This window comes from Prionailurus viverrinus, chromosome B1 (assembly GCF_022837055.1).
Source record: "Prionailurus viverrinus isolate Anna chromosome B1, UM_Priviv_1.0, whole genome shotgun sequence".
NCBI classification, from domain to species: domain Eukaryota; kingdom Metazoa; phylum Chordata; class Mammalia; order Carnivora; family Felidae; genus Prionailurus; species Prionailurus viverrinus.
The window spans coordinates 74,350,532-74,638,889 of record NC_062564.1 but is presented as its reverse complement, the minus strand read 5'-3'; the positions used below and the strand labels follow the sequence as shown (position 1 = coordinate 74,638,889).

At 41.6% G+C, this 288,358-nt stretch overlaps 2 protein-coding genes and 1 pseudogene across 8 annotated transcripts; 2 read left to right on the top strand and 1 right to left on the bottom strand.

Moving 5' to 3' along the window:
• Positions 1–82,839: 82,839 nt before the first annotated feature.
• On the top strand, positions 82,840–209,934 carry TRIM2 (tripartite motif containing 2). Of its 5 annotated transcripts, none has more exons than XM_047855979.1 (12): positions 82,847–82,922; positions 152,210–152,394; positions 157,220–157,457; positions 168,927–169,078; positions 170,252–170,432; positions 171,296–172,019; positions 187,943–188,046; positions 188,283–188,450; positions 194,740–194,908; positions 195,964–196,034; positions 200,342–200,482; positions 205,443–209,934. In XM_047855979.1, the coding sequence occupies exons 1-12, from the start codon at positions 82,893–82,895 to the stop codon at positions 205,593–205,595; spliced, it is 2,316 nt and encodes a 771-aa protein (XP_047711935.1). In that variant the 5' UTR covers positions 82,847–82,892; the 3' UTR covers positions 205,596–209,934. The 5 variants fall into 5 exon arrangements, with proteins under 5 accessions (XP_047711939.1, XP_047711935.1, XP_047711936.1 ...); XM_047855980.1 differs by having other exon boundaries at positions 82,882–82,922; positions 152,213–152,394; XM_047855982.1 differs by lacking the exon at positions 82,847–82,922 and adding an exon at positions 104,251–104,611.
• LOC125165045 (uncharacterized) lies at positions 149,211–149,309 on the bottom strand (annotated as a pseudogene).
• Positions 209,935–218,231: 8,297 nt separating the features above from the next.
• On the top strand, positions 218,232–282,866 carry MND1 (meiotic nuclear divisions 1). Of its 3 annotated transcripts, XR_007151877.1 has the most exons (9): positions 218,232–218,305; positions 224,840–224,905; positions 226,799–226,856; positions 230,079–230,227; positions 260,449–260,523; positions 263,569–263,683; positions 274,170–274,214; positions 279,841–279,966; positions 282,615–282,866. XR_007151877.1 is itself a non-coding variant. In XM_047857663.1 (8 exons), exons 1-8 carry the CDS (start codon positions 218,303–218,305, stop codon positions 282,719–282,721), a joined length of 618 nt encoding a protein of 205 aa, XP_047713619.1. In that variant the 5' UTR covers positions 218,232–218,302; the 3' UTR covers positions 282,722–282,866. The 3 variants fall into 3 exon arrangements, 2 of the variants coding, with proteins under 2 accessions (XP_047713619.1, XP_047713620.1); XM_047857663.1 differs by lacking the exon at positions 279,841–279,966; XM_047857664.1 differs by lacking the exons at positions 218,232–218,305; positions 279,841–279,966 and adding an exon at positions 218,605–218,704.
• Positions 282,867–288,358: the final 5,492 nt, after the last annotated feature.

The following is a 288,358-nucleotide window of genomic DNA, read 5'->3' as shown; positions in this document are numbered from 1 at the left end:
AGGGCCTGTCAGTTTGGGCTAAAACCCAAAATAGCAGTGGTCTCATGTAAAGGAAGACCATGGTAGGCAGTCTGTGCCTAAAAAGGTGTCTCAAGTACCTAGACTTCTTTTCTTTTGCTCCTCCATGATGCTCAGCATGAGGCTTCTACCCCATTGCCTCAAGATGGCCGGGCGAGGCCAACCATTGCACCTGGATTTTAGGCAGTCAGAAAGAGGCAAGGGGGAAGAAGGCCATGTTCTACCCTTTAAGGTTGCACCTTGAAGTCTCACACAACATTTCTACCTGTATCCCATCAGCCAGAACTTGGTCAGACACAACTAGTTGCAAGAGAGGTGAGAAATGTGATCTTTCTTTCTTCTGGGCAGCCATGTGTCCAGTCACAACCAGGACCTCTAGCGGGAGGCGTGAAGGGGGAAAAAGATATCGGGAGTTTCTGCCATAAGGAATTAGCCAAGGGGACAAATGCATGAAGGATTCTTCCAGACATCATTTTTTGAGTGGCACAATTTTCCCTGCTTATCTAGGGAAGAAGGTTGAGCCTGTGTTAGCAGAAGGCAAAGGCCTATGACTCTCACCAGCTCCTACCAGTACAGGAAACTAGCCCCCACCCCACGCATTTGCTTCCTACCTGACCTTGATAGCTTTGTATTCATGTTTTTATTGAAGGAGAGACCATCGGTTTCCGGGTGGCTCAGTCGGTTAAGCCTCTGACCCTGTTTCAGCTCAGGTCACAATCTCTCAGTTTGTGAGATCGAGCCCTGCATCAGGCTCTGCGCTGACAGCGTGGAGCCTGCTTGGGATTCCCTGTCTCCCTCTCTCTGCCCCTCCCCCACTTGCTCTCTATCTCTCTCTCTCAAAATAAACAAACATTAAAAAAAAAAAAAAGGAAGAAAGAGCCGAATTCTGACATCTGTTTTTGCTTTTTCTTTACAGGATCATGTATAAATCTGACTGTCTGTGGCATTTCAGCCCAGATCAGAACCCACCAGAAAGTTCCAGGTGCTTCAGCTAGGGAGCCGTAGCCCTCCTGAGGGCACCGTGCTGCAGCACTGGTCTGTTGGGGAAGGGAACCATCCAGGGAGTGACCAGCAAGCAGTCAACAGGGGGACGTTCTGCAGCTCACCTGTCCTGTACCAACTGCAGAGACACCGATGCGGGGGGATGGTGAGGAACTGCAGTGAACACAGAGCCAAGGTGGGCACTGAATGACTCTTCTGTCTCTGGGGCAAAGCTGCTCACATTGTGTGCAACAGTGGGGTCTTGGCCTCCACTGGGTTACTGTGTCCTCTCAGCAGCAGACAGATGTATTCAGAGCCCAGAGACACCCCCATCTGGCTTCAAATGTGACTCTGTTATTTATCAGCTGGGAGACCCCAGCAGGTTACATAATCTCTTTATGCCTCAGTTTCCTCATCTGTAGAATGGAGGTATACTTACGGTTTCCTGTGGCTGCTGTAACAAATGTGCAACGTGTGTAACAAATTACCATACACTTGGTGGCTTAAAACAACAATTCCACTATCCTGGACACCAAAGTCTGACATCAGTATCCCTCCAGAGGCTTTAGAGGAGAATCTGTCCTTGCCTCTTCCAGCTTTGAACGCCTGCCAGTATTCCTTGGCTTATGGCTACATCGCCCCAATCCTGGCTCTGCGGCCACCATGCATTCGCCTCTCTGTGTGTCTGTAGTCTCTCTCTGCCTTTCTCTTCTAAGGACATGTGATGGCATTTAGGACTCCCCCAGATAGTTCAGGAAAATCTCCCTACCTTGAAATCCTTAACCACATCTCCAAAGACTCTCTTTTCCATATGAAGTAACACGTACAGATTTCCAGAATAGGATGTGATATCTTTGGAGAGTGTGATTCAGATACCCTTGGGTATCTTTGGGGACTGTAATTCAGTCTCCTACAAGGAGTATTGTAGTGTGACTTCAGAGCGTTGTTGTGAGCATCAAATGGTTCAGTGACATAAAGTGCTTAGAACAGGGTGGGGCACACTGAAATCACTATGAAAGTGTTGGATTTCGCTGTGCTTTTTATATAGGTAAAGTAACAGGTAAGATGGTAAAGGATGGACAGAGCCAGGGAACCCAGGTTTGAACTCGGTCCCAAGACCTTTCCACTAAATCCCACAATCCCCCTACAAAACCCATTTCTTCTTCCTCTTCTTTTTCTTCTCCCTCTTCTTCTTCTCCTTCTCCTTCTTCCTCCTCCTCTTCTCCTTCTCCTTCTTAAGTAAGCTCTATGCCCAATGTGGGGCTTGAACTCCTGACTCCCGAGATCAAGAGTCACATGCTCGGGGCGCCTGGGTGGCGCAGTCGGTTAAGCGTCCGACTTCAGCCAGGTCACGATCTCGCGGTCCGTGAGTTCGAGCCCCGCGTCAGGCTCTGGGCTGATGGCTTAGAGCCTGGAGCCTGTTTCCGATTCTGTGTCTCCCTCTCTCTCTGCCCCTCCCCTGTTCATGCTCTGTCTCTCTCTGTCCCAAAAATAAATAAACGTTGAAAAAAAAAAAAATTTAAAAAAAAAAAGAGTCACATGCTCTACACAACAAGCCAGCAAGCGCCCCCAAAACTCATTTCTGAGCTGCAGGTTTCAGTGAACAGACCGCGGAATGGGAAGGGTGTAAACACTTGCAAATCAGTGCTCCCCAAATGCTCAAGCATCCTTTCAGAAGGTTGCTCTTTTGGGGCACCTGGGTGGCTCAGTCGGTTAAGCGTCCAACTTCAGCTCAGGTCATGATCTCACGGTTTGTGAGTTCAAGCCCTGCAATGGGCTCTGTGCTGACAGCTCGGAGCCTGGAGCCTGCTTCGGATTCTGTGTCTCCCCCTCTCTCTGCCCCTCCCCCACTCACACTCTGTCTCTCTCTCTCTCTCAAAAATAAACATTAAAAAAAAAAAAAGAAGGGTGCTCTTTGGCTCCAGGCTGCTCTCCCCTCATTTTTGCTTCTGTCTGTGCTGGCATTTCCTTTCTCCCTACAAAGAAAGCTAGTCCTGCCCATAGCAAATAGAGGTCATATTGTGAGAATGTGGTGGCTGCACCCAAAAGATGTACAACTTGTTTTAACCTGGGACGTATCATCTGTGTGTGTTCCCTACAAGCTTGTGTGTTTATCGACCAACACAAACTTGTGTATCAGAAAAGGTTAGGTATGCCTGTTTCTCCTTGTGTCCTTAGGTGGCAGAGAACAGAGACAGGAGGACTCTAAAGGCACTGATGGCATTTGTGAGGGTTCACCCTCATGACCTCAGTCAATCCTAATCACCTCCCAAACGCCCCACCTCCTACCCATATGGGGAGTAGGGTTTCAACATATGGATTTGGGGGGAATACAAGCATGCAGTCCATAGCACATGAAGAATTAGAGTGTGCTCCTTTTTCTGTGCTAGAATGGCTTCACATGGGAGCCAGCGTCCAGGCCATCGGAAACAGGAACTCAGAACTGCAAAACTTGGCTGAACTGCTTTTGGTAATACTCCTGCCCATTCACCAAGTATAATGGACACCTCAGACCTGCATTGCCTTTTGTGTTTCTCCTTTAAGTATTTTTCTTCCACCTGTATTCTGACACATTAAAAATAAATCAAGAAAACACTTTTTCTCCTTAATTTTTTTTTCCTTGAAACGATTTCCTAGAATAGGCAGTGACTCATGCTGCAGGCTTTATCCTTATCTGGGCAAACGACAGGTGGGAAGTTAAAAGGCGTCCCCTCTTTGCGGCTCTCTGAGAAGGGGCGGGTGGTGAGAAACAGCCACCGCTTCCTCACTGTGCGGCTAACCCCGTCTCCCTGCTCGCCTCAGCCCTGCTGTTCCTCCGCCTCCCCATCCCTGGCAGCCCATCAGTGAGCATTCAGTCCTGGGCAGAAATCTGATAACTGGGCTTGCAGTTCTGTCTTTGAAAGGAAGGTACAGAACCCTAAACCTGAAACTGGACAGTAAAAGAGACTTGAGTATGCCTGCCACCTCAAGCTGCTTGCAAATCATGTCCCAATATCCCCTTTTCCCTCCAATTCACAGAGTCCCAGTTAAAGCAATTCTCATCTGAACGTGAAGGCCTTGGTAAAAAGGACTCCCAGAGGTGGTGGAGAGAGCTCTGGTCTGCATCTAATTTGGGCCAAAGGAGAAGAGCGTTGGCGACCCTGGCAGGTTTGGGGTGGGACCCTTGATTTCACGTGTGCCCCAAGAATAAATAACAGTACAGCCCTCGTGGGGGGAATCTATAAGATGTTTGGTATGTTGGTTAGAAACTGCCGACTTGAGAATAGCAGATTTCAGTATCTGAGCTTCTAAAAAAAGAAACCAGTCAAGGAAAAAGGGAGCTTCTCAGAAATAAAATTCCAAGCAGAGAAATATGAAGGTGCTACTGCTGGAGAAAGAGGCAGTGTCTTCAGAAGCCAGCCGACCTCCTGCTGGGTCTGCCCCGAGGTCCTCCTCGGAGACCCTGCTTCTTCCTGCTGTCCCGGAGGCCTGGAGTTTGGCCCGGTTTCCCTTCCTTGTCAGAATTGTTCCCACCAGCCCTTGGGCTTTCCCGACTCCCTAAAGTCATCTGCCGAGGCGGGCAGCCTTTGAAGTTCATTTATTTTCTGTTGCTTCCACAAGTCTGCATTGAACTCCTTTGGCTTTTAAGGCTTTTTATTGGCAAATCACTGAGAAAAACAGATGAGGGTCAGACATATGCAATTGGGAAGACATTCCAGAGGCTGCAAACATCTCAGGGGCCTTCAGTGTGGCCACCCTCAGAAGGTACAAGGAGGCACTGCCTCCAGCCCCGCCCCGCCCCCTGCTGCTCGGCCCCTCTGCACTACCCCCTGCCCTCTCATCCAGGCACCTGCCCTGGGAATGAATGGTAGTGGCTGTGCAGGTGCGGGAGGCGGGACTGGTGGCACAGGTGCCATAGAAGTGCCAACCTGTGCTCATCACGAATACTTTCTCCACAAAGGAATCGTCTTCAGGTGCTTCCTCACAGGACCTTAAAGCATATATAGACTTTGCAGAGGCTCAGATTGCAAAGATGGGCAGAGAAACAGGACAGAATGGCGTTGTAAAGTAGGGACCTCCCACCTAAATGGCAACTGCTGATTCAAACGCCCTGAGCAAATTAGGTGACAGAACAGGACCACCTCAAGCCTATACAGCATCTCTGTGTCATTTAAGAAATGGGGACCCTTCTCCTGGGAGGTGCATGCCTGCATCAGGGCCACGGCTTGATGAGCAGAGCCTGGCTGTATTTCAGTGTTCCCTTGTGCCACTGCATGGGCACACCCGTCCTCTGTGGATGGCACCTCGTGTAAGGCAGTAGGGAGGGCCATGGGGCTCACTGGGGCTGTCACTCAGCCGAAATCAAATGTTCCCACGTGGGGCCCAATGTTGCCAGATACTCTAATTTTTCAAAAAAAAAAAAGCTAAGCATCCAGACTTTAATGTGAGTGCTCCTGGTAAATGTATAAATGCAGGCAACTGTTCCAAATATTTTCAAATGCCATAGGGACCTAATAAAACAACTAATGGCCTCTGAGGCAGAAGATCAGGAAGCCAGGCCCAGAATGGCCTGACGCTGGAGAAGGGCAGTAGAGGTAATAGCCATGGTTTTTGTTTTGTTTTGTTTTTAACTTTTTAAAAAATGTTTTATTTTGTTTTGGGGAGAGAGAGAGAGCGCGCATGCATGCACACGTGTGCAGGCGTGAGTGGGAGAGGGGCAGAGAGAGGGAGACAGAGGATCCAAGGCAGGCCAGATACAGGGTTAGAGCCCATGAACCTGTGAGATCATGACCTGAGCCAAAGTCAGACGCTTTACCTTTACCAACTGAGCCACCCAGGCCCCCTGCCTTGGGGTAGAGTGAAGGGCAGACAAAGAAGGCAAAAGAAGGGGGCAGGCTTTGCCCTGGGATTGACCTTGAAGAAACCAGAATATGGGAATACTCCACCTTTCTTCTGCTCTGTGCCTTCTGCTATGGAGAGGCCTGGAAAGCGTGAGCGGTGATGCTGAGGGCAGAATGAAGGGGCACTCGGCTTCTCCCCAGTCCACGCTTCTGGCTCAGCGAGTTCATCATAAGGACCCACACATACACTGCACGCCCTGTGTCAGGCACAGCTCTGGGCATGCTTGCTCTGTCAGTTCTGTCAGCAACCCTGTTAGGTGGGTGTTGTTATCATCTCCATTTTCAGACGAGTAAACAGAGGCTCAGAGAGACTACATCACTTGCCAAAGGTCACACAGCTAGCAAATGGCAAGGTGGGATTAGAGCCCAGGCAGTCTGGGTCCGGAGTTTTAACCACCACCTCCCCTCGGTGTGAGAAGAGCATATAGACAGGAAGGACTCTCAGTTTCTGAGGTGCATGTGGTCCTCCTAAACTCATTCCTTGGCCTCTGCACACCCTGGGTGTTTGAATACTTTTGCCACGTCTGTGTGTATCCACAAACAATATATCCAATTGTTTGGCAAATTTGTAGACTTTATATAAATGGCACTATACTTCATGTAGCCTTCAGCGACATCTTTTTTCTTAACCCTGGGTCTTTTAAAATTTTATTTATTTATTTATTTATTTATTTTAATTTTTAATCTCTATTTGAAGAGAGAGAGAGAAAGAGAAAGAGAATGTGTGAGTGGGAGAGGGACAGAGGGAGATGGAGACAGAATCCGAAGCAGGCTCCAGGCTCTGAGCTGTCAGCACAGAGCCTAACGCGGGGCTCCAACTCACGAACGGTGAGATCATGACCTGAGCCGAAGTTGGATGCTCAACCGACTGAGTCACCCAGAGGCCCCAACCCTGGGTCTTTTAAATTGATCTATGATGATATAGAGATTCACATTCATTCATTTTTTTGTATACTTTTTTATTGGTGTGTAATATCCATTCGATAAGATTCACAAATCTTAAAGGTACAGCTCAAGGAATTTTTTACAAAGTGATCTTATCTGTGTAATCATGACTTTGCTTAAAAAAGATACATAGACCATTGGTAGGATGGTCTAGAAGCCCTCCTTATATGCCCTGTCATGATCATTCATTTCAATTATGGAATAGAATTCCATTGCATAAATAGACTATGATTTTAAAATCCATTTTTTCCTTCTTATTTTTTTAAAGTTTATTTATTTTTCAGAGAGAGAGAAGGAGAGAGTGCACAAGTGTGGAGGGACAGAGAGGGAGAGAGACAGAGAATCCCAAGCAGGCACTGCACTGTCAGTGCAGAGCCCGATACGGGGCTCGAACCTACGAAACTAGGAGATCATGACCTGAGCCAAAGTCAAGAATTGGACTCTTAACCAACCACCCAGGCATCCCTAAAATCCATTTTCTTAATTGATGGAACATTTTAGTTGTTTACACTTTTTGTCCTAATAAACAATGCTGCTGTGAACATCTGGGTCCATGTGTCCTTGGGCATATGGCGAGAATTGGTCTCTGGTCTACACCTAGGCACCATCTTGCTGAGGGTGGGGCTGCATCCCTCTAGCTTACCTAGATGTTGCTCAGTTACTCTCCAGAGCTGCCCAATACCCACTCCACCACAGTGTGTGAAGTTCCCTTCCTTCATGTCCCCCAGCACTTGGAATTGTATTTCCTAATCTAAAGGGTGAAGTGGTTTCTCGTGATTTTGATATGCATTTCCCTGATTGCAAAAGAGGTGGAGCATCTTTTGGTATTTGTATGGGCCATTCAGGTTTCCTCTTCTGTAAATTGCTTCTTCATATCCTTTGCCAGTTTTTTGTTGAGCTGTTTATCTTTTTCTTATTGATTTATACTAGTCCTATACATAATCTGGATCCTACTCCCATGTCAGTGACACATCAGGGTATGGTGGTTTGTTTCGATCTCCCAAAAAAGGGAGAGGATTGGTTTCATAAGCTCTAGACCACTGAGTGATATGAATTCCTAGCAACATTCTAAAATGTTATTTAATGGACGGTTTGTAAATATTTAAAATGGGAAGTCTTGATCGTTGGGAGGGGCACAGTTATCTGAAAACCAGTCACACCCGACTGTCAATCTTGTCTTGGTAGAATTTCAATTGTCAACCACTACCGTTTGGGTGACAATCATAAATTATGAGCTGCAAAGTGTTTTCACATACATCATCTCATGACAACCCAAGACCAATATTGCCACTGTCCTCATTTTACAGACCGGAAGAGGGAGGTTCTAAGTCCCTTAGCAGTAGTGATTCAGGAATGACCCTGGCCTGGCAGACCAGGGGAGTGCTGAGATTCTTGTGCTGGGATTTCAGCAAGGTCTTTGGCCTTGGCCTTGTCAACATGTGAAGAACTTGGGGCTGAATCATCCACATTAGATGGGTCATTGCCATGCCGCGTGAGTGTCTGGTCCCTGGCGTGTGAGTGTCAGAGAATTTTCTGAAGGCCTACACCTGGTCTCTGTTCTGAGCCTATTCAACAAGCTCATCGGTGTCTTTAAAAGGGCAAAGACAGCATATGAATTATATTTGTAAATGGCTTGAAGCTGAATTAGGATGAACAATTCTTAACAGATGGGCCGATTTGAACCAAATGCAGATGAGTAGAGGCATCTAGAAAGAGGATTGCCTTCCTCCACCCCTCTCTGATTTCAAAGACCTCACTAGGGAGGAAGTGAGAGGGATAGTCCCAAGGGCTCCAAGAGGAGCATGGGCATCCTCTTGGGGTGGGATGGAGAAGTAGAGGTCAGAGGCTAGGTCTAAACCCAAGAAGAGTTCATGCAGGCTGAGTCTCAAGGGCAAGAGCAGTGCCAGAAAGGGCTTCTGGGGCCTACAGCTAGGAGGGGATGGGGGCAGTTGGAGAAGGGTGGGAGCAGAGCTGGGAGGGAGGGAGGAGACTGGGTGGGTCACTGCCCCAACCTGGTAGCAACCAGTGTGAGTGGCAGAGGAGGAAAGGCCGAGGGCCCTAGGCTCTTACAGGTATAAGGCAAGGGTGGGCAGGTCTTAGAATAAAAAACAAACACATTGGCTGGGTGTCATATCCAAACAGGAATGAGCTCTATCCAGGAGGCCACTTGTCCTGGACACTGTGAGAAAGACCCACAGATCCAGAACACTCTAGTTGTTTCCCCTCTGGATACTCTGGTTCCGTGTTGGAGGGGTAGGTAAGGACACAGGGCAGAAAGGGAGGTGACATGAGGGGTGTAGCTGCAAGGGGAAGGCAAGCCAAAGGAAGCCACAGGAAGGTTCTACACTTTGTATTTTTTCTGACAATTTATTTTCTTACTTGCAACCATCAGTCCCTGAACATTTCAAAGTAATTTCAAAAGTTTCTTTAAATGTTCCTCTCGGAGAGAGGGAGAAGTTTTTTTTTCTTGAGAAGTGTAACAGTCAGGACTAATTTTCTTTCACTTTTGTTCCTCACATCACCAAAGTGATACGCATTCCTTGTCATTTTTTGGAAAATACAGTGAATATTTGGAAAATGCAGAAAACAAAATTTCCCATACTGCTATTTACAAAAGACTGCTATTCACAATATTGTAGTATAATATAGTCTATTTCTAGGCTTACATACGCCTGTAGAGAAATCTTTGTTTGTGTTGCCGAATTGGGATTGTATTGTATGTTTTGTAATCTGATTTTTGCACTTAACTATGTATCGTGTGTATCGTCTTCTTCAACCACATAATTTGTAGTGGTCGTGTACATTCCATTGAATGAATGTCTCATAATTTATTGAACAGACCCCTTGTTAAGTCAGACATGCCTTACTATAAATCTTGAGAGGTAATCTGGACATTAATCTAGACAAACAAGCTGAAACGCTTCAGCTCTGCCCTTAGGAAATGACTGTGAGAAGCTTAAAGCCACCTGCAGGTTGGAGCGGTCCCCTGAGGCAGTCCCACGCAGGTGTGCTTGGGACAATGTCCCAGTGACGGCCTTCAAGCTGTCAGAGGGAGCTGTCCCCCTGGGCCCCAAACAAGCAAGCTGAGTGTTGGGAAGCACAGGCCCTGCTCCATAGCTGGCCTTCCAACTCCAGCTCTGGCTCACTGATGTCCCCTTAAACTCTGCTCCTGCCCTGATTTGCAGTGGCTTTCATATCCACATGGAGGAGCCCACAAAGCCATGGCTGTTGGGTTCCTGTATTATTGCCTAGGGCTGCTGTAAAACGTACCCCACCCTGGCTGGCTGAAAAGGACAGAAAATTATTCTCTCACGGTTCTGGAGAACTCCCGGTGACACTCAGCTCCTGGTGGTGCCAGACATTCCTGGGTTTGTAGTTATCAACTCCAATCTCTTCACATGGCCTTTTCCTAGGTGTCTCTGTCTTCTCTTCTTCTTTGTTATAAGGACACTTAAATTGGATTCAGGACCACTCAGATAATCCAGGATCCTTAACTTAATTACATGTGCAAAGACCTTTTCCAAGCAAGGTCACATTCACAGTTTCTAGGGCCTGAAGATGTCTTTTGGGGGCTACCACTCAACCTTATCATGTTCCCACTTGAACTATTCTAGTATTACGGTCACACAATAGACTTTGTCATATAGAAGCATCTCTGCCACCTCTAAAATATCCATCTCAAACGTCCTTCTCTCCGACCACTATCTTCCAGCTCCCAGCTCTCCTACATGGCCTAGGACCCCACCCCAAGAGCTTGGATTCATTGATGACTTCCTTACCTTTGCCTCACCCATAACCCCTTCCCTCATCCCTGCCCTGCTTAGATCGTAAGATCCATCATTATAACCTCTCCCTGGCAGACTTCCTCGACTTCCATGCTCCTCTCCTCTCTAAGTCAAAACCTTTGTGACAAAACACCAACCTTAACTGATTCAAATATTGACCCTCTACATGCCTGCCCTTGAGCAGCTGATGGGAAAAGTAACTACATAATCAGGCTGGCTAGTTTTAGCTTAGTTTTTTGGGTTTTTTTTTTAATGTTTCTATATTTATATTGAGAGAGAGAGACACACAGAGACAGAGACAGACACAGGGAGAGGAATAGAGAGAATCCCAAGCAGGCTCCATGCTCAGCGTGGAGCCCAATGCGGGGCTTGGTCCCACAAACAATGAGATCATGACCTGAGCTGAAATCAAGAGTCAGACGCTTAACCCACTGAGCCACCCAGGCGCCCCCATGAGTTTAAACTCATGGCCCTACACTTCCATGGGCACTACTTAGCTACCCTATTGGTTTCCATCAAGAGTTTACTTTCTCCAGGGGGCAATGTCATCCTTTTCCTCTCTCCTCATGCTTCCCATATGATCTCCTTCTCCTCTAATATTAGCTGATGCCCTGTTTCACACTTAGAGTTGCAGAGAAAGCGGACACCATCAGAGGGGAGCCCAATTCTCTTCCTATCCCAAACCTACAAATGTACCCACATCTACACCTGTATTGCTCTTATCAAAACCACCCTTTCACCTGAACTCACCCCAGAATGAAGGCTCGTGAGAGTGGCAACCTTTTTTGGATCATGCAGTGCTTTATGGCGGGTGCCCAATACAGTGCCTGACACGTGGTAAGCACTAAATGTTTGTTGAATGGCAAAGAACTTCCTTTCTCCACTTATCTCTCCTTCTCTTACACCATTAATCTCTTCTCTATTGGTGACTCACATTAACATACAGATATGGGCTGGAACACCCATCATTTAAAAACATAGTCTTTCCTTGACCCCGCAGTCCCTCAGCTTCTTCCCCCTTTCTCTCTTCTGCTGTGTAACAAAACTTCTCCACAGAGAACAGCACATTATTATCTCTACTTCGTCACCTACTGTTAATTCTTCAATTCCCTCCAGTCTGGCTTCTGGCCCCGTCACTCCTCTGAAACTCCTCTCATCAAGGTCATCAATGACTGCCATGTTGTCAAATCCAACTTCATCTATTGTAATGGTCCTTCAAGGTGCAACACAGCTCTCCACTCTTTTTCCTTGGGTCACTCTCCTCTCTCATTTTCCCTGATCCAATACCCTCTAAATTTTCTTCCTATCCCACAAAACACTTCTAACTAGTCTCCTGCTTCACTGACTCACTTTACTCACTCTCTCCCTGATCTCTACATAGGTCCTCTTATTCTTCTCTGTCAATCATTTCCCTATGAATTTTCATCCATGGCTTTAAACACCATCCATTTGCTGATGACTTCCAAATTTATTCTTTCATTGGAATATACCTGACCTCCAAACTCCCACACCCATCCGAGTACCAGCTTGGTACCTCCTTCAGATATTTCAGGAGCATCTCAAATAGAACATTTCCCAGATGTTACCCTTGATTCCTACTGCTTCTGCCCAACCTGTTTCCTCCATCAGGCCCTAGAAAATGGTACCACCATCTTGCTTGTAATTCAAGCCCAACAACTAATATCATCCTTGTGGGAGTGTTTCTGGAGGTAAAGTTTTAGAACAGGAAATGCTGAGTCAAATGACTTGTGCCATTTCTTAAACATGTAGAGATCTTTGACATGTATTCATCATAAATAATAAATGAGGCTCTGAAGCTCCTGACTTTACCATCTCTGGAATGAATTACAGGGCTTTTTTTTTTTTTTTTAGTAGGTAGTTTCCTTTACCCAGAAACCTTCCTCCCCTGAGGCATTAGTTGAATCAGCTAGGTTCTTAGGTGCCAGTTATGGTCACCAACTCTGCCTGATTCAGGTAGAAACAATGTATTGAAAGAGTACTTGGTAGTTCACAGAGCCACTGGGAAGAATGAAAAACTGAGAATAAAGGGAGCCCCAAGGCCAGAACTCAACTAAAATCATGCCCTAGAAACTGGCTGTGAGGATTCTGCCCACACCAGACTCTGGACATGGTCACTGCTCTGTTGCCATCCTTGTCACTGTCTGAAAGCTGGTCTCCTTATCCCTGATTCTTTGCTTCACAAACTCAAGTTTCAAAGTGCTGAGTAGATGGATCTGCTTGGCTGAGTCCCGGCTCCTATGTCCTGACTTCTCAGGAGCTGGAGAAGGGCATGTGGGCCATTGCAACAGCCTCCACCAAGACTCATCATGTGTCACCTTCTGGGAAGCCTCCAAGATGACCAATGCCCATGGCATTGGTGCTGAGGGCTTTCCCAGATCTCGTCACTTTCCAACAGAGATGCCACCAGCCACAGCAGCTATATTACAGACTCTGGGACTTTGCAAAGGGAATGTGGCTTGGCAGGTGGCAAGGCAACATATAGAATAAGGTTTAGTTTTTGTCATTCTAAAGTTCTGGCCAATAGTCCATCTCCATCCCTCTGTCTGTCAGTCCTGCTAGCCAGCTCTGCATTTGGGGTGTCAGTGGCTCTTAATATTCATGCTGGGCCTCTCCTTCAAGGTAGTAATAGTGAACATGTTGTTAATATTTTGTCTTTCTTTTTTATCAGAAGGCTGAGAGCTCTTTGCAAACATGAATATGTGACAAGACATCAGTGCACGGTTGTAAGTAAATCAGCAGGAACTTTCTCAGCTGGATTCTTCCTTGTTTTCTCCCTCTGCCCATCGAGAACGGGGGGGAAGGGACTGGACTCCCCTTTCTTTCAAGCATTACCTTACCACCTGACTGCCACCCCTGGCACTTACAGTGGAAACTTGCCTCTTCCATTCCTCACTAGATAAATAATCTACTTTCATTTTGGCGACTCGTCCAGTATTTTTTTTCCATGAGGCGGGGTGATGAGCCTTGCCCTGGTTTCTGAGGTCTCATGTTCACCAGCAGCAAGCCAGGCCTCCTGTTTGCCCCTGTTGTTTTGCCAAGGAGAGGAAACCAAGGCAACGAGTTAGCTAAGGTGGCCAAAATGCTGAAGTTGTTGCTCCCAAAGTGTCATCTACGAGCCACCCAGCATCAGCAACGTCTTGAAGTATGTGTTCAGAATAACTCCATCCTCAACTCCTGACCAGTCCCCCCACCGAACCTCCCCACCCATTCGGTGTCTTTGGCAGAAGAGCCCAGGAAGTTGCATTTTTACCAGGTTCCCAGAGGACAGTTGTACATTCTAACCTGAAAACCACTGGCCCAGACTGTCCGTAGGAATCAGGCAACCAACAGGACTTGAAGTCACAGACCTCCATCCCTACCCCTCGTGGAAAGTAAGGATGATGAATCCGATGGGCAGCAGATGAACACTCTGGAACATTTCCTATCTATTTCAAAGTGTTTGCTATTTCAATCATCTATTACAAGCAAAATCCACGCTGGAAAATATTCAGAAACCTCTCAGCTTAAAAATTATATTAGCCCTATGATTTTTCCTGTCTTCTAAAATGAAGGAGCACATTGATGGAGTTAGAGGGTCTTCTGGTTCCAATTTCCTGCAATATATCAAGTGAGTGAATTTGACCATGATCATTTCCCGGGCATAGCTCAAAAAAAATTTTTTTTAATTGTTTTTAATGTTTATTCACTTTTAAGAGACAGAGAGAGACGGAGCATGAGCAGGGGAGGGGTAGAGAGAGAGGGGACACAGAATCTGAAGCAGGCTCCAGGCTCTGAGCTGTCAGCACAGAGCCCAGCAAGGGGCTCGAACCCACAAACCATGAGATCATGACCCGAGCCAAAATTGGATGCTCACCGAACTGAGTCACCCAGCTGCCCCCCAAATTTTTAAACATACAAAAAATAAACTAACAGACACCCACATACCAAACACTAATACTGAATACATTTTAACATTTTGTAAAATTTCCTTCATCCATTTTTGTTAAAGAAAGTAATCTTTATAAATACAGCTGGAGTCCTCACTGCCATTTCATTTATCTCCTTCCCTTCCTTCCTTCCCTCCCAGAAGTAAGGATCCTGGAAGTGGTATGTGTCCTTCACCCATGGTTTTATAACTTAAAAATATCCATTTCTGTATAATGTGTATACATATACACAACATGACTATATATATATATATATATATATATATATATATACTAGTTATAAAACTACAGCTGTCTATATATAGACAGAGAAAGAGAATAATAGAAATGCTATATATATATATATATATATATATATGCCATATATACATGCTATATATATATGGCATATATATATGCTATATATATAGCATATATACACACATACACACCGTATGGTTTGCTCTCCTTTTTTAGGTATGGAAAACCTTTTGTACCTTTTTTGTTTCACATTAACATTTCCAAATACATCTCTATTAATACATGTATATCTACTTTGTCCATTCTCAGGTGATACATGGTATTCCAATGTGTGACTGTTGCCACAAATGATGTAGCCATCTATCCACTACTTGCTGACGCTTCTCCAATTTCCATTTCCACAATTGAGATGAGAGCAGATTGCTTCCCCACGTCGTGGCGCCACCTACAGGCCCACCAGTGCTCACAGAGGCTTCTCATCCCCCTTAGGCTTGCCAAGATTTTTTAGTCTTTAACATTTTTGCCAATCTGTAGGTACAAAAGGCTGTCTCACTGTTCATTTGTATTTTTTTGTCTATTTATTTTTGAGAGACAGAAACAGTGTGAACAGGGGAGGGCAGAGAGAGAGAGAGGGAGACACAGAACCCGAAGCAGGCTCCAGGCTCTGAGCGGTCAGCACAGAGCCCCACGTGGGGCTCCAACTCACCAACCGTGAAATCATGATCTGAGCCGAAGTAGGCCTCTTAACCAACTGAGCCACCCAGGCGCCCCTACTGTTAATTTGTAATGACTTGCGTTTTTTTCCTTTTTTTTTTTTTAAGTTTATTTATTTATTTTGAAAGAAAGAAAAGCATGTTTGCAAGTGGGGAGGGGCAGAGAGAAAGGGAGACAGAGAATCCCAAACAAGCTCCATGCTGTCAGCTCAAAGCCTGACTTGGGGCTTGAACTCACAAACCCTGAGATCTTGACCTGAGCCGAAATCAAGAGTCATATGCTTAACTAACTGAGCCACCCAGGCGTCCCTTATTTATGTATTTATTTATTTTTATGGCCATACCTATTTCTCTTGTGCAGATTGCTAATTTCATACTCTGATCATTTTTCTATTGGATTGTCTTTGTCTTTTTTTTGTTAAGATTTTATTTTAAATAATCTCTACACCCAATATGGGGTTTGAGCTCAAAACCCCGAGATCAAGAATCTCATGCTCCATCCACTGAGCCAACCAGGTTACCCTGTCTTTTCCTTATTGAATTGTAGAATTCTTTATTTTACTGGATTCAAATGCTTCATTGGTTATATGCATTGCAAATATCTTCCCCCAGTCTGTGACATGGAACACAGAAACTGTCAGAAAAAGAAAATGCTATCTTCTGCCCTGGGCTCTAGAATTTTGCTGATTCAGGAATAGTTTTTATATTAATTTCTTGACTTGTGATTCGCTCATTTTGCAGATAGTGTGAATTTCGACCTCACACCCACACTGGACACAAGTTTAGGATTGTTATTTCTCTGGAGACTTTTTTTTTTTAATCTGCCCAGGCCAGAGACAGTTTCCTCGCCTTACCTGGGCTGCTGGTTACCTAGAGGGGCTGCCCTCCAGGGCCCCTGCTTAATGCCAGGTCTGTTGTCCTGTGCATGCCCAGACACCTGTCCTGTCCCAGTTTGGTATCCCAGCTTGGGAATTAGACCCTGCTATATCCATAGTTGATATTTTGGCTCCAATATCCCTCCGCCCTTAGCCCCACCTCCTGTTACTGCCTCGTTCACTACTGTGTTCCCTTTTTGTTCCTAGCATCTGGGGATTTCCTTCGTACTCCATCTGAGCTCAGATATGAATGTAATAAATTCATCTCATAGTTTAACCAGCATTTCCATGGAGTTTCAGTTTAGAGGGTTGGCAGTGCTGTATGGGGCTGACCTGTATCGGTTCACAAGAGCCGACTATTAAATTTTCAGGAGTTTTGAGCCAGTTGCTACACATTGCCATCGTTAATAATTAAGTTATAAAAACTTAATTTATTATAAACTTAATTTATTATAAATACATTATAATAAAAACAAGGCAATAAAAACTCAAAACTGAACACCTGCAAAATACCAATCTCTGTCTTGAACCTAGTTTCATCCCTTACGGTGCGTTCTGCATGAACTACACAGGATGTGCTTTTCTGAGCCACACATAGGAAAGAAAACAGAATGGAGATGGAAACTTCCTAGTAAATGTCCTCAGGGCAGGTCACCATATGGAATAGAACCAAATGCCAAGAAACACTCCCCTCCGATTCTCCTTCAGCACATGGCCAGCAAGAGAGGGAGGCCTTGGGGGTGACTTTGCACAGACAGGCTTGTGAATACAAGATACAACTGAAGGTTATTTTGTACTTCGAGACGTAGTGAGTCTTATCAAGTATCACTCTGGACAAATTTCTTTTCCTAGTTGGTGATCTAAAATTCCACGTATTCCAATTTCATGATAATTACAAAGGACGCCTTTCTTTATTTCCCCCTGGTTCTCCAAGTATTGGTCAAAGAGAAGAGGAAAGGCAGGATTTTTCTTCCCTTGCCTTTAGTGTTTCTGAGTTTACAGTGGTGAAAGGGTCAGCACTGACAGCCTGATATGGGGGGGAGGGCATTTTACATATCACATTCCGCTGCAGAAGAAGTGGCACAGCATTTGAAGTGGTCCACGGCTTACAATGTCCAAAGCTCTGCCTTTGTGTCAGATTAAAGATGAGGTCATGAAGAAGCATGACGATTTGACCTGAGAGTCACTACATTTCCTTATGGCAAAATACCAAGCAAATCTGGCATTTCTTTGCTAAAGATAAAAGCAAAATCTTAAGCCCTAGGCCATGAACTTTTTGAGGGGCTGGGACCCTGCTCCTGACACATACTCAGCACCCAAGAAATGTTTTTAGGGTGAAGGAAGGAAAGAACAACAGACAAGCTCAGAGGACTGAGTCTGGAACCCCATCCACATCAAGATGCTCAATTTGAACGCCCACTCCCAAGGAAGTGACTCATAGCTGCTGTCTGATGGTAAGTAAGAAAAATATGTGTTTCTATCAGCACATTACATAGAAGAGTAGTATTCATCACTGGGGCATGATGTGTGTTTTGATAAGTTTAATGTTGAACATAAATATACGGGCCATCTGTCATCTCGGACAGTCGGATGCTGGGCTCTCCTTGGCATCAAGGTTTGTCAGAGAACTTAGATTCCTTTCTTCATTGGTGTGCAGGCTCAGAAACGATTCCAAAAGCAGAAACTTCATCATTGAACCAACATTTACTGAGTGCCTACTGTGTGCAGTATGTACAATGAAAATACGCCCTAGGGGTACAAGGATGAAAGAAGAATAAACACAGGGTTACAACACAAAACTACCAGAGTCATAGGGGCCGGTGGTGGCACTGGGTCACAGAGGAGGGGCACATGCCTCATGGCACAAGGTAGGGAGCACCTTCACAGAGGAGCTGACAGGTGAACTGATAGTTGAAAGAAAAGGTTCAGATTTCCTAGGGTTTCAAACTTAAAAGGCTCTCCTTCCCTCCTGACTTCATGTGGCCCCAGTCTTTGGCGAATGTTAGAGTCAGAGGGTGTGATGGTTAATTTTATGTGTCAATCTGGCTGGGCCTTGGCACCAATGGTACCCAGTTGTTTGGTCAAACACCAGTCTAGGAGGTTGCAGTGAAGGTTTTGTTTTGTTTTGTTTTGTTTTAAGATGTGATTAACATTTAAATCAGCAGCCTTTAAATAAAGTGGGTTAATTTCCATAATCTGGGTGGGCCTCAGCTGATCAGTTGAAGGCCTTAAGAGAAAAGACTGAGGTCCCCCAAAGAGGATGGAATGCTTCCTCCAAATGGCAGTATAGAAATTCCACTTGAGTTTCCAGCCTTCAGACTCAAGGCTGCAGTAGCAACTCCTGTCTGAGTTTCCAGCCTGCCGGTCTGTCCTGCAACCTTCAGACTTGCAAACTCCCACAGTGGCATGTGCTAATTCCTTAAAATAAATCTCTTTAACTATATATACATCCTGGGGCATCTGGGTGGCTCAGTTGGTTAAGCATCCGACTTTGGCTCAGGTCATGATCTGGCAGTTCATGAGTTTGGGCCTCATGTTGGGCTCTGTGCTGATGGCTCGGAGCCTGGAGCCTGCTTTGGATTCTGTGTCTCCCTCTCTCTCTGCCCCTCCCCCGCTTACGCTCTGTCTCTCTGTCTCTCTCTCTCTCAAATAAAATAAACATTAAAAAAATAAACAATGTATATACATCCTATTCATTCTGTTTTTCTGGATAACCTCGACTAATACAGAGGACTATATATTTAAACCACAGGGTTAGTAGGCTGGGGCCCCAGCTGTATGCCTTCAGAAAGGGAACACAGAACACAGCCACCCTGGAAGAAATAAAACCCAGATTGCACACACCCTAATACCAGCTCTGCTTCTCTGTGTCTTTGCTCTTGTTAATTTATCAACTCTGGGGCATAACCAGATCCCAGCATATCCTGGCAGCTTTTGCTATATTTGGTCCTCAAGTGGCCCTTCCCCACCCATTGCCCTCACCACCCCCACCCCTCTTTTGGCTCAATCCCAACCCACGTTGTGGCAGCTCCCAGCAGCCCTGCCCGCAGTGTAGCCAGAGCAGCTGTTTGCATTTGCGTATTGTATACTCTCAGTCTCTCCAGGATTTCTTGGCAGGTAGACCTAGAGAGCACCCTGTTGTTTTACTTGCGTAAGTTTGCATTTTTAGTCTCAGGGAAACCTTAAGACACTAGGTGAGTGCCCTCCCAGTGACCAAGGGCACCGGGCCAGCCACTATTGAGGGTCCTGTCACAAAATGTTTTCATTAACTGTGATTCCCCACATCCTACTCCTGACTGGAGGGAATAAATTGAGTCTTTTGTCTTTGTATCTTCAGTGGCTGGCACAATGCTTCGAATATAATAGGTGCTCAATGAATGCTTGTTAACATGTCAACAATAGGTGAGCATGAGTACTTAATATGCATCAGAGACTAAGCATTATATATTATACATAATACATATATTTGCTCATTTAATCCTCAGAGCAGTATCTTAAATGATATGTGCTGCTATTATTGCCACTTTACAGATAAGGAAACTGAGGCACATAGAGTGAGATCATTTTACTAAAGGTGGAAGAGGCAGAATCCAGATTCAAACTCATCATGCTCCAGAGGCCACACTCGTAACCATACGCTACGCATATGAACCCTATAAAGTCTAGAACAACTCTGATGATATTCGAGGTCATCTCTCTCCTGCCACATCTTCCCACAGTTTCCGAGATAAGAACGAGAAGAACTGGAACATCTGAGCACTGTTCTGGAAAGAGCTCTGACTGAGAGTGAGGAGACCCAGGCGCTAGCCCGACGCCTGACCTGTGACTCTGAGACTGGGCCTCCTTGTTTATAAAATAAAGGACTTGGACCAGCTGCCCTCTAGGTCCCTTATCGTCTGTACACTGTGGGAGGCTCTGCCAGCTCCTTTTGCCTCTTCTGTCTACCAAGTCTTGATAGCCCAGCTTATCACTCAGTCCATGCTTGTTTCTCTGTCTTGAGTTCATTCACAATCCCTTTGGGGCAGTTTGCATGGCCCTTTGGGAGCGGTAAATCCCTCTGAGAATCCAAGGAGAGCAAAGGCTCATCCTTTCAGGAAAAAAAAAAAAAAATGTACCTTTTCATAACCACACACCTCACACATGACCTTCAGGACGTTACAGACCCTGAAGCTGTCCATCCTTTAGGCCCCAGGATAAAATCTCCTGCACCAGACAATGAGCAGGAAGTAGCCCAAGTTGAAAACAGCACTGACAGAGGATGTGATCAGGGGGAAGGGTGAGCTCTGGCTGAGTGGGTGCTGGGTCTGGGGTGGGGGTGGTGGCAGGGGTGCCTGGCCCCATCCTGGTTTCCTACTCCATCCGGACAGGAAACCAAGCAGAAACCCTCTGCAGGGCTCTCCCGCGGGGCTGCGCCTCACTCTTCTCCCTGGGCCCCTCCTGGGGGCGGGTGGCAGGGACACCTGAGCTCTTCTTCAAGCCTTCACAGGCCCTTCCTGACCAATCTGCCTCATGGGGAAAATGACTGTGAAAACAAACAGCTCTCGCGTCCTCCGCAGCGCTCCTACCTGACGCACCTGGCCTTTTCCAAATGCTGCACAGCTTGCACCCTGCAAGTGTGGCTGCCTTCTCCATCTGTGGGCGCTCTCGCCTTTTCAGAGTCTCACTCAATTCGATACCTTAAGGTCCCTTAGGCCAAGAGATATCCGTAGAGATAAAACTCCAAGGAGCTCAAAGCTTTTAACCTAATTGCTTCTAAAAATACTTTTTGGAAAGCCATGCTGAAGTTCAATGCAATACTTTCAAAACAGACCCTAAGAAAAAGCTGTAGCCGAATCCTGCGAACACTGTAATCGGGCGATTGTTTGTCTCTTATGCTGGTTCTTTATCCGGGATTCTGTAACGCGTGGCTATAGCTCATGCTGCAGGGTTTATATGCTAACCAAGACTTCTTGCCCATTGCTCCCAATAACGCAGCCTGTCAGCTCTTCAGCATTGTCCACTCTTTTGTCCTTGGGGGGACAGTTAACCCATCCTTCTGGAGCTGCAAACCCTGCCTCTTTCATAGATTAAAGTACTGTTGTTTGCTATAGAAAAGAAAATGCACAGGAGGCCTAAGAAACTAATGTCAATATTAGGAGCTTAAAGACCTGTAAGTAAACAAGGGGGCTGGGTTCCATTTGTGTGTTTGCTTTGAGTTGCTTGCTCTGAGATGTTTCTACCTGTGTGTTTGCTGAGGAATATTTACTATTTTCTTCAAAACAGACCATGAAAGTGTCTCTAAGTTTTTAAAAGCATAAGTATCTGGGCAAAGCTGTTTGTGTGGATGAGATGTGTTTTCAGTGATATTCTAGCACCAACAAAGTGAGGGATAAGGACATGGGGCATGATTTGGGGGAGCACTGAGTGGCCACTCACTGTCTTACAAAACAGAGCATTTATACTTTTGTCCCACCAAACACAAGATTCAGGTGCAAATATATTGGTTTCGGATTCAGCAATGCCTGCATGCATCTCATTCTGGGAAAACACAATTCGGGCAAAATCGATTGTTGAATAAATAGGCTTTGCTAGGATGATGTTATTACACTAAACAATGTCTTTGAAAAAAACAGCTCCTTTCCCGTTTATTTTTAATGCCGCAGTCAGCCTGTCTGCGACAAGTTGTGGCCGAGTTACAGGCTGTTTGTGGACATAAGTGTGGAGTTTCTTTTGCTTTTTAAAAATGTACCCTTCTTTTCTTGGTCCTCTGGGTAGAACGGGTGCCTCTTTTGTTCTTTGCTACTCAGCTTCAGCAAGTGGCTCCTTTGAGTAGCCTAGGGAATGAGTGCCCTCTTCTGGAAAATCCACTAATTACAAATTCAGGAAGCATTGGCCTGGTTACCCCACAGGCCCAGTAGAGAACACAAAAGAAATTACAATATGTTCCATGCATTAAAGGGCCTACGTTTATCTTCATAGATACAGCAGCTTGCTTTGGAATTTTCAAAAGTGATTCGGAGAGCCAAGGAGATCAATTATTTTCATGGTTTCTGTTGTAAAGGTATGACCTCACTTTATAGCCAAAATTTCAGTTTTAAAGCCCAATGATTTATTTCTTGCTCTATCTAAATTACTTTAAAATGTGTGATTTAAAATTCCGTCCTTTTTAAAGATTAAAAACAAGATGAATAACGAACACATGCAGGATGTTTGTTTTCGGTAAAGATAGCTGGGTCTTTAAAATCACTATAAGAAGGTAATTTTTTTTTTAATCCCAAATCAAATTACTATCTTGTGTGTCAATAATTTATCACCAAGTATTTAGGACAATATCCTCTACTCCCCGAAAGTGCTGTTTACCAAAGATGAAGAGTGTCTTTCACCATCTCTCCATAATGAACATTGAAGAGTGAATTCTCCAGATTTGTTTTTTTCACTCAGCAGAGGAGGGAGAATAGAATCCCATGGCCTTGCTATTTCTTGCTTTCACCTTATTCATGGGAGTTTTCAGCTGTGGATGGTCAGAAATTTCAGGTTTACCGATTGCTAACTGAAGGCCTTGACAGGTTATTTAGCTTTTGCAAACTTCAGGGTCCCCGTATGAGACACGGGGACACCAGTGGTGGTAATGGTGGGGATTAAATGAGATAATCCAGGCAAGGTGCTAAGCACCAAGCCTTGCCTTGAATAAGCGTTCAATAAGCATTAGCTACCACCACCACCATCAAAATCACTCTCTGCTCCTTTCTTTTTTACCCTTTTGTGGTAAAATAAAACATACAGAAGACCCCCCAAAACAAACGTAGGGCTTAATGAGTCATTATAAGATGGGGGCGCCTGGGTGGCGCAGTCGGTTAAGCGTCCGACTTCAGCCAGGTCACGATCTCGCGGTCCGTGAGTTCGAGCCCCATGTCGGGCTCTGGGCTGATGGCTCGGAGCCTGGAGCCTGTTTCCGATTCTGTGTCTCCCTCTCTCTCTGCCCCTCCCCCGTTCATGCTCTGTCTCTCTCTGTCCCAAAAATAAATAAACGTTGAAAAAAAAAAATTAAAAAAAAAAAATAAGGTGAACTCTCACATAGCCAGAAGTGAGGGTCACCCCAGCGCCCCTCGAAGCCCCCAACCCCGTTCCCCTGTTCCAACTTCATTTCTCTCCCTTCTGCAAGAAGTAACCATTCTGCTGACTTTTATCAATAGTAACTTCCTTGTTTCTTAATGGTTTTGTCACCTAAATGTGCATACCTCAACACCATAGTTTAGTCTGTGCACCTCCCTCCTCTTATTTTTACATTTTATATCGTTTAGGTTTATTTAAAAAAATTTAAAAATTTTTTCAATGTGTATTTATTATATTGAGAGAGAGAGAAACAGACTGCAAGCAGGGAAGGAGCAGATAGAGAGGGAGACACAGAATCCGAAGCAGGCTCCAGGCTCCCAGCTGTCAGCACAGAGCCCGATGGGGGGCTCAAACCCACAAACCGTGAGATCATAACCTGAACCGAAGTCGGACACTTAACCAATTGAGCCACCCAGTCACCCCTAGGTTTATTTTAATCCATAGACTCCCTTCCCTCCCTTTCTTTCCTTTTCAATTTATCTGTTGAAGAACCTGGGGGTACTTGACTTATATTTTGCCTGTATTTTGCCAACTGCATAACCATGGTGCGATCCAATATGTTTCCCTGTCTGCTGTAGTTCCTGCAAATAGGTGGCTGGAGCCAGAGCTGGATTAGACTCAGGTTAAGTCCCTTCAGCAAGATTGAAGCCGGTGGAGTATTCTTTCATCAGGAGCAGATTATCACTGGTGGTCTTTTTGTGACGTTTTGCCAGCTGTTGATGTTAAGATCCACTAATCCACTGAGGTCTGCAAATGCTGATATTCTAATTTCGCCATTTATTTTCATTTATTACCTGGAATACTTTTATAAAGGGTTGCATCCCTTCATATTGTATTTGACGTCTCAGTGGCACAGTTCACTTGGAAAAAAACTTAATTTTCTTTGCTTTAATTACCACGTTTCAAAAAAATGAATTAGTTCCTGTGGTGGTTTTAAAATAAGGTTCCAAATTCTTTGGCACTTCTGCATTTAAGGGATGGGATCTCTGTTTCCTCCTGTTGAATCTGGGAGGGCATAGGACCGCTTCAAGCAACACAGTGCACAAAAATGATAATTTGTGACTTCCCTGCCTGTGTCATAAAAGGTCATGCAGCTTCTGCCTTGCTTTCTGGAACGTGTGTTCTTGGAATCCTGAGCTGCCTTATAAGAAATCCTTCCACCCTGAGACCACCATGTCAGAAAGAGCAGAAAGGTCACATATCAGCACTCAGGTTGACAGCCTTGGCCAGCTGAGCACAGGGTTGGAGTTATTTCAACCACCGGGGCTTAGATATGCAAGTGAAGTATTCATATAACTCCTGGTAATTCCAGCCCCAGGCATCTGGTCCTCCCAGATGAGGTCTCAAACATTATGGAGCCATTCAGACTAGGTCCTGCTAAGGTCCTTGAATATAGAATCCACTAACATAATAAAATTGGTTATTTTCCACTACCTAGTCTTGGGGGCAGTCTGTTAGACACAACAGTTAATCAGAAGAGTTCCTTACCACCCTCTGAAGGTGACCAATGAGGTTTTTAAATATCATTATGAACTCATGGATTTAAAAATATTTTCTTGTTTTTTAATTTTATATTTTATTTTTTATTTTTTAAAATTTACATGCAAATTAGTTAGCATCTAGTGCAACAATGATTTCAGGAGTGGATTCCTTAATGCCCCTTACCCATTTAGTCCATCCCCCCCCTCCCACACCCCCTCCAGTGACCCTCAGTTTGTTCTCCATATTTATGAGTCTCTTCTGTTTTGTCCCCCTCCCTGTTTTTATATTATTTTTGCTTCCCTTCCCTTATGCTCATCTGTTTTGTCTCTTAAAGTCCTCATGTGAGTGAAGTCATATGATTTTCAGACAAGGACTTTTTAAAACACCAAAAGCATAACCATCATAAAATCATCATACCTAACAACATTTTCAGTAATTTTTAAAAAAAATTTTTAATGTTTATTTTTGACAGAGAGAGAGAGAGAGAGAGAGAGAGCATGAGCGGGGGAGGGGCAGAGAGAGAATGAGACACAGAATCTGAAGCAGGCTCCAGGCTCTGAGCTGTCAGCACAGAGCCTCACGCGGGGCTCGAACTCACAAACCATGAAATCATGACCTGAGCTGAAGTCTGACGCTTGACCAACTGCACCACACAAGTTGCCCTTACAAGAGCTTTTTGAGATACAATTCTCATATCATTTATTTAAATTATACAATTTAATGATTTTTTAGTATGTTCACATAATTGTGCAACAATCATCACAATGTTAGAACGATCTGCCATCCCGAAAAGAAACTGTATATCCAGTAGCAATTACTCTTCATTTCCCCTCAACTCCTAAGGCAACAAGAATGCTCTCTGTCTTCATAGATCTCTCTATTCTGGACATTTCATATAAATGAAATCATACAATACATTGTCTTTTGTGTATGGCTTTTTCACTCAGCACAGTGTTTCCAAGGTTCATCCATGTTATAGCACATATCAAAGCTTCATTCCTCCTTCCGGCCAAATAAAAGTCCATGATATGGAGATACCATAATTTGTTTATCCTTTCATCAACTGATGGACATTTACATTGCTTCCACTTTTTGGCTCTTACCAATAACACTTTAGGAATATTCACGTACAAGTTTTGTGTGGACTGATGGTTTCCGTTCTCTTGAGTTAATACCTAAAGTAGAAATGCTGAGTCATAGAGTAACTGTATGTTTTACTTTTTGAGGAAATGCCAAGCTGTTTTCCAAAGTGGCTGCACCATTTTACAATCCCACCAGCTGTGTGCGATGGTTGCAGTTTCTCCAATGGCTCCAGTCTTTGCCAGCACTGGTTATTACTTGTCTTTGTGACTATAGCCCTCCCAGGGGGTGTGGCTTTGATTTGCATTCCCTCAGTGGTCAATGATGTGGAGCCCTTTATCTCGTGCCTGTCCATTTCTACATTTCCTCCCTTGAAGGAATAGCTAGTCGGTTGTGTCATTTTCTTAATATCTTTACTCCTTTTGAAAGAGAATGTTGTAGCTATGATCTTTTCGTGTGGACTTTTTTTTCCTGGTATGCTTACAATGTCCATAGTTTAGCAGTTCTGCATTTATTCTCCTTTTTTTCCTTAAGACCTTTATATGGAATTAGACTTTTTCTGTTGTTCATTTTCAAGCAAAATTAGTTTTCCTTAATTTTAAAGGAGGCAGGATAACTTTTCTATCTTCATAGAGCTCCCTCTTGGTTTTTGATTGTGCGTGCGCGTGCACGCGCGCGTGTGTATGTGTGTGTGTGTGTGTGTGTGTGTGTGTGTGTAACTTGCTTTCTGAGATTGTCTGGCTCTGTTCCCCTCTAACACTTTTATCTAGATCTTTCTTTTTACTTCTCTGTGTCGTCCATGTCTTACTCTATGTGATTGCACAGTTTCTCTTCTTTGTAGCACTCCACACCTTGAAGGAGCCTCTAGCTGGGCTCTGGGGAGTTGCTGGGAGTTGCTGGGAGTTAGACTGAGCTTAGGATGGACCTCTGTATTCACCGTTGGAATGAACAAGCCCCTTCCAATCTCAGCTGCTCCTCTCAGACTGTTCCAGTGAACACCTAATGGCTACTTTGGGGTTCTCCTGTCCAAAGTTCTGTCAGATGCCTCGCCGCCTCCCCCTGCTTTCTTCTCCACAGATAGTGATTGGCATGCATGTCTTGTGTCTACTGGTGGTTTGCTCTCACTTAGTTGTAGTTTGGGATTTGTGGGGTTAAATTCCAGTCTCACGGTAAAGGTTGTCCATGGGTGTTTGGTTTTGATACTTAGCTGCTCAGTCTGTTTTTATGAGGGAATTTGGTGTGATTTAAAAACTATACTGTCAGGGTGCCTGGCTGGCTCAGTTGGTAGAGTGTGCGACTTTTGATCATGAGTTGAAACCCCATGTTGAGTGCAGAGCTTACTTAAAAATAAATATTACAGGGGCACCTGGGTGGCTCAGTCGGTTGAGCGGCCGACTTCGGCTCAGGTCATGATCTCACGGTCAGTGAGTTCAAGCCCCGCGTCAGGCTCTGTGCTGACAGCTCGGAGCCTGGAGCCTGTTTCAGATTCCGTGTCTCCCTCTCTCTGACCCTCCCCCGTTCATGCTCTGTCTCTTTCTGTCTCAAAAATAAATAAACGTTCGGGGCGACTGGGTGGCGCAGTCGGTTAAGCGTCCGACTTCAGCCAGGTCACGATCTCGCGGTCCGTGAGTTCGAGCCCCGCGTCAGGCTCTGGGCTGATGGCTCGGAGCCTGGAGCCTGTTTCAGATTCCGTGTCTCCCTCTCTCTCTGCCCCTCCCCCGTTCATGCTCTGTCTCTCTCTGTCCCAAAAATAAATAAACGTTGAAAAAAAAATTTTAAAAAATAAATAAATAAACGTTAAAAAAAATTTTTTTAATAAAAATTACAAAATTAAAAAAAATAAAACTATGCCATTACTACTTCCATCCTTCCAGAATCCCTCTCGGACCATTTCACTGACAACAAAATTTAATTTGCCTTTCATTTTTGCTATTTGCATTGAACTTGATTTATCTGTATAGTGCAGACTCAGGTTAAGGTTATTAGTCATTTCAAATAGTGTATGTTTTTCATTACTAGAGCTGAATGCTATTGGCACTCTGGGCTCATTTAAATCACATGCAGCAGTCAGCATTCTTCAAGGCCAGTGATTCAACAGATCCACCTAAGGCCTCTGACCAAGAGCTGAGGCACACCAGATCAGGCTGTGGCTCATTTTTTCTGGCCCTTTTGCATATCAACTATGCATCTTTCTGGTAGATTACATCTTACTAAGAACTTACTAGGGACATGCTTTTTGAAAATTTCAGGATTTCCCCTCCATTTCCATGTGCTAAATGTCTGGGATCCAAGGGACTCTGGACTCAATACAAACTTAGAGACCCCAGAACAAGGATAACCTCAGTCTAGACCAATCTCCTCTGATTGCAATGTGCTTGCATTGTGTAATCACTCGCTCAACGGGCATTTATCAAGTGCCAACTGTATACCAGACACATAGGGCTGGATGCTAAAAACATAAAGGTAAATACGATGTGCTCTTGCCCTTCCGGGGATAGAGGAGAGTGATACACAAATATTAATGGTGATGCATGGAAATAATTGTTAGAATTGAAATACAGGTTATGCAATATGCTATAGGGGAGGTGCAAAGAAAGAAGCAACTAACTGTTAAGAGGAATTCCTATGGCAACAAATAAAACTGCATTCTATGTCCTATGTCTGTATCCTATGTCCTAACCTGAAAGTCTGTGTATTGGTGGAAGGCAGTAAATATGGCAGAGCAGCATGGAGACCCTGAGCTTGTCTTGTCTCTGAAATGCAGCTAGATCAGCACCAAACCATTTTGAACACCTAGAAAATTTATCTGAGGATTAACAAAACAACCTGCATAAATTGAGCCACAGAACGCGGCAGGTACACGGGGTGGCGAGGTGAGCGGGCGGGGGGGGGGGAGAGAAAAACCGCGGAGGGTAGGGAGCTGTTTTTGCAGAGAGAGGGCAAAAAGAGAAAGGGGGAGAGTGTGGCACCTCAACATCGTGCAAGAAAAGCACTCCTCCCAAAGTAGCTGGAGAGAAAGAGAGAGAAAGAGTGAAGACACTCGCAGGGGACTGAACAAGAAATCTGTTCCCCAAAACCTTTGATGGGAAGAAAGGAGAGGGCTTCAATACCACCAGGATTCTATAAACAGTGGAACACAGAGTCTGAAGGTCTGGAGCTCAGTGCCTGTCGGTGCTCTGGTGAGGAAGCAGGGCAAATACCCAGGAGCAGGCAGCGGGGTCTGAGGGGTCCATGTGACACATGGGGAGAAGCAGTTCCTCTGCTTGGAGAGCATTTGGTAGAGGCCATATGGCCTCCCCACAAGCAAAGATCCCAGCAGACCCCCGAGAGCAGCCACGTTTGCTGGTATTGGGACAAAGATGCCAGAGTGAGGTGAAACCTGGCACTGACTGTGCTGTGTGGTTTGCCATAATCTCTGAACCTCTGCCACTGCGCAATCGCAGGAATGTTTTCTGGGGCAAGCGTCACCTGGCCATTGCTCAGCAAGACCCTCCCCTAGAGAGTGGGCACAGGTCCAAATCGTAGGGGTCTCTGAAGCATGGGGCTTTGAAACACAACCCTATCTGAGATAAAACTCTGGAAGGAGGTGCTGCCTGCCAGGCGGACAGATTGGACACAGACAGGGTAGAGGCAGGAAGTAAGATGGAGGCCTGAGACAAAGGAGGGGTGCTTGAGGTGCTTGATTGTGGGTCAGTGAGAGCATGAAGTTCTGTGTCAGAGACTAGGAACCTCTCTAGGCAATGGCAACCTCTATCAAAATACCGCCAGCATTCTTCACAAATTAGAACAAACAATCCTAAAATTTGTATGGAACCAGAAAAGACCCCAAATAGCCAAAGCAATCCTGGAAAAGAAAACCAAAGCTGGAGGCATCACAATCCCGGACTTCAAGCTGTATTACAAAGCTGCAACCATCCAGACAGTATGGTACTGGCGCAAGAACAGACACATAGATCATTGGAACAGAATAGAGAACCCAGAAACGAACCCACCAATGTAGGGCCAATGAATCTTTAAGCAGGAAAGGACATCCAGTGGAAAAAAAGACAGTCTCTTTAGCAAGTGGTGCTGGGAAAACCAGACAGCGACATGCAGAAGAATGAACCTGGACTGCTTTCTTACACCATCCACAAAAATAAACTCAAAGTGGACGAAAGACCTGAATGTAAGACAGGAAGGCATCAAAATCCTGGAGGAGAAGACAGGCTCTTTGACCTCGGCCACAGCAACCTCTTACTTGACATGTCTCCAGAGGCAAGGGAAACAAAAGCAAAAACAACTATTGGGATCTCATCAAAATAAAAAGCTTCTGCACAGCAAAGGAAACAATCAGCAAAACTAAAAGGCAACCCACAGAATGGGAGAAGATGTTTGCAAGTGACATATCAGCTAAAGGGTTAGTATCCAAAATCTATAAAGAACTTATCAAACTCAACACCCAAAAAACAAAGAATCCAGTGAAGAAATGGGCAAAAGACATGAATAGACACTTCACCAAAGAAGACATCCAGATGGCCTACCGACACATGAAAAAATGCTCAACGTCACTCATTATTGGGGAAATACAAATCAAAACCACAACGAGATATCACCTCACACCTGTCAGAATGGCTAACATTAACAACTCAGGCAACAACAGATGTTAGCAAGGATGCAGAGAAAGAGGATCTCTTTTGCACTGTTGGTGGGAATGCAAACTGGTGCAGCCACTCTGCAAAACAGTATGGAGGTTCCTCAAAAAATTAAAAATAGAACTACCCTATGACCCAGCAATTGCACTACTAGGTATTTATCCAAAGGATACAGCAGTGTTGTTTTGAAGGGGCACATGCACCCCAGTGTTTATTAGCAGCACTATCGACAATAGCCAAAGTATTTGGACAATACCCAAATGTCCAGCGACTGGTGAATGGATAAAGATGTGGTGTATATATACAATGGAATATTACTTGGTGATCAAAAAGAATGAAATCTTGCAATTTGCAACAACGTGGATGGAACTAGAGTTTATTATGCTAAGGGAACTAAGGCAGAGAAAGACAAATGTCATATGACTTCACTCATATGTGGAATTTAAGATACAAAACAGAGGACCATAAGGGAAGGGAAGCAAAAATAAGATAAAAACAGAAAGGGAGACAAACCATAAGAGAATCTCAAATACAGAGAACAAACTCACGGTTGCTGGAGGGGTGTCGGGTGTGGAATAGGGCTAAAGGGGCAAAGGGTAATAAGGAGGACACTTGCTTGGGACGAGCACTGGGTGTTATATGTAAGGATTGTTTGTTCTAATTCTGTGAAGAATGCCGGTGGTATTTTGATAGGGATTGCAATACTGTGGGATTTTAAATGTGTCACCATCACTCTGGTTTTCAAACGAGAAAAGAAGTAGAAAAAACTGCCTAGGGAAAAGGACGGTGGCATAAATCCAGACAGAATAGTTTGAAGCAGATACTAGAGAAGGCAAATGCCAAGCAGGGGTTTTCAGAGTCATAATGAGACTTTGAGCGAGCATGGCAGGCAGCCTCTTTGTGACTGAGAGACTCCAGAGACACCCGGGGATGGTCACGTGTGGAGCAGCAGGAACAGGGACTTCGCAGGCCCTTCACAGCAGGGGGAAAACAAATGGAGCTACCTCAGAAGTCCACCAAGGCCCCCTGTCTCCTCCAGGTTGGGGAGAGCAGGGAGATTTTAACACGGGTTTTGAGAAAATGACCCACTTGCACTCTTGATGCAGACAGAATAAGAGAGTCTGAGCTATGTTAGAAAGGGACAGACATTCAATTCATCTTGGACTTAATCCAGGAGGCTTGTCAGCCAGGGCTCCAGAAGCTATATTCTGGTCAGTAGCACCACCAGAAGAGGTCTCCTAGAGCCTGGCTCCTACCTTCTAGCACCTGCTTCCATTTCCAGCTGTCAGGACATAGAAGCTGCCATCTCAGCAGTGGCAGGAATTGCAAAGTAATGAAGCAGGTACCTGCCTTCCCTACCCAGGTGGACTGTATCTCAGAACCATGAATGAAAAGTCTGGATGCCTCCTGAGGCTGACACTCTCTAAACACGGCTTCTCCTGGCTCATATCCCCCACCCTCCCCAAATACTTCCAACACTGAGGCCACAGAATTGCACATGACTACCAGGATGTTCAGCCGACTGCTAGACAGAGTGTGGTGTCGGCCCAGCATCAGACTTACTGAACTACTGATAAAGAATTGCCATGGGCCTGAAAAACTGAATTTTTCTAAATTAAATTCTATTTAATATGTGTCAGAGGAGATCTATACTATTTTAAAAACTGTCTCTGTAGGAGAAAGAAGGAAGGGAAGGTTTCCTCCCATCATTGAACTTTTTAAGATGTTTGTTGTTGGTGGTTTTGTTTTTGGTTTTTGTTTTTGTTTTCTTTTCCCCCATGGATTCAGGGGCAGAGTGTGGACAGACGCAAGGCAGGCATTTAATGTCAGGGATTCTTCAGTCTGATGTACTGGGTGTGAGCATTTCAGGAATGAGAACCGGTGTGGGTGGCTAGGGGTGAGAACAAGCCCCGAGTGGACATCCAGCCAAAGCAGCCTAGAGGCTCCCGAGGGCAGAAACGGCTCCCCAGGTTATGGGAGTCTGGCCCCAGATTCCACAGCATCTGCCCTGGAACAACTTCCTATCCAGTTTTAGCCAAGAATCACTGACCACAAAGTGGGATCAAGTGTTCCTGGAAAACAACAAAGGCTGGTGTTGGTTGAAAGGGAGAAAGCACCACACAATCTCATTAGCATCAGCATCCCTATCGTCAACCTCTGAACTCCCCTGCTGTGGTCATGTGTAGCCCTTATCTGAACAGAGAGACCCCCCCCCCCCCCCCCCCCCCCCCCCGCCGCCCCAGCCTGTGGGATCTGGTTGTGGCTGGTGGCTTATCTGCAATGACAGAAGCTTCTATGACTCAGAGGGCTAAGCGCCTCTTTTCTTCTTTTAAACAAAAGCCTTTGGTAGCAGAAACACTCATTTCTCTTATTTTCTACAAAGCATAAAATATACACACCTCTTCCAAATTCTAAGAATTACCATATTGTGATCGTTTGCTGTGACAATGAAATGTTACACGTGCCAGAAAATGTCTTGGGTGGGACTCTATGAAAGTGTGTTACACTTAGAATCTGATAAATAACTATTTGAACACACAAAATGGTACGATTATCTCCAGGACTGACTGAATCTTTCTCTTCTCCTGAAAAGGATTTATCAAAAACCTTTTACAGAACAGGGTCCATTGTTCTTTTATGATAAGAAAGAGCATGTAGAGGCTGAGATATTAGGCCACCTGAGCTCAAGTCTGGCTTCGCCATTTGTATGCACTGGGATCTGGGGTGAGCTGACTAATCACTTTGTGCCAAACTTCCTCATTTGTGCCAGGAGCCTGCCGCATTGAGCTGCCATGATGATTCCCCGAGATAAAGCCTGGAAAAAAAGATTAGCCCGGTGCCTGGTACAGAGAAACACCCAGTAAATGTTAGCTGTTATTATTGTATTCAACAACTGATTTTCTCCCCTACCCTTTGGGAATATATCTATTACACAGAATAATATCCATACCACTTTAGTACTCTTCTTATCTCAAGTCAATTTCTGAATTTTACAAACCAGTAAATGCAAATATAGGCTATAAACAGGGAGGGATCATTTTTTTTTTAAGTTTATTTATTTTCAGAAAGAGCAAGCAGGGGAGGGGCAGACTGGGGGTGGGAGGGAGAGAGCAGCAGAGAGAGAGAGGGAGAGAGAGAATCCCAAGCAGGCTCTGCCCTGCAGCACAGAGCCTGACTGGAACCAGGGGCTTGATTTCACAACAAACTGTGAGATCATGACCTGAGCTGAAACCAAGAGTCAGGTGCTTAACTAACTGAGCCGCTCGCATGCTCCAGGGAGGGATCATTCTTACACCCAATGAATTAAAGAAAAAAACCCAGATGCCATAAAACATACAGTCTGAAAGGAGGCCTGTGCCTCTACTCCCAGGGTTGTCTCCTATCACGCACCAAGAAAATGCAGAAAAGTCTTTGCTTTCAGTATCTGCAGGGGGAGTGATTTTATGTCCAGTATCTGCCCTAGAAATACCCAGGCCCCCAGCAGCTCAGCATACCCACTGTGCATTTGCAGACCAGTGAATGCTAAGCCTTGATTCACACTATGTCTAAAATTGCAGACATGGACAACAGGCTTCCCCAGGCACACAGGGAGCAGCAGCCACAGGACTGGCCCCAGCTTGTAGGAGTACAGAGAGTACAAAGCGGGCTCAGAGAGGGGAGGGGTGGGCAGAAAACATTGGAGATAGTGCACAATTAAAAGACTAGGCCCTCCATGTTTAGGTGTGGCCATAAAGTCACAGGGCCTCAATACAAGTCAGAGTTGTTTTTGTGTTTTGTTTAAGTAATTTCTACACCCCATGTGGGACTTGAACTCATGACCCTGAGATCAAGAGTTACATGCTCTCCTGACTAAGCCAGCCAGGCGCCCCAATTCAGTGACGAGTTTTGATAAGCACATTTTAAATCATATAATTAAAATAGACATAACATGAAATTTGTCACTTTAGCCATTTTTAAGTGTACAGTCCTGTGGCACTAAGTACATTCACATTGTGCAACCATCACCACCATCCATCTCTAGAAAGGCACAGTTTTGTTGTGGTTGTTGGAGACGGGAGATCAAAGATGAAATTTTGGTCAAGAAAATGTCATAAACCCATGTAACATGTGTTCATATAGTCAGGAGAAACTGAGGTTTAACAGGGATTCAGGGGAAGGGACCCCGTGGTGGGAACCCAGCAGAGTTCTGTGAGCAGTGAGACTGGGATCCCTCTGGGATCCCTCTGGATCCCTCAGTCCTCACCAGATTCCTGCTGACTTAGTTCCCAGTGAGGACTATGGTCGTTTGGGGCAGAATGGAGGAAAAATGAGTTAGATTTTGATTCTGGACCTTTCTCACACCCTTTGTCCCCTACCTCCTTCCCTCTTGTTCCCGACTCGAAGGACAGGTTTCCCTTAGCCTTTTATCAAGTGTCCCTCGGAGCTTTGATTCCTGCTTCCATGTGCAACCCAGGAGCCTTTGGTACCTGCAGTCCTTCTCATTCTCAAATCATGCTCTCAGCCTCCTCCAGCCCACAGTTCTTGCTCTTGCCTCAGGTGACACAGTGCAAGTTCCTGAGCTTGGGAGGCAGACAGGCCAGTTCAAAGCCTCCCCCCATCACTGCTGTATGCCCTTGGCCAAGTCCCGTCTGTTCCTTCAACTATAAAATGGGAATTAGATCCCTGCCTCCCAGAGCGTGGGCTGGCTAAAATAAAAGACTTACGTAGAGTGCCTGGAGGAGGCGATCCAGACATGCCAGTTCCCCTCGCTGGGGCGGAACACATTGCAGGTTCTATTTTGTTTTTCTTTTCCTTTCTTTTTTCTATTTCAAAAAGAATAAATATTACTGACACTCAATATATTGGGCCCATGTTATGCACTTTTGGGGCTGTAGCAATGAGAAAAGGCTACACTGCAATGGAAAGTATGTGGCAAGGACACAAAGAAAGACAGCAGAGTGCTGTGCACACAGTAGGTGCACAGTCGCGGTGGTCAGAGACGGCGCAGACCAGGAGGTGACAGGGCTCTGAGCTTCTCCAGAAGGAGCTATTCCCTTTGGTCTGAGATGGGAGGTTTCAGGCAGAGGGTGCACAGGACTTGGACTGATGGGGTGGGAGAGCAAATGGAGAATCTCCCACGTGGACAACTTCCCCACCTCTGCAAGGTTTCTCCGCACCTCCTTTGTGCCCCGCCCACCCTAAGAGACAACTGGCGGAGGACGGTTCACTTATAGACAAGAAAGAGTTTTGTGGGGTGCCTGGGTGGCAAAGTTGGTTAAGTATCCGACTCTTGATCTCAGTGTTGTGAGTTCCAGCATGGAATCTACTTAAAAACAAAAAAAAGGTTTTGTGTTTGCAGGTTGTATCAGGCAAAAGTGATAATGAATGGCTGTGGTCTAGATGAAACTCTGATGTGATTTCAACTGCGGGGGACAGGCTTGACTTGAGAAGACTACGGAGAACTGGTTAAGTACACAGACTTTGGCTTCAGACCCAGATTTGGGTTCCAGCTCTGCCTCACACGTGCTGTGTGATCCCTTATTTAACCTCTCTGGACCTCAGTGTCCTCTATAAAATGGAATTGCAGCATCAGGAGGTTTATTCAAGGACTAAATGAGCTAATGCACATCACAGTGCCTGACATATAGTAGGCACTCAATAAATGTCAACGATTATCATTGGAGAAGCATAAAATGGAAAAAATAAGCTACATTTGTTCAAGAAATGATTTTAATTTTCTTTATATTCAAATTGCAATGAAAGTTTTAAGGTAAAGGTGGCAAATCGGATTCTGAGGATCTGTCTTTGGTCACAAGTGTGATGTATTTATTTTTTGTGCTACTGATGTTCTCCAGAATTGCTATATCCATTTTGAGGATTCTGTCTTCTCAAGTGGGTCAGATAATCAGCAACAGTTACCTCTTTTCTTTTGTTTCTACAGTTTTTTCCCCCTTGGCCTTTTCTAGGGCATTTGCTTCAAGAATTTGCACATATATCCTATGCTGAATAGCAGGAGAAAAGCTTTATGAAGAGCAGGTCAGTGGGAATTACTGTCAGGATGTTGGGCAGAGGTCAACTTGGTACCTGGATGTCAGAAGTCTAAAATCTTGAAAAGTGGTTGTGAAACTTATGTGAAGGGTCTGTGAAAGAGTAGGCAAAACGGAACTTTTAGGTGATGTCTAAATGGCACCCTAGTTTCAATCTGAAAATCTTTAAGCTGAACATCACATGTATTTTTTATTGCAAATGACAGGAAGCTGAAACAAGGCTGCCTTCTAAGACAAAGGGATTTTACCAAGTCAGTGGTAACTGACAATCTAGAGGCACTGATTTCAGATGAGGTTGAATCTAGCTGCTCAAAAGATGCCACCTCGGCCAGGGTTCTCTCCTCCCCATGTTGTCTTATATGGTGTTGGCTTTATTTTCAGGCTTCACAGGGTGGCCCCAAAGGCAGCTCTGGGGTCTCCCTTACTGAAAAAATGGCTGTGGCAGGTCCAAAATTCACATCCTTTATACCACATCATCCAGAATGGCCTCTTCTCCCAAAACTGTTCTAAGGGTAAGAAAGCGTATTTTTCTCAAGAGCCCCAGCAAACATCTTGTTGGCTATGACTGTGTTAGTGCCAATCTCCAAGCCAATCCAGGTGACTTGTGGGCACAGGTAGGTGTGCTAGTTGGTTTAAGCCTACTAGGCTTAAACCCAAATCAAATTTCCTTTGGAAATTTGAGGTCCTGTTTCCAACAGAGGGAATAGATGTTCAGTAGCTAGTAGTAAATGTGTGCTCTAGCATATTTTTAAGAGGGACCGTCAAATTCACACAATTTGTGCTTAAGATTTGTATACTAAGAGCAAAGGCAAAACAAATGCCTATTTCTCATGTGATTTTTTTTTTTCCTGTTGGTAGGTCACAACTATCAGGAAGATTTTAGCACTTGGAAGTTTTGCGCCTTAGTACTGACCTGGAAGGAGGGAGGGTGTGACATTTACAGATAAGTAACTGAAAGCCAAGGTCAAATGAATGGAGGACCTAATTAGTTCCCTGAACAAAGAAACGTCTGGTGCCTTCAGGGCCCACTCCCTTCTGAGGGTGCTGCTGGCTCCAGTCCAAAGGGCTCTGCAGTATTTGGCTTCTGTTATTGTCTCACTTAATCCCAAAGGACATTGCTCTTTGATGAATACTAATATATGTTTTTAATGTTTAGACGAATCAAGTGTGCCTTAAAAGGAAAACCATGAATTTAGTGAAACAGGGTGCTCAGTTTGCAGTGACAAAGGAGACTGGAAACGGCGGCGGGAAGCCAGTAGAGCCAGCCAGACTAGCCCTCAGTGGCTGTGTTCCTCCTCTCTCGGCCCAGATGGTGACACTGAGTGCACCCCGGCTTCTAGCCCAGGCAGCGGCTATCAGGACACGTGGTTTCTATAACAATGGGGCTAAATAAAAGGTCTTAACTCCAACTTTTAATGACAGCTTAGAAAAGGTTTTAGTAATAGAATTGAAGCAGAGGAAAGATATATAATCAGATTTTCCGTGCCTGGAATTGCTCGGGGCGGTGTGTGGGGTGGGGGTGGGGGGGGACTATTCATTTATTTGACAAATATTTGTCAAAGACTCACTATGGGCCCAGGTACTGGGGTACAGTGGTGAACACATACACAACCCCCTGTCCACATGGAGTTTACAGGCAAGCACAGAGGAGACAGACAATGACCAAATGACTATGCAAGTCCACTGTGTATGGGCTATGGATGAAAACATATAGGCATATTTAGATACTATTAAGAAAGTCTTAAAGTCTGTGGATTAAATGTGTAGAGAAACTCCCAACGTGGAATACCTTAAGATGCTGGATAAAATATAAAAACCATAATCTTCAGGGGCACCTGGGTGGCTTAGTTGGTTAAGTGTCCAATTTTTCATTTTGGCTCAGGCCGTGATCTCATGGTTCCTCGGTTCAGACCCAGGCTTGGGCTCTGCACTGATAGTGTGGAGCCTGCTTGGGATTCTCTCTCTCCCTCTCTTTCTGCCCCTCCCCCACCTCTCTCTCTCAAAATAAATAAAAAACCCACTATCTTCCTTTTTGTCAGTTAAGGTACAATTTACATATAATGAAATGCACTGATTTTTCAAAAAAAATTTTTTTAAACATCTATCTTTAAAAAATTTTTTTAATGTTTGTTTATTTTTGAGAGACAGAGACAGACCGTGAGCGGGGGAGGGGCAGAGAGAGAGGGAGACACAGAATCTGAAGCAGGCTCCAGGCACTGAGCCGTCAGCACAGAGCCTGACACGGGGTTCAAACTCACAAGCGGTGAGATCATGACCTGAGCCCAAGTCAGACACTCAACCGACTGAGCCACACAGGAGCCCCCCCCCCATTTTTTTTAATGTTTATTTATTTTGGAGGGAAAGATAGACAGAACCAAGTGGGGGAGTGCAAAGAGAGGAAGATTGAAGCTGGCTCCAGGCTCTGAGCTGTGAGTACAGAGCCTGATGTGGGGCTCAAACTCACAAACCATGAGGTCGTGATCTGAGCCAAGGTCAGTCGCCTAACCAACTGAGTCACCCAGGCACCCCCACCTATAAGTCTTTGGGCAGACATACATTTTCATATCTTTTGGGTAAATACCTAGGAAAGAAATGGCTGTATCATATGGCATGGTAAGCAGGATTCTAGAAATGACTTCCAAGGACCCTCTCCCCTCTGAGTGTGAGTGGATCAGGAGAGTATAATGAGATACCACTCTCATGATTATGTTACCTTACATGGCAAACAGAGATTATTCTGGGTGGGCCTAAGGTAATCACATGTACCCTTCAAAAGTGGTAAACGGGGCGCCTGGGTGGCTCAGTCGGTTAAGCGTCCGACTTCAGCTCAGGTCATGATCTCATGGTCTGTGAGTTCGAGCCCCGCGTCGGGCTCTGTGCTGACAGCTCAGAGCCTGGAGCCCATTTCAGATTCTGTGTCTCCCTCTCTCTCTGCCCCTCCCCTGTTCATGCTCTCTCTCTGTCTCAAAAAATAAATAAACATTAAAAAATTAAAAAAAAAAACAAAAGTGGTAAACAAAAAAGGAAGTCAGAAAGATGTGAAGCACACAGTGTGTCAATGTGTCCTTACTGGCTTGATTATGGATGGGGCTCCTAGAAAGGAGTGTAGACACCCTTAAGGAGCTGAGAGGAGTCTCCAGCTGACAGCTAGTAAGGAAATGGAGACCTCAGCTGTGCAACCACAAGGAACTGAATTCTGCCAACAGCCTAGATGAGCCTGGAAGCAGATTTCATCTTAGAGCTTCCAGAAGAGGACACAGCCCAACTAACACCTTGACTTCAGTCTTGTGATGCCACGAGCAGACAACCCAGCCACATTGTTTCAGATTTCTGACCTTCAGATATATGAGCTAAGAAAGGAATGTAGTTTTAAGCCACTAACTTTGCGGTAATTTATTACAGCAATAAAAGATAAATATAGGTGATATATGCATGTTTAGCTTCATAATAAACTGCTCAATTGTTTCCAAAATTGGTTATACCATTTTATACTCCCACCTGCAATGTATGAGAATTCCAGTTGTTCCACATTATTGCCAATACTTGATATTGCCAGTCTTTTTCATTTTTTAGCCTTTCTTGTGAGTGATATTTCATTGTGGTTTTAATTTGCATTTCCCTAGTGACTGACAATATTAACCATCTCTTCACGTTTTATTTGCTATCCATATTTCTTCTTTAATGAAGTGTCTGTCCATATTTTTTGCCCATTTTAACTTAAGATTTTTTTAACGTTTATTTATTTTTGAGAGAGAGAGAGAGAGGGAGAGAGAGAGAGAGAGAGAGAAAACGAGTGGGGCAGGGGCAGAAAGAGAGGGAGACACAGAATCCAAAGCAGGCTCCAGGCTCTGAGCTGTCAGCACAGAGCCCGATGAGGGGCTCGAACCCACAAACTGTGACATCATAACCTGAGCCAAAGTGGGATGCTTAACTGACTGAGCCACCCAGGTGCCCCTCTTTTGCCCATTTTTTAAACGGTATTGTTTATCATATATTTTCAAAGCACTGCCAGGCTGGTGGCAAAGTAAAGGGAATAGAAGGCAAAACTGTGAGAAAGCTTGGTTGTAGGGGGAAGCAAGGGTGGAGCAGGCCTTGGCTGAGAGGCAATGGAGGAAAGGAGGTGCCTGCCAACCCCAGAGTCTGAGTTTAAATGGGTCACGCTCAGAGGGCAGGAGATAAAAAACATGTGGCTTGAGCAGCATGGAAGGCCAGAACCCCTGAAAGGCCAAAACAATGGTCATACAAGAAAACAACTTGCCTGCACGAAGAGATGTTACCTGTCTCAGCCTTGGTGCTGGGCGAAGTACAGAAAAATCTCCCTGAAGTAGTCCCAGCTTTGGGCTTCCACTCACATGTGTTTGAGCCTGAAATCTGTACCTCCTAGAGAATGTAATGTACAGGGACCTGACACTTTAAACCTAAAATTTATTTTAAAGCAGCTCCATGTTACAAGTGCTCCCATCTCCCCAGTTCACCTATCTGATCACTGCACTGTAATGCAGGACTCAGAGAGGTCCCACTGGTAGAGTTCCAAGGACATGAATTCACCATAAATAAAAATCACTAAATAAATAAGGTGGCTATTCTATAGCTGGGTATACACATTTTTGTTTTAGAGATCTTCATTTGCAAATAACCATCTGTGTCACACGATTACAAAATTATGTGCTTCAGAGCAGATTCAGGATACCAAATGTGGATTTTCAAAACATGCAAATTAGATGGTTCTTCTTGACAAAAGTCTTTGCTTTATGACAAAATTTCCTGTATCTGTTCTTTTACATAAACTGTTTCCTTAAAATATGGAAATATCACTTCCTTTATGGAAATTGGATACATATGGAACTTCACATAAATGCATTTGTGACTATAAAAGAGATGCATTTGTATATATGTGTATATAGATGTCTATACATATATACAAATCTGTATCTTTCAGTCTCAAGCCAGAGATTAATTAATATATTATTATAATGTGTATAGTAAAATCTCATTAATTCAAATATGCCACTAATTTTAAGCTTTTAATAACTCAGATATGAAATATAAGATTTATGGTAAGGTGAAAGCAATATGGGGTATGTGTTTGTACGCAATCCTGTTACGGCTTGTATAAAGCTCATTAACTCCTTTCATTTTATTTTTTTAGTACCGACTTGTGGTTTGATGAGTGTAAAATGTCCATATCCAAAAGTAACACGATGGCATATGAACATTTACATTTTTAACAAATTTGGATACAGATAGTCTCATGCACCCTTCCCCGTTTTCCCCACCTGAAACTTCACTGAAATAATGAGTTTAATTTTGCAACCATGTGTTCATCATAACCTGATGGTGCAAGGTTATAATCAGAACAAGTCCTGGGTTTCTGTGTAGGAGATCATCCACAGCCAAGTATAATTCCCACGAAGTCTTCCCCTGTTCCACACATTTTTTATGGGCCTCTCCTCCCTTCTACCAGGAGCTAGCTAGTGCAAAATAACTTTTACATAGTATCTTAAGCAGAATAGAGAAAAGTAAATATGCAGAAGGGAATGATAGAATTCGTTCTAAAGCCAAGTATAAATTTGTTTGCTGGGGGGGTGGGAGGGGTGAATGATGCGGTGCCCCGGGGTCTGCATTGTCCATTAACCCCATCCGCGTTCAGTCTTGCGCAGCTCGGTCTCCATTCCCAAGTATCACTGCCCTTCTATTTTTGCCCTATTACCGCTGTGAATCTGAATCTGTGATTTAAAACAGGCATCCTTTGATATCCTTCCTGGACCGCCTAGTGCTAGGTCGCAGTTGTCAGGGTAACAGCGAGTCTGAAGGGAGAACCGGCTTCCACGGAAGTTTCCACGGAAACCGCTCCCTAAAGAGACAGGTGCGGCCGGCTGGGCTGCGCAGAGAAGTACCCTCGGGGCAGGGCGGGACCCGGGGCGGGGGGTGGGGAGGCCGCGGGGCGTGGCTGGCAGGCTCCAGGGCGCTCAGTATGGGTTAGGTGTACATATATTTAGAAAGCACTGCTTACGGGAAGATATTTCATTTGCAAAGCAGAACAACTACTTCCTTCCAGCTTGATAAAATCCAATCGCTCTCGAGGAGCTGTCAGCGCGTTGGAGATGGTCCAGGTCAAGGAGGATCTGCAAAGGAGCCCCCCCAGACAGTAAGGTTCTGTTGGCCAGAATTCTCCGGAGAGGCGGGAACGTTAGCGTGAGCCACTAAAACGTGAGGGAAAGAGTTTGGATGAGCTTCCTGCGTGCGTTTTGCAGGGTGCCAGGATATCCTATCAATGCCCAGAAATCTGGTTTAATTAAGGCTGAGGTTTGCTGCGTTCTTTTACGTAAGTCCCCCTTACACTCGAGACGCAGGTTAGGTTAACTAGAAAGGCACCCGCCTCTTGTTTTGTTTCACAAATACTGTGGTGGAGAGTATCAGATTTACGCCCCGAGCGATTAAGAAAGAGCTGAGGTTTCTGGAGAATTCCTGGGTCAAGGCTGGCACTCCTGGTCGGTCCCTGCACTGTCATGCCAGCTGCGGCATCGCTGGGACTGAGGCAGGGTGACTGCGGTTGAACAGGCGGACCTCAGTCCCCAGCCTGTCATCTTTGTGTCTCTTTATGGGGGGAGGGGCCGTCTGACATAGTTATTAAACCTGGCAGCTGCGTTGGCGGCACCGCGGAGCATTTTGAGTGAGCTTGCAGAAAATGAGGGGCTTTGAGCTGGTCGCCTGCTAGTCACTTCTGGCTGCCTGAAAGGCGGCTCTCGGCGCTTGCTCGTCTTAGCGGTGGCGCGGGGAGTGCGCGCACTATCCGAAGACAATTGGAAACGTGAGTATCTGTGGCTCCGCGCGGCTCGGGGGCGGTTCGGCTCAGAAGGAGGGCTTCCACCCGAGCGGCCGCGACGCAGGAGAGGCGGATGCGCTGGGGCTGGGGCCGCCGGAGGGCCTCGCCACGCGCGTCGCCACGCCTTGTCTGGAGGTGGTGCGCGCTGGCGCCGCGAGGAGGCGACAGCCGGGGCGACTGCAGGAGGGGGCTGGAGCGCGCGGTTTCTAGCGCGTGGCTTGGGAACGGGTGCACAAAGAAGAGATCCTCGGGCTGGGCAGGCCGCGTGACCCTGTTAGCTCAGGTCCTTTTTGAGGAAGAGGAGACGACGCATTTTACGGTTGGGTCGAAACAATGAGATGAGACCAGGGTTCTCCCTCCCGGGGAGACCTTTGTGCGCTGCGCAGTGACCGCCCGGGCGAGTCCCGCAGGGGCCTGGGCGTGGCGGCAGCGCCAAGAGGGCGGCGCGTAGGTGTTCCTTTGGGATCTCAGCGCCTTTGGGGTTTCAGAGCGTCAGGGGCCTCCGGCTCTCTCCGAGCCCAATCCTTTCTCTCCCCTGCTCACACATTGGGTTCTAACTGGGCAGACATTTTATGGAGACCAGACATAAAACATTAATTCCCTTCTTTCTCTCCAAACTGTGAGTGTGTAGGGGTGTGGTGGTTTTTTCCTTACTATCGATTGCTGGAGGGAATCTTGTAGTTCAACTTGTTTTTCTGTTTTTTCTCTGGATAAGATTTCCAACCATACAGAGCTGGCATCTTGCAAGGGGCGCTTTGTGGTTTATATATTAATTAGAAAATGTTGGCTTTTCCCTAGGCGTTGCAGGGAGCGTTTGCCAGAGTCCGTTGGCTCCAGAATGGCAAGTTCAATGTTTGGTGTGCATTTTGATGTTGTGTGTGTGTGTGTGTGTGTGTGTGTGTGTGTGTGTGTGTGTGTGTGGTATCATGGAGACTGTCTCTGCTCTTGCTGGATGTAAAGCCTAAGTGCTGGTGTCTCTGAGGCTCCATTTTTTGATGTGGTATCTGGTACCCAGAATCAGGGGCCGATGGCCATGGAAGGATTTACCTTCCCAGAGGAGCCAGCCAAAACCAGGATTCCTCATATGTTGGGTGTGTGGGCAGTCAACTGTGGGCAACCTGCTTAAGCTTTCCAGGCCTCGGTTTCCTAATCTGTAAAATGGGTGCAACAAAATACTATCTTATTGAGATAGGCTAACATTTGTGTTGTTCTTCCAATTCCATCTTACACTAAGCAGTATTTCTGTTATAATTTGACAGTGAAGGATTCGCTAAGAAATTAGCTTAGAGGGGCACCTGGCTTGCTCATTTGGTACATCATACAACGCTTGATCTTCAGGTTGTGAGTTCAAGCCCCACGATGGGTATAGAAATTACTTGAAAAATAAGATCTTAAAAAAAAAGAAAAGGAAGGAAATCAACTTAGAATTTGCCTAAAAACAGACTAAGCTATTGATTGTAAATTACTTTACAGGCAAAGAACTAAAACTACTATGGGCATGCTTATGTCCCCTTGAGTTTTACATATCAGGTTATGGCCCTGGGGAAAGGTTGATGTCTCTCTCACCCGAAAACGAGACTTGCTATTTGGTGCTTTAACTTGTTCTAAATCTCGTTTTTTCCATCCTGGAGTGTGATTTCTCAGGTTTTTGCAGTTGAGTTCCTTGTTAACAAAAATCAGATGATGATGAGGTGAAAATTTTAAAAAGTGTTGTGAAAAGAAATTAATGTGATTCTGAGATAGTAAGTATGACATTCAACCAGAAATAAATACCACTACTGAGCTACTCCAGTAAAATAATGGGTAGGGTATTATTTCTAATTTTGTCCATTGTACTTTAAAAAGAATGTGAAGAGGGGCACCTGGCTGGCTCAGTTGGAGGAGCACATGACTCTTGATCTCGGGGTTGTGAGTTCAAGCCCAGGTTGGGTGTAGACATTACTTAAAAATAAAAAAAAATTAAAAAACGTGGAGAAGCTGGAGGAGAGGTTGAGAATGGATGAACCAAAATAATGAAGCAAAAAGAGAAACTAACAAAACAAAACAAAAACCTAGGGCCATGTGAGGTGCTAGAAGAATAAGAGAAAACCAGATTTTGGTAGGATATCATGAAAAACTTTAAAAATGGTAAAAGAGTGAAATAAGCCACTGAGGTGTTTCAAGAAGAGAATTATTTATGACCTGCCTTTCAGGATCTAGCCTTAGCCATTTGTAAACCTGGCTGCACATAAAAATCACCTGGGGACTTTAAAACCCTTCTTTGGCTTGGGTCCGTTTCCAGGCCCAGATCCTGACTTAACTGGTCTGAGTGCAAGTGTGGATATTTTGTCAGAGCTCCCTAGGTGAAACACTAGATAGAGAAACATTTGTCTTGCCTGGGATGGCAAAGTCCATTGCTGCAGGGGGCCAAGCAGGGATCATAAATGCCTGAGGAGGTTCAGGGGCCTGGGGGGGGGGGGGGATGTTTAACTCCAGAGGACAGCTGTGATCCAGGGGTGGATGTCAGCCAGCTCTGCCCTATCTTCTGTTTTATCAAGGGAATCTGGAAATCTAGTTTATTTATTAATATGAATTCTTCAGATCTTTAAAGGTTAGTAACTAATTAAGAGTAAAGCACTTAAAAGTATGTTGTACTTGCCAAACAAAACACACCTGCTGAAGCTGGCCCACAGGCTAGATTAGGCAACCCCAGCCATAGACCTCTCCTTCTTTCTGAGGGAGGAGCAGGGACTGGCTAGCCGCTCTCCCAGGACCTCTTCTAGCTGCAGTTCTGGTTTTACTTAATGCTTTCTTTTTAACTTAAAGAAACATTTCTTGGCCTCATTCTCTCTGAAGGCATGTGTCTTCTTGGTTAAGTGTCTACTCCTCAATAGATCTCTCTGGATTTTTTGAAAGAAGAAAAGCAAAATTCTCTAGTTCCCTAACCTTCTCCTAACTTCAAGTTAAGAGTCTGGTCCCTGGAGATTAGGGTAGTGACTGTGGACCCTAAGGTAGGAGGTAACCACTCCTATCCCTCCTGGATATTTACCACTCAGAGCTCTCTGGCTCCTTCTGCTGGTCATGGAGATGGGGTGAGTGGAGAGTGGGAGCTTGATCCATGGCATGGGAGGCCTGGGAACTGCCTGGAAGCTACCTTCTGGGGTCTGTTTGGGGAAAAACAAACCTGCATATAAGCAGAACCAGTGTTGATGCATGAGCCACATAAATGGACTTTAAAGGTTCCCCGTTCACACAGCTCTTAAATTTTCCTCTACTTTTCCCTGAGCCGCACAAGCAATGGAAAAGAACATGTCTCCATGAGCAGGGAGGAGGCATTCACCACCACTTTCCATATATAAGAACTTGTTTACCAAAGGTATAAAAAATTCAGACCTAAAAATGTGATTCTACTGGATTCTTCCTGCCTCTTCCCATTGGGCTAGGGCTGCTGTTACTTTGTTTGGATGTGGAGGCGGGTGGTGAAGTAACAGGAAGGCAGGATATCCATCTCTCTGGCTAGTCCTTCCCTGTAGTGCTAAGAGCAGGGTGCTGCCTCCCTCCCTTCCCAACGATGAGGCACTGAGAGCCTTCTAGGCCGACCACAGACCTGTGTGTGCAAGGTGGCAGGGACTCAGCATGGAGGAGACGGGCATTTACCCCAGAGCTGATGAGCAGAAGCCAGCTTTGTTCAAAATAGCTTTGTTAAGCAAGGTGGCACTGTACCTAAATGAAACCAGCATTCTTTAGCAGCTGCCTGTTTCCCAGAGAAAAGGAAAGGAAATAGGTGTTTCTGGGTGCCAGAACCAAGAAATGTGTTTCTTTGAGGGACAGAAGCCACATCAGCCCCGGCATTGAGCTGCCAAGCCTTTAGCTGGGACCCAGATGCTCCACTCTGGTATAATCTGCCTCTCTTCTAGTGAGTGCATGAAAAAAGGGGTTGATTCTTGTACTGGATTCCTAGATGAATGCATTTCACCTCATCAGCCCCTGCCTCCAGCTGGGAACCAGCTTCCGGGGACCAGGATGTGTGATGGGGTGTCACGAGGCTGTTTTGAGGATCTGACAGGGCTTCACTTCAAGCCACAGGACAATGCAGCCTCAGGACTATGGCCCAGGAAAGGGCTGTACATAAGATTCCTCCTACTCCGTGCTCCTTTTAGTCAAGGGATCAAGCTGTGGAGTGTACTTTGGGATCAGCCTTACCTGATGTCTGTGTTTCTTCCTGCTGTGGCTAAGGCTGCTTGTTAAATACATCAATTGCCTTGCCCTAGAATCTGGAACAAGTTCTGCCCTTTTCTGGCCTGATAATGATAGGTTGCCTATGGAAAGTCCTGGGCAATGGATTTGTCTACCAGGCTTTACACAAGCAGCTGGTATTTTTCCTTGAGGTATTTTATCTGGTTGCCTCTCCACTCTAGAACTTTCCTGTTGTCTCTCCCTTTTTGGCAAGTTCATTGTTGTTTTTTTTTTTTTTTAATTTTTTAAATGTTTACTTACTTTTGAGAGAGAGAGACAGAGTGCGAGCAGGGTTGGTGAAAGAGAGAGGGAGATACAGAATCTGAAGCAGGCTCCAGGCTCTAAGCTATCAGCACAGAGCCTGATGCAAGCCTCGAACCCACAAACAGGGGGTCATGACCTGAGCCGAAGTCAGATGCTTAACCAATTGAGCCACCCAGGTGCCCCAGCAAGTTCACTCTTTTTTTTTTTTTAACGAGTTTTAAAATTTTATTGAAATTCAATTTAGAATTTAACAATTTAATACAGCATTATTTTGAATATTTTCTAACCAGTATCTTCACCTGCTTTATGTGATTTCTGGGAACAACTTTAAAGAACTGATACTTTCTGCTTAATTTTCCATAATATGTCAATTATACATTCATTAAAATCTCAGATAGTTCCCACAAGTTCACTCTTAATGTAAGATCTACTTAAGTCTGTCCAGGAACAAAAAGAAAAGTGAAAACACCAATCCATGTTTTTGAACTTCCTGTTGGTTGTACAAAAAATTAGTGAAGGGGAAATTTGATACTGTTGGCTAAAATGCAACTGTATATTCACATGACTATCCATCTCCGTCTTGCATGATCAAAGATTCTTATAGGAGATTGCTAGAAGGTAGACAAGTGTCAGTAAAGTATCCTGCAGGCTGAGAAGTCACTTTAAGACCAAAAAACAAAGCAAGCCACTGCACACCCTTTATGCAAAGTTTTATTCAGGGTAATTTACTGACCAGGGGATTGGGCAGATGGGCAGATAATCCAGGCAGTAGGCAGCCATCCTTCATCTCTAGTCTCCACCAAGTCTGGACCTCAGTCCCCAGCTTTTATAGAGCAAGGGGCATGGTGGTGAGGTCACAGGTTAGTGGCCCCATTTGTGCACCAGAGGATCTCTACTAGTTACCTAAAGTGATGCCTTGACTGAGCCACGTTAGGGAAGATCAGAACGAGCCTTCCCGCATTCCAGTCAGGTCATACGTTAACCTCCTCCACAGGGCCTGGAACATGTATCCCCAAGGGAAGTCATGGTGTGGGCATAAACAAAATGGAGGGTCAAAGATGGCGTCAGTGTTATCAGCACTCCTACAGAGATTAATAAGAATATGACTGAAGCTCAATTATGTAATACTATGAACTGTAATTGGTTAAAAAAAAGAATTCCATTGAAAGTTTTATTTTAAGGTAGATTATTATCATCATCATATAATAGCAAACTGAAAAGTAAATTATCCTTTTAATGTATAATTATATATTATGGGTAACAAGATTCCCCCAAATTACAATGAAAATGTTATATCTATTAAATAATTGCTTTTTTCCGCCCACTGAGTATAAAAATGAAGCATGTGGCAGTTTCTAAAATTAGCTCTTGCTATCATGTTTCGAAGAAGAGATTTATGCACAAAAAAAACCAGGTAAAGAATATAACAACACATCAGATAAAGTGGTGACCTGACTCATCAGATGATAGAACTAGTGACACAGATGGGCTGATCTACACCAAGACCCAAAAGGGGGACACTGGTGTTTGCAGGTGTAGTCAGGCTACTCTGTGCTGGCTCCTGAGCTTTGAGAGAGGGTCCGGAACTGGAAAGGTGAGCAGAGATAGAGGCACATGTCACCTAAAGACAAACAGCTTACACAGTAGCTTGAAGGGCTGCATGAGCATGGGTTTATTTGGCTCTCACTTTGGATAGTTAATGGGGAGAAAGAAGAGAGGCCTTCTTTCCGGAGTCAGATGATTGAGATTTGTATTCCAAAAGTGTGTGACCTTCAGCTATTTAGTATAACGTGCAGAATCTCAGTTTCCTCATATGTAAATGGGGGCAGCCATTGCATTATTTTAAAGAAAAAGAAGAATGAGGGCACCTGGGTGGCTCGTTCAGTTGAGGGCTGGACTCTTGATTTCCGCTCACGTCATGATCTCTTGGTTCATGTGTTTGAGCCCCCGAGCCAGGCTCTGCACTGACAGCATGGAGCCTGCTTGGGACTCTCTTTCTCCCTCTCTCTCTCTCTGCCCCTCCCCTGCTCGCTCTTTATGTCTCTCTCCCAAAATAAATAAAAATGTAAAAAAATAAGATAAAGATAAAGAAGAATGGATGTCAAGTGTCCAGCATGGCTCATGGTAAGTATTGTTATCAAGACAAAGACAAAAGATGGGACTTTACCTGACCTCAGTGTCAGAATGAGGACTTTAAACTTGCTCCCAGCACAATATAGAGCCACTGTAGAATCTTTAGGAACTGAAGGCTTTCTTCTACCACTTCTACAAAAACGCATTGCATATTTATACATTCCTACATAACCATGTATACCTCTGCTTGGATTTTATCTTCTGTCTTGCATCTGTAATTCAAACTTCAATACTGTAATTTGTTCAAATTAATCAGGATATAAGTATAGTCCCTAAAATCTGTAAGAAGACCATCTCCCAAGATGGTTTGCCAGGAAACCATGTGACCCATGGTCAGTGTTGCATTGATTTCCAGCCTTTCTGGAGAACTATTAGTAGCTCAGAGTTTAATACTGTAGTAAGCTGTGACAGCCAGGTAATACTGTTCCAGATGGACCTTGTGGAAGGAACTTCAGTGCTCAAAATTTTTTATTGTATAGCATTACCTCACTTCCACTAGTGTATTATTCTTCTCAGACATTTCCCCACAACTCATTATTTTGAGCTATTCTAAGTAAAAGTTACAACTTTACTATGCTTTTGGTTTGACAATGAGTAATATGTACCCACTGTTCTATCTCTATTTTACCACCTTCCAGAACTGTTCAGTGCAGTTTTTAGAATATGAGTCAGTTGCAGTCTTCACACTGTGGTTTTGAAACATCTTTTTATGACCCTTCTGACTGAGATAATTCTCTGAAATTGTTCTGCCCCCTTCTTCCCCTCCCTCCTTTCCTTAATTTCTTTGAGGTTGCCTTTGTTGAGCGTAATCATCAAGCAGAATAAGCTGTGTTACCTGACACTCACCCCTCATCAAGGTTCTAGGAATAAGGATTTCTGAGATAGTCCAGGAAAACAATAGATCTCGTTAGTTTCCCCAGAAGAAAACAAAGTAGTCTTGTGAGTTGGTATTAGGAGTTTTAGAAGATGATTGTTTTTCAGGCTTCATTTTAGGGGTTGCAAGGGTTGGGACCTAGCTTTCTGCCTTACAAACAATGCCTTCAGTTTCTGTTCTTTCCTTTACATTGATGTTTCCCCAGGAAGGAGAGGGAGACTAGGTATGACCATTTTGCCTATGTGAATTAACTCTTCATTGGCCACATTTTTTGGACTTCCGTTTACCATCCATTCTCTAGTATTCTGAGTAACAAAGATTTTGTTGTACTTTGAACTAAAATAGGTCCTTTGTTCTAAAAGTGTGATACGAATTTTTGAAATGGGGACCATGATCCTGGTTTTATACAAAAGCACTTTGCAAGCAAATGTTTACAACCAACTCCTACTGTTCTTACGAGCACAGAGATGGATCAAAGACACAGCCATGCTCTGTGTTAAAAAGTAACCTCTGCTGATTAAATGTGTGTACCATATGACAGGCACCTTCCTTGGCATTGTGCATGCACGATCCCATTCAGAATCCTGTGACCAGGTGTTGTCCTCATTTTAGAGGTGAGAAAACCGAAGCTCAGACAGGTTGGATAAATTGTCCAAGGTCACTCACTACTAAGAAGCATGTGCAGGAGTTCGACTCAGACCTGTCTGACTTGAAAGCCATGGCTGTTTCCAGTATACCCTGTATACCATATATGCACAGCAGAATCCCTTGGACTATCCTGTTCCCCCCCCCTTTTTTTTTTAAGTTTATTTATTTATTTTGAGAGACAGAGGGCAAGCAGAGGAGAGGAAGAGAGAGAGAGCGAGAGAATCCCAAGTAGGCTCTGCATGGTCAGTGCAGAGCCTGATGCAGGGCTTGAACTCATGAAACTGTGAGATTGTGACCTGAGCCAAAATCAAGAGTCGGACACTTAACCGACTAAGTCACCCAGGTACCCCTCCCCCCATTTTGGGTTTTATTTGAGTTTCCTACCTACTGAATGTTTCATGCTCAAAGGACTCTCACAGACAAGATTAGTACACTTGTTAGTCTTATTGGTATCATCAAGTTCTCACAAAGCCAACCACTTACAAGGAGGTCCAACAAATTTCCCAGATGACTGAATATTGGGCAGTATTCCAAGGTCTGAACTATGTCTAAGACCCACACAAAAGTATAAGTAAGGGTTAATTAATTATTTTGGTGACTTAGCTCTTCTTAATATGGAAACTCATGCCTTTCATTTCTGGGAAAGTGCACTCTTTTCATTTGGCTAATTTCTTTCCCTTTATTTCCTTCTCTTTTCTGGAATTCTTGTTAGCTAAACGTTATGCCACTTAAATTGATCTTCTAATTTTCTTATCTTTTATGCTATTGAGATCTTCTTTTTAATTTTATAATTTCTAAGTTGTCATTTATGTCCTTTTATTTTTCTTAAATATTCTGTGGTTTCATGGATGTAATATCTTTGGGGGAGGGGCTTTGAGGATATTAAATATAGTGGATTTTTAAAACATTTCTTCTACTCCCTGTATTGTTTGTGCGGCTTCTGAGTTCCTTTTTTCTGTTTGTTTGTTTGTTTGTTTGTTTGTTTGTTTGTTTCAGACTGTGTCTTTTCTCAAATGTCTAATGACCTTTGCCCACTTACTTAAGAGTAAGGCTCCAAAATGTTGGGTTGCAGTCTTTGTGTGATTGGTGGACCTCCTTGGAAGAACCATCTGGTAATAAGCCAGGTTTTCTTTGGGAGACCCCAAAAGGCAGCGTTGGGAGAATTTTTCTTTTCATGAGAACATTCCGTTTCTTTTAAAACTGGGAAGTCTCCTAAGTATACTTTTGCTTTGGGTAGATAAAATTGATTTCCACCATTCTGTGAGCATGAAAGGGAGCAGAGTCTGGAATGCCTACCATTCAGTATCCAGACTTCTCCTTAATCTCCGGCTTTCAGTTTGCTGTGCCTCTGCTTCCCAGGAGTCTGTCTGGTGACCTTAGGTTAAAATTCTCCTCTTGAGTAGAGGCTGTTAATTTTTAAAATCTTTTTACCTAACCACAGAGCTCTCTGTGTGTGTTGTGGAATCAGCCATAGTATAATATCAAGGATTTGGACTCTGCAGCCAGAATGTTTGGGTTTGAATCTTGGCTCCACTAATTACTAGCTGTGTGACCTCTGTCAAGTTTCCTAAACCTTGTAGTTGGTGGCTCCGTGCTAAAGGTGAGTGGTACAATGCCCAAGGAGGAAAAGAGCCCATAATTTAGATTTTATTTCTCTTTAGTCTGAGCTATTTTGTATTAAAATTTTAATTAATTAATTAATTAAATTAATGTTTACTTAGAGAGAGAGAGAGAGAGAGAGAGAGAGAGAGAGACAAAGCATGAGAAGCAGAAGGGCAGGGAGAGAGGGAGACACAGAATATGAAGCATGCTCCAGGCTCTGAGCTGTCAGCACAGAGCCCGAAGCAGGGCTCGAACCCACGAACCGCGAGATCATGACCCGAGTTGAAGTAGGATGCTTAACCGACTGAGTCACCCAGGCGCCCTGAGCTATTTTGTATTTTTAAAAAAAAATTTTCTTTAAATTTTAAGTGTTTATTTATTTATTTTTGGGAGAGAGTGGGAGAGGGGTAGAGAGAGAGGGGAAGTGAGAGAATCCCAACCAGGCTCCACACTGTCATTGCAGAACCTGACACGAGACTCCATCTCGTGAACCATGAGATCATGATCAGAGCCAAAATCAAGAGTCAGAGGCTAAACCGACTGAGCCACCCAGGCGCCCCTAAAGATTTTTTTTTTAAATAATCTCTACAACCAACACGGGGCTCACACTTACAGCTCTGAGATCAAGAGTCGCATGTTCCACCGGCTCAGCCAGCCAGTCATCCCTGGGCTATTTTGTATTTTTAAAACGCTTTCTTTTATCACACACAAACCAATGAAAGCACAAAGGAATACAGTTGCACACATGATCTTTCTGCAAAGATGGCATGGGGTTTTCCACTGAAGTAATTCATTGTTCACAGAGTTTGGCAATACGGAAAGGAAAAAGTCTCTAAACAAATAGCCCATTGAAAAACATACCATGACATGAAGATGATGCAATGGCAAATGGCAACGTGGAAAGAAATCCTGAATGAAAATGTTGTGTTACAAAAGGATCAAAAGCTGTCCAATAAAATGGCAAAGAAACAATGTTTATTTTGAAGCCTTACTCAGTTTTCATGTTTGACTTTACCCTTGGAGTTTTTAACAAGTTATTTGTTTTTCGTTCATCACCATACTTAGAATCAGCATGCTTTATTTCTCAGCTCTTGAATTCCCTTTGCCTCTGGGATAAGTATAAGACTATGGAGTACAGAGAACCCTACACCTCCCATAGCAAGGGTGGGAGAAGAGAAGCAGCTGCTGGGAGGGGAGAAGTGCAGGGGAGAAAAGATGGAGACAAACTTTGGTCAAACTTTCGTAAATAATACTATTTAGGGAGAAAGACGGGTCTACGGTTCTGTCCCCCAGTGAGCCTAGGCTTGCAGGGGTTGTTGAAAGTGGTTCTAAATCCCTACACCCAGAATTTCTCTTCTGCAGATTTTTTTGGCATGGAAGTATAGAAAATGACAAAGTACATAAGTGTTTGAATCACATGAAATATAAAAAATATGTACTTTCCAAGGCTCATGTGCCAATTTCCGTGTTGTTTACTTAATTCTTGAATTATCTATGGTGATTAGGAAAAACAAAACAGGGAAAATATAGCCAGCTACCTATGTATATAAAGAAAACATTTTATTTATTTATTTATTTATTTATTTATTTATTTATTTATTTATTTATATGTTTATTTATTTTTGAGAGACAGAGCATGAGTAGGGGAGGGGCAGAGAGAGAGGGAGACACAGAATCTGAAGCAGGCTCCAGGCTCCTAGCCATGAGCACAGGGCCCGACACAGGGCTCGAACCCACAAACCGCGAGATCATGACCTGAGCCGAAATCGGATGCTTAACCGACTGAACTACCCAGGCAACCCTAAAGAAAACAGTTTAAACAGGAAAAATGTGCACAGGTGTATGTGCAAGGATTTTTTTTTTTGCATTTGTAATATTAATTTATGCACAGCAGGGGACTGGTTAAATAAATTGTGCTCTATTCATAAAATAGCATACTATGCAGCTACACACCAAGAAATGGGATTATAGAAGTAAACATTTCCATCAGGGGAGTTATTCATGATATGTTATTGGTAGAAAGGTAAAAGAAGTTATCAATTACTATCAATTATTTTGTTTTAATAATATGTTTAGAAAATCATCTGGCACGATGCTAAAGTGTTAAGGAATCATTTCTGTGTGATAAGATAATAAATGTAATTGGATTAATGCAAAGATCATTAATTGCTTTCAGATTAGAAAAAAAAAATGTGTATAGCTGTAAAAGTGACCAAAGGCAGGCAGTGGGAAGCACAAAGTCAGAAAAAAAGGACCTTAATACACATGTTGGAAAATCATGATTGTATTGAGTTTAAAACTATAGAGACTTTCTTTAGCATAACTCAAGATGTTAATTTTTCATTTTCTCAAATGAAACCGGTTTAATAGGCTTAAAGGTATAAAATAATGTCTTCAATTAGGAAGCATAGTGGTACGTATACAGTAGTTGATTTAATTACACTGTTAAAAGGTCTTTGAAATAGTGTTGACTTTCCAGCTATAATCGAGCACTTATTTAAAATTCTTTTTTAAATAATTTTTATTTTTTTAAGTTATTTTTTTACTTTGAGAGAGAGAGAGCACATGAACAGGAGAGGGGCAGAAAGATGTGGGACAGAGAGAATCCCAAGCAGACTGCACCCTACCAGTGCAGAGCCCAAGGCCGGGCTCGAACTCACCAACCATGAGATCATGACCTGAGCCAAAATCAAGATTTGGATGCTTAACCGATTGAGCCACCCAGGTGCCCTAAAATTCTTTAAAAGATTTTCATTTTATATAAATTCCATAGTAGTGGAAGCAACATGTTCTCTTCAAGAAATCAATCTATATTGAAGAGCAGAGAAGTTGCTATTCAGGATGCCTTTGGGACCAAAATTTCAGGCAGATTCTTGAAATAAATTGTTGTGACCAGCATGCTTTAGAAAATTCAGACTCACACACCATGCTTTAATGTATAGATTGAACATATCTTGTTTGCTTTACTTAATTATCCTTATACTTGTTATCTGGGAGGCAAATCTTAGTTATTGGATTATATTAAAAAAACAAACCTGTGTAATATGCCCTATGTTTGCATATATCTACTTTGATATATGAATTTTGATTTAATTTTACTTGACTGTTTGAAGTAGCATTTTTTTTGCCTGTCATTTTTCTGGTGTGATTCAAGTTTTATGAATGTATACAAATATATATGCCTATGTATAGAATATATAGGAGCATATATGTATTTATAGGATATTTTACTAAAAAAGATATCCCTAAACCACAGCATTGGTAAAGATTTTTATATTGATGATGGTTCCTTGTCATCCTTCATCATAACATTGACAAAAGCACCAACTTTGTGAAATGTTTTTCCAACCTTCCAGATAGTCTGTAATTGGAATATATTTGAATTTTTGATTTCTGAATGTCTATGTCTGGCATCTATCCATGCCTAAATATGGTACATGTAAGCATGTACATTTCCTTCCATAGCACCGTACTTAGCACGAGTGAGGGATGTGTCAGTCTATAATGGCATGCACATAGTCAGGCATATTCTAGCTTCATCTGCATCTACAAAACAGATGTGTCCTTGTGTGACTGCCCATGGAAGGATTAATGGCACCTGCAGCTGGGATATGTGGATGGTACATTTCAATCCACTGCATGGCAAAGAATATGCTGAAGTGAATGGCCTCATTGTTGGGGCTAACAGTGTTAGCCTTTTAATTAAAGGAGAAGAGGAAAGAGAAGGGGGAGCGGGAGGGGGGAGGGAGAGGGGTGGGTGAAGGGAGGGGGAGGGGCAAGAGGAGGAGGGGGAAGAGAAAGGGGAGGAGGAGGAATTTAGTAAATAAGGAAAGGGAGGCTTAGGAAAGGTAAGTGGCTTGCCCATGATCCTCTGGTTAGTACGGGGTGTGGCCATCTTTAGAACAGACGCTGTCAGATTACAGATCAGCATATCCACTATCTGAGAAGGGACAAGAATTTCCCCCATGCTCAAGTGGCCAAATATAAGTAAGCCACCATAAATATTTACCCTGTACATATTTGATTTTGGATCGTGTCTTATATAGTCTTTACCTCTCACAGTTCCTGCCACATTGCTTTTAACATAACGAAGTTTCCATAAATATGCATTTAATTGACTAACAGAAAAAAGATGGTAATTCCTAGTTCAAGGTTTAAAGTCTGTGGATTCAGTGACTTTTAAAATATTTTTTTCTTTTGGGAGATTTCAAAATTGCACAAGAGTAGAAAGAAGGATATAAAATGTTTATAGCAGCACTCTCAACGATAGCCAAATTATGGAAAGAGCCTAAATGTCCATCAACTGATGAATGGATAAAGAAATTGTGGTTTACATACACAATGGAGTACTACATGGCAATGAGAAAGAACGAAATATGGCCCTTTGTAGCAACGTGGATGGAACTGGAGAGTGTTATGATAAGTGAAGTAAGCCATACAGAGAAAGACAGATACCATATGTTTTCACTCTTATGTGGATCCTGAGAAACTTAACAGAAACCCATGGAGGAGGGGAAGGAAAAAAAAAAAGAGGTTAGAGTGGGAGAGAGCCAAAGCATAAGAGACTCTTAAAAACTGAGAACAAACTGAGGGTTGATGGGGGGTGGGAGGGAGGGGAGAGTGGGTGATGGGTATTGAGGAGGGCACCTTTTGGGATGAGCATTGGGTGTTGTATGGAAACCAATTTGACAATAAATTTCATATATTGAAAAAAAAAAAAAGGGTATAATAAATCTCCATGAATGCAAACCCAGTTATCAACCTTTTGCCAACTTTGTCCCTCCTCCTCACAAATTATTGCTGTTTTGATTTTTGCTAATATATTTTCAAGCAAATCCCAGATATGTCATTTCACCTGTAAATACTTCAGGATGGACTAACAGACAAGGACTTTTTTTTTTAATTTTAATTTTTTATTTTTTAAAATTTACATCCAAATTAGTTAGCATATAGTGCAACAATGATTTCAGGAGTGGATTCCTTAGTGCCCCTTACCCATTTAGCCCATCTCCCTTCCCACAACCCCTCCAGCAACCCTCAGTTTGTTCTCCATATTTATGAGTCTCTTCTGTTTTGTCCCCCTCCCTGTTTTTATATTATTTTTGTTTCCCTTCCCTTATGTTCATCTGTTTTGTCTCTTAAAGTCCTCATGTGAGTGAAGTCATATGATTTTCAGACAAGGACTTTTTAAAACACCAAAAGCATAACCATCATAAAATCATCATACCTAACAACATTTTCAGTAATTTTTAAACATCATCTAATATCTCATCCATATTCAAATTGACTGTCTCAAAGCCATCTTTTGATAGTTTGTGGAATCAGAATGGAAATTATGGGCACATTGCATTTGGTTTTTATGTTTCTTGTATTTTTTTCTCTATAGTCCCACCAGCCCCTGTTTTTTGAGTGAATATGGACTTCTCCTCCCCCTTCCCCTCCTCCTCTTTCTCACCCTCCTTCTCCTTCCCCTCCTCCTCCTCCTCCTCCTCCTTTTTCTTCAAGAAACCAGGGCATTTATCCATTACAGTGGTTTTTAACTGGTTCTGGGAACACTTCCAGGAGGGGGTTGATGATGCCCAATTTTCAGATTTCCATTCCTGATATGCTCTGGAATGGTGTCCGTGCTGATAAGAAGATTCTGTGTTAGATCCTAACTGTTCCTTCAGTGTACAAATGTGTATTGACAGCCCGTGCTATGCCCACACTGCATCCAACCTGGGGATACGGCGGTATCCCAGTGCCCGTAATGGCATGAGTGATGAGTGATGAGTGGCCGTGAAACAGAGTGAGAACCACCAGGCTCCGAAGAGGGAGACAGTGCCCTTGAGTTGGGATGGTTTGAGAAGCAATGCGGATGTGACGTTTCAAGGCCTCAAGGGCAAAGGTCTGGAGTGGAGTGTTCCAGGAAGACAGGACTGCGGAAAGCCTAGAGGAGGAAGGAGCTCCGAGGCTCAGAGCAGGATTAACCAGTGCAGGGAGCTAGTAATGGGAGGGAGGAGGGCAACTCCCCAGGGGCTTGGGAGGAGAATGGGTTCTAACCTGAGCACGAATGACTCTTGAGATGTGGTGGCCTCTGATGAAAGCAAGTTTAAAAAATACCCTGACCAGATGAAGGCATGGGGATGTGCTAGAGTGGAGTGATGGCCTTCAGGTCTGGGTCTAGGGGCTGTAATCTCCCCCACATGGACCGAAACCCTCACTGTAGCCAGATTTGGGGGTTGAGGAGGGAGAGGTGGAAGGTCATGGAAAACAGAGCACTGATGTCTCTATTTGCAGATTCAAAGCCCTAAGAAATGCAGGTGACACGTTCTCATGGTGGCCAGAACCAGAGGAGGGACAAACCAGGAGTCCTACCAGAAGCCCATCCTGTTTGGGCTGGTGCTCCCACCTCCTGCTTGCACTCTACCACACCTCTTCTCTCTACTTTCTGGCCCAAAGAAGCTTGCCTGGGAATCTCTTCCCACTTGGAACCAGTCTGCCATTAATAATCGCAGTGCACGCATTCCTAAGGTGCTGGGCTGCAGAGGGTGTGAAGTTCAAGGAGTTTGTCTTAACAATGGCTCCATTCTCTTTCTTTCTCTTTCTCCTTGTACTTCTGGTGATTCTAAACCCATGCAACTGTAGTTTGGAGATGTGGCAACAATTACATGAAGACAGTGGCTTTCCCTGAAAGTGCAATCAACACATTTAACTTGACAGAAAACCTACCTTCCCACCCTGTCCCTTAGTCATTCCAGCTGGCTGTGAGACTCTGGGACCAGTCCTGAGACTCTAGGTGAATGGAGAGTTGAGGGATATAGGTATCTCCCAGGACAGATGGGATTATACTTAGGTCACCAGGCCCACCAAGGGTATCTGAAGGAACTGGTTCTTGCTAGCCCATGTTATCAGGCACACTCCCCTCCAGCAGGGTGATCGCCAGCCCCCCAACACTGGGATTCCTTAGTAACTATTTCCCGGGAACAAGATGATTATTTTAGTTATACGGTCACCTAGTCATCTTAATTTCATTAATAAAACAAACTGTTTCTGTTCATTATAAAATGCTTGTAATTGACTAATGCATATTGAATAAGCTCAGTGAAGTAGAGAGCTCTGCTGGACATCATAAATAGACTATCAGCAAACCTTGTTCTTGCCATAAAGGCAGATAAGATGCAAAGAAATTCTCAAGGACAAACAAATTGCATGTTCTAAGTCACCTTTATCAAATGCATTGCAAGATACTGGTGCCTACTGTATCTGAACAAAACGCAACTGTTTTAATGGCTGTTAACATTCAGGGGGGCCTGAATGATCCATGTTCCCACCTCTTTGTCAAGAGCCTGTGCAATTTTTTCTAGTGTATTGATTCTATCAGACCAGTTATTGGAAATGATGTGCACAATGGGCTATTCTCCACTCTTGACTACTGCATATAGGCAAGGATTCCTAAGCCGGCAGTAACGATGGTCTCACTGTGGCTGGAAAGGGCAGGAGTCATGGAAGCAGGGTTGAGGAGTAACGGGGAAAGGATGCTGTCCTAGGAAAACACACTGGGGGAAGCTGCTGCATTCCGGGGCCCAGCATTGAGCTTGACAGTAGGAGAATGGCGGATTCATGAATTTTAAAGAGAAAGGAGGAATAAGTGGCAATAATCTAGAAATGCCAACACTGTGATTTATCTCTAATTTGGACTTTTCCTTTTTTTTTTTTTTTTTAAGAGAAATTCTCCCTTAAAATTGATACCTGAGTCACGATAAATAAATGTATGATTCTGATTAGATCCTGGGCTGGAGAAGACATTATTGTGACAGTTGGCGAATTTGGAATATGAGCTATAGATGAGGGAGTAGTATTGTATCAATAAGATTTCTGAATTTGGTAGCTATGGTTGTGTGTCAGCTTTTGTCCTTTCCTAGTTCACTTTGAAGTCTTTAAGAGTTAAGGGGCATGATGTATGCAGTTCTCTCTGAAATTGTTAAAAATGGTTTAATAGGGGCTCCTGGGTGGCTCAGTCAGTTAGGCGTCCGACTTCGGCTCAGGTCATGATCTCGCGGTTGGTGAGTTCCAGCCCTGCGTCGGGCTCTGTGCTGACAGCTCAGAACCTGGAGCCCACTTGGGATTCTGTGTCTCCCTCTGTCTCTGCCCCTCTCATGCTCATGCTCAGTCTCTGTCTCTCCATAATAAACAAACATTAAAATGTTTTTTAATTATTAAAAATGGTGTGATAAAATTAAGAGCAATAAAACAAACATGACAAAATACTGGCAGTTGCTAAACCTGGAAAAAGGGCATGCCAGAGTTCTCTGTACTATTCATGCAACGTCTCTGTAAGTTTGAAATTATTTCCCAATAAGAAAAGTGTCCAGTACTACTGGTTGTATTGGTTAAGACTTAATTCAGCTGTGACAGAAAACCCACGATAGCTTATCAACAAGGAAATTTCTTACTCTCTTAGGTAGAAGGAATCCAGAGGTGAACAGTCCAGTTCATAAAGTTGTCAGGGTCTAGGGCTCCATTGCTTTTGTTATTTTGTGTATTCTTATAACTGGCTTCCACCTCATGGTCTGAGAGGGCTGCTTGAGTCCCAGCCATTTCCCACATTCTAGCCCAGCAGGAAGGGGAAACGTTTGAAGAAAAGGGCGAGGGGGAGCCAAAGGGCCAGGCCAGCTGTGATAACACAAGGTCTCTCGGAAGTCCTTGCTCAGTTTTTCCACGTGCATCTCATTGGTCAGAGTGTAGTCTTACGGCCACAGTTAACTGTGATAGAACCTAAGTAACAAAGCCTTTATTCTAGTGTTCCTGGGCCCACATACAAATCAGGGGATCCGGAGTATGGAAGAAAGGGAGGAGGATGGTAAGCAAATAATTAACAGTCTCTACCAAATGAAGTCACCTTAAAGAAGACAGCTTCTGCCCAGCCAGCCTCCATAAACTTGTGACCCAAGGGCCCTGCTGGACTTTGGGCTGGTCCTATCCTGTGAATGCAGTTCAGTTAATGCAGCAGGTGATGTTTGTAGGCTGTAGTTTTTATAGTCTGCTACCATTTTGAGCAGCCAAACTCTGGACTTGTGGAAGACCCACTTGGTAACCACCAACTACTGGGCTTGTTGAGGATTAATCCCTCAAATGGCTTTGGTCTAAGAGAACAAACTTAAAGAAAAAAAAAACAAAACAAGGATATTTTGAGTCAGAATAAAGGCTCTACTGCCTTCTGGCTGCCTGCAGGCAGGGAGAAATAGGAAATAGGAGTAATATTTATTTTGCAGTTGATAGAGGGTGAAGAGGCCTATTTTGTGGGAAAGTTTGTTATGCTAACAAGCAGTTTTTCTAGTTCCTTGACATGTTGACTTTGAGGCAAGGGATAATACAAAATGATTCCTGGTCAAACAAACTTGAGAATCATGCATTCTTAGATATTCACAATGCATGTTAATACATTAAAGGCTCTAAGGAGTTCTGCAGTAAGGAGGTCTGTTTCATTCAGAATTGTCCAGTTTGTGTGTGTGTTTGTTTTGAGAGAGAGAGAGTGCAAGTGGGAGAGGGGCAGAGGAAGAGAGAGAGAGAGGGAGAGAATCTTCAGCAGGTTCCACGTCCAGTGAAGAATCAGGCACAGAGCTTGATCTAACTACCCTGAGAACATGATCTGAGCTGAAATCAAGAGTCGATCACTTAGCCAACTGAGCCAGCCAGGTGCCCCAGAATCCTCCAGTCTCAACTACAACTTTGCTTTTTCCTGGTGTCACTTATTTGCTTCTCTCTGTGTCAAGGTGTGCCTTTGAGTCATGAGGCTCACACTCATCTGCCTCTAGCTTCATTCTGAAATAGTGATTCTGGACTCTTCTCATTTATATTTCCCAGAAGGGGGACTTAAATCACCATTTAAGTGTAAGGACAAGGTTTTCTTTGGATAGCTGAATTTGGAAGCAAATGGAAGCCACTGTTCCATGGGGATAGGTGGATTGACCTAAGAGGTTTTTAAGGGATCTTTAGAAAGTCAACACCTTATTTGTGCGGTATCACAGCAAGTCTGGACCGAGTCACTGTACGTGTGTGCCTGGGTGCATGAGCGCCCCACAGCGCTCCAAGCAGGGACCTGGACCTGGGTGCAGACAGCCAGCTGCTCTGTGTTTAGGATACCAGTTAGGAGGAAGACAACCGTTAACTATAATAGACTTCTGTTGCCAGATCTATATCGTTAACTGGGCAGACATCACAGCCCAAGACTTCTCTCCCAGACCACATCAAATTCTCCGAATACTAAAGTGAGTTTTATTTAAGCTGGTGAGATGAGGTCAGATATTGTCACTTTCCATTTGAAACCTGCTGTGAATAAAATGGATTTGCTTTGTCTTCAGAGGGCTGACTGATAAACATTATAATTTCGTCTCTGTGAAGCTAACTAAACGAGAAGAATACTTTGTCCTCAATAAATTAACAGCCCCATTAACTCAGTGCATTTTTGGTACATTTAAAAAGAATTTTGCTATATCGTAACATAAGGTTTTCTTTTGTGAAGCTCATGGCACATTTCACATGCCATCTCATTAATTTTTGCCATACCCCTAGGAGGTGGATATTATTATTCTTACCAGGAAAATGGAGGCTCTAGACAGCCTGGGGTCATGCGGCTAATTGAAAGATGGCCAGAAACAGAGGCAAGAGCTCTCTGGGTCCCAAGTCTTAGCTGTCAGAGCACATGGCCTTTGAAAGGCAAGTTTTGAGTGTTGCAATCTTGCCTAGGGGAAAAAAAAATCATCCTTTGGGAAAAATACTAACCACTCCTGCTAGCTCCATTAGGCATTCATTCATTCTGCAAATATCCATTCCTTCTGCAAATATATATCAAATGCCCGCTCGTATGAGGCATCGTCCTGAGTACTGGAAATGCCCTTGCCCTCAAAAAGATATGCCTATATACTTGTCCCAAGTGTCACATAGAGCCCTCTGGTAAGGGCTAAGGAAGAGGACCTCAGGACGTTAAGCATGTACAATTGTAATAATAATGATAGTAAGAGCTAACTGTTACATGATGAGCCTTGCGCTGTTCTAAGTACTAGCTAACAGGGCACTTGGCTGACTCAGTCAGAAATGCACGCGACTGTTGATCTTGGGGTGTGAGTTCAAGCCCCATGTTGGGTGTATAGATTACTAAAAAAAAGAAAATAAATAAACTTTAAAAAATTTACTAATTTATGTATTCTCATAACAACTCTTTGAGGTGGCTACCATTATTAATCCATTTTACAGATGAGGAAATTGAGGCCCAGAGTGGTTCAATGACATGTGCAGGTCAAACAGAATAGGTGGGATCCCCGCCAGGCAGTTAGCACTAACCATTAAGAATAATGACTCTCTAGAAAACCTCTAAAAGGGAGGAGAAGGAAAAGAGATGGTTCTGGGGGCCCTACGGACTCTGACCACAAGTGTCTATCTCAGGGAGTGACTCTAGCACACAAGGTACTGACTGTGTGATGGCCGGATTCTGAGCCAGGCTAAGACAGCCATTTGAACAGGACGAGGGCTCGCTGACCTCCTCACCCCTAGTGGACACATTAGGCAGACTTATCCCAAACAAAGACTTTCCAGACTGTAAGAGGCTTGTGGCCCCACACCCTGCCCTGCCACTTCCCATTCTGAAGATAGCTCTGGCCTTCAACCTTCCCTCATCTGCCAGGGATAAAGATGTATGGAGTATAGGTCCAGGATGCAGAAGGTAGGGAGCAGCCGTGATGAGTCCTCATTTGGACTCAATCCCAATATTGCCATATACAAGGGCTGGAGGTGGCAGATGGGGTGTCCTGCTTACCTGAGGCCGTCTGATGCCCCTGCTGGCTCCCTGCCCTCCTCTTAGCACAGCTCATGTCTCCCTTCCTCTCCCCAGGTGACACTGGGCTCCCTGTGCCACGGAGAGTGCTGCACAGGAGTCAGAAGATGTGGGTTTCCGCTCTCCAGAAATGTGTCTGGCATCTCCTTCCTACCCTGAGGTCCTGGCAATGGAGAGCCTTTTTTTTTTTTTTTTTTAATGTTTTTATTTATTTTTGAGAGAGAGAGACAGAGCGACAGAGCGTGAGCTGGGGAGGCACAGAGAGAGAGGGAGACACAGAATCCAAAGCAGTCTCCAGGCTCTAAGCTGTCACTTCAGAGCCCGATGTGGGGCTCGAACCCATGAACCACGAGATTATGACCTGAACTGAAGTCGGACGCTCAACCGACTGAGCCACCCGGGAACCCCCCACTTTTTTTTTTTTTTTTTTTTTTTTAACGTGGAGCGCTTTTCTTTTAGAAATGGATGTACTCTAGAAAATGGTGTGACCGAATCCTAATTAGCAGACCGGATCCTAATTAGCAGACTGAATCCTAATTAACAGCTTTGCTTCATCCTCACCGCTGACGTTTTCTGCATCCTTGAAGGGAGAGCAAGGAAAGGGCTGAGTGAGGCTCCCTTACCCACCTCAGTCTATTGGGGGCTCAGAGCAGCCCATTTTACAGGTGGGGAGACTGGGGCTCTCACAGAGAAATAAGTCACAGAAGAAGAGGAAGCTCTTTGGTTCAGGATCTGAAGTGAAGCCAGAGGGGTGAAGCACTAAGAAGGTGTCATAGGCAGATGCCATTGGAGCTGCAGACACCAGGTGTTTCTTGAGATCATAAAACTGAGAAAGAGCAAGTGAAGAGATTGGAGTCCCTGAGTACTCAGGTTCAGGCCCCAGTCTGGCACTTCTCAGCTGTGTGACCAAGGGTAGTATGTGTCTGAGACCCGGTTTTCTTATCCGTACATTGTATGCACCCCAGAGGACTGTTATGAGGATTAAACATGAAAATAAAAGCAGTGAGCCCAGCACCTGCCATGCAGCAGGCACCCACTCAGGGTTAGTGTTATGGAACAGGGGTTCGTTTTCACTATTTGAGGTTCAATAAAGAATGGTTCATTTTACGATTTTGTGGATTTCTCCCCAAATGCATTGGGTGTTTCATAGTAATTTAACTCCTGAGTTAAATTACAAACATTGTTATTGTCCTCCAGCCCTGTTGGCCTCTTTTTGCTCCTCATTCTCAAAAAGTGCTTCCCTACCTCAGGGCTGGTTCTTCCCTCTGCGTAGGGTGCTTCCCTCCCACCTCCTCCAGATGCCTTTAGTGTCCCTGGTACCTTCTGTGGCATCACCCTGGTTCTTCCTTCGGAGCTGTTGTCCCAGCCCATGATCTTATTGTCTTATTTGCCCAGGGAGCTTGTTCACTGCTATATCTCTAGCACTTAGCATAGTACCTGGAACATAATAAAGATTTGATGAATGATGAATGAATGAATGAATGAATGAATGAATGATTGAACAAACGAACAAATGACCAGGTAGATGACAAGGTTGGCTCTTGATGTCTGGCCCCAAAGCCTGAGCCTCACCACATGGTGCTATCACAGATTACACTTGCTCCAGGGCCTTTTCTGCCCTTGCTGGTACCGAGCCACCTTGCTGTCCCCTGAACACACAGCCTTTGTGGTCTGTACCATCACTGGTACACAGCATAGGCTGCTTCTCACCCCTCAGACCTGCCTTTATGATTGAACGATTGCATTATTTCACATTCCATGACAGGACCCTGTTGCCCCCGCCAGATGATAAATGTTCATCGAGGGTGTGTGTTGGGTGAAGTGGAAGAAAGAGACATCTGCTGAGGGTGTGTATGAGGGGTGGCAGAGGGCTGAAGCAGAGGCTGGAACAGTGTCTGAAGCCACAGCTTTGCACATAGGGTTCTTTGGAACTGAGCTATACCCAAGCGGTGGGGCAGAACTGTCCAGAGGACTATGGAGGAAGGCAGAAGGAGGCTGTGGGATCAGGGCCAGATCTGAGTTTATGACAGTGTGGCAGACTCAGGAGAGAAGCCCTGGAGTGCAGGGGCTTTGCCTTTGGATAAGAAAGGGCCAAGGGCACCCGAAAAATAAAAGAAGGTCAGAGATTAGTGATAAGCAAAAACATACCAAGCAAAGATTAGGCTCCCTGGCAGGTGCTTATCAGATGATCGTAAGGAACTTTCTCGGATCTGTGCTGTAGTTCCAGCTCCACCTCTTAGATTGGTCTTCCCCTGGGCAAGCTTCTTAAGTCTTCTGAGTTTCACGTTCCTCATGCATAAAATGCGGATAACAGTTGCCAAGCTTACAAAGATTAAATGGGAGAGTCAGGGTAAAGCATGGAGTGCTACCCGACAATGTAATGTCTGTGACAAGGGCAAGCCAAGTTGAATGGTGATGAGCTTCTCGAACAGAATGGAGGAAGCAAGGGCCTTTTACCTTAGCCAGGGATTCTCGCTCATGGAGGAGAGAGTGTGTGATTTAATCTGCTTAGGTTGCCTTAACAAAATACTACAGCCTAGGTGACTTAAACAACAGAAATTTATTTTCCCACAGCTCTAGAGGCTGGAAGTTTGAGATCAGGGTGCCAGTGTGGTCCTGTTGGATCAGGGCCCCACCTTTATGACCTCATTTAGCCTTAATTACTTCCTGTAGAGGCCCCATTTCCAAGTATAGTCACACTGGGCTTAGGATTTCAACATACGAATGGGGGGAGGCCCAAATATTCAGTCCATAGGAGAAGACAAGGAGTCACTTGAGTGACAAGAAGTCCTCTGCACACTTTGAGGAGAGCCTGTTCTCTCCAACTCTGGCTGGAGTGGGCTTTGGATCGCAGGTGTAAGGATGGATGAGTTCAGCCTTGCTCACCTGTGATTGGCCTTGTGGTGATATTCCACTGTGTGCACAGCAAAGATCGGCCCTTTGGAAATCAGGACATGCTGCTTTTATCCTGTCCTCAGGAAGTGGAGGCTCTCAGGATAAACCTCATCAGAAGCACGGACTCGGCTGCCATCCTTCATGCCTGGTGAGGCATTTCCATCCAGAGCATCCGTCTGCACCTGTCATTTTCTCTGTGGTGGGGAATGCCATTCCTTCTTTTTGGAGTGCAGTAGTGTCCTCTTCCATCCAAATACCATTCCCCAACCAGGCATTCTTTTAATTGTTTTAATTAATTTTTTCCCAGTTTTATTGGGAAATAATTGACATACATCACTGTATAAGTTGAAGGTATACAGCACGATCGTTTGATTTACATACACTGTGGAATGATACCACAGTAGGTTCAGCCAACATCCACCTTCTCAGATAGATACAATAAAAAGAAAAAAGTAAAGGGAAAAAATGTTTTCCCTTGGGATAAGAAGGATCTACTCTCTTCACTTTCCTCCGTATCATACAGCAGTGTAAGCTAACTCATCATGTTGTACATCCATCCCTAGTAGTTATTTATCTTATAAATGGAAGTTTGTACCTTTTGACCCCTTTCCTCCAATTCCTCCTCCCCCTGTCCCCACCTCTGGTAACCACAAATACGGTTCTTTTTTCTATGAGTTTGGTTGTTTTTTAGATTGTGTGAGGTCATATAGGATTAAGTGAGATCATATAGGATTTGCCTTTCTCTTTTCTACTTATTTCACTTAGCACCACGTCCTCAAGGTCCATCCATATTAGCACAACTGTCAGGACTTCCTCGGTCTTTATGGGTGAATAATATTTCATTGTCTATATGTACCATGACTTTTTTAGCTACTCATCCATTGATGGACACTTAGGTTGTTTCCATGTCTTAGCTATTGTAAAGAGTGTTGCTGTGAATATGGGGGTGCAGGTACCTTTTCAACTTCGTGTTTTCCTTACCTTTGGATATATTCCCAAAGTCGAATTGCTGGACCATATGGCAGTTCTATCTTTGAGGATCCTTCATACTTTTTCCATAGTGGCTATACCCTAGCCAGGCATTCTTTTTATCTTAATTAATTAACTAATTAATTAATTTTTAGCCAGGCATTCTCGATGTTCCCTTGGCAGCATTGTTCCACAGTGATTTGCCCTCTGTGTCCATTTTTGATACCTACATTCTTCCTATGCATTTATCGAATGCATTTATGAATCATAAAACAAATGGGTGAATCCATGGGTCTTTTTTATTGAAGTACAGTTGGCATATAACATCATATTATTTTCAGTGTGCAACATAACAATCTGGTATTTGTAGACACTGTGAAGTGATCACCACAGCAAGCTGACTTACTATCTTTTGACTGTAATTACCTGAGAGCAGAATTTATTCTTTCTTCCCACAAAAACTTTCTGGCCAAAAGCGTATCCAGTATGGTTAGTTCCTTCCATGACAGGCTCCTCATCAAAACAGCCATTCACTTAGTATATAAATTTGGAAATCTCAGGAATATTTTTGTTTTCACCACATTGGCTTTTTACTCCAAGTTTCCTCAGTTCCAACCTCACTTACAGAAAGCAGAAAAGAACATCAGTCTTAGAGGTTTTCACCTCCCCGGGTTGATAGTACTCTGCATCTTCAGTGTAACTCTGTGGATCTTGAGCCATCGAGGGTCCTGCCCGGCAGTCATTTTCTGGGGTCTGTCCCTTTCATGTTCGCTCCGACGTTCACACGTGTAAACATCTGAGAAGCTGTGCCTTTGTGTTTGAAAAGAGCCAGCCTCGCTGAAGAGTTGGTTAGCCAATTACATTTACTGTGCTTCTGCTTTGTCCCCAGCACCATATGCAGTGGGGACGATCCTGGGATGAGTTATGACAGTCGCGGGGAATACGCTTCCACTCTCAGGGAGCTCAGAAAGGGATTGGGACATAGGACATAGACACAGGAAATTACGTAAGGATAACCACAGAAGCAGAAGAGGATTTCATGGTTCCCGTGGGCCTGTTAACCTTGACCCGGGCTTATCCCTCACTGAGGAGGCACTTGGTAAGAAAGATTGGGTTCAATTAGTAGCTAAGTGGGAGTAGTGAACGAAGCAGGCTGCACTTGTACAGACAGCTACTGTTATTAAAATGGACCATCCCCTAGCTCGCAGCGGTGGGGGGCTGAGGAAATTGATAGACAAGTGGTGCTCAAGCAGGGGTGACTTTGTCCCCCATGGGACACTTGGCAATGTCTGAAGACACTTTTGGCAGTCACAATGATGGACGGGGAAGAGGTGCTTCTGGCTTCTGGTGGGTGGAGGCCAGGGATGCTGATAAGCATTCGACAATGCACAGCATAACCCCTCACAAGAATTATCCGGCCCAAAATGTTAATGGTGCTGAGACCGAAAAAGCCAGTGAGAGCCTGAGGGTGAGTCCGAAGTCTGGTCTGGGTGGTGGGAACTGGGTCACTTCACTTCCTTGGGTCATGGTTTACTTATCTATGACGTAATAAGCTCTTAGGTTACATTTGGCTCCAACAATTCTGTGATTCAGTGAAGCTAACAAACTGGAGATTAAAGATGAGATGTGACTATCTTCAGAATTTTGTGCTTTTTTAAAAAACAGAAGAAATATGGAGAGTTTTAAGAGACTTTCTAGGAAATACTGCTTAAACCTCAGGTGAATCTTTAAAAATTGGAGCCATTTCATCTTCATAAAACCTGTAAAAGAAACTGGAAGGGCTTTGTTCTCATGCTTTGTTGCTAAGGAAGGAATTCTTTTGGGGGCTCAAGGGACAGCCCAGAGCAGAATCTTCTAGAATTACACAGAACCTAAGATGCCAGCCGGGCGCACCTGAGGGCTGCTTTTCAAGTATTGTCTCAGCTGCCAAGTTCCTGAAAGGGGAGGAACAGCTTTCCCTGGCCTGGGCCATTCTTCCATGTCCTCTGACTGGATTAAAGCCGCACTGTGTCTACTACTTGTCTTCTTCATATCAAAAGAGCCTGTTCGTCCAGACCTTGAGAATTGACCAGAAGGGAAAGAATGAGAAAACAACTTTTGCCTATTCAGGGAAGCTGGACTAAAGATAGCACAAATTGTCAAAGTTGCCTGTAGATTAGTAACATTACATTTATTGGTACTTTCCAGAAAAAGCAATAGATTCAAATAAGATCCCTTTGTCACAAAATAGTATAAAGGCTTTTTTTTGTACTTAAAATTTTTTTCCCATATCAAAAATTCAAATGGTGCTCGTAAAACATGCTGTTTGTGAAGAGAAAATTCTATATGAAGATAACTCTAATTGAGGATCTATTACCATGTCATAGATTTGATGAATTTGAATTTCAGAATGTTTGAGCAATATTTTCATGAAAGTATCAGAATTTATTTGTAGGTATTTACCCTCAAAAATCATAAAAATGTAATTGGAATTCTAAAACTGAATGCTTCTGTGTCAATGTAAACAGGGGCCCCAAAAGTCAAGAAAAATTAGTAGATGTCGTCTACACTCAGGAGTCAAAGTGAGTTAAGTCCACTGTGAAGGACTTACTAAGGGAGCAGCCAGTGACTTTCGTGACCCTAGGCCCATCACCTAATTAAGGCTTTCTCTGGATTTTTGGAGGGGTTGTCAGTGTGTGAGCTTCCGGTCCCACCCCACCCCATGGTGGAGGGAGGGGGTGCTTCGTCCCCACCTGAAACCAAGTGACGAAGGATGAGCTTGACACTCATCCGAAAGGTCGTGAGAGCATAAGGACTGGTTTGAGAACAGAGAGAGGAAGGCTGCATTGCTGGTCACTGCTGCCACCAGTGGTGGGGGCAAGAATGCAGTTTTCCTGTGCTCCAAGCCCACCTTTCCTGAGGGTCCACTGAGGAGTCATTTCTAGAGGGCCTTGCCAGGAGGGCTGTGTGGAAGAGTGACTGAGCCTTGATGAAGGTAGAGTCTGTGTGAGGTACACCCTGCATGATAAAGCCCTGAGGCTCAATGTCAGCTGGAGAAATGTCAGCCACATCTTGGGAATTTCATCTGGGGTTCACCACAGAGCAATCTCCAAGACCCCACAAAAGCTCTCCAGGAGACTGAACACCAGCTTCAGGCATCGGCCAAGTCCCAGGTGTACGAATGTCCTATTATGTCTGTACCCAAAGACTATGGCCATCTTTTACTAGTTCTCCCTCTTTAGGCCAAACCTGGAAAGTCAGAAACATAAACTATGGGAGGAAGAAGTACAGCTCAGAAGAAAGAACAAAATCCAACCTTCCCTCATAGCTCCACTTTGGGTTTCCAGGGTGAAAGCATAAAAGAACTTGGGGAAGGAGAAGCTCTAAATAAAAGTAGGAGGTTAGAGTTATTATTATATTGCAAGGGTTTTTTGTTTTTTTTTTTTTTTAATTTTAGAGAGAGAATGAGAGAGAGAGATGGCTTTATTCACTCAGTGTAAAGTTTCTGAGACCTGTCCATGTTGTGTGTGTCAGCAGTTTGCTCCTTTCTATTCCTGAATAGTGCTGTATTAAATGGATATATTGTAGTTTATTGTCCATTCACCTATTGATGGACATTTGGGTTTTCTTTTTTTTTTCCAGTTGTGGACTATTTTTTTAAATTTTTATTAAAAAAAATTTTTTTAATGTTTATTTATTTTTGAGAGAGAGAGAGACCCGGAGTGTGAGTGAGGGAGAGTCAGAGAGAGAGGGAGACACAGAATCCAAAGCAGGCTCCAGACTCTGAGCTGTCAGCATAGAGCCCAATGTGGGGCTCGAACCCACGAACTGTGAGTTCATGACCTGAGACGAAGTCAGACACCTAACTGACTGAGCCACCCACGCACCCCATTTTTTAATGAGACATTCACATTAATGAAATGAGATTGTTTCTAGTATTGAAAGTGCTCAGAAGACTTGATTACCTAAGAGTAACTGAAAAGTTACTGGGGAAGTGCCTGAGATTCCATCCAAAGGCAGAGAAAGGCCAGGCCCCCTTGGGCCATTCCAGAAAAGGAGAAAACCCTGTGAATTGGAAAGCCATTAGGCAGAATTCTAGGAAGATGTTAGCTAAGCTTCTTATTTTTTGGATTTTTTTTATTAGAGAGAGAGTGAGTGGGTGAGAAGGGGAGACGGGCAGAGTAGGGGAGAGAGAGAGAGAAAGAGAATCTTAAACAGGCTCCACGCTCATCATGGAGCCCAATGCAAGGTTCTATCCCATGACCTTGGAATCATAACCTTATCCGAAATCATGAGTGGGACACTCAAATGACTGAGCCACCCAGGTGCCCCAGTTTTTATTTTTTTTAACAACTGGTTTGCTTGATGATGACATAGTTTTAGAAACAAGTCAAAGGGACAACAAGGTTAAAAATTACAGGTGGGGAATTTTTCTTTCATATTCCTCTTCCTTTCAATAATTTCAGGGTCTAGGAGTCAAACAATCTCCACTCTTTAACAGGGCTTCCTATAAGGAAGCTCTGGTTTTGTTTTTTTTTAAGTTTATTTATTTATTTTGAGAGAGTGTGAACAGGGGAGGGGCAGAAAGAGAGGGAGAGAGAGGATCCCAAGAGGCTCTACTCTGTCAGTGCAGAGCCCAATGTTGGGCTCAAACTCATGAACCATGAGATCATGACCTGAGCTGAAATCAAGAGTTGGATGCTTAACCAACTGAGCCACCCAGGTGCCCCTGGTTTTGTTTTTTACAAACATCTGTAAAGTCGTCATGCTACAAGTTAAGCCTATTTTCTTCCAGTTTGTTCTCAGAGGAAAGGAACCTATAAGCATCTCTTCTTCAAAGTAAATAATTGCTTGCTCAGTTCCTAAAATATCTCCTCTGGGTGTATTTTCCCATTCTTTTACTATCTTGATTGCTCTCTGCTAAGCCTCTCAGCATTCTGCAAATCCCCTCTTGAAAGCTAAGCTTGGATCTAAGTGGCCAGTCTCTCAGTGAAGCCCTGAGGGCAACGAAGGTGATGCTTAGTGCCTGCTTCTCCCCAAGCATCCCAGCATCATGATGACTGTCTAAACAAAGTAGGACGAGGCCAACTCATTTCATTTGGATTCCACTATAACCAGCATTGTATATGTATTTTAAAAAGTGTTAAGGCTATAAATTCGCAGCCAGAGTATCCATCTCTAGACATTTTGAGTGGAAAAAAAAAAAAACAACAACAAAACATACATCAAGGTCAAGGGATTCTAACCGAAAATAGCATTAGCGAAATTAAATGAAAGTTCAACATAGTATGGCCATCCACAGTCAGCCAATCTACAATAGCCACTGAGCAGCAGGCGGCAGGGGCCTCTGGGCCTTTGCACTCATTGTTTCTACCCCCAAGGAAGAAACTTGTTCCTTCCCCAGATGGGCCTATGGCACATTCCCTGAGAGTATTCAGGTCTGTTCTCAGAGGGTGCCTTCAGCAAGGCCTTTCCTGATTACCCTGACTGCAACTCTTTAACTCAGCTCAGCCCACTTAGACCCATTCATGGAAATTCCCAATCCTGCTTTTATTTATTTTTTTTTTAAGTTTATTTATTTTTCAGACAGAGAGAGACAGAGCATGAACGGGGGAGGGTCAGAGAGAGAGGGAGACACAGAATCGGAAGCAGGCTCCAGGCTCCGAGCTGTCAGCACAGAGCCCAACGCGGGGCTCGAACTCACGGACCGCGAGATCGTGACCTCAGCTGCAGTCGGCCGCTTAACCTACTGAGCCACCCAGGCGCCCCCCAATCCTGCTTTTAAACTACTCTATATTTCCCCATGGCACTTAACAGACATGGTCTGTACTTGGAATTGTTAATTTCTGTATTACCTGTCTGCCCTAGTAGAATATAATTTGTGTATGTTACGTTCACTGCTTTATTCCCCCATTTTGAGAAGAGTTCCTGGCACAGAGAAATCCTCAATAAATAATGTTCAAATGAATAAATCTATGAGTACGAGTAGAATTCTTTGTGGTGAGAAAGAGTACTTGAACGTTTATGTGTATGTATTTTATGGAACATGTATATAATGCTTATTATGATATTTAATTTAATCCTCATGACAGTCCTATGAAGCAGGACTGTTGCCCTCAACTGTGGATGAAGAAATAGAGGGACAGTGCTAAATCACAGCTGGTATGTGCCAGCCTGTTCCAAAGTCTGTGCTCTCAAACACTACCATGCTGCCTCCCTTAATTAAATAACTGGAATATATTTGGCAGAAGCCCAGGATTGAACAGATTTGGGCTGGGGCCAACCATACAGTGATTTCTGGGCAAGGTGAATGGAGCACGGACAGTGGAGAAGACACAATGGGTCACCTCCAAGTATAGGAGAGTGGAAGGCAGAGACTCCAAAGAGACAAAGGAAAATGAGGGACATGGAAGTGAGATCAGAGATGTGGGGGACCCAGGAGAAGCGCAGGCGCTGGGAGAGGCTGACAAGAAGCCTGAAGGAACTGACTTAGGCTTCAACTAGTGCCCCAAAGGGATTCTTCATTCCAGCTTGGGATTCAGGAGCAGAGGGCCAACATTGGGCCAATGGGTTCCAGCAAATGAGGGCTGGGAAAAGAAGGATGGGTATGGGCCTAAGCCTAGGAGAGGACTTTGGAGGTGAGGTGGGGAGGCCATAAAGGAGGAAAGAAAGAGGAAAATCTAGATTCTGAGAAGTTATCATTCATGTTCTCTCACCTCTCCCCTAATCTTGGAATATCAAAACAATTTATTGATTAAAACTCCTTTAAGAAGTAAGTGGATGAACAAATTGTGGTATGTCCATGTAATGAAACATGGCTCAGCAATAAAAAAGAATGAACTAGTGATATGCCCCAAAACATGGATGAATCTTTTAAAAATATGGAATAGGGGCGCCTGGGTGGCTCAGTAGGTTAAGCGGCCGACTTCGGCTCAGGTCATGATCTCGCGGTCCGTGAGTTCGAGCCCCGCGTCGGGCTCTGTGCTGACAGCTCAGAGCCTGGAGCCTGTTTCGGATTCTGTGTCTCCCTCTCTCTGACCCTCCCCCGTTCATGCTCTGTCTCTCTCTGTATCAAAAATAAATAAACGTTAAAAATATGGAATAAAAGAAGCTGCTATGGTCTGAATGTTTGTGTACCACACCCCTCCCCCCATATATATGCTCAAATCCTGATGCCCAAAGTGATGGTATTAGGAGGTGGGGCCTTTGTAGGTGATTAGGTCATGAGGGTAGAGCCCTTATGAGTGAGATTGTGCTCTTATAAAAGAGACCCAAGAGAGCTCCCTTGGCCCTTCCATGTAAGGACCCATTGAGAAGTCTACAACCTGGAAGAGTGCCCTCACTTATGCTAGCCCACTGATCTTGGACTTCCAGCCTCCAGAACTGTAAGAAAGAAATTTCTGTTGTTTATATGTTACTCAGTATGATATTTTGTTATAACATCATGAACAGACTAAGACAGAAGCCAAATAAAAAGTATATTCTGTATGATTCCACTTACATAAAATTCTAGACAAGCAAATTAAGAGAAAGGGTCCTAATCCAGGATGATCTCATTTTAAGACCCTTACCTTAATTACATCTGCAAAGACCTTTATTCCAAATAAGGTCATGTTTTGAGGTTCTAGGTGGACATCTGTTCTGGGGGCCACAATTCAATCTACCGCAAGCCCCAAGAAACCTCCAGGGCCAGAGACTCTGGTTTCCTCATGCAGGAAGGGGAAACAGGAGTCCTGGGATCAATTCTGAACTAGGTTTTCAGCAAATCCCTTCACGGTCTTCACCAACTAATTGAAAACTTGTGGTGTTGAAGCCTGTCATGGTTTAGCTCCACAAGCTGGGTGATGGGCAAATGAGCCCAACACCATTGCTTGGGCCACTATATAAGTCAGTTTATTGCTCTTACAGCCTAACTTTGGGCATCATTTTGCAAATGTGGGCCATCCGTCATATAGGGGCAGAGCAAAAGACTATAGGAGGCTTGTAAAAATCCATAGGCATAGTCAGAAAAAGGGAAGAACATTTATGCTGATGTTTGGTTAGCAGAGTCTACTTCACGGCTCAAATTCTTATGACAGTTGACTTTAAGCCTTACCATCACTGCTTTTCTCAGGGAGGTGCAAAGAAATCATATAGAATAACAAACATGGAGCATCCATATAATTATTTATAAATTTCCTCATCTACAAAGAATGAATGCATTTGAAGATAATGGAAGTTTAATGGGATGTGTTTAGAACTTTTCATTTCTTTAACAGGTTGTGGGCAGACCTAAGAGTAAGTGATTTTTATCCATAATTTTTAATGCATTGAGGAACAGCTAAGCAGAGCAAAATCAAAAACCTTGTCAAAGTCAAGAAAGATTGTACTTTTCATTCTTTCTATCTACAAAGTCCTTCAGTGTCATTGATGGCTAAATTTTCGGTTTCCTGTCTTTATGAAGCTATATTGCCCAGGCATCCCTTTCATTTCCTTAAAAAAGAAAGTAAAGGATGTTTAAAATATGTAATTTAGGTCTTGAAGTTAGTTATTTCTAGAATCATCTGAGAAGCCTTCAGGGGTCTGACCATTCATCTATCTACTATCCAAGCAGCTTCTGTTGTGATTTCACCCAATTCCATTAACCATATTATTACATGACCTCTTAGCATGAGAATCTAGTATTATGTGGATATCGCTTCTTAAAAAGTATCAGCAGACAATTAAATATTTTTCCTTCAGTATAGTGTTTTCTATGTTGGCAAATCAGGGGCTTGATAATGAGTGCACTGTGGGATGTTGAAGTAGGTCAGTTAATTGGGGCTGCAGCTCTTTTGAAGGGTGGGTGAGCTCTGCTTATGGGAAATTGAAGCTTCAGGTTGCCAAGAGGTGGGTGACTAAGAGGTAGCTGTGGCAGATCAAGGGCAACATTTTAATTGGATGATGGGCATTCTCAAAGGGCATGTAGCAATTTTCTGAATTGCATAATCTAATGGTTTGAAATTTAGAAAGTAGTGATGTCATCTCCCCAACTTTTAAAAGAATGTCCATCTCCCTCTGTAATTATTTTGGGTATTATTTTTAATAATAGCAATAGACCAATGCCAGAGAATGTGATGGTCAGAGATGTGTGGAACAGCTTAGTCAGAGTTTCAGTCCTATGTCTTGATGCATTTTCTTGATGATTCCTGGAAAAGTCTTTTATGTTTTCAAAGCCTCCTCATCCTCCTGTTCTCAGTTCATTTCCTGTTCCAATTTTCCAAGAGATTTACCTGTGTGTAAATGAACTGAGTTTAAATATAGTCCTTCCCCAATTACAACTTGTGAATCTCTCTCCTCCTTATTGGATTTTAACAAAATTTATGATGAAAGAAATAGTAAACTCACTAAGAATGTCAAACATATTCTGCAGGTCATCACACTCAGAGTTTATAGAGAATAGGAATTTTGTCTACTGATACTGAGGAGAGGTAGAGAATTTGAGATCTACTCAGAAGATTAATCTGGGATCGGTTTCTTTTTTTTAATTAAAAAATTTTTTTTAATTTTATTTCTTATTTTTAAAATTTACATCCAAATTAGTTAGCATATAGTGAAACAATGATTTCAAGAGTAGATTCCTTAATGTCCCTTACCCATTTAGCTCATCCCCCCTCCCACAACCCCTCCAGCAACCCTCAGTTTGTTCTCCATATTTATGATGGGATCGGTTTCTTAAGTTTTGTGTATGGCATAGTAGAAAGAACCCTGGATTAGGAGTTCAGACACCTGAATCCTGGCCCTGGTTTTGCTACTATTTTGCCACATAACTCTGGGAATGTCATTTAATTTTGCAGGGCATCAGATTTCTCTTCTGAAAAATGAGGGTGTCTGGTCAGGTTACTTAGAAAAATCTCTAAAGTTCCATGGTTGTTTTCTGAAAATGAAACTTTCTGAGTTAAGTCTGACAACTGGTTTTGTTTTTTTCCTCTGGTTTGTGTCTTTATCTCACTAGAAAAAGAGCCTAACCGCTCTTTTTGACATCAAAAATGCTTCTTAATAGGGGCGCCTGGGTGGCTCAGTCAGTTAACCGTCTGACTCTTGATTTCGGCACTGGGAGGTCATGATCTCCCCGTTTGTGAGTTCAAGCCCCGTGCTGGGCTCTGTGCTGACAGTGTGGAGCCTGTTTGGGATTCTCTCTCTCCCTCTCTCTCTCTGCCCCTCCTCTACTCATACTTTCTATCTCTCAAAATAAATAAAAATAAACTATAAAAGTGCTTCTTAATAAGTTTTAGTCATTCATTCATTCATTCATTTGCATTGGAAAACATCTTTTTCCCAACAGATTCAGTCCTCCACACATCTCTGCTCATGGTGGAAGAGAAAGGACCTGGCTTCATTGCTTACAGGCTGGGTGACTTTGGAAAGTTAATTAAACTCTCTGCTTCTGTTTCTGTAACAATAAAATAGGAATAATAATTCCTACCACGACCCCTCCAGGTGGTTTTGAATAGTAAATGGGATCAAGCGAGAGATGAGCTGGCATGCAGCGGCCATTCACCAAACATGAATTTGCTCACTCTGCTTACCACTGTCCTTCCCCATCAGATGTCCTGCTCTTTCACACCTTTGATAGAGAAGGTGCAAGTGGGTCTCCTGGCACCCAGCTGCCCCACAGTATCTGGGGCTTCACAGATCCTGAACAATGCATAAATATTAAATGAATGGATGAATGGATTGAATAAATCTTAAAAAAAAAAAAACCTTTAGTAAACTTATGGGATGCCTTTATAAGGAAGGATCCTGTTGAACCCAGAAGCTTAAAAAATGAAAAACGACAAAATTAACCATTTTAAAGTGAACAATTCAGTTGTACATAGTACATTCACAATGTTATACAAACACTACCTCCATTTAGTTCCAGAATAAAGCCTGCATCCATTAAGCAGTTTCTCCCTATTCCCACTGCTGCCCCCGCCCCTCCATCAATCCCCAGCAACCACCGATCTGCCTTTTGGCTCTAAGGATTTATCTATTCTGGATTTTTCATATAAATGGAATCATATAATATGCGACCTTATACATCTGGTTTGTTTCACTCAGCAAAAATTTCTTGCAGTTCATCTGTGTTGTAGTAGATATCGGTGCTGTGCTCCTTTCTCTGGCTGAGTATTATTCCACTGCAAGTGTGTACCAAGGTTTGTTTATCTGTTAACCTGTTGATAAACATTTAGGTTGTTTCCGCCTTTTGGCTATTGTAAATAATGCCGCTATAAACATGAGCGGACGTGTCATTGTTTGAGTAATGTTAATCCTTTTCAATCTTTTTTTTTCAACCCTGTTTTGGGTCCTTTTGGGTATATTCCCAGGAGTGGAATTGCTGGGTTGTATGGTAATCCTACAGTTGACCTTTTGAACACCTGTGGTGCTCTCCATATCAGCTGAACCATTTTACATCCCCACTAGCAATATATGGGAGTTCTACTTTTGCCTCATCCTTTTTAACACTTTTTCTTTTTCCTTTTTTTTTTTTAAATTTTATTTTTTTCAACGTTTTATTTTATTTTTGGGACAGAGAGAGACAGAGCATGAATGGGGGAGGGGCAGAGAAAGAGGGAGACACAGAATTGGAAACAGGCTCCAGGCTCTGAGCCATCAGCCCAGAGCCCGACGCGGGGCTCGAACTCCCGGACCGCGAGATCGTGACCTGGCTGAAGTCGGACGCTTAACCGACTGCGCCACCCAGGTGCCCCTCTTTTTCCTTTTTTTTAATACCTATCCCAGTGGTTGTGTTTTGACTTGCATTTCCCTAATGACTAATGATACTGAATATCTATCTTTTCACATGCTTGTTGGCCATTTGTATATCATTTTTAGAGAAATGTCTATTCAAGACCTTTGTCTATTTAAAAAGTTTTTTTTATCTTTTTGTTGTTGAGTCATAAGAGTTCTTTATATATTCTTGATACTAGACCCTTCTCAGATGTATGATTTGCAGATATGTCTTCCTACTCGATAGGTTGCCTTTTCACTTTCTTGATAATGTCTTTTGATATAAAAAAAGTTTTTAATTTCAATGAAGTCCAGCTTATCTATTTTTTCTTTTGCTGTTCATGCTTTTAGTGAACAGAGCCTAGAGGGTTTTTTTTTGTTTGTTTTTTTTTGTTTGTTTGTTTTTTATGACAGGATCTTAATGCTTTAGAGGAAAACAAGACCTTTTCCAGAAGGTAACCTGTACTTTAAAGTCAAGAGCCATGTGAGTACAGATCCAACAGCTCCTTTGGAATCATTAGAAGAGAAGAATCGGGCGCCTGGGTGGCTCAGTCGGTTAAGCGGCCGACTTCAGCTCAGGTCACGATCTCGCAGTCTGTGAGTTCGAGCCCCGCGTCGGGCTCTGGGCTGATGGCTCAGAGCCTGGAGGCTGTTTCTGATTCTGTGTCTCCCTCTCTCTCTGCGCCTCCCCTGTTCATGCTCTGTCTCTCTCTGTCTCAAAAATAAATAAAACGTTAAAAAAAAAAAAAAAAGAGAAGAATCAGAAGCAGCTTCGTACACTATTTGGAAGAACCACGAGAGGACTCTTACTTTAATACTAATTCAGTATCAGTGGCAGAATCATAAATATTTTTAAACTAACATAGACTAGAAAGGACAGTGCCTTTTGATTATTATTTTTATGGTTGAAATCAGAAGGGCTTAATACAGAGTTTGTGGAAAATAAGTATATTTCAACATTTTTCTGTTTCTTTGCTACTTCATTTTGATAGCTACTATGCTTCCCTATATAAATAATGAGACCGTTCCAAATGGTAATGACTGTACTTTTCTCAAAGTTTGTATGGCTATAATTTATGTAATGCCACAAATCAAGCAAATACCTCTTAACTTTATTTTTACCTCAGTGTATTATTTAGAAATCATATGAAGAAAAAAAGCCACAGTTTATTTTCTTGTTCTTGGTTATTATCGTAGGGTATTGAAAGGTTCAGCAGGCATAGTATTGCTTTAAGAGCAGAATTTAGAGGGGCGCCTAGATGGCTCAGTCAGTTAAGCATCTGACTTCAGCTCAGGTCAAGATCTCACAGTTTATGGGTTCGAACCCTGAGTCGGGCTCTGTGCTGAGAGCTCAGAGCCTGGAGCCTGCTTCAGATTATATGTGTCCCTCTCTCTCTCTCTCTGCCCCTTCCCCATTCATGCTGTCTTTCTCTCTCTCAAAAATAAACATTAAAAAAAAAAAAAAAGCAGAATTTAGTTAAGATCCAGAGAGAGAAAAAAGCCGTAGCTATCCTGCCTTCTTCTTCCAAATACACTGAACTAACTTCTGCTTTGTTTGCATATGATTAAGTGAGCACTTAAGAAATGACTGTGAGCCGTTTATATTTGGGGATTAAAATGAGCCTATTTCTCTGGATTCTTGAAGACCTACCACTCAAATCCAACATTTTCTCTGTAGAGGTAACGAATGCTTCTTATCCGACACTTGATTCAACAAAATAAGTATATCGTAAATTCACCTTCCTGGGACTTTGTTCTTTGGTTCGAAAACTCCTATCCACCTCAATAAACAGTACATTTATTAACACCAGAAGAAGGAAGACGGCTAATACAACACAATGTTTGTGACTTTTAAAATGTATATTATTACGTGTGAGGCATACAGACTCTTCCTTGAAATTGGTCTGCAGGCAGTAATTAAACTTTTCAACTCGGACTCCTTTCCTGCTGCTGGGCTATAAAGATGAGGACTTGGCCCTTTCTATTTGACTCTCTCTCAGATTCTCAGTTTCCCCGACTTCAGAATGAAACATAATATCTTAAGCTAACAGAGCCCAGAGAGGCTGACCATTGGCTCCCATTGTCCCCTGATACTGCAGCCCCGCCCCTTTGGCTTGTGCTGACAAGCTGTTTATATTTTTGTAAGGGCCACCCTTTAACTCAGCAGCCTGATGACTATAATGGGCCCAATTGTCTGTGGGCTGCAGAGAGCTGAGTCCCCACATCCGAGGAGGCTGGGGCCAGTCTCTGATGCACAGGAGTAGCCGTTATGGAACACGGGTAAGGATGATTCTGAGTGTATGATGCTGCTTTTTCTGGGCTTGCTGCTTATTAATCCTGGGCACTGTTTGAGAGAAACAAGTTGTGACTGAGTTGCTAGCTTTCTCTTGGTGTTCATTTTTGGCCTGCTAACAACGGAAGGAGAAGATCATTTCTCCGAGATTTGCTGACAAAGCTCATAGTGATCCTGGTCAACCCAGGCAAGAAGTGCGCAGAGAAGCCAAAAGGTGGGGAAGAGACGCAAATGGGTTTGACAGCAAAGCAACATGAAGAGGCAAAGCCCACGGCCGCTTCAGCGATGTTGTGAGACTCAGAGGCTGTTTTATTTCCTAACTGAAGAGTTCAGTTAGGAGCCTGGCCCTGCCACTGTGGGGTTTCTGTAAGCCAGCTGTTAGCCCATGTAACTCCGTCGACCCTGTTTGAAGGGGTCTAATATCTGCTGGTATTCTCGAAAGGGCAAACCATAGTAGTCTTGTATGTCATAAATAGTTCTATTCAGAAATGTGGGAACAGTTGAGAGCTGGCAGGCTGTAAAGTTTTACTGCCCATAAAAGTATTCAAAGGGTACTATGGCCGTCTGCAGCGGGGCTCAGGAATGAAGGAATAGCCCCAGGCAATTAGAGCATTTGTCCTTGACAACCCAAGAGAGAAGTCAGTGGAGCCAGAAGACGCCATGTGAGAGGGGGGGGAGCCTGAAATGGGCTTAGCCAGCCCATCTGGGGGTTCTTTCTGGTTTCTGGCTTGGAAGCAAATGGGTGAGCGTGGAAAACTGCTTGGACTCCAGTCTTTGTGCCGGGTTTCATCAGCCCAGATGCCCCTTTTAGTGCTAAGACCCCCTTCATGGCTCAGGGGGGCTCAGGAGGCCAGGGAGGGGGTGTGCTGTGTTTCGGCCCATGACGGGGAGGGGCTGGAACAGCTGGAGCCTTGGGAATTGCTTTGGGAACAACTGCCTGCTGCTGAATGGAAAATCACCTATGGAAGCTCTGATCGGGGAATTTTGTCCTGTCCTTTCTGTTGAACCTCACGCTGTGAAATCAGTGATCTCACCATCAGTGTTTGAATACAGACAAGAGCCTGAAAAACTGAAGAAGTGGGGTTTAACTTTTAAAGAAAATAAAGGTGAATCATGGGACTTTCAGACATCTAGTGCTTTATAAATCTTCCCGCCTCTCTGCATCCCCAGAATTTGTATTTATTATTTAGATACACTGCATTAAAGACATGTTTTGGGGCTCCTGGAGGAATGAAGTCAGATGCAGAGGCTGTTTTTTAAGTGAATTTGACTCAAAGCAACCTGAATGTTTCAGCTCAGTATATGAAAATACCAGGTGATATCTTTTTCTTTCTTTTTTCTTTCTTCTTCTTTTTTTTAATATTTCTTTATTTTGAGAGAGAGAGCAAGTGGGGAAGGGGCAGAGAGAGGGAAACAAAGGATGCGAAGTAGGCTCTGCACTGACAGCAGAGAGCCTGATGAGAGGCTGGAACTCACAAACAGTGAGATCATGACCTGAGCTGAAGTCTGACCCTTCACTGGACCGGCTGAGCCCCCCCAGGTGCCCCTACCAAGTGGTTTCTAAGTGAAACCATGGTCTCCTTCAGTGAACTGAGAGCCCAGGAAAGGGGGATGAGTTGTCCTGTGGGTGGTTTGTGAAGGGACAGAACTTCTGACTGCCAGCCCAGGGGAGTGGAGGCTCAGCAGGGAGAGGACAGGGCTGCCTCAAGCCACATAAACCCTGGCCTCCTTCACAGTGGAGTGTTCTCCATTCCCACTGGACAAGCACCCCCACATGGCAAGACGGCAAAATGAGGAAGAACAAAGAAGAGGCCTGGTGAGAGGGAAGATGGGGTGAATTCCAGCAGACCCCGCAAGGCACAAAGACAGCTCCTCTCTAGCTTCTATCAGCATGTGGGCAGGCCAGGCTCCTGGAATTTCAGGTGCAGAATTTACATAAACTAATGTTAACATAGGAGATTTACAATAACAAATAATGTTCTTCTAGAGCTTTTACATACTGAGAATGCTTCTCATGGGCCCAAGAAATAAAAACAAAACAAAACAAGCATATATGGATGAAATGCTATGACAATGGCAATATTAATGGTTATGACAGCTACCATTTATTGAACACTTACTATGTGCTAGGCCTTTATCTCACTCAGTCCTCACTAAATCCTTAAAGTCCTCACCAAGGACCTTAATGGTCCTCATTTTACAGAGAAGGGAACTGAGGCAGAGAGGGTAAGTAACTTGCATAAAGTCACACAGCCAGTAAGTGACCTGAATTGTGAGTTACTAGGAGGGTATACAGTATATAAGCTTGTGTTAGGAAGTGAGGATTTCCTGTGGAATATAGCTGGCACTTATATTCATAGCTTTTCAGGAATTCATCTAGTCGCGGCCACCAAAATGTGGCCTCCCGTGAAGCTAATTGGCAATTGGGAGGGAAAGCCAAGAACAACTTCCTTTAAATGGGTAAGAGTGCCGAAGCATAACGGTCTAGCCCCACTGACTTAACAGCCAGGAAGGGCCAGCTTAGGGGAGGCATTTGGGGCCTGGCCCTGCCGCACGGGTGGGTCCGTGCTGCATGGTGTGGTGCCCCAAGAAGGACAACACACAGAAGCAGGCTCTCAAGAAGACAGGGGTTGAAAGAAAAACCTTTGATTCAGATACACCTGGCTGAAGCCTCACCTTATTACTTGTATAATCTTGGGAAAGGTGCCTCTTTCGCTCTAAGCGTCTGCTTCCCCAGCTAGGTGGTGGGGGCGACGATGTCTGTGTCACTGGACCATCATGACCATGTGACTTGAAAAATATGCTTCTTATTTTCTCAGGAGGTAACACATTCAAGTCTGTTATTTTATACAACAGGCAGGTACACATTTCTTAGGTGATCCTTTGGATGTTTGAAGATAATTAGAAAATGAGTTAAACAGACACTGTTTTCTAGAGGCAAACATTGGAGACAGCTAGAAAAGAATAGCTCTGGGGCACCTGGGTGGCTCAGTCGGTGAATTTGGCTCAGATCATGATCTCAACGATTCATGAGTTCAAGCCCTGCATTGGGCTCTGCACTGGTGGTGCAGAGCCCGCTTGGGATTCTCTTGCTCTGCCTCTCTCTCTGCCCCTTCCTCACTTGCACTTTCTCTCTCTCTCTCAAAATAAATAAATAAACTTTTTAAAATTCTTTTAAAAAAAGAGAGAGAGAGAAAGGAAAAAAAAAACAGCTCTCAGTAGCCTGGGATCCACTGCTCCGGGTGCGTGGTCACAAGTGCTAGTCTCACATTTTCTTATTCTCTGCCCACCCTCTGGCTGTTGTAAGACCCACACAGCATCTGTACCCTGGTGGCAGCTCTTGTTAGGCCAGATGCTCACAGAAGTGGTGCTGGGGGCTCCTCATATTCAGAGACCTGCAGGGCTAGGAACACAGATGGCATCATGTTCATTCCTCTCTCTCCGTCTGCTTTCTTCCTCTTCCTCCCTTCCTCACTCAAACATTTACTGATCACTAGTTACCATATGCTAGTCTCTGGGGATACAGAGCTCAAAACCATGGTGTTGGCCCTAGAAGAAGTCACAGTCTGTTGAAGAACTCCACTGGGGCAGAGTTACAACAGATATATATACAAGGTGCTGGGGGAGGGAGCACCCTTAGCCAGACTTGGGACATCAGTGAGAGCTCTGTGGAGGAAAGGATGATACTAGAAGTGAGGGAACCTGGAAGACTGCGGAAGACTGGCCCAAATGGAGTTGGAGGCAAGGGCGACTGGTGTCAGCAGTTTCTGATTCAGCTGGTCAGTGGCAGTTCTTGTGGATAGCAGTGTGCCAGGGTTGGAAGCCATTGAGTCAAGGGGATCAGCATGTGCAAAGGTCCAGGTGCAGGGGACAGGATTCAGGGAACAACCAGTTGTTTGGTCTGGTTGAAACCCAGCATGTGAGTGAATGAGTGATCCTGGGTGAGATGGAACTGACAGGAAATGAAGCCAAAGAGAATTGTCTTACAAGGATGAAGCAGGTGTGGCAAGGTCTCGACAGTTGTTTAATCTTAAGCACGGAATATTCAGGGATCCATTGTGCTATCATGTCTATGTCTGTTTGTTAAAAATTTTCATGGTAAGTTTTATGAAACGTAGAATATCCCAGGGGATGTTCTGGGTGGCTCAGTCGGTTGGGCGTCCAACTTCAGCTCAGGTCATGATCTCACGGTCCGTGAGCTCGAGCCCCGCGTCGGGCTCTGTGCTGACAGCCCAGAGCCTGGAGCCTGCTTTGGATTCTGTGTCTCCCTCTCTCTCTGACCCTCCTCTGTTCATGCTCTCTCTCTCTGTCTCAAAAATAAATAAACATTAAAAAAAATTAAAAAAAAAAGAATATCCCATACATGCATCAAGACCAGAACGTAGCTTGAGGTGCCTGGGTGCTTTGGATTCTCTCTCTCTCTCTCTCTCTCTGCCCCTTCCCTGCTCACACACACTCTCAGAATAAACAAACAAATTAATTAATTAAAAAAAAAGACCAGAACATAGCTTAAACAGAGCTGAACTTCAATCACAGGTCTACTGGTTTCCGGTGACTAATGAAGACTTTGGGAAGTTCCTTAACCTCTCCAGGTCTCCTTTTCCTCACCTGAACATGGGAATAATAATCACATCTACCTTATTGGGCTTTTATGAGGATTGAAAGGATAGGGGCACCTGGGTGGCTCAGTCAGTTAAGCAACTGTCTTTGGCTCAGGTCATGATCTCATGGTTCGTGAGTATGAGCACAGAGCCCGCTTTGGATCCTCTGTTCACCTCTTTCTCTGCCTCTCCCCTGCTCACACTCTCTCTCAAAAATAAATAAACATTAAAAAAAAAAAAGAAGAAGAAGGGGGTGCCTGCGTGGCTCAGTCAGTTAGCGTCCAACTTCAGCTCAGTTCATAATCTCACAGTCCGTGAGTTCGAGCCCCACATCAGATAGTTTGGCACCTGGAGCCTGTTTCAGATTCTGTGTCTCCCTCTCTCTCTGCCCCTCCCCTGCTCATGCTCTGTCTCTCTCTGTCTCAAAAATAAATAAAAACATTAGAAAAAAATTTTAAATAAAAAAAAGAAGAAGAGGGGCGCTTGGGTGGCTCAGTCAATTGAGAGTCTGACTCTTGATTTCAGCTCAGGTCATGATCTTGCAGTTTGTGAGATCTTGCCCCACATCAGGCTCTGTGCTGACAGCACCAAGCCTGCTTGGGATTCTCTCCTTCCCCCTCCTTCTTTTCTCTTCCCGCACTTGAGTTTGCACTCTCTCTCTCTCTCTCTTTCTCTCTCTCTCAATATAAATAAATAAACATTAAAAAGAAGAAGAAGAAGAAGAAGAAGAAGAAGAAGAAGAAAGGCTAGAACATGGAGAATGCCCTCTATAGTATTTGTCATGGAGGCATCCCTTTTCCCTCACAGATAGATCATCTCATTCATTCTGATGGCAGTTTCTAGATGATGCTCTACAGGGTGCCAAGCAGAGAGCATTTAAATGTTCTGTAAGTTACAGAAGCGTGAACCTGCAAGGCAAAGTTTGGAGCTGGGAGCAAATCTGGGGCACTGGTGGAGAGTGAAGAATATATCCACACTGTAGGCTGGCGTGTGTAAGTTTAGAAGGCTTAGCCCCTGCAGATGGCTAAGGAATAGAGAGCATGGTGACTTCTGTAAGTGGAGTGGTGGAACACCAATTTCATTCATAATCCCTTATATTCCATGTATCTTTCTGTCTCCTTAAATTTTCAAATGCAGCACATTCACACCATCATGTATACACTTAATAGGTGTGCTATTTTGTCATCTAGGATGTTAAAGGGACCCCTCAAAAAAGATGGAGGGTGAATCTGGGATTGCATGCTCTGGGGAACCCCGGGAGCCATTTAGACACACATATCTCACCTCAAGTGGCACCTGCTGGGAACCTTGTCCCTTGTCACACCTGCAGTCCTGTTCAGCTTTTCAAGGAGAACGGTTCCTGGTTTGTAGGTCTTTAACTACCAGGTGTGTTTATTCTTCTCAGTCTGCACTTTCTAGCCCCGTACCTGACAAGTTGACACTGAGGGAAAAGGCACACTTCACATTTTGCAGCTGTTGTGCAAATAGAACTTCAGTGACATTACTCAAACAGTTGACTCTAGAAACCACAAGGGGCCAAAGGGCCAGCCCCTGACTTTACAAATATCAGCTATGCTCCTTGACACCAGTCTGGATCTAACTCGGAAAGTGCTGCATATTCCTTAAGGGGTATGTAGGAGGAAAACATTTAAATCTGCAGCACCCTTAAAGCCTCAGTGTAAACTCAGGGCTGGCAGTTTCCAATGTGTGTTCGTTGAAGTGTTAAAGAGCTAAATAAATATATCCTAACTGGGATCCCACGGGGGACCCTCCAAGGATGGAGTTCTCACTGCCTGGGAACTTCCTTCCCCCAACCTGTCTGCTCTTCCCAGAGGGTTAAAATACAGTTTAAACTGAAGTTTAAAGCTGTAGCCTGACCACAGAACTATATGCCACAAAGAGCACCGTGTGTTTTCCAAGATAGCTTCAAATCATAGTTTCTCAAGGTCTTCCCGGTTGCAACATTGGATGACTTAATTTTATTTTTTTACTTTTTATTCTTAAAGATACTGTTTTTAAGTAGTCTCTACACCTAACATGGGACTCGAACTTACAACCCTGAGATCAAGAATCACATGTTCTACCAACTGAGCTAGCCAGACACCCCTGGATGACTTAATTTAATTTAATTTAATTTTTTAAAGTTTTATTTTATTTATGGGGGGGGGAGGGGCAGAGAGAGAGGGACAGAGAGAGAATCCCAAACAGGTTCTGCACTGTCAGCACAGAGTCTAACTCAGGGCTTGAAGTCATGAACTGTGAGATCATGACCTGAACCGAAATCAAGAGCCAGATACTTAACCGACTGAGCCATCCACGTGCCCCGGGATGAATTAATTTTAAATACAGGAGCTTTAAGCAAAAGGCACAAGTCCCATGAAATCTGCCACACTGGCTCCTTCTAGAGCCCTCAGGTGCCTCACCAGCAACTGGCAATAATTGCATTTCCAGGGACACCCAGAAGAGCTAAATCTATTTAATATGTCACTGACATACAGGTTCTTCCACTGGGGACCAAGCAACAAGAACTAAGGTTCTCAAGACATTTGATCCCTGACCTGCACTCTTAACTGGATGATTCTATTTTAAGAGCATTTTTAACAACAAAAACACAGCGGTGATCAGTGTTTTTTTGTTTTGTTTTGTTTTGTTTTGTTTTGTTTTTACAAATGTGGCCCCTTTATCCCCTCAGCGAGGAGAACTATTGTGTCTTCTGGAGACTCTCTGTGGTCTGGGCATGCTAGGGGCACAGCATAAATATCAATGAATGCTGGTCCATTACAAAATGAAAATGGAAAGACTCTATAAGGTAGCAGTGACTCTACAAGCCCCAGAAGCCTAGTTGGAACTGTGGCAAGGAAAGATAGTGACAAGGCCTGAACAAAGCAGCTCTCTTCCCACACTCAACGCATGTAAGCAACCAAGGGGTGTCATTGTTGGAGCTGTTACTGGAGGGCTGGATGGGGCAATGGCAGCCGCCCAGCCTTCCCCATTGCTGTCCAGGGGTATTCAGGGAACACTGGCCTCCAGCGGGAAGCTTCCTTCCCGCTGATAGCAAGGGGACATGAAGTGGGGGTGGAATAAGGCTTGGTGACTGCTGGCCTTTGTCCTATCCAGGAATCCAGGAATCCAGGAATCCAGGGTTACCGGGTCAGAGGAATGTCTCAATAACATGTGAACTTCCAAAGCTGGGTGTAAAACTGCTCCTTTAGGACGAAAGCATGTCCGGCTTGTGTCCACACTCACACTGAGAGCTTTAAAAGTGGGGTGAGGGTCACTTTTGAGCAGCCCCCAGTTATTTCTGTGGAATCTGTGCAGGCCTCCTCCCTGAGTGGCTGTAAATCTCTATTCCCTCTCCGTCAGTCCCTGGAAAGCCCAAAGCAAGTAGAGAAGAGGGGCAGGGAGAAGAAAAGAAGTGGTGGGAAGGCTGGAGATTAGGAAAACCATTTTGGTTTTTTTTGGTTTTTTTTTTTTTTTTTCAACATTTTTATTTATTTTTGGGACAGAGAGAGACAGAGCATGAACAGGGGAGGGGCAGAGAGAGAGGGGGACACAGAATCGGAAACAGGCTCCAGGCTCCGAGCCATCTGCCCAGAGCCCGACGCGGGGCTCGAACTCACGGACCGCGAGATCGTGACCTGGCTGAAGTCGGACGCTTAACCGACTGCGCCACCCAGGCGCCCCAGGAAAACCATTTTGACTCCCCGCCCCCCCGCAACTCATTTGTTGCTGTGGTGGTGGGAGTTTTTGTTTGGGGAACTTTTTTTTTCTTTTAGTCAAAGCAGTGCGTTCTGGTGCTGCCCGTGGAACGGCTCTTTCCAGTTCCTTCACGTGGTAATTGTGCACGTAGCCTCCAGGCCTAGGCTTGTGTCTGTAAGTCCCTCTATCAATTCCAGGAGGGATTTAGGTTTTGTTCCACTCACCTTCTCCTCCGAGAGCACGTACTTTCTCAGCGGGTGACTGGAAAGCTTTGTGCCTATGATGTGTCACCAGGCAATCAGGCTACAACACTTCAACTTAACATGGAGAGGACTAACACTGCTTAAGGCACTGACTGTATACCAGGGACTGTTCTAAGTGCTTTATGTTTATGAGCCAGTTAATGCTCCCAAGACAGGTACTCTTACTCTCTATTTTCACGTGAGGAAACTGAGGCTCAGAGAGTTAAGAAAGTTCTCCAAGGTCCCACAGCTGGTTAGGGGCAGGCTGGCATTCGGGCTCCAGAGCCTGTGGTTTTAACCCCCTACACCGTACCCCCAGGGGCGCATTATATTTTTTTGGATGGATGCACAAGAGTGTATGCATTCATTCCCCTATTCCCGGTCATTTAACTTCTTTCAAAGTTCTTTCTATTATAGATAATGCTATGATGAATGGTTTTGTAATCATAACTAATAGTTCTTAACAAATGTTAACTTGCTGTGTGACAGGCACTGTTTCAAGCTCTTTATGCAACTCTTCGTAACAACCTACTATTACTACCATGTAACAGATGAGGAAAGCAAGGCACAGAGCAGTTGGTTCAATATTGTGTCCCAGATTGCATAGTTAGGAAGTAATAGAGCTATTCCAGAGCTACTGCCCTGGACAATGATGCTGTCTGGACAATTACTCTGATCACACCTCTGATACTGCTTCGAGGAAAACATTGTAAGCTGGGATGACTAGGGCCTTAACACATGAATATTTTTAAGGATCTGGAAACATACCCTTAAACTCATTTCCAGTAACACTGGGTGGCTATGCTAATTTGTGTTCCCATGAACACTGTGCAATTGATTAAGCAATCGAAGTTAGATAAGGCCCTGGTGAATGGAGATGGCCCTCTAGCCCCTGGACAATGTTTTCATAAACCTTTTAAGCTTTTGTGGGCTGATCTAGGCACTTACTATAGTTAATAATAGTTTTGTGAAAAAATGTATCTAGCTCAAAACTGCATCTGGAAAGGGGCATCTGATAATATTCTATTTCTTGATCTGGATGGTGCTCACCCTGTTGTGGTTCCTTTGTGATAATTCATTCAGCTGTTGCCTTAGGACTTGTGCACTTTCCCGTTTGTAATTTATACTTATTAAAAGTTTAATTTTAAAACAAGAATCTATGTATCAAATGTGTATATTTTGGATGTTAGGCACAGAATGCTTTGAAATCTATCGTAAAGAATAAGAAAATGAATTGTCACCATATTTTCTCCTCATGTTGGATAAAACGACATTTTTAAGGAAACATTTTCATGGTTTCTTTTTTCCTAGTCACTAATGCAAATATTGAAAAGACACTGAATTACAATAGTCCTAAGAAGTATGGTTCTAAAAAAGCCCTTTGCTTCTTTTTGTTGTTTTTGTTTTGTCCAAGTAAGATTTTGTTTGAAGCTTCAAAACCATGACAGGTATTTAAAATATGCAGAATTTAGGATGAGTGAGTTTTTGGCAAGGACCTGAGAACAATGATTAGGACCCCAGAGAGAATTATTCTCTTTCCGTCTCAGCTTTCTAATATGGTTTTCCTTAATACTTGGTTTTGAAGTCATGCATGGTTCTGTGATGTGGCCTGATGCCCCTGCTGAGTAATGTCCCTGGAGACTCAGGAACATCTTTCCATGGCTAATGCATCAGCTCAAGAAGGTCAATATATCATCATGAAAACTTGGTAAGAGAGTATGCTATTACTCTCATGGAAGCCAGTAGCAATTTCCTTGTCAGATTCCCAACTGTTTTGAAATATTATTTTAGTGCTTATTTCCCTCTGCTGATTTTATATTTGATCTAAAGTGAATTGTTTAGCCCCATTCAGTTTCTTAGTCCCTGGACACCAGTTGTAATTTTTATCAGTTTTCATTCGCCTGCCACAGGGGATTTAAGCAGATGCAGAATGAGAGGGTATCTTGTGCCTTTTATGACAAGACAAAAAGAGACATGCTTCCCAATTCTTCCTTTATTTACTACACCCCAAATGACCTCACCGTGAGATTCTGTGAGTTCTTTGATGAGGTTACGAATATTCCTTTGTTTAGGCTGTTTTTTAATGTTTATTTTTTTTTTTAATTTTTTTTTCCAACGTTTATTTATTTTTGGGACAGAGAGAGACAGAGCATGACCAGGGGAGGGTCAGAGAGAGAGGGAGGCACAGAATCGGAAACAGGCTCCAGGCTCTGAGCCATCAGCCCAGAGCCTGACGCGGGGCTCGAACTCACGGACCGCGAGATCGTGACCTGGCTGAAGTCGGAAGCTCAACCGACTGTGCCACCCAGGCGCCCCTTTAATGTTTATTTTTAAGAGAGGAGGGAGAGGAGACAGAGTGTGAGTGGGGAAGGAGCAGAGAGAGGGGGGGACACAGAATCTGAAGCAGGCTCCAGGCTCTGAGCTGTCAGCACACAGCCTGATGCGGGTCTCAAACTCACGAACCTGCGAGATCATGATCTGAGCTGAAGTTGGACAGTTAACCGACTGAGCCACCCAGGAGCGCCTCTTCCGTTTCTACCTAACATCTTACCTAACATCTTAACATACCTCTGTATTAGTCAGTTCAGCCTGCCGTAACAAAATGCCACAGACTGGGTGGTTTAAACAACAGAAATTTATTTTCTCAGAGTTCTGAAAGCTGAAAGTCTAAGATCTAGCTACCTGCATGGTCAGGTTCTGGTGAGGAATCTAGTCTAGGTTTGAAGACAGCAGTTGTGTCCTCACATGGCCTTTTTACTGTGCACACGAGTGGAGAGAGCTCTGTGTCCCTTCCTCTTCCTGTAAAGACACTAATCCTATTGGATTAGAGTCCCATCCTTGTGACTTCATTTAACCTTAATTATTTCCCCAAGGGCCCTATCCCCAAATATCCTAATATGGAGGTTAGGGCTTCGATGTATGAATTTGGAGTAGGGAGGACACGATTGAGTCTGTAATATTACCACAGTCTATACAATTAAAATTAAGGTTTGTTTTCCCTTTCGAAGCAGCCCTCTTTCCCTTAGTGTTTCTGTTAAGTGACATTCAATTTTTAAGTTTGTAAAACATTTTTGGGTCTCTGCTAACTGTATGTGAGAATCCAGACATAAACAAGACATAGACCCCACTCAAGTAGACTCTTCAAGGAGTTTATAAAGTAAGGAAGTAGATGAATTGCATGCACCCATAACCAGAACATTTGGGATGTTAGAAATCCTATAAGTGAAATTCAGTGTGCTATGGGATTCAGAGGAAGAGATGACTTTCCTCCAAGGGCCAAGGGCTATTTGAGCTTCATAATCAGTGACAGGCAGGATTTGGTCTAGGGAAAGTGTAAGAAAAGCCATGCCAGGCCCAGCAGGAACAGGCAGCAGGAAGGCAGGAATGTACGGTTCACTTGAAACTTAGGAAATCAATAGAGGAACGCTGTGGGGGTTAATCTTACATCAGAGAGGGAGGTTAGGTTCTAAAGTCAGTACTTAACAAGAGAGGCTCAGTGACTAAATGGCCCTTGACAATCTGGACGTGTGGTCTCCATACCACCAGTTTGTCCTCTAGTGTTGCAACAGACCACGTTTTCTTTGAGCACCAGATGAAATAGTTGGCTATGTTTAGGGGCTGTCTTGGAGGGGTGGTATCAGGGAGGAGAGATGGGGCAGAGGGAGGGAAAGAGAGAGAGAGAGAGAGGAAAGTGAATGAATGAGATCACACTTACCATGGCAGATGCTTACACAGTGATAAGCATGGGAAAGCCGAGATTGTTGAGAGAATTGCAGATTCTCTCCAAGTTCCCCCCTAAAATAGGCAAAGAACATGAAGTGGAAACTTAAAGGAAATATTAATGAAATGATCATATTTAAAATGTTTCACATCACTAGTGATCAAATAAATATAAATTAAAATTTTTTATTTTTAATTGAAGTATAATTGACATATAATACTATATTAACAAATAAATACAAAATTAAAAACAATGACTTACTATTTTCTCTTTATTGAATTAGTAAATATTTTAAAGTAACACTGTTGGTGAAGGTGTGTATTTCGATTTCATACATTGCTAATGGGAATGTAAATTGGTATAACTTTTCAAGAAAGTAATTGTGCAGTGTTTTACTCTATTGTGAGCACTAGAAATGTTAATATACCTTGACTTGATAATTCCACTTACAGGACTCTATCCTGAAAATATAGAGATGTGGACAAAGGTTTGCATTTAGCAATTTCATTGAAGTTTTATTTATAATAGTTGTAAGTTTAGAAACAGTCTAAATGTGAACACTGTGGAAACTGATGGCATGAATGATATATCAATGGCATACTCTCAGTTGTTTAAAAATGTGTTTTCTAATCATTTTACTGATATAAAATGAATTTTATAGGATATGTTCTTTTTAAATTTTTATTTTTTAATTTTCTTTTTATTTTCTAAGATTTTATTTTATTTTTTTTTTTTAATTTTTTTTTTCAATGTTTATTTATTTTTGGGACAGAGAGAGACAGAGCATGAACAGGGGAGGGGCAGAGAGAGAGGGAGACACAGAATCGGAAACAGGCTCCAGGCTCTGAGCCATCAGCCCAGAGCCTGACGCGGGGCTCGAACTCACGGACCGCGAGATCGTGACCTGGCTGAAGTCGGCCGCTTAACCGACTGCGCCACCCAGGCGCCCCTATTTTGTTATTTTTAATGTTTATTTATTTTGAGAGAGAGAGAGAGAATGAGCAGAGGAGGGGCAGAGAGAGAGAGAGAGAGAGAGAGAGAGAGAGAGAGAGAGAATCCCAAGCAGGCTCCACACCTGTCAGCTCAGAGCCCTACATGGGGCTCTGTCTCACAAACTGTGAGATCATGACCTGAGCCAAAATTAAGAGTCTGTCACTTAATGGACTGAGCCACCCAAGTGCCCCTAAATATTTTATTTTTAAGTAATATCTATACCCAATGTGGGGCTAAAACCCACAACCCCAAGATCGAGAGTCACATGCTCCACTGACTGAGCCAGTCAGGCGCCCCTATAAGATGTGTTTTTTAAAAACAATTTCTCAGGGCACCTGGGTGGCTCAGTCGGTTAAGTGTCCAGCTTCAGCTCAGGTCATGATCTTGCAGTTAGTGAGTTCAAGCCCGCATCAGGCTGTGTGCTGACAGCTCAGAGCCTGGCACCTGCTTCAGATTCTGTGTCTCCCTCTCTCTCTGCCCCTCCCCCGTTCATGCTCTGTCTCTCTCTGTCCCAAAAAAAAAAAAAAACGTTGAAAAAAAAATAAATACATAAGTAAATAAATAAATAAAAACAGTTTCTAAAATTTATATATATAGTAAAAAAAGCAAAAGGGAATAAAAGGGGGGCAATAAATGGTAATGTCATTTACTAATTCTATTCATATTCAAATATATATTAAGCATATTGTATGTCTTACAATGTATTTATCTGTATTTATCTACAGATAGATTTCTATTTTATTCTGAATGCTTTTCTGAGTTTTCCAAATTTTCTAGAGCATCGAATTGCTTTTTATCTGAAATATGCATTTTAATAAATCCATTTCATCTCTTAGGGCCCAAGCCTACCATTCCATAAGGTATGGTTACTCTAGTAGGAAATGATCTCTCACTTTTCTGTGACTTCCAAATCCGTTTTATCACATATGGTCTTGAATTACAGCTGCTTGTACATGTGATTTTCTTCCCCACTAGTGTGGGAGCTACTGGGGAACAGAGATCAGGCTTAGAGGTCCTAAGTTTATAAGCAAAGCCTAGCTCTCCCTACCTTTTCCATAAAGCCACTCCTACTCCTTGAAAAAGTGGGTGAGTTCTTCTTCCCATGAATCCTCAAGACAGTATTTTATGCTTTTTTTTTTTTAATACTTACTGATTTATTTTGAGAGAGAGAGAGACAGAGAGCATGCACATGTGTGCTTGCACACATGCGAGTTGGGGAAGGGGCAGAGAGCGAGGGAGAGAGAGAATCCCAAGCTGACAGCACAGAACCCAAGCGGGGCTTGATCCCACAAGCTGTGAGATCATGACCTGAGTGGAAAGCAAGAGTTGGTTGCTTAACCGACTGAGCCACCCAGGCGCCCCAGTGCCTCTTTAATTCTGCTTTGGATTATAGTTAATTGTGTTTGTCTTGACCCCCTATTCACCATCCAACTTCTTATTACAGGAAAAGAATCTCGTTTCTTTTTGTGTCCGAGAGGTGCCTTGCATAAAGTGTGTGTGCTCAGTAAACATCAGTTGGATTTATGACTGAATGAACACAGGCCCTTTCCAGCTATTTCAGACAGGTGCCTTTTGGTTAGCCCCTACTCTGAACAGTTTCAGGTTGATGTACAGGTGCAGGAGCAAGGAGGTGGGATAAGAAAGCCTACAAAACGAAGAAGACTCAAAGAATTGAGCAGTGGCAGTCATGAAGCCTAATCTACCACAAAAATCTGCCAGGAAATGCGTTCACCTTAGACTTGTGATACCCCCAATAATAGTCTTTTGCTCCTCTCTGGGTCCTGAGAACTTTCTCTGTTAGCTTCACCTTTCATAAACTCCTGAAGATTAATTCCCAAAAGAATTCCATTCTTCCAGTCATAAATTGAACACCACCATAAATTTGTTCTGCACCCAATTTTAGGCCCTAATCCTCCAAGTGTGGCCGTTAAGAGAAGAGTTTAAAATCAAGGATTGCATAAATATTTTAGAATAAAAAATAAGGAAATAAGTCACAAGATTCAATTCAATTTAACACATTGTGCTCCAAGTTTTTGCAAAGCCTTGTGCCAGACACTGAGGATGCTGTAAAGATTAAATAGGACACTGATCTCATTCATAAGATCCCACGTGGTGATGGCAGTGTAACAGAGAGGCAGGGGTAGAGTGGGAGAGGTCTGGAGACAAGGAGGACGTTGCCCAAGACTCCCAAGGTTCTGAGTCAGTACTGGAGAGAGGTGGGAATCGTTGGGAGGGCTGCTAGTAGCTATGCCTATGTTAGTGGTGGCCATTGATGCTTTGGGTCTGTGCCTTGGAAATGTAAAATGTGGATGGGTGGGATTCACATAGAATAAGAAAGGCTCTAGGAAAAAACAAAAACACCCAAAATTTGAAGGCAATATTGGATACAAGATGTGAAATGAGGGAGATGGTTATAGAAAAAAAATAGTAGGGGCGCCTGGGTGGCGCAGTCGGTTAAGCGGCCGACTTCAGCCAGGTCACGATCTCGCGGTCTGGGGGTTCGAGCCCCGCGTTGGGCTCTGGGCTGATGGCTCAGAGCCTGGAGCCTGTTTCCGATTCTGTGTCTCCCTCTCTCTCTGCCCCTCCCCCGTTCATGCTCTGTCTCTCTCTGTCCCAAAAATAATAAAAAAAAAAAAAAGTTGAGAAAAAAAATAGTAAAGGACTGTATTTAATAGAACTCACTGCATCTGCCACTGTTCTTAGCTACTGACAACAGAAACTACTCTAGTTAGTTTGACCATAAAAGGAGCTTATTAAAAAACATTAGGATATTATCAAGAAAGTGAAAGGACAACCTACGGAATAAAAAAAATATTTTCAAATCATATATCAGATTAGGGACTTGAATCCAGAATATTAAAGTTCGATAATAAAAGATACATTTTAAAAAATTGTTTAATGTTTATTTATTTTTGAGGGAGAGAGAGAGAGAGACAGAGTGCGAGCGAGGGAGGGACAGAGAGAGGGAGACACAGAATCCGAAGCAGGCTCCAGGCTCTGAACTGTCAGCACCAAGCACGACACAGGGCTCAAACCCATGAATTGCGAGATCATGATCTGAGCCAAAGTCGGATGCTTAACTGACTGAGCCACCCAGGTGCCCCAAAAAATAAATTTTAAAAGACAATTAAAAATGGGGAAAGAATGATGGTTATGCAACAATGTGAATTATGTAATGTCACTGCACACAGAAAGATGGTTAAAATGGTAAATTCTATGTTATGTATATTTAACTACAATTTTTAAAAAAAATTTTTTTAATGTTTTATTTATTTTTGAGACAGAGACAGAGCATGAACAGGGGAGGGGCAGAGAGAGAGAAGGAGACACAGAATCCGAAACAGGCTCCAGGCTCTGAGCTGTCAGCACAGAGCCTGATGCGGGGCTTGAACTCACAGACCGCGAGATCATGACCTGAGCCGAAGTCAGACGCTCAACCGACTGAGCCACCCAGGCACCCCTAACTACAATTTTTAAAATTATTTTTTTTAAACATGTGCAAAAGATTTTCATGGATATATCCTCAAAAAAGATACACAAATGGCCAATAAATACACGAAAAGATACGGGACATTATCAGTCATTAGGGAAATGCAATCTAAACCACAATGAATACCACTTCACACCCACTAGGAAATCGGAACCCTCGTAGATTACTAGTGGTAATGTGAAATGGTGTAACTTATTTGGAAAATAGTCTGGCAGTTCCTCAAAATATTAAACATAGAACTTCCAAATGACCCCATAATTCTACTCTTAGATATATATCCAAGAGAAAAGAAAATATATGTCCAAACAAAAAATTGTACGCAAATGTTCATAGCAGCCATAGTCGTACTAGCTGGAGAGTGGAAACAAACCACATGTCCATCAAATGATGAATGGATAAACAAAATGTGGTGTGGTTGTGCCATGGAATATTATTTGGCCATAAAAAGGAATGAATTACTGGTACATGGTGCAATATGGATAATCCTTGAAAATTTGCTAAGTGAAAGAAGTCAAACACAAAAGGCTACAAATTATAGGATTCCATTTATTTATTTATTTTAATTTTTTTTTTGAGAGAGAGACACCAAGTTCGAGTGGGGGAGGGGCAGAGACAGAGGGAGACACAGAATCCGAAGCAGGCTTCAGACTCTGAGCTGTCAGCACAGAGCCCGACGTGGGGCTCGAACTCATGAACTGTGAGATCATGACGTGAGCTGAAGTCGGCTGCTCAACCGACTGAGCCACCCAGGCACGCCTAGGATTCCGTTTATATAAAATGTCAGAATAAGCAAATCCATAGAAATAGAAAGTGAATTAGTGGTCACCAGGGACCTAGAGGAGGGTGGAATGGGGAGTGACCACTTGTCTATATGAGATTACTTTCTGGGGTGATGAAAATGCTCTGGAACAGATGGTGGTGATGGTTGCACAACTTTGTGAACATACTAAAAACCACTGAATTGTACACTTAAATAGCTGAATTTTATAGTATGTAAATTCTATCTCAATAAAGCTATTCTACTAAAAAAGAAGAATATTAAGTGGCTCAGAGAATCTCCAAGAAATCTAGAGAATCAGGCTTGGAGGCTACTCAGCAAAGAATAATGCCTAAATTATACCACCAGAGGGTTCCAGAATGAGCCTTGGTTCTGCTGTGACCATGGCCACTGCAAACTGTCTAGTGGACCTTTGCCCCCTGCTGGCCCTGAGGGTCCATATGTCTCTACCAGGTTCTACCACTGAAAATGGCTTCTTTGGGGTCTGTTTTCTCCTACTGCCTCATCCCAACTGAAGTCTAATGTCTATCCATACAATTGCCAGAGCCTACATCACAGTTTCAAGTCCTACCTGCAAGGGAGGCTGAGAAAGTGGGCTGTGCATGGAAGGCATGACTCAAACAGATGTCCACTATACCAGGCTTCTCTCAGTGGGTTTGCTCAGACAATGGTTTTACGGTCATAAGATGTTGGAGTTAAGTGGGTCCTTTGATGTTCGTCTACCAGTCTGACCATTTGGTCCAACGACTGCAATAATGCCAAAGGCAATGGGCAATTTCTAGCTTTATCTTTCCTGGCTTTTTAAGCATTTGGCGATGTTAATCAGTCCTTTTAAAAACACTTCTCTTCCATGTGTGTGGGCCATCCCTCACGTACCTTTCTAATCGGTTTTCTCTGTTTCCGTTCAGAGCTGTTCTCTTTGCACTGAAAGCTGATATTTCTCATCATCAACACGTTCAGCCCTCTTTTTTTTAATGTTTATTTATTTTTGAAAGAGAGAGAGGGAGAGAGAGCACAAGTCGGGGAGGGGCAGAGAGAGAGAGACACACAGAATCCGAAGCAGGCTCCAGGCTCCCAGCAGTCAGCCCACAGCCCGACGTGGGGCTTGAAGTCAAGAGCAGTGAGATCAATACCTGAGCCGAAGTCGGGCACTTAACTGACTGAGCCACGCAGGTGCCCCCCAATCCTGCTCTTAATAACTCAATCCAAATAGTGTGAATGTGATAGATTAAATTATCCCCCTGAAATTCATACATTGAAGTCCTAACCACCACTGATCTCAGAATGTTAGGGTGGGTCCTGACAGACTGATGTCCTGACAGAATGATGTCATATGACTGACATGTCCTTACAGAAAGGGGGAAACTTAGACACCCTCACGCAGGGACAATGCCATGTGAAGACTGGAGTTATGCAGCCACAAGCCAAGGAACTACCAGAAGTGAAGTAGAGTCCCGGAACAGATCTTTGTTTCACACTGTCTGAGGGAGCATCGTCCTGTTGGCTATCTAGCCCCCAGAAGCATGAGACAGTAAATTTCGGTTGTTGAAGCCTCTCAGTCTGTGGTACTTTGTTATGGCAGTCCTAGAAAATGAGGTGAATTTTATTCCTCTATTTACCTTTTACTTATAGGTGGACAACTGTCTTTGTATTGCTAGCCCATAACACCCCAAATACCTTACAGATCCCTGGGGCTGAATGCCTGCTCGGATATTCGCATTTGGATATCCTACAGAAACCACAGAGTCAGCTTGTCTAAACTCAACTCATCCGTCTCCCACTTGTTCCTCCTCCCTCATTTCTCTGACCTGGCAGATGGTACTCTCCATCCACCCTGGTGGGCATGTCAGAACTTGGGTGATAGCCCACAGCTGCACTCCCCAGCTCCACAGCTGCATGTTTCCAGGCATGATATCCTAAAGGTTTCACCTCTCTCCCATCTTTGGAGTCCTTCCCATCCATCCCGGCCCAACTCCACCTTCTTCCTATCCCTTCCTGGGCTCTCTTCCTTCCATATGTCTTTCTCAGCAGTCTTTCTGAAACATAAGGGTTCCCATAGCTTTCAAAGGTCAAATCCCAGAGTTTAGCAGATGAGACCTTTGTGGTCTGACCCCTTGCGAGCCTCCATAACCACATCTCTCACCTCTGTTCCTCTCACCTGCTTTCTGCAGCCATACAGAAGTTCTTATCTTCCCCCTGCCTCTCTTCATCCTGCCTGATCCCTGCTCAGTCTTCAAAACCCAAATGCAGCCTCCTGTGGGAAGCCTTCCTTGATTTCCAGCATGATTGAAAACATGCTTCTATGTTCCTGTAACCTTCAGGGCATACATTCTATCATAGCAATTTCTCCATGCCGGGAAATTGATAGTCTCTTCCTCTCCCCCACCCCCCCTCCGCTTCCTTCTCCCCTCCCCCTATAGTAAGGTACTTTAGAGACTGCAGGCTTTTTCCAGCTTTCTATTCTCAGCCTAGCACCTGGATATGGAAGACACTCAAATGTTTCTAGAAGGAAGCAAAGAAAATTGGGGGGGGGGGGGAGGGGGAAGGAGGGGGAGACTTCTTACTGTTGCAGGGTTTTTACCTCAATACACTGCTTGGAAGAATGAAGAGATGAACACAAAATGAGCAGCAGGAAAAGTTTATTAGGGTATAAGATTAGAAAGTAAGAATAGTATGAAACCTCTCTTTACAGAGAGGGGACATTCAAACGTGAATGCCTGCGACTATAGACAAGGGTCCTTGTTTTATAAGGTCCCGGTGAGACACACACACACACACACACACACACACACACACACACACACGCCCTTCCCCCTCATTCCTTCTCAGGTTCTACCCTTACTGGCTGGATAACTCTAAGTGCTGGGTTGTCTGTCCATTCCTGATTGGCTCATTTCCATTGTATGAGAGGTGATCTGTGGCCATATCATTCCTTGTGGGTCCTCCGTTTTATGGTTTACTGCTTATTTTTAGTTAGGTCTTTTGTCAAATTCCTGAGGGAAACCTGAGGGGGAGTAGGTGGGGTCTGTTACATTCTTAAGAGGAACCTTACGCCTGAGGAGGTTTGCTACGGGCAGACACTCCCAGCATTGTTCCAAAATACGTGTTTTTCCCTAACCTGGGACCTCAGGTCCTATCCTTTGCCTCTCTGCCTATTTTATCCTATCTTTTCCTTATCACACCACCCCAACCTATTTTACAGAATACACGATAAGACCCCAAGAAGCAATAATTTCTCATTATTGTCAGCGCGATTGTGTAGTAGTCGACTCATTGTCAGAATTTACCAAAGTAAACGCAGAGATTTCTTCCTCTCTCACATTCAGGAGTTGTGATCGCTTGTAATAGTATAAACTGTCCTGTAATGGAGGCGGGCCCTTTTCGGTTCTTCAGCCTCATGAAACTAAAGCCATTTCCCCGGGAGGGACAGAGTTTGCATGTGTGTTTACAGGACTGGTAAGGAGGACGTGCTTGCCGGAGTAGACCCGCAAACCCAGCCAACCCTCCCTTTTCTGCCCTCCTGGGCTGCGATTGGCCCTTCCCCGGAGGCTGGGCGCGAGAGCCTTTAGTCATCGCACTGGGAAATCTTTCTGGAACCGGGCACCGACTTGCGTGTTGTTTTCTTGCTCTTTGTGCGGGGATTAGCTGCCGCGCGTGGTCTGGGAATGTTGCGAGGGCTGGGCAACACGTAATCCAGGATTTGCCTCTGCCTCGGAGCTTATGGAAAACAGATGTCTCTCTGCTCTGCGCCTGAGCACAGAATGGAAATGACCAACCAGAGAGCGTCTTGGAACCGGGGACACCGAGTTGAGGGCCTCCAGAACCCAGCGGGGAGGCAGCTTTCCCCACGCTTGTCTGTCTCTGACACTTCAGCCCGGCGCTCGCGCAACATCGGCGGGTGAAGCGGCCCCTCCTTCAGATACCGCCCCGAGGCAGGACCGCGGCTGCGAACAGCGCGAGCGAGCGCGGGGGAGCGCGAGCGAGCGCGGGGGAGCGCGCCCGCCTGGGTCGCCCGCGCCGCCGCCGCCGCCGGGGCGGTGCGCGAGCAAACCCCGGCCCTGGCGGGGGCCGCAGCCCGGCCGGAGGCGGAGCCGCCGCCCGCCGCCTCCCGCCAGCGCACCACTTCTCCGCCGAGCGAGTCGCCGACTGGCAGTAAGTGAGCGCGGGGGCTGGGGCAGCCCGATTCGGCCCACCTGGAACCTTCCGACCCGGGCCAGGTCCGAGCGGACGGCGGTGTGGGCAGCTTACAGCGGATCCGCTTCCGGATCCTGGCAACGGTGCTCAGATACCCGCCGGGAGCCGGCGCTGGTGGGAACGCGAGGCGGCAGGCGCTGTCTGCGCGGGCTGCGGAAGTGCTAAGCCTGGACGCGGCGTCGCACCCAGGCTGGGCTGGCCGACGTCCCCCGCGGGATCGGGCCCCTCTGCAGTGCCTGCGGTACTTGCGCAGAGCTTCGGAAGTAAAGTCGTTTTGCACCGAAGGGAAAAGTGGATATTTTAAAAGAGTAGCTTTGATAAATGTAAAAAGATGGGTTTCCTCTCTTCAATTTTGGTCGTTTCATAAAACCATCTGCTCAAACAGATTTCCTTCTAATTAGTTTCCATGCTGCCCAAGTTCATACTACAGTTCTTGCTTATTAGAGGAGGGAGTTGTTGATTTTTGAGGGTTTGCGGGGCTCTTTTTGATGGATGTTATTTATTTTGAAAACACCTGCCCCATGTTGAAAATTGCATACTGCTGACAAATCTGGGTGGGGAGAAAGGTTTGTCGCATGAAACGCCTGTCAGATCCAAAGCATTCTGTGACCCCCAAATTTGTCCCACCTGTAATCCAACCCCAGAGAGCAACTGGTAGCATCTTTACTTCTCCAATTCCCCACACCCACCCACCCCCAACCCCGCCGAAATCGCCAGCTTTAAATTAGGAAACAGAGACAGCTTTAGATTCAAATCCCTTTTACATAGTTAATTTTAAAGCCCTTTGAATTCCAGACTTCCAAAGATTAGGTTAGCCGCCAGGGCAAGAGGCATTGTTCTTGTGAACTATGAACACCAATGCTTTTTTCCATGAGACAATTTTTAGCCCATAAAAATGGAGGTTAGCTTTTTCATCAATATTTTAGAATGTGGTTATGCGATTGATGCGTGACAACTTGTATTTCCGGGTTCCTTTACCAAGGGATGGGAGGAAGGACTGTGCTCGGTTCACTACCTCCCGGCTCTATTTGACCTCTAGTTTCAGACTTCCACCTGATTTCATCCTTGGCAGATGTAGTACCTGCCCTTCAGCTGAAAGAGACAAAAGAGCAGGCATGATTCAGAACACTTTGACTACCACAACCTTAACCAAGGAAGCAAAGTATTTGATTGAATTCTTTGAGACGCACATTATGTTTCCTTCCTCTGCTGATTTAAGTACATTTAGCAATGAAGGATCAATTAAAGCAAAACCGAGAAAACCTCTGCTGCTCTCCTCCCTTAAGGTAAATACGGATTTGGCTGAGTTGGGCGAGGCCACCTATACCAATGAAGTGTCTTCATGGTGAGGTTATTCAGTCTTATTCAGGACTAGGTGCAAGGTTAACCACCAGATCTCACTCACCCTCATAGGTGCACTGTCTTTTCCCTGTACTCTCGCTTTTCTTTCTCCCTTTTTTACACTGTTCCTTTTAGGGACATACCATGACTCTATTTTGGATCATGGAATCTAGGATATCATTACCTTTCAGTGTCAAAAGTTTGTTTAGATGACAGTGTTCCTTATCAGTATTCTCTAATTTCCCCAAGTCCAGTCTTTATTGTCCTGGAAAATTCTGCCTACCAAAGCCTCCATTGGAAATTCCATTGTGTCTTTCAAAAGTAAACATGGCATCTACAACTTGAATTTTTTTTCTTGCATTATCGTTTTAATGTTGACTTGCATAGTTTCCTGATTGTCTGGTCAGCTTGTTATTTCTGCTTCATACTGGAATGCAAGTGGAAGGAACTTCTCATAAGACACTGAATATAAATGGGATAGGGAGTCTTTTTGAGATTTAACAACATAGACTCTGCCCTTCGGTTGAATTCTGTCCTTTGAATTTCTGTCCACTAATTACTCTAGAAAGAGCTGGATATTCACCTTGGGGCTCAGGAGTGATCTGTTTACTTGGCCTTTTCAGAGCAGCTTTAATTCACTACTCTCCAAATGCTGCTTGGTGAGAAATTTGCCTGGTCAGTGGAGATAAACCAATTGGGTAATACAGTCATGCCCAAGGAACCTTTGAAACTGCTCTCCTGCAATCCCGAGGAGATAACATTATCAGAACTTTCCCATCTCACCACTCCACTAACCATGACACTGCTTGGTTTATGCCAAATCCATCTTGGATTATAAATTACCCCAAGACAATTTTAGCTTGATTTGTTCAGGCTCTAAAAGTTTATGCTGGCAGGTACTGGCAAAACACTTTTGATGCTGCTGCTAATGATGCAGGTAGGAACAATGACAGTTTTCTTTTGAGTTTTATGAGAAAATATATTCCTGGATGTCTGTTGGAGAAGCCTGAGAGTGTTATCTTAAAAGCCTTGAGTCAAGGCTGAGGTATTATCATACTCCATTATCAATGTTATTTTTTGTGCCCTTGTATATTTTAGACCTTAAGACTGATCTGCCAGTTGCAAGATCTAAATAAGCCCCTGCAAGTCTGTGGGTTTAATTCATTATTTTCTCTGGAAGACAATAGGAGGTCTTTGATATGGATAGAATTTGGTCTTGGGAGAACTGACAAGTGCAACCTTTGAGATAAGCAAGTCGAGGGGAAATTAAGGGGGGTAAATCTAGTGACACTGAGCCACTGTTATCTAGCCGCTCAGCTTTTATGTGTTTTTTCAGAGTTTAGTGGAAATTCAACCTCAGAAACGGAGCTTTCATTGGCAGATATTTTGTCACACAAATGCTGGCCCTTTCCTGTGTAAAATGACTATTTTTGCATATCCTGTCTGTGTATCTCATCTTAATCCTTGAACAGAAATACCTTCTCCCTGGAATTTTCACTACATTCTTCTTTTTCTTAACATACTGGATGTCTGGGTGAAATTTATTTAGGCAGAGGGGCTGGCCAGGAAGATGAGGATGTATCCTTGAGTCAAACAAAAACACTGTGTCTGTCAGCATCTTTATTAACTTATGAAAGTTTAAAAGTGCTCTGATACAAGCTGTAGATGTGAGTTTACTTCTCCCTTCACTGCAGTAAAAGGAAGCAACCTAAGACTGCAGAGTTCTGGAAGTGGTGCAGTTTGTAGAAATATGCTGGAGGCAGGTGGAATTTTGGAGGATGATTAGCCTTTTAAATCACTATCTCCTTATTGCATATGTTTTCCAAGTTTCAGAATGTCTGCTGTTTGAGGGCTATCTTGTTTAGTTTAAGTATAGTGACTGATTTAAACCAAAATATCAAGAGACGCATGAAGTCTTGCTGACCTGCTTATCTCCCATTAGGGTAAGGGCCAGCATTTTAGGACTCTCATTCCTGACCCTCAAGGATGATGATTTTGAGGACCAGGATGTAAACTAAATGGAAAATCTTTCAGATTAAGACTCCTGAAAAGAGAGAAATGGCATCTGACCAAAAATGTGAAGGACAAGACCCATTGTTGTTTCAGATTATTCTATTCAAGCAGGTAGAAGAAAGGAAAGATGTTTTCAAGCACGGTCTGTCAGCCTGCGGGATTATTGAACAAGTATTATGTTACAAACCCCCTGCTTTTTGATCTGAAAGGTACAATCTAGTAAAAGGCAGAGCATACGCCTTGGAAAAAATTTCAAGCCTTGGTGATAACTTTAGACATTAGCATGCATTCTCCTCCCGCCTGTTCACTTATTTCCTCACCTGGAAAAGCAGGATTTGGTTTAAATCAGTGACTATAGTTAACGCTGTGGGAGAACCCTTTTCCGTCGTTCTGCTTCCTGAGAGACTCACGATGGCCCCTCACCATGACATGAGATTTGTTTCCTTAAGCAGAGAAAGTTGTGTTCTTACCTCTTTCAATACAACCTGGGCAAAGTGACACTTGCTACGTAATTCCAAGGCTCCTATTTGACACATGGCTCTGTTCCTATAGCATTTCTTCCCTAAATACCGAGCAGTTTAGTAGGGACCAGGCTAGCACCAAAATGACCCACAAGGGGGGCTTTCCTGGAGGGTAAGTGATAGATATCTTTGAGCTTCGCTTAAGAACATGAGATCAGGCCTCTTTAATCATGAACATGGCCTCTCAGACTAAACAAAGACAGAACTGTCTCTTTGCTAACCACATGCGATTTATTTAAATTAGGGTTACACATTCAACAGTGGTGTCAAAGCTATATTATAAAACTGCCTAAAAGAATGAGTTCTCTGGGTCTTTGCTAAGGGATAAAAAAAAAAAAAGGCATTAGCCACATTGAATGGGATTTGCATCTTGTTAGCTTGCCTGTGTATCCTGAACTGCTGGACACAATGGGAGGGTACAGGTCTATCTTTGTAGCTGGGCAGTCTGCCTTAGTTGCGATTCTTCTGGGAATTCATATAGTGAACTAGAAGCATGAGGAGTGGGGCGGAGGGGGAAAAAAGGCAGGAACTTGCAGGATACTCAAAAGAAGGGGAGCTTGGGGTCAGCCAGATACTTTTTTGCTGTATTTTTCATCTCTGTGACTTAATTATTTTATAACTGGAAGTTTTTTTGTAATTCAAAATCAGTGGTACAGTTTGCCTTAGCAACAGCACAGGCTACCACTGTGCATAGTCATCTTGTCAATGTTGGTGAGTGAATTGTTTCCTTGCAAATTTGGGCCAGCTTTCTCCCCTTTCCTGGTCAGCATCCATCCAGGGTTTCCTTCACTTACTCCATGCATTGGACTCTGCTTATGAAAGGCAAAATAATTGCCATTGTAGTCAAAGGAGAAGATTATAAAAGTGAATCTCTAATGAAATGCTAGCATTTCTTGGCTGCCCCCCTTATTTAGCGTGGCCAGTCAGAGGTCACCCAGGGAAAAGCGGATAAAAAGGCACTCAAGTGGGCTGAATGTTTGTGTCTCAATAGCTGCAGAAAACAGATGGCAAAAATTAGGGGCCTTTGTCCTCTCTCAGCCAATAATGAAGACACTGATCAAAACCAAATTTAGTTGTTATAGAATGTGGTCTCCAGATTCCCAGTACCATTAAGAAGAATTCTGTTTTTACAACGCTCTTTCCATTTGGAGAAGCAATACTTCATCAGTCTGTTGTGCCACACACTCTACAGCAAATGAGCCTTAAATAGGAAGTCCTGTCTTTTGCCCCTGGTCACACGGAGGCCACACGGTCATGTTGCATGATGAAGTGTGGTGGGTGCTATTTGCTTAGAGGAAGGATGAACAGAGGCTAACAGCACTCTTTTTGCGATTTTTCACTTTTTTTGGCCATTAAGTAGCAATTACCCTTTGAGTCTCCTTCATCCCTTTCCTCCACAAACGTCTCAATCCAGAAACCTAAAGTACAAAGTAATTGATGCCTGAAGGCTAAAACCCACGCAAAGCTGCCAAACCACCCATGAAAACAACATGAGACATTTAGAAGTGTGGAAAGGGAAGAGGTGGGAGTGAAGGGAATGGAGGCCCTGCCCAAAGTGCCCCTTTTTCTTGTGACATTTACTCTAATATCTCCACTTCAGCTACAGATCCCACAGAGGAATGTATGTTTTATTCACTTTTTTAAAGTTTATTTATTTAGAGCAAGTCAGAGAGCATGAATGGGGGAGGGACAGAGAGAGAGGAAGAGAGAATCCCAAGCAGGCTCCGCACTGTAAGTGCAGAGCCTGACGTGAGGCTCGAACTCAGGAACCCTGAGATCATGACCTGGGCCAAAACCAATAGTCAGATACTTAACTGGCTGAGCCACCCAGGTGCCCCGTTTTATTCATTTTTAACACAATCTCATTTGAAGAAAAAACCAGATTTCTCAAGGATTTCTTCAGAAGTTTTTTCTTTTTAATGTTTATTTTTGAGAGGGCGGGGGAGGGGCAGAGAGAGAGGGAGACATAGTATCTGAAGCAGGCTCCAGGCTCTGAGCTGTCAGCACAGAGCCCAACACGGAGCTTGAACCCCCGTACAGTGAGATCATGACCTGAACTGAAGTTGGACACCTAACCGGACTGAGCCACCCAGGCGCCCCGCCCTGACTCAAGGATTTCTTCTACAAAGATTTTACTTCTAGTCCACATACATTGTTTTGCTTTAACAAAAGTTCTGAATTTTTTTTTAATTTTATTTATTTTGGGAGAGCACAAGCAGAGGAGAGGCAGAGAGAGAGAGGGAGAGAGAGAATCCCAAGTAGGCTCCGTACTGTCAGTACAGAGCCTGACCTGGGGCTTAAATTCACAAACCATGAAATCATGACCTTAGCCGAAATTGAGAGTCAGACGCTTAACCAACTGAGCCACCCAGGTGCCCCAAAGGTTCTGAATGTTTAATAAGCATTTATTGCAGATCAAATTCACTATACTTTCTAAAAAGGCTTTATATATCAATAATGGGAAATCATTAAGAATTCTTTGAATAGTTAATGCAGTTTCTGTACTAGGAGGAAGGCAGATTTATTGGGTTATGGAATTCTTAATTCCATCTGCATGGGGGCTGGTTTTCATTTGTAATGCAGTACAAACTATTCTTGGCATGTTTGGAGCTTATTCCACACAGGATGCTCCAGGCCAGAACTAAAACTAGATAGAACTAAATTTCTTTTCCTAGATTTTTTTTTTCCTAAGCCATTTTCTCTTCAAGTCCCTTGGATAAATGCATTCACCAAAGTGCTGCCAGATCTAGTTTAGTGTTTACTGTTTAGTGTTCAATCTTCATGATTCAGCCATTCAACTAGTGTCTGTGGATGGGTGGTCAAGAGTTCACCAGCAGACCAGTGCGGGGGGGGGGGGGGGGGGGGGGGAGTCATGCCAAGTGGAGACACTCAGACCTTCAGCTTATGCTCTAGATCTATTTTCTACCCCCTAGAGGCCCAGGGCCCAGCTTTCTAGATTTTGTACATAATGACCTGCTGTCATACTTACACTTTTCACATGCGTGCTGTATTTGGTATCTGCAACTTAAGAATGACCACTCGATTCACTTGAAATCCTTGGCCAGTGTATACAGTGTGTGGGATAAATACCAAAGGTAAAGGAAAAGGAAAAAGTTAACGTGACCCTTTTAACATAGAAGCATTTAAATTTAAAAACAACAATAACAACAAGTCTAAATTCATAAGCTGGTTTTGTAGAAAAGGCTTGGTGGTTTTAGGATGTGAATACTTACCAAATATATGGAGTCTGCATGGTACTAAAGCTCATCTTCACTGGAAATTGGAGTGAGGGCCTGGCTCTTCCCTGATTTGATATGCTCAGGGGATGAACCATATTGGAATTCTAAATTGACAGCAGTTGATTTGCTTTTTGTATTGCAGGCATATTTAGCAATTCTTGGTTAACTTACAGTCTTAAAACGGATAGAATACAATTACCAAGGCAAAACAAAACATTAAACTCTTGAGTTAGACGTACTGTATTATCTTGTGGATTTATTGCACCGGAGGTGATTAGGTCGGGTCTGTGATAGTTCTTCCAAGGGTCTGGGAGCCTGCATGCCTTTGGTAAATTGAGGTGACTGTCTGCTATTTATCTTTTATTTGTGATGAGAACCCTGCTGCCCCACCTGGATGTGCTTGGCAGTTTTCTCCATCCTCCTCTCACTCAGTATTTATTAGTTGTGAAAATTATTGGTTCCTGTGGCATGAATCTAGAAGAGCCAGCTCGCTTGGTTCAAGTGCATAATTTCATCAGCAGAGCAGCTGACTAGCTGAGCTAAGTTGGCACTGAGATGATAATAATGATTTAATCTCTTATTTGAACACATCTTTACCTTTAAAATTTTTTTTAACTCTTATTCATTTTTGAGAGACAGAGAGTGGGTGGGGGTGGGGACAGAGAGAGAGGAAGACATAGAATCTGAAGCAGGCTCCAGGCTCTGAGCTTTCAGCACATAGCTCAACATAGGGCTCGAACCCATGAACCTCAAGATCATGACCTGAGCTGAAGTCGGATGCTTAACCGACTAAGCCATCCAGGCGCCCCCAGGTCTTTACCTTTTAAAAATCACTTTCATGAGGCACCTGGTGGCTCGTTTGGTTAAGCATTCAACTCTTGGTTTCAGCTCAGGTCATGGTCTCATGGTTCGTGGGACCAAGTCCCACGTCAGGCTCTGTGCTCTCTCTCCTGTCACTCTCTCTCTCAAAAATAAATAAATACACTTTAAAGAAAATCACTTTCACATAAATTATTCCATCTTACCTTTACAGTAACTCTGAGAGGTAACATTTTAGAGATGAGGAAACTAAGGTTTTAAGAAGTCCAGTGACTTTTCCAGTGAAGGAAGAGTTAGAAATCACACCTAGGACATCCTTCTTACTAAATCAAAATGCTCAGTAAAACCTGACTGAATGACATATGATAAAATAATACAAGAATTGTGGGAAACTCTGGATGAAAGGACGTTTTATTGAGGGAGCAAATCCAGGAAGGTGTTTGGAGAAGTGGTTTCCAATAGAGAATAGTCACTTAAAATTTAACTCTAAACCCGAGAACACCACACAAAAAAACCATTAGGGAACATGTAAACAAGACCTAATCAAGTGTCAATTCATATAGTATAGACAAGAAGTACATGACAATTCAGGGAAAAGAGAGAAAAGCATAGGCCAGAAAATCAGAGACAGTATAAATGAGGAAGTTCGAGCTTAAAGAATGTCCAGATTTAGATGGAAGAGAGGAGAGTGTAGGGCATGATAGGCTATTGGGAACATCCCAAGCAAGGCTAGAGAGCCATAGTCCAGCTGGGGAACAGCTGGGAGACACATCTGATTGGAGGAGGGAATGACCAGAAGGTCTAGGTAGGGGAGCCTTGGGAATTAAGGTTGAATAGAGAGGATGGGGCCACACCAAAGAGGATCTTTAGTGCCACACAGCGAAATGTGAACTGAGATATGGGTGCTCTGGTGCGTGGACAGGGTTGATTCCCTCTGAGGGCTGGGAGGGAGAGTCTGTTCTGTGTCTCTCTCCTAACTTCTGGTGATCTCAGGCATTCCTTGGCTTGGAGGTGGTGTTCCCCTTGTGTCTTCACATTGACTTCCTTGTGTGTAGGTCTCTGTGTCCATTCCACCCTTTTTATAAGGCCACCAGTCATACTGCATTAGGACCCACCCTAATGACCTCATTTCCAAATAAGGTAACATTCTAAGATACTGAAGGCTTCAACCTATCTTTTTTTTTTGGGGGGGGGCACATTCAGCCCATCCCAGGAGCCTTTAATGAGTACTGAGCTGCAGACTAAGGGAGAAAGTTTCTTTTAGTAAAGATACACTAACAGAACGCAGAGCACCCTGCAGGCAAGGGAGGGAGCCATGGTCTGGGAGTGGAGGATGGAGAGAAAATAGGTAAAAATCTGCAGACATGTTTTTCTTCTTTTTTTAGAGAGAGAGAAAGAGACAGAGTGTAGGGAAGGGGCAGAGACAGAAGAGAGAAAGAATCCCAAGCAGGCTCTGCACTGTCAGCCCAGAGCCGACCTGGGGTTTGAACTCATGGACCATGAGATCGTCACCCGAGCTGAAACCAAGAGTTGGATGCTTAACCGATTGAGCCACCCAGGTGCCCCAAAATCTGCACACAATTTTAAAGGAAGAGTTGAAAAGATTTAAGGAGCAGCAGTGCTAATATAAGTCTAGAACATGACTGTTTACAGAGCGCTCTACCTCCTTTGATCTTGATGACACAGAAGGCTGAGTGGTGCCTCCAGGGTTTCTGGTCTGGGAGAAGGACCAGCGGTGAGGTCATCCACACTGGGGAGGGCACCTGGCAGACGTAGCTGCACCTGCTGCATGTGAGCTGGTGATGGGGCCGAGCAGAGATGTCCATGGGGTCACTGGCGGTCTGAACCATGTGTCCTCTCTCTAGACATCGATGTGGGGATTTAGACACATTCAAACCATCCTTTGGGCCTTGGGAGTGGGGGAGATCTCTGAGGGAGCGAATTTAGGAGAAAGTGGGCTTGGTATTTTGGCAAATTCCCAGGGTGAGAGGATTACTAATGAGTCAAAGCAACATCTAAAGAGGCAGAGGAGAAGCTGTGAAGTTCTCTAGCTCCAAAGCTGAAGAAAAACGGAGTTTCATGTAGAAGTTTCAGTGCCAGGACCACAGGAAGGTGGGCGGAGAACAGGAAGGGAACTGGCTCAGGACCAGCGTGGGGAAGACTTTGGGTTTAGCTCAGGTGGGCAGCGAGAGGAGACAGTGTGAGGGAAAGGAAGGGAGGGAGAGGGTGGCCATCACAGGCTGGCAGGATCAAGGAAAGGGCCAGGGGGCTTTTATTTTGCAGTTGTATTTTTGAGATACAGTTTAGGTACAGTAGCTTCGCCCCTTCTGGTGTTCAGTTCTGGGAGCTTTGACAGTGCACATGGCTGCGTAACCAACCACCACCACTATCAAGATGGAGAACGGTTAGATCACCCACCCCCCATGATTCCTTTGTGCTGAGGGGCCTTTTTAGAGGAAACCCGTGTGTGTTTGCAGTCAGAAGGGAGAGGAGCCATGCCAAAGGAGAAAAATGATGGTGCGAGAGAGGGAAGGAAGGGGTTAACTGAGGGATGAGACCCTGGAGGTGGTGAGGGGGCAGGCAGGCCACCCTAAAGCAGTGAATTCTCCTGAAAAGGAACACTTCCCCTCTTCCTAGGAGGTGGAAGGAAGGATGAATGCGTACATTCAGGGTCTATGATAGATTTGGGGGGTGAATTCGTTAAGTCCTGCCAACAAAACCATTTCCTGCTGAGCAAGATGTTAAATGTCATATTCCATAACTTCCGGCTTGGCGGAATTATTTCCTATTGCAATTTCTGTCTGCAGGAATTACATCAAAGCATGGCTGGTTTTCTTCGGGCTGTGCACCCCAACCCTGCTGCCGTGTAATACCGCAGCAGCTTTAGAACCAACACTTCAGAATTCTCCGAAGTTGAGGCTATCTGCATCTTGTCCTGTACCACATACAGTGGGAAAACTTGGCAGCAAAAATGGCTTCAATCCCCATAAATGCGTGTGGCAGCCGTATAAATGACTCACTGCTGAAGAGCTAGCTTCCACAGACGTGTCCTCCGGGCATGATTTAGTGAAAGAGAATCGCTTCTCATCTTGTTATGTTTTTAACGTAAAATCACCCTGGAGTGATTTTCCCTCCTAACATCTGTGATGTCACTTACTTCGCCTCATCTTTGCTGTCCCACAGCTGTCACCCGACTCAGGGGTGGGAGTCAGGAGAGTGTTAGACAGCAATTCTCAGACTGTGGGTTGGGAATCAAGTTGTGGGCTGTAACCGGCCTGTGTAAAAAGTGAAATAGAATGAGAAACAGTAGAGGGCTAAGTGTGATCTCACGCAACTTTTGTTTCAGGGAAGTATATATATCTGCACGGCACTGCAACATAAAATATGTCTCTACTGTGGATCGTAGGCACAGACATTTGGGAAATTCAGGTGTAGAAGTGTGTGGATCCTCTACCAATAGTGTGGCCTTACACAGGTTACCGAACGTCCTTGTGGCTCAGTGAGAGCCACAGTCTGTCAAATGGGGACAATAACAGTATCTATTCCATATGGTTGTTGGAAGGATTAAAGAGGAAATGCGTGAAAAGCATTATGGACTGCACCTGGTTAGTGGTCAATGCTTATTATTACGATCTCTTTTCCTGCCGAAATCTGCAACTCAGATCTTTGTTCCCTACCCAGACCTTTCTTCTCAGCCTCGAACTGTGAACCCAGCAGCTCGTTTGACACCTCCATTTGGTGGTCCCACAGTCCTCTCCAGCTCAACGTATCCAAACTTGAACTCAACTCATACCCACCTTCTCTCTCCAGTCCTTCCCCCCTCTTCCCTCTCCTGCCCCCATGCATGCAGCCCCCTCTGCCGCTCCTCCTGAATTCACTGTTCTCTGAGGGGTGCGACCACTCACCCCCCTACCTGGGTTGCCTAAGCATCATCTTACTAATGCTTCTAGTAAGAGAATTCTAAGCCTGCGTCACCATCATCGTATGGCAGGCAGATGAATGCAGTTCTGCCTTCAGTCTTGCCCCGTGTCCGTCCCTTCCAACCTTTCATGTTTGTAAGTCTTCAGTGGGTCTCATAGCTTTCAGCCTACAGGGCAAGGTCCATCATGGCCTGTTCTCTTCCTGCCTCTCCACCCTCATCTCTTGCCCCCAGCCTTGTACTACACACTCTCGTAATCCCATACGGCTTGTCGTTGGTCTTCCCCTGCTGATTCACACTTACCTTCAGGTTTCCTCTGCCTAAAAGGCTTGTTCCATATTTTGCCGTGTGGCTGACTCTTATGTGGCCTTCATGACTCAAGGTGGATGTTCAAGTCAGAGAGACTTAGGTTTGAATCCCCTAATCAATAGTTAATAGCCACGCGACTCTGAGAGGTGAATTTCTGAGGCAGCTGAAATCAGTCTGTGGCTCTGTAAGATGGGAATAGCAATCCCTAGCTCACAGAGTTGTAAGAATTAGTTGAATGATCATGTATAAAGAACAGTGTCTAGCACATACTGAGTAATTACTTAATAAATAAATGGTTATGACTGTTATTTTACTTATAGTAATTATTTTTCATTTGATTATGTTTATTTTTGAGAGAGAGACAGAGAGAGAGAGAGAAAGAGAGAGAGAACGAACAGGGGAGGGGCAGAGAGAGGGAGCCAGAGGACCCAAAGCTGGCTTCATGCTGTCAGCAGAGAGCTCGATGTGGGATTTGAACTCACCAAACTGTGAGATTATGACCTGAGCCAAAGTCAGACACTTAACTGACTGAGCCACCCAGGTGCCCCTATTTTTAATTAAAAAAAAAAAAAAAAAAAAAAAAAAAAGGCTCAGTTCACTTCCTTCCAGGCCAGAGCTTCTTGCAGACCTGAATGTGTCAGGTTGTTAAAGATCTGAGTTGTTTCTCCTGACTGACTACCCTTCCCCTCTCTTCTTCCCTTGATCAACCCCTCCCTCAAGATTCAACCCCAAAGTCACCTCGTTGGGGACTCTTCCCCCAAGCTCCTGGGCTCCCAGGCTTGTTTTAGCTCCATCAGAGTTCTCGGCTGCCTGAACACTGATACACCCTTTCCCCCCTGGATTCCAAGACTCCTGAGGGCTCTATGCCCCGTTCATTGTTGCATACCAAGCCCTCTCAGTGCATGCAGGTGCCTGACATGTAGTACATGATGAGTAATTGTTTCATTGATGAATGAATGGATGAATGAGAAGACTGTTGTAATTACTTCCTTACTGGTGTCCCTGCCTTCTCTCTTTCAAGAAATTCATCCTGTTAATTGCAATCAGATTAGTTCTCTTAAAGTAGAGTTCTGTCGCTCACCTGTGCTCAAATTTTTTGTTCTGGCCAGTGCACTCTACTAACACTGGCAGTTAGGGCCATCCCCAAGGTGGCTTCTATTTAGTGTTCCAGCCTTTCCTTCTGTTTTCCCTATATCTTGTACCTTATGCAAAATTAGGCTGTTTTCACTCCCTTTGTGCCTATCTATCTGTGCTGGCTCTTTCTGCTTGGAAACACCTAATACCTTAACTGCCTACTGTTCACCTGCTCATCTTTACTTGTCACAGCCCCACAACTTTGGAGACCCTCTCAAATGCTACCACATGACAATTCCAGAACCCTTTTTGATCCATTTTCTTTGTTGTTGTTTTTTAAGATTTTATTTTTAAGTAATGTCTCCACCAAACGTGAGGCTCGAACTTACAACCCTGAGATCAAGAGTCACAAGCTCCACCAACTGAGCCAGCCGGGCACCCCCTTGATCCATTTTCTAAACAAATAAAAATAGGTTTCCTCAGTTCTCCTTTGCATCTGATACAGCCTGCCATAGACTTCCGTCCTGGAGAAAGATTGCCCTTTATCTACCAGCTTATTTACAAACTTTTTTTTTTTAATGTTTGTTTATTTTTTTGAGAGAGAGAGGGAAAAAGGGAGAGAAACAGCACAAGTGGGGGAGGGGCAGAGAGGGAGGGAGACAGATTCTGAAGCAGGCTCCAGGCTCTGAGCACAGAGCCTGACACAGGGCTCAAACTCAAAAGCCATGAGATTGTGACCTGAGCTGAAGTCGGCCACTTAACCGACTGGGCCCCCCCGGCGCCGTTTACATGTTTGTTTTTGATGGCAAGTTCTTTGAGTCTGGGGATTGTGTCTTCAATGTCTTTGTAAACCTAACAGCATCTAGAATATTATATTGCTTATTGTTTCTCATAAGTGTTTGAGGAGGTGAATAGAACTGAAAATCAGCTGGATCTGGTTCTCCTTTCTGCTTCCTGATTTAATTTAGGGGCTAGAGTAGGAGGAATTAGGGTTTGACTCTGGCTTTTTGACTCTTAAATATATTTCATTAACTGTATATTGACGTCATGTTATATCTGCATTGTACTAGGTATTCAATAAGCATGTTTGATGAATTGAAGATTAACTGGTAGTTTGTTTTCTTTTAGAACTAACCTACCTTCAAGTCTGGTGTTTATGGTTCTTACTTTGTATGCATACTAATAAAACAAAATGAGGTAAGAGTCGAAGTATATGAAATGTGAAGATGTAAATACACAAACATGTCAGTAGGTGGAGGTTGTGTGTGTCACACACGCAAACACACGTATACATATATACACACACACTTTCTACATTATCAAGTTATTAAGCAAAACCCTGGAGGATGAGGACAGTCTATGTTTGGTCTCATAAATATGTTTTCTAACTTTTTAAAAAATTCATTCATTTATTTTGAAAGAGATAGAGACAGCACAAGGAGGGGAGGGGCAGAGAGAGAGGAAGAGAGACAGAATCCCAGGTAGGCCTCGTGCTGCCAGCCCAGAGCCCCATATAGGCCCCAAACTCATGAAACCGCGAGATCACGACCTGAGCTGAAAACGAGAGTAGGACGTTCAACCGACTGAGCCACCTGGGTGACCCTGGTCTCACAAATATTGAAACCTAATTTTATATCCTTTTCAAGGAATAGAAGGTCCATTGGTAGTCTGCTCTCCAACTCTGTCCCTTTGTGACCTACAACCTCCCCAGCCATGTAAAGCTTGAGGTGTGTGTTCGGTGATCTGCCATGGTGCTGAGTGGCAGTGGAATGACCTTAAGAGCTGGTCCGGTGTTCAGGTGGACCAAAGCTCACCGTCTTTCGTCCACGTGAAATTGATCCTCCTTCCTGCAAGTGAAAGGGCCAAGGCAGTAGTCCTTCTCATTTATTTGTTCTTCTGCTCGTCTCCCCATGTAACCCTGGGTAAGGGTGAGCCTTAAGGTGGTGGCAGCCGTACCTTTTACATGCCCGAGTCTACTCTCCAAGCAACTCTTGGCAACAAGCCAACAAACTAAACTAACACTAGTTTTTCAGGCACGTTTGCCAATTTTCAGTTGTTTACAAGCTTTGATGGGGACTAACTTCCAAAATTAATAAGGCCTGACACATGGCATAACACATTTCACAGTTTGTACCCAACCAGATTTCATGGAGGCAAAGGTAATGAATTGGCTGTTGTGAAATATCACATCTGCCCTTACTGAAGACAGGAGCGATGCGTGCAAGATATGGTAGTAACAATAAAGTAATTTCCATGTCCTTTTGATGTTGATCCTGGGAGACCACAAAATCAGAACAATAAAAGATCATTTATCTGGGCTTCTAAACACCAGAAGCATTCAAACAATGAAATTATTTTTAAAGGATATTTTTCACCCAATTAAAAAAAATCATGCCAGTGTAATAACTGAAGAACATTTGCGCTAAGGAACAGTGTGAGTCGTAGTGCTGTGATCTGTGTTGCTGGTTGTAACGGCACAATCCCCTGATTACAGGGTAAAGTGGATCTTGGTGGACTGCTCCACTAGCATAATGGCAGTCTTACTGTTAATGCCGAGTTGGGTTGCTCTTGGTCCTTGACATATTTTGGTAGGCACAGGCTGTGCTAAGATGTTGAATTTCTTTTTATTTATTTTTTTTATTTTAGAAAGAGAGAACATGCACACGAGAGTGGAAGAGGGGCAGAGGGAGAGAGAGAGAGAAAGAGAGAGAGAGGGAGAGAGAGAGAACCTCAAGCAGGCTCCACGCTCAGTGTGGAGCTGGACTCGGGGCTTAATCCCACGTTCCTGGGACCATGATCTCAGATGACATCAAGAGTCGGACGCTCAATGGACTGAGCCACCCAAGCATCCCAAGCGGTTATATGTGTTCAATTATACATATAACATGTTACCTGCTAAAGCACCATTTTCAACCACGATGCTGTTTTTTTATTTTATTTTATTTTATTTTATTTATTTTTTCACGATGCTATTTTAGAGTTAAGATAACTAACTAAGCTCCAGAAAAGTTCTCTTGTTTCTAATAAGATTCTTCTTCAATCTCTGTTTTAGTCAAACCAGTAAGTCGTACTTGCAAAGTTGTCTTGAGAATAAAATGGGGTATTTAACATAGAGTCCGGTACTAAATAAATGTGCGTTCCCTCCCTCTTCAGATGCCTTGAACCAAAATGTGTATGGGGGGAAAGTAATATTCATAGAATAAATGACTGGTATTTACTGAGCACTTAGTTATATATAGACCCTGCTGTATCTAGAGATAAAAAGATGGGTAACGTATAGGCCAACAGCTCACTCTCTTGTAAGAGAGGCAGTCATTTAAACCAGTAATTACTGCAGAGAGTGGTAAGTACAGCCATAGACGTATATACAAGGATTGACGATAACTCACAGGAGTGATGAATACCTTGTCTGAGTAAAACGACTATCAGGAGAGTTTTCAAAATAGAGGTGATGCATCCATTGAATCTCTAGCTGCAGAAGAAAGGATTGGATTCCAGGCAGAGGCAAAGCATGTATAAAGGCATGAAGGTTTAAAAAACGGAAGAAGGGGAATAACCCAGGACTCTCTGGAGGCCTCGAATGAGTGCATTTTAAATTCTTTAAGGATGGCTTGTTGAAGGACAAGTGTGGGACCAGCAAGGGTAGCAGTTCCAGCTCCGATTGTATGTGTTGGAACTGCTGGGCTTACGTGTCCCATGGTTGTCATGGAGCCTCAACATGTCTGGTGATCTAAAGCGGCTTGAATGCTCTAGAGATGGCATAGAGGTCCAGAAGATGGGCTCACAGAGGCAGAAGAGGGCCAGCACCTCTTGTACAAAACCCTAAAGCCTCCTTGTAATGGACTGAATGTTTGAGCCCCGTCCCAAATTTATATGCTGAAACCCTAAATCCAATGTGATGGTATTTGGAGACGAGGCTTTGGGGAGATAATTAGGGTTTGATGAAGTCATGAAGGGGGGGTGCTCATGATGGGATTAGTACTAAGTCTCCCTAGTTAGAAAATAACGTTGGTTTGGGGGCGCCTGGGTGGCTCAGTCAGTAATGTGTATGACTCTTGGTTTCCACTCAGGTCATGATTTCACAGTTTGTGAGTTTGAGCCCCACGTTGGGCTCTGCACTGACAGCATGGAGCCTGCTTGAGATTCCCTCCCTCCCCCTCTCTCTGCCCCTCCCCCACCCTCAAAAATAAATAAATAGAAATATTTTAGAAAATAATTGATAGAATTGTGTCGCAGGTCTTATATAAAGATAGCTCTCTTTTTCCTTTCTGTTTTTCCTTTCCTTTCCTTTCCTTTTCCTTTCCTTTCCTTTCCTTTCTTTCTTTCTTTCTGTTCCTTCTGATCGAGAGAAAAAGTTATCCCCCTATTTGTAATTATCAAAGAATGCAGTCATCATAAAACTGCTTTGAATTCCCTTAAGTGCAAAGCCACTTTGAGCCAAGTTAGCATTCACATTATTGTTGCATGAGCGTGGAAGGGATGAATGTCACAAAAAGGGGCCTGCACCTCATCCTGTCTCTTCTCTCTTACCTTCCTCTTTTCTCTTCTGCAAACACCATGACCTTTATCAGGGAATAGCTCCCTTGTTCATCTTGGGCTTAATTAGAAGCAAAGTTTTAGAGCAGCATAAAATGTCCATGCATGGTAGCAACTAAACTTTCTACAGTGGTAGGTCGAATCACTAACTAAAAGCTGAATATCACACCCATAATTCCTCATTTGGCTTATGTGCAAAAGATTATTACTGCCAAACTGCACATCAGGATCGCTAGGCTATTTTTGAAAATGTTTTCCTTTAATAATACTGCAAATACTTACGGCCAAGCGATAAAAATAATGAGACACAACATCTTATTTGGTAGTGTTTTCTTTCCAATACGTTTTTGTTTTTTGTTTTTTTGTTTTTTTTTTAGATTCCCTGTTTGAAGGAAGAGGTTTTACATTGTCATTTGGACTAGTCTTTCAAAATTACATATTTGTATAAGTATTTTTCTCTTACGTAGAAAAAAGAATATCAAATAACTTTTACTAATTAGATTACCTTTACCTACCATGAAAGGATTCAGTCTAAGAACAAATAGTGTCCTTTTCTGTGTTGCTTCTATCATCAGTGGGAGGCTCCTACCCATACTGCTGGGACTCTACATCTTGTTAGGAGCTCACTGATTCAGAAATCATGAAAAAAGCAAGAGTGAATTACAGAATATCTAAACAGCTGTTTATTTTTAATACTCCCAGTATTTACACTAACCCAATAGCCATGTAAATGTGTTATAAAGCGTACCTTAAGAACTGGATAAAAAACATTTTCGGTAAGTAGTATGAAAATCTTTTCCTGTGGAGTAGGTCTAACCCTTAGACAGGTTACGCTGTCCTGATAATCTTGCTTACCTGTCAGTCTAAATAAAGAGGTAAACCGGGAGGCGGCAAGATGGCGGCTTAGGAGGACGCTGGGCTCACCGCACGTCCTGCTGATCACTTAGATTCCATCTACACCTGCCTAAATAACCCAGAAAACCGCCAGAGGATTAGCAGAACAGAGTCGCCGGAGCCAAACGCAGACGAGAGGCCCACGGAAGAGGGGCCCCTCCTGAAGTGGATCACCTAAGGAGAAGCGATCTAAGCCTGCCCCTCCTGCCCCCGAGCACCTTGCCTACCCACCCCAGCTAATACGCCAGATCCCCAGCATCACAAGCCTGGCAGGGTGCAAGTAGCCCAGACGAGCCACACCACCCCACAGTGAATCCCGCCCCTAGGAGAGGGGAAGAGAAGGCACACACCAGTCTGACTGTGGCCCCAGCGGTGGGCTGGGGGCAGACATCAGGTCTGACTGCGGCCCCGCCCACCAACTCCAGGTATACACCACAGCACAGGGGAAGTGCCCTGCAGGTCCTCACCACGCCAGGGACTATCCAAAATGACCAAGCGGAAGAATTCCCCTCAGAAGAATCTCCAGGAAATAACAACAGCTAATGAGCTGATCAAAAAGGATTTAAATAATATAACAGAAAGTGAATTTAGAATAATAGTCATAAAATTAATCGCTGGGCTTGAAAACAGTATACAGGACAGCAGAGAATCTCTTGCTACAGAGATCAAGGGACTAAGGAACAGTCACGAGGAGCTGAAAAACGCTTTAAACGAAATGCATAACAAAATGGAAACCACCACAGCTCGGCTTGAAGAGGCAGAGGAGAGAATAGGTGAACTAGAAGATAAAGTTATGGAAAAAGAGGAAGCTGAGAAAAAGAGAGATAAAAAAATCCAGGAGTATGAGGGGAAAATTAGAGAATTAAGTGATACACTAAAAAGAAATAATATACGCATAATTGGTATCCCAGAGGAGGAAGAGAGAGGGAAAGGTGCTGAAGGGGTACTTGAAGAAATCATAGCTGAGAACTTCCCTGAACTGGGGAAGGAAAAAGGCATTGAAATCCAAGAGGCACAGAGAACTCCCTTCAGACGTAACTTGAATCGATCTTCTGCACGACATATCATAGTGAAACTGGCAAAATACAAGGATAAAGAGAAAATTCTGAAAGCAGCAAGGGGTAAACGTGCCCTCACATATAAAGGGAGACCTATAAGACTCGTGACTGATCTCTCTTTTGAAACTTGGCAGGCCAGAAAGAATTGGCAAGAGATTTTCAGGGTGCTAGACAGAAAAAATATGCAGCCAAGAATCCTTTATCCAGCAAGTCTGTCATTTAGAATAGAAGGAGAGATAAAGGTCTTCCCAAACAAACAAAAACTGAAGGAATTTGTCACCACTAAACCAGCCCTACAAGAGATCCTAAGGGGGACCCTGTGAGACAAAGTCCCAGAGACATCACTATAAGCATAAAACATACAGGCATCACAATGACTCTAAACCCGTATCTTTCTATAATAACACTGAATGTAAATGGATTAAATGCGCCAACCAAAAGACATAGGGTATCAGAATGGATAAAAAAACAAGACCCATCTATTTGCTGTCTACAAGAGACTCATTTTAGACCTGAGGACACCTTTAGATTGAGAGTGAGGGGATGGAGAACTATTTATCATGCGACTGGAAGCCAAAAGAAAGCTGGAGTAGCCATACTTATACCAGACAAACTAGACTTTAAATTAAAGGCTGTAACAAGAGATGAAGAAGGACATTATATAATAGTTACAGGGTCTATCCATCAGGAAGAGCTAACAATTATCAATGTCTATGCACCGAATACCGGAGCCCCCAAATATATAAAACAATTACTCATAAACATAAGCAACCTTATTGATAAGAATGTGGTAATTGCAGGGGACTTTAATACACCACTTACAGAAATGGATAGATCATCTAGACACACGGTCAATAAAGAAACAAGGGCCCTGAATGAGACATTGGATGAGATGGACTTGACAGATATATTTAGAACTCTGCATCCCAAAGCAACAGAATATACTTTCTTCTCGAGTGCACATGGAACATTCTCCAAGATAGATCATATACTGGGTCACAAAACAGCCCTTCATAAGTTTACAAGAATTGAAATTATACCATGCTTACTTTCAGACCACAATGCCATGAAGCTTGAAATCAACCACAGGAAAAAGTCTGGAAAACCTCCAAAAGCATGGAGGTTAAAGAACACCCTACTAACGAATGAGTGGGTCAACCAGGCAATTAGAGAAGAAATTAAAAAATATATGGAAACAAACGAAAATGAAAATACAACAATCCAAACGCTTTGGGACGCAGCAAAGGCAGTCCTGAGAGGAAAATACATTGCAATCCAGGCCTATCTCAAGAAACAAGAAAAATCCCAAATACAAAATCTAACAGCACACCTAAAGGAACTAGAAGCAGAACAGCAAAGGCAGCCTAAGCCCAGCAGAAGAAGAGAAATAATAAAGATCAGAGCAGAAATAAACAATATAGAAACTAAAAAAACTGTAGAGCAGATCAACGAAACCAAGAGTTGGTTTTTTGAAAAAATAAACAAAATTGACAAACCTCTAGCCAGGCTTCTCAAAAAGAAAAGGGAGATGACCCAAATAGATAAAATCATGAATGAAAATGGAATTATTACAACCAATCCCTCAGAGATACAAACAATTATCAGGGAATACTATGAAAACTTATATGCCAACAAATTGGACAACCTGGAAGAAATGGACGAATTCCTGAACACCCACACGCTTCCAAAACTCAATCAGGAGGAAATAGAAAGCTTGAACAGACCCATAACCAGCGAAGAAATTGAATCGGTTATCAAAAATCTCCCAACAAATAAGAGTCCAGGACCAGATGGCTTCCCAGGGGAGTTCTACCAGACGTTTAAAGCAGAGATAATACCTATCCTTCTCAAGCTATTCCAAGAAATAGAAAGGGAAGGAAAACTTCCAGACTCATTCTATGAAGCCAGTATTACTTTGATTCCTAAACCAGACAGAGACCCAGTAAAAAAAGTGAACTACAGGCCAATATCCCTGATGAATATGGATGCAAAAATTCTCAATAAGGTACTAGCAAATCGAATTCAACGGCATATAAAAAGAATTATTCACCATGATCAAGTGGGATTCATTCCTGGGATGCAGGGCTGGTTCAACATTCGCAAATCAATCAACGTGATACATCACATTAACAAAAAAAGAGAGAAGAACCATATGATCCTGTCAATCGATGCAGAAAAGGCCTTCGACAAAATCCAGCACCCTTTCTTAGTAAAAACCCTTGAGAAAGTCGGGATAGAAGGAACATACTTAAAGATCATAAAAGCCATTTATGAAAAGCCCACAGCTAACATCATCCTCAACGGGGAAAAACTGAAAGCTTTTTCCCTGAGATCAGGAACACGACAAGGATGCCCACTCTCACCGCTGCTGTTTAACATAGTGCTGGAAGTTCTAGCATCAGCAATCAGACAACAAAAGGAAATCAAAGGCATCAAAATTGGCAAAGATGAAGTCAAGCTTTCGCTTTTTGCAGATGACATGATATTATACATGGAAAATCCGATAGACTCCACCAAAAGTCTGCTAGAACTGATACAGGAATTCAGCAAAGTTGCAGGCTACAAAATCAATGTACAGAAATCAGTTGCATTCTTATACACTAACAATGAAGCAACAGAAAGACAAATAAAGAAACTGATCCCATTCACAATTGCACCAAGAAGCATAAAATACCTAGGAATAAATCTAACCAAAGATGTAAAGGATCTGTATGCTGAAAACTATAGAAAGCTTCTGAAGGAAATTGAAGAAGATTTAAAGAAATGGAAAGACATTCCCTGCTCATGGATTGGAAAAATAAATATTGTCAAAATGTCAATACTACCCAAAGCTATCTACACATTCAATGCAATCCCAATCAAAATTGCACCAGCATTCTTCTCGAAACTAGAACAAGCAATCCTAAAATTCATATGGAACCACAAAAGGCCCCGAATAGCCAAAGGAATTTTGAAGAAGAAGACCAAAGCAGGAGGCATCACAATCCCAGACTTTAGCCTCTACTACAAAGCTGTCATCATCAAGACAGCATGGTATTGGCACCAAAACAGACACATAGACCAATGGAATAGAATAGAAACCCCAGAACTAGACCCACAAACGTATGGCCAACTCATCTTTGACAAAGCAGGAAAGAACATCCAATGGAAAAAAGACAGCCTCTTTAACAAATGGTGCTGGGAGAACTGGACAGCAACATGCAGAAGGTTGAAACTAGACCACTTTCTCACACCATTCACAAAAATAAACTCAAAATGGATAAAGGACCTGAATGTGAGACAGGAAACCATCAAAACCTTAGAGGAGAAAGCAGGAAAAGACCTCTCTGACCTCAGCCGTAGCAATCTCTTACTCGACACATCCCCAAAGGCAAGGGAATTAAAAGCAAAAGTGAATTACTGGGACCTTATGAAGATAAAAAGCTTCTGCACAGCAAAGGAAACAACCAACAAAACTAAAAGGCAACCAACGGAATGGGAAAAGATATTTTCAAATGACATATCGGACAAAGGGCTAGTATCCAAAATCTATAAAGAGCTCACCAAACTCCACACCCGAAAAACAAATAACCCAGTGAAGAAATGGGCAGAAAACATGAATAGACACTTCTCTAAAGAAGACATCCGGATGGCCAACAGACACATGAAAAGATGTTCAGCGTCGCTCCTTATCAGGGAAATACAAATCAAAACCACACTCAGGTATCACCTCACGCCAGTCAGAGTGGCCAAAATGAACAAATCAGGAGACTATAGATGCTGGAGAGGATGTGGAGAAACAGGAACCCTCTTGCACTGTTGGTGGGAATGCAAATTGGTGCAGCCGCTCTGGAAAGCAGTGTGGAGGTTCCTCAGAAAATTAAAAATAGACCTACCCTATGACCCAGCAATAGCACTGCTAGGAATTTATCCAAGGGATACAGGAGCACTGATGCATAGGGCCACTTGTACCCCAATGTTCATAGCAGCACTCTCAACAATAGCCAAATTATGGAAAGAGCCTAAATGTCCATCAACTGATGAATGGATAAAGAAATTGTGGTTTATATACACAATGGAATATTACATGGCAATGAGAAAAAATGAAATATGGCCTTTTGTAGCAACGTGGATGGAACTGGAGAGTGTGATGCTAAGTGAAATAAGCCATACAGAGAAAGACAGATACCATATGGTCTCACTCTTATGTGGATCCTGAGAAACTTAACAGGAACCCATGGGGGAGGGGAAGGAAAAAAAAAAAAAAAAGAGGTTAGAATGGGAGAGAGCCAAAGCATAAGAGACTGTTACAAACTGAGAACAAACTGAGGGTTGATGGGGGGTGGGAGGGAGGAGAGGGTGGGTGATGGGTATTGAGGAGGGCACCTTTTGGGATGAGCACTGGGTGTTGTATGGAAACCAATTTGTCAATAAATTTCAGAAAAAAAAAAATAAAATAAAATAAAAAAAAAATAAAATAAAGAGGTAAACCAAGGGAAGCTCAAATGACCAGAAATTCGGGAAACACGGGCTGTAGAAACTACAGGCCAGTCTGTTGAGGGTTTGGAGTGGGTTGTATTTATGGACCCACTTTATGGGTCTGTTTATGGAGCACCGGGTGGGGGCGGGGGGTTGCAGAATCCATCCAGAGTCCAAGCAGTAAATTCAGTGGCTTGAGGATGGGGAGAGACTCTGGGCAGATGTTCATTGGTCAGGAGATGAGACTTGGTCTTCTGTAACGCAAGCATTAGCAGGCAATCCGTCCCTCTGTTCCTAAGTTCTTTTCTTCTGAGGGCACAAGCATGAGATTCTCCGTCTCATATCCTCCACTTCCATTTTAGGTTAAAATGCTTTTGCACACCATTTTCCTAACAGATTCCCTCTGCAAATACAGCTCAAAGGTATCTTTAGCTGAAGTGTTGAAGGTGTGTTGCATGAGGACCTGGCCAGTGTGTTCTCCGGAGGAGTGTTGGCTACTCAGCGCCGGGGAATGTCCAGGCAGTCTTGACACTCAGTCATTCTTCATCACACGCTGCAGGAAGCCATGCGCCAAGACTGCATACATGTTGCGCCATCACTGGGGTATGACCCTGTCCCTGTGGAGTTTGCAGGTTGGTGGGGAAGGAGCTCCAACCAAGCAAGCAGATAGATATGTCATTACAAACTGTAACAATTGTCATGAAGGATTCGAATACCCTGCAGTGCTAACTACAAAGGGGGAAACCCATGTAGGATGGGAGGGACAGGGAAGGTCTCAGAGAGGAGGCGGCATTTGGGCAGAGAGCTAAGGGAACAGGAGCAGCCTTGCAGCGGGACCCGCCGGGGGGCGGGGTGAGGCACGGAGTACCCTGAAAGTTGGACCTTTCTCATGAAGACCCAGGAATTTTGCCATTTACTAACAAGAGGCAGCTTCTCTTTCTGGAGGTGAGATCTCAGAGTTTGCACTTAAGGTAATGGGCTGATTGATTCTTGAAAAGCCAGAAATAGTGGAGAGAGAAGGATGGAGGCAAGAGCAGGATCCAGAGAGCACAGGAAGGCTGGATAAAGGTCCCAGAATGCTGCAAGAAAGCCCTATTAGAACAAATAGACAAAAAGAAATAAAACCTGGTTTTATAATGAATAAGCTTTACGGGCAAGTCTAAATTAAGGCTGGGTTCTTCCATTTCCATTTCTGGGAGCAAACAAACGTGTGTTAATAGCCTTTTAAAAATAGAATGGAAATTCTACCAAGGCCCATCAGGGAACAGGAAAGAGAAGGGCCTGAAGGCACTGGCCATCTGATGCCAGCATCGCTGGTCTATGCTTTTATCACTTTACTCCACTCTCAGATTTGACTGGATTGATGTGCTTCATATGCAGTTGGTGCAAATGCTAATGACCTCCAGTCTTCTGTGTTTATTTTGGTGTCAGAGTTTTATCGTCAAGGTCATTCTGAAGATATGCAGCTTCTTAACTATGCGAAGTTCATAAATACTCTTGGTCTGTTATGTCTTGTATCTTTCTTTTTCTTTCTATTCCCTGGAGTCTGCCTTCTCTGTGAATCCCCCTCTAACAGGATGTCGTGGTTTATTTTTTCCCTGCCCTTTGCCGTGAGGATGACGGGGAGTCTTAACCTTTTAGTAGTCGCCTGCTTTGTGGTGGGTTCCTGTTTCTCTGCTATCTTGGGAATTTCTGCCGTTTGACTGCCGGGTTTTGCGAATTCATATACTCTAACCCATTAACTCTTCAAGCACACCAGCTGTGGTATGAGGGCTGTTTGTTATTTCTCGTATAGTGTTCTATTCTCATCTAGCAAGACCTGTGCTCGAATTTCCAGTCCTTTCTATAGGACAGTCTCACAGAACTAATGTAGTCATAATGAACCCCACACCGCCTGCAAAGACCTCCAGCTCACCAGGCCTGCTTGTGAAGAGAGGGCAGTGGGGCAGATGCAGAGAGGGGCTCACTCAGAGTCAGGCCTGAGTCTGCATCAGCCTTTGCCACCTGCTGGTTGTATGGCTTTGAGGGGAGTCACGTCACCTCCACAGACTTGTTTCTTGGTAAGGTGGTGATCAGACTGGGTATGACCACAGAGTTCCAGGGGTTCTGAAGAGATGCATGGGGGGATGGTGGAGGGGGGTGGGGAGGGCAGCAAAGTGAGAGGTGAGCATGTTGGCAGGGCCCCCAGGACCAGGACCAAGACCAATTTTTTAGAGAAAGTATTTTGTGGCTTTAAAACCATGAGACTGTATCATCTGTATGGTTCTTTACAACTTTAAATACCTCAGATTGTATGAAGGATGAGAGTCTTGTGCCTTCCTCTTCCAGTCACAGCTGGAAAGGCTCTGCCAGAGCAAGAACGGAAGTAGATTAGGAGCCAGGCTGGGGTCTGGGGTAGTGAACTAAGCCTCCCATGGGGTTAGAAAGTGATGGCCTTTATGCTCTTTAAAGATGTATACATATATATATATATTTTTTTTTTTCGTTTATTTATTTATTTTTGAGAGAGAGGCAGAGAGAGGAGAGAGAATCCCAAGCAGACTCCACACTGTCAGCATAGAGCCCAACATGGGGCTCGAACTCACCACCTGAGCCGAAATCAAGAATTAGACACTTAACTGACTGAGCCAGCCAGGTGCTCCGATGGCCTTTATGCTCTTGATTCAAGTTGTTGCTCTGAGACTGAAGATCTATATGACAGAGGGGTGGCTTCTATCCCTTTAGGGAGTACCAGTGCCACTCCAGGGTACAGATGAAAGACAGTACCAGGTTCTTTGAACTTAGGCTCGTGCTTCTTGATGGGTAGGAAAGGAACATTGGGTGCAGTTGGGTATATCCCAGCCAAGGTCCCTTGCCAGATCCCAGCTCCTCATTTTTTCTTTTCTAAAAAAGTTCTGCTTTCTTTCTACAGCAGATAGCAATTAAAGCAAAGAGACAATCCTGTAGGAAGCCAGCAGATTCTCTAGGACTCAAACTAGACATACATCTGTGCCTGGACTATATTCTTTCCAGAGGAGAATCCCCACCCAGTTAGAGGGCATTCTTAGGACTTCTGGCCTTGTGGACTGCTCAACACTGCAATCAGTTTGCATTAGCGGATTCTTTATCTGGTAATGGTAGCAAGACAGGTATAACACATAGTTTTTAAAAAGATGTACAAGAGCAGGTTTGATTCTTGGAATAGCTTTGTAAGAAAGCCTGTGCATTTCCTTTGAGTCAAGGGAAATAAGTTTAATTATTAATTGCAATGTATCTGGAATATGGCCTTTTTATAGCATTAGAGAAAGAACTTCTGGCCTGGGAGGAATTTGATACGAACTGGAGAGTAATGATCTTCTTGGCTCGCGTGGAAAGTAAAGCAAACCTATTTCCATTCGCGGATAGTTAGAAGGTGGGAGAGGAGGCAAGGAAAGAAGACATTGGGAATTACATGGCATTATTTGGGGTATTTGACTGTTTTACAACTAAATCATTTGCAATGTGATTTCCACAGTGGTTGGACTTGGCCTGTTTTCCTGCAGTTTCCTCCTGCCCTCCTAAAATTTCCCTAGCCTTCACTCACTATACATTGTGTCTTTTCTCTTCCTCTGGGTGTAAAATGCAGGGATGTTGTGACCTTCCAGGATGTTTCTTACACCTGGATGTCTTCGTGCATGGCATTGACAAGTGAGGTACGCACACAACCAATTCTTGCCCCTGTGGGAACAGCTTGCCTCCATCTATAGAACACAGGGCGATCGAACATCTATGGAAATGATTGTCTTTTCCATTTCTTGTGCACAAATAGTAGATATTGTAGGTATCAGATAATTATCTTTGTTCATGCACAAATAAATTGCAGTTATTATTTTTCTTTTATGAGAGTTTTGCTGTTCTTGGGTTAGTTTGTAAACTTCTTAAAGTTAGTTGGGCTTGTGTCTTCATGTTCAGAATCTGAATTAGGGTATTATCGACCCATTTCCTTTGAAACAAAGTCCATAAAAGGAAGTGCCAGCCATTTCATTAGGTTTGATCAGGGTGGGCAAACTGTGGCCTGAGTCTCAAATCCAGCCCACTGCCTGCTTTTGTACAGCCTGTTAATTGAGAACAGTTTCTGCATTTTTAAATGCTTGGGGGGGGAATCAAAAGAAAAATATTCTATTACATGTGAAATTTATGTAAAATTTATGTTATTTCTTTTTTTAAATTTTTTGTTTATTTTATTTTTGAGAGAGAGACAGAGCGTGAATTGGGGAGGGGCAGAGAGAGAGGGAGACACAGAATCCGAAGCAGGCTCCAGGCTCTGAGCTGTCAGCAGAGAGCCTGATGTGGGGCTTGAACCCACAAACCGCGAAATCATAACCTGAGCCGAAGTTGGTCGCCCAACCGACTGAGCCACCCAGGCGCCCCAATATGTGTTTCCAAATGCAGTTTTATTGGATTATAGCTACATTCCTTCATATAGTGTCTGTGGCTGCTTTCATATAACGATATTGTTGAACAATTGTGACAGATGCTGTATGGCCCACAAATCTAAAATGTTTACTGTTGGGCCATGTACAGAGAAAGTTTGCTGACCACTGGGCTTGAATAATTAGAACAACAATAGTTGACTCTTAGGAGCTAGGCATGGTGATAAGCAGCTTCCAGGCATTGTCTGATTTAATCCTCATAACAACTCTATGATGTGTAACTCTTACTGCTGTTTTACAGATGAGGAAAAAGTTGTGTAATTTACCCCAGATCACATTGCTGGTCAGTGTCAGAGCTGGGATTTTTACCCACATTTGTCTGATTCTAGAGCCCAAATATCACCCACCACAGAACGCCATCCCAGTTGGGAGCAACACCCATGAGCATCCTTGGCGGGTCTGAGGTGGAGGCCACAGATCAAAATTGTTTGAGATCAATTTTTTTTTGTTGTCGTTAATTCATTATTTGAGATTTATGTTTATGTCTTTCTTTTTTTATAATTTTTTTTTAACGTTTATTTATTTTTGAGACAGAAACAGAGCATGAACGGGGGAGGATCAGAGAGAGGGAGACACAGAATCTGAAACAGGCTCCAGGCTCTGAGCTGTCAGCACAGAGCCCAACGCGGGGCTCGAACTCACGGACCGCGAGATCATGACCTGAGCCAAAGTCTGCCGCCTAACCGACTGAGCCACCCAGGCGCCCATATGTTTATGTCTTTCTTATGAGAGTGCACAAGTTCCTTAAAGATAGTGACCTAATGCCATGCAGTGCCCAGCACATAGTAGAAGCTAAATTAAAAGCTTGTTGAACAAAGTAGGTAGGGAATAGAGAAAGAGCAGGAGAGATGGGGGGTGGGGGGGGGGGGCGGGGAGAGACAGGAAAAGGAAAGACATTATCTAGGAAGAGTCAGGATGCTCCCAGCATCAGCCCCCTGCCCATGGATGGCTCCACTTGGCACCAAGGTGGCTTGCTGCATACCAGGGCTCACAGGTGTGGGTAGGACACCCTGGGCCTGGCAGGCCCGACCTGACCCATGTACATACCCCCTCTGCTGTCTGGAGCCTGGTTGCTAGTCTTCTGCCCCTGTTCCCCTTGCCTCTGGTGGCATGGTGGCTTCTGGCACCCAGCCTGGACATACTGCCAACCCTTGAGGTAGAGAGCTAGGTAAGTCAGTATTTGCTTTAGAGCATGTCCATTCAGGGGAGGACATGAAAGCAAGGCTTCCCAGTCTCGGGTCCAGAAATGACAATTTTCCTCAAAGGGGAAAACTTTGAATCTGGAAAGGTGCCATAAGGAATCGTTTCTTGCCCTGTCTTTCCAAGAAGGCTGCTGACTCTAAAGGCAAGATGGCCAGCGAGAAGTCACTTCCACTGGCAGATAAGCAGCACACAATAGCAGACCTTGTTTCTCATAAGAATGAGGAACAGGGGGGTTTGAGCAGAGACCCTCTACCTTCCCTGCAGGCCTGGGATTAGGAGTTGGAGTGAGGACTCACCAAGAGCAACAAAGTAGTGCTCCAGCCTCTTACTCAACTGTGTCAACCCAGCTAGGACTCTACTGGCACTAAGTGGGTAAGAAGGCCTAGGCAGGCTGTGTCCAGCCGAGTGTGATAACAGTGTATAGATACATCTTTTCTGACTTTGCATGACTCTGCCCACTCTCATGTGTTGATTTTATTTTATTTGGCAGAGGAAAAGAATTAATGGGGAGTAGGATATTAGTTTATTCATTCATCCAAAAAATAAATGTTTACTGAACCCCTACATGAGCCAGGCTCTAGGAAGACAAAAGTAAATCATTAGTGATTCCTAAAAGAATCTATAACTCTAGTAGTGGCAAATCTACTAGTGCTACAACCATAGTAATACATGTATTGACTGTTACTATGTATTGGGCACTGTGGTAGGTTCTCTTAATAGAGTAAATCATTTAATCATGATTACACTCTGAAGTAGGTTACTGTGCCCATTATATGGTGAAGAAATGGAGGCACAGAGATGTTAAGTTACTTACTCAGAGTCGTAAGTCAGAGCCAGGATTCACACCCACCTCGACACTAGGGTCCATACTCTACACTGCACCACACAGCTTCTGATTATAGTACTTGAGACTGCTGCGTGTTAAGCGCAGTGCTAAGACACTTGGATACTATACCATTTAACCACCAGGACAGCCTTCTGAGATGATACTTTACAAATAAGCTTACGGAGGCAGTGAGCAACCCGAACATAGAGCAAATACAGATGCCTCTCCAGGGCCTGTGTGCCTTAATTACAGCATCGTGGTAGTTGGATTCTAATATCCGGATATGTGACCGGTGTGGCGTCGTGCCACGCACGCTGCTTAGAAAAATACTCTCTCCTGATTACATGAGTGGGGGAGGCAGCCTTCTGCCGGTGATGTCAAGCTCCTCTATCCTCAGATTACCTCTCTCCGCCAGGGCGCCCAGGCTCCTACTTTAGTATCACTCTCCGAGCTAAAGCACTGAGCTCGAGAAGTCCTCATAAAGGCAGGTGTGTCAACAGGAGAAAGTCCCATCTAACTCCGTAGCACCAAGGTCACATTAGCGCAGGAGGACTGGAAGGCCAGAGAGCCACAGTCCCAGGAAATGGGAACCGCCACAGTTGGAGCACCCACACTGCTGGGGGGAGGAGTCAGGCCAGGGCGATCCCCGCAGCTCCCAGCTTTTATTGCAGGCTCGACTCCCCTCCCTCGGCTCTCCCATCGGCAGCACTTGAATCAGTTATTTTTACAGAGTGGTCCTGTTCCCCGGTGAGAAGTAAGGTTAGAAAAGGAAACCTACAGAGAAGGGAAAAAAGAGAGATTCGTAATGCAAGCAGAGCTGCGGACTCCTGGGTGGGGGAGGCCGACGGCCTTTCTTCGGCGGGGGCGGGGCTCGGCGCCCTGGGGGTGGAGCCTGTTGCCGTAGAGACCACAGCGGGCGGCGGCGAGGGTGCGGAGAATGCTCGCGGGGCTCCGCCCGGCCTGGGAAGCCCGGGCCGTCTGAGACAGGCCGGTGTCTGCGATTGTTAACCTTGAACTAGAGGCCTAGACGTGGCATCATCTGGTCAACAGATAGAAGCATATCTCAGGTTTCCTGGGCACTACATGCTGGTTTGCACACAATCCATTTTAAGGGACAGAGAGGAAGCGATGGAAGAAGGGAGAAAGCGCCTACCGGGGCATGAGTAGCGGCGCCCCCACGTCAGCCACCGGCGGGCGCCCCGCGCGGTCATCTGGGCTCTGCCCCGCGCGGCTCAGGTCCCGGCCGGCCGGGCCTCAGCCGGCTCAGTCACCGAGGGACGTTTGCAGTACAGAATCCCCGACTCTAACTCAATCCCAACCTGCCAGTCCGAGCCACTGCACTGATTAATTAAACATGGTAAACCACCGAAGCACGCAGGAACTTGGCACCGCCTTGAATTTAATTGTCAAAATGAAAAGTGTGATCATGAAACTCCGCTGGAGGGAAAAACAACACTTGATACTGATGTGCTCATCAGTGTGGACATTAATGTAATTAGGAATCCAGTGAAGACTGGGAGGTTATCTTCCAGGCATGCTCAGGACAGCTAGAGGCAACTTTGAATTATCCAGGCTGGATAGTGGCAGAGCAAGTGCTTTGTTTGCTTCTTTTTGCTTTTAGTTTTTGCTAGAGTCAGAGCAAGACAAAGAATAAGGGGTAGTGTGGCGCTGGGAAGTTTGTTGTATCAGTGCATGGCAGGGCCTTGTGTTTCGCCTCAGGCTTCCCCATAAAGGACATCTTCAGGCTGTGAAGGGGCTTGGGAAGATCAATGACAAGGAACTCAGACTGGGTAGGCCAGCAGCACAGCTGTGGTTGTGGGTTCCAGCTGCCAGTCAGACTCACAAGGCACAAATAGTTTTAATCTGAATTTATGGTTAGGAAACATTGACACAAAATATACAGCAGGAGATACGGCACCTTTATCCCACTGGCGACCCAGCAGCTTCCTCTGCCCCCTTACCCACTTAAGGTATGTACCAGGGAGGAGACCCAAGGTGTGTGGGGGTTACGACACACAGCAGTCAGAGCCCCTTTTCCCTACCAATCTTTTCTGCCATCCTACTTATGTAGCCACCCCACAGTCTTACTGGTACACACCACAGATGAAGCACACATAACATTCCCCATTTTTCTTAACTGTAGTGTTTTCAGAGGAACACTGCTGTGGGCAAATCAGGTCATTCTCAGGCAGGCCTGCCTCAGCCCAGGCCTCCTGTTAACTTTGTACCCATGGTAGGTGTTGTGGGTTGAATTCTGTCTCTCAGAAAGATAGGCCGAAGTCCCTAACCCTGTACCTGTGACCATGACCTTGGAAATAGAGACTTTGCAGATGTAGTCAAGTTAAGATGAGGTCATACTTTACGTGGGTGGGGGTCCTTTAAGAAGAAAAAAGAGAGACACAGAGAGGGAAACTCCATGTAAAGACCCAGAGATGCACAGGGAGAAGACAGACATGCGACAATGGCAGTAGAGGCTGGAGTGATGCCTCTACAAGCTAAGGAACACCTGGGACTACTAGAAACTGGGAGACACAAGGAAGGATCTTCCCTGAGAGTCTTTGGAGGGAGCTTGAGCCTGCCGAAGTCCAGGTCACCTCTATGACACAATTGTTGTAACACCCTGGCCTGGTCACATAACCTTTCTGAATCTCAGTTTCCACTCTAATAATGATGCCTGCTCTGTTTCTAGATTTCACTGCAGACCAAAGAGAAAATGTACTACGAAGGTGCTTTCTAAACTATAAACCGTCAATCAGATATGAAGAATTGTCTCTCCCTAATGCTCCAACTATTTTTCAATTCAGAGATGAACATTTACCTTTATATCATGTTATGTTACTCATTCATTTCTGGAAGGACTTTTGTCATTCTACATCTCCTCACTGGGCACCTACTGTGTGATAGGCACTGCACTAGGGGCTGGGGAGTTGGAGGTAAAATACGGAGCCATCAATAGTTTTCAGCAAAGAATGCTATGGAGCACATAGGGGTGACACCCAATCTAGACCGGGGGTGGGGGGGGAGGGGTTAGGATTGGAGGAGGAGTCAGAGAATCCTTCTTAAAATAGGTAGGGTCTTTACTGAGTTATGAAGAATTCGAAGGAGTTAAACAGAGGAAGGAGTCAGGAGAGGATAACATTCCCAGCAGAACAAATGGAATGTGAGCCTAGAGATTAGTGTTTCTATAACGAGTGCTATTGGTAATGTTAGAGGATAAATATAAATGTACTCGTATGAAATTTTCCCAGGTATTGGAAAATGTTTGGCATCCCTGCCCCCAGGCACTAACTGTCAGTAGTACCTGCCTACTCCCCAAGCACACAATCAATATGACAGCCAAAAATGCCTCTTCACATTTCCAAATGCATACCCCACCACTTCATGGGGGGGGGGGGGGGAGAGGCGTGTATCATTTCCTAGTTGAGAGCCACTGCTAAAAAATGCATGGTGGCATGTCTTAAGAATTAGAGTATGACTGGGGAGGACAGTTGGAGAAAAACGAGGAAGGCAGAGGCCACATCATGAATGGCCTTATATGTCATCCTAAGGAGTTTACTTTCTAGGAAAATTTCCTTGATCAGAAATAGGTAGACCATATATGAAGGGCTTTGGATTGAACTCGGCACGTAATACATGGTTGGTACATTTTGGATCTCTGTCTCCCAGAATCTTGCCAAACCCAAGTTTAGTTAGCACGTATCTGTTCTTTTTATAGGCACTGTCTGTATACTTCCTTAGTGTACATCCCAAGTTGGCTGATGACAGTTAACTCACTAATGTCTATTCAACTGGAGGAAAACAGTGAGGAGGGGCAAAATGCCTCTAAGAAGTCAGTGAGGTGTGCAGCCGTCTCCATCCCAAAGAGTTGAAGTGCTTCTCTGCTATCGAAGCCTTACGGTGTAGTTGTGTGATGCCTCAATATAACTCGGAAAGGAGCTGAGCCACTATATACCAACAGCCACTACCACCACCATCTATCTACCTGTTGCTTGCCAGGGAGTGTCAAGGAGGAGCTGCTGTGGCCTGCTAACCCATCCCGTGGTAACGCAAGGCCCGGCTTGTAAAGGGTTGTATTCATTTTCCAAGACATGCACTAAAAATGAGGCTGTGTTTTCCTATAATAAACAACATTATAGTCTGTTAGGCTGCAGACTGGGTCCTCCGAACCCATTCACCCATACAGTACTTAAATCATGGTGATGAAGCTATTCAGAAACCCACCTGTCCTAAGGAATGCTGTTTCCAAGAAAGAGATATTCCCAATTCCAAGTAAAACATCAAAAACATACATGACCCTCATTTATTCTACCTTCACCCGAGGCTCTAGCCACACTAAACTACCACTCTCAATTCCTGTGAGCCATCTCTTGCCTCCAAGCCTTTGCCTGTGCTGTGCTCTATGCCTGTAATGTAACCCATGCCTCCCTGCCCCAGCCTGTCCCTCCTGTGGGCTCCCAGAGCCCTCCACTCCCTCTGCTGTCAAAGCACCTACCACTCCGTGTTGCAACTGCCTGCTTATTAATCAGTCTTCCACACTAGATTTCAACCTTCCTGAGGGCTGAGAAACAGTTACATTTTTCTCTGTATCCTCATGCCTACTCAGTGCCTGGCGCACACTAGACATTCAATAAGTATTCATTGGAATGAATGATCAAATGAGTAAGTGAACCTTCAGTGACTGCAACCCCAGCCAGAAGACTAAGGATCTCTCCCACTTTCCCACTATCTTCTGAGAAGAGAGACTCCCTCCAGTTGTATGCCCCAGAGTTTGGGTTGAGTGGAGGAAAAGGAGAGAGGCCAGGAGGATGTGCCTCAAGAGAAGTCAGCATTCAGTGCATTTGGCTTCAGACAGGCCAGCAGCAGCACCAAGTCGGGCTCCTTTGTGAGGGACTGTCTTAGGAAGAGGACATGGTAAAATGGAGTGGGGGTAGCCTGCCTGTAGTTTTAGGGGTTGGTTCTAATTAAATTAAACTTCTAAACCAGAACATATGTCCACCCAAACACCTGTACAGGAATGTTTATAGCAGCATTATTCATAACAGCCAAAAAGTGGAAACAACCCAAGTGACCATCAACTGACAGATGGATAAATAAAACATGCTATATCCATACGATGGAATGTTTTTCTACCATAAGAAGGAACAGAATACTGTCACATGCTATAGTATGGATAAACACTGAAAACATTATGCTGAGTGAAAAAGGCCAGATACCTAAGACACATATTATATGATTCCATTCATGACCAGAATCTATAGAGGGAAATCTATAGAGATAGAGAGTATATTAATGGTTGCGTAAGACTGTGGGGGGTGGGAAGGTAGAGGGTGATAGCTAAAGGGCACAGGGTTTCTTTTGGAGATGATGAAAATGTTCTAAAACTGGCTGTGCTGTTGGTTGCCCACATCTGTGAATATACTAAAAGCCATTGACTTGTACAGTTTAAATGGATGAATTATATGGTATGTGAATATCTCAATAAAGCCATTAAAAAAAAAACTTGTAAAGTAGGGTGTTAACCTGGGCTTTTGAGAATTGTGTACCACCTGAAATAGCATGGCAAAATTGGCATGTCTGGGGTCTATTTCACTGGATACTGACACTCACTCACCCACACCTTTGATGGTAATCATCACTGCTCTGTAGAGCTGAGTGCCCCATGACAGGGCTCAATGCAATGCCTGACTGCATGGAAAGGATGTGTTGAATATTAATGTAATCAAATGTGTGAATTAACAACTTTATTTAAATAAAAGGTTTCATGTCCAATTTAAAATTTTTTTAATGTTTATTTATTTTTTAGAGAGAGAGAGAAAGAGAGAGAGCTATAGAGCGTGAGCAAGGAAAGGGCAGAGAGAGGGAGACACAGAATCCAAAGCAGGCTCCAGGCTCTGAGCTGTCTGCACAGAGCCCGATGCGGGGCTCTAACTCACGAACCACAATCATGACCTGAGCTGAAGTCAGACGCTTAACTAACTGAGCCACCCAGGCACCCCTCATGTCCACTTTTAAACTAGTAACTAAGCAAAGAATATAATGCAGTATGGTTCCCTGCCTCCCCTGCTGTAGAAAAGGGAATGATTGTAAATTCCGTTATGATATGTAAATTTTTTTAATTCTAAAGTATTATTTGTAGTAGGATCTAATTGTTTTTCTATGGCTACTTGATCATTTTTATGTTATGAAAACTAAAAAAAAGTTTAGTCGTCTAATAGGAAATCAAGGTATATAGGTGTGCAAGGTTTGCCAAGTTTCTCAACCCTTAACTGAAACGTTCCCATCATCAGAAAAACAGCAGGCTCTGTTCACCCCTGAAGCAAATAAATATACTACGTGATTTTTGTCTGAATGATTAGGACCACAAAAAGCAGAGGAATGGCATTTGCATTATTTGACTTGGAGGGACTGTGTTTTATAGACCCTTTTCTGGGTAGATACCAAGAGGGGAAAAGTTAGTTGATGCTTGTTGAACTCGGCTGTTTTGCATATTTATAAGTTTACCTTTGTGTTTCAAGCTACTTAAAATCTAAGGAAACAGTATGTTTTCCCTAACGAAAGGAAGTGACTGTATGCTCTCACACCCACCGAAAACACTCCTCTAAATTTGAACTGAGGCATCGTATACCTAGTTTTCCTTCTAGGATCTATTCTCACCGCATCCCCCTTTTGCTTATCAGCACACCCCCTTTCCGATTTGTAACTCGGTGCCTGTCCGGGCTGCGTGGCGCTGGGAGACGTGCGCCGGGGGCTCTCCCCGGGTTAGCCGCGCGGCCACATTCCGGCGAGGGACCTCCGCGGCCCTGCACGAGAGCGTGGAAACAGCTGACTGCTGACTCAGAGGGGAAAGCAAGCCACCCGCGAATCTCATTGCAGCTCGCTGCTGCATCCCTATCCCATAATCCCTTGCTTGGTTTGCTGCAGTCTTTTCAACAGACGCTGAGTGAGAAAAAGATGTCCTGTAAGATAAAGATTGATTGGTTTGAATACCGAAAGGGGTCTCCCACTTGTTAATGACCCAGAAACATTCCTGCCGACTTTCCTGAGCCTTCTCTCTTTTCCTCCATTTTTCTTCTCTGTTCTGTTCATGAACTGGCACATCACTACATAGAGCAGAAGATATGCTGGGCTTCTGATGATGGCTGCACTGCATGGTAGGGAATTTTAACCAGTTTCTTTGCATGGTGCTTCCAAACTTGGGAGGTTAGCAGAATGTGCATTGTTCTTTTGGATTGCCGCGGAGCTGCAGCGACAGGCTTGGGAGGATTTAATTCTTTGCCTCGTTGATTAGTCTGTCTGCAGAAATGGGTAGGTCCTAAATGTTCTGATTGCTGAGTATTATGCCAGGTGGATAGCTGATTTCTCCTGCTCTCTCTCTGCTCTGGCTTTTTCTTTTTTTCTTTTTCTTTTTTTCTCCCTTCTCTCTCTTGGTGATGCTGCATGCTCTGTAACTATCAGATAGAGGGAGACCCATTCTTTGCTTAAACAAAGGCACCAAATTAACCAGAATAGGGAGAGAGGCATGCAAGATTTTCTTTCTTATCAAGTTCCTAATGTGATCTGACTAGATTTTTATCTTTACTAGTCCTCAATTTTAATGTGTATTCAGCTTATTTTAAATAAAATATTTCCCTCCTGGCATTTCTCTGTTGGGTGCGAAGATGGGGATGAAGTATTTAAGTTGCTGGATTCCTTCCTCCATACCCCAGGGTGGAGGAGAATGAACCATTCAACCCTTCCCCCACTCGGTCCTCTGTTGGAGAACCCTGGGGTTGAGTTCCCAGTTACCATTGGAAACCCATTCATTCATAATGCATGATTCGACCCTCTGAATTCTAAATGCCATTGATAATCAGCAAATATGCAGAAAATGATTTGGGCTTTTTTTCTTTTTTAACATTTTTTTTTTTTTTTTTTTTTTTTGCCTGCCTTTGAAGTAGACTCAAATCTGGGTGGAGTTCAATGGTAGCTTTACACAGGGGGGGGGGTGAAAATCCTTGGGTTGGACCTTAGATTTGCTTCCTGAAACAGTGGCTACGATTATTCTGACAGCTTTCTCTACTAGTGTGCCCCACCCTTTCATTATTCCTTATTTTGGGAGGATAGGAAAGCAAGTAGGAAGGCTATTTATTTTAAGCTAAATTTAAATATTAATAAGTGGATTTCTGAACCAAAAGGTAAAATGGTATCTGTCTTAAGATAGATTCAAAATCATTGCTTTCAGGAGCAGATCTGGATTCAGAATGAAGCATTTTAAAAATTATTAGTTTGTTTCTTTGGCTTAGATCGTATTACTGCAGTTTTATTCTTCGTGAATAATTGTTAGAGGTTTTTGTTATTTTTTTTAGATTAGAATATGTAAGGAGAGCCATTTGTTTGTCCAGATTCTTCAATTGATTTCTTAAGTATTAGGATTCAGTTCTGCTTAGCGTGAACCTATTTTCTGGTGTCTTTCATTATTTTCAGGCAGACGCTTCAGCAGCCCCGGACCTAACCGTCTGTTAATGTTAAATAATGCACGCCCCTCCCAAGCGAGCAAGCACACAATGAGAAGTTTCATGTGTGCTGTGGTATGAGAAAGCAGCTTTTTGTTACAGAGACGTTGAGTCGTGGCCTATCCTAAACCTCTAAGTGTTTCTTTCCAGTTTTCTCCTAGAAAGACCCAAGTGATTTGCATTGGAAAGGTTAAAATAGGACTGAATGTACAAATGTTCTCTGATACAATGTGCCTGTTTGGAGAAATAGGAATCCAGGATATATTCCATATATTTTAAAAATGGAGAATGAAATCTATACATATTTTTCACCAGAGTTAATGTTATAATCCTGAGATGACTTTTTTTTTTTTACTTACATGAAAAAAGCTTCGTGGATTTTTTTGCTTGTGAAATAAGCAAAAACACTCATTCTTTGTCTTACTAAAAATTGAAAACGTCCTTCATTTGGATATTTGGAGACATTAATTACTCCAAAGTTATGACTTTCTTGTATCTATCTTTAAGTCGAAGAAATTCTAAATGTGTAGCAATTTTTAAAAATTTAACCTAAGCTTAATTTTTAAGACTCCCTTGTGCTTTTTTTCATCATCTCTCTGATAAAGCTAAGACTTTAACAAAACATTTGAATGTATTATTGAAATGTATGGAGGAGAAATACTTCTACACTTTAAAAAATTTGCTGCCAAATTATTTACTCTCATAGGTTTTTTTTCTTTAAAAAAATGTGACTGAATTACTTCTAACTACAGCATAATTATAATTTGCACACACCTGTAATTGTTTTTTTGAAAATGTCTGATGCCAGCTGTGCCCTTTATTACTTATGTAAGGATTTGAGTGTCAGAATAGAATTTGTCCTATAATGGGGCTGGCTATTAGAGTTCTCTGAATATTTTTATTGTGCAGGTTGTCTGAAATGAACAGATCAGGTTTCCTCCTAGAATTTGAAGGTTTAGGTTAAACCAGATACTGAGGGAAAAAAATGAGCCCAGTGTAATTATTCAAACAGCACCTTGGAAGGAACCTTCATTACTGCTTTCTGCGTGCTAGTCTTTCTACCCTCTTTTACTTTACCCTCTTCTGCCTTCATGTTCTCAGTCACCTCCGTTCCTCCATTAAGTGTTTTTCATTATTCTTCTTGAAAACTTATTAAGGTAAACATTTATTCTAATCAGCAACAGAATTAAATAACGCACTTCCTATCCACCAGGGACAAAAGGGGATTTGCTGTTGCACAGGCCTATGTCTTTTGAAGTTCTGATGTAGAAGAAATTTCTCCTCCCCCTTCTTGCTAACCTTGCCCAATTTCCAGAGCTTAGGGCCTTGGCCTTCCTCTGTCTTTTTTGTGGTCCCAGAATATGCAACCTCCTTGTAGTCCCAAAGGAAAGCAAGGAAAGAGTCTTGGCAAGGTGATGGATGTGGGGAGAGGAAACCCCACTCATCCTGACTGTCCCAAGGCACTGTGGATGAGTGTTAATCAGCCTGACCACTTAACACTCAATCACACAGACCCAGCTTTCTGTACCTTAGAAAACCCAAAGCAAATCTTAAGAACCGACTTAATTGCATCGTAAAAGGTGAGGATGTCTATGAAGAAGGCAAAGACAAATAGTTATCTATACTAAGAGGTAGAGGAAATAGGCATAAATATTCTAAAGATGAGTTGGGGGCTTGACATAAATCAATTTCCGTGTGGTAAAACCCAGCAACCTCGGGAAGCTGTCATACATTGGACCCTGGAAATGATAAGAACCTTTGGAAAGCTTGGGCACATCCTTGCCTGCAGACAGAAGTTAAAGTGAATGGCTTCTGGAATACACACCCACTCACCCCCAAACACACGCGCTCATGCATGTACTATCAGAAAAGATATTGCATCTGGCCTTCTAATTTACAAAATGGCCCATTTGGGAGGCTTGATTTATCTGGAAATAGGTCACCCTGTTTTAATTTCACTGAAGATTGTCCTCTTTTCTTTCTTCTAGTTAAGTCCTCTGTAACAATGCAAATTCAGTTGCAGGTGAATAAAAATATGCTCATAAATTTAAAAACTAAAAATACTTTGTTTCTTTAGTCATGTTTTAACCTGTGCCTTGAGCTCTAGGTACCATCTGTCCTGGCAGGTAAAAGATAGAACATTGTGAGTTATAGATAATCCTAATAGTTCGAGATTTTCTTTCTGTAAACGCGCCAGAAAAATTTTTAACTTCTTGGGAAGCTGATTTTATTTTTTATTTTTATTTTTTAACAATTCAGAATTTACTGCTTTCTGCTTTTAAAATGTTATTTATTTTTGAGGGAGGGAGAGGGAGGGGCAGGGGGAGAGAGGGAGACAGAAGATCTGAAGCAGGCTCCACCAGGCTGAAGCAGAGAGCCGAATGTGGGGCTCGAACTCCCAAACCGTGAGATCACCTGAGCTGATGTCAACCACTTAACCGACTGAGCCACGCAGGCACCCTGGGAAGCTGATTTTAGCCTGTCTGCGTCGTTGTCATTGGCAGTAAAAATGTAACCATACTAATAAATTAATCCAGCTAAGTGGCAACAAAGAGAAGCAGTAACCCAGGAATGCCATAAAATTAAACAGAAGTGGAATCTAGTGCCTTTAGGATGGTGTATAATCAAATATGCTGACTCTTACCCACAAATCACATGTTAAAATTTTATTTTCCAAAGGAATCTTGACCTGTTTCCCAACCGTGTTTCCTAGCCTAGCCAACAAGTTTTCCCCCAACTCTCTCCCCTTCTCAAGCAGAGTGCTTTCAATTTGTCTTTTGTCTTCTACCCTCCCTTCCTGCTCTTCCCCCTCTGGTGTCAGCAATAAAAAGTTTGGATAATTATCTGATCTAACTGGTATACTCTGGGGTGGGAATTGTGGTCCCAACCCTAGAATTGTGGACCCAGGCATTTTCCTTTTGTTTCTTCTCCTCTCAAGTTCTTCTTTTCCACTTGGTTGTCATTTCCACCAAGTTCTAGGGGATTTGAGGACGTGAGCCAGGAAAAATACCAGAGGTGACGTGAGGGAAGAAATGCTAGGATGGGGGGTTTTTCTATGCGCAAGGATTTTGTTACATGCATATTGCATTGTTGTTACAAAAGCTGTTTAGTGGGCACGCCCCACTAATGAGGAATTTTTGTGTCAACTTTCTTAGACTTTGTATTTCCGCACACATGTGTCCTCAGTGGTTCTCAATTCCCGTTCCGCCTTTGTGAGTGTGTTTAAGTATGTCACTGAATATTTACCCTCTGGCTGACGGCTTGTGTTGCTAAAGATTAGACGATCACGTGGGAAGGCAGGTAATGTCTGATGTCAAATGAAAACATTCACATGACTGATGACAACCATGCTGTTTTTGTGTACTAAGTCAGCCAGTGCCGCTTTTTTCTGCTACTGGGACTGAGTCCATTCCCATGTTATACTTTATTTGCTCAGTTCATTCAAAGAAATAATGAGTGTCTATCACGTACGAGGCACAGTTCTAGCTGCTGCAATCCTTGCCTTCGTGAATCTTACATCCTAGAGAGGTGGGGAGGAGACAATATGCAAGATAAACACATTACATACTATATCAGAAAGTGACCGTTGCTACAGAGACAGAAAGCAAGGACGGGAGATAGCAAGTCCTGGGGGCTGGGGGGCAAGTTTCAATTTTAACCAGAATGGTCAGATTGAGAAGGTGCTATTGAACAGAGAAGTAGAGAGGAGGACCAAACCCCTCTTGTAAGCAGTATTGCTGTTGGTTTTCCACTGACAAGGAGCCTCAGCCAGTCTCCCCACATAGCGAGAGCTCTCATAGCTAGTTAATGTCAACAGCACCCTAATGTTGGCTATTTATGTAGTTTTAAAATGGCCCTTCTTAGAGCGCCTGGGTGGCTCGGTCAGTTAAGAGCCCAACTCTTGATTTTGGCTCAGGTCATGATCTCATGGTTCATGAGATCGAGCCCCAAGTTGGGCTCTGTACTGACAATGTGGAGCCTGTTTGGGATTCTCTCTCTTTCTCTCTCTCTGCCCCTCCCCCACTTGCTCTCTCAAAATAAGCTAAAAATTTTTTTTTTTAAATGGCTCTTCTTGCCATCGCTTCTCTGTCATTTCCTCTGTGTTGGCCTTTTGTCGGTATGTAGAGTGCTAGTTCCTGCATCCAAGAGGATTCGGGTTCCTTCAGAGACAAAGCCCATTCCATGCATGCTTGTAGGTGCTCCTGTCCAGAAATTGGTTTTGCAGATCTCCAGGGGAAGAGTAGTTCTATATGCTGATCTCTTTCACTATCATGCGCTTATTTCTGCTGGTCATGCGAGTAAGAAGGATCTCTGACACTTCAGAAACCAAGATGGCGAAAGGAGAACAGCCAAGAATCTAAATAAGTATTTATTGCTCTTCTAATGAAAGCAACCAGAAACTGTGGTAGTGCCCGGACACTTTAAAGGCTGTATACATTTTATGTATGTTCCTCGCGGCGTATTCAGACTGATGGAAAGCTTCCTGTGGTGCTTGTTAGCACATTCTGTGCCTCCATTTTTCTCGGTACTTTATCCCTTTAGGAGTAGTCAAATTGTCTTTCTATTGTGGGTATCCAGTTATATTCAGGGAATGATCATTACCCTGGCAAAGTCTCGGTTTGGGGATCTTTGGGGCTTGGAAGCCTTTTGTGTTGATTCTGAGAGTCCTAAAAATCCAGATGTCTTCAACAGGTCGCTTGTGACAGATCTGTAATATTGTCATGCTTTTAAATTAGTGTTAATGAGTCAACTTAATTTACCATATAAATTAACAATACTAACAAAGACTTACTCCCACCCACTTCAATAATTATCATAAAATTGGAGTGAAATATTTTTATTTCAGCATCAGAACATAATGATGTGAGCTCAAGAAATTTCATTTACTCAAATCATACCATTTGATTAAAACAAATGGTTTCTCCTTGCCCAAACCCTAAAATTCTAAGGTTAAAAAAAAAAGAGTGAAATCAATGCGATGTTTTCTCTGTACTTTTTTCAATACTCAGCATGACTGATTATTTCAAAGGGGGATATGAAATTTTTCAAAAGCTATTGAAATTAAAATTATTTTTAACTTATTTTAACTGAAAAGTTCAATATAATTTTTTAAAAAGTTATTTATTTGTTTTAGAGATAGAGAAAGAGTGTGAGCAGGGGAGAGTGGCAGAGGGGGAGGGAGGGAGGGAGGGAGGGAGGGAGAGAGAGAGAGAGAGAGAGAGAGAGAGAGAGAGAGAGAGAGAATCTTAAGCAGGCTCTGTACTCAACTTGGAGCCCTGATGTGGGACTGGATCCCGCGACCCTGAGATCAGGGGTCTCAGCCAAAATGACCTGAGCCAAAATCAAGAGTCATATGCTCATCAACTGAGCCACCCAGGTGCCCCTTAGATATAATTGAAAATATATATATATGGAACACATCATGAATTTTTGTGTCATCCTTGCTCAGGGGCTGGGCCAATCTTCTGTATCATTTCAATTTTAGTGCTGCTGAAGTGAGCACTCCATAATTTTTATTACACACACACAAAGTGTTAATCTTGTTTAAGATTAGGTATCAGATAAAGCAGAAGACTTGAAATCTGAGCTTTCTGATTCACTGATTTTACTGGGTGACCTTGAGCAAGTCATTTAAACCCTCGGCTTTGGTTTCCTTATCTTAAAGACAGACAAATCCATTCCTTCCCTTTTCTGATGTCATGGGGATGTGGTTAAGAAAAGCAGATGATGTGCCAATACTTTGAGCTCCTGAGAGATGAGCCACATTTAATCCAATCAATGAATATCATTCTCTACTCTAGTTCTTTAGGGAGACATTCTAGGAAAGAGAGAGCAGATAGTGCTGGCTAATTAGATATGTCGCACTCACGCTGTTTTAACTAATGCAGCGAGTTCTGTTCAGATGTGACACTCTTGTATAGCAGGTTCACAATGTTCTGTCTGTTTATGAATCATGCTCTTTAATGAGCTTATCTAGAAAGTATAGAGTTGGGATATGGGTGTGTCCTATATGTAACTATACTCAATTATGTATAACTAGTAGAATTTTTTAAATGTTTATGTATTTATTTTGAGAGACAGCACACACATGCAGGTGAGGGGTAGAGAGAGAGAGAGAGAGAGAGAGAGAGAGAGAGAGATGGAGAGAGTGCAGAACCCGACTTGGGGCTCAATCTCACAAACTGTGAGGTCATGATCTGAGTTGAGTTCAAGAGTCAGATGCTCCATCTACTGAACCACCCAGGTTCCCCGATAGAATTTTCTTATTACAAGTTGACATACTTTTTAAAAATGTGGTGAATTGGTGGGGAGAGAGAAGAACTATCATTCATGTTTGAAAAAAATTTCCATTAAAAATTGTAGAATTGTTGATTCTGTAAATATGGTATTTCCCAGCTTCAAACACAGGTCCCAGGCCAAGTTAAAATATTATATATAAACCAAGCTTTTATAGTACATACAGCCTTCTCAAAGCACACGGTCAAGGGAGGTGTGGTGGTTTAAGGAGTGAACAGGCTATGGGTTTTGCATTCTGGCAAACTTCTTAACTGAGCCAAGGTTTTCAAAAATCTGTGGAATGAGAATAATATTACTTCCTGCCTAGGTCATATTGAAAATTAACAAATTTTTTTTTGTAAAGAGTGTTTCTGTTGGGAATTGGGGGGCTGTAGACACCTTACCAAATATTTAGAAAATTAAGAAGTGAATTTTAGCTTAACCTTGGTTTACCCTTTTGGAATAGAAGCCAGATGTTCTTCAAGGTGGTAAATGAAGCTGTGTTTTATGTTGTAATTTTACCCTCCCTTGGAGGCCCTCTGCATTTTTCTCTCTTGCCCTCTTCTAATTCTCTTTTTCTGGCACGATTCCTGACATTTTGAAACCTTCTCTGAATTAATTAATTTCACCAGGTCCCTCAGATTCCCACACATGAATACCAACAGACATTTCTTAAAATGTTAGGAATTATCTGCCTTTGTCCCTGCTCTGTGGCAAATACATTTTAGCATAGAATCTATAAACCTTTAGTTCTGAAGAGAACACTCTGAACCACATACAAAGGTCTTAATAAAAAGTTCTAATTATTCTGGAGCACCTGGGTGGCTCAGTCGGTTAAACGTCCGACTTCAGCTCAGGTCGTGATCTCATAGGCGGTGAGTTCGAGCTGGGCTCTGTGCTGACAGCTTGGAGCCTAACTCGGATTTTGTGTCTCCCTCTTTCTCTGCCCCTTTTCCCACTCATGTTCTTTCTCTCTCTCTCTCTCTCTCTCAAAAATAAATAAATATTAAAAAATTTTTTAAACAAGTTCTAATTATTCCATCCTTGCATGTTAACAGTATGTAGGGGAGGGAAAACTTTTTCTCAACACACTTCAATTCTGTTCCTGAAGACTGCAAATTAAACTGACAAAAGACAGATTATCAAGAGAAAAGGATGTACACATTTTACTGGTAGTTTATTTTTCCAACATAATATATAATATTCTAAGTTTATTAATTTAATATTTTTAATTTTACATGCATGGGAGCTTCACAGAAAAGAAATGAAAACCCAGAGAGGCAGTTGGACCTGGGGGCTTATATACTGTTTTAACAAAGGATGACAAATGGTGGAGAAATGGCTAGATAAAGGAAAAGGAGGTTTAGGGACAGTAAATTGTAGGAAAGTGACCAGGAAATGTATGGTCCATAAGGGTTGTTGAGTAAGATTTGCTATGTAGACTCCTCTCCCATGCTATCTCTGGTGATAATTAAGAGTCTCCTCTTTTTGGTATGGGAGAGTGGGGCACCTTTACAAATGAAAATTTCCTTTGAAAATGGGAAATCGATGCCCTGCTTTTAAGCAGGGGGGAGAGGACAGAATGCCCCTCGCCAACCACCAGCTAGCTGCCTTACCGTGTCTGCTGTTTCTCAAGTGCCTCCAGCTCAAAATAATCCTTATGCCAAGATGGCACATTTTGGAGTGACATTTTGATCCCCTTCAAGTACAATAGTTGGGAAACCATTTTATCTTAGTAAGACTGTTCTATTTGATATAGATTATACTTTTATAAGACTGTAGGTATAGAATCAAATAGAGTCATAAATGAAGGCATGAACAGGCAGAGCTGTATAAGTATTTGGCCCCTCGGTTACCCCTGCTTGCAAAGCCAGCAGGCATGCCTCTTTGTGCAACATACGTCTTCTAATTTGTTTTGTTTGCATGGTGAACATGTGATCATTTTATTGATTTACAAAATAAACAGGCATTTCACTGTGTGCCTCATCCAGCATTGAGGGTTGGTTATGGTCATTTTGAGGTCACTGGCATGGAATTCTACCTGTATTCATAACACGGTGTCTGTAGTGAATGAACCAATGATTGATTTGCACTTACAAGTTATTATATATTTTTCCTGTCTGACAGCAGCAGCGTGCAGGGTCAAAGACAGCCGGCCTCCCATGTCAGTGGTCTAGGATGGCCAGTGAAGCCACCAACATCCCAAGTCCTGTGGTGCGCCAGATTGACAAGCAGTTTCTGATTTGCAGTATATGCCTGGAACGGTACAAGAATCCCAAGGTTCTCCCCTGTCTGCACACTTTCTGCGAGAGGTAAGCCTCCTTTGTGCTCAGAGAAGAGAGTTTCACAGACTGATCTCCTCCAGCTTACCAAGGGGTTATTTCCAGAGTTGTCCAGTTACCTATGGGAGACAATAACTCTTTTGTGCTTATGATAGATATCTAGAAACATAATCATGAGTTGCCAATGATTTACTCTATTTTATTATTTTTTTTTTAATTTTTAATCTTTTTATTTATATTTGAGACAGAGAGAGACAGAGCATGAGCAGGGGAGGAGCAGACAGAGAGGGAGACACAGAATCGAAAGCAGCCTCCAGGCTCTGAGCTGTCAGCACAGAGACCAACGTGGGGCTCGAACTCACGAATGGTGAGATCATGACCTGAGCCGAAGTCGGACGCCCAACCGACTGAGCCACCCAGGCGCCCCTAATTTACTCAATTTTAAATAACTACAAGTGAGAGAAAGCAATCTAGTAGCTACTGATTCATTCCCACAGGACATAGAACATTAAATATTTTAAGATTTCAAACATGTTTTAATTTCTCCCTTGTTTTTCGTCAATTTTTGCCAACCACAGTTCCCTCATACGGTATCTTTGGTGAGGGCCAATTAACAATCTATTATGGGGCACCTGGGTGGCTCAGTTGGTTGAGTGTCTGACTTTGGCTCAGGTCACGATCTCGTGGTTTGTGGGTTCGAGCCCCCTATCAGGCTCTGTGCTGACAGCTCAGAGCCTGGAGCCTGCTTCGGGTTCTGTGTCTCCCTCTCTCTCTCTGCCCCTCTCCTGCCCACATTCTGCCTTTCTCTCTCTCAAAAATAAATAAACATTAAAAAAAATTTTTTTAATCTATTATCTTCTCCCATACAACACATGAGGTAAAATACCTTAGTTAAAAGGGAGAGCTTCCTCTCAAAGATACTTCAGAAGTGGGGCACCTGGGTGGCTCAGTCGGTTGAGCGTCCAACTTTGGCTCAGGTCATGATCTCACATTCTGTGAGTTCGAACACCGCGTCAGGCTCTGTGCTGACAGCTCAGAGCTTGGAGCCTGCTTCAGATTCTGTGTCTCCCTCTCTCTCTGCCCCTTCCCTGCTCACGCTCTGTCTCTCTTGCTCTTAAAAATAAAAAAACATGAAAAATTTTTTAAAAAAAGATACTTCAGAAGACATATACTAATGGCACATTTGAACATAAAGATGTTGCAGATGAAGAAAAAAACTATGTGTATGAAATAATTACAAATTACCTGAACATGTAATTTGCTATATATGAAAACACATTTCTTTATCCTTCTTAGTTTTTTCCATTGAGTTAATCAGTTATCAAAATACATCTTTACTTTCTCGTTTAACTTAGTGCATAAGCAATTAAGCAGATAAAGTTTGTTAGTAATTAGTTTATCTGTGTCCTAATTTAAGTATTTCCCTAGTAAGGTTATATATTTTTTTTCTTAAAAATAAATATAGTAATTATGTTTTATAGCATTGTGTTAAATATATTTTCTATTATTATTAAATATACATAAGTAAAATGCTTTAATTCTTGTTATAGAATAGGAAGTGGTGTTTCCAATGGCTTCAAATCAGTGCTAATTATATTTACCATGCATTTAATATACATTTGTTAAAGTTGATTTACTTTGTAAGATCTCACGTGCAACAGAATAACCATATACATGCTGGTGATGGATAGACGGAGAAGGTGGATTTGTTACTGGCCGTTGTGGTTTTTTTGTTTGCTTTTTAGGGGGTTCTTTTGGGGTGTGTGTGTGTGTGTGTAGAGTTTTTGTTTGTTTTAGTAGTGGTATATAGGGCACTAGCACTTTTCACTTTATTTATTTTACACTTTGGTGCATTTAGTAATTTATAGTCCAAAATGACTAAATGGAGAGTGACTTCCCCCCCTCACTCAATGAATCTAGCTAAAACATGAATACCAGCTAATTGTCCCTGTGTCCCTGGGCTCACATGGTAAGATCATTATTTGATTTGCAGCAGTTGGCCTCTTCATATATAACACTGAGAGGCACTCAGTCTGAGCCTGGCAGAGCCTCCTTTCCCCGTGTTCAGTTCCCAGGCAGTCCGCTGTTTGGCTCCCATTTACGTGCTCTGACAGGTGAGAAGCAACAGTTTTGGGCTGTCCTGGGTCCGCCTCACGCCCTCTCAGTTGGGTCTCACCCAGTCTACTTCTGTTCCTCCGTCTAATGGCCGGTGGTAGAGATTTTCCAGAGCCTACCACAGCAAGTCCCTGTGGAATGCATGGAATGGGTTTTGAGAAGGTCACAGTGGTCACAATATGAAGAATATTAAAGGATAGAGGATACAAGGGTGGGTGACAGTGCATAGAGCCACTGCAGAAACCCAAGAAAGGCTGGTGTAAAGCAGATGATGAGAACTGGAAATGTTGGAAGGTATTTAGGAATTTCCAGCCTTTGGTGATGGGTTGGATGTGGAATATGAAGGACAGTTACGGTTTTCAGCATGGCTCCATCATTCCTAGATGAATGGATGGGGGTGCTGTTTGTTGAGATGGAAAGAGGACCCAGTTTGGGGAAAGAACATAGCTTTGGTTTTGGACATGTTGAGTCTTAGAGCTTGTGCGACATCTAAGAGGAGATGCCAAGAAAGCAGTTGGTGTAGAGATGAGGGGCTCAGAGGAGACGTTTGTGGAAGGAATAGAAATATGGGAGTGTTGTGTTTATAGCCCTGCACATGGATATGATGTCCCAGGGAGAGAGGGGTGCTAATGACAGAGCCTGGACTGGCCAGTAGAAAACCAACAGCAGACAGAAGGAGAAGGAGGACCAAGTGAGTGTGCTGTCACAAGCAAGAGAAGATAAAGTTTCAAAAAAGGAGAGGTGGGAGGCAGCGGTCACATTTAATGAGTGGTACTGGGAAGGATAGGAGTGAAAAATGTCTATTGTCTGGATTTGGATGCCCTCAGTGACCTTAGCAAAAGCTATTCTGTTTCTGGTATTGATTCAGTGCTAGGTACTTCTGTGACATAGGAAAGTCCATTAACCTCCTTGATGGCATTTTTCTTATCTACTTAATATGGGGAATGAGACGAAATCAGAAGTTTTCGAATTTCGTTTGGCAGAGCAACAGGGAAACATTATGTAGAGTAGTTATATAGAGCTTAGGTTCTGGTGCCTAAGAACCTGAGTCGCCTGGGTTTGAACTCCTGCTCTGCCCTTGACCACTGGAGTTCTGAGAGCAAGCAACTTTGCTTCTCTCAGCCTGTGTTTCCTTGGGTGTCTAAAGTACATACTTCAGGCGCACCTGGGTGGCTCAGTTGGTTAAGTGTCTGACTCTTTGTTTCAGCTCAGGTCATGATCGCACGGTTTGTGAGTTTGAGCCCTACATCGGGCACTGCACTGAGAATGGGAAGACTGCTTGGGATTCTCTGTCTCCCTGTCTCTCTGCCCCTCCCCATGCCCCTCTCTCTCTCAGAATAAATAAACATTAAAACATAAGTAAATAAAGTACCTACTTCGTACGGTTTTTGCAAGTACTGTGAATCTAGTGAGCAGGATCTATATGTCATTACTAGCAATGCGTTTTGCTAATTAAATGAATTAAGTTGATGCCTTTTGAGGAGAGGCAAGAAGAGATCATGTTGGTATGACTCCGGGTGTCCTATCCCTGCTTCAAACAAAACATTTCCACTGGGAGGTGTTTTGTTTTGTTTTTAAGGTTTATTCATTTTTCAGAGACAGAGACAGAACATGAGGTGGGGAGGGGCAGAGAGAGAGGGAGACACAGAATCTGAAGCAGGCTCCAGGCTCTGAGTGTCAGCACAGAGCCCAACATGGGGCTTGAACCCACAGACCGTGAGATCGTGACCTGAGCTGAAGTCAGATAGATGCCTAACCAACTGAGCCACCCAGGCGCCCCTCCACTGGGAGGTGTTTTTAACATGGGAGATCTGCATATGCTTTTGTATGCAACTATGTGTATGAAATAATTAAAAATTAACTGAATATGCAATTTGCTATATATGAAAACACATTTCTTTATCCTTCTGGAGTAGTTGTTCCATTGAGTTAATCAGTTATCAAAATACGTCTTTACCTTCTTATTTAACTTAGCACATGAGCAATTTCACTTATGAAGTTTGTTAGTAATTACTTTACCTGTGGCTTAATTTAAGTATTTCAACAGTAAGAGAAAACTTCAACCTGTTTCTCCCCATTGTAAAAATCCACAAATCTGTGAACATGACACTGGATATTGTAGAGCAATTCTTTGCAACCTTTTAAAAAATTTTTTTAATGTTTATTTTTAAGAGAGAGAGAGAGAAAGTGTGAGCGGGGAGGGGCAGAGAGAGAGGGAGACGCAGAATCCGAAGCAGGCTCCAGGCTCTGAGCTGTCAGCACAGAGCCCAACACAGGGCTTGAACTCACAGACTGCGAGATCATGACCTGAGCCAAAGACACTTAACCGACTGAGCTACCCAGGTGTCCCCTGCAACCTTTAATGGGCATATAAATCACCTGATTCAGACTCACCAGGCCTGGAGGAAGACCTAAGATTCTGCACTTCTTCCAAGTTCCCCGGAGAGGCCAATGCTGCTCACTTGGGGCAAGGTTCCCCAGAACACTACCAAAGTCAATGATGTTACTCTTTTCCTTGAGGGTTATCCTTTGCCTGATCAGTTGATAGGGGCGCGGGAGTACACATTACCTCTTGGTTGCTGAAATCTTATTTTCCTAGAAAAGGAAACTACACAGGGAGTTTCTGCAAAGTAGCCCATGTAGGTGCAGAGAATGTATGGTACCTGTGAGAAAAGGTGGTCCTGCTCTTGCTCGAGAGCCCACTGTGCTGACAGTCCACCTGCTTCTGCTCCCGCAACAGGTGCCTGCAGAACTACATTCCCGCCCACAGTCTAACCCTCTCCTGCCCAGTGTGCCGCCAGACCTCCATCCTGCCCGAGAAGGGGGTGGCCGCGCTCCAGAACAACTTCTTCATCACGAACCTGATGGACGTGCTGCAGCGAACTCCCGGCAGCAACGTTGAGGAGTCCTCCATCCTGGAGACGGTCACCGCTGTGGCTGCCGGAAAGCCTCTCTCTTGCCCAAACCACGATGGAAATGTAAGTGAGCCGATAGCAGACGCAGCCTGGGGGCATGACTGCTTTGATTTGGGTAGGCTTCGGGCAATCAGAGGTTATACGCTAAAGCAGAACTCCACCTGGAAAATGGGTAATTAGAAGGCATTTTTAGCAGTGCTCAGGCTATTTTGCCTGCTTACTTGCTCTGATCACATTCATTTAAATGATCAGATCAATCTTCATTGTGTCTATTAGCATGTATTATTAGTTTCCCCAGGAGAGCAAACCCATAACTATTTGCACAGTGGGTATTCTTGACCCACATAAATATCTACATAGTAAAATCTGGATAAAGATTAAAAATAGATACGTGCTGCAAATTGAGAATGATTATTAAAATATTAATTAATTACAGCTCTTTGTTTTTCTTTTGAGGGAAATTTTTCTCCTGCTCCATTAGGCCCTAATCCTTAATAATAAATAGAATTTGAAGATGTGTGAATCCTTGACAATAGATTCTAGATTTTGAATTCAAACGTATTTTCTGCTACTAGCAAGCATAATAGCTGAACCTGTGTGTACCATTAAATAACTGATTCACAATAGCTATGTCACCTGAAGAGGCCGCATTGTACAAGAGCACTGGCTTTGGATTTCAACTGCCTGGTTCAAACCCCGCTCTTCAACTTATTCCTGTGTCAGCTTTGGCACGTTTATTAAGCTCTCTGTGTCTCACTTTCTCATCTGTAAAGAAGAAGTAATAATTGTATTTACTAGGGACCCCTGAGTGGCCCAGTCGGTTAAGCATCCAACTTTGGCTCAGGTCATGATCTCGCGGTTTGTGAGTTCCAGCCCCGCGTCGGGCCCTGTGCTGACAGCTCATAGCCTGGAGCCTGCTTTGGATTCTGTGTCTCCCTCTCTCTCTCTGCCCCTCCCCTGCTTAGACTCTTTTTCTCTCTCTCTCAAAAATAAATAAACATTAAAAAAATTAAATAATAGTATTTACTATATGGGATTACTTGGAGAAGTAAATGTTTAAGTCATAGAAAGCATTATAGTTAGCTCTTGATAAATGTTAGCTATGAAGATTATTTCTCATCAGTGACTATTCACTTTTTTCTTTGTAATGGCCACTTCAAAAGTATTAGAAGCTGCTTATAATAGAAGGCATGGGTCTAGTAAAACCACTATCAAGCAAGCTATTAATTGTTAGAGCAAAGGAATAATTATTAGCCATAACTATTGTTTGTTGACCTCATTTCATGCCACTCTCTCTGCCCACCACACGGCAGCCTCACTGGCCTAGAACTTGCCAAGTGGCTTCCCACCTTGGGGCTTGATTATTCTCTGTGCCTTCTGCCCGGAATGCTCCCTGGCTAGCTCACCCTCATCCTTCATGTCTCTGCTCAACTTGCTCCCACACAGAGCAGTCTTCTGTAACTGAGACAAACCACCTCTGACACCCACTTATTAGCCATTACGTCACTTCCTGGATTTCCTTCCTGGCATCCACCATGCTCTGCTTGCCTTCATCTGTGTATTTGTTGATCTTCTGGCCTTACTTTTAGAAAGTGAGCTCCAGAAGGTCAGGGACCATGTTCACCATTATATTGCTAGCACTAAGCACAGTATCTTCTACATGGAAATGTAGAAACAAACAGAGACTATCTGTCCTGAACTTGCTATAACAAGGAATCAGCCACCGTCACTTCTGTTTTGGCAGAGACTCAAAGGCAGGCAGAGGAGTGGGAAAGCTCTACCGCAGACAAAAGGGAAAGCTTTAGGGATGTGCTGTTTGGAGGCTATTTGCATGGGGAAGCTGGAGACAGAGAGACAGAGCGCGAATGGGAGAGGGGCAGAGAGAGAGGGAGACACAGAATCCGAAGCAGGCTCCAGGCTCTGAGCTGTCAGCATAGAGCCCCACGTGGGGCTCGAACTCATGAACCGTGAGACCATGACCCAAGCCAAAGTTGGACGCTCAGCCGACTGAGCCACCCAGGCGCCCCTACGTATCTTTAATTAATTATTTAATTGAAAGCACACCAGGCTGTCAATAACCACGGTTTCCCATACAGTGTACTCCAAGGGAGAATTACCATGTAAGTTTTGTAAAGGAAACTTTAAATGGTGCCTTCAATTAGTTGAGCATTCTTCTTATGACCATTTCTCACACTGGCTCTCCCTGAGGATGTCTTCTCCTAGAGGAGCTCTAGCTCAGCTCAGGTCATGATCTCACGGTTTGTGGGATCAAGCCCTGCATCGGGCTCTGTGTTGACAGTGCAGAGCCTGCTTGAGATTCTCTCTCCCTCTCTCTCTGCCCCTCCCCCTGCTCTCTCTCCGATGCTCTCTCTCTCGCTCTCTCACAAGATAAATAAATAAACGTTTATTAAAAAAATGAAAGGAGTTCAATTCAAAAAGCTAGGGAAAACAACAAAGTAAATATATGGAACACGAAATAATAGAGATAAACTTGGTTTGAAAGTAATAAAACAATTGAGTTAATAAACCTAAGAGCTGTTTTTTTTAATTAGTGAAATAATTTGATATCTGGTAAAACAAAAAAGGGAAAATATATCAAATTAGGACTCTAACAGAGAGACACCAGTACAGGTAAAAGGAATATTTTAGAACAAATATATCAATGCTAGGTGCTAAAGGCTAATATACTTGAAAGTTTGAACGAAATGGATGATTATCTAGGAAACTGGAAGTGATCAAGAAAACCCGAGTAGGCTGCTAATTTTGCAAGAAACTGGTAAAACTTTATTTGAAACCTAATTCCTTCAAAACAAATATGTGTAAAACAAATATGATTCATAGTGTGGTCTGCATCTTAAGAAAAGATAGAAAACTTCCTAATTCACTCGTGATATACTCATAACTTTAATACCAAAATCTAGTGAAGACAGAAAAAGAAAACTATTAATCATTCGGTTCATGAAAATAACTGTAAAATTCTTAATTAAAATACCCCAACAAATCCTTACTATGTAAGAATTAAGAATCAGGAAAAACATGAACATCACAAAAGAATTAAGAGTTAGGAAAATATGAATATCACAAAAGAAAATGGGCAGAGAACTCAAAATTCACAGAGGACATATAAATGGCTAATAATAGTATGAGAAATGTCAAGCTTCACAAATAATCACATCTTTTCAAATTGATTTTTAAAGATAATAAGCAGTGCTGATGAGGATATGGGGAGATGTTTTCATTTGCTGTGGGTGGGAGGGTAAATTGCTCTTCAGAAAGTTTATGTCAGTTTGTCGAACTGTAATGAGTGTTTTACACAACTTCCTGTCCTTTAATTCAGTAATTACACTAGTAGAAATATTTCTAAGGAAATAGCTGGAGAAAAGAATGAAGATATAAGAATGTTCATTGAAAATTTTAGATTAGAGTAAAAATTAGAAATAATCTGAATGTGCAATATTAGGGAAATGGCTAAATTATGGTAAGTCGGTATACCTGACTCTTGGGTAGCCATTAAAATTGATGGTTTGGTAACAGATGACAATTATGCTAATATGTGGGTATGCTTGTATGTTTATATAGACTTTCATTTTTTAATTAGTCATTCCACACTGTATATTCAGTATAGAAAGGAGAAGGGTATAGAAGCAATAGAGACCCTTGGATGCCACCAGCTGCTAAGCAGAATCTGTCTTAGAGATGCTGATTCCAGCAAAGTTAAAGAATCCTTTAGGTTAAAACTTCCCTTTGTCTCTCTCCAAATGCATCACATCAAATCCACTAAAATTTAGATCTATCTAGAATTTGAACCTCCTTAAGGTAGATGAAGCTATTTAAAGTATGTTTTGGCTGATTTCTCTTTGCTGGGTCATTATGATTCTTTGGAATCATAAAATTTATAAACCAGCAAGAGGTCTTGGAAATTAACAGCGTGTGCCTTGAATCGTTCTATTATCATAGATTGTAGTTCACTGCTGCTGCTTTGAAACAGGGGTCCTCATTGCATATTCAAGCCAAATGCATGCAATATTGCAGATAAATTGCTGCAGTTAATTGCCATGGGTAAATCTTTAAAAACAATTCAAGCATCTGAAGGTTAATAAAATTGGGTAATTAACAATAAAGCAGGATGTTGTCCTCATAAACTGCCTGGTGCTGATTAGCACATGTGGATGAAAGCCTGTCATTTACTTTAAGTGCTGTGACACTCTCTGTCTTCTAATTAAACTGCCATGGCTGCATTGTCCAAATACAAAGAAAAATGGGAATAATGGTCAGTGATTTAAGAGGTTCTTTGCACGTAAAGCAGACATTTGAGCTCATGCCTCACGGTCCCAGAACCGCAAATGATCATTAAACCCTGTTATGGCTTGCTTAGGCACCTTACTAACAAGGATGTTAAGAGGTACAAAGAAGAGATCCTCATTAAGAATGCCCTACCACTAACAAGTCCCCACTTCCACAATCCTCAGGGCTGTTCCAAGGCCCTGATCACCCTTTCTAGCATGTTAGTAGTGCATATGGTCTTGCCTTGTCATCTTCACAAGTAGTGTCTACCTGTCAACAAAAATAAGCTAGTCCTGGCCTCTGGCCCAGCCGCCCCCAAGAACAAACACCAGTATTATCTCACTCAAGATGGATGAGCTCAGCTGAGTCTCACGCTTGACGCAATTAACTCTCAGCTTGAGTCAAAGCTGCCAGATCCTGAGCACAAACATTTGGGAATGACTAGTTGTTCACACTTTAGAATGATTTTAGGGCCTTTGTTTCCAAGAAACACTTAGGATTCCAAACCAGGGACAATCACCTATGTGTGGAGCTCTGTCTTCAAAGATGCATTTTTTTAAACTAATTAATGCAATTTTTTAAAATTAATTTTTTAATTAAGGGAAAATTCACATAATATAAAATTAAACAGTTTAACCATTTAAAAGTATACAATCCAAGGGCACCTAGGTGGCTCAGTCAGTTAAGCACCTGACTTTGGCTCAGGTCATGATTGAGGTTCACGAGTTCGAGCCCCACATCAGACTCTGTGCTAACAGCTCAGAGCCCGGAGCCTGATTCGGATTCTGTGTGTCCCTCTCTCTCTGCCCCTCCCCCACTCACACTCCGTCTCTGTCTCTCAAAAATAAATAAAAACATGTAAAAAATTTTTTTAAAGTATACAATTCAGTCTTTTTTAGTGTATTCAAGAGGTTGTGTAAGTATCACCACTAGTTCCAGAACTTTTTCATCATGCCACTTCCCATTCCCCCCTACCCCTAACCCCTGGCAATCACCAGTATGCATATTATCTCTGCAAGATTTGGCCGTTATAGACATTTAATACAAATCAGTCGTAAATTATGTGGCCTCTTGAGTCTGGCTTCTATTACTCAGGATAATGTTTTCAAAGTTCATCTATATTGTACCATATGGCCAAACTTCATGTCTTTTTTTTTTTTTTAATTTTTTTTTTAAACGTTTTATTTATTTTTGAGACAGAGAGAGACAGAGCATGAACGGGGCAGGGGCAGAGAGAGAGGGAGACACAGTATCGGAAGCAGGCTCCAGGCTCTGAGCCGTCAGTCCAGAGCCCGACGCGGGGCTCGAACTCACGGACCGCGAGATCGGACGCTTAACCGACTGAGCCACCCAGGCGCCCCAAACTTCATGTCTTTTTATGACTAAAATAATATTCCATTGTCTGGATATACCACAATTTATTTGTCCATTCATTAGTTGATGGATATTCATGTTGTTTCCACTTTGCGGCTATTATGAATAGTGCTATGAACATTCGTGTACAAATTTTTGTGTGGATGTACGTTTATAGTTCTCTTGGGTGTATACCTAGGAATTGAATTCCTGGGTCCCATGGTAATTCTGTATTTTACTTTTGAGGAGCCACCAAACTGTTTTCACAGTGATTGTGCCAGTTTACATTCCCACTAGCAAAGTATGAAAGTTCTGATTTTTCCACATTTCCACCAACACTTGTTATTATCTGACTTTTTGAGTCTAGCCACCCGAATCAGTATAAAGTATCTCATAGTGGTTTTGGTTTGGATTTCCTTAGTGACTCATAATATTGAGCATATTTTTGTGTGTGTGCAAATTGGCCATTTGTATATTTTCTTTGGAGAAATGTCTATTCAAGTCCTTTGCCAGTTTTTTGAATTGGGTTCTTGAGTTGTAAGGTTTCTTTATATGTTCTGGATACTACATCCTTATCAGATATATGAATCGCAAATATTTCTCCTATTCTTTTCACTTTCTTTTTTTTAAAGATTTTATTTTTAAGTAACCTCAACACCCAACATGGGAGTCGAACTCACAACCCTGAGATCAAGAGTTGCATGCTCTACTGACTGAGCCAGACAGGTGCCCCTCTTTTCACTTTCTTGATAGTATCTTGATAGTACCCTTCATCCACAAGATTTTATTTTGATGAAGTCCAATTTATCTATTTTTTCTTGTTGCTTGTGCTTTTGGTGTCATATCTAAAAGACCATTACCTAATCAAAGGTCATAAAGGTTTACTCCTATGTTTTCTTTTCTAGGAGTTTTATAGTTTTAGCTCTTACATTTAGGTTGTTAATCTATTTTGAGATAATTTTTGTATGTAGAGTGAGGTAAGCATTCCACTTCATTCTTTTACATGTGGATATCCAGTTGTCTTGGCATCATTTGTTGAAAAGACTGCTTTTCTCCATTGAGTGATCTTGGCACCCTTGTCAAGAATCAGTTGACCATAAATGTATGGTTTAATTTCTGGACTGTCAATTCTATTCCATCTATCTATATGTCTGTCCTTATGCCAGTAACACAGTATTCTGATTACTCTATCTTGGTACTACCTTTTGAAATTACAAGTCGAAGTCTTCCAGTTTTGTTTTTTTTTTTCAAGATTGTTTTGGCTATTCAGAGTCCCATGCAATTCCATCTGAATTTTGAGAATAGTTTGTTCACTTTTGTGAAAAAACGATGCTTGAATTTTGATAGGTATTTCACTGAATCAGTAGATTGATTTTGGGAATGTTGCCCTCTTAACAGTATTAAGTCTTCCTATTCATGAGCATGGGATATCTTTACATTCATTTCCATTATTTAGGTATTCTTTAGTATCTTTCAACAATGTTTTGTAGAAGTCAGTATACAAGTCTTACTCCTTCTTGGTTAAATGTATTCTTTTTTTTTTTTTTTTAATTTTTTTTCAACGTTTTTTATTTATTTTTGGGACAGAGAGAGACAGAGCATGAACGGGGGAGGGGCAGAGAGAGAGGGAGACACAGAATCGGAAACAGGCTCCAGGCTCTGAGCCATCAGCCCAGAGCCTGACGCGGGGCTTGAACTCCCGGACCGCGAGATCGTGACCTGGCTGAAGTCGGACGCTTAACCGACTGCGCCACCCAGGCGCCCCGGTTAAATGTATTCTTAAGTATTTTATATTCTTTTTGATGCTACTATAAATGGAATTATCTTGATTTCATTTTTGGATTGTTCATTGCTAGTGTATATAAATACAACTGATTTTTGTTTGGTGATCTTGTATCCTACAACTTTGCTGAATTCATTTGTTAGGCCTAATATTTTTGTGGGGGTGGGGGTTGGTGTATTCTTTAGAGTTTTCTGTATATAAGTTCATATCATCTCTGAATAGAGAAATTCTAACTTCTTCCTTTCCAATTTGGATGCATTTTATTGCTTTTTCTTGCCTAAATGCCCTGGTTAGAATTTCTAGTACATTGCTGAATATAAATGGCAAGAGTGAACATCTTTGTCTCATTCTGTATCTTAGGGGGTTAACATTCGGTATGATGTTAGGTATAGGATTTTTGTAGGTACCTTTTATCAAGTTGAGGAACTTTTCTTCTATTTCTAGATTGATAAGTGTTTTTATCACGAAATGGTGTTGGAAATTGTCAAATGTTTTTTCTGCCTCAACTGAGATGACCATGTGGAGTTTTTTCCCCCTTTATTCTATTGGTGTGGTGTGTTACATATGTTGATTTTTGTATGTGAACTACCTTTGCAGTCTTGGGATAAACTCCACTTGACCGTATCGTATAACCCGTTTTATATGTAGCTTGATTCAGTTTACTAGTATTTTGTTAAGGATTTTTGCATCTGTATTCATAGGGGATATGAACTTTACTGGTGATGTTTTTTGGCTTTTGTGTTAGGGTATTGCTGGCCTAATAGAATAAGTTAGGATATGTTTCCTCCTCTTCTATTTTTTGAAGAATTTGGAAGGATTGATGTTAATACTTCTTTAAATATTTGGCAGAATTCATCAGTGAAGCCATCTGGTCATGGGCTTTCTATATTGGACATTTTTGGAATACTGGTTCGATATCCTATTATAGGTATATTTGCATTTTCTATTTCTTCTTTGGGTCAGTTTTATTAGTTTGTGTGTTTTTAAGAATTTGTCCATTTTATCTATGTTATTCAATTTGTTGGCATACAACTGTCCTTAGTATCCTGTTTGTCAATTTTTTTGATCTTTACAAAGAACCGACTTTTGGTTTCATTGATTTTCTCTACTGTGTTTCTGTTTTCTATCTTATTTGTCTCCACTTTCATCTTTATTATTTTCTTTCTTTTTGTTTTGGTTTTGATTTGTTCCTCTTTTTTGGTTCTTTAAGGTTGAACCTTAGGCTATATTGATTTAAGATTTTTCTTCTTTTTAAACTAGGCATTTACATCTAAAATTTTGCTCTGAGAACTCTCTCATAAGTTTTGGTATATTGTGTTTTCATTTTTGCTCATCTCAAAGTATATTCTCATTTCCCTTGTGATTTCTTCTTTGACTCAATGTGTAAGAGTAAGTTATTTAATTTTCATATATTTGTTAATTTTCCAGATTTCCTTCTATTATTGATTTCTAATTTGATTTCATTGTGGCTAGAGAAAATATTCGTATGACTTTAATCTTTTTAAAACTTATTGAGAGTTTTTTACCCAATATATGGTCTACTCTGGAGAACGTCCTATGTGTTCTTGACAAAAATGTGCATTCTGTTAGTGAATAGAGTGTTCTATATGTCTGTTAGGCCTAGTTGGTTTATAATTCTCAAACTTTCTATTTCTTTATGGATCTTCCATCTAATTGTTCTATCATTAATGAAAGTGGGGTACTGAGATCTCCAACTATTATTGCTGAACTATTCATTTCTCCCTTCAATTCTGTCAGTTTTTGTTTCATATATTTGGGGGCTCTGTTGTTGGGTACATATTTGTTTATAATTGTTATATCTTCTCAATGAATTTATCATCTTATAGTTACATAATGTCCTCTTTTGTCTGTTGTAACAACTTTTGTCTTAAAATCTATTTTGTCTCAGAATAGCCACTCCAGTTCTCTTGTGACTACTATTTGCATGGAATATCTTTTTCTACCCTTTTAATTTTAATGTATTTGTGTCCTTGACTCTAAAATGTGTCTTTTATAGACAGCATTCAATTCATTCATTGAGTAGTTTTTGAATACTTACTTTGTGTAAGGAATTAGGCTTTTTGTAAGAGAGTTCCTGTGCTCAGGAACTTAAAATCTTATAAATATTTCATAAACTGGGGTATAAATAAAAGTGATTTGGTAGGAGGATTCACTTTATGAAAATCCACTAACCTTTAATAAGACTTATGCCATTTAAAAAATTGTTTTAATGTTTAATTTTGAGAGAGAGAGAGAGAGAGCGAGAGCCGGGGAGGGCAAAGGGAGAGAGGGAGACACAGAATCTGCAGCAGCCTCCAGGCTCTGAGCCGTCAGCACAAAGCCAGATGCAGGGCTCAGACTCACGGGTGGTGAGATCATGACCCGAGCCGAAGTTAGAGGCTTAACCGACTGAACCACTCAGGTGCCCTGACTGATGCCATTTTCTGTACATGTGTTATACTTCAAGAAAAAGATCCCTCCAAGAGTATCTTGGGAATTCAAAATTATTTTCAGCCAAGAGAATAGGGAAATGCCTTCCCAAGGAAACTGACTTAATAGGCTTTGTGTTATATTGTTACTGAGAGTTCATCATAATCAGGATAAAGTACCTTTATTTTCCTATAAGCTGATGATATCACCATCACCATCATCATCATCATCATCATCATTGCTGCTGCTACATCATGCCAGTGCCACATCTGAGTTCTTTGTGCAGTTTTGAGTTCTAGGTTACTATTATCGTCTCCATTTGACAAAGGAAAATTTGAGGTTACATAAGTGGTAACCTTTACATAAGTGGTAGAGCCAGGATACAAATTGTTCAGTACAGCTTATATCTCTTTTTTCTTTAATGTTTATTTATTTTTGAGAGAGAGACAGAGTGTAAGCGGGGGAGGGCAGAGAAAGAGAGAGAGAGAGAGGAAGACACAGAATCTGAAACAGGCTCCAGGCGCTGAGCTGTCAGCACAGAGCCCGATGTGGGGCTTGAACTCATGAGCCTTGAGATCATGACCTGAGCTGAAGTTGGACACTTAAGACAACTGAGACACCCAGGCACCCCGGCTTGTCTCATATAGAAAGAGTATCAGTTCTCAAAGTATGATCCAGGAACCCTCATGGGTCCCCCAACCCTTTGTGGGGGGGGGTTGGCAGTCCATAAGATCAAAACTGTATTTAAAATAATACTAAGACATTATGTGCCTTTTTCACTCTTGTTCTCTCAAGTGTGTACAGTGGAATTTTCCAGAGACAACATGATGTGTGCAATCACAACAGATATAATGCAGAAGCAGATATGAAAATCCAGCTGTCTACTATTAACCCAGACGCTGAAGAAAATTTTTTAAGTGGGAAACAATGCCATTATTGTCACAAAATTTCTTGTTTTTCAAAATGCAGTTATTTTTCATGTTCTATATTATTCATGTTAACGTCGAGTGGGCTTATTATTGCTTTTAGTTACTTTTTAAAATTTTTGTTTCAGTTTTTAATATATCTGTAGATACAATGCACATTAATAAAAGCACTTTGGAGTCCTCAATAGTTTATGAAGAGTGGCAAAGGGTCCTAAGATCAAGAAGTTGGAGCATCGCAGCCCCACACTGTTCTGCTCTAGGGGAGTAACCACAGAAAATCTGGCTTTGTGGCCACCGCTGCAGCTTGGTCCACCTCTGTTTGAGGCCTGGCACTTAAAAATGTATCCTTCCTGGGGCGCCTGGGTGGCTCAGTCGGTTAAGCGTCCAACTTCAGCTCAGGTCACGATCTCGCGGTCCGTGAGTTCGAGCTCCGCGTCGGGCTCTGGGCTGATGGCTCAGAGCCTGGAGCCTGCTTCCGATTCTGTGTCTCCCTCTCTCTCTGCCCCTCCCCTGTTCATGTTCTGTCTCTCTCTGTCTCAAAAATAAATAAACGTTAAAAAAAATTAAAAATAAAATAAAATAAAATAAAAAAATAAATAAAAATGTATCCTTCCTTTTCTTCTGTGAAACTGGACATACCGCCTACATCCTGGGAAAGCTGTGCGAATGAAATGAGAGGATGCCTACTACAGGCCTAGTGCCCAGTAAGCCCTGTTAGTGGCCTTGAACCTGGAATTGTTTTTGTGTTACCTGCAGGTGATGGACTTTTACTGCCAGTCTTGTGAGACCGCCATGTGTCGAGAGTGCACTGAGGGGGAGCACGCAGAACACCCCACAGTCCCCCTCAAGGATGTGGTAGAGCAACACAAGGCCTCACTCCAGGTCCAGTTGGATGCCGTCAACAAAAGGTGCACACACCTCCCCCTGGCTGTCTTGTGTGAGGCTTGGCCTCCCGATCTCTTGCCTCCGTGGGTTCATGCTCCCTAAATAAATTCTCCTTTGTGTGTCTGTAGTCATGAACCCCAGTGAGTGATTAGGATCACCCCCTACCCCTTGGTCAAATTCCAACGCCCTTATGTTAAGAGGGGTGGCATTTTTGTTTCAGTACCTTAGGATGATTAAGTGAATAAAATACATTCCAGGAAAATGCTCTCAGCAGATCTTCTGAAATTCATGCCTGAAACCAGGCTCTCTGAGGAGCCTTTCTTAGCTGCTCTTCTTGACATATACAGAACCATTGTGTTTACTGTCATTGGCTCCTCTCTGTTTGAGCCCAGCAAATGGTACTGATCAGTGATTGCTCAGTTTTCCTTATGTTTTCCTGCTTCCAGGCTTTCTCTTTGGCATGGAAATGAGGGAACAGAGTAGCTGTGTGATACAAAAGAAAGACCAAAGAGAGGAAATAAACAACCAGCTGAAAGTAAATCTTGCCACCAATAGTTGTAATGGGAAAAGTGTGGTTATTCTATAATAATTAAAGGAACTTGGAAACTTGAAAAATGTTCTCAGGAAACTGAATTTGGATAAGTTTTTCATATGATTAGGATAAAACTAATTAGGATTAGCTATACATTTAGAACCTGGTTCTCAATTGTGGGTAATTACGCATACCCCCAGGAGATATTTGACAATGCCTGGAGACAGTTTGGTGTCATAACTTGGGGGGGGGGGGGGCTGCTGTTGGCATCTGGTAGAAGACAGGATGCTGTTAAACATCCTCTAACACACAGGCTAGTCCCCTGTAACAAAGAAGTGTGTGACCTACAATATTATAGTGTTAAGTTTGAGAAGGCTTGATTCAGAGTGAGGAGAAGCCATGGGGTTCAGAGAGCCTCAAGGCTTTGTACCATCAATTAGTAAAATTAGATGACTGAACACTTGAAGTACACATGGACCCTCAGAGTCTCTTCTCTCGAAGGCAGTAATTATGTCATGTCTTATTCATTCTGTTCTTCAGTTATTACTTTTTAAAGATAATGAAAGGCAAAGAAAATATTTTTTGACAAAACATAGTGTTTAGGTAGATGTTTTGCTATTTCTGGGTTGATGCTAAGTAATGATCTTTAATGACTGTCCTCTAGGCTCCCAGAAATAGATTCTGCCCTTCAGTTCATCTCAGAAATCATTCATCAGTTAACCAACCAAAAGGCCAGCATTGTGGATGACATCCATTCTACCTTTGATGAGCTCCAGAAGACTTTAAACGTGCGCAAGAGCGTGCTGCTTATGGAACTGGAAGTCAACTATGGCCTCAAACATAAAGTAAGATTCCTGCCATTCTTGTAGATAATCCTGTAAGAGACATGATACCCCCGGTATTTCACTGCACCAGCTTACTGTGTTCTAAGAACAGCAAAGGGGACTTAGATGGGTCCTTAAGTGTCACTGTTTTATGGTAAACAGTAGTTTTCATTTCATGGCACACCCAGCTATTTTTTCCTTCCTCTTTCCGGCAAACTTCTATGATTCTGTAACCTTAAGTACCAATTTATGATTTGACAAGGCAAGAATGAATACAAAGTAATGCTTTCAGGATTTAGGGTTAAAGTGGATTATTTTCCTTCCTTAAATTATAATGTCTAATAGTCTCTTAATTGCTCTCTCATCCACACCAACCTGTTAGTCAACTTCAAAGTGAACCCTGACTGCAGCCTTTAACATGTCCAGTCACAAAACCAGGGATCAAAAGCTTCTGCTATTCGGGTGTGGAGAGTTTTGTTTGGTTTCTGTTCCTTTGGGTGGTAACAGGGGAATTTAGTAGGACATTACAGAGAGATACTGAATAATTAATAGTTCAGATGCCAGGCATAGCAATTTGTTTTCCGGGCTCCTGGTGGTGACGTTTCTGCTTGTCCCTAGCAAAAACACATGACCCAAGAAATATGTGTGTGGGAGAGTCTGGGCGAGGCGGAAGGGAACGAGAAGGTACTGCGAATGCAATTCAGAATCACGCATTAGAAGCTGGTTCAGTGGGCCAAATTAAACACCACTTGCGGAGAACCACCGGCGGGGGGCAGGTGCAGGACGCGGTAGGAGCCCGCGGAGGGCGCTGCCCCGGCGCGCCAAGCGCGCACCATGCAGTGCGCTGAGATGCGCTCACCCGGCCTCGCTTTTTGACCCCACAGGTCCTTCAGTCGCAGCTGGATACTCTGCTCGAGGGGCAGGAGAATATAAAGAGCTGCAGCAACTTCACCGCGCAGGCCCTGAACCATGGCACGGAGACGGAGGTGCTGCTCGTGAAGAAGCAGATGAGCGAGAAGCTGAACGAACTGGCGGATCAGGATTTCCCGCTGCACCCGCGTGAAAATGATCAGCTGGATTTCATCGTGGAGACCGAAGGGCTCAAGAAGTCCATCCACAACCTCGGGACGATCTTAACCACCAACGCCGTCGCCTCCGAGACGGTGGCCACGGGCGAGGGGCTGCGGCAGACCATCATCGGGCAGCCCATGTCCGTCACCATAACGACCAAGGACAAAGACGGGGAGCTGTGCAAGACCGGCAACGCCTACATCACGGCGGAGCTGAGCACGCCCGACGGCAGCGTGGCGGACGGAGAAATACTCGACAACAAAAACGGCACGTACGAGTTTTTGTACACTGTCCAGAAGGAAGGGGACTTTACCCTCTCTCTGCGACTCTACGACCAGCACATCCGAGGCAGCCCGTTCAAGCTGAAGGTGATCCGGTCGGCCGACGTGTCTCCCACCACCGAGGGCGTGAAGAGGCGCGTTAAGTCCCCAGGGAGCGGCCATGTCAAGCAGAAAGCGGTGAAGAGACCGGCGAGCATGTACAGCACTGGGAAACGAAAAGAGAATCCCATCGAAGACGATCTGATCTTCCGAGTGGGTAAGGAGAAAGCATCGCCGCGCCGGTGCCTGAGCGTTGCTTTGGTGACGGGGCAGCTGGGAAAGTGTTGTTGCAAACGGGAACGTTGCAGGTCAGGGCTTGTACCTGACCGTGTTGGGAGACACCGGTGTATGTTACGGGGTGAGCTTATTCAGCCTTCTTCGGAGATTTTATGATTGATTTTCCCCTTCTCCTCCCTCCTTCTCCTGCCCTTTTTTCTTTGTCTTCTGCCTCCCTCTTCCCCTCCTTCCCTTCCCCCTTGCCCATTAGCCTCTCTCCCTTCCTCCTTCTCCCCCCCTCCAAGTCTTCCCCACCCAGTCTTTTTCTCCTCCCTTGTTCAGCTCTTTTTCCCCTCTCTCTCCACCTCCCCCTCGTCCCTAAGCCTCCCCCTCCTTCCCCCTCCTTCCTCCTCTCCCCCCACCCCTCTCTCCCCATTTTCTTCGCTCCTCCTACCTCCTCCTCCTTTGTAACACAAGTGCTACAAATTAATTGTCGAGAATTAGAAGCCGAAAATAAGCAAAAAGAGAAATAGAAAAATCACAGTACTCACAATCCGGAAGTTTTAAAGGAAATGTTGGCAATCTCACCCCCACCCCCACCCCTCCATAGGAATGTCTTTAGAGTGCTCCTCCCTAACCCAAAGGCAGAGGGATCATTGTTGTATCAGATAACTTCATTGCTTCTCTGACATATGCCAGCTCTGGCTGCACTGTGGGCAGAAGGTCTGATGCCTCCCTATCACTGTTTCTGCAATGTAAGGGCTGGGGGTGCGGGGCTGGATGCATTGCAAGTTGTGGTCACTTTCAGCTGGGTGTAGCTGGAGAGCAGCCCCAAAGAGGGGAGGGTGGGTGGAAATCTGGAGAATGGAATGGGGTTGGTGCAGAAGCATGAGGTTTTAGGATAAGCCAATAGATTTTGAGAATGCAAATCTCAAATTCCCTTGTTTGGTTTGTTGCCTCTGATTTTTTTTTAACTGTTTATTTTCTCAGTAGAAAGCAGACTAAATGTAAATATCAATGGCCTTTGTAATTCTTAAGAAAAAAGCCTGCATTTTAGTTAATGTTTCCAAAAGTAGCTCCATCCTGTTTATCTATCTGCTTCTTAAGTCCTGCGTTGCAGCACCTCTTAAGAGGTGCTGCCCAGTATCTTAACTGACACACCTTGCCTCTGGGTCAAGTAGATTGGGGAGACCTTGGCCTCATTGAAGGAAAGAGCCTTTTTTTTTTTTTTTTAAACTGCAGAACCTTTACAATCTACCAGTGTTCGCTGTTAGTCTCTGAGGCAAGGGAGGGATAACAGGCAGCACTTCCACCAGACTTTTCCAAGCAGAGAACTTTTTCCATGGAACATCTTGGGAAACCCAGGCTCCTTGGAACATTCTTGGGCAGAGCGGCTCTGTGCTAATAACTTTTGGCGGAGTCTTGTAAAGACCATGACAGGATATGTAACTTGTCTGTTCCTAGCATGGAGGCCCTCCTACATGCACTGGCCATACGGACAGTGTGGGTGCAGAATCTGTAGCTACACCTGCAAAGCAGAATGGATGAGCTGGGGCGGGGGTGGGGTTAGGAGCCTCCCAGGTCCGCCACTCCAGTTCTGCCACTTACTTGAACTCGGGGGCAGGTCTCTCACCTTGTCTGCGTTCCCGTTTCCATGTCCGTAAAATTAAAATACACCAATATCTGCTTCTCAGAACTGTTCTGAGTTTCAAGCTTAATGCCTGGTATGTTGGAGGAGCTAAATAAACGAGAACTATTGGATTTGCACCTGGCAAATGAAGGTCATTAGATTTTCCCTACCACCTTTTCTTAAAAAACAAAAAACTTACCTCCCTGCTGCCCACTGATCTCCTCCATTGAGAACACGCTCAGTCACCTGTTCAACCTTTACCCCATCGCTCCCCCCACCCCCTGCCCCAGCCAGTGACCTCAGTCTGCTCACCCCAGCAGTGTGCCAAGTAGAAAAAGGCAAAGATGTGGGTCTGAACTCTAATGCTCTTCAACAGTTGAGCAAGTAGCTGACCCTTTCTGAACTCAGTGCTCAATTACTGGTAGCTATTATTTTCCTATTGTTATTAATTTTAATCTCCATCATCTCCACCTGTGGTTTTCACTCGATGTACCTCTGAGGGTGTTGTTTCCCCCCAATAATATTGATTTTGAATTCCCAGCTCCTGCCCCAGGGAGAAGGAGGTATACTCTTCTTGCCTCCTACCCGTTGAGAATTCACTGGTGATTCACTGGGCCTGGTGGGAAAGTGTTTTAATTGTTTAAACATCTGTAAAGAGCTTAGAACAATGCCTGACATACACCGCTATGTCTGAGTTTATTCACAAAGTAAAGATGCTGTCTTAGTTTGCTAGGGTTGCCATAACAAAATGCCATAGCCTGGGTGCCTTAAACAAAGGGAATTTATTTTCTCACAGTTCTGGAGGCTGAAAGTCCAAGATCAAGGTGGTGTCAGAGTTGGTTACCTGTGAGACCACTCTCCCTGTCTTCTAGACGGCCGCCTTCTTGCTGCTTCGTCTTTATATAGTTGTGCCTCTATGCATGCATATTCCTGGTGTTTCCTTCTCTTCCTGTGAGGACTCCAGTTATATTGGATTAGGGCCTCACCCTCATGGTCTCCTTTGGGAGATGTTAAGCATCTATTATGTAGGGGCAGAAAGGAAGGCAGGTCTTATGGCCTATTTCTCCTTAACTTTATGCTCTTATCCAGAGTCTAGCCAAAAGGCACCACTCACTCTGCAATAATATAGCTCCAAAAGCATATCTAGAGCACCTGGTACCTGCTAGGCACTACGCCAGGTGATGGGAGTATATAGATGAAAGAAATGAGATCTCCTCCCTCAAGGAGCTTTCAGTCTGGGGTGACAGATGTATGACCACCTAACTCTCATGCCATGCGTTAGGTGATGGAAAGCTACAAAAACGAGAAAGAATTTAAGGGAGGACCTGAACAAAGAGGAGGAGTTGTCGAGGTTGACAGGTGGAAGTGGCATTCCAGGTTGGAGGATCAGCGTGGGGAGGAAAGGCAAGGTGAAGAGGAGTGAACATGACTGACGTTTCTGAGGGACACGTCCTGTGAGCAGATGCAGGGGGGCAGAGAGAGAGGGATGGAAGTGGTGAGGGCACTTGCTGGAGGTGAGGCTGGACAAATCAGTGTTGAGCCCACCGCACCGGGCACCTTATCTACGAATTCTTTCCCCAATTTTATCCTTCCCTCAAGTACCACCTTCTCCTTTAGAGTCCATTGTGATTATTATTATTTATGAGTGGGTCTTACTTCTCGATAAGATTGTAAATCACTTGATGTCAAGGATGATGTCTTTAATCATTTATAACCCCAACAGTACCCAGACGACTACTTTGCATAAGTACTTTGCTCATCTGAATAGGATCCAGTTGTGACCTATGTGCATGATTTAACTTCCTTCTCACCATTGTCAGGTCCCAGTGTTGAGGTCCAGGGACACACAGATAGGCAGCAACACACTAAGCTCGAGGGCAGTCATTCACATGTATTCTCGTGCCAGGAGCTGTGCTAGGCAATGTCAGACAAACACTGCTGGCCTTCTAAGAACTTGTCTTCTCAACTTCTGTGCTGTTGGCTACAACAGGTAGAGTTTATATTAATAGTTAGGAGAGTTCAACTTATCACAGGAATCTACTCCCAAAGCCAAGAGCACACTGTATACTCTCTATGTTAGCTAACTTGACAATAAAGTATATTCAAACAAACAAAAAAAGAAGAGTTCAATTTTTTTTTACAGTTTCAGCTTTGTTTTATTTTCTTATTTTTTTTTTTAATTTTTTTTTATGTTTATTTATTTCTGAGACAGAGAGAGACAGAGCATGAGTGGGGGAGGGGCAGAGAGAGAGAGGGAGACACAGAATCAGAAGCAGGCTCCAGGCTCTGAGCTGTCAGCACAGAGCCTGACACAGGGCTTGAACTCACAAACCGTGAGATCATGACCTGACCCGAAGTTGGTCGCTCAACCGACTGAGCTACCCAGGCGCCCTGGCTTCACCTTTGTTTTAGAACTTTAAGTCTCTCTGTACGATTAGGCTGTTGGGCGCGTGATAATAGAACATGCATGATTTGAGCAGTCCCTCTGTGCATGTGTCGAAGGCTGCCACATGTAATCCAGAACTCATTGGAATTCAGCTGCACACCTGGGCCAGGAGGAGCAACCATGACTCTGCTGTTCCCTCCACTGGTCTTACACATACGGAGCTTCTCATGGCACTGATTTTGTGCTTGAAGATACATGGTTTTCTCTTCTTTTTCTGTCAATTTTTTGGATGCTTATTTATTTATTTTTGAGAGAGAGAGAGAGAAGAGAGAATGAGCATGGGAGGAACAGAGAGAGACACACAGAATCCAAAGCAGGCTCCAGACTCCAAGCTGTCAGCACAGAGCCCAACACAGGGCTCAAACTCACAAACCATGAGAACATGACCTGAGCCGAAGTTGGACAGTTAACTGACCAAACCACCCAGGAGCCGCAGGATACATGGTTTTCATAATAACATGTACTAGGGTTCATTCGACAACCGTCAATAATGTGTTGGTTTTGTGTATTCGTGAAAGTGAATCATCACTTTCTGGGTGACATAAGAGATTTTCAGGGGTAAATTTGACTTAAATTTTTGCCTTCTTCACCAATTATCCAACCCCCAAGTTAGATGGAATTCTGCTGTCTCAGCACTTCCTATGTTCCAGACACTTGGCTAGATTGTGGTATAAAGAGGCATGAGATTCTGAGTCTGACCTAGAGGAGGCCACAGTCCGAAGGAGAAAGATAATGTAAAAAAATGTACCTTCAGTTTGAATCAAGATACAGAAATTGGGGTGGCAGGGAGGAGGCTGGCAGGTGGTGGGGAGTCACAGACGCGTCCCAGAGATGATATCTAAACCTAAGCTGGCTTTGAAAGAGAAAGAGTGTCAGATGGAAGGAAACAAGGGGGTTTTAGACGAAGGGAGAGCAGGTGCAAAGTCATGAAGGTGAGAAACTGAATAGCTCAAGGAACCATAAATGATTCCATCTTCCTGGAGCCTCACAGGAAGGAGAAGCAGAGAAAAGGTTGTTTCCTCGATAAGGAGCTTGGACTTTGTTCTCTATACCTGTGTTTCTCAGTCTCTGGGGAGGGCCAGGAATCTGCATTCTACAAGCTGTGGTGATGCTTCTGCACACTGAGGTTTGAGACCCGTAGCTGTGTGGGCAATGGGGAGGCACTGCACCGTGTAAAGTGGTACAGTGGGTTACTACAGCTGCTTGTTTCCATAGAGCCTGGGGGGCTTTCTAGGAGGTCGACTCCTCCGAAGTCTCTCCCAGGAAGCAGGGAGCTGCCCCCTTCCTGCAGTAGTCCACACGAGCTATTACAAGTGGCAGATTAAGAGTGTTGTGATGGAGTGGAGAGGAAATGGGAGATTTAGAAATGCTCAGGAGGGAGAGGGCAGGGCTCGGTGGCCAAATCAAACTTCTTGATGTCTGGCTTGAATGCTGTAGGGATGTGGAGCAGTAGAGTGAATGAACAGTGGTTCAGGCTGTGCACTCTGAAGCTGAACTGCCCTGGGTCCCGGCCCCAACATGGCCACTTTCTCATCTGTGCAGTCCTGGGGAAGCTACTTACCCTCTCGGTGCGTCACTTTCCTCCATAAAATGGGCATGATAAGAATAATGTACCTCATAAGGGGTTGTGAAGATTAAATGAACTGGTACACCAAAGAGCTTAGAGTAGTGCCTGGCACTGAATGATGTTCAGTGCACTTTAGAGAGGCAAAGTAGGTAATACTAGGTAACCTATTATTCATAGCTGTAGTGTAGAAGTAATAGTTAACCTAAGCAGTGAAGAACATAGTAAAGAACTGAAAAGCCTGAGTGCTTAATTCAAATCCCATCCTGCTGTGTATTAGCTGTATGATTTAGGGGAAATTATTTAACCGTCTGTGCCTCACTTTCTTTTTTTTAAATTTTTTTTTTTCAACGTTTATTTATTTTTGGGACAGAGAGAGACAGAGCATGAATGGGGGAGGGGCAGAGAAAGAGAGGGAGACACAGAATCGGAAACAGGCTCCAGGCTCCGAGCCATCAGCCCAGAGCCCGACGCGGGGCTCGAGCTCACGGACCGCGAGATCGTGACCTGGCTGAAGTCGGACGCTTAACCGACTGCGCCACCCAGGCGCCCCTGTGCCTCACTTTCTATATCTGTAAAATGGGGATGGTATTAACACATACTTCATATGGTGAGGATCAAAATAATATATGTAAAATGTATTCAGACAGTACAGGCACATAGTAAGGAGGCAATAAATGTTGGCTGTTGTTATTCTTATCCTTATCAACCGAGGTAAGGATAGTCAGGGGAAGGGAGGTATATTTCAGTTTTGATCAACCAGGTTGAAGTGTACCATAGGCAGTTTGGAGTGTAGGTTTGGAGCTTAGTAAAGAAGTCAGTGATAAAGATCCATTTGGGAGTGAAAAGTAGAGAGAAGTTATTTAAGAATTTTTTTTTAACATTTTTATTTAATTTTGAGAGAGAGAAAGAGCATGAGCAGGGGAGGGGCAGAGAGAGAGGGAGACACAGAATCCAAAACAGACTCCAGGCTCTGTGTTGTCAGCACAGAGCCGGATGCAGGGCCCGAACTCACGAACCACGAGATCATGACCTGAGCTGAAGTCAGACACTTAACCAGCTGAGCCACCCAGGTGCCCTGAGAGAAGTTACTTTAAATCATGAGCTTCAGTGTGGTTCAGGGAGAAAGGATGGGGAACGGACTCAGGAAGAAAGACTAAGCATTCTCTGAGCCAGGCTCTGTGCAGTCTATTTCCATATGTCATCTTACTTAAACTCTGTAGTAGGGATAATACGCTTTCAGTTGCTAATGCCCCCACGGTGTAATATACCTACCACAACATAATATGTGGTGCATGCCAGCGTGCCCTCTGCCTCCCCATCACTGTTCAGTGACGCCCTGTCGGTAGCTGGAAATCAGCCGGGATGGGACCATTTACACTACAGGAGTGGGCAGAGGCTACAAATCAGAGCTCCTCCCGCAGCTCCTGCCCCTCAAGAGCCAATTATCAGGACAGCATATAATTATCCCTACCACTGAAGGGATGGGGGCTCAGATTGCTGGGCTAGGACCCAAGCTGCCTGTGCCTTTGACGCCCGTGCCTTTTTAATTGCACAACGATTCCTCTTCATCTAAAATGTCCTTTAACTACTGTGGTTTTCCAAAGTTGAGAAATTTGATACCTCCCACGCCTGAAAACTTAATTATATGCCCACTGTGAATGAGTTATTGTGTTAATTCTGATATTGTACTTGAAAACCATCTTGAATGAGTTTAGGGAGGTAGCATAGAGCATCTGTTGATGAAACATGGGGATTATTTTTCCCTGCACTGTCAAGAGTTTGCTGACTACCATGAGCTGGTTTTGTCAGCTACCAAAGAAAGTCTTTGAACAAAGGGAAAGCCAGAAGATGTGGGAGGGAGTGAAAGCATTGCAGTTGAATTGTTCCAAATGATGTAATTCATACACCATACCTTAATGTGTCGGGGAGAAGTATTGAGTGAAGTACTCTTTTGTACTCGAGAACAGTGTGCTTTCTTATAATGTAAAATGGATGTGTAAAATCACTTAACGTAAGTTTGGAGTCTTTATAGGAAGATGTGATATTTTATGCCTCTTCTCCCTTGACTCACCTCTCCAAACCACCACCTCTCCACACTAAAATCCCTGAGGAGAGAGATCATGCTAATTTGGCATCTGAAGTCTTTACAGGGACCCTGGCACACCCCTTCGAGAATCTCATGCTTGAGAACTCTTCTTGTGGGAAGAGTTTTCCCACTCTTTCAAGTGGGAAAAGATGTCGTTAATATTTCCTGAGTGCTTGGCACTGTGCTGTGTTATGGGGTACGACAACAAACAGGACAGTTGTTGCCCTTGCCCTGGGGAACTCAACAGTTTAGTGAGAGACAGTTAAACAGTTAAAATACCATGTGATAAGGAATGGAACTCCTGAGGGTTTTATGGAGAAAGCATGATCCATATGAGCTCAGAGGTCATTATCTTCACCCCAAAAACCCGGTATTCTAAAGTCCAGTTAGAAAGAAGCAGGAGCACCTGGCTGGCTCAGTCAGTAAAACCTAAGACTCTTATTTAAAAAAAAATTTTTTAATGATTATTTATTTTTGACAGAGAGAGAGAGAGAGAGAGAGAGAGAGAGAGAGAGTCAGAGCATGAACAGGGGAGGGGCAGAGAGAGAGGGAGACACAGAATCGGAAACAGGCTCCAGGCTCTGAGCTGTCAGCACAGAGCCCAACGCGGGGCTTGAACTCACAGACCGCAAGATCATGACCTCAACCAACTGAGCCACCCAGGTACCCCAGTAAAGCCTAAGACTCTTGATCTTGGTGGCATGAGTTTGAGTCCCACGTTGGGTGTAGAGGTTATTTGAAATTAAAAAAAAAAAAAAAAAAAACACAACAATGTGCATATTAGAAAAAGTATTATGTAAAAGAGTGGGAAAACTGAATTTTATTCTTTTCTCTGTGTCTTTACTACCTTTGTGATGTGTCCAGCTTCGTTTTCTCACCTATAAAATGAACAATAATATTTATCTTCATGGGGTTGTTACAGGGAGTACACGAGAGAACATATTATGAAAGTGCTATAAATATTACCGAATGTTTCGTTTTTCCATGATATAATGTGGGGTGTAATTTACTCAGTCATTAATAATGTATCTGAGCACTCACTCATTCAGCAAAGATTTGTTAAGCACCTGCTAATTTGAAAATCCTATTTTAGACCCCATATTTTGATCAGTGTCATCCTCTTGCGTTATCCCATTCAAAGTACCTAGAGTTACTTTGCATTCATTTTCATAGTAAGTTGGAATGGGGGTGGGATTCGGAAGTGTGCGGTTATCGATCACCTCTTCCAATCCAGGAGCTTCCCTTCTGTAATCTTCTGGAGGCATGGGGGGAGTGTCTGGGGGGTGGTGCACAGACGAGAAGCTGTTGGCTTAAAAATTCATTTCATGCTTCATCAGCTAGCTTAACATCTGGGAAAAACGAGTTTCATTATCTTATGGAATTGTTGCCAAATTATTTATAATTACTTTTAAAACTGGTGTTACTCATTTTACTAGCCAAAATGTAACCACCAAATCAAAGTAGTCAGGAAAAGATGTTGCAAGTACTATGTATGTTTGTGTTATACATTTATATTCATTATTAAAGAACTAGTTTTCATCATATGGTAGAATACTTTGGAATGGGAGTACTTTTCTATAGTCTAAATAGAATATACTAAAAGTCTTGAAGAGTAAAGCATGATCCCAAATTATTTCTGACTTCTGGAATTTCTATTTATTTTATTTTGATCCCAAGACGCTTTATAAACACCTGGATTGTATGCATTTCAGCATAATGATAATATACTATAGTTCCACATTATTGCTCATCATCAAGATTTTTGTAGTTTATCTGCTAATAAAGATAGCATTAGCTGTTCCTCAAGAATATGCTGGTGGTTTCTTTTGATCTTCAGGAGTAACACTGTGACCCTGCTGTGCTTAAGACTCAAGTAGAATTTTTTTTAAATGGTGATGAATAATTTCTGACAAGATCAAAGTTGCTCATAAGAATCAGAGGGTAGGGGCGCCTGGGTGGCGCAGTCGGTTAAGCGTCCGACTTCAGCCAGGTCACGATCTCACAGTCCGTGAGTTCGAGACCCGCGTCGGGCTCTGGGCTGATGGCTCAGAGCCTGGAGCCTGTTTCCGATTCTGTGTCTCCCTCTCTCTCTGCCCCTCCGCCGTTCATGCTCTGTCTCTCTCTCTCCCAAAAATAAATAAATGTTGAAAAAAAAAAAAATTAAAAAAAAAAAAAAAAAAAGAATCAGAGGGTATTACCAATCATGCCAACCCCAGCTATTTGGATACCAATCCATGTGGCTTAAAAATATATATTTTTTAAATTTTTAAATGTTTTTATTTTTGAGAGAGAGAGAGGGAGAGAGAGAGAGAGCGGGGGAGGAGCAGAGAGAGAGAGGGAGACACAGAATCCGAAGCAGGCTTTAGCCACTGAGCTGTCAGTACAGAACCCAATGCAGGGCTCAAACTCATGAACCACAAGATCATGGCCTGAGCCGAAGTCAGATGCTTAGCCGACTGAGCCACCCAGATGCCCCACTGAAGAAAAAGATTTTTAAAAACAAATGTTATAAAATTAAAATGGGAGTGCCTGCTCCATCTAGCTCTTTCAAAAATATATAAGCAAATTGGGACTAACAGCTGTTCTTTCAACCCTGTGATCTTATTTATATGTGGGGCATCAGGATCCAGCTCTAGTTAACTTGAGACCAAGAATAAGAGCTGGGCCAACACCCGGAGCTCAGTAGAGGCTGTAGAACGTCTTTCCAATAGTGTGGTCTTTTGTGACAAGGTTCCATTGCTCTTATGACCCAGTATTGGTAGGCGCTGAACATCTCAGTTCATTTCAAACTCAGCATAGACCCTTCCTTTGCCTTGTTCCAAATGGTATTGATATGGGGTCCAACAGAATGTCCTCCCGAGTGTTACCTGCACTTGGAAGTGTATCTTTACTTCTGCAAAGAAAAACAGTGTCAGCAATTTGTGCACATGTATTTTCCCTCCTTCAACATCACCTCTTATATTTTTGGAAGGAAAATTAAATCTTTTTGACTAAAGCACCCCTTAACTTCTACTAAAGTACCATTGTCTCCATAATTTTTTCCTTCCTTTCAAACGCCAGCCTGCTGCCTGCAGAGCCTTTTTGGAGTAGAATCGGCTTTGTCTTTAGCAGGATAGACAAATGGTTAGATAAAAGAGGGCTGCAGGCAGGTTTCTGTCCCTATGTGGACCAGAAGCACAGCACCAGTGTCCATCTACTCTGTTTAGGTGGCTTTTATTCCCCTCCCTATTTTCAGTATTTCTTTCCACTACCTGTGTGTCCTCTAAGCCATGGTTACACTTCCAGTTTTATGTAAGCAAGGACCTAGAATAGCCTGGGGTTTCTTTACAGAGTCACTTCTTTAGTTCATGTTCCAATCTCAGTTGGAGGACTCTTGCTGTGTTACTATGTTTCGTTACTTGGTCCTTAGTAACTTATCTTGCTAATAACTTCCATGTTTTTATCAAATGTTTTTGACAAGCTAAGTTTTGTCTGGCCTTGCCCCACTACCTTTAAAAAAGTATTTATAGACTGTGCGTTTTAGAAGAAGTATTTTTTTTCCTGGTCCTTCAGTTTTGCTGTACCTCTTCACCTGCCGCTATTCAGACATCAGAGGGAATGACCAAAAGCTAATACCATGTTGGCACATCCTCCCTCAAGGGCTAAACACCCCTTCCCCTTCGACCAACAGATACCAACACATCATTTTAAAAGAGTGTTAGCTGATATCATGTACATGCACATTATAGGGAATCTATGCAGATCAAGTATAAAACATCATCTCTTCTGATAACATTTGAAATAAAATAGAACCTTTCTTCTGCAACATGGAAGATGTTCTTTTGAGAATCTTTATCTCAAAGTTTTCTTTTGTGTTAGTGAGAGTAGATGAGATACAGAGGTGATGAGTAAACTTGATGGAGTGGAGTCCAGGATTTCCGTAAAACGACTACCATGTACGTCTAGTTGAAGCTGGTAACCAAAGGGTTAACGGGACTGGGACTAATCCACAGCCGCAGACTAAGAACCATAGCTGCAGGTTTTTGCCCAGACCTTTTTGTTTGCCTTTTAAAATTCCTGGACTCTCCTCCTGCAGGGAGGCAGACCTGAGGCTTGTCCTCCCATGTCCTCCTTTGGTGGCCTCTGGATAAATCCTTTCCTTGCAGCATACTCCATGCCTCCAAGTGATTGACTTTGCTGGGCGTTGGGCAGATGGACTTGGGTTCGGTTACATGGTGAGAACCAGGTGGTCTAAGTAAGATGTTTCTGCCCAGCAGTTCTGTTCAGTTTATTCTGAGTTTAATTCCATTGCCAATTTCATTTCCTAAACCCCAAAATCTGTTTCAGGAGACTCTATTTCTTTTTTTACCATTTAATTTAATTTATTTTTTTAATTTACATCCAAGTTAGTTAGCACATAGTGCAACGATGCTTTCAGGAGTATATTTCTTAATGCCTTTACCCATTTAGCCCATCACCCCTCCCACAACCCCTCCAGTAACCCTCTGTTTCTTTTCCATATTGAAGAGTCTCCTTCCACATAGTTGCAAATGGCAAGATTTCATTCTGATTGCTGAGTAATACTCCATTGTATATATATATACCGCATCTTCTTTATCCATTCATCCATGGATGGACATTTATTTGGGCTCTTTCCATACTTTGGCTATTGTCGATAGTGCTGCTATAAACATGGGGGTGCATGTGTGTCCCTTCGAAACAGCTTACCTGTATCCCTTGGATAAATGCCTAGTAGTGCAATTGCTGGGTCGTAGGGTAGTTCTATTTTTAATTTTTTGAGGAACCTCCATAGTGTTTTCCAGGGTGGCTGCACCAGTTTGCATTCCCACCAACAATGCAAAAGAGATCCTCTTTCTCTGCATCCTCGTCAACATCTATTGTTGCCTGAGTTATTCATGTTAGCCATTCTGACAGGTGTAAGGTGGTATCTCATGGTGGTTTTGATTTGTGTTTCCCTGATGATGAGTGATATTGAGCATTTTTTCATGTATCGGTTGGCCATCTGGATGTCTTCTTTGGAGAAGTGGACTCATGTCTTTTGCCCATTTCTTGACTGGATTATTTGTTTTTGGGTGTTGAGTTTGAGAAGTTCTTTATAGATTTTGGATTCTAACCCTTTATCTGATGTCGTTTACAAATATCTTCTCCCATTCCGTCAGTTGCCCTTTAGTTTTGCTGATTATGTCCATCGCTGTGCAGAAGCTTTTTATTTTGATGAGGTCCCAATAGTTCATTTTTGCTTTTGTTTCCCTTGCCTCCAGACAGAGACGTGTTGAGTAAGAAGTTGCTGCGGCCAAGGTCAAAGAGGTTTTTGCCTGCTTTCTCCTCGAGGATTTTGATGGCTTCCTGTCTTACGTTGAGGTCTTTCATCCATTTTGAGTTTATTTTTGTGTATGGTGTAAGAAAGTGGTCCAGGTTCATTCTTCTGCATGTCACTGTCCAGTTTTCCCAGCACCGTTTGCTGAGGAGACTGTCTTTATTCCATTGGATATTCTTTCCTGCTTTGTCAAAGATTAGTTGGCCATATGTGTGTGGGTCCATTTCTGGGTTCTCTATTATGTTCCATTGATCTGAGTTTCTGTTTTTTGTGCCAGTACCATACTGTCTTGATGATTACAGCTTTGTAATACGGCTTGAAGTCTGGGATTGTGATGCCTCCTGCTTTGGTTTTCTTTTTCAAGATTGCTTTGGCTATTCAGGGTCTTTTCTGGTTCCATACAGATTTTAGGATTATTTGTTCTACCTCTGTGAAGAATGCTGGTGTTACTTTAATAGGTATTGCATTGAATATGTAGATTGCTTTGGGTAGTATTGACATTTTAACAATATTTGTTCTTCCTATCCAGGAGCATGGAATATTTTTCCATTTTTTTGTGTCTTCTTCAATTTCTTTCATAAGCTTTCTATTGTTTTCAGTGTATAGATTTTTCACCTTTTGGTTAGATTTATTCCTAGGTATTTTATGGTTTTTGGTGCTACTGTAAATGGGATCGGTTCCTTGATTTCTCTTTCTGTTCCTTCATTGTTGGTGTGTATAAGAATGCAACCGATTTCTGTGCATTGGTTTTATATCCTGCAACTTTGCTGAATTCATTGATCAGTTCTAGCACTTTTTTGGTGGAATATTTTGGGTTTTCCATATAAAGTATCATGTCATCTGCGAGAAGTGAAAGTTTGACCTCCTTCTGGCCGATTTAGATGCCTTTTATTTCTTCGTGTTGTCTGATTGCAGAGGCTAAGACTTCCAATACTATGTTGAATAACAGTGATGAGAGTGGACATCCCTGTCTTGCGCCTGACCTTAGGGGGAAAGCTCTCAGTTTTTCCCCATTGAGGATGATAGTAGCGTTGGGTCTTTTCATATATGGCTTTTATGATCATGAGGTATGATCCTTCTATTCCTACTTTCTTGAGGGTTTTTATCAAGAAAGGATGCTGTATTTTGTCAAATGCTTTCTCTGAATCTATTGAGAGGATCATATGGTTCTTGTCCTTTCTTTTATTGATGTGATGAATTATGTTGATTGTTTTCCGGATATTGAATCAGCCCCACATCCCAGGTGTAAATCCCACTTGGTCATGGTGAATGATTTTTTTAATGTATTGTTGGATCCAGTTGGCTAATATTTTGTTGAAGATTTTTACATCCGTGTTCATCAGGGAAATTGGTCTATAGTTCTCCTTTTTAGTGGGGTCTTTGTCTAGTTTTGGAATCAGGGTAACGCTGGCGAGTCTAACTATTTCTAAGCAGTGCTTACGCATGTGTTTGACGTCAGCCACTATCAGTGTGCCATTGTCTAAGTGTGCCTAAGGCACGGCATTGATGTCTAAAACCAAAATATCAAATTCCTCTTGTGAATCTGATTTAAAAAATGAAATGATATGATGAAATGAAATGATAGAAGTGCCAAAAAACTGAAGGCATAGCTTCCTCTCTCTCCATGAAAACTTAAATGTCCTTCCTGGTCATTTCTGAGCACAATTCAGTCCATTTCCATTCATTAATATTTACATGGTCCTGTTGAAATAAGTTGTAAACATTTGTTTTGAAACAAAAACAGAAATCTGTTAATCCATAGATACCTTGGCTTTTTTTTTTCTCCTGCCTCACCTCTCATTAAAAAGTCTAGTATAGATGAAAATATTATTGGATTGATTAACTTTCCTTTGCTTTTTGTATTTATTTAGTCCAGAAAGTGCTCTGTCAGGATATCTTGTATGTTTTCAGGAAGAATATACTACATATGAGGTACTGAGTCTTTGAAAATACTGCATGAGTAAATCAGTACATGGAAATCAGCCTGGGACACCCAGGTGGCTCATCGGTTAAGCATCTTGATTTTAGCTCAGGTCATGATGTCATGGTTTGTGAGTTAGAGCCCTGCATTGGGCTTGCACTGACAGCGCAGAGCCTGCTTGGGATTCTGTCTCTGCCCTTCCCCTGTGCTTTCTCTCTCAAAAATAAATAAACTTAAAAAAAGAAATCAGCCTGATAGTTTTATAACATCTGAGACTTTGTGGTTTGTTAAATGTACTGAAAGCTTCTTCTTAGAAGTTTCTTCAAGTTGGGATTCTTCCAAGAACTGCCGAGTGAGAGGGTGGGATTTTGGCAAAACTCTAAAATAAGGCCCTCTCTTGTTGCATATCCTTGATTGTAGTATTAGTTTTTATTATTGTTTCTTTGTGAAATCTAATATATTTTAATATGGTTATTAATGCAATGTTAAAGTAATATGCAGTTATGACTTAAGATTGCATTTGCCTAAAAAAGTAATTTTGCAAAGACTTTATTGGTCTGGAAGAGAAGTTAAGGAGCATATGGATTAGGTAATGGTGGGGGAGGTTTTTGTTTTTAAAGTATAATTAAAAAAAAAAATACATTCTCAGTTTACCTGTGGAAGCCTGACTAATTCTCTTGAAGAAACTGAGAGATCTAATTTTCTCTTGCTGGGGTGCCTGGGTCATCCAGTCATTTAAACATTGAACTCTTGATTTCAGCTCAGGTCATGATCTTCCTGTTCGGTTCACGGGGTCAAGCTCTGAGTTGCGCTTTGTACTGACAGCCCCTCCCCCACTCATGCACACATGCTCTCCCTCTCTCTCTCTCTCTCACTAAAAATAAATAAACATTAAAAAACATTAAAATTAACAATTCTCTTTTGCTTAATTTCTGTGCTTTTATACTTTGTTTCTAGGTACCAAAGGGAGAAATAAAGGAGAATTTACAAATCTTCAAGGGGTAGCTGCATCTACAAGTGGAAAGATATTAATTGCAGACAGCAACAACCAATGTGTACAGGTATGGCCCCTAATTATGTACCTTTGTTTACACAATAAAACATAATTGCATACTTTCCTATGTAAAAGTTTAAGATCCACAGTATGAGGAAAGAAAGGGAAACTTTTAGTAGACTTTTCTTCAGCTAGAGTTTGCATGGTCTGACCTCTAGTACATATGACAAATGTTCTTGACTCCTTTTTCCTCACTAATTCCTGTGCTAGTGCACATTCCAAGGGATGTCATTTGTTTTGCAGATATTTTCCAATGATGGCCAGTTCAAAAGTCGGTTTGGCATACGAGGACGCTCTCCCGGACAGCTGCAGCGGCCCACAGGAGTAGCCGTGCATCCCAGTGGGGACATAATCATTGCAGACTATGATAATAAGTGGGTTAGCATTTTCTCTTCTGATGGCAAGTTTAAGGTAAGATTAAACTAGCAGTTGGCTTCTAAGCAGTAGAGAGAAGGGATAGGAAATACAAGATGAAGTTCAACAAGTTTTCATACACAAAAGACACACTGACTTTGTTGCATCTAAGTTTTATGGAGCGTAACAATGATATTATCATAAATGTTATACATCTGAAACAGTGGCTTCATTTTGTAAAGCAGCTAGGTTCAGTGGCTTTTTTTACATATCATCAGATTTACCTAAATTCAATGAAGAACAACTGAGAGAAAAAGGTACTGAAGAGGCAATTGAAATTTCCTAGATTAACCTACAGATGGTCAGGTATGAAGTGCCTTCTACTTTCTCAAGCCTTTGATAGATGATACGGGAGAAATGGAATTATAAAACATGGTTTCTACCTTTGAAAAAACCTACAAGCCCCTTGAGGAAAAAAAAAAAAAAAGACACCAGAAAGGATATAAAACAATTTGTGTCAGCCTCGAATCAGTCATGCATTGTTAGGTACAATCTGAGAACCTAGTGTTAAAGTGTATAATACAGGAATCTGAAGGACAAGAAAATGGCAGCTGCACAGAGGAAAGGTGAGTCGAGCTGCACTGGAGGGGGAGGGGGAGGGGGAGGGGGACGGCGGGGGGGCCATCATTTGACAGTTTTGCTGGTGTCCCTAGCATCATCTGTTTCTGCATCAAGAAAGAGTAGAGAGCCCTCTAGTGACAGCAGAAATCTCTTCTGAAGTGTTATCAAAGAGTATTATTATGCAGCCCATTTTCTGCATTTGTTCACAAGATTATGAGGTACTTTGTCAAAGGTGTTTTTTGAAGGCCATACGCACTGTGCCTTCTGCATTGCCCTGTCCAGCCTGCTGGAGGCTTCTCTTTCAGGTGACAACGTGAACTTTTATTCAGACCAGACCAACCCTTCGGAATGCCAACTCTGCAGCTTTTAACTAATGATACAACTTTCCTTGAGTTTCGATAGTCTCGTATGTCCCATTTGGATTAAAAAAAAATCTATTTTGTAGGATTTGGGTAAGGATTAAATGAGATTTATTTCTGGATTTTATACGTGGCTCGTATGAAATAGGCATCTAAAAAATGTTCTTTTCCATTGCTTCCAGTAACCCTGTCCAAAAAATGAAGTCTATTTGATCAGCTGTGATTTGGACTTCATGACCTCATGCCAGCACCTGGTCATCACTTCCTTGTCTAAATGTTCAGAAATGATGCTCTTCATAATCTATTTTGGAATCCTGAAGATTACGCAAAGTTCACTCATTTGTGTCTTATTGGAGGAATTTATATTTTTCTTTTTAAAGTTATTGGATCCCTACAGTCACCTCATCATTTTTATTAAAACACATTATTTTCATAATTATTAACCCTCAGATTGGAGCTTTTGTTTTGTGTGGGGCAGGATCTTTTCAATCTAGGAGAATAAAAAGCCACAGTTTTTAATTCTACCATAGTATACACAATTGTTCGATTGTCTTTGATGTTTTTTTGTTCCCCTAGAAATTTGATGACTCTGTATGATAGCCACATACACAGAAAGGCCTCTTGCCTTTGTGTATCTCTAACTCCCTCATCTTCTTTTGTATTTTCATAATTGCGTTTGTAGTAAGACATACCCAAATATAACAACTTTAACATGAATAAGAAGGAAGGCTGTTCAGTGACCTTTTGAAAATATCCATCTAGTTTGGAGACAACCCATTTCTTCTTGTTACGTACTCTAGCAAAATCATGACTTGTCTCTCTAAATGCATAAATGAATGCTAAAATAAGTATTGAAGCAAGAGTTTTAAATCTAATATACTGAAACATTTTATATCTAACATAGTAAAATAGGTTGAAACAGGAGTTTTATATCTAAGAGAGAAGGGCTTCCTGAATTATGCATTTTTTATTCAACGGTTCAATATTTTATACGTAATAGACACTCTTCCTGGAAGATTGGATTCTCATAGTTGGAATACTATTGGTAGTAATTGGAATAAACAAGGACACTCATGCCCTCTAGAGGATTGGGGGAATGGATATGGTATAGTTTCACCTTACCCTTTTTTTTTTCAATAGGCATTGATCAGGGGATAAAGGGATAGCAAGTGAAAATGGTTTAGTAGTGTATGGGAGCTCATCCAACTGACCATACACATGACCATTTACTCAGAGATACTTATTTTCTTTTTCAGTGGGATTCAGTAAAATTAAACAGGTGCTCAGAAAGACCAATCTTTGACACAAAAGTGGATTCTTTGTATTTGTTCCTAATAGTTCTAGAGATACAATAGATTATCCCATTTTCTTTCTTTCACTCACCAAATTCTTAGCCCTAATTTTCATTCTTCTCTGCATCTGATTTTTTCCTTTCCATCTTTTCTGCTGATTTATATCTTCCAGCCCATCTAGGAACCTTTTGTGACCCCAGAACAGATACAGAGGCCTCTGGCCACCATGTTCTAAAATCATCCCTTCCTCAACTTATCGACCTTCTTGTTGAGTTAAATACTTTTATTTAACTGTTCCAAAGCTGGGGTCTAAAATATCTCTGTTTACTATCCTATTTAAGACAGGGGACACATTGTCAGGCCAAATTCAGTAACTCTTATTTCACATGGTAGAATCTTGTGCAGCTAAACTGGGAGTGATAAAGGGAAAGGAAAAAGAAAAGAGGTTTTGACTCAACATTTAAGGTTTTTGTTTTATTTTAAGACCTAGCTCTTACTACATGGCCATAATCCTTTATTTTCTGTTTTTATTCTACATAATTATCATCTGCTTGGTATTATATGGCTGAGTCATTCTAAGTAACAACTAGTGTTAATAATGTCAGCTAGTGATAATATTCTTGCTGTAAAAATCAGAGCGTTCTCTCTTCCTTTTGATCTCTACTGACATAGCTTCCATTACAACATGAAAGAAAGTATACAGTTTCGTTAATAAAAGCCATTATGGTATAGCCTCTGATCTCTGAGCTAGATTGCAAAATGAGAATCAAATTTATTACAACAAATTCCCTTGCAAGAATATCATTGTTTCCTTCCTAAGTGAATGTGTCTCTTTGTATCAAAGAGATCAAATGTGAATCTCATTTATAAGCTTACAAGAATAAAAGATCACACAGGGTCTGAACCCCCACTATGAACAGTCCCTATTGCCTCTCTCCATACTCTCTGCACATACCTGCATGTCTGTTAGGAAGGAAGATAGTTCTGAGGGTCAGGTATGAAACCAACTGAAGAATGGAGAGAAGGAGAATGGATGCCATATGCTGTGCTTGGCACTCTATCCTTCAGAATCTACATGACCCAGGAGGTAAATACAGTAGCTGCCATTTATTTTACAGACAAGAAAACTGAGGTTCAAACTTGGAAAGGGAAGAGTGAATTTTGCTTTGAAATTTGGATCCTGGGTTTGAATGAACTGTGGTATCTAGGAGGAAGAGGAACTAGGAGGGGCACCTGGGTGTCTCCGTTGCTTAAGCATCCGATTCTTTTTTTTTTTTTTTTTTTTTAATTTTTTTTGCAACATTTATTTATTTTTGGGACAGAGAGAGACAGAGCATGAACGGGGGAGGGGCAGAGAGAGAGAGGGAGACACAGAATCGGAAACAGGCTCCAGGCTCTGAGCCATCAACCCAGAGCCTGACGCGGGGCTCGAACTCACGGACCGTAAGATCGTGACCTGGCTGAAGTCGGACGCTTAACCGACTGCGCCACCCAGGCACCCCTAAGCATCCGATTCTTGATTTTGACTCAGGTCACGATCTCACAGTTCATGGGTTCAAGTCCTGCATTGGGTTCTGCACTGACAGCCTGGAACCTGCTTGGGATTCTTTCTCTCTCTGTCACTCTGCCCCTCCCCACACTCACCTGTGTGTGCTCTCTCTCAAAAGAAATAAATAAAATAAGGAACTAGGAAATCGGGAGGTGTTAATTTGGGTTTCCTTTTTTTAAATGGTGGAAATGAAGAGGTAAATTTGGTTTAATACTGGTTGAGTTTAAGATGATAACTTGTAAAATAGGCCGGGACTAAAGATACGGATTTGAGACTTTTATGTACAGAGGTGAAAGTTGATGCCATAACAAAATGAGATCTTAGAAGAAGTATATAGAATTGCTCTATCCAATTTGATAGCCACTAGGACAGGGATTCTGAGGTCTTGAAATGGGATGAGTCTAAATTGAGATGTGCTATGCATGTGAAAAACACACTGGATTTCAAAGGCTTAGTAAAAAAAAATGTAAAATATTTCATCAGTAATTTTAATATTGATTATATGTTAAAATGATAACTTTTAGATATGTTAGGTCAAATATATGATTTAAATAATTTTCCTTTTTTCTTTTTGGTTTTTTTTTTTTGATGTTGTAATTAAGAAAAATCTTAATTACATACATGGCTCATGTTATATTTCTATCAGGCAGCACTAATATATAGAGAGAAAATAAGGGGACTAAAACAGAACCTAGGGGAATGAAATTATTTTGGAATTAAAAATTTTAATTTAAAAAGTAATACATGCAAATAGGTATTTGATGCTAAGGGCACCTGGGTGGCTTAGTTGGTTAAGCATCTGACTTCAGCTCAGGTAATAACCTCACAGTTTGTGAGTTCAAGCCCCGCATTGGTCTCTCACTGACAGTGCAGAGCCTGCTTGGGATTCTCTCTCCCCGCCCCCCCCACCACTTGCACGCACACACACACACACACACACACACACACACACACCCTCTCTCTCTCTCTAGCAACAAACAAACCTTAAAGTATTTAAAATAACCCTACAGATGAGTATAAAATGAAAAGTAAGAGTTTCTCCTACCACCACTAATATCATTGGTTTCTTACTGGTCTCTTCCAGGAATATGTATGTATACATATATAAACACATTTCATTCAGGTGGGCTCAGACTATACTCACTGTTCAGTACCTTGCTTTGTTTAATAATATATCTCAGAAAGCATTTATAAAGACACATAGAGATCTACTTGACTCTCTAAGCCTCTGTGGTTCGTGCATCCCCCTCACCAGGCAGTCTTTCTGGCTGCTTCCTCACCTTGGGTGCTCCTTCTCCTTCCTTGTTTATAGTGACCTGTTGCATTAAGTTTTTGTTCCCTATGGCTTCTAGGATAGCCTATTTGAATTCTCTCAGATTTACCAAACACTCAATACCAGGCACATTAAACAGGACCCAGTGAACATGTTTGTCTCTGCAGTATGACTGAGACATCCTCCAGGAGAGGGGCTGGTCTTACTTGTCTGTGTCTACTCAGTGCCTGGAGTCATTAGCCATACAGTGGGTGCTCTATCACCCACCAGATGTTTGCAGAATTAGTAAATAAATGGGTGAATGAGTAAAGTACTTTATAATGGAGCTATAAATGGAAGGATATAAGATAAGCATCTCCTAGCAAACAGGCATTTATATAGTCTACTCAGAAAAATGAGTAAGACTTCAAATGCATATGGTATGTGCTTGATAGAAATCTAATGCTTTTCTCCCATTTTAAAATACTGAAAACTGGAACCATTCAATCATCAGGGTTACCCGAAATAATGCTAGACTTTTAAAATTAATGTATTCGGCTAATAACTTGTTGACTACCTGGTTAGACACCAAGAAGTATGCTGGTTCTGAGTACACAGTAGTAGACAAAACAGACATAACTCCTGCCTCCATGGAACTTAACACTGGTAAAGTTCAATGGCAGATTCTTGGCAGTTTTGATATTATGATCTACAATAACGATGATGATGGCTTCCCTTTAATGACTGCTTAATATGTGCTATACTCTACACTAAGCATTTTATCTACATTGTTTTACTTAGTACCTATTCCAAAAATGCCTTTGGAGGTTACTAAAGGGTTTTTTTGTTTGTTTTTTTTTTGTTTGTTTTTTTTTGTTTTACATTTTTAAGTATATAAGGAATCTGAAGCTTAAGGAAATCAAATCCATTTGTGCTATACCAGATGTGTCTAAAACAAGCGACAGGCATAGAACAGCCTTCCTACTCCTGACCCAGTGATCTTTTGCCACACCGCACTGCATCTTTACAAGGGAACTGTGACCCCAGTTAAGGGGATTCTAGAACATTCTTGGTGGTGATCCTCTTAAAAAGTAAGGATTTCACATAAATCTTAGTAGCAGATAATGGATGTGACAAAAACAGGACATCATTGTGACATATGAGTAGCTGTGCACCCCCATTTGAAGGTTCAAGTAAGTGTTTACTAAAACAGGTGTCTGTCTTCATGTTCTGTAGTGTTTTAAACTTCATTTTCTGTACTTGTTTCTAACAGACAAAAATCGGATCAGGAAAGTTGATGGGGCCCAAAGGAGTCTCTGTGGACCGCAACGGGCACATCATTGTGGTGGACAACAAGGCGTGCTGCGTGTTTATTTTCCAGCCAAATGGGAAAATAGTCACCAGGTTTGGTAGCCGAGGAAATGGGGACAGGCAGTTTGCAGGTACACTCGATGGTAATATGTAAACCCCCTTTTTTACGCTTCTTCTGCTCACATTTGCATGATGTTGGAGCATGTGGAAGATGCCTCAATCCCCAGTGTGTTTTCCGGCTTTAAGAAAGATACTGGGGATAAAATCTAAGCAAAAGCATGATGAGATGCTTCTCAATTACTCCGCCAGCAGTAAGTTGAACTGCGGTTCGTGTGTGGTTTTTATTGGCAGCAGTTTACAGCTCAGAAGTCGAATCTTTGAATATTAAGTAAAACATAAAATTTAAAATAAAAATGTTTGAGGAACAGTGGAGTAACTCCAATTTCTACCTAGCTGTAGCTTTGTATAAGAGCGAGCTTCGGAATGAGAATTTTCTTCACCTTTCTAGATGATGGTAAGAGAGCAGGACTTCAGAAAATTTGCTGAGTACAGGAAGGCCAGTTCTGTTACTTCTCTTTCTGGTGTACCACTTTGGAAGCACAGGCTGACTTAGTTTTTAACATCTGCAAGAAGAGGCTGAAAACGGTATATTAAATTTTCTTTTTAAGAGGATGCTTTCGGCATTTGACAATAATTTGCATAATCATTTTTGTGCTTTGTCTCCAGTTCTGCCAGGTTCTGAATGTCACCCCAAATTACAAAATATGGGTTTCTGCTCTACTTTTTAAAAAAATATTACATATGGGCGTCTTTTTTCCCCGTACTAAGACTCCCCACATCCTCCCTAAAGGGACTAACATGTACTCAGAGAAGCTGGCAGATGTGACTTTCAGATGGTGCTGCAGAGAATGAATTCTGATGCTTATTGCTCGTTCCGCTTCGTTAAGGCTGCTGTCACTCTTAGCTTGATGTAAACGAAGCCAGAGTAGACAGTCCCGAGTGTAGAATGGTAGAGGACCTAGGCCATCTAGAGCCAGAGTTCTAGCCGAATGATCTTTCAAGAACCGAGTCTATAATTCTTTGTTCTTTCTTAAATAACTAATATGTTGAATTTTGTAACTGCTACGTTGTTGTAATCATTTTTATTGTTAACAGTAGTCACATATGTTTTTCATCTTTATTGCAGGTCCCCATTTTGCAGCTGTAAATAGCAATAATGAGATTATTGTTACAGACTTCCATAATCATTCTGTCAAGGTACTATAAACACACCAATTATTGTTCACTTTTAACTGCTGTTATTGAGAAATCAGACTGAGAGAAAATAATGTAATACTCCCATATATGCACAGGAACTAAAGGAATGAACCTGAAAGAGTACATTTTGCTTCTCCCTAAAGATGCAGGTTTTAATTTGGACCCACAGAGTTGGGAGAGTCAGAAAATCAAACAAAATGTGGTGGCGACAAGTTTTTTAATTTGAAATAGCTATAAATGGAGATGACTTAAAAATTAAATTTGAAAAAGCAGTTGCTTGAACTTAGAGAGGCAGAACTTTCCAAAACTTAATATTTTGCCTCTATTCAATACATTAAAACAAGATCACTTTTTCAATTATCTGCATCATAAGGCCTTTCAAACAAAATTAGATATCCGAACTCCGCTAATATCTAAAATCTGTGCAGATTTTGTGAGGGAAATAGCCCTAGTGTACATTCCTATAGATGTCTCATACTTTAGAGAATGCTTTTGCACACTTGGTGTTCCCCAGAATACAGTGCCCCTTCCCCTCTGCCGAGCAGTGTAGTACATCTTTCTTACTAGGTTTAGGGGGAAGAAAGATTTGAGATTTATTATGAGCAAATCAGGACATCCAGAAATGAAAACAAATTTGTGACTTAGTGAAACGAGAAAATGTTTAATTACATTCTAGACCGCGGTTCCTAAGGTGGGGTGCATGTTCCACTGAAGGCACGCCAGGTGGCCATTGGCAGTGTACTGGCAGACATTTTCTTTTTGTTTTTTTTTTTTAACGTTTTATTTATTTTTGAGACAGGGAGAGACAGAGCATGAACAGGAGAGGGTCAGAGAAAGAGGGAGACACAGAATCTGAAACAGGCTCCAGGCTCTGAGCTGTCAGCACAGAGCCCGACGCGGGGCTCGAACTCACGGACCGCGAGATCATGACCTGAGCCGAAGTCGGCCGCTTAACCAACTGAGCCACCCAGGCGCCCCCAGACATTTTCATTTTAAGAGTCATGTGTTTATTTTTGGCGTTACCCTCTGTTTACATCAAGTGGTACTGGTTTGCACTTATAGAAGTGATACAAAGTTTTCCTTGTAAGTAAATGCGTTAAAATTTTTTAAGGTGAGGCCTTTTTAAAGGAAGGGTAAGAAGGAAACAGCATAAGTGGCATATGCCAGTGACTAAAGTTTGCGCTTAGAGACAACCATCGGGCAACCAAAGTTGTCAGTGTTGGTGACTGGAATAGCTACGTAGGGATAGGATTTCAACACCCAAAGGCACTCTCTCTCCTGAGCCCATCACCACTTCATTTCCCCCAGGTTGTCCCAAAAGATACATTTAACCCAAGTAAATGGAATGGTTTTGAGCTTTTCTTGGTGGATGCAAAGTGTAGGGCACAGTGGGCCTGCCCCTGGTGGGGCAGGAAGAGGGGAAAGGATGCCCACCATTGCTTGCTTCTCAGGCTGCTTCCTGCCACGTTGTGTCTCTGGAGTTGCTGCCATAGTGGGGGAGCTCATTCCCCACTCCCCTACCTCCCTCAGTGTCTGTAAGCTGCAAATCCTCTCTCTCTACCGGAGGTGTCTTGGTAAACGGAAGAGGACGTTGGGAAGAGTAGTGCTGGGGAGGAGGGAAACAGCAGAGGCAGAAGGGACTGGGCTCAGGACTGCCCCCCCCGCCCCCCCCCCCCCCAGCCGGGGGGTGCTGTAACAGTCCTGTGTGATGAGCTTAACGATAACATAGGCTGTCCTCAGACTTCCTATCCTTCACTCACTTAATAGGGGCATCATTTAACTACAGGGCATTTAACCAGAAGATAACTCATATGGATCAGCAAAGGCCAGCAAACGCCTGGTATAGATGCTGCCCACCCCCACCGGAAGACAGTCCTATTAATCAAGTTGCTCTTTTCTACTAAGCGCAACTGTGGCCTCAGAGCCTTTCCGTCCCAGTGCTCCAGGCAACCTCTATGAATCAACTGACATTGGTATGTGGGAGGACTCCTAGTTACCAGCCCTGGCTGACAATGTAGAAGGAAATAAGACATATGTAAGTAATCAAAATGCAAGGCAGATAGCGATAAATTATTATTTTAATATAGGTACACATAAAGTTCTATAAGTATCCAGAAGAAAACAAAGAGCAGATTTCTGTAACTAAGACCATCAGGGAAGACTTCCAAGTGGAGGTGGTATTTGAGGTGAGCAGAATTTTGAAATCAGGAAAGGATTATCATCCAAGTGATAAAAACTTGCTATAAAAACTTGGATGAAAAGCAAAGCTGTAAAAACTATTTCAGCTCATGCATCCGCCTCTTAATATGTTTTCATCTGAATAATTTATAAGCAATTAAATGACATTTTAGGTGGGAAAAATAGAAGCTACAAGAAATTTGTGATTATTAAGATTCTGAAAACTCTTCAAGTTTTCAGTACAGCAGAGGTAGATTATTTTACTAATTTGAACTCAGTTTCCCTCTTATTTAAGAAAACCAGTGTTTTTTCTCTTCTGTTTGGCAGCTGTTGCCATATAGCTTTTATGGAATAGTTGGGCTTTTGTTTCCCCTGTGACACGTGGCAGTTAGCAGTGGTTCTGGATTCAATTCATTTCTCTGTTGGTAAATGTAAAAACTGTGCCTATAGGTCGGGGCTAACAAATGGTCTAGTTCTTTAGCCACTTTCAGTGTGTATTTTGTTTTCATTGCAAAACAACTAAATTTGGCATTCTGCATCATTACAAAATGGGGCAGAAGCATTTGTGTTTTTTGCAGTAGGCCAAGGAAAACACACCTCCTCAGAGAAATAAATACAAACAAACAAAAAGATTATTGGTAGGACTTATTAAGGGGAAAGATCAGAGAGTAATAAATTGTGTCCTCACCAGCATACAAACAGTTTCATTGGCCTTTAAAACAAGAACGTTCTGTGTGAAAGGAGATAAAAGGAGTCAGGAAAGATTTTTAAAAAATAATCTTAGCCAAAGCTAGTTCTTGTCTTGTCCTTTCCAAAGAACCAAAGAGGTAGCTTGCTTAGCTGGCAAGTTATGTAATTAATTCAAGAAGCAGTCATGATTCTTTTTCTTTATCTTAAAGGGAGTTTAGCCTTTAGAGATGGTTTGTCTCCCTTTGCTTCTCCAATGTACATAACTAAAAGAAAGAGAGTCATTTTAATCTTTCATGATCACAGAGATGGCAGTAGGAGAATCTGTAAAAGGCCCTGAGATCATTCTCAAATTAGGTCTGCACTCGGGTATGGTGAACTCCCTCTGTTCCACGTCTCAGGAACCCTTATTCTCATGGCTTTGCATGTAATACGTTTTGATTTGTTAATGGGTCCTTCAACATATGTTGGCTGCATCATAATGGAAGCTTAAAACAATATCCTGGAGATACTTCACAGCCATTAAATACCATCTGAATCAAGATAAAATTATGCTTACTGTAGCTTACAAATAACCACATAATAACAATTTATTTCTCTCCAAATCAATAATCTGTATTTGATACATGTACTTTAACACTCCATTAATAAGAATATTTAATTAACCACAACAAGCTATTGCTTGTCTAGATCATATATTAGAGAATCTGCTGAAGAGTTCTGTGTACCTCCCCAACTTCTCTCAGCCCGCTCCCCTCAGTATGCTCCATCCATCAAAGCCTTAGGGTCATATAACCTATCTATTTTAACTAAATATATATTCTGAAAAAAAATATATTAAAAAGCCCTTCTCTTATTCCTCACCTGTGCCATAACACGCACACACCCACCCACACACACACTTTTCCCTTATATGCCCTTGTAAGTGTGAAGTCCAACTTGCTCTTTCTCACGTTGACTTTGTAAAATGGTAATCAATTCTGAGCACCCAGCCTAACAAAAAGCTCCACGGTCCTAAGCCAACTTTGATCATCCCTCCTGTTAGAAATAGTAATATTTCTGTTCTTGAAATTTAGCTATTTATTCAAAGGCAGGAATAATAATACTGTTGAAAATTATAGCTCCACTTTCTTATCCTGCCTTATATTCCTATATATTTTATAATTTATAACAAAAGTATTTTTCATATAAGTATTCAATAACCAGATAGGAGCTAGAAATAAGAACTGATTTAACAAATGATAAATCAAATTTATATAGTAAATTGGGGAACCATAAGTAATATAGGGGTCTACTTTGTAGATTTTTTTTGTTTTTTTTTTTTTTAGAATGTCTTCACTCATAATAAAAAATCTGCTGAGATACATATTTTTTTAAAACCCGTAATGTTGGCTCAACTATTTTTGGTTTAAAATAAAATCATTTAAAAATATCTCATACAGGTGTTTAATCAGGAGGGAGAATTCATGTTGAAGTTTGGCTCAAATGGAGAAGGAAATGGGCAGTTTAATGCTCCAACAGGTGTAGCGGTGGATTCAAATGGAAACATCATTGTAGCAGATTGGGGAAACAGCAGGATCCAGGTAAACTCATGTAACGCTAATGTATTTGTTTAGAGTGATGGGTGTTTGTTGAAAGTGAAGAATTGGCTGTCTCCCAACTGGGATGTTTTCCATTGTTCACTGGTTAGGTGTTCATAGACCGTTTCAGGAGAAGTGCTACACTAAGGTGGAGGAGAGGTGGAGTAGAAGGTGGAGGAGAAAAACATCAACAGGTTACCAGAGTGAAAACCTCTGAATTGGGAATTTTTTTTTTTAATTTTTTTTTTCAACGTTTTATTTATTTTTGGGGGGGGGGGGGTACAGAGAGAGACAAAGCATGAACGGGGGAGGGGCAGAGAGAGAGGGAGACACAGAATCGGAAACAGGCTCCAGGCTCTGAGCCATCAGCCCAGAGCCTGACGCGGGGCTCGAACTCACGGACCGCAAGATCATGACCTGGCTGAAGTCGGACGCTTAACCGACTGCGCCACCCAGGCGCCCCTGAATTGGGAATTTTTAACACAAAAGTGTTTGTGCATAGAACTCAAGAGGTCCATCCATTGAACAAAAATATATTACTATTTTTACCAGCTTCCAACTAAAAACTCATTTTCTTTAATTATGAATATAGGCAACAATCACCGTAGTTTTAGGAACACCTATAACTTTGTCACCAAGAGGAATCATGGTTGCAGAGGTCTTGAATTGTCATATATGCTCATCACTCTTTCAGAACCAGTCAGTGTTACATGACAATTTAGATGAGATGGATCCATCGCCATTTCTTGTTATTTAATGTGTTGGTTTAAAAAGCACACATATTGGGGCGCCTGGGTGGCTCAGTCGGTTGAGCGTCCGACTTCAGCTCAGGTCACGATCTTGCAGCTCGTGAGTTCGAGCCCCACGTCAGGCTCTGTGCTGACAGCTCAGAACCTGGAGCCTGTTTCAGATTCTGTGTCTCCCTCTCTGTCCCGACCCACTCGCATTCTGTCTCTGTCTCTCTCAAAAATAAGTAAACATTAAGAAAATTAAAAAAAAAATAAAAATAAAAAGCACACATATTACTATATCGCAGTTTTGTACAATTTTGATAACTATGTTTTAATAATGATTGTTTTCCTTTATAATCCCTTGTATTTTGTTTTATGCATTTAAAAACATTATTCTGCTGAATAACCTGAGTCAAAGAGGAAGTCCCAAGGAAAAATTTAAAATATACTGGCCTGAATGAAAGTACAAATATAGCATATCAAAGTTTGTGGTGTGCAGCTAAGAGGGTCCTTAGAGGAAGATTTTTCCCCCAGCTTTATTGCGATATAATTGGCATATATATTGTGTAAGTTTAAGGTGTGTAATGTGATTTGATACACTTATATATTGCAAAATGATTACCACCATAGCTTTAGCCAATACCTCTGTCACCGTCACGTTACTACCATTTCTTTTTTGTGGTGAGAACATTTAGATCTCCTCTCTTAGCAAAACTTTCAAGTATATAAAATTGTTTTATTAACTATAATCACCATACAACGCATTAGATCCCCAGAACTTATTCATCTTCTAACTGGAAGTTTATACCCTTTGACCAACTTCTCCCCATTTCCCCCACTCTCCAGCCCTGGCAACCACCATTCTACATGAGAGGGAACTTACTGGCACTAAGTGCTTACATTAGAAAGTCAGAGATCACGAATCCCAGCTCCTACCTCAAAAAAGCCAGAAGTAGAGGAGCAGAACAGCCTGAAAGCAAACAGGCGGGAGGAAATAGTGCAGATAGGATCAGAAATCAGTGTAGTGCAAGGCAAACAATACAGAAGAGCAGTGAAACAGAAAGGTGGTTCCTTGGAATGATCAGTAAGATGACAGACCTCTAACGGGACCGCTAAAGGAAAAGACACAAAGTGCTAATATCATCACAGACTCCGCAGGCATACGGAAGTTCTGCGAACTCTACATGCGCATTTTTGACAATTTAGATGAGATGGACCAATTTCTCAAAAAGTACAAATTCCACAACTCACTCAATATAAAATAAATAACCTGAATACCCCAACAACTGTTAAGGAAATGTAGTTAATAATTTTTTTTTAATTTTTTTTTTCAACGTTTATTTATTTTTGGGACAGAGAGAGACAGAGCATGAACGGGGGAGGGGCAGAGAGAGAGGGAGACACAGAATCGGAAACAGGCTCCAGGCTCTGAGCCATCAGCCCAGAGCCCGACGCGGGGCTCGAACTCACGGACCGTGAGATCGTGACCTGGCTGAAGTCGGACGCTTAACCGACTGCGCCACCCAGGCGCCCCAATAATTTTAAAACTCCCCAAAAATAAATCTCTAGACTCGAATGGTGTTACGGGAGTATTCTGCCAAACTAGGTGAAAGGCACACAGAATTTCTCTGTACTATCCTTGGAACTTCCTATGAATCTATAATTATTTCAAAATTAAAAGTGAACAAAAACATTTTAATATAATAATGAATTTAAATATATTTTCATGGTTTAGGATTAATGGTGTCATGATGGCATTTGCCATTTTAATTGGGTATAAAAAATAATAAAAGTGGTTACATTCTGGAAAAAAAGAATTAAAACATTATTTTGAGGTCTGTAGTTGTTTCCAGACAAAAAAAGTAGATTTTTCTCTAAATTAAGAACAAAGGTTTTGAATCCCCAGACTAAGAGACTATTCTTTTCTCAATTTCTCTTCCCAGAAGAATCTAAACATACATGTGCAGACAGGGTTATTCATCCTTGCCAATATGGCCCTGTGCCGAATTTCTGAGACCTCAGAATGCACGGGTTAAATCAGGTAGCAATCCAGGTGTCTTTGTGAAGACAGTAGTATTTAGCCGTTTGAATGTGATACTGGTATTACTTCCCAGAAAAAGGACTGAGACTATAAATGCTTTTATTTCTCCATTATATTTATCTTGCTTAATTATGCTAATGTACATCTACATTTGAAAGGGCTATTCTATTGTGTTGGAAAGCTAGAAGCCAGACTGGGAACCAAGTTCACAAAGCAGTTCTATAGACTACAGGTGCTTAGCTGTTTGTATTGTGGCCCTCCTAGCACCTGCCTAGTCACACTGCCTTGTGAAACACCTATGGGCCAAACAGAATGGTCAAAAGAAACCAGCCTGGGCCTTGTGAAAGAAAAATGTTCCTTGTATTTCATCATGGCAGAAGCTTCTAGCCCAAAAGAAGACTACTTCATATCCAGATGTACATGTTGTGGGGCGCCTGGCTGGCTGAGATGGTAGAGTGTGTGAATCTTGATCTCAGGGTTGTGAGTTTGAGCCCCACACTGGGTGTAGAGATTACTTAAAAACAAAATGTACATGTTGAGTTATTGACTTCTCTTTTTTTTTAATTCTTTTTTAATGTTTATTTATTTTTGAGACAGAGAGAGACAGAGCGTGAGCAGGGGAGGGGCAGAGAGAGAGGGAGACACAGACTCTGAAACAGGCTCCAGGCTCTGAGCTGTCAGCACAGAGCCCAACGCGGGGCTTGAACTCACAAACTGTGAGATCATGACCTGAGCCAAAGTCGGACGCTTAACCCACAGAGCCACCCAGGCGCCCCAAGTTATTGACTTCTTATAACTCCTTCTTTCCTGAAAAGGAAGTGCCTGGGTGACTCAGTCGGTTAAGCATCTGACTTGGTCTTAGGTCATGATCTCAGGGTTCATGGGTTCAAGCCCTACATCAGGCTCTGTGCTGACAGCTCGGAGCCTGGAGCCTGCTTCAGATTCTGTGTCTCCGTCTCTCTCTGCCCCTTCCCACTCGCGCGTGCTCTCTTTCTCTCAAAAATAAATAAACATTTTTAAAAAAATGAAAAGGGGGTGCCTGGGTGGCTCAGTCGGTTGAGCGTCTGACTTCGGCTCAGGTCATGATCTCGAGGTCTGTGAGTTTGAGCCCCGCGTCAGGCTTTGTGCTGACAGCTCAGAGCCTGGAGCCTGCTTTGGATTCTGTGTCTCCCTCTCTCTCTGCCCCTCCCCCCACTCATGCGCGCGCGCGCGCGCGCGCGCGCGCGCTCTCTCTCTCTCTCTTGTCAAAAATAAATAAACGTTAAAAATGTTTTCTAATAAATAAAAGAGGTTAGGGTGGGAGAGAGAGCCAAAGCATAAGAGACTCTTAAAAACTGAGAACAGGGGCGCCTGGGTGGCGCAGTTGGTTAAGCGTCCGACTTCAGCCAGGTCACGATCTCGCTGTCCTTGAGTTGGAGTCCCGCGTCAGGCTCTGGGCTGATGGCTCAGTGGCTGGAGCCTGTTTCCGATTCTGTGTCTCCCTCTCTCTCTGCCCCTCCCCCATTCATGCTCTGTCTCTCTCTGTCCCAAAAATAAATAAACGAAAAAAAAAATTAAAAAAACTGAGAACTGAGGGTTGATGGTGGGTGGGAGGGAGGGGAGGGTAGGTGATGGACATTGAAGAGGGTGTCTTTTGGGATGAGCACTGGGTGTTGTATGGAAACTAATTTGACAATAAATTTCATATAATAAACAAAAATTTTTTTCTAATAAATTAATTTTTAAAAAATGAAAAGGAAAAAAGATCTTTATTTTCTCATTGTATATTATGACTCAGAACCATTCCTTTGTGGTCTAGTGGCTGATTTTTCTGTCTTATGATTGGGGATAAAAGAGGGATGTGAGGCTGGAAGTGTGGAAAATGAAGGCTGAGAGTAGGAGACAAGGGTCCTTCGTTTTCAGGCACCACTGAAGACTATTCCCCTCAAACTGACCACTGTTAAGAATGTAAATGAGGTCTGGTGGCCAATGGCATGCTCCTTGTCAGTGACTCTGAGGGGTAGAGAGTGAAAGGAGGAAAAGCAAGGTAAGTGGAGTGAAGGATCGGATATATGATCATTACCTAAACGAACCTGTTGGGTTACACGCATGCTTTTGTATTGACAGTATGAGCATTAAGGGTTTTCTAACTCCTGTTTCATCATATTACTCTCACTTTTCCTGTAACACTCTGCCTTTATATTTTTTACAGGTTTTTGATGGAAGTGGATCATTTTTGTCCTACATTAACACATCTGCCGACCCACTGTATGGCCCCCAGGGCCTGGCCCTGACTTCAGATGGTCACGTTGTGGTTGCAGACTCTGGAAACCACTGTTTCAAGGTCTACCGGTACTTACAGTAGTGGTGGGCAGATGGACCCTCCTCTCCCAAAGGTCTTGCACTATAAACTGGAAGGGATTTCTCGACGCGGGACCAGATTACACTAGACTTTTCATGCTAGAAGGAATCATTGGCGAACTTTCCAAGGTGATTTCTGAATGTAACAATTTCCTTAAAAACTGCATATCTGATTTCTGTAATTCGCCTTTAGGGTTTGAAAGAAGGAAATCCCTTCTACTGAATCTTTGGAAAACGCAGCGTTTCACACCTGTGAACTATGGCTTCTAGGACAGGGATTTATGTAGTTGAACTGATTTTGCAAATCAAGCAAGCACTAAAAAAAACCTAGAATATTTAAAGGTGTTTGTTAATCCCGTGAATGGTAGCTTTTGTGCAGAGCCTCCAAAAACAAAACAAAACAAAACAAAACAAAAACAGAATCTGTTGTACTTTATTTAACTTCAATTACAAGACCCGGGGGATCTTCTAACCTCACTTTTACAGTCGGTCTTAACTCATGTGACATTTTTTCGGTTATCAGTAACTACATGTAAATTAGGAGCAAATAAGACTGTCTTTCAAAACCCTCCCAGATGTGATTAGGCAGGTCTCTTGAGTTTAGCATTTAAAAACCACTGCACATATCCCATCCTTTCTGGGTTAGATCAAAGATCCTTTTTGTGTGTTCTCACCTTTTCTCTCCTGCTCCCCTTGTATCAAAAAACAGTCCATTTTCAGGGAAACCTGAAATTCCGAATGCTTTAAAAAGCATATTACAATAGCAATGCTACCTTTTGGTAAACAAACAGCCCCCCTCAACTCCAGATTAGTGCACTGACATGTGGTCAAGAAAAAGTCAGTCACATTTTATGTGCCATGTTCTCACGTGTCTCTCCTCTTCCACTTCACGAAAGCGAAAGCTTTACCTCCTGCAAAATGTCAGCACATGTAGTAGGACGCCAGTGTCCTAGGACAGAGAGCCATAAGTAGCCCTTTGGAGGACAGATGGTGTCAGCCAAAGGCATGTGATTGATTAATGGTTTCCCCTTAGAAAGCAAGTGTTACCAAAGTCGTGTTATCTCGAAAGCATTACAGGTTAAGGGCATGTTACGGTTATTTATCATTGTCTAATGAATAGTAGAGGCATTAAAGGACTATGTATACATGATTAGGGTAAGGTAGAATGTATCATATATATATATATATATATATATATAGCTGAACCTTTGGTGTATTGAAATAGGCAGCACTCTGAAAGACAGAAGCATCGTCCAGCACATCCCTTTACTGAGCAGTTTAAAGCCGTCCCTAGTAGAGCAAGCCCTAAAACAGGTATAATTTTCACCATTTTCCAGGAATGATGGTATTGGCTGACTTTCAGTCAGAAAATGGCCTTCTGTGCTTTCAAAAGCAAAAACAAAACGAAAACAGGTTGAAAAGGAAACGTTGAACTTTAGTTACTCTTAATTTAAACTAAGTATAAATGGGTTTTGAGAAATGTGAAGAAAAATTTAGTCAATTGTTAATCTGTCTTTGATACTGTAAGGTAAGACGTGGTCTGTTTCCACTGTTTAATTTTCTACTCAGTTCTACCAAATAGGATGTCATGTTTGGCATCTTTGATATGACTTTGGGATCTTTTTCACTGAAAGCACCTTAGAACTGTACTATAAGAAAACATTTCCCATATGTATAATTATATGTGATGTTTATTGCTTAATTTATAACCCAGTCATTCTCTTAAAATAGGACTTTTTTAAATTTAGAAGGGAAATCTAGCTACTTCCAATTGTCTGTCAAATTTATTATGCCCAAATCAACCTCTCAAAAAAAAATGTTTTCAGGAAGATTTACATTTAGGTTTAGAATTTCTTTTTCTTTTTTCTTTTTTTTTTTTTTTTAGTTAGGTAGAGTTTTCAAAATATTTGAGACTGTGATAAAGTTATAAAATTCAATAGCATTTTTGGATGTTAAATAAAATACTGTTTCCTAACATCAGCGAACTAAGTCTTTGAATTCAAACACTCGTATTTAATGAGTGCTTACTAGGTGCCAGGCACTATTTTAGGCACTGGGGATACAGCAATAGACAAAAGAGACAAAAATCCCTGCCTGCTTGGAGCTTACACTCTAGGGAGGGAATTTCATTTTGCCCTTTACTAACATTCTGCATAAAAGATAAGCTAGACCTTTGATAGGTCCTAGACCGTTTAAAAGAAAACCTTTTAAATTTGTTAAAATAACTTCTGTTTGTTTTCACAAGTAAAAGTGGCTTCCTGTTTAGATTCTGTCACAGGCTATTGGTCTTAAGACTAGTTGACTTAAAAGTGTTTTTTGCACAACATTGAAATTATACTTGTGAATTTAGAAATTAACTAGCCGTCCTACCATATCGGGCTGGGTATCTCAATAATATATTGAATATGAAGCTATTTTTTTTTTAATCTGTCAATATTGGCACAAATTGGAATGGAAGAATAGATAGTTTGATTCAGACTTATTCCACTATCTGTTACTAAAACACATGTTGTGGGCACTCTAAGAAACACTGTATTTTCCCCTCCAAAATATATAATCATGTATGGTAAAGTATAGATAACATTTCACATTTGGATACATATTAGCATTTACTGTATTTCTTGATGAGCATATTTGAGGAGGGAAAGTGCTGCTGATAAGATAGAGTAGACAAGATTTACATGAAATTTTGTCACATTCTCTGGAAAATGGTTTCTGGTAAACTGAGAAGGATATTAAAATAAGTGATTTTTTTTTTTCCCTAAGCTATCATTATTGTTTGATTTCTCTTTGTCAAGTGTACAGAACCTGTCATACGTTCATGATAAGTAGCACTGAGAAATTACCCATTCAAATGTCCCCTGGGCACTTACGGCAGCATATTGCCAGTTTGAATGTAAAGGTCAGTGACAATGCATTCCCTCCAAAACAGACCTCCCCTGCTGGGCTTGGGGGACGTGGTGACCTGGCCATCCAGAAACACGTGAATAAAAAGCCTTTATGACTGTTCACCATTTTTTAAAATGGTACTTAGTATCTTGATCAAACTTTAGTCTCCAGTAACTAAACAAATCCCCAAGTTTCCTTATTTTAATTTACTCTTTGACTAGATTTGAGACAAATAAATACTACAGGTCCATGCAACTAGAACACAGTTGCTTCTACTACTAAATATACAGGGTATGTCCTCATATGAAGTTGACTGGAATAGCAGTATACTAGCAAGTGTCTATGGATCCTTAACATGGAAGGATTCACATAAATGCTTTGCTAATACCTACTGAGTTAATTGGAGGAAATAGCAAATAAATATTAGGTAATGTGCAGATTACTTCAAAAGGGAAAAACCTTTTTGTACATTTGGACTCTATAGTATCCTCCCTATTCACCAGCTTCTGGAACGGGAGGAGTATTTTTAGTTTACTAATTTAACAACAAGACATTTCCAGGTAGGAGAACATTGAAGCTGTTTGCTTGAGAACATCATCTAATTTTGCTTAAAATCGAAAGTCGTAATACTGTTGCATTCTGTAAATGTTGCAGGGTTTTAAACTTTACAATTATTTTAATATTTTTGATAACTAGGAATCTAGTATTGCCATAAAGGAAACTAAGTGCCCATTAAAGATTTGTTTGGTATAAATAAATGATTTTTTTGTTTTGTTTTAAATGACAGTAAGCTACAAATCATGATGTTAATCTTAAACTTTCTGAAGATGAACTGTGTGGCAGTGATTGTGTGGTCTGTTTGTGGAGAATGTATGGAAGCTATTAATATTCTAAAATAGATTAATAAATTGGCTATGTTGTCCCAATGAATGTACAGCACGTCCATTAACTTTCAAAAGCAACACAGCCTTAAACTCAATGCTTTTGCTTTATGACATGGGAATGTTCTGTCACCAACAGAGTGTATTCTTGTAATAGAATTCTTTATATCATTTTCAATTCTATAGCCTTTCAATCCTATGTATGAGTATAAAGGATTTCTGCTTCCTTTGTTTCTTTTTAAATTTTGTACATTCCATCTTTTTAGGTCTGTTTCATACGTTTTGTGTATAGAACACTAAGTCTTGCGCGCTCTGACATTGATACTGATATATTCTCATTTGTTCTTTTATGAATCGAAATGCTGACTGCCTATTTAAAGAAAAGAATGAACGCTGTGCATCAAAGTGTTTGTATGTCCGTAGCTACATATGTACCACAGTATTTTGGATGCTTTAGTCTACAATAAAACTTTAAATTAATTCTGTCTTGAAACATAGGAGAAACAAGATTCATGTGTATACCTTTACCATGCACAAAATCTCAAATCATTATAATAAAGCTTGTTTTCTCCATTTCCAGGGTGAATGTTTATGTATTGTTTGCTTTTTTAGTAAAGGGAAATGAAGGAATGTTCTACAATATGGGGAAGATACCAATACCTCAAACAAACTGTTTATAAAAGTGAGAAAAGCATAGTGAAATTTTTGTTGTTTACGATGCTAATAATCAGGTGAGCATTTAGGATGTATCTTAAGCAGGAATTTGGAAAATCATGACATGTATGTCTAGCAAATATATTTAGACGTCCAAACAGACCCAAAGCAATATGCTTATAATCCTTAAAGAATCACAGGACAGACCTTCTAGCATCAGGGTGGTCACATTTCTAGGGGGTGAAGAACTAGAAAGGGACCTCTCTGCAAATATTGTCTTTAGGTTCCAAAGTTTAATTAAAATAAAATTCATTACAATAGAAGTTTTTTTTAGAGGTTAGGGGTTTATTCATTTATTTTTAAAATATTTTATTTATTTTTGAGATAGAGATAACACGAGCAGGGGATAGGCAGAGAGAATGGGGGACAGAGGATCCAAAGTGGGCTCCATGCTGAGAGCAGACAGCCTGATGTGGGGCTCAAACTCACCAACTTCGAGATACAACCTGAGCTGAAGTTGGACACTTAACTGACTGAACCACCTAGGCTCCCCTACAATACAGTTTTTTATATTCCATCAAGCTAATGGCCAAGCATTTCGAGCAGTACTCACAACATCTAAAGATTACGTCCAGACAGGCCTCTGGAGGCTTGGTTGTAAAGGAACCTGATGATAAATGTACAAATAATAGGGTATCACTATGTCATATCCTTCCAAAGAAGATAGTTTCAACTGGCTTGCTTTTTTTTTTTTTTTTAACGTTTATTTATTTTTGAGAGAGAGAGAGACAGAGTGTGAGTGGGGAGGGGCAGAGGGGGAGGGAGACAGAATCCAAAGCAGGTTCCAGGCTCTGAGCTGTCAGCACGGAGCCTGAAGTAGGGCTCGAACCCACAGACTGTGAGATCATGACCTGAGCCAAAGTCGGAAGCTGAACTGACTGAGCCAGCCAGGTGCCCTGGCTTTCATAAATCAAATAAACTTTACATTGGTCTCTATTCATAATGTCAAAGTTGTCATTTTAATACTGCTAACCTATAGGTCAGGTATCTTCCCCACAAGACTTAAGGACAGATAAGCTCTCAACTTGAGTGGTGTATGGGTTTGATATTTGATCTTTTGTTCTCCTATAACGGACTCTTGTCTTTCTTCATTAATTATAAATAAGTCATGGCCTTATATATATATATATATGCATAGAACTTTTTTATTTATAGGCTTTTTGATTTTTCATTAAGTCTGGAATACCAAAATTTTCTTTTGAGTATCCTTTGTGAACAATGGAGGGACACAACAAAAATTTCTTGTTTTGTTTTTTTGGAGGGTTAAAAAAACCTCTAATGGTTTGTAACTCTACAAGAGGAGACTAAGTCAGTCTTGGAAGGACAGATGAAATAGAAATGAGAAAAAGGCCAAACATGTAACTGCGGATATTGGTTTTATTTAATCCTGCGTCCATTCTTCACTTATTTTTTCTTTAAACCAAGCAGGCACCATTGCCATCATGGGCCATTTGGAGATTTTCAGATGCAGAGAGCATGGCATTCCTGATAAAAGCCAGTTGTCCCACGTTTAAGCATCTCTCAAATTATCCTTTGAGAACTCATTTCCCATAAAGCCAGCTGCACTCCTTTCCAGAGCAGCCAAGTTCAACTAAAGCTGCAGTGTATTATTTACCCTAAGTGAAGAGGCAGGAAGGGCAAATGATATTCTATCCTCTACCCCACGCTACTGCCTTTTTTTGTTGTTGCTGTCATTGGACAAATGTCTAAGCACTTGTGATACACCAGGGTTTAAGGTAGGTGTAAGGGATATAAAGATGAGGTAAAGCCTGTGGCCTCTAAGAGCTTGCAGTTTGGTTAGTGAACCAGGCCAGGTAATTATAATACCATGAGCTGCTTTTATATGCATTCATTAGCAAATATTTACTGAGTCTAGTATGTTCTAGCCACTAGGGAACAGCAGCAAACTACAAAGTCCCTATTCTCATGGAGCTTTAATTCTACTGGAATGAAACTTACATCAATGTGTGTGTGTGTGTGTGTGTGTGTGTGTGTGTATTCATGTTCAGTGTGTGTATATATATACATATATGTGTGTGTGTGTGTACGTGTGTGAAGTTATATATAATATATAATGGCTGGCTACATAATTTGTGGGGGCTGATGCAAAATGAAAATGCAGGAACCCTCCTTCAAAAATAATGTAAAAGGCTTTTTCCTTTTTTCCGTGGCCTCTTGACCTGTGGTGGTGGTTTTTATTTGCTATTTAATGTCCTGTTCCCTGGGGCATAGGGATACTTGCTGTCTAAGTAGAGACCCTCATGGGCACCTAGGGCCCCACACCATGACTCAGACTTCCCTATGGCTTGGGCCTGGGCCTCCTGCCAGGAATGGAGGGTGGCAGGGGTCACTGGATGGGGCTGAGGGAACTGGCAGGTAAGAACTTGCCCCAGAGGAAGGCAGAGGGCTGGTGTTGCCGCCGGACCACTTATGAGCCAACACTTGGTAAAAGATGGCGAGAGAGCATGAGGTGTCCAGGAAAGAACAAGTAGTTCAATGTCGTGAGGCCACAGGATGCTCAAGAAGAAATGAGGAGAAATGAGACTGGGCTGCAAAAAGGAGTAAGTTCCTTACTGTGCCTGTTCTCCCAGATGGAATGATTAGAAACTATGATACAGAGCAAATTAAGGTAAGAGCCATAAGAGAAGTGTTAATAAAACACAAGGGAAGTTCTGAGTTATCACATGATTCATGGGCACAATCCTGCTTTATGCCACATAATTATAAATAACAGTCCCTTTCGTTCTCAGATGTGCCCCATTTGGATGATAAATTGTATACTTACTCTACACCAGTGTTGCTCAACCTTTTTTCCATTATCATCCCCCTAAGGAGCTCTCTTACACATTTTTTCCTAATCTCCCCTACGCCCGCTCCATGAAATGTTACTACCAGAGATGTACCGTGTATCTGTTTATGTACTATAGCCTTTTGGAGAACCACAGACCATCTGAGATTTTTCCAGCTTCCAGGAAACCTCTTTGAAACCGATGCTCTGCGGGGTGCCTGGGTGGCGCAGTCGGTTAAGCGTCCGACTTCAGCCAGGTCACGATCTCGCGCTCCGTGAGTTCGAGCCCCGCGTCGGGCTCTGGGCTGATGGCTCAGAGCCTGGAGCCTATTTCCGATTCTGTGTCTCCCTCTCTCCCTGCCCCTCCCCCGTTCATGCATTGTCTCTCTCTGTCCCAAAAATAAATAAAACGTTGAAAAAAAAAATTAAAAAAAAAAAAAAAGAAACCGATGCTCTGCAAAAATGATACAATAGCATTGTCATTTTTAACTCAGGGGATGTGGGATGACTGAGAAGTTGATTACGGTGACTATTTCTTGGGGTACCTGGGTGGCTCAGTCGGTTGGGCATCCGACTCTTGGTTTCCACTCAGGTCATGATCTCTCAGTTCGTGAGTTCGAGCCCCACATCAGGCTGTCTGCTGTCATTGCGGAGCCCACTTTGGATCCTCTGCCCCCCATCCCTCCCCCACTCATGCACTCTTTCTCTCAAAAATAAACATTAAAAAAAATTTTTTTAATGTTGACTATTTCTTATTTGAAATGTTCTCTTTTCACGGTTTTTCATTCTCCTCCTTTTCCTACCTTGTAGACCTTTCCCTCTGTCTTTTCCAAATTACTTTCTTTTCCTGCTTCCTTACTAAGACGTTTCTTCTAGAGGTCATGCTTTTCAGAATTTCAAGGAAGGGCCATGAGAAGGTTATCTTCAGTTTGGAGTATATTTCCTGAGAAAGCAAGGGAACTGGAGACAGGAGAATGTGTCTCTTCTCCTTGGTGGTGTCGTTCTGAGGTCTGGTATTCTAAAATGGGTGCACATCTGGAATCTCAGAGAAGTGTAATTACAATTCAGGGCCATTTAGGGTACAGCTACTGTTCAATGAGTAACCCACTCTATGTGCACTTAGTACTCATCTTTCCCAAGAGAAGACCCAATTGAGTCAATTTGTCACTGTCCGAGGCTACCTTGGCCACCTCAAAGGCAAGGGGCTTGCCCTATGTTCACCCTGCACACTCTGCCTTTGGCACAAGCGCCTAGCCCTGGTCTAGTCAGGCATGGCCCAGGTGGCCGAGAGTTCATTAGATGGAATGGCAAGAACCACACCTGTGTGTAGCAAGAATGCCGGGGGTTTAAAGACAGAACGTGGCCAAGGGCCTGGAAGACACCTAGAGAGTCAGAGTGTCCTCTCCAGTGGAGTTCTGTCCTCAGATCTCATCTCTCCTGTGTTCTTTCCTTCCACAAAGGAGATACCCACACAGAGAAGTGCACACATGTTTAGTGGTTTTGCTCCTTTCGCATCTCACCCTTGCTGCCTCCTCACTCCCAAATAAATTACCAGCACGTCTTTGTCTCAAGCTCTGTTTTGGGGGAAACTCAGGGGATTCTGGGTTTCCAGGTTCCTAGTCTAGAAGAGGGGTTGTGACAGGTGGGCACATCTCTTTGGCCCTGCAGATTCCTTGCCTGTGGGGAGGGTTGTGGCTGGAGTAAGGGCAACAGGTCCCTCTGTAAAGCAGGGTCTTGGGCAAGGGTGCTGAGATGGGAGAGCAGTTCTGACTAAAACAAACCCCTTACTGGTGTGACCTGTCTGGTTATCTTGACACACTTTGCAGGCAGCAGATATAGTAAAAAGAATGAACTTCATGTATGCTTAAGGATTTTGTAAAACACAAATTTGAACGATAAACAAATGCCATCTGGGTACAAAAACAGATGCTAGATGGTGGATACGGGATCCCAAGTCATGTGTTCCTCTCAGATGCTGCAAATATTTATCTACCATACTTAAAAACCTGTATACTACATCTGCCTGCTCCATAATATTACAAAACTTGGGGTATCTCTAGACATCATTAAAAGATAAACTGAGGCATATTAAAGATTTTAGGAGTCTGAGCAAAATCAGTTCTAATCAGGCAGTGCCAAACCGGAAGTGGGTAGGACTGCTCTGGCGACAGGAGCCCGCGGAATGACTTAAACATAGAGAGTACAGAACCAAAGGAATTATTCGATTCACTAAAGCTTAAAGTCGTGTTGACTGGGGGCGCCTGGGTGGTGCAGTCGGTTAAGCGTCCGACTTCAGCCAGGTCACGATCTCGCGGTCCGTGGGTTCGAGCCCCGCGTCGGGCTCTGGGCTGATGGCTCAGAGCCTGGAGCCTGTTTCCGATTCTGTGTCTCCCTCTCTCTCTGCCCCTCCCCCGTTCATGCTCTGTCTCTCTCTGTCCCAAAAATAAATTAAAAAACGTTGAAAAAAAATTAAAAAAAAAATAAATAAATAAAGTCGTGTTGACTGATGCAATTGTCGTTAGTGTTCTGATTTCCTAACCTCAGGGCATTTACAGGCTTAGATTTTGCTTTGCCCTTGTAGGCTGCCGCAGCATTAGAGCCACACAATAGAGTCTAATGGCTTCCTTGTTTAATTTAACACATCCAAATGGTATATATGATAATTTCAAATTTCTATTGGTAAGGATAATGAATGGGAAAGCATTACCCAATACAAATAAGATTTAAAAAAAAATTTTTTTTGCTAACATTTATTTATTTTTTGAGAGTCAGAGAGAGGCAGAGCACGAGCAGGGGAGGTGCAGAGAGAGGGAGACACAGAATCAGAAGCAGGCGCCAGGCTCTGAGCTGTGAGCACGGAGCCCGATTCGGGGCTTGAACCCACAAACTGTGAGATCATGACCTGAGCCGAAGTCAGTCGCCCAACCGACCGAGCCACCCAGGTGCCCCAATAATTAAGATTTTAATAAAATAAAGTATCCTCTGATTTTTCAACTGAAAACTATATCCAGTTATCCCCAAGTCAATGAAGAGACGGTGTTCTTAAATACCTCGTACATTTATTTGATACACATTTATTGAGTGTTGACCATCTGTTGGGCACTGTGCTAGGTCTTGGTGACACCAAGATCGTTGGCTTAACCTCTGCCACAGAAAGGAGTTTGATGTTACAGGGAAGCTGTCCAAGAAAACAGTTATAGAATGAATGTGGGGTGCTATGATAAAATTGCAGATTGCTGGGGCACCTGGGTGGCTCAGTCGGTTAAGTGACCGACTTCGGCTCAGGTCATGATTTCGCGGTCGGTGAGTTTGAGCCCCGCGTCGGGCTCTGTGCTGACAGCTCAGAGCCTGGAGCCTGTTTCAGATTCTGTGTCTCCCTCTCTCTGACCCTCCCCTGTTCATGCTCTGTCTCTGTCTCAAAAATAAATAAACGTTAAAAAAATTTTTTTTAAAAATTGCAGATTGCTATAGCATTCCGCGGAAGACACTCTATCTGCTTGTGCCCTGGGAGAGGGGAAGCACGGAAAAAGATTTCTGAAGCCAATCATGTCAGATCTCCCAGACATATGAGCTATCTAAAGGGAGATTAGAATAAGCCAAATGGAAAAAGGTCATTCCTGATGGAGGGAAGAGGTATGGCAGTTCAAGAGCCAAGTAAGGCAACTCTTCCCACAAGCATCACCTTTACGATTTTTGTCAAATCTATATATCACCAGTGCCATTACTTAATATTTTCTTAAATATCATTTTTGTTTTTTTGACATACCTACTTCATCCAAATCTAGAGAAATGCATGAGAACTCTGGAGTATAATGTGCTACTTATACTTTTTCTAGTACATATTAAAACATGTATTAAATGGCTACCCATTTACTATTTTAAAATCATCTCATGTACCATCAATCATACGGTATCCTAATGCACCCTAGGGAAAACTAAATCAATGGAACTCTAAGCAATCAATATAACCCTGCCCTTGCTTATGTTTCTTTTTTTCTTTTTTCTTTTTTCTTTTTTTTTTTTAGTGCTTACTTATTTATTTTGAGAGAGAGAGAGAGTCTGAACAGGGATGGGGCAGAGAGAAGGAGATAGAGAGAGAATCCTATGCATGCTCAGATCTCAAACCCACAAACTGTGAGATCATGACCTGAGTGGAGATCAAGAGTCAGAAACTCAACCCACTGAACCACTCAGGCGCCCCTTGCTTCTGTTTCTTAAAAAAAAAAAATAAATAAAAAATAAAAAATTAATGTTTATTATTTTTAAAAAAAATTTTAACGTTTATTTATTATTGAGAGACAGAGAGAGACACTGAGCGTGAGCAGGGGACGGGCAGAGAGAGGGGAAGACACAGAATCTGAATCAGGCTTCAGGATCGGAGCTGTTAGCACAGAGGCTGATGAGGGGCTCGAACTCACAAACCACGAGATCGTGACCTGAGCCGAAGTCAGTCGCTCAACCAACTGAGCCACCCAGGCGTCCCTGTTTATTTATTTTTGAGAGAGACAGAGACAGAATGCGAGTGGGTTAGGGGCAGAGAGAGAGGGAGACACAGAATCCGAAGCAGGCTCCAGGCTCTGAGCTGTCAGCACAGAGCCCGACGCAGGGCTTGAACTCACGAGCTGCGAGATCATGACCTGAGCCCAAAGCTCAACCGACTGAGCCACCCGGTGCCCCGTCTTTGCTTCTGTTTCTTAAAGAAGCAATAAGAGATAAAAATTCTCACTTTAGATGCCACTCTATGTTTTCGGTAAAATTACTGTACTTTAAAATGGTTCAAAATAACTGATAAGTCTGAGTTAATTTTGTAGCGCCTTTAGGCTAACACACCCGAGCTTCAAACCTGAATATTCATGTATTTTCAGGTCGTGAGGTAGCAGCTTTTCCACAGCTCTCATTTGAAGCTCATTATTTTGTTTATTGAAAACAAATAAACCTAAGGGGAAAACAGACAACACAAAGCGATATTTAAAAACTGGGAAAACACTGAAGAGAGCTGCAACGAAGAGGGGTAAAATAAGGAGAGAACAGAGTCCGCCTTAGGCTGGGCAAATCCGGGTGGAAGGCCTCGACAGCCAAACCGCCTCTATTTTTTAAGGCCAACTTTAGGCCGGGTTTCTGCAGCGCGAGGAAAACGTGCCCTAAAGTGAGGGCTTAAGACTTTCTTAAAAAAGGTGTCACATTCTACATCAGGAGAGCAGAGGCAGGAGCGCGGAGAGACCAGTCCAAGCAGCGCCCGGGCCGACCCCGCCCCTCTCCGGCCTGCCGCTCCGCCGAGCCGCCAGGGGTCGCCGCGCACCGTTGGAGCGGAGGTCGGCCCCCGTCCCACCTCTTCCTGGTCGCTGCTCCGCCCCCTGGCGGTGTCCGCGCCAAAATCAAACCGGTCTAGTCCCGCCCCGCCCCTCGCTTCGCGCAGGCCCAGCCTTCGGAAGATCCGCTATGGTAAGAACTGAGGCCGAGCTCCAGGGTCCCGCTCCTTCCCACTCTCGAGGCGGCGGAGCTCCTCGGCAGCTTGAGGCCCCGGCGGGGCTTCGGGGGCTTGGCTCCCATGGAGGGGCCGCCAGGTCGACGCGGCCGGAGCCCAGAGGCTGAGGCGTGGCCCCGGGCCTACTACCCCTACGCCGCGGGGCGTCCGCCGCCTTCCCGCCCTTGCGCGCCCCGCGCTGTCCCCAGAGCCTCCCAAGGCGGGTTAGGTTAAAATCCGGAGGCGTTCGCGAAAGTGACCCGAGTGTCTCACAAACTTAGCGACCTGTCCAAAGCACGAGTCGCTTCAGAACCATCGCACCAGGCTCCCCGGATTCTGCTGCCAAAGGTGCAGCCTCTTAGGAAGAACCGGGAAAGGTGCGAGCGAGCCGGCATCTTGGGTCCTAGACGAGTGCTATGTATCATGGTTTGTAGAGCACGTTTCTGAGTGGCTCACGGTTTCAGAAGTAACGAATCTTCACTTTATGCCAGTAAGATTTCTTTGAAAATCCGTTGTTCTTTTACCAAAGGGCTGGAATCGATGTCCTTTTGTGCTCTGAACTGCTGGTTGGTAAGGAGTTAGTCCGTTTATTAGGGAAGCACTGCGCTGAGTTAGCCTTCCCTGCATACCATGGTAGGTTAAGTCCTGGTAAGATTCCAAGGCGTGCTTGTATCTTTGTGAATTTAATGTCTTTTAGCTCGTCCAATCATTAAAAAAAAAATTTTTTTTTTTTAAATTTGAGAGAGAGAACGCGAGCGGGGGAGAGGGTTAGAGTGAGGGAGAGAGAGCGAGAATCCCAAGTAGGCTCCATGCTCAGCTCAGGGCCGGTGGCGGGGCCTGATCCTAAGACCCCCGGATCATGACCTGAGCCGAAATTAAGAGCTGGAGGCCCAACCGACTGAGCCACCCAGAAGCCCCTCATCAAATCATTTCCATAAACTTCAGTTTCATGTCATTTTTTTTCTGCCCCTGTTGGCAGAGAATCAACATCTAATTAAATGAATCTAAGATTTTAATATCTTAATTTAGTTAAGTGGCCGTTATTTTGCTGGGCAAGGATCTAGGTTGTATGGTACTTATTTGAAGATACTTGTCCAGATGTAATTACAACTGATAACGGCTTCTTTGTGGTTAAACTAACAACGCAGCCACCTGGGCATAAAACGATCTCAGAAGCCAAACAGGAGCACACTTCAATCTGTTACCCATGCTGTGTGGTAGTGTATTTCTCAGTAGTGTTACTGGCCTAACACAACTGACCATTGAGAACTATGCAGCACAAATGCATTAACTTTATCCTTTTACCTAATGTCTCTTTACATACGAATCACCTTCTGATTCTAAATGGTAATAATGCTGTTAACTATTTCCAGATGCTTACCTCTGATAATGGAGAAACATGAAATAGAATAAAACTTGGAGATACATCCTATTTTTTAAATGTGTGCTCAGGAAGTACGTTTAGTGTTATGTTGATCAAAGACAAAGTTTTGTTCCCTTTCCTGATGGTGGATTAATCCCAGTTTGTTTTGATTCGGTTGGGCTTGGTGGGTAAACAAGTACAGGCATATATTTGGAATTGGAGAGATGTAACGTACTCTGCCACTTCTGAGGGCAACAGATATCATCTACTTTTAATTTTTCAAAGTTGTATTGTAATTGGTAAACAGAGCTGATTTTGGGAATCTGTAACTCCTAATTGGAGAAGGTTCCTTAGATGTATGGCTTTTTAAGTGGTTTAAAATACAGGTTTCCCCCACTCTTTGAAAGAGTAGTGTTCCTATGAAGCCTTTTGTCATCTGAAATGATGTAAGGGGAAGCAGCAGCAGCAATTATTAATTTGTATGGAAAAAAAATATTTTCTTTTAAATTTTTTTTAACGTTTTATTTATTTTTGAGACAGGGAGAGACAGAGCATGAACAGGGGAGGGGCAGAGAGAGGGAGACACAGAATCTGAAACAGGCTCCAGGCTCTGAGCTGTCAGCACAGAGCCCGACGCAGCGCTCGAACTCACGGACCGCGAAATCATGACCTGAGCCGAAGTCGGCCGCTTAACCGACTGAGCCACCCAGGCGCCTGGGAAAAAAAAAATCTTTGAGCATTTCTGAAACCTAAAAAAAAAACCAAACCCTCTTAGGCTTTTCTCTTTTTTAATTTTTTAAAACTTTAAAGAATTTTTTTCTCTCTCTTAGGCTTTTCACATACCCTAGGATACATCTTGCCAGTGCAGCTACTCATAGACACAGTTCAAAACTGTGGTGGCTTATGCTTGATATGCTGAATGTAGTTCCCAGGGAAGGAGCTTGGTGGAGCCATTCCTAAACCAAACTCTGAACACTGGTTCTTCACTTTTTGTCTTTTTTCCGTACAAGTGAAAATGCTCTTAGGATTTCTTTTGGTTAGTGAAAATAGGTACTAATGTAAGTCTTCTGAAAAGTGGGGATAGCTATATGTTAGTTGACCAGGAAGCTTTGTTGTCCTCAGGTCAAGTCTTGAGTCCCCTTACTTACTAATTTGAATATATATACATATTTGAATATATATATTCAATATATCTTTATTTGAATATATAGATATCTATACCTATATATATATACTAATTTGAATATATCTCTAACTTATGTTGTCAGCAGATTTTCTTTAATGTTAACTAATAAGTAAGCCCTTCTTGATTCTGTTTGGAGAAATTTCTAGATATGAATTAGTATGGTATCCTTTTACGTTAGTTATTTTCATTCTGGCCATGATACTCTCCTACTGTGGTTAATAATAAAAACTATTTCTAGTCATAAAAGAGACTGATGAGTAAATTAGCCTGAAAACAATGTTAATGGATAATACAGCTCATCCATATTTCTTGAGTAACTTTCATAGCTTCTGAACTGATATGAACTTTCCTAAAACTGTGTGCCTCCAGGACACTAGACTCTCCTCATTGTCTGCTTCAGGTGGGCAGATTGTTGTGGAGTCCATGAGTCTCTCCAAGGAGCTGTTTAATAATACCAAAATGTTAGGACCCATTTAAAGCTTTGGATCTGTTTTCCACTGATGTAGCTACAGACTAGTCCTAAAGGGATCCTCGCTGCCACCCAGTACCCCTGACCTGTCGCTAGATTCTGGGGTGAGAAGAGCAGTGTTCTCAACCCTGGGGAGTTAAAGTACCTGGAGAGGCTTTGTAAGATATGCATGCCCAGACCAAGGTCTGGTCTCAGAGATTCTGATTCAGTTCATATGGCATGTGCCTTGGTATCAGTATTTTTGAAAAGCTCCTGAGATACTTCTAATGGCAGTTTGAAACCCATTGGACTAGAAAAATGAACCAAAAGAGCCTTCTAACTGGGTGTGGATTTCATGCTTGGTTGTTTTGATACTGCTGAGGCCAGTGTGAAGGGAGGCTAATTAAAGCAGTATTGAATGCCAGCTGTTGACTCCAGGTTTAGCAAATAGATCTATATGGTTTTTTGGAGCTTGCCCACCTGAGATTTCTGTGATTTATCTCTCCAGGAAAGGCCATAAATGGTTAGCACAGAATTCCTTATTTTTAATTTACCCTGTGTCATATATGGGAGTGCAGAGGATGTTGTGGGGTTTGGGAGCCTGAACAGTCTCAAAGTTTAGAGTTAGGGCTGTGGATACATGGTCCTGAAGTCAAGGGATGGCCTGTGTGTCTGCTCTAACCTAGCACTAAGCTCTAGGAAGGCAAGGGCAATGCATGTTCTGAAGTTTTCAGTCTGCTGAGAAAGACAAGTATACAAATTGATTTGATAAAGTTGTGTTCTGGGAACACATGGGATGACACTCAGCCTGTCCTGTGAGCTCAGGGGAAGCTCTTTCACAGAATGCTTAAACTAAGCCTTGGGAGATTTTTTTTTTTTGGAGTTTCGAATAGGAGAGAGGAACAGGTGTTTTAGAACATTTTGTGAAAGACATAAAAATGGGAAAGAGCATGCTGTGAGTGGAGAATTACAAGTACAGATCTTCCTCAACTCACAATGGAGTTACACCCTGATAAACCCATTGTAATTTGAAAATATCATTAAGTCAAAAATGCATTTAATACACCTAACCTATGGAGCATCATAGCTTAGCCTAGCCTACCTTAAACATGCTCAGAACATGCTCAGAACAATACATTAGCCTATAGCTGGGCAAAAGCATCTAAGACAAAACCTATTTTATAGTAAAGTATTAAATATCTCATGTAATTTATTGAAAACTGTACTGAAAGTGAAAAACAGAATGATTGTAAGTGTATTGGTTGTGTACCCTCATGGTTGTGTGGCTGCCTAGCCTCATGAGAGTATTTTACTTCCTATCACTAGCCTGGGAAAAGATTCAGATTCAAAATTTGAAGTATGGTTTCTATTGAATATGTATCACTTTCACACTATGGTGAAGTTGAAAAAGTCAGGGACCATCTGATTTTTGTATTACAGCTCAAGTGGCTTAACTCTCCATGGTATGGTCAAATTTGATGTGGGGAGTGGTATCTGTGAGAGGTAGATTGGGGTCAGGTGATAAAGGGCCTTGTAGAATGATTGGATACTTCTGGATGGTTCGGAAACACTGAAAGCTTTTAAGCAAGGAGAGGCATAGTTAGATTTGCTTCTTGGCAGTGTGGAATGTGGACTTAGAGGGTGAGACAAAGTGTGGCGAGGGGGCCTGCAGGAATGTTGCAGGAGACAGCACACATAATGAAGGCCTGAATCGAGGTGGAGGTTATAGGGATGGAGCAGACTGGATAGATTTGAGGAATAGTTAAGCACTAAAATTGGCAGAACTTGGTGATTGGTCTGATGTAGAGTAAGAGGGATGAAGGAACCTGGGACGACTGCCAGGCCTCTGGCTTAGGTGACAAGGTATCTAACTGAGCTCAAGACCTGGAACAGCAGGTTTGGGGAGTAGATGTGGGAGAAGAAGAGTTCAGTTGAAACCCTCTGAGTTTGAAGTCTGTCCAGTAGGCAGGTAGATACATGAGATTGTAGCTCAGGAGCATACTTCAGAGACCGATTAACGATTGGAGGATTCCGCATAAGTGTTTGTTAAAACCATAAAAGCAGATAAGATCAAAGAAAAGTGTGAGGACATGAGGGGATCAATAGAGAACCTAGGGGGAACTATAGTGTTCAAGAGTAGACAGAGAAAAAAGAGAAATATCAACATTAATCCTACTTATTTTATCTATACAGTTCATCCAGGAACACCTGGTAGTTTTATTGCTGTGAAAATCAGTTAGTGGGTTTCTAGGTTCTGCAAGTAGAATAAAGACTTATGGACTCTGGTTTGTATTCAGGATGGCAATTTCAAATCCCTGTCCCTGTCTATGATAGGCTTTCATTTTCCAATGGAGGATTTAGTTGCAAAGACTCAGTCTTTGTTTGTTTTTAATGTCTGCTTTTTTAAAGTGGCGTAAAGTGTTTTAAACTTCTTACTAAACAGTTTATGTTGCCTCATAATCCTGAGTGATTTTTGAGAAAGATTCAGATGACCTAAAAAACATTAGTGTGGTATTCTCTATTAGACATGATTCTCTCTTTTGTTGTTTTCTGTGAATCTTTGCATTGAGGGAATTTGGCTTTTTAAAAAAATTTGGATTTCCGCTTTATATGTTCTAAATACAATATATTATAAAATTGAATTATCAACAGACATTTTAGTTACGTGTTAATTATCTTAACTTTAAATTGGCTAAACTATAGTTACAGAATAGTAGAAACCTTCAGTAGGCTTCCGTTTTCTACTTGGATAGGTTTTTTTCTTCCTCCAGCCTATCCTCCACAATGCTACTGTATGCCATCTTACTAAAACATAACTCTAATCTTGTCACTCTTCTGCTTTAGAAATTCACCCAGTAGCTTCTCATTGTCTAGAAAGAATAACATACATTCTCTTTGGCTGGACAGTCAGCCTTCCGTGATCTGGCCCCCGACAACCTTTCTCACCTTCTCTGCCACTCCCTCTACATGCACTACGCAGTAACCATCCCTGAGTGCTTGGCTTTCTGATGCATTCCACGTACTTCCATAACATCATGGCTCTGTGTGGTCTGCCCAGGACACCTCACCATTTCTCAACTTGCCAAAATCCTTTTCATCTCTAGCCTTCCTAGATAGCCCTCAACCCTCCCCAATTCTGTACTTGGTAGCAATTTGTGAACGTACTTCCATCATTTATTAGTTACATCTATTTTCTTTGAGAGATTATAAGTCCTTTGAAGGTAAATACAGGGACTTATCATTGGATCATTTGATAAATATCGAATTTCTATAAACTGCCAGGCTCTGTCACAATCACACTTGTTATTTTACTGGCAGCACCTACCACAGGGCTTGGCATATAGTAGTTTAAATGGGTCTTGAGGCCTGGCTCTGAGAGTTATCAAACTCATTGGCAGACAAGACCATAACATTTCAGATGATGTTTCAGATCAAGTTATTTTAGAATGCGGTGTTTTTTTGTTTGTTTTTTGTTTTTTTAATGCAGTGTCTACTGTTTTACTTTTGTGCTTTAGTCAAAGAAAAAGGGACTGAGTGCAGAGGAGAAGAGAGCCCGCATGATGGAAATATTTTTTGAGACGGTGAGTTGTTTTCTCTAAGATTTTTAGTATTTTATGTAATTTTCTCCTTAAGTATATGTCATTCAGTGTTAACTGTACCTTTTTTTATTAAATATCAGTGCTAATCAATTTCCTGAATAGTGGATAAAATTATGCAAACATTTTTAGTTTCTGTGAAGCTATGGAGTATGAAAGAACTCTACCCCAATGTTCACTTCCGTCCAAACTCCTACTACACCACACTGGCACCAAATGATCTTTCTGAAGCATATATTTGATTGTGTCCCCTTTCTGCCTGGGAATAACAGTGATAATTGTTGACATCAGCCGAGTGCTTCCTAGGTGCCAATCATTGCTCTGAGCGCTTGGTGTAGGTTATCTGATTCCATCCTTTTTAATCCTTTGCTATCAGGACTGTTATGATTCTCATTCTACAGATGAGGACATCTGAGACACAGCCTAAGGTACCAGCCCTGGATCTCAAAAAATTAAAGTGGTAGTACCACTAGGATTCAAATCCAGGGAGGATCATCTGATTTTTAGGTTTTAGGCAGTGTTAAATGCTGCCTCTTTGCATTTATAAATCTGACTATCGTGTTACATATCGTAGGCCTCCTTAATTTATTCCAGATATTTGTGCCTGCCACTAACGGGAAATATGTTTGAAGTTTCAGGTCCTAAGTGGTAGAGCCAGGATTTAAATCCAGGCACCTGGCTCTAAAAGCTGGTTTTTTTTACCATGTTGCTCAACAGTAGCTTTTTTTTTTTTTCTTCTTCCAGTTCAAGTCCAAATCTTAGACCTACAAAAAACACTAATTTCCTATGTCTTAGCCTAATACTTGATAGGACCTTCAAAGTCTAGTCTGACCACATTCTACTGGCTACTTTCATTATATACAGATGTGAAGAAGATGGAGAAAATGGCAAAATAGAATATGAAATTAATAAGGACATTTTCATTTTGATAATTCAGATTCTCAGTAAAACAAGCAAAACACTCTGGGAACCTTTATTTTAAAAACTGCCTTCTAAGTGTAATTTTACTAATGTTACCTTCCTTCAATGACTTACTAAAAGTCATTGGCAATTCAGAACAGAGTATCATATTAATGATGATGATTAGAAAGATAAATTGATGAAATTTGTATGTGAGGATTATGACTTGTACACAGTTAAAATATTTTTCCTGTGGTCTCAGCAAGAAAAGTAGATTTCATTCTTACTAGGCGTGGAAGGCTGGGGAGAGTGGTGAGGGTAATTATTTTGTCCTTTATGATATTGTTCATTTTCTCAGTATCAAAATTGGCTGTTTCAGATTGAAAACTTTTCAGCCCTGCCTTCAATTAATAACAGCATATTAATGAATGTGAGCAGCTTCCAGAAGTTCACTAGTCACTGAGGTTTTTTTTGTTTTCTTTGTTTTTTTTTTGAGAGGGAGCGTGCATGCCTGCAAGCTGGGGAGAGGGGCAGAGGGAAAGAGAGAATCTCAAGTAGACGCCCATCAGTTGTCTGTTTTACTTTTAGTTAAAACTGCTAAATCTGTGACGTACGATGCATGCTAAGCAAATCACTGTTTTCTTAAAATCACAGTGTCAGAGAAGGTGATTATTTCATGTTAAATGATTCATTGTAAGTAGTCTTTATACCTCGATGGGAAGATATTCTTTACATTCTGATCTTCAGTTACTTTAAAGAATTGAATGTTCATGCAAAATTTGTCCCTTTTTAAATTCTGTTGAAGGTATCAAACAAGACAATTGCAGTTTGTTCTGGCTCTAAAATGCTTGATTCTGTCACACTGTTCATTACCAGACACAACTTTTAGTACAAAGTTTTACTAATATAGTTATGGTAAATAATATATAGTAGAAAATAAATATATGTTTTTCATCTTTTTGAAACTCTTTTAAACAGAAAGATGTGTTTCAATTAAAAGACATGGAGAAGATTGCTCCCAAAGAAAAAGGCATTAGTGAGTATCAAAGATGTGCAGAGCCATTTTGTGATACATTGGCCATCTTTTCTGTAACAGTCTTTCACTTAATGAAAACATAAATTTCTACAGGTGAAGAATGTTTATAAAAGTCCTTACATGATGTCTTTGGGCTGTGGCCATGATTCTTGTGTTTGGAATATCTGCTTTAGGAAAATTAAAATGGAATACGCAAGCATACCTATACACACATGCATGCACACATTTATTTATTTATAGGTATATTCAAGAGAAGTAAACATTTCATTTATGTTCTTGTATTTGTTAAATGTGACTTCATATCTTTACATGGTGTAGTGGTTTTCTAAGCTTTTGTAACAAATTACCACAAACTTGGTAGCTTAACACAGTAGAATTTATTCTTTCAAAGTTTGGAAGCCAGAAGTCTAAAATCAGGGTATTGGTAGGGTTGGTTCCTTCTGGAGGTTCTGAAGGAGAATCTGTCTCCTGCTTCTCTCCTGGCTTCTGGTGGCTGTCAGCAGTACTTGGCTTATAGACACATTGTTCTAATCTCTGCCTCTGTTTTTACATAGACTTCCCCTTCATTTTCTCCATTTCTATCTCTTATAAGGACATATGTCATTGGATTTGGGCCATACCACCCTAAAACATGGATGATTTCATCTATGATCCTTAACTGCATCTATACAGACCCTTTTTCCAAATCAGGTCATATTCACAGGATTTGGGGGTTATCTTTTGAAGGGTCACTGTTAAACCCCCTATATATGGTGTGTGTGTGTGTGTGTCTATATATATACATATATATAGACACACACACATATATATATGTATATATATATGTATTTAAATTTTATTTTCATTGTATAAGCTATACATGTTTATAAGTAAAAATTGTTCATAAGCCCTCTATTCTGGGATCACCACTGTTAACATTTTGGTGTTATTTTGGTGTCTTATTCTTTGGTTCTATTTGTGTATGTATGTATGTATGTAAGTATGTATGTATCTGTCTTTTTTTTTTTTTTTTTGAGGGAACTGTCCTGTATATGCAGTTTTGTGTTCATGCATTTTTCATATAACATTATGTCATCTATATTTCATTATGTCATTTGCTTAAAGAATGATGTGGGGTGCCTGGGTGGCTCAGTTGGTTAAGTGGCTGACTCTTGATTTCTGTTCAGGTCATGATCTCACAGTGCATGGGATTGAGCCCCTCGTGGGGCTCTGTGCTGTCAGCCCCAGATTCCCTTTTTTCCTCTGTCTCTCAAAATAAATAAATAAACTTAAAAAAAAAAAAAGATGCACAACATCTGCATCTCCTAATGTTTCATTCTGTGACCACCCACTATACCCTAATTTGCTTAGCTTGTTACCTTTTGTTGAACACCTAGGTTGTTCACAAACTTTGCTGCTAAAATTAATGTGTAACATACTACCTATGAATTTTTTTCTAAAAACGTGATTTTTTAGGGCAGTTTTAGGGTCACAGAAGAATTGAGTGGAAGGTACAGAGATATCTCATATGCTTCCTGCTCCCCCACATGTAAAGCTTCTCCTGCTGTCAGCATCACTCATCAGTGGTCCGTTTGTTACAGCTGACACATCCTAATCCCCCAAAGTCCATGGTTTGCATTGCATTCTGTGAGTTTGGACAAGTGTATAATGACACGGATCCATCATTATCGTGTCATGCAGAGGATTTTATTACTGCGCTAAAATCTCAATGTGCTCCACCTATTCATCCCTTTCTCTCCTTACCCATACTTTTTTTTCCTCCCCCACATCTCCTATCACTTTATTAGGAAATGCTCCTAGAAATAGAGTGGAAAATAGAGACTTGTGTAGTTTTAGACATTTAATACATATTCTCAAAGTGCCTTCAGGAAAGGCTATTCCAAATTATATTCACATTCATTTCTCAGAATTGTGTTTTCATTTTTAGAATCGTTAACATTTCATTTCACTTCATATTTCTTTACGAGTGAGGTTGGATGTTTTGCACATTCGGTGTCGATTTTTTTTTTAAATTTATTGAATCTTTAGTTTTCTAATAGATTTTATTATATTTAGGAATCTGTAGAAAAAATTAAAGTGGACATAAAAATATGGATAATTTCTCAGTACAGTTTTACTTAATAGAAAGTAAGAATTGTTCATGAATTTCAAATAAAGTCATATTTGACTTTACATTTTTATATGCTACTTTTGAAAACTTTCTGATTTTTTATCTTACCCTTAACCGTAATATTCAGTTTATTGTTTTATTGTTTAATTTTTCACAAGTTTTTTTTTCTTTTGTTAGTTTTCTTAGCAAAGAAGGCAAAACATGTTCATTGTTGGAAAAAATAAGAAAAATGAACAAAAAGAGGAAATAAAAATTGCCTCTTAAAGATAACTTCTGTCACATTAGTGCATATTTTAACTTTATTTGTTTATATTTTATACACTACATTTTGAATGTATATATATATCCATGCCATTAAATATTTTATAACATAAATTTAGTGATTGTATAGTATCCTGTCACAATAAGTGCTTTTTTTTTTTAAGTTTTTATTTATTTTGAGAGAGAGAGAGAGAGATAGAGAGCTAGTGGAGGAGGGGCCGAGAGACGGAGATAAAATCCCAAGGAGGCTCTGCAGTTTAGCACAGAGCCCAATGCAGGGCTCAAACTCACAAACCGTGAGATCATGACTTGAGCCGAAATCAAGAGTCAGACGCTTAATCGACTATGCCACTCAGGCGCCCCACAATATTACAAGTCCAGTTATTGGACTGGTTTCCAGTTTTTTGCTATTGAAAACAGTGCTTTGACAAGCATCGTTATGCTTGTCTGTCATTTTCTTTGGTTGAATTTAAAATAGTGGAATTTCTACATAAAAGGTATGCATAAATATAAGGTTTTCAATATATATTGTCATATTCTCTACCCATGATGAGGGTACTCATTACCCCAAATCTTTTATGATATTGTAGTCAAGAAATCATGTCATTGCTTTATTTTGCTTTCTTCAGTTATTAGTGGGGTTAAACATTTTTGTTTGTTGACTGTGTATATTTTGTTTTTGTTCATTGATGTACTTTTGTTTTTCCATTGTAGTATTTTATTTTTATTTTTAAAAGCTCCTTTGTTAAGTACCCCTTCTGTAATATTTATTGCAGGTATTTTCCTAGTTTTTAGCCTTTTAATTGTATAGGATGTGTCTTAATGTAGTCTTTAAAAATTCTCTCTTTTAGCTGCTATGTCAGTAAAAGAAGTCCTTCAAAGCTTAGTTGATGACGGTATGGTTGACTGTGAGAGGATTGGAACGTCTAATTATTATTGGGCTTTTCCAAGTAAAGCTCTTCATGCAAGGAAACGCAAGCTGGAGGTTCTGGAATCTCAGGTAAGCCACCACACTTAAAAAAATTATAGATTTGCTTTGTAAGAAAAAAAATTGTTTTTATTTAAACTTACGTGGTTTCCGTTAAATTTTTAACATGCATTATTTGATTCAGTCTAGAGATAATCAACATCTCTTTCTTCCAAACAGTACAAGAATCTTAGAATGTTTTAACCTTCATCTTCCCACATCATGATATTATTTTATAATATTTTAGTTCCTTTTAGGGTTACAGAAAAAGGGGTGGGGAGGTACAGAGAGTTCCCAAATATGGTTGACCCTTTAACAACATGGGTTTAAACCTCATGAGTTCACGTATACGTGGATTTTTTTTTTTATACATGTGGTACTGTAAATGTATTTTCTTTTTCTTATAGTTATCTACATTTACTTTTCCCTAACTTACTTTATTGTAAGAATACAGTATATAATAGCATACAAAATATGTGTTAATCAACTATTTATGTTATTGGTAAGGCTTCTGGTCAACAGTGGGCTATTAGCAGTTACTTTTTTTTGTTTGTTTTTTTGAGACAGAGAGAGCACTAGTGGGGGGGGAGAGAGAGAGAGAGAGAGAGAGAGAGAGAGAATTTCAAGCAGATTCCACGTTCAGCACAGAGCCCGATGTGGGGCTGGATCCCATGACCCTTGGATCATGACCTGAGCTGAAACCAAGAGTCGGAGGCTAAATCAACTGAGCCACCCAGGAGTCAAAAGTTATATATGGATTTTTGACTGCATGAGGGTTGCCCCTAACTTCTGCATTGTTCAGTGGTCAGCTGTATAGTTTTCTCCCACCATCTGAAAATGGAGTATTCCTATGAAACTTTTTGTGAGCTAAAATGGTGTGAAGCAAAAAAGCAATTACCATTAACCTATATGGAAAAAATCTTTGAGTGATTCTAGACCCCAAAAGTAACCTTTCTTAGGCTTTTCTGATACCTTAGGGCACATCTTGCTAATGGATGCACAAAATACATCAAAGTAAAGCACAAATGCTCATAGACACAGTTCGATGCTATGGAGCTTGATGCTGACATGCTGAGTATAGTTCCCAGGGAAGGAGCTTGGGGCCACTCTCACTGCTCTGGGTGCACGCTGCCTCTATAAGGGCTTGCTGCAAAATGAATGCTGAACACTCTTTTTGCTTTTTATCTTTTTTTTGTAAAAGCAAAATACCCTTCAGATTTCTCTCAGCAAAAATAGGTACTAATGTAGGTCTTTCATAAAAACAAAGTGGTATAACATGAACTTCTGAAAAATGGGGACACCTGTACCACCCCCTACACCCCACCAAACACAAAATTTCCCCTATTATTTACATTTTGTGTTAGTGTTGTACATGTTATAATTGATGAGTCAGTATTGATCTCTTGTTATTAAAGTCCATACTATATATTAGGGTTCACATTTTATATTGTATATTCTGTGAATTTTGACAAATGCATAAATGTTATATATGCACAATTACAGGATACAGAATGCAGGATTCCAGAATAGTTTCACTGCCCTAAAAATCTCCTGTGCTGGAGTTATCCCTCCATCCTTCCCTCTCCCCTAACTCCTAGCAACCACTGGTATTTTTACTGTTCTGTAGTTTGCCTTTCCCAGAATATGATATTGTTGGAATCGTACAGTCTATAGCCTTTTCAGATTGGCTTCTTTCACTTAGTAATGTATATTTAGGTTTCCTCCGTGTCTTTTGGTGGCTTGATAGCTCTTTTTTTTTTTTTGATAGCTCATTTCTTTTTATTGCTAAATAATATTCCATTTCATAGTTGTGCTGTAGTTTGTTTATTCGTTCAGCTATTAAAGGAAATTTTGATTGTTTCCAAGAACATGCATTTAGTCTGTACTACAAGATTCCAATACATTTTAATGAAGTATTTTTTTATTCTTTTATGCAACTGAGGGGGTGAATTACCATGTGGAATTTATAGTGTAGGTAAGAAATGGAACTTCAGGGAAATAGGCAATGGACTTGTTTTGGAGTGAGGCGAGGAAGAATTCTGATTCTTGAGAAGATAACAGGACCGGGAAAAGTTAATCAAGAATAGTAAAGGAGGGGGGCGCCTGGGTGGCTCAGTGGGTTAAGCGTCCGACTTCAGCTCAGGTCATGATCTCACGGTTCGTGGGTTTGAGCCCTGCGTTGGGCTCTGTGCTGACAGCTCAGAGCCTGGAGCCTGCTTCAGATTCTGTGTCTCCCTCTCTCTCTCTGCCTCTCCCCAACTAGCGCTCTGTCTCTGTCTCTCAGAAAATAAAATAAAAACGTTAAAAAAATTTTTTAAAAAAGGAATAGTAAAGGAGGGGCGCCTGGGTGGCTCAGTCAGTTAAGTGTCTGACTCTTGGTTTCAGCTCAGATCATGATCTCATGGTTTCGTGAGTTCTGAGCTCTGTGTTGGGCTCTGTGCTGGCAGCATGGAGTCTGCTTGGGATTCTCTGTCTCCCTCTCTCTCTGTCCCTTCCCCACACACACTCTCTCTCTCAAAATAAATAAATAAAGTTAAAAAAAAAAAAGAATAGTAAAGGAAATGAATTTATTTCTGTTTGGAGGTAACGTGAGATTACATTTCTTCATAGGAAAATCCTCCTGAAATACCACTATTTAAAATGTTGCTCATGGGTTTAAGAAGGTTAAAGAGTTAGTTTGTAAGGAGCCCTCTGTCAGCCATTGTTTTTAACTATAAGCAATGCATATTAACTCTGGCTGACATTAACAGAAAAGGAATTTGTTGAAAGATACAAGATGGATTTGCAGAATCACTGGGAAGGCTGGAAACCCAGTTCTAAAAGTAGGCAGGAACTGAGGGAAGGTACACAGCCAGACCACAGCCAAAGTCGCACCACGAAACCTGTCTGGTGAGGATTCTGCTGCTCCAGAGCCATGAACACTGCACCTAGCTCTACTGACATTGCTGACCTCAGAAGATGATTCCACTGGTGCTTCTGACTCAGGCTGAAGAACCAGATGTTGCTGCTGCCAAAGAAAAGAAAACAAACATAAAAATCCCTCAAAAAACTTCTGTCCCAGCTACCAGTCACATTTTGTGGAGGTACATGTGATCTGGCCAAGCCTGGGTTACATTCTCACACTCTAGTTGCCAGGGGAACTGGTGAAATAAGTAATTGGGGTGTCTAGTTTCTTTCTTTCTTCTTCTCTTTTTTTTTTTTTTTTTAAAGTTTATTTGTTTTGAGAGAGAGAGAGAGAGAGAGAGAGAGAGAGAGCAGAGGGAGGGGCAGAGAAAGAGAGAGAGAGAATCCCAAGCAGGCTCTGTGTTATCAGCACAGAGCCCAGTGCAGGGCTCAATCTCCTAAACCTATGGGATCATGACCTGAATCTAAATCAGAGGAGTCGGATGCCTAACTGACTGAGCCACCCAGGCGTCCCATGGAGTTTCCAGTTTTTGTGATGAGAGGTAGCTGCCTCCTATTGGTACCAGCAGTTCCCCAAAATAGGAAGGTAGTTTGAATGCTGAGTAGCATTGTCTCTCCTACCATGATATTTGCAAAATAAATCAGGAGAAAAAAACTGGAAAAGAGTATAGGACTTGGGAGTCAGAATAATAACAACTAAATTATTGAATACCTACTGTCTTCTGTGATAACTATCCTAGGCACTCAGAATCCATTAGTGGGCAAAGAATGGAAGCAGGGAAACCAAGTAGGTTAAGTTATTGAAATAATCCAGCTATGAAATAATGGTGGTTTGGACCAAGGTGGATGAAGCCCACTTATCCTTGCCTTAGCCACAGGCAACCGGTAAGCTATTTTCTGTCTCTTGTAAATTTTCTTGTTCTGGACGTTTCATATGAGTGGAATCACAGCATGTGTATCATTCTCAACTGGCTTCTTTAACGTAATGTTTTCCAAGTTTGTCCATGTTGTAGTAGAAGTACTTCATTCCTTTTTATGGCCGAATAATATTCCTTTATATGAATATACCACATTTTGTTTATCCATTCCTCAGTTAATGGCCATTTGGATTGTTTTCACCTTTTGACTGTTAATATGCAATGTTGCTATAAACTTTCATGTACAAGTTTTTGTGTGGACATTTTTTCATTTCTCTTGGGATTTGCTGGGTCATATGACAACATGATTAGTTGTTTGAAGAACTTCCATACTTCTTTCTAATTTGGCTTCACCAGTTTCCATTTTTACAGTGCATGAAGCTTCCAGTTTTACTACATCCTCACTGAAATTTATCATTACCTGGCTTTTTTGACTTTAGCCATCCTAGTGGTTGTGAAGTGGCATCTAGTTACGGTTTTGCTTTCTATTTGCCTGGTGACTAGTGATGTTGAGCATCATTTCATGTGTTTACGGGCCATTTGTATATCTTCCTTAGAGAAATACCTATTCAGATCCTTTACCCATGTTTTATCTTTTAAACGTGATGCCACATTTTTTCCATGCTAGGAAACAACATGCATATTTGTCAGTCAGCAATTTTTTGAAAAGTTAATCATGACAATTAAAACTTTATACAGGGTAATATACTTTCAGGTCTTACTGCATTTTCCTGTCTTCATGGTTTTTTGTTCCTTTATCCTCTTTGAGAATTGCCTTGCTCTTCCTTTCTACTTAGCCAAATTCTAAACATCTCTCTTTTCAGAAACCTTCTCAAGGCCCCATAGCTTATAGTGGGTTTGGCCTTCTCTAAACAAACTGTAATATTTTTGGTTTTACCATGATATAATGTATTGCTTTGGCTCATACTGCTGGTTGCCCATGTAATGAGCACTGCCCCTTTCTTCTTTACTAACAAAACACTTTGTTGAGGCAGCAGTGTGCCTTACTTAAAAAAAAAAAAAAAAAAATCCTCATCTTCCCACACTCCTTTGCAACTAAGGGTGGCAATGGAAAACAGTTCTGATGAGTGAGATATAAGTGGAAGAGTATCTCTGAGGTTTGTAGGAAAGTGTTTACTTTCCTGATAAAGGCAAAACCCCTTCCCCTTCTTTTCCATAGTGGACATGAGATCATATTGTAACCCTACAATAACATGCATTAGGATGGAGACCTGACCCTCAATGTCAGAGCCTGAATAGAAAGGGCTTGGGTCTCTGGTGGCATTTTGAAATGCTGGACTAACCTTGGACTGTCTCACGTCTGGACTGTTTAATCCAGTTTTAGTCAAATGTTCTGTTACTGTAGCTGAATGTGTTCTAAATGGATATAATTGCTTTGAAGACTTTCTTTTATATAAATGTGACTTAGATTTTTTATTAGTTGTCTGTTACTTTGTAACAAACTGTGTACTCCAAAATTTTGTGGCTTAAAGAAACAAACATAGATATTTCACAGTTTCTGTGGATCAGGAATCCAGACATGGTTTAGTTAGGTACATCTGGCTCAGAGTCTCACATGAGGTTGTAGTCTGACAGTTGGCTGGGGCTGTGTACTCATCAGAAAGTTCATCTGGGAGAGGATTAACTTCCAAACTCAATCATATAGTTATTGGATTTAGCCCTTTGAAGGCTGTTGGACTGAGGGCCTTAATTCCTTGATAGTTTTTAGGCAGAGGCCTCCTTCATTCCTTATATCCTGGGCTTCTCCATAGGACAGTTCACAGAGCAAGCGTGTGGAGAGTCCAAGGCAGAAGGACACTACTGTGTTTTTTTTGTAACTTAATCTTGGAAGTGACATCTCTTTACATCTGCTGTAGTGTGTTTTAATGAAACAAGTCATTAAATACAGCCCAGTTGCAAGCAGAGATTACAAATGGGCATAAATAGCAAGGGGCAGGGATCATTTTGACCATCTTAGAGGATACATACACAGATTAAAATTTTTATTTTTTTTTTTATTTTTTTTTTAAATTTTTTTTTTTCAACGTTTATTTATTTCTGGGACAGAGAGAGACAGAGCATGAACGGGGGAGGGGCAGAGAGAGAGGGAGACACAGAATCGGAAACAGGCTCCAGGCTCTGAGCCATCAGCCCAGAGCCCGACGCGGGGCTCGAACTCACGGACCGCGAGATCGTGACCTGGCTGAAGTCGGACGCTTAACCGACTGCGCCACCCAGGCGCCCCTAAAATTTTTTTTTTAACTTTTCATATGTATAAGTCTTCTTGATTAGTTTTTAATTGCTTTATTGAAGAATATTTGACATTCAAAAATTTCTCATATTTAAAGTTTATAAATTGCCAAGTTTTGGCATATGTATACATCCATGAAACCATCACTACAATTAAGGTAATGAGCATATCCTTCATCCCTAAAAGTTTCTTTATTCCCCTTTTTAGTCTTTCTCTCCTGCCCTTCGCTTCTTTGCACTGTTTCCCCTGCCCCCATCCCTAGGCAACCACTGATTTGCTTTCTGTCACTATATTTCCAAGAGTTAGAAAAAATTTTTTAATGTTTATTTTTGAGAGGAGAGAGCGAGTGAGCATGAACAGCAGGGGCAGGGAGGGGAGCGGAAAGAGAGAGAGAGAGACACACACAGAATCTGAAGCAGGCTCCAGGCTTTGAGCTGTCAGCACAGAGGCCGATGAGCAGGGCTCGAACTCAAGAGCTGTGAGATCATGTCCTGACCCGAAGTAGGACATTGAACCGACTGAGCCACCCAGGTCCCCCCCCTTCTTTTTAATTTTTTAAAAATGATATTTCTAAGAGTTCTTTATATAAATGGAATCATACAGTAATGTATTCTTTTTCCTGGCTTCTTTTACTGAGCATAATTATTTAAAGATGTATCCATGTTGCTGTCTTATTCATTTATTTTTATTGCTTAGTGGTGTTCCATTGTATGGGTATATGACAGTCTGTTTAGCTGTTGATAGACGTTTGGGGCTTTTGTGTGTTCTAGTTTTGGGCTATTAGAAATAAAGCTGCTATAAATATTTGTGTACAAGCCTTTGTAGGGACATATGTTTTTATTTATATTGGGTAAATACCTAGGAATGGAATGGCTGGATTGTATGTGGCAAGTTTATGTTTAACTTTTTAAGAGATTGCCAAACTGTTTGCTGAAATAGTTGTGCCATTTTACATTCCAGTCAGGAGTGTATGAGAGTTCCTGGTCTCTCCACATCCTTGTCAGTACTTGGTATGATACCCATTCTAATAAGTATATAGTGATATTGTGGCTTTTTTCCATTTCCCCAGTGACTAATAATGTTGAGCATCTTTGCATGTGTTTATTTGTCATCCATAAGTCTTCACTGCCAAAGTGTCAGTACACATCTTTTACTTAAAAAAAAAATTTCTTTTTGCCTTTTTTAAAACTTGGGTTTTTATTATTGAGTTTAGACAATTCTCTGTATATTCTGGGTACAAATCCCCTCCTAGACAAATGTTCTCTGAACTTTTTTTCTACCAGTCTTCAATTTGTCTTCTCATCCTTTTAACTAGTTTTTGAGGAACAGAAGGTTTTAATTTTGTTGAAGGCCAGTTTATCAATTTGTTTCTTTATGGTTGGTGTTTTGGGGGTATATCTTACCTTCTTCTGGGCAATTATTTGTGCCTGAAACTGGGCATAACAGGTGCTGATTAAACATTTGTTGGTTGACTTCTTGAGCCAGAGGAACTCTTTACCTTTGAGGAAAAAACAGCCAAATGTACGTTTTTTATTTCTTTGCCTCTGGATTTAGCATAATATCTACTTAGCAAGTGGGGGAGCTTGGCAAGCCTTAAGAGAAGTAAAGAAGAGATCTAGTAAGAATCTCTAGTACAGTGAATCTATTTTCAAAAAGTGAAATTAATATCACTGTTTGTTCTGAGTGTTCGAGGAATAGGATGTTCTCATTAGTTACTGTCAATATATCCCTCTTCCTACAGGTCTGAGAGTTGGCATCAAATGTATTTTGTGACACACCCCTCCCTCCCCACCTCCATTGACAAGTTGGAGGTCAAAGATTAATCTTACACACCTGCTCAGAAATCAGGTCAAGTCAGAGATGTACACCTAGGCAGTAGTCCTATACCCTCTGTTCTAAACACTCCAGAGGTAAACAAAAAACATGATTTTGATGTCATTTGTAAAACGTTGATAGCCCTTGACATTTGCTGTATATAGTTATTAAAAAACAAAAACAAAAAGCCTTAGTGCCTTTTCACTGACCTAAACCTACTTTATTCTTTAACTGAAATTTGAGATGGCACGTCAGTATCATTCTTTGCCCCTCAACCATGGTTCTGGAGATCGCTTATCATTTTAGAGAGGCAATGTGGCTCAATGGAAAGAGAAGTAGTTAGAAATCAGACATGGATTGAAATCACAGCTTTACTTCTTACTGGCTATAGGATCTTGGAAAACTTTCTTTAGCTCTTTAAAGCCTCAGTTTCCCAGTTTGTAAAATAGAGAGTATACTTCATAGGGTTTGTGATACAGATTAAGTGATGTATGTAAAGCCTGGCGTACTAGGTACTCAGTCTATGGTAGCCAACAGATCCAGCTAAATTAGTACTCATCCACGATATACTGTAAGTTTATTTGGTCAGTCAGAACAAATATTTGAGGGTCTCCTACATGCAAAACATTTTACAAGATCCTGGAGGTAGTTTGTAGAAGTTAAGATTTGTTCCTTAGAAGAAAGAACTTGTGGGATGCCTGGGTGGCTCAGTTGGTTAAGGTGTCTGACTTTGGCTTAGGTCATGATCTCACGGTCTGTGGGTTCAAGCCCCGCGTTGGGCTCTGTGCTGATAGCTCAGAGCCTGGAGCCTGCTTCGGATTCTGTGTCTCTCTCTGCCCCAACCCTGCTCTTGCTCTGTCTCTCTCTATCTCTCAAGAATAAATAGACATTAAAAAAAAAAAAAAAAGAACATGTAACCTGTGCTAAAGTTAAGAGTGAAAGTGTAATATGGCTAGTTTCATGAATGAGTGGTAAGATTAAAAGTGCTGCAAGAGATGGTAGGATTTATATAAAGATAGAAGGTACTTATTTAGTGTAACAGTGAAGCAGATTCCAAATTCAGGGTTGTACTGAAGGATTAGTTTATTTGGCATATCAAAGTGAGAGGTTAACTTCCTTTGAATTTCTTGTTAAATGACTTCCAGATTAGACAGAGTGAGGGAACTCTAAATTTTCCTTTTTCCTCCCTCCCACTCTTTTTTTCTTTCTTTCTTTCTTTCTTTCTTTCTTTCTTTCTTTCTTTCTCTCTCTCTCTCATTCATTCATTCATTCATTCATTCATTCATTCATTCTGTTCTGCTTTGGTTCTACCAGTGATTCCAATTATGTGCAGGAATGTATTCATCTCTTGAGAATGGACATTCTTGTGGTAGATCTGAAAATTAAATCAGGAAACATTTTTTTCTCTCTTGCCTTTAGGTTATATATATTTATCATTATTAAAGACAGTCTAAAAGCCTCATGGTTATAATTTATGTTTTTCTTTAACATCTTCTAAGATGGCACATAAGCCATCAACTGTTTGGTGTTGCATTAACTGCCTTAACAGATATGACTATATGCCTGCTCTGTGCACACACTGTTCTAAGTTGTTTGGGCAGTATGAAAATAATAGAATGTGTGTTTCATGTTGAATAATTTACACTGTACTTGGTAAGGCAAGATAAATACCTTAAATAGTTAATTAACTTTTTGTGAAAAGACATAATCAACTTTTAGTTTATGTAAGAGTAGTGCCAAATACTATCTTTTCTGTGGGTCCTAGTTATATGAGTTTAGAGGATGTAAGATTTTTATAAATCCAACATACTTAAAAGAGAATTCTTAGAAATGATTATTTTGAGCTGCAGGCTAAGTAGATTTTGATGGATGGAGGGGATTCCCAAGGGGGACCAAGGGGACCACTGATCCTGATGTTGAAATGGCAGCCAAAATTCATTGAGCACTTAGCCAGGTACCATTTGAAGAGTTTGTCTTAGCCCATTCAGGCTGCTATAACAAAATAGTACAGACTAGGGAGCTTATAAACAACAGAAATTTGTTCTCACAGTTCTGGAAACTGCTCAGATAGGAGCACTCTTCGGGTCACCGGCTTCTTATTGTATCCTCACATGGTTTAATTGCTTGGGCACTTTCTGGAGCCTCTTTGTATGGCACTAATCCTATTCTTGAGGGCTCCACCCACATGATGTGAGCACCTCTGAAAGGCCTTACCTACCTAAGGTTATCAGCATTACCTTTGGGGTTAGGATTTCAACATAGGAACTTTGGAGGGAGGACATAAAATTCTTACCATAGCTGAGCTTTTGCATACTTTGTATCGTTTGACTCTAAAACTACTGATTCAAAATGCACACTTTTAAATCTTTTCCCAAAAGGGATACCGTTTCCAAGATGCTTTTGTTTTTGTGTCCATGGCCCTGTCTATCCTTCTAGGACTCCCCATTCTAACTTGAGTATTTCTTTTCTTTGCTGCCATAGCATCCTGGGTGCGTCTCCAGTCCACCACCCTGTGCTGCAGGTGTTAGTTTACCTGACCCTGTCACTTAGCCTGCATCCTCAGGACTCAGCACAGTTCTTGGCATATGACAGGTGTTTGATGAGCGAGTGAGAATTAAAGGAAATGAAGGATATGAAGTTAGTTCTAATGAGACCATTCACTGATACAGAGGATTCCATTAGTGCTGCAACTGGTCTATGAAGCAGTTTTTAACTGATTTTTAAAATTAAGGGGTCAGAATTATGGAAATTATCCTTTTTATTTTTTTAAATTATTTTGCTCTGCTAAGATCTTCCTTAGTTCTTCATCCAAGTTCTGATTTGCAACCCATTTATTTCTAGTGGAAGAGGTCTGGCAGACATGTTTTCTGGGAGCAGTTGAGCATTACATTGGGAAATCCACACTAAGCTGGATTTCGGACACAGCTGGATTTGGGAGGCACTACTAGATTCTCTTATGATAATTTAAAGATTTATTTTTTAAACTAGTTTTTAGAAATGAGTGTATAGAATTCTTTGTTGCCAAAACTGGGTGAATAAAGAGTCAGTTCGCTATTGGGCTGTGTGGACAACTTTGAAATGTTTTTAAATAAAAATAGGCATTATTTCTACTGAAATTCATTCAGTTAAGTAAATGTTTAGTGAATGCTTGCTATGTCAGACATTGTGACTGATGAGAGGGACATAATGATAAATTAGGCAGTTCCTGTCCCCAAGACCTCACAGTGTAGTGAGGACATGCATCACATACATCCACAAATTGTTGCAGGACGGTGTGATATGTGTTCTACCGAAGAAGATGGCAGTACAAAAAGGGGTGAAAGTTAGTTCTGCTGAGGATAGCCTTTGCAGTTAAGGAAGGAGACATTTAGGTTGGTTCTGGAAAGATGTATGGGAGCTCATGAGGCAGTTGAGGGTGAAGGGCATAGTGAGTACAGAGACCAGGGTGGTAAAGAGTAGACTCCAGACCCAGATTCTTTAGATTCAAATCCAACTTCTTCCATTTACTAGAAATTTCTTTCGCCTCTCTTTTCTCATGTGCGCAATGTTTCCAGTAGTTTCTACTTCATAGGATAGTTGTAACAATTAAATATGTCATATATAACTGCTTATGACAATGACTCATACATAGAATTGCTTTAGCCTTTGTCATTTTTTTGCAAAGACCAGGTGTGTATAGAACTACATAATGTGCATTCTGGCTTACATAGGAATGGTTTTGGCTGAAGAGTCTGGTCCTTAGCATTTATCCAGGGTGGCCTCACCCTAAAATATCAGTGTTGCTGCTTAGTCCTCTGCCTTGCAGCTGCATCTTCTACTCAGGTTGGTGCACCCTCTCTTTTTCTCAAGCATGGTACCCTCACTCCCAGCTAAGTCTCCCAGACCACTGTAGTCTTTAAGAATGAGGGGGAGGGGCGCCTGGGTGGCGCAGTCGGTTGAGCGTCCGACTTCAGCCAGGTCACGATCTCGCGGTCTGTGAGTTCGAGCCCCGCGTCAGGCTCTGGGCCGATGGCTCAGAGCCTGGAGCCTGTTTCCGATTCTGTGTCTCCCTCTCTCTCTGCCCCTCCCCCGTTCATGCTCTGTCTCTCTCTGTCCCAAAAATAAATAAACGTTGAAAAAAAAAAAAAAAAAAGAATGAGGGGGAGCTGTTCCAGGCCCATTGTGCTTCAGATGACATAGGCTAGGGTGTTTCTTTGCACCTCTCGTGCTCTGATAGCTGTAGGTGGGTCAGGGTTATCAGAAATCCTCACCGTGTCTAACTTTCTTGCTTGCTTCCCAGACTCTCTTCCTCCTCTCCTACCTTTAATTTGCCATTTGGGAGGACAGAGCAGGACTGGTTTGGGCCAGTCTTGTAGTTTTCTGACTTAAAAACCTAGACTTTGAATTCTGAAAAAACAAAACAAAACAAAATCTCATGGTTCCTCTTTGCTACTATTGAAGTTTGTTCATGCTCTATTAGAGCATTTATCACACTCGTATGTGTACATCTCGCTTTCATATTAAGTATGTGTCTCAAACTAAGAGACTTTTTTAAATCTTCAACTTTCTTTCCCCATAACCTAACCCGATATAAGTAGGCACTTAACATTTGAACAAATGAGTGAATGAATGAACACATACAACTGGCCAGCTTCTAAACTGTGTTCTTACCAGCTTTAAAGGTTTCTCAGATGTTTGATAAAGATTACTTTTGTCTGCAAGTAATTGAATATCTGACTAATAGTGGCTTAAATGGAAGTTTATTTTTCTCACATACAGTCCAGAGCTAGGTGTCTCTTAATCTTGATCAATGACTCAGTGGTATCATTGTTGGCATCTTTGTGATCGTCTGGGCTTTTCCATCATGGTCATAAGATGGTTGCCACAGCCCCTCTGTCCTATCTGAAGAATGAAGAGAGGAAAGAGAAGTTGATGGAATGACTGTCTCTCTTAGCAGGAAAACAGGAAAACAAAAGCTTTCCCAGAAGCTCTCCAACAGACTTAGGCTTAATTTTTTATAAGTTGAAGCAGTGTTTCACTGCCACCTCTGGCTGTAGAGAAAATTGGGAGTGGTAATGGGTAAGGGAGGAAGGAGGTTGGAAGTGGACTAGATGAGTCAGTAAACCAACAGGGTTGGCCGCAGGCATAGGAATATAAACAGGACATTATTTTATGGGAGTATAAAGTTCTTTAACTGTAGCATAATTGATCAGATAGTAAAGTGTTCAGTGATAATGTAGTCCATTCTCTACGAATACCTGGGTTATACAGAAAACATTCTGCTTTATCTTTGATTCCCCCCTCCCCCCTTAGGCTGCAGGAGTGATACAGGGCTATAGTATTACAATCAACAAATAATATTTATGTTTTGATTTTTCCTTGAAATATGGGAATACTTGACCACTTTCTTTTTTGTTGCATAATCATTTTTTTTGCTAGTTTTGCTGTACAAATACATTTTCATTGGTACATGTTTATACTTCCATAAATATTGTCTGCCTGAGGTTTTTCCACTTTTTTTTAATGCCAGAGGTTCTTATTTATTTCAGTAATTTTGGGGTTTCTGCTGCATTGAAAGGTTCTTCTTGACCAAAGATACCATTGTATTTTTAATATGTGGTTTCAAAAGATTAACCTTAGCTAAGTATATGCTGTGTAGCTCAAAATATAATTGGTTTTGTTTTTTTTTTAAGATACTTCATTTGAAATTGTTCTGGACATTGCTTATTAGTATGTAATATGTTGACAAATTTAGCATATGATACCCAGAGAGGCAGGATTCTCATTGGAAAGCCAGGTTTTGATATCCATGTGACCTGGATTCAACTAGCAATATTGCCATTTACTACCTAGTCAAAATTACCTAATGTCTCTGAATCTAGTTTCTTAATCCATAACATAGCAATATTAAAGCCTCCGATGAGATCATGTGTGTACTTCGGGGCCTGGCTTGCTGGAGGCACTCAGTGATAGTACAGCAGTAGGTGACTATGTTTTCTATTTTTTTAAGTTGATTTTGAAGGGGAGAGAGAGCTAGTGAGCAGCGCGGGAGGAGCACAGAGAGAGAGCAAAGAGAGAGAGAGAGAGAGAGAGAGAGAGAGCGCGCAAAGAGAGAGGGAGAGAGAGAATCTCAAACAGGCTCTGCACTGTGAGTACAGGGCTCGAACTCATGAAATGTGAGATCATGACCCAAGCTGAAATTGAGTTGGACACCTAATGCACTGAGCCACCCAAGTGCCCCGTGGGTGACTATTTTGACAGCAGAGAATGAGAATACAGGGAGACTTGCTAGCTCATTGCATTTGTAGTTTGTTGTTCTTGTCATTGTTTTTAAATACATAAAGGAAGAAAAAGGAAAATGACAAAAGAAAATGTAATCACAAACATGGTTTGGAGTGGCATTACTTGCTGCTTTAGTTAGTATTGCCAACTTATATTCAGTTTGTTAAAATGTTAGTTTTTTAGAAGTCAGGACAACTTTCTCTTTTGGTAAAAGTTATATCTACCTCTTTATTGCCAAGGCCTTCTGCCCCTTTGTTAATGAGGAAAGAATAATTCCATTGTTTTCCTGTAGTAAGCCAGAAGATCACCACCTAATGGCATAATCACCTTGTAAACCTTGATAATTATGCCTAAGTAATGTCCCAAAATGGACTCCTTTTAGGAAGTAAAATGCTGAGAAGTCATATATTAAAATCAAGCTAATTTTTCTTAGTGGAAGTTCTTTCTGTCTTATTTGTATTAAACATATATTGTTCATCTGATGTTCAGTAAGGGATAAAAGCCATTACTGGAAGTGTTAATAATTCCATTTTTGATTTATCATTTTTAGTGTCTCTTCCAGATAAGAAGAGACTTTGATTTTTGTGGTATTTGATTTTTTTTAAGCTCATGTTAAATCAAAAACGTAAATACTTGTCAACTTTTTATTTCTTTCTCCTATTTAACAGGTTAAATTACAAAGCTACTTAATATGTGTAGTTCTTAAATAAAACTCCCAGTCTCTCAGAAGTTTTGATATTGCGTTCTGCTCGATGGGAAATTGAGAGCATCGGGTCTTAGCTTTCCTCACTCTCACATGTGGAGATGTCCATTTTGTTGTTCCACGGCTCACATCCCTACTTTCTTCACCAAGGCCACCTGTGCTTGATCATACCCATGGCAAGTCTCTGTGCTCTCCTTTGGATTCCTCCTTACCAGCTTTCTCTCCCTTTCTGGGATTTTCCAATATCTGAATGTGAAATGTCCTCAGATACAGTGCTGAAAAAGTTTCATCACCCCAGAAGACTCATTTTCTGTCACTGTGATTCATCTGTTCATCTATCCAAGAAGTATTTATTGAGCTTCTGTTCTGGGCCAGCCACCGTTTTGGGTGCTGGGGACATGTGTCCATGAGCAAAACAAAGATTCCTGCCTCTGTAGAGCTCACTTTCTGGTAAAGGGAGACAGACCTCAAACAATAAACACGATTACTAAGCAGACTGTGTATAGTATGAATAGGTGGTAGGTATATGAAAAATATTAAAAGTAGTTCTAGAATTGGGGGGTGGGGTACAGATTTAAAATTGAGTGGTCATAGGAGACCTTATTGAGAAAGCACAATTGGAAGGAGAGGAGGGAGTTAACCTGTGAATATCTTGGGGAGAAACATCCAGAGAAAGAGAGACACTATCCAGAGAAGACAGCCAGTGCAAAGACCTTAAGATCACAGCATATCCAGTAAGTTTACAAAACATCAAAGAGGCCAGTGTGACTAGAGTAGAGTGAATGAAAATGGACTAGTAGGAACTTAGGTCACAGAGTTAATGAAGGAGGATGGCCATCTGCACTGTTGCGAAGCTTTTACACTAAGTGAAATGGGGAGCCGTTCGGTCCTTCAGCAAATTCTTGTGCTCTTGCTATGTACAGTGATACCATGCTAACTATGCCCTTGTGAATTCATACTTTATTTCAGAAACTAGACCATAAATACATTGTATGTTAATTAACATGTTCAACAACAGAGAAATGAGCAGGCACTATCCTAGCACAGAGAGAGAGAAACTTAATTTGTTTCTTATGCCTGTTGCCTCAATTTTTTCTCCTGGATTTTGCTGCTTCTGGTGCCAGTACTTAATGCTTTCAGTGCCATTTTTCTGGCTTTTTCTCTTTTCATAACCTCTTTCTTCTACCAGTTCTGTTGAGGTTGACTGTCTTATAGAACTCTTTACTTTTGACAATTAAAATCTCTCTGGCTGTTCTACAGTAGTTCCCCCTTATCAGCAGTTTTGCTCTCTACAGTGTCTGGAGGCTGAGGATTCTCCTGATGTGTGGTCAGAAGGTCCTCAGTAGCCTAATGCTATGCCACAGTGTCTATGTCATTCACCTCACTTCATGTCATCACATAGGCATTTTTTCATCTCACATCACAAGAAGAAAGGTGAGTACGGTATAGTAAGGTATTTTGAGAGTGAGAGAGACCTCATTCACATAACTTTTATTATAATACATTTTATAATTGTTTTTTAAAAAAATTTTTAATGTTCATTTGTTTTTGAGACAGAGACAGAGCATGAGTTGGGGGGGGGGAGGGGGCGGCGGGCAGAAAGAGAGAGGGAGACACAGAATCCGAAGCAGGCTCCAGGCTCTGAGCTGTCAGCACAGAGCCCGACGCGGGGCTCGAACTCACGGACCGTGAGATCATGACCTGAGCTAAAGTCAGATGCTTAACTGACTGAGCCACCCAGGCACCTCTGTTATAATTGTTTTAGTTTATTATGGTTGTTAATCTCTTACTTTCATTTACTACTGTTTTCTTCTCTCCACTCTCATGTCCTTCAAGATTGATTCTAAAGAATGTTTTCTTCTCCATACTGACTCCCTTAGACAGCAGTTATAATCTGTGTAACTAATATCTGAGCTCTAGAAGAAACTTCGTGTTCTTTCCAGACTTGTATTTTTAACTGAATATGTCTAACAATATAACAAATGAAGATCATCCTGGGGTCTGTCACTTGCACAATTTTGGTATCTTCACATTGGAAGATTAACTCTGGTTCTGCTGTCTATGTAATCCATCACCAATTATTGTCCATTTTCTTTAGTTAAATATTTTTTGTATTTTCCCTATTTTCATTCCTGTACTAACCCTAGTCTGGTGTTTCCAAACTGTTATCAAGGCCCTGTTTTAGATTCATGACTCTATTATTTCACTCCTATTCCATTTTTTTTTTCATTTTTTCAACCAGAAAGCTAAGTGAAAGCAATAGCTTGTCAAAATTGATGTGAAATAAGTAGTGCTAACACACTCAGTTGATATAAATCTAGGCTTTAAAATAGTACTTCTGTCTCCTAAATTGTAAAGAAAGGTTTGTTTATTCCTTTCACCCGAGTCTCACTTTTGAAGAACTACCATTTAAGACTACCATTCGTGAGACTTTAGCCTGTGTAGCCCCATCTTAAGTATATATATGTTTTCTGTCAAGGTTTTGAAATAGGAAAAAATAACTCCAATTCAGGCAACCACCTTGACAAAGTAGGATCCCCAGGCTGGTCCCCAGCATTCTCTCCTCAGTCCCTCTCCCTTCTTGCTGTGCACGCTCCTCTTGGGAAATCTCATCTACTCCTATGGCTTCCATTGCCATCTACAGACCTTTGATTCCCCAGTTCATATTTCCTGCCTGTACCTCTGCACTGAGCTCCACACTTGTGTTTTCAGCTACCTGCTAAACATCTCTCTTTGATGGCAAGTCACATTCAGTAATTTACAGCTCAGTTCATTACCCAAACCTGCTTCTCTGTGTCTTTATAGACTCTGGAGCTACTATCCACTTAGGCACCCAAACCAGGTAGTTATTATCTTAGGGCTTTTTTCTTCCTTTCCTCCATATCCGGCTCATTCTAAACCTCAATTGATACCCCTCAGATCTCTCCTTTCTTCTCCAGACTCACTGCCACTGTTTAGGCTTAGACTTTCATTATCTCTGGCCCAGAATTTTGAATTATTGTCTTCACCAGTCTCCCTGTCTCCAGTCGTCACTTTCTCCTGTGTGCTATAGTAGTTATCTTTAATGTCTTTTGGATGCTTTCCCAATCCTGAATAATAAAGTCCAGATTCCTCAGCCTGACTTTTAGGCTGTCTGTAATCTAGCTCCTGCCACTGACCAGCCTAATAACCTGCTCTTAGCCTTTCGCTAACCATACAGACCAGTTATACCTAATTGTTTACAGCTTCCTAGTGCCACTCATTTTATATCTTTGTGTTTTTACATGCTGTGCCTCGTTGGCTCTTTTTACTAGTTGAACTAACAAACTCCAGCCTGTCCATTAACCAGAGATATATATCCATTAAGACCCACTTTAAGACTCTTTTATTCTAAGTTTTTATCTTTCCTCCTCAGCAGTTTAGTACTTTTTTGTACTTTGACCATCTTATATATATATATTCATTTTATGGAGTGAAGTCTTATGTGCCTTATTTCCATGGCAGATGTTCTTTGAGGGCAGAGATATCTTAATGATGTTTTATCCCCAGTGTGGAATGGAGTTACTGAGGCATGTAGAGACATAATAAATGTTGAATGAATGCATAAACCAATACACCTCTGCCTACTTTCAGCCCCAAGTATTGTGTTCTTGGTCTAGGAGCCTTCCTCCTTGGCCTGTAATTTTTGTCTTCCATTCTACAACATATAGCAATAGAGATGATTTCCACTAAGTAGTCATGATTATAGTAATCTCATGGAGGGGGAGAAGCGAAATTCAGCCTCAAATATCATATATATGAATGATGAAGCATGAATTTTAAACTCCATTGTTTGTTTTTGTCACCACTTTACCTGAATTATAGTTTGCTGGACACTAGCTCAACATTACCCAAAGTAATTCTGTGGAACGAATATATAACAGGTGTAGGTCAAAAGGAGAGTTCTGTAGTCAATGCCATTGGAAGATCCTGGGTTAATAAAGATAAGCTCATTTATTTGAGTTCTCAGAGCCTATAATATGCTATCATATACATTTTGAATCTTGCTTGCCCCATTTTCATGAGGGATTAATGTTCCATGGAACATACTTTGGGAAATGCCCAACTCTGTGGGTTTGTTTGTATTTGTTTTTGTTTTTTTGAACATGAGTCAGGGTATTTTCAACCACAAATAACAGAAAAGTAGATCCAAATTGGGTTAAATAATAGGGGTTTTTAAATAAGAAGTTTGGAGGTGAGCTGTGTCAAAATTGGTTAATCTCCCTACAGGTTGATATCAGAGGTCTGGACTAACTTCTCTGCCATTTTTTGGCTTTCCCTTTTCGGATGCAAGTAGCTACTACAGCTACTATATCTTCCATGACAGTGTTCAAAGCTGGAAGAAAGATGGATTTGTTTCTTGTACATCTCTTTTTATCCAGGAGGAAAATCCTGGAATGCTCTCTTTCCCAAGTGGGCTTTCCTTCATATCTCATTGTCCAACTTTGAGTTACATGCTCATGCTGGAAGGGTAAGCCATCATAATTCATCCTCTGGGACTAAGAGGGAACTCATTTTCTCTGAGTGCATTACCACCCCAATGTTGGAGTTCTGTTTACAAAGAAAAGCTTTAGAGAGACAACTAACAGGGTCTGCAAAATTATATCTGTACTTCAAAGTCATGTCTTTTAAATTGAATGTTCTTATTCTCTTCATTGTCTCAGATAATCAAGAGTTTAAATATATGTTGAGATTGAGCAACTAAAATATTGGGAGTGGATGGGGAAGTATATAAATTAAGTATTTTTATTGTTAAATAATTTAAACTAATAAAAAATTATAATAGGTAATATTACAGCTGTGAAACTTGCATGAACTTATATCCATGATTCAGAGATTTTTCTTTTATGAGAGAGAGAGCGTGAGCTGGGGATGGGCAGAGGGAGAGATGGAGAGAATCTTAAGCAGGCTCCATGGTCATGTATGTGAGATCATGGCCTGAGCTGAAATCAGGAGTCAGACATTTAACCGACTGAGCCACCCAGGTGCCCGCAGAGATTTATTTTTGATAGGACTTTGAGATTTCTTTTTTATATTTATTTGTTTATATTTTCTTTCATAGTAGGTAGCTTTGGGCTAGGCTTCTAAACCTTTCTTCAGGAATTATTTTCCTGTGCTATTGGAGCTAGTTGGATATTTGAGAAACCTCACTCTAGAGCTGTAGCATTCCCTGTACTCTGCTATACTTCATGTGAGTTACAGGTTTGTGACATCCATTCTTCATTCATAACTATTTTCTCCCCAAATCAACCAATATGGAAAACATTTATTCCACAAAAAACTGAGCCTACAATTTTGATGTCATGCCACCAGGTGGTAGCAATGTCAGGATAGGAGAATTTATATATTGGTTTCCTGGCATAGCCCTAATTTCAATTTGTTTGGCCTGTTTTGCCTCAAAAACCATATCAATATTTTATACATTTTAATATTTATATATTTAAAATGTGTGTGGCTGCTTTATGCATTTAGAAGTTTTACAAAAAGAGCCCTGTTTGTTGTGTGCTTTTTTTTGTTTAAAGTATAGTTCTTACTTGACCAAAGGTATGGCTCAAACTTCCAGGTCTGTATTTCATCAGATTCAAATATAGGGCTTTGTTCAGGCTCCCTCGTATTTATATTTGTTTATAACTATAAATCTCCTACACTACAACTCTTTGGAAAAATAAGTTTAGAATAGATACAAAACAACCTCAGTTTTAAGTTTCGTTAATTATTATGTTTTTAAAAACTATATGTATTTTACCTTTTCAATTATTTCTAACACGTAAACTTGCTGCAAATCTTAGTTTGGTTGCCTGTTCTCAACTCTTGAGCTAGTTTACCATCTGAATGTGTTAGGTTGCCCTCTTTACTCTGCGAAAGCTATTTTGGCTATGGAAGAGAAGGCTTTAGGTTGCCTTTTTAATCCTTTGAAATCCAAGTTCTCATGAATCTTTCCATTGTAAGAAGCAGAAATAGAAAAAAAATAATGGGCTTTATTTTCTTAAGATGGTAAAAGCCTCTATGCGCAGGTACTCTACAGTTTCTCAATACTGTTGTCTCTTTATGACTTGTTCTTTGGCTTTATAAATTTATTTTTTTAAGTTTATTTATTTATTTAGAGAGAGCATGTGCATGAGTGGTGGGGGGTGGGGAGGCAAAAAGAGAGAGGGAGAGAGAGAATCCCAAGCAGGCTCTGCAGTGTCCGTGTAGATCCTGTTGTGGGGCTCCATCTCATGAACCTTGAAATCATGACCTGAGCTGAAATTAAGAGTCAGATGCTCAACAGACTGAGCCACCTAGGAGCCCCGGCTTTATAAATTTAATGTGGAGTTTATTATAACATGACCTCAATAGAAATTTAAAGCTTTAAATTTAACATCTGTTTAAATTAAATAGAAACTTGAGCTTAGATTCTTTAATTGATGCTACTTAGCAAGTAATTTATTGTATTTTAGATTGGTGGCTTCTAATGAAATTTAAATACTTAAACTGAATAACATTGTATCAAAACATTTTAAATAGCATTTTAGCAACATTTTCATTAAAAATTTTAATAGTGGACGATCTTCATTATTGTAAGTGTTCAGAAATGGTAAGAGTAAAATGTGGGCATATTATTTCCCAGTGCTCTTAAAAAACAGTAGGAAAATCACCAATTCCTTATGTAAAAATAATTTTGCTGATCTTAGCATCTATGTAGATCTATTGGCTGATTCTGTCAATTATTGTATAAAAGTAAGAAATTGGCCAGCCATCCTGGAGTTTGTTGGATATGAGTGTCCCTATGGGCTACTGTGAGCCATACTTAAAAGTGAGAGAGCAAGAGCCCACTTGGAGCCATGTTAAATTCTGCCCCAGAGAGCACTGAAACCTAGCATAAAGTCTGTGAGGAATGAACCTCTGAAAAACCAGACTAGAAGGGAGTGGGGAGCCAAGCTGGGGAAGAGAGGTGGTGAGAGATGGAATATTGTGTAGCCCTCAGAGAATGTATCTTCTGCATCTTGGGGATTGTAGTTGGGGGGACACAACAGGGAAGTCTGCAAAGACCCAGGAGTGTAGCCATGTGAGGATTTAGTGTAAACATCTGTCAAGCCCAGAAAGCACTGAGACATCTTCACAACAGTACCTGTGTATGCTGTTTTTCTGTCCCCTTAACCTATTTTCTCTCCCCTCCTCCAGGCCTTGGTAGAGGTGGGGGACAGGAAGCAGAAACTGCAGTTAGTGGACTGGAGGGAGAACAGAAACTCTCCAAGAAAGAGGACAATGTGCCTTTTTTAGCAAAAGACCCATTGGCAGCCATCTGTTGCTGAAAAGGGAAGTCTTATCTTTAAATCAAGTATTGATTATTTTGTTAAACATTTTAATTTCTGATCAGGGCTTTTGCTTTGCAACTTAAAATAATTGCAGATACTAAGAGTCATCAAAGAAATCATGGGACTCCTATCTCTTCTAGTGGCAGAGAAGTGCTTCCCACACCTAGCTGTTTTTCAAATGGCAGTTGGGGCAGGAATTAAAGTTGCATTTATGGTTTAAACCCATAGGTACAGTGCAAAATATGTATACATTATTTGTTAATACAAAAATGTTAATAATAAAAATCTCATTTTTATACTTAATTCTAAGTTTCCCTTTGATTTAAAAAAAAATCACTTATTGAAGAAACAGGTCATTCCAGATAATTTTAGACTTAACCTGCTAAGTGGATTTTGGGTTTCCTTGTCAAGTAGAATTTCTTAACAGATTCCCTAACTAGGACATATTCTTGCCCACAGCACTGACAGACATAATAATTCCTACTTATTTTCACTATTCACTGGGGTCCTTTTACAAGGAAGAATGGTTGTTGGTAGACAGTAACCTCTGCTGCTTAGCCCTCATTTCAGAATTTATCATATTACAACCCAGTTCTCATGTCTGAAGAGCCTAATCTTCCATAACTTTGTTTGGAACCTGCTTCACTTCATCAGCTGGATTTTGCATGTTTTTGGCTTCCAAAATATCTAAAGGACTCTTAATTGGATTCTGACTGTAGTCACAACTTCTGTTTTCACTACACTATAAGGCTTCTGTTGGACTTTCTTTATCTTCTATATCTCTCAACTACTTTTTAATGTTTTTTTATCACTTCATAGAAATTAAAAATAATTCTGTTTCAAATAGTTCATTTCCAAATTTTCTTGCTTTTTCCTTCTTGTAATTTCTTTACTCTTCTTTTTTTCCTTTTATTACTTAATCTTAGCGAACATACATACTCCTTATATTTCTAGTTGAAAGAATGCTTATCTCCTGTTTGTTGTGCATTGCTCTCTGACAGTTCATTTCTTCACATTGTAATTTTTGATTATTGTGATCTCGTCTTCAGCAGGTATATCATGTGTGAGAGTTTGAGTTCTTTGGGTTTGTAGGTATGCACTTACTGAATGGCTTCACTTTCCCTTTGTGTTGCTTTCTTAATGGGATTCTCACATTTTTCCAGTGTCCATTATTTAAGATTTCTGGTGCACTTGTCTCATTTCCAGGTTTTTCAGCGTGCTCCACAGGTTGGATTGCTGGAATATGACTTCCTTGTTAAATGGAGTATGAGTTTGCTATATTTTTACTAGCTTCACAGAGCATTGTCTTTTTTTTTTCTTCAGTATATGAAATTTATTGTCAAATTGGTTTCCATACAACACCCAGTGCTCATCCCAAAAGGTGCCCTCCTCAATACCCATCACCCACCCTCCCCTCCCTCCCACCCCCCATCAACCCTCAGTTTGTTCTCAGTTTTTAAAGTCTCTTATGCTTTGGCTCTCTCCCACTCTAACCTCTTTTTTTTTTTTTTTTCCTTCCCCTCCCCCATGGGTTTCTGTTAAGTTTCTCAGGATCCACATAAGAGTGAAAACATATGGTATCTGTCTTTCTCTGTATGGCTTATTTCACTTAGCATCATACTCTCCATTTCCATCCATGTTGCTACAAAGGGCCATATTTTGTTCTTTCTCATTGCCCTGTAGTACTCCATTGTGTATATAAACCACAATTTCTTTATCCATTCATCAGTTGATGGACATTTAGGCTCTTTCCATAATTTGGCTATTGTTGAGAGTGCTGCTATAAACATTGGGGTACAAGTGCCCCTATGCATCAGTACTCCTGTATCCCTTGGGTAAATTCCTGGCAGTGCTATTGCTGGGTCATAGGGTAGATCTATTTTTAATTTTCTGAGGAACCTCCACACTGTTTCCCAGAGTGGCTGCACCAATTTGCATTCCCACCAACAGTGCAAGAGGGTTCCCGTTTCTCCACATCCTCTCCAGCATCTATAGTCTCCTGATTTGTTCATTTTGGCCACTCTGACTGGCGTGAGGTGGTATCTGAGTGTGGTTTTGATTTGTATTTCCCTGATAAGGAGCGACGTTGAGCATCTTTTCATGTGCCTGTTGGCCATCTGGATGTCTTCTTTAGAGAAGTGTCTATTCATGTTTTCTGCCCATTTCTTCACTGGATTATTTGTTTTTCGGGTGTGGGGTTTGGTGAGCTCTTTATAGATTTTGGATACTAGCCCTTTGTCTGATATGTCATTTGCAAATATCTTTTCCCATTCTGTTGGTTGCCTTTTAGTTTTGTTGGTTGTTTCCTTTGCTGTGCAGAAGCTTTTTATCTTGATGAGGTCCCAATAGTTCATTTTTGCTTTTAATTCCCTTGCCTTTGGGGATGTGTTGAGTAAGAGATTGCTACGGCTGAGGTCAGAGAGGTCTTTTCCTGCTTTCTCCTCTAGGGTTTTGATGGTTTCCTGTCTCACATTCAGGTCCTTTATCCATTTTGAGTTTGTTTTTGTGAATGGTGTGAGAAAGTGGTCTAGTTTCAACCTTCTGCATGTTGCTGTCCAGTTCTCCCAGCACCATTTGTTAAAGAGACTGTCTTTTTTCCATTGGATGTTCTTTCCTGCTTTGGCAAAGATGAGTTGGCCATACGTTTGTGGGTCTAGTTCTGGGGTTTCTATTCTATTCCATTGGTCTATGTGTCCGTTTTTGTGCCAGAGCATTGTCTTTTAATAAGCACTATCTATTGCATAAGGAAAAACAATTTAATACAAAAACACCCAGCATTCAGTGCTCACTACATGCCTTGAGTTATTTGTTACTATATTAATTTACCGAAAAGATTCAAGCCAATACTATTTTAACTGTGTATATAGTGGGCACTTCATGAAAGCTTATTGAATGAAGAGCCTTCCTGGCATATATTAATTTATTCTTCTCACTCCTGTTCTTGGAGACTTAGTTCTACAGCCCAATATAGAAGAGTAAGAATGTTTTAAATCTGATACCTTCTAAAATTATCCAAATTCACAACATTCATTGCTAGCCAGCGGTATATGAAGTAGACTATTATTAAAGCTTTATCTGTTGTAAGAATTAAGATGGTAATGGCAGAAAACCCAAATTTACTTGGCATAAATGATAAAGGTGAAATTGGTTTAATGCCTCATTAAATTAAAAATTGTCAAAAGTAGGGCCTACTTCAGGTATCATTTAATTAAGATTGTGATTCTATTTCTCTGCATTTATCTTGGCTTTGCCTTTTGTGTGGTACCCATATCACTGAAGTCGGCTTTCTTCACTGTTGTAAGATGGCTGCCAGCAGTGGTTTGGGCTGTCTGCTTCCTTGTAGCCTTGTAGTTTAGGATCCAGAGGGCAGGAGAGTGTTGTTTCTCAGAACCACTGAAATCACCTGTGGCAAAGAGCATTCCAGACAGTGATAGACTTAGGCTAGGGGTCACTGGCTATCCCTCAGTAACACCCAAAGCTTTATTAAACCCTAACAAGAAATGGGCAAGACGTACATGAAGAAAACTACAAAAGTCTACTGGAAGACATGAAAGAACACTTTTTTTTAATGTTTATTTTTTGAGAGACACAGAGTGAGCGGGGGAGGGACAGAGAGAGAGGGAGAGAGAGAAGGGGAGAGAGAGAGAGAGAGAGAGAGAGAATGAATCCCAAGCAGGCTCTGCGCTGTCAGTGCAGAGCCTCATGTGGGGCTCGAACCCATGAACTGTGAGAACATGACCTGAGCTGAAACCAAGAGGATGCTTAACCTACTAAGCCACCCAGGTGCCCCTGTTTTAGTCTTTTTTTTTTTTTTTTTTTTTTTAAATCCTGATGCTTAAGCCACAACCTGCATCAATGAAATCAGGATTTTGGCGTGTGGGGATAGCAACCAGGCAGTAGTATTTTTTATTTTATTATTATTATTTTTTTTATCTTTTTTTTTTTTTTTTGGGACAGAGAGAGACAGAGCATGAACGGGGGAGGGGCAGAGAGAGAGGGAGACACAGAATCAGAAACAGGCTCCAGGCTCCGAGCCATCAGCCCAGAGCCTGACGCGGGGCTCAAACTCACGGACCGCGAGATCGTGACCTGGCTGAAGTCGGACGCTTAACCGACTGCGCCACCCAGGCGCCCCCCTGTTTTAGTCTTTTAACAAAAATGTACTCATTTTAATTTCTTGAGAATATATATTGCTTATAATGGGGAAATAATTTTTTTAAATAATAGTGACATATGCTTATTATATAGAAAGTTTAAAAATATGACCCACAGTACAGAGATTACCATTTTTTAATTTTTGTGCATTTTCTTGCAGGGTTTTTTTTTTTTTTTTGTCATGAATAGGCTCTCAAATGTATTGACAGTCGTGTTTCCAGCTTTTTAAAAACTCTGTTCTGTATTTTATAGTGTCATTAAAGATTCTTCCAAAACATTTCCTTTGGCTACGTAATTGTGACATATTCATACCATGAAATACTGATTTAAAATTTCTCTATTGTTAAGGCAATTACACGGCTCCTGTCTTTATATATGTCTTTTCAGTGTTCTTAGTTTCCTTGTCACTGATGTGTAAATGAAATGTTGCCTTAAAAAGTAAATTTTAAAGTTGTAATACTCTAACAAGACTTTTTAGATATGTTAAATATTAAAGTAAATGATACTGCTCTTTTTTTTTTTTAAAGAGAAACGAAAGACATAGAATCTATTTTTCCCATAATATACTGTATGTGAGTCTTGATAAAGCAGTAGACTGGTCTGGTTTCTCTTGCTGTTACCTCTTTTCTGCATTCTCTGTTCCCTGACATTCTTTCCCACCTATGGAAATCTCTATGTTCCTTCCCTAATGCTTTGACATTGTTTTGTTTCTTAAAAGGAGCAAATCAGAATTCCGATGCAGACAGCTTGAATCAATCTTTCTGTTCCTCTTATGAATAGGCAGTTCCTCCAAGCAGTGAACTACCTCTTTAGAAAACATTGGCATTATGTTTCTCAACCCTCAGTATCTGTATAGGTGGTCTGGAATGCATTAAAGAGAGGCATTGTGTCAGATCCTCAAATCTAAAGATGAATTCCTCTTCTTACTAATTATAAGTAGTATCTGTTGTTGTTGCTGTTGTTTGTTCTGAGTTGCTGGGTTTTAAAACATTATTTAATGAAAGTAGGAAATGGACTTGGTGTAGTGTACAGTTGGTTCTTATTTATGGAAATGTATATAGAGTGCTCTTCAAAGGGATTTTATGGTGAATACCTTTCTGGAATGTAGAGTATCACTCATTTTTCTATTTTTGTAAATGTGGTCTTTTGTATTTCTTTTAGTGACAGAATTAAGATATTTTGTTTGTTTCTAGTTCAGGTTGCAATACTTAGCAGTAATTCATTTTTGCTGATGAACTAGATAATCTTCTCCCATTTATAAATATCTCATGTATTTTAGTTGGGTTTGTTATTATAACAAAACAGGTTTTTGTTCAGACCAGTAGTTCTCAAAAGTGTGGTGCCCCCAGACCAGAAGCGTCAGCATCACCCATCACCTGTGAGCACATTAGAAATACTGATTATTAAGTTCTACTCCAGACCTAGTATTCAGAAACTGTGTGGTGTAGCCCGGCAACCTGTGTTTTAACAAGCCCTTCAGGTGATTCTGATATATGCTCAAGTTTGTACCATTGGCTTAGATAGTATCTATACAGTGGCCAAAAATCCCTGCTCTTTGGAAGCCTGGGTTTGGTTTAATTCCAGGGTATGTGTTAAAAACTTTAGCAATTTTGCTTCTGAGAGATGTGTAGGTGAAAAGCTGTTAGCAGGGGTGCCTCACAGGAGTTGCTTTCATTGTTTCTGGTAGTTGAGATTTTGAGAACAAGGGCCAGGAGTCCTTCCCTATTGAGCTGAACCAAGTTGCTTCAGTACTTCGGATAATTAGCAGATGCTTCTCATCTGAGCATGTCATTTAGGTTGTGCCTTCCCCCCCTTACCAACGTACTTAAAATGACAAATCATGAAATCATATTTAAAACAGATATTATTTTCAGAGTTAAGGAATTCCTGAATTAGCTGTTTCAAATGCTTTTAAGTTATACATACTTACAAGCAGCCATACAATACCTGGAAGACACTTCATCAATGTAATGAAGATATATATCTACTAATTATTGGCTTATTTTTATATAATTATTAACTATTTGGATAACATCTTCTTATCTGGTTTTTTAAAAAATATTTTTAATGGAAATATGTATTTTTTCACTGGAAGATTCTCTACTCCTGAATTTAAATGTCACATGCCTTTATTATTTCAGGGGAGTCCTGCAGGGTGGAATATTAACTTTTTAAACATGACACTATTTTATAAACGGGAACCCTTGTTTTAAAAAACTAGATCTTGGGGCGCCTGGGTGGCTCAGTCGGTTAAGCCTCCGACTTTGGCTCAGGTCGTGATCTCACGGTTCGTGAGTTCGAGCCCCGAGTCGAGCTCTGTGCTGAGAGCTCAGAGCCTGGAGCCTGTTTCAGATTCTGTGTCTCCCTCCCTGTCTCTCTCTCTCTCTCTCTCTCTCTCTCTGACCCTCCCCTGTTCATGCTCTGTCTCTCTGTCTCAAAAATAAATAAACGTTAAAAAAAAAATTAAAAAAATAAATACCTAGATCTTGTTAAATCTAGGACTTTAAAGCATATTTTGGCTCCTAAATCTACAGATTTTTTTTTTTTTTTTTTTTTAAACCTCGGAAGATAATTACTCTCAGAAGAGGTGTAGCTGGTTTGGTGATGGTGTCTTCTTGGCAACACAGATGGATCTTGTTCGTGCTATGGATTAGAATCAGTGATGAGAGAGCCATTAAAGGAAAGCTGACAATGTTTCCTTTATGCATATTGAGAAATGGAAGATTTCCTAAAGCCAGGATAAAGCCACTAACTTTTGGAAGATACTGTTTGTGATTTTTAATCTATGACACATAAGTATTATTTACCCTGTACATATAACTAGGTCATATTGTGAAAGGTCAGCTTCTTATAATCAGCCTAAAGAAATTCATCCAGTCATTAATTATTTTCTAAATGTTTGTAACTCAAGAGTGAGGGAGGAGTGGAATAGATTTTAAGAAGGCTCTTAATCATATGAGTCTGAAATTTCTAACTAGCAGAAGATGTGGTGGTGAATTTAGTATTGGGAATATCCTTTGATGCTTTAGTCGTGGGCCCAGGTGAGATTAATAAAATTGAGACAAAGGGAAGCAATGTTTTTAAGCTACCTAGTCCTTTTTGGTGTGGTCCCAGCCATATGCTAATGAATATTCTATGTTTTGGTCTCTTTATGCTGGTATTATTTAATCCACTTCCACATATAACTTACCACTTTCTAAGCTTAGTATAGTACTTGAACTGATCACTTTTAAGGTATGTAAAACATGCATAAAAACTGCAACAGACTAATAGATTTTTCCTTCTTGAAGAACTTAGTATGTCAAGTATGTAATGGCTTATAATGTAACTGATTTAAGAATAATAAGTGAGGCATTCATTTTTGACTCAGTCAGTGAGATAGACCATAATACTACAAGTCTGTAAGAAATAGTCTAGAGTGTTTTATTTCACTTTAGGCAGAAATGAAATGAAATTTGAAGAAAGAAGTATATAAAACATTTTTTTGAATTTTCAAATTCATGTCTTTTAATTTAAATTTGTGTTAGCTAACATATAGTATAGTTTTGGTTTCAGGAGTAGAATTTAGTGATTCATCACTTAAAATTCAGTTCTTAACTAAATAATATACCTCAAGTTACTTGGCATGGAGTTGGAGGACCTGATAAATAAAGATTTCAGAAAAGACTGAAAGCGTATTATTCATTTTTCTGATTGGATGAGAGGATATATTTTTCAGCGTTTTTGGTTGTTTTTTTTTTTTTTTTCATTCTGCCCTAATGATTCATGGTCATTTGCTTCAAATTAGAGAAGTTAGTTCCCAATGTAGTTTTTGACTTACTTGTTACACTGACTTGGGCTGAAAACAAATCTCATCTTGACTTCTTGACTTATAAATTTCATGTTAAGCAAGTTCATCATTGGAAGCCATTTTGTTTCTTTTAATTCTCCAGTTATCTGAGGGAAACCAAAAGCATGCAAATCTACAGAAAAGCATTGAGAAAGCTAAAGTTGGCCGACATGAAACGGTAAGTTTGTGTCTGTAGATTCCTTAATAATGTCAATTCTAAATAGAAAAGTAAGAACATAGAGTTATCTATGAGTAGTATGCCATTCCTATCAGAAGAGAGGTGAGTACAGCAAAGGACATGGACATTGGACCTGGTAGGATTTACTAATTTTAAGTATAGACTTATTTTTTATTATTATATTATGTATGGCAGCATAACATAGAAGCATAAATTCTGGGGCCAGGTGGCCTGGGTATGAAAGTCTCCTAAATTTTCTGTTCTCAGTTTTCCCAGCTATAAAATAGGGAACAAAATCTACCTCTTTGGGGTATCCTGTGGCTTAAACTACCTTATATTTGCAAAGCATTTAGAAGAGGGCCTGGCACAAGGTAAGCCCTTTATAAATGCTTATGAAAAATTTTGAGAGTCAAGTTTTTAAGTCTTGGCATAGAACATATTGAAAACTATCAATATATTATCCTTGAGGGTTTGTAATATTTCTAAATTATTTAAATGAATACTGATACACTGTTTTATTTTAAAAAGTGTAATGTTCTCTAAAGTATTATGTTAGGGGTTTTTAAAAATCACTTGACTTTCTAGTTTCATCTTTATCTCAAGTATGGATTTATGACTTAAAAAAACTATTAAAGATCAGCAGGCACCACTAAGCATTCCATCTAGGCCTCTGTTTGTATCACTTGATTGTGAAAGAGACTCAAAAACCTGTCACATTATGGGGCGCCTGGGTGCTCAGTCGGTTAGGTGTCCGACTTCAGCTCAGGTCATGGTCTCACAGTCTGTGGGTTCAAGCCCCACGTCAGGCTTTGTGCTCACAGCTTGGAGCCTGGAGCCTGCTTTGGATTCTGTGTCTCACTCTCTCTTTGCCCATCCTCAACTCGCACTCGCTCTGTCTCTGAAAAATAATCATTAAAAATTTAAAAAAACGAAACAAAACCCCGTCACGTTGTAGAAAAAAATATATCACAGGTTTGCAGTGGCTTTTCACAACTATTTCACATACCTTCTTTTATGTGAATAGTCAGCAGTCACAGATAGGAATTGGAATTTGGTAATTTTTGAAAAATGTTCAAGGGAAGGTAAGTTCTGGCATAACCTGAAGCTGTTATATTTCTTTAATTGACAGAGCAATTACTATTTCTTTATTTGATCCTTTTTTTTCTTTAACATTGGCAATAAATTATAGAAGCACCTTCGATTAATGGTGACATATCCATGCCCAAAAGTTGTCTGCTGCATGTTACCCAGCCCACTGGATCTATTGCAGCTAGGAAAAAACCTAGTTGGTGCTTGCGTCTATCAGAAGACTATAGTAGTTTAGAAAGGCTCCTGAGAATGATGGACTCTTGTGTTAATCGTGAGAACACCAATCATGATTTTTTAGAAACACCTAGCCGCTGTTTACTAGGTATTATCCATGGTGATGCTGCTGCTGCTGACGATGATGATGATGAAGAGATAGCTAACATTTATAATCTGCTTACTGTGAGCCAGGCAAGTACTGTCCCAATGCATTTTATATTTATTGAATCCTGCCAACAGTGCAAGGATGTGGCCACTATTACTGTCTCCGTTTTTAATTTGAGTAACTAAAGACACAAAAAAGTGAAGTAATTGGGCAAAAATCTCAGTGCTAGTAACAGTCTGAGATGGCTACCACTTCAGGGTGTCTGGAGAACTATCATTGCCTTCACAGATTCTTCCCTATTTTGCTGCTTGTCTCATTTCTCATGGAGTGTGTATAATTTGGGTGTGGGTGGCAAAGAATAATTATCTTATGTCGTAGTTTTTTTTTTTTTTTAATGTTTGTTTATTTTGAGAGAGCAAGGGAAGGGCAGAGAGAGAGGGAGAGAGAGAGAATCCCAAGCAGGCTCCGTGCTGCCAGCGCAGAGCCCAGTGTGGGGCTTGTACTCATGAGATCACGAGTTGAACTTGTGAGATCATGATCTGAGCTAAAACCAAGAGTCAGAAGCTTAACTGACTTAGACACCCAGGTGCCCGTATTGTAGTTATTTTTAAATCTCTTCTGAGTTGTACTAATACAGTATACACTGTAATTTTGGCTATATATATTTAAATTTAAAACATATGCAGTTAAATTCAGTTTTTCAGTAACAATAGCCATATATCATGTACTCACTAGGTACATGTTGGTAAGGTTTCCTGCATTGGAGAGCACAGATCTAGAACATTTCTGTCATCGTAGAGTTCTGTTGGGTTGTGCTGCGTCAGACCATGATGCCCTGTATATGCACTCCCTGTACAAATGCTAGCAAAGGAGCTTTCTTCACTTTGGAACGAAAGAGAACAGTTAAAGGCAAAAGTCAAAAAATACAGGTACCAAAATATAAACTAGCAAGGGACTTTAAATAAGTCCCATCAGACAGCTTGAACTCTACTTGGTTTTGCCTCAGGCTTATCCTCTCAGTCTGTGCCATAACCTTTCACACATATGAATTGAAAACTGTGACACTGTGACTTCTACCTGTTAGTGAGAACTCTGGCGGGAAATTTCAAATGGTGTTTATCAGATCCTGTTGTATTAAAAGTTTATTCTGGTTTACCTTTAAAGGAAAGTGATAGGAGACCACAAGCAGTAATTCTGTTACTGACCTCTTTAAATATTGTTCAAGGTTGATCATCCTTAAAGGTTGAAAAATTGTCTACCACACTTGTAATGATTATGTTGCTCTAAAATATTACTTCTATATATAGATCGAAGAGACACTTTTTCCTAACATATGATGACCTAGTCATCTTTAAATTCATACATAATCAGTGACCTCTCATCTGTTTATGAGTGGTCCATTCTATATATTAATTCCCATCCAGTTAATCAAAATATATGATAGATGTTTGAGATTTCAGAGAAAAATGAGAATTGAGTTTGTCCTTATACTGTGAATATAGGTATGTGTATATATAATGTCCAAAGCCTAGTGCACATTAGTTATGAGAAATAAAGTGTTTATAATATGTATAGCCTTATAACCTATGGCATTTTACTTGTCTTAATTGTACATAAAACTGTTTTGAATGCAGGAAGAGCGAACTATGCTAGCAAAAGAGCTTTCTTCACTTCGAGACCAAAGGGAACAGCTAAAGGCAGAAGTAGAAAAATACAGAGAATGTGACCCACAAGTTGTGGAAGAAATACGTAAGTTTATATCATATCTTGCAGTTTTTTAACTTTACTCATGAAAGAGATTTTATACTTCTAGTTGCCTGGTAGCCATTCTCCATGTATAATGAGAAAATCAAGCCATTAGTAGTATTAATATTGCATTAATATTTCCATTAAAGAGTCTTAACATTAAAGCATTGAACAGTGACAACTTTGAAATTGTAAGCATTTCAAGGGTAATGAAGGTAGATAGGGTAGAAGGATAAAGATATAAACTATAAGCTTAGGAAACTGAGGAGTCAGAGAAGGAGTTAAGTTGGCCCCAAGCACAATGACTTGAGAATTAAATCTACCATTATCTTCTAGGAAAAATATTACCAAAAATAGGAGTTTGCAAGTTACAGAAAATCAGTCTGTGCATTGACTTGCCTTTTGAATACACCAACGATGTTTTCCTTTACTTTAAAACCAATCTCCAAAGCTTTATTTTGAATAGTTTTTATATATTTATGTAAAGATAGAAATTTCAATATTTGAGGAAATGAAAGAGTATATTATAAGGGCACTGCATGTAATTGCCTAGGAAAATATGTATAAATTTCTTCACATTTTTCTGTCTTAGCCTGTCTTTTCATTTAGGGAACTTTACCAAGTGAAACTTTTAGACAAAACTAATAGTATGTGATTGAAGGCTTTGAGAGAAATTGAAAATATTTGGTACTTTAAAACTAGCTTGAGGGACACCTGGGTGGCTCAGTCTGTTGAGCATCTGACTCTTGATTTCGACTCAGGTCATGATTCCAGGGTCATGGGATCGAGCCCTGTGTTGGGCTCTATGCTGAGCATGGAGCTTGCTTAAGATTCTTTGTCTCACTTTCTCCCTCTCCCCATCTCCCCCTCCCTCCCTTTCTTCTGTTCCTCTCCCCTACTTATGCTCCCACTTTCTAAATAAATAATAAATAAATAAATAAATAAATAAAATTAGCTTGAGAGTAATTTGATTACAATTAAGCTCTCCTTGATGGTATTCCTTACAACTAAAAAATATTTAAGCGGTTCAGTTAGTGTAATCTAAAGTTAAATTTAATTTTAGAGACAGATCCCTACTTTGCACAACTCCAGGAGGCATTAATCACATGTAGTCCACAGCCTAGATGGTGATATGTATTGGCCCTGGTTCAGCCGATTCCCCAGGATGTTTTTCCCAGAGAAGTGGAGGTAGAAGAACCCACCCGTCCCCTCCAGCCAGTCATTTTCTGTAAATCAGGCATTTAGAGAGACTTACTAGCTCTTTAATGCTGCCCACAGATGAATTTCATTTATCATCATCCTGCAAAATAAAGTGTAACCAAATCTACAAAATTAATGACTTTTATCAGTTTCAAAGTTTTAACTAATATCAAATGACCCTGCTTGAACACGAGCACCTCAAAGCGGTGCCGTAGGTTACTATGAGGAAGCGAGGCCTGCTCGTGATTCGTCTTTAAAAGGAATTATATACTGCTTGTTAGGATGTCCAGTGTGTGTCTTGAGCAGCTTCTCATGAAAGAGAGCTTTGAGAACGGTTTTCTCACCCAGATTGAATGCCTCCAGGTGGTTTAGTTTTAGGATCAACATGTCTGTACCCTGTAGTAGGTCATCATGGGAATTCTGTTTTCACAGTTATCAAATCTGATCCTTCACTTATTACTCTTTCTTGGCTCTGCCTTCCTTCCTGATTTCAGTTTTGTGTAAATCTGGGACTTTTCCCTGAAAGTGCCAATTATTTGCTTACCCATTTCATTCTCTCTTCTGTCAGTGACCTACAACTCATGGCCGTGCCCAGTCAAGGCTTCTGCTTTTCTACCTCATGGTCCCCGTTATATTGCCGTTGCTCTTTCCCTGGGCACATGACCTGCCTGACATCACTTCTACTTATGACCTGTTTTTACAGTCCTTTCCCTAATTTTAATTACTTCTGTCTACTCCAGAATGACTGAAACTTACTTAGTCTTACAAAACTATACTGATGGTGATCCTGTGCCAGTGGATCATCATGCAGTTCAGGAAATCCACAAGGATAGAGAATTGTGCCAGACCGATTCGTGAATGGGGAAAACTTTTAATTCAGGCATGTAATTTCAGCTGTTGCCATTCCTTGTACCTCTGGATCAAGCAGCAATTTTGGCAATTGCCTCCCCTCTTAGAAAGGTGATGAAATTTGATGGAAGAAGTTTCAAGGTATATAAAGGATGCTGAATTTTCTGGAAAGTAGAATAGCATGGTTGAGGAGGAAGTTGTAACTAGTTTATGCTGGTTGCCTGAATTCTGTTCTCCATCTTAAGCCTTCTCTTTGGTGATTTATTTCCCAACCTAAGGGAAAACATGCCAGTGTGAATGAGTATTATGCAGGCTATGAGGTCTAAGTGAATGAGAAGAAAATGTTTTCTGGTTTACAGTGAGTTAAGAGACTTTACCGTTCTTCATCAACATCAGACCTAGATTATCTTTTCATATTTAATTATGTAGTCACCTAAGATGGATCCCTATTTGGATGCTGTAGAATTTTGTAATGGTGAATCCATTACATGTGTATTAATTTTTGACATTTTTACATTGTACATTTCTGATCTTTATAGGGTTATGAGAGGATAAGGGTCCTTCCTGGCTTTGTATTATTTTTATTTTACTCCATTAAAAATATCTCTCTTTATAAAATGCATTAATTATAGAAAATTACAACATATTTAATAGATAGCAGTTATGTAGGATAATCACATTATTCCATAAATCTATTTTAGATGTAAAGGTAAGATATCTTTTTAATATTTTTTAAGGTAAGATATTTTTTTCTATGGAAAGCTACCACACTATAATCAGAAGGGGGAAAAAAAACTATCAAAGCAAGAATTTTAGATTAACTTCAGTTCGTACTTTTATAGAGAAATGCCCAATTCCTCTGCTTTTAAAATTCAGAACAGCTAACGAATAAAATTTTACTCAGATGTGGCACTTCCACTAGTAGGCAAGACAGAGTAGTAACAGACTGAATTTATCCTCCCACTTAAAAAACACAAACAAAATCCATCAAATAAGTTTTTAAGATACTTGATATCAGACAATAAAGGACAGTGCTTCTTAGAGAAAGGAAACAAATTAGGTCTTAAAAATTGTGTCAGCTTATTTTATTGAGTTTCTGGGCTGTGGCACAAGGAAGGAGAACCTAGGCAGAGCCCTGTAGATGGAACTGAGAATCAAGGAGACCATTGTGGCTAGAGTTCACAGGACAGCCTACTAGAGAGGAGAAATTACACAGAAAGAGAACCCTGGGAATCTACAGAGGGTTCCCCTCAAGTATTTGGTGCATGCATATGAGGAAACTACCCAAAGCTGGGGAAAGAACAGTTTCAAAGAATTAGAAGGAACAGTGTCTAGCACTCACACAGGACCAAGAGTAGTGCCTATTCTCACCAAGCAGATTAGAAAAATTCATAACTCATAGGGCACTGGGTAGAGCACTCAAGACCATCTTGCCTCACTAGCAAGGACTAATTAGCCCTAGACTGAGCTTTGTCCTCCACGCATCTGACAAATCATAACAACAAATCTTGAAAACATTAGACTATATTGCAAAGTCACTTAAATGCATCCCAGAACAAAGCTGAAGAATATTCACAGGAATACAAACCTCCTCAGCACCCAACAAAATAAAATTAGTGTCTAGCATGTAATGAAAGATTACCAGGCATGCAAAGAAGTGGGAAAACGTGACCCTTAATGAAAAGAATAATCCTTCAATCAAAACTGACCCAGAGCTGATGCAGATAGCAGAATTAGAAGACCATAACATTAAAAGCTATCACAAATTTGGGGCGCCTGGGTGGCGCAGTCGGTTAAGCGTCCGACTTCAGCCAGGTCACGATCTCGCGCTCCGGGAGTTCGAGCCCCGCATCAGGCTCTGGGCTGATGGCTCAGAGCCTGGAGCCTGTTTCCAATTCTGTGTCTCCCTCTCTCTCTGCCCCTCCCCCGTTCATGCTCTGTCTCTCTCTGTCCCAAAAATAAATAAACGTTGAAAAAAAAAAAAATTAAAAAAAAAAAAAAAAAGCTATCACAAATGTATTGTATATGTTCCAAAAGTTAGGTGGAAATACGGCAGATATAGGGGCACCTGGGTGGCTCAGTTGGTTGGGCATCTAACTTTGGCTCAGGTCATGACCTCAAGGTTCGTGGGTTCCGGCCCCACATCAGGCTCTGTGCTGACAGCTCAGAGCCTGGAGCCTGCTTTGGATTCTGTGTCTTCCTCTCTCTTTGCGCCTTACACGTCCATGCTCTGTCTCTCTCTCTCTCAAAAATAAACATTAGAAAAAAAAACAAAAAACATGGAAGATATAAAAACTCATGTCAGAGTCCTGGAGTTGAACACCATAATATTTGAAATGAGAAACTGGATTGGATTCATAGCAGATTAAACTTTTCTAAAGAAAGGATTCGTGTATTTGTTTTTTTTTTTTTTTAATATACAATTTATTGTCAAATAGGATTCGTGTACTTGAAGGCTAGCTGTAGAGAGTATCCAAAATGAAACTCAGGAAAAATAAATGTTTTTAATGCAAATAGCATCCCTAAAATGTAGGACAACTTCAAGTGACCTAATATATGTGTAATCGAAGTCCCAAAAGGAGTGTATGCTGGGGGCATAGGGTGGTGTGTGTATGTGTATGTGTCCAACCCTGAAAAATACCTGAAGAAATAAATATCAGAAGAAGTAAAGGCTATTTTTTCTCAAATTTGATGTAAATTATAAACCCATAGATTCAAGAAATTTAAACATTTAAGTAGTAAATGGCAGTAATTCCTTATTACTAAATCTAGATAATTGTTTTAGATTTTAATCTCTATTCCCCCAGATGAGATTATTTCCTTTCCCCAGAGAGCTTACTGCTTTTAAAACGTGCTTTTTGCTAATGAGAGGTTTCATAGGATATTGACTATCATGTTATTGCATAAAAGATTATACTGGATTAAAGGATTATGAGTTTCACAAGTTGAGTTTAATAAGATTTGGTTCTTAATAGTGTGGCTACAGCACCCATATTACAACCATCAGGGTAATCTCAGTCATAGTTTATTTTGAAAGTTTTTCTGCTGATAATAACTAATTTTTATGTTCATAGAGACCTGGCAGTGTATTATCTTTTACTTATTTCTCAGTAATTCTTGCAGGAACAATTAAATTTCATCATGTTAGCTGATTATTGGTATCTACATTAATTATTAGCAAGTTTAGTTACAGATATCTAAGAAGTGAGAAGTGAAAGTAATAATGTATGAAACATGAAATTTAATTTTAGCTACTCTGACCATTACTGAAGTGAGAACAGATAAAATAAGTTGTAGTAAACATTGAATTCCTAAAAAAATACTTAAAAGTATATCTTAGAAGTACTTAAGAAATATTTTTGGAAATGCCAGGATGACAGTGAAAATGATGGAGTAAGGACCTCTGAAAATTTATCCTTCCAGGAAAGCTGGCAAAAATTGTCACAACTTTTCCAGAATTCTGGAAAAGAACCAAAGATTTGCCTATTCAAGAAAAATGGCTGAATATCAGCAAGAATAATAAGTTTTATGGTATTTTAACTTGCTCTATTCTTAGCCCCTTTTCTATAGCTCAGCAATAATCTTGAAAACTAAGAGCCCTGCATTCCTGGTATCAGAGGGAGTAAATTGGAGCTGGAGCTCTTTAAGACCTTCATTTTCCCAAGTTGTCACTATTTGACATCTTTGATGGTTCTCTGAAAGCACCAATAGGAAGAATTATCTTTATTTGATCTAGCTTGTAGTATGCCCAGTACTAACAGCCACTTCTTGGGGAGCAGTTGTCTAAAACAATTATAGACAAGAGTTTTGACCCCATAGCTGTTTGAACTGATGAATACCAATTAAGGCAAACAGTAGACTAATCAAAGAGCTTACAAGGAGAGGTTGAAAGACATGTTATAGGTGTCTTGAAAAGCACCAGATTTTTGGAAATCTGGAAGGCCATATGCATAGGGCTGTGCACATTCCCAGGAAAGTCCCACCTCTAGCAGACCTTGGCACTCAGGGCATATAGGAACTGAAAGCTAAGACAGGGTTGTAAATTGCCTAGCTGAGTGTTGAAACCTGCCCCAACACACACAGAGAGCCACTCAGCAAAGACCTGGAGTTTTAGTCCAGGTGTTTAAGGAAATCTGTTCAATTATTAACTGCCTAGTAAGCGAACTAGACACTTCAGTGGCCTCACATAATAAAGATTACAGAGTTTACAGAATTTGTTCAGACAAATCGCTATACAAACAATAACAACAAGTACCAAAACAACAATCCTGGGAAGGGAGGAAGTATCTTATTTCTAGAGTGGCCACATTACGTTTTTTAAAATGTCCCAATTTTCAACAACAAAAAAATTGCAAGATCTACAAAGAAAGTACGGTTTATGCACATAAACATACATGATGTTGGATTGCTAGACACAGACTTTTAGTCAGCTATTTAAAAATTTTTTTTTTTAACGTTTATTTATTTTTGAGACAGAGACAGAGCATGAACGGGGGAGGGGCAGAGAGAGAGGGAGACACAGAATCGGAAGCAGGCTCCAGGCTCTGAGCCATCAGCCCAGAGCCTGACGTGGGGCTCGAATTCACGGACCGCAAGATCATGACCTGAGCTGAAGTCGGACGCCCAACCGACTGCGCCACCCAGGCGCCCCAGTCAGCTATTTTAAATATGTTAAAAGAGCTAAAGAAAAACATGCCTAGAGAACTAAAGAAAAGTCTGAGAATGATATCTCACCAAATAGAGAATATCAGCAAAGAGGTAGAAATTATTAAAAAGGAACCAAGTGAAATGCTGGAGTTGAAAACTATAATAACTGAAACGAAAACTTCACTCGGGATTGATTAATAGCCAAATAGAACAGGCAAAAGAAAGAATCAGTGACTTGGAGATAGTTCAGTTGAGATCATTCAGTCTGAGGAACAGAAAGAAAAAAGAATGAAGAAACATCATTGGAGTCTCAGGAGACCTGTGTCATGGCGTCACGAGTGCCAACATATATAATGGAAGTCCCAGAAGGAGAGGATGAGAGAATGGGGCTCAAAGAATATTTTAAAAAGTAAAAGCTGAAAACTTCTCAAATTTGATGAAAAACATTAACCTGTACATCAAAAAAACTTAACAAACTCCAACGTAGGGCAGCGTCCAAAAAAATGCACATATAGACTCATCATACTCAAATTGTCAAATGGTAGAGAATCTTGAAAGCAACAAAGAGGAGGTGATTCATCATATACAAGGAAACTTCAATCAGATTAACAACTTGTTTCTTATTAGAAAGCATAGAGGCCAAAGACATTGTGATGACGTATTCAAAATGATTAAGGGGGGAAATAACCGTCAACCAAGAATTCTATATCCAGAAATATTTTCCTTCAAAAATGAAGGAAAAGTAAGGTAAACAGGTAAACAACAACTGAGAGAGTTTATTGTTAGCAGACCTGCCCTAAAAAATATGGAAGTCTTTCTCATTGAATTGAAAGGACACTGCATAGTGACATGAAGAAACACTGGTAAAGTTTACTTCATAGGTAAATATAGAAAAGAGTATATATCTATTTTTGTTTGTATCTCCTTATGGTTCTTCTATTTTATTTAAAAAACAGCTGCATACACAAAAATGGTAATCCTCTTTTGTTGGGCAAAAAATATATAATGTAATTTGTGACAAAAACAACATGATTGTCTTAATACACAAAAAAATATTTGACAAAATCCAGCACCCTTTCATGATACACTCAACAGACTAGGAATAGAAGTGAACTTCCTCAATTTAAAAAGGGCATCTACAACAAATCTACAGCAAACATTCTATTGAATAGTGACAGGCTGCATGCTTTCCCCAAGGATGACCTTTTTCACCCCTTCTTTCAACGTTGTACTGAAAGTTCAAGACAGCCCAATTAGGCAAAAAAGAGAAAAGCATCCATGTTGAATAGTGAGTGAGGTCAGCAGGCTATAGGATACAAAAAGTCAATATACAAAAATCACATGTATCTTATATACTAACGAACTATCTGAAAATAAAATTTTAAAAGTTCATTTACAATAGCACCCAAATGAATGAAATACTTAGGAATAGAATTAGTCAAGGAAGTGTAATATTTGTCCTGAAAAGTACAAAACATTGAATGAAACTAAAGACCTATATAAATAGACATTCTGTGTTTATAGAAAGACTTAACATTGTTAAGATGGAAATACTCCTCAAATTGTTCTGTAGATTTAATGTAAAACCTATCAAAATACTAACCACTTTTTTGTAGAAATTAGTAAGTTGATCGTAAAATTCATATGAAAATATAGGAGACCCAGAATAGCCAAAAAAATCTTGAAAGAGAACAACAAAGTTGAAAGACTCAAATTTCCCAACTTCGAAACTTCTTACAAAGCTACAATAATCAAGAGAGTGTGGTGCTATTGTAAGAATAGACACGCAGGAACACTTGGCTGGCTCAGTCAGTAGAGCATGCTACTCTTGATCTTGGAGTTGTGAGATTGAGCCCCACGTTGGGTTTAGATTACTTGGGCAGGGGGGAAGACATACTGGTTAATGAGAAGTTAATGATGTTTAATTTTTTTTTTTTTTTTTTTTTTTTTTTACTGTTTATTTCTTTTTGAAACAGACAGCATGAGCAGGGGAGGGGCAGAAAAAGAGGGAGACAGAATCTGAAGCAAGCTCCAGGCTCTGAGCTGTCAGCACCACAGAGCCCCATGTGGCGCTCGAACTCACCAACCGCGAGATCATGATCTGAGCCGAAGTCAGATGCTTAACTGACTGAGCCACCCAGGTGCCCCTAAACCCAACTGATTTTTAACAAGGATGCCAAGACCATTCAGTCAGGAAAGAATAGTGTTTTCAACTAATGGTGCTAGGCACAACTGGTTATCTACATGTAAATGAATCAACCTGGACTCCCATCTCAGACCATATACAAAAACTAACAGATCAAAGACCTAAATGTAAGAAACTATAAAACTCCTAGTAGCAAACATAAGTGTGTATTTCTGTATTCTTGGATTAGGCAGCAGTTTCTTGGACAGGACACCAAAGCTCAAACAACCAAATTAAAAATAGATCAATTTAACTTCATCAAAATTAACAACTTTTGTGTATCAAAATACCTTAACAAGAAAGCTAAAAGAGGGACTCCTGGATGGCTCATTTGGTTAAGCATCTGACTCTTGATTTTGGCTCAGGTCATGATTCCAGAGTTGTGGGATCCAGCCCCACCTCGGGCTCTGCACTGGGTATGGAGTCTGCTTAAGATTCTTTTTCCCCCTCTGTCTTTCCCCCAAATGTGCTTTCTTTCTCTCTCTCTCTCTCTCTCTCTCTCTCTCTAAAAAATGAAAATGAAAATTTAAAAAAAGGTGAAAAGAAAATCTACAGAAATATTTACAAATCTTGTATCTGACAAGTGTCCAATATCCAAAATGTATATATACATTTTTTTTAAAAATTGCAACTGAACAATTAAAAAAAACAAATTAGGAATGGGCAAAGGATTCATTTTTTCAAGGAAAATATACAAATGGTCAATAAGCATTTAAAAAGGTTCTCAACATCATTCATTATTAGGGAAATGCAAATCAAAACCAAAATGAGATACTACTTCACCATGCTTTGGATGGCTATAATAAAAAAATTGGACACTGGGTGTTATATGTAAGTAATGAATCACTAAATTCTACTCCTGAAACTAATATTACACTATTTATATTAACTAACTAAAAATCTAAATAAAAACTTGAAACATAAAACAAAAACTGGAAAATAATGATGGTTTTACAACCCTGTGAATATTCTAAAACCTACTGAATTGTATGCTTTAATATGGTGAGTTCTGTAGTATAAAAATTATTTTTCAATAAATAAATGTCATCATAATAAATAATATTTATGCTCAGTTGATCATGGAACTGTTACGTGCTGTGTAGATTAACTTGAAAGACATAGATACAGATACATTTAATAGCAAGATGTATAAATATGAATTAAATATTTCCTCCTATGCAGGTACTGTATGACTGTTAAATTTTTTTAAGGTCAGGTTTATTGTGATCTAATATATACAACCTAAAATTCTTGTTAAACTCAAAGTATTTTATCCTCTTGATGCTGTAAACTGAGAAATACATCTCACTTAAACTTATGTTATCTTTAAAGGAACAAGTAGAATAATAATGGACATTTATGAAAAGGAAATTGTTTACAGTCATGACTCAGTGATTCAAACTAATTGTTTACAGTGATGGTTATTCATGACTAATATAATTGCAGCTATCTAAAATTTCTTTGGGGAGTTGAGCAGATTTGTGGGATATGATATGTCACAATTTGAGCTTTTACATAGAGTTTTATTTGTATAAACTTTTATTCATGTAAAAAATGAATCTGTAAGTAGATGAAGATGATGATTCATATATATATACTTTTTTTCAGGTCAAGCAAATCAAGTAGCCAAAGAAGCCGCTAACAGATGGACTGGTATGTATTATGGCACCGATAAGCTATAGTTAAACTTTCTCCACACTTACTATGATGACATGCAGAGGCAATTGTGCCTAGTTCTGTTCAAGAAGAGACGTTTTCAGAACTGTATGTATTGTTTTTATATATTCAATCATTTTGTTTTCTTAAGGTTATTTTTTTTAATCTTATGAATCATTTTCTAACATACAACATATTTTTGTAAAACCAATAATTGGTTGGAGTTTAACTTTTGTGTAATTTTTCCTAGATAAGCCATTTGGGCTAATCATTTAACCTTCCTTATATTAATGCAAGATACTTTAAGAGTTTCGTGGAATCTGAAAGATTTGTCTTCTTGCTAATGATAATAATAGCTAACATTTGTTGAGGGCTGACTATAAGCCAGGCATTGTAAAGAGTATCTGTGGTGCATTCTCATTTTCTCTCTGCGACAATCTTGTGAGGTAAATAGGATTATCATTCCTAATTTTAGAGATGGAACCGAAGCCCACAGTGACACAGATGCTAGGCAGTGGAACAGGAATTAGAATACAGCTTTTCTGATTCCAGAATCTGAGCTCTTAACCCACTACATGATACTATCTTCTCTGTATACCTGCTTTCATATAAATGCCTCATTAACCCATTTGCCAGCAGATGTATCCTCTGGTCTACACTAGAGATGTTCTAAGAAATGGGAATTAATAAGGCATTTTCTCTATGTCTTAAAGTTTAGAAGAAAGTTCATAAATAATGATTGTTGTCATGTATATACAGGTATGATTAGTATTGTTAAAACCTGTCTACAAATTAACACTGAAGTTTTTCCAGTATTATGATGTAATGGTAATTGAATTTTACCATCCTGTTATAAGAGTCTATAATGCCTTCACATGTACTACTCATGCCTATTCTGTTTCTGTGGGAGAGTATGGGTAAGATTGTATTGATGCAGAGATCCAGAAAATTTAAAGTGACTGCTTTGAGTCAAAGGTGATTAGTCACTGGGTGTACAAAGATTTGCACGAGGTTTCCTGACTCCATGTCTAGGCCTCTGTATGTCACAAAATGTTTCAGAATCACTCTTCCTGGAGTGCCTGGGTAGCTCAGTCGGTTAAGTGTCCGACTTTGGCTTGGGTCATAATCTACCTGTTCGCGAGTTGGAGCCCTGCATCAGGCCCTGTGCTGACAGCTCAGAGCCTGGAGCCTGCTTTGGATTCTGTGTCTCCTCTCTCTCGGTCCCTCTCCTGTGTGCGTGCGTGCATGCTCTCTCCCTCTCTCTCTCTCAAAAATAAATAAACATAAAATTTCTTAATAATAATAAAAAAAAGAATCACTCTTCCTAGGGGTGTCTGGGTGACTTAGTCGGTTAAGCATCTGCCTTCAGCTCAGGTCATGATCTCACGGTTCGTGGGTTCAGGCCCCGCGTTGGGCTCTCTGCTGTCAGCGCAGGGCCCACTTGAGATCCTTTGTCTCTCTCTCTGCCCATTCCCTGCTTGCACTCTCCCTCTCTCTCAAAAAATAAATAAACATTTAAAAACAATTTTTTTAAAGCACTCTTCCTTGTCTATTTTAGAATTAAGTAGATTGATAAAATCAGTGCAATTGGCTCCTATAAAATTGCAATCTTATTTATTACAAAAGTAATACATTTCATAAAAAATGTAATGCTTAAGTGATAAGGAAAGAAGAGGGTAAAAACAGCAAGCTCCCATCAAAGAAAAGAGAAGAATGAAATGTATGTCCAATAAGTATAAATAAATAATAAATACAGTGATATCATATGGATTTGAGAAATACAAAATTTTGAGTGAGAAAAAAAGGCAAGTGGGTTAAAAATAAGACAAGAGTCACAAAGTGATTTCTCCCAATAGTTTTCAGCAAAACAGCTCAGTAAGCAGCAGGAACATGCAGCCTGTGTGCATGGTGGGAAGAACTTGACTTTTGCAAGGAATCCAGATTGTGTTCCTTATTTTTGCTGTATGACTTATTGAACTTCTCTGAACCTGCTTCTTCATTGTAGATTATATGTACTTTACATTTTTTTTTAATTTTTTTTTAACATTTATTTATTTTTGAGACAGAGAGCATGAACAGGGGAGGGTCAGAGAAAGAGGGAGACACAGAATCCGAAACAGGCTCCAGGCTCTGAGCTGTCAGCACAGAGCCCGACGCGGGGCTCGAACCCACGGACCGCGAGATCATGACCTGAGCTGAAGTCGGACGCTTAACCGACTGAGCCACCCAGGTGCCCCTGTACTTTACATTTTGAGAGGATTAAATAAAAACACTTTGTAAGCCCTTTAGCACAACATTAGACATAGAGATGAACAAATACTCCCCTTTTCCCATTCTCTTAAAAAATGCTTTTATTTTCCACTTGGTCATAAACTTCCAGTTATGATGAAAAAAAGGAACAATTTGAACTTCTTTTTCCCCTAACGTTATTAGCTTAGAAAGAACCTGAAACTTTTTTTTAATGTTTATTTATTTTTGAGAGAGACAGAGACAGAGTGCGAACAGGGGAGGAGCAGAGAGAGGGGACACAGAATCTGAAGCAGGCTCCAGGCTCTGAGCTGTCAGCACAGAGCTGGACATGGGGCTTGAACTCACAAACCATGAGATCAAGACCTGAGCCGAACGCGGATGCTTTAGGAAGGTGGAGGCAGATGCTTAACCGACTGAAACACCCAGATACCAGAACCTAAAACTTTTAAAATCATATAGGAAGGAAGATATTTTTAGCACAGCAGAAACAGCTGTTAGGAACCATGTTTCCATTTGAAGTTACAATTTGCTCCTTCCAACAGAAAAGTGTTATGGTAAGAATATGGAGTTAAAACAAATTGCACCTCAGAAAATCAACCTGTCTTCAAAACAAGCAAAAAGAAAACATCTTTAATACTTGTAACCAGAGATTATCCTGTAATTATTAGTTAAGGTTTGGTTTTCTTTTTACCTAAAAAGGTCCTTAAAATGTATCTAGAATAGAGGATGTTTACTGTTCAGTAATTTAGTATTTCAGTTTTATAAAATGAGAGATTACTTTAGGATATAAATGTAATAGAAATATCACATCTAAATGATTTATGGCATTAAATATACTTTAAATGTGATTTAACAAATTTTATAAAACTTTCATAATTAACATACTGAAGTTATGACTGTGTGTGAGAGGCATCTTAGTGAATGGTGGGGGGGATAGATGTGAGATCATAAACAGACTCATGCATGCTATTGCCATCCTGTTTCTATATATATACTGGGCATACCACCATAGAAATTAACAGAAATTCTACTAGTCTTGGGGCTCTTTCTTTAAGACACACATACACACACCTATTTTTTTATCCATTTATAAAAATTTCTACATAACAGGAAAATTATTTGACGGGAAATCAATTGTCAAGATTTTAGGTGACATTGTCTTGAAGGTAGACATCCAGCAGCCCAAGATATGTTCTTCATCAGTCTTTTTTAATTGGTCCATCAAGCATTGTGGCTGGGCTTTTATATGTTCTTTTGTTTGTTTTAATCTTTAGAGGTTTAATTGCTTCTTTGCCTTTTGGCTAAGATCAAGTGTAATCTTTGGAAGTTTATAATAAAATGGTTTCTTGCTCTCATGCGAACCCACACCTCCTTCGTACAAAGCCTGTAGTCTTACTGTGGTGAGTTCTTTCTTTCTGTCCTGATCCAGGTTTGAAGTTGCAGCGTTGCATCTGTTCTCTCATTTCCTGGAAATCTTTCTGTGCTTTTGGAGCCTGTTCTGGGTGCTGTGCACATAATACTTGATCTTTTCTCTTTAATATACATAACACTTTGGGATTATTTAGTAATAAATTGATTTTTCTCTCTCTAATCTTGTGTCAGCTTGAAGGCATAGGCTCTTTACATTATCAAGTACCTGTAATACACTTAATCCCTGTTTTATGTAGCAGTGGGTCCTATATAAGTATTTGACTGTGATTGACAAGAATGGATGGTGATGCAGACACTAGTAAAACTAAACAGATCATTCTGGAGTGCCTCATGTTATCAGAAGTCTCTCTTAGGTCCTCATGAAAACTAAAGATTAGTTTTAAATTGTTACATAAAGATTCATTTTTTAATTTCTGTTGTTATTCCATTATACTTTAATTGAAAGAATTGGGGATATTTCATTAATGTTATTCTATTTGATGTAGTAGTATTCACTTAGAAACAAACTTCATTCCAAACATTTAGTTATCATTATTTGATACTTGGAATTAAACTTCCTAAAACAGTATTTTTAAAGGTGATCAAACTGCAGGTATTAATTTATTAAGGTTAACATAAAATATAGTCATACCTGACAGATATTGCAGGTTCGGTTCCAGAACACTGCAATAAAATGAATAGTATAACAAAGTAAGTCAAATGAATTTTTTCCCCACTACATATAAAAGTTATGTGTATTAAGTGTGCAATGGCATTATGTCTAAAAAAACAATGTACTTACCTTACTTTAAAAATACTTTATTGCTGAGGCGCCTGGCTGGCTTAGTCAGGTAAGCGTATGACTCTTAGTTTTGGCTCAGGTCTTGATCTTGCGGTTGCGTGAGTTCAGGCCGCGCATCAGGCTCTGTGCTGGAGCCTGCCTGGGATTCTCTCTCTCTCCCTCTCTCTACCCCTTCCCCACTCACACAGTCTCTCTCTCAAATAAAATCAAATAAAACTTTAAAAAAATTTATTGCTAAGAAATGCTAACTATCATCTGAGCTTTCAGCGAGTTGTAATCTTTGCTGGTGGAAGGGCTTGCTTCCATGCTGATGGCCGCTGACCGATCAGGGCGGCGACTGCTGGAGGTCAGGGTGGCTGCAGCACTTTCTTAAAATAAGACAACAATGAAGTTTGCCACATTGATTGACTCTTCCTTTCATGAATTATTTCCCTATAGCATGTGATGCTGTTTGCTAGCATTTTATTCACAATAGAACTTCTTTCAAAATTGGAGTCCCTTTTCTCAAACCCTGCTGCTGCTTTATCAGTTAAGTTTGTGTAACATTCTAAATCCTTTATTGGTCATTTCAACAATCTTCCAGCACTTTCTCCAGTAATAGATTCCATCTCAAGAAATCTCATTCTTTGCTCATCCATGAGAAGTAATTCCTCATCTGTTGAAGTTTCATCATGAGACTGCAGCAATTTAGTCACATCTTCAGGCTCCACCTCAACTTCTAGTTCTCTCCCTATTCCCACCACATCTGTAGCTACTTCGTCCCCTGAAGTCTTGAACCTCTCAAAGTCATCCTTGAGAGTTGGAACCAACTTTTTCCAAACTTTTGTTAATGTTGATATTTTGACTTTTTTCCATGCATCATGGATGTTCTTAATGGCATCTAGAATGGTGAATCCTTGGGGCGCCTGGGTGGCGCAGTCGGTTAAGCGTCCGACTTCAACCAGGTCACGATCTCGCGGTCCGTGAGTTCGAGCCCCGCGTCAGGCTCTGGGCTGATGGCTCAGAGCCTGGAGCCTGTTTCCGATTCTGTGTCTGCCTCTCTCTCTGCCCCTCCCCCGTTCATGCTCTGTCTCTCTCTGTCCCAAAAACAAATAAACGTTGAAAAAAAAAATTTTTAGAATGGTGAATCCTTTCCAGAGGTTTTTAATTTACTTTGTTCAGATTCATCGGAGGAATGACTGTCTATAGCAGCTATAGCCTTCTGCAGTGTATTTCTTAAAAAAGAAGACTTGAAAGTCAAAACTACTCCTTGATCCATGGGCCACATAATGGATGTCGTGTTAGCAGGTATGAAAACAACATTAATCTCCTACATCTCCATCAGAGTTCTTGGGTGGCCAGGTGTGTTACCAATGAGCAGTAATATTTTGAAAGGAATCCTTTATTCTGTGCAGTAGGTCTCAAAAGCGGGCTTAAAATATTCAGCAAACCATGTTGAAAACAGATGTGCTGCTGTCACCCAGACTTTCTTTAATTTATAGAGCACAGGCAGAGTAGATTTAACCGAGTTCTTAAGGGCCCTAGGATTAGGGGAATGGTAAATGAGCACAGACTTCAGCTTAAAGTCACCAGCTGCATTTGCCCCCAGCAAGAGAGTCCTCCTGTTCTTGGAAGCTTTGAACCCAGGCACTGACTTCTCCTCTCTAGCTACGGAAGTCCCAGATGGCATCTTCTTTCAGTAGAAGGCTGTTTGGTCTACATTGAAGGTGTAGCCACCTTCATGAATTATCTTAGCTGGATCTCCTGGGTAACTTGCTGCAGCTTCTGTATCAACACTTGCTGCTTCCTCTTGCACTTTCATGTGATGGAAATGGCTTCTTTCCTTAAGCCTCATGAACCAACCTCTGCTACCTTCAAACTCTTGCTGCAGCTTCCTCACCTCTCTCAGCCTTCACAGGAATGAGGAGAGTTAGGGCCTTGCTCTGGATTAGGCTCTGGCTTAGAGGGAATCTTGTGGCTTTTTTTGACCTTCTGTCCAGACCACTCACACTTTCTCCACATCAGCAATGAGGCTGTTTCACTTTCTTAATCATGTGTGTGTTCATCAGAGTAGCAGTTGTAATTTCTTTCAAGAACTCTTTCTTTGCACTCACGACTTGGCTGTCTGGCACAAGGGGCTGAGTTTTCAGCCTGTTTTTGGCTTTTGATACACCTTCCTCATGAAACTTAATCATTTCTAGCTTTTGATTTAAAATGAGGGATGTGCAACCCTTCCTTTCACTTGAACACTTAGATGACATTGTAGGGTTTATTCATTGGCCTAATTTCAGTAATGTATGTCAGAAAAATAGGGAGGTCTGAGGAGAGGAGAGAGATGGGGGAACAGCCAGTTGGTGGGACCATCAGAACATACAAAATATTTAATTTCACTGTCTCATATGGGTACAGTTTGTGGCACCCTAAAGCAATTACAATAGTAACATCAAAGATCACTGCTCACAGATCACCATAACAAATATAATAATACTAATGAAAAAGTTTCAAGTATCTGAAAATTAGCCAAAATGTGACATAATAAATATCTGAAGTGAGCAAATGCTGTTGGAAGAATGGTGCTCATAGACTTGCTAACATACAGTTGCCACACACCTTCAGTATGTAAAAAATGCACTGTCTGCAAAGTACAATAAAATGAGGTGTGCCTGTGCTTCAGGCTGGGTGGCTTAAACAAATGAAATTTGTTTTGTCACACTTGTGGAGGCTGGAAGGCCAAAATCAAGGTGTTAGCTGGTTTGATTTCTTCTGAGGTGTCTTTGGCTTGTAGGTGGCCATCTTCCTGTGTCTTCACATGGTCTTTGCTGTGCATACTCATGATATCAGTGTATCTACATTTCCTTTTCCCATCAGGACACCGAGCAGATTGGATTAGGGCCCACCTTAACAAGCTCATTTTAACTTAATCATCTCTTTGAAGACCCAGGTTCTATTCTTAGGTACTGGATTCTAGGACTACAGTTAATTTGAATATGAATTTGGAGGAGGTGACACAATTCAGCCTGTGACACTCCAGAGGAACCTCTTCTAACCCTTCATTATCACTATCAATACAGCACTTAACATTTTGTGAAATAATTCTGAACCAGAAAACTTCGCACCATCATTTCTCTATAAAACATGTTCATTGTAAAGGTGGTGTGTATACGTTAGAGAAAATGTGTGAAAAAAAACACAGAAACCTCGCTGTCACCCCGTTCTGCAAGTGCAGGCACTGTGAGCCTGTTGGTGTTACCCTGCTTCCCTCACTGCCTGAGCGGAGATGCCCTTCCAAGAGTTTAGATATTTAGATTGCTTTTATGTTTTCTTTTATTACACTGCTGTAAAGATTAACCATAAATCTTTGTACACAATTTATTTTGTTTCCTTGGGATAAATTCTTTTAAGTAAATATAACACTTTTTTTCTAGCGGCAAAATGCATTTAAATCCCACCTAGAGGACAATAAGGTTACATCTATTCCTACCTTCGTCTAAAAATAGGCAAACTACCTTCTGTTCTCTTCACCCATTCTCCCTCATGCTGGACTGGTTATCTGGAAACCATTATTATTATTTGTGGGGAAGGGGAAAAGGTCTGGAGAGAATGTGTACCCTCTGGGAACAGGAGCAACTGTAATTCTCGAGGTAACAGAGTCCCAGCCTGTGCTGTGGAAATGTGGAAGAGACACCATTGTTAGCCTTTTCCTGTTTTTGGATTAATCTTAATGCAGGTAGTCTTTTTGCTGGCAATTAACTTGCTGAATGTTTAAATATGCGATTTGGTTACTTAAAATACTAATTATTTTCTTCTGAAATTAATTGCCATGACTTTTGAAAATACAGCAAAATTCTTATGTTGATACTTCTGAAAGTAATAGAAGTAACAAAAAAAGAATATATTTGAAATGTTTTATGATTGTGTTTTCAATTCTTAAAAGTATTTCTCAATTTTCTTTATAGATAATATATTTGCAATAAAATCTTGGGCGAAAAGAAAATTTGGTTTGGAAGAAAATAAAATTGATAAAAATTTTGGAATTCCAGAAGACTTTGACTACATAGACTAAAATGTTCGATGTTGGGAGAGGATCTGTGTACTTGTGAATATGTGATTTTTAAAAATATTATCCAACTAAATGTACTGAATTGCCATTTACCTATAACTGTGTTGTGTTGATCATTTTGTTAATTTTAAATAAAGTATAATGTGGAGATGTTTTTCACTCTTTTTGATCTATCAAAAGCACAATTATAACCATATTCCCAAGTGGTCATCAAAGTAGGTTTGTGCAAACAAAATCATCCACTTAAGTTGGGTTTACAGATGATTTTTTAGAGATCAAATACATCATGACTTGACAACATTTTTTAATTTCATTCAAATATTAAATATTGACAACTAAGGGTACCTTTGAAGGTTCTACCACCGACATACATGGACACATTAGTGCTTGGAAATAACCTTTAAAACTTTAATGCGTGGTTTACTATTTTTCATTACTTGGTGGAAAATGCATGTGATTGATTTTCAGTGTGAGTCTCAGTATACTGCATCATATTTGCAAATTTCCTATAGAATAAAATGCAGAATGTTGGTATATTCAAGTTTAGAGTTAGGTAGTAATTCCTCAGTCCTGAAAACTACTTTCTTTTGACTTTTTGATGTCCTTTTACTGTAAAGAACAAACACCTGGCCCTTTGTCCTGATTAATGCACTTTTTAATTGGATGATATAGTAGTATTAGTATGGCACACATCACCAACTGGCATTCAGGGATTTTTGTTTTTCAACTACCTAAAAAAGAGTAAATTAAAAATAATGTCTGTCCTTTGTATGTAATTTTTTTCCAATTCCGCTTGGGTATTTAAAGTATTTGTAGCACTCCAAGAAAAACTTACAGAAAAAAACAAAACTAATGTGTGCAATGCACTTTACACACATGCCTTAATTTTTTTTCATACTAATTTTGATGTTCTTTGAAGTAACTCGAATGAGATACTCCATATATCTGAAATGACCCAAATAGCATGCGAACCATTTGTGGGTGAATCTGGCCTTTGTATTGCATAGAGTTACTCTGGGCCTTCTTAATTACTTCCTGGAGGTGGGCGGGAGCAAATTGGTCTATCTTTGTTCTCAAGGCTACTTTTATGTTGCCTTTGGGCAACAGCTCTTTTCACAGAAGAAAGTATTTGATATAAGAGACAAAGGACAAAAAATAAAAATAACCCATCGTAAGTCTTTCCCCAAAACACTAGTTGTGGAAATTCCAAAATTTCTCACCGTTTGCTATTTATTAGAAAATACAATTCTTTGTTTAAAGAGAAGGGATGTATGTTCAAAAAGGACGGCATTTCTAGTGATCCCTAAAAGATTTTATTTTATAAATATTTAGGCACCTTTTTGGAGGCACCTTAAAAATTGAAGTATAATTAACGTACAACATTATATTAGTTTCAGGTGTATAATATAATGAGTGGACATTTGTATACTTTGCAAAATGATCACCATAGTATATCTAGTTACCATCTGTCACCATATAAAATTACCCCAATTTTTTTTCTTGTGATGAGAACTTTTAAGATTTACTCTTAGCAACTTTCATATTTGCAATACATTATTGACTATAGTCACCATGCTGTACATTACATCTCTCTGACTTATTTTCTAAATGTTTGTTTATTTTGAGAGGGAGTGCAAGTGGGGAAGGGGCAGCAAGAGAGGGAGGGTGAGAGAAAGAGAATCCCAAGTAGGCTCTATGCTGTCAGTGTGGAACCAGATGTGGGGCTGGAACCCACGAACCATGACCTCAGCAGAAACCAAGAGTCAGCCTCTTGAACGACTGAGCCACCCCAGTGCTCTATTTATTTTTGTGACTGGAAGTTTGTACCCCTTGATCCTCCTCCCACATTTCACCACCCACACACACACTCCCCTCTGGCAACCACCAATGTATTCTCTTTATGAGTTTAGTTTTGTTCTGTTTGCTTGTTTTATTTTTTAGATTCCACATATAAGTGAAATCATGTGGTATTTGTCTTTCTGACTTATTTCACTTTAGCATAATACCCTCTAGGTCCATCTATATTGTTGCAAATGGCAAGATTTCATTCTTTGAGCAGTATTCTGTTGTGTGTGTGCATGTGTTTGCGTGTGCATGTACCACATCTTTTTTTTTTTTTAATTTTTTTAATGTTTCTTTATTTTTAGAAAGAGAGGGAGGCACAGAATCTGAAGCAAGCTCCAGGCTCTGAGTGTCAGCACAGAGCCCAATGTAGGGCTTGAACTCACGAACCATGTGATCATGATCTGAGTCTAAGTCAGACTCTTAACTGACTGAGCCATCCAGGTGCCCCTCCCACGTCTTCTTTGTCTATTCATCTGTGGATGGACTTAGGTTATTTCCATGTCTTCGCTATTATACGTAATGCTGCAAAAAACCTAGGGATACATGTCAAGTTAGTGTTTTCCTTTTCTTTGGATAATTGCCCAGAAGTGGAAATGTTGGATCATATGTTAGTTCTATTTTTAACTTTTTTAAGAACCTCCATACTGTCTTCCATAGTGGTTGCACAAATTTACACTTCTACCAACAGTATGTGAAGCTTCGTTTTTTCCACCTTCTGACCAACACTCGTTATTTCTTGTTCTTTTGATGATAGCAAATCTGACAGGTGTGAGGTGATATCTCATTGTGATTAGTGATGTTGAGCATTTGCTCACCTGTTGTTGGTCATCTGCATGTCTTCTTTGGAGAAATGTATATTCAGATCCTCTTCATTTTCTAATTGGATTATTTTTATTTTTTGTTGGTATTGAGCTGTACGAGTTCTTTGTATTTTGGATATTAACTCCTATTAGATATATGATTGACAAATGTCTTCTCCCATTCAGTAGGTTGCCTTTTAACTTCGTTGACAGTTTGTTTCACTGTACAGAAGCTTTTTAGTCTGATACAGTCCCATTGTTTTATTTTTGTTTTTGTTGCCTTTGGAGCAACAATTGCCTTTGGAATTGTATCCAAACAAAATATCCCCAAGAGCAGCGCCACAGAGCTTACTGCCTATGTTTTTTTGTAGGAGTTTTATAGTTTCTGGTCTTGTATTCAAGTATTTAATCCATTTTGAGTTAATTTTTGTGTATGGTGTAAGATAGTGGTCCAGTTTCATTTTTTTTTTGCATGTGGCTGTCCAGTTTTCCCATCACCATTTATTAAAGAGACTACCCTTACCCCCATTGTATATTCTTGCCTCCTTTGTCATAAACCGAGAATATATGCTTGGGTTTCTTTCTGGGCTCTCTATTCTGTTCCATTGATTTTTGTGTCTGTTCTTATGCCAATACCATGCTGTTTTGATTAGTATAGTTTGAAATTGGGAAATATCATACCTTCAGCTTTGTTCTTTCTCAAGATTGCTTTGCCTATTTGGGCTTTTTCTGTTAGTTTGTTGTTAGATTATAAAGACACAAAAGGTTTTTGTTTATTATGTACCCTGCAACTTTATTGAATTTGTTTACTGTAATAGTTTTTTGGTGGAGTTTTTAGGGCTTTCTGTATATAAAATCATGTCCACAAATAGTGATAGTTTTACTTCTTCCTTTCTAAATTTGAGTGCCTCTTATTTCTTTTTCCTGCCTAATTGCTCTGGTCAGGACTTCCAATACTGTATTGAATAAAAGTAGTGAGAGTGGGCATCCTTGTTTTGCTCTTGATCTTATGGGAAAAACTTTCAGCTTTTTTGCTGTTGAGTATGATGTTAGCTATGGACTTATCACATATGGCCTTTATTATGAGTTATGTTCTGTTTATATCCACTTTGTCAAGAGTTTGTATCATAAATAGACGTTGAATTTTGTCAAATGCTTTTTCTGCATCTGTTGAAATGAGCATATAATTTTTGGTTTTCATTTTGTTAATGTGGTATGTCACACTGATTTGCAAATGTGAAACCATTCTTTTATCCCTGGAATAAATCTCACTTGGTCATGGTGTATGATCTTTTTCTTCTTCTTTTTTTTTTTTAATTATTATTTTTACTTTTTTTTAATTTATTTTTTTATTATTTTTTTTTTAATTTTTTTTTTCAACGTTTATTTATTTTTGGGACAGAGAGAGACAGAGCATGAACGGGCGAGGGGCAGAGAGAGAGGGAGACACAGAATCGGAAACAGGCTCCAGGCTCTGAGCCATCAGCCCAGAGCCCGACGCGGGGCTCGAACTCCCGGACCGCGAGATCGTGACCTGGCTGAAGTCGGCCACTTAACCAACTGCGCCATCCAGGCGCCCCAGTAGTGTGCTTTTAAATGTTTATAACAAACTGACTCTTTGGGAAATGGGATTGGGATTGATTTATATTATTTGCCTATTTGTGTGGTATAAATACTCCCAGTACAGTCAATTTCAGATTACCAACATGATGACAACGCATAGTTTGGGGAAAATTCTCGATAGCACACCATTACATAGTATTTCTACCATGTAAATATAATAAATGTAAATAATGTCAAGAGTACAGATAAGGGTATGGGGTGCCTGGGTGGCTCAGTCGTTTAAGTGTCTGACTTGGACTCTGGTTACAATCTCGTGGTTTGTGGGTTCAAGCCCCGCATCGGGCTCTGTGCTGACAGCTCAGAGCCTGGAACCTGCTTTGGATTCTGTCTCCCTCTCTCTTTGCCCCTCCCTCATTCACACTCTGTCTCTATCTCTCAAATATAAATAAACATTAAAAAGAAAAAGAATACAGATAAGGGTAAAATGGAAAATAATTAGGGAGTGATAAGTTTTTAACTTCAACATCATTGTTTTTAATATGTTATGATTCATCATAGTTTATGTAATTTAACCTTTAGTGATAGCTGTGTTTAACAGGTCCTCACTATTACTTAACAATCAACTTGACTACTCTAGCACACCCCTGTCCTTAATTTTTACAAGCTACTTTTAAGTTTGTTCTTCCCTGAAATTAGAGATACTAATTAAGAAGCATAGGGACATTGGTTCAGCCAAGCTCTAGGAAATCCTTAGTCCTGGGTTGGTTTGGTAATTGATGTAAAAAGACTGAGTACAACCGGGGTAGAACTAGAGCCAAATTAGTAGTGATCCAGGATCAAATTTGATTTGGTAAATAATGCTGTGACTGATCCTCCCAATATCTTTTCAATGAATTGTGAAGTTTAAAAGGTATTTGAGGGGAGCCTGGGTGGCTCAGTCGGTTAAGCGGCCGACTTCGGCTCAGGTCATGATCTCGCTGTCTGTGAGTTCGAGCCCCGCGTCGGGCTCTGTGCTGACAGCTCAGAACCTGGAGCCTGTTTCAGATTCTGTGTCTCCCTCTCTCTGACCCTCCCCTGTTCATGCTGTCTCTCTGTCTCAAAAATAAATAAACGTTAAAAAAATTTTTAATAAATAAATAAATAAATAAAATGTATTTGAGAGGGGCACCTGGGTGGCTCAGTAGGTTAAGCATCCGACTTTGGCTCAGGTCATGATCTCGCAGTTTGTGAGTTCCAGCCCCGAGTTGGGCTCTGTCCTGACAGCTCAGAGCCTGCAGCCTGCTTTGGATTCTCTGTCAGATTCTTCTGCCCCTCTCCTGCTCCTGCTCTTTCTCTGTCTCAAAAATAAATAAAACATTAAAAAAATTTTTTTTTTTTTTACATAAAAGGTATTTGAGAGCTGATATCCATCTTCTCAATCTTCACATGTAGT

Excerpts from the sequence above, each read along its gene's own strand:
- TRIM2 (XM_047855979.1), top strand. The coding sequence starts at position 82,893 with ATGCACAGGAGTAGCCGTTATGGAACACGG. Across the intron at positions 152,395-157,219 it reads CTGCACACTTTCTGCGAGAG|GTGCCTGCAGAACTACATTC; the intron begins GTAAGCCTCCTT and ends CTCCCGCAACAG. Across the intron at positions 172,020-187,942 it reads CGATCTGATCTTCCGAGTGG|GTACCAAAGGGAGAAATAAA; the intron begins GTAAGGAGAAAG and ends CTTTGTTTCTAG.
- MND1 (XM_047857663.1), top strand. Across the intron at positions 224,906-226,798 it reads TGGAAATATTTTTTGAGACG|AAAGATGTGTTTCAATTAAA; the intron begins GTGAGTTGTTTT and ends TCTTTTAAACAG. Across the intron at positions 260,524-263,568 it reads AAGTTGGCCGACATGAAACG|GAAGAGCGAACTATGCTAGC; the intron begins GTAAGTTTGTGT and ends TTTTGAATGCAG.